Here is a 288,358-nt window from a genome sequence, read left to right as displayed (position 1 = left end):
ACCAGTAGATGGAACACCTCTCTCTCTCTCTCTCTCTCTCTCTCTCTCTCTCTCTGCCTCTCTGTAACTCTACCTTTCAAATAAATAAATCAATCTTAGAGAAATATGGAGGCCTAATTGTTAAGACCAGGTATGACACCTGCATCCCGCATCAGAGTGCTTGGATTCAAATACCAGCTTACTCCTGAGTCAAGCTAGCTATTATTGTGTACCCTGGGGATCTGCAGTGATGGCTCAAGTTCTTGGGTCCCTGCCATCCATGTAAGAAACCTAGATTCAATTCCAAGCTCCTTGCTCTGGACCTGGTCCTGCCCCAGCAATGGTGAATATTTGGGAAGTGAACCAGTATATGGAAGGTCACCTCACGTTTTCACTCTAATTAAATAATTTTATATACATAAGAAAGAACTACAGAGGTCACCTGGACACTTAGCAATAAGGAGGCTCTTAGTGAAAATCTCCAGCAGTAGGGAAGTCATTAGCAATGGAAAAGTCCCCAGCCAGCAGCAATCTGCCACAAACACAAACAAATACACATGCACAGACACACACACACATGCATGTACAGATATATATCTCCAAGATTATAATTCACATTGCATTCGTAGCCAGCTTTCTAGTTATCCTGCTTACCTGCTGCTCCCTTTGAGTGTATTTTAATAGATCTCACTGTGCTCATTCTGACTGATGGTGAATTCTGAGCTAGCCTCAACCAGTCATTTCTCATGACAAGAAATGAGTTAAATTTTCACCCAATGTATATTCAGTTACTGTCCTGTTATGATGGTAGAATGCATTGTCATAATGAAAAAATAGGCAACTTCCAGAATTTAGAGTAAGACACAGCACACAGAAAGCACCCAGTTAGCTATTTCATTATAGATGGCTGCATCCACCATGGATTTGTTCATGGCTTTTAGTTTCCATGGTGTCAGCCCTCTATATGAGCATATTACTCTAGTATTTGGTGGCATCTAGCTTTATTTCCTACTTAAATTTTCACAAAATGCATCACAGGTGGTTCAGCGTGGGTCTTTGCTTGCCCTTGGTACAAACATTTAAGAAACACCAATAGAGAGAAGTGTCACCATGAAATGGCAACCTACTCCCATTCCTTCAGCAAAGGCCGTGGAACACTTAGGAGATGGTAAAGGTGGGACAGGAAGGGACTAACAGGTCTGTTTCACCCAAACAGGATATCTACTGATTTATACCAGCCCAGTGGAAGTTGATTATAATGATTTTAATACAAGAATCTCTTATTTTGGAAAAGTAACTATCTGAATTTTATGTATGTTTTCTATACTTATTTGTCATTCTGATTTATCTTTATCAATGTTCCCTTTTGGAAATGCTAGCTTAACACCACTATGGTGAACTAGAACTGGGAGAGTTAGATTCAGTAGTGAATCCATGGGACCAAGTGTGATGGAAAGAGGGAGGTATTATAATGACAGAACTCAAGTCATGGGGATAGATTTGGGCTTCCTGGGATTCTCATTAGATAGATTATTGGAAAGCACCTGTACTAACATTTTAAAAACTGTGGAATTCTTTGAAGACAGACATTCTCTACACACTCCCTGCCTCAAAATCTCTTTCCTCTTGATTTGCCATCAGAGATTCCAGTACCAATCACTGGTACATTTAATAGCCATGTCTACTATCTCAAAAAATCCTCGTTACTTTGTCAGATTTGGAACAGATTACACATAGGGAGAGAGGACGGATAAAATTTGATGGTAAAAGTGCAGAGCCTGAAGCATGAGACTGAGTAAAAGCTCCTTAGCTCATCAGGAGTCTACAGGGTACCCATGAGAAAAAACAGAGCAGGGAAGATAAGGAGGAAATATTAATATTAATGATAGTAATAAAAAAGAATAGCCTCGACTTAGAGATGGAAGGATATCTAAAGACACTTATTTCAAATGTTTGTTTGAAATCACCCCCTTAACGATAACTCTTAGTAACTCCAAATTGAAATCATGGGGCTGTATCCTTGTGTGAACATAGAAGGTATTCAACTAATGGCCCATTGTCTTTTCCAGGGCATCAGGTCAGCATTGGGCAAAGAGTAAGTAAAGGCACAAACATCTCTTAACCTCCTCTAGCACAACATTTATATTCCCCAACATTTAAAAAATACATATGTATTTGAGAGGCACACACACACACCGAAAAAGACAGAGACATTTTATGTGTTAGTTCTCATCTGTTGGTCACTCCCCAAATGCTCTTTATGCCCACGGATAGGCCAGGCTGAATCTGGTAGCCAGGAACTCAACTATGTCTCCCACATGGGTGGCAGAAAACCAAGTACTTAAGCTATTACCTGCTGCGTCCCGGGATGAGCATTACCAGGAAGCTGGAATCAGGAGCAGAGCCAGGATTCAAACTCCAGCACTCTGATATAGGATGCAGGTGTCTGAACTGACATTTTAACTGCTAGGCTAAATGCCTGCCCATTCTATTTTTGATTCATGATTCTTTTATTTTTACTAAACTATTTTCAAAAGATTTACAAAAGCAAAGCTTTTTAGAAGGGTTAAATCAATGATGGAAAGACTGTTCCAACCAGCTCCCAAGTGTCAAGGGCAACTTTGGTGGGCACACCTGCTACATACCAAGAGAAAACACTATTTTTAAACTTGACTGTGAATCCAGAATAAAACTTTGAATATTGGTAAGCAATATCCAGGAATATCACACTTTTAAACTGGTGAGAACAGAGCCATTTCTGATAGAATTTTAATTAACTTTCCCACATCTGACTGGCTTGAACACCAGAGCTAAGTTTATGCTTATAACAAAGAATAAGCCATGACTTATTAATTTCTTGTTGTATTCTGGAACCACTTTCTGCCACAGTAGACCCGAGACATTGTCAGCCAAGAGCATGGCAGAGACTTTCCAAGTGCCCTCACAGCTTTCCCAATATAGTGTTAACTTACTTGAAATGAGCAAACAAAGATCTTTATTTCCTCCTTCTCTATGAGAAATCTGGAAGGTGACTAAATATTAATGCTTTGTTTTGGGGGAGAGATTTATATTTCCTGCCTCAGGAAGCAGAATGTAACATAGTCTCCAGGTATGAATCACACTGACTCAAGTCTCAGTTTTGCCACCTGACACTGTCTCTATTAACCTCTGGGAATTAACCTTTGCTAACTTCTCCTATCAGCAAATATATTTATAGCACTCACTTTGAGTTTTGGTCACTACCTCATTTATTCCCCACAGCAATCCTCATTTAAGGTTCAGAAGAAACTCTCTTAAAATTAATGCAAATAATATTCCCATTTTACAACTGAAGAAATGAGGCTTGGGTAGTTAAGCTGTTTGCTCAGGGGTAGAGAGTGAGTATTTTGTAGAGGTAGAATCAACTCTTGGGTTTGTCCATCAGAACCCACAAAGTGCCAATAATGGTAGTTAGGTCTTGAAATTGAGTGAATATCAAAAGGCAGTAAAGAGATCTTCTGTATATAAAGAGAATTGAAAATTAATCTTGATGTGAATGGAAGGGGAGAGGGAACGGGAAAGGGGAGTGTTGCGGGTGGGAGGGAAGTTATGGGGGGAAGCCATTGTAATCCATAAGCTGTACTTTGGAAATTTATGTTCATTAAATAAAAGTTAAAAAAAAGGCAGTAAAGAGAAAGGGAAACGTGACTGGGCCTTGGAGGCAGACAGACGTGTAATGCACCAGAGTATTAACTCAGGAGGGAAAAGAAGGGAAAAAGACCAATTAAAGAAGGTAAACTTATTATCAAATTGATTCATTTAAAATGATGTAATTAAACATCCAGTAACTATCTAACTCTGTAACTTACAGCTGTTTAGCTATTAGTATTTCTATTCTAAAAATAATCTGGGAGTTGGAATAATGTGTACAAAGGTATGCATCAAATGGGTGTTGTACCAGCTCTGAAGCCAGAATATTTGAGCCTCTTTAATTTTCAACATACTACACATTCCCTGCAGTAAAAGGCAAGAGCTGTATTAGATTCTTCAAATCAGGAAGAGGATGAAACAGTGTTGGTTCATTAAACAACCAGGGTTGGGCCAGTCTGGGGCCAGGAACCAGTGTCCAATCCAGACCTCTCTTATGAGTAGTAGGGATTCAACAACTTTTGTCACCACCCGCTGCCTCTCAGATTATGCATTTCTAGGAAGCTGAACCTGGGAGTGGAACCAAGATAAGTGATGTAGGCATCTCACATAGTGTATTGATCGCTATGCCATATACCTATCCCTATTGTATACCTATGTGTGTTTACTTCCCTCAGTGTCACAGACAAAATCATTTTTACATCATAGTTCACACTAAAAGTTCAGCTTAATAATTTATCCTGAACATGGGCCAACTTCTGTCTTCATTATGTGTTTGTAATGGATTGAGGTTGGGATTGGGAGCTATTGATTGCAAGAAAGAGATAAAGTTCAAATTCTATAATAATGATGATGCCAGAATTTATTTTGTTTTTGATGACTTACAATGTGTCAGACTCCATGGGAGTGCCAATTTGTTTTCACAAAATACCTTATGATAAGATTCTTTTTTTTTCCTGTCACTTGACATCGGTGAAACAGGCTTCATGAGAGGGAGCAACTTAACCAGGACTATACAAGATGTTAAGTGACAAAGCAAGGAATCTATCATGAACACTTCTAAAAAGTCAAAATGGAAGATACATACATACTCTGTTTTAGGTTTAAGTACTAGTCACCTCCTAATCAGTGGAACATTCCCAAACCTCTTGACTATGAAATAATATCAATGGCTGAACAAGAAACATTAGCTTCTCTTAGACACAACTTTATCAGAAGCGGGAAATAGATAAGTCCATTTCTAAGGAAGAGCTGAAGGGCCTGTGCCGTGACTTAGGAAATCTACTTGGAGTGGGTGCCAAGTAGACTTAAGTAACTCAAAGTGCACACAGGAAATGGCCTGTAGAAGGCTAATCCAGCACCAAATCAGAGGATTTGCCTGGAGTTCCGAGGAAATCAAGTCATGGATAACAGAGCTGAGAAGACAACCCAAAAGCATGTATGTGGGAAGAGAACATGGCTAAGATTTTATGTACTGAAACTGAATTAAGTGGAACAGAGAAGAGGTAAGAGGCAAGGATGCATGCTGTATTCAGGTAGTGAGATTGAAAGTGCTGGAGAAGCAATGCAGTTACTGAAACTTTCTGCCTGCGGCTATTCAGGTCTTGAACTAATTAGTTTGAGTTTGCTTTTGTTATAGGCATTTGGTTTGCTGATAGAAAAGACCAGGGGAAGCAGTTGAGTAGAATGAAGTAGGTTGGTGTGGTTGTTAGCACCAAGAACTGTGGAGGCAGTGGGAGGTTCAGATCCCAGTTGCACCTCTGAGGACTCTACTACATTTATCCCTCCGTTTTCTCATCCATAGAAGTGGCCAGAATAATATCACATAATACTATGGTTGTACATGTGTTAAATAACTTATTCTATACTAATCATGGTAAACTACCAACACGATACAAAAATATTTGGAGTTCCTGGTTGAGGATGCAATGTGCATGTTATCACTTTCACTGGTAATACTTTAGCAAAAATATAAATGTCTTTGAGCAAGTAGAAGATGAGAGGGAGAGTACAGCATAAAAGGAAAAAGACTGCTGTTAAAATGACGCTACCTGCTTCCCTCGATATCACTGAAATCTCTCTAACCCCAATTTCTTTGCAAGAGCATCTAACGGCAGGAGCGCAGTGTCTATAAAGAAAAATGCCATGCAGAAATGATGCAAGGCAGTTTTGTCATGCAAGAAATTAGTGAGCACAACAAGGGATACTGAGTCACTCTAATCACACCTGTCTCCTGCCCCTTCACGTCTCGCTCCAGACTTGCAAAACTGTTCATGCTGCTGCAGGACTATTTCACCAGAGTCCCAAGGCTAGCCACGTAGATTTCAGGTAAGTTGCTCTTTTCGGGGAGGAACTCAAAGAATGGGCTGCTCAGTTCCTACATTTTGTTCTGGTTCAGTCTTCTAGACCGCTGCATTATGCAATGACCGGCTTCCTTAATTTCTTTCCTAGCCAAGCTTTCAATGGCTGCCAATCATAAGATACAGCTCTGCTCCCACTCCTAGCCCCAGGCATCACTGTCTCTCATTTCTGCTCCAAGTGAGAGTTGCTGCTACCCTGGCAAATGCAGCTCCTCCTGGAGAAGAATCAAAAGGTAGGGAGCAAAGAGTTGGGGAGCCCCTCACTGCTTCATTTCCATCAGGTCACTCCCAACAGCTCTCAATAAGCACAGTCTTCTTGTCCTAATTGCATCTAGAGGCGTTTCTACTCTAATGATTCAACAGAAAAATCATAGCAGAAATGAGCTAATTCAGCTAATGTTTACTTTATATTAGTCATTATTCAAAACATCTACATTTACTCAGACTTACAATAAAACCATGCACTGATGATTTAAAGACTCACACAAGTTTTCCCCAGTCACGAGTCTGGATTGAACACTGTCTCCTTGCTTGGGGGTGTCTCTTGCTGGTTTCTCTTGTCACCAAGCAACATCTTCTAGACACAAACAGCTTTGTTAGAGTCAATGCTCTGACAAATGGCATGTGGCTTCCATGAACCGACTGGGAAATGACACTGTTCAACATTACAGTGCCAGGGTCTTTAAGCTAAAGTTTACAATGTCTGGGAACCCTGTGGCAGGGTCCCAGACACAAGCATGGTTATTATTTTCATTTACAGTTCCAGGAGGAAATGTAAAATACTTTATTTTATAATCAGAATGAATAACCCTGGAGACCAACACCCTGAGATCCATAGCTGTCAAAACATGAAACAGAATAACTTTATCTGCAGCACAGGTGCTTAGATGATTTGTGGAGTAGATGCTGCAGTTAGCAATGATGTTTCATGCAGTTCAGCCAATGTCAATAGGCTTTTACTAGAATATTATAGCCCAAGACATAGCATCCCTTTCAATTCATAGCCTCCCCAGATATCTGACTGAAAACTGTTCATTCCTGACTATGCAACAACTTTTTTGCTATGGTGGAAAGGAATTGGGCCAATATGCTTAACTGTGGCCCTTTAGGAAGATAGTAAATTTATGATTAATTAGAAATTTATAGAAAACAGGAAAGAAGAACATTGTAAGGACCATCAGTATATTCTGTGCACTATATATTCCCTGAAGGTTTAAAAAGGATGCTGCAATCTGTTCTGTAACTCTAAATTTATACTATACCAGTTCACATTTTATAGACTAAGTTGCCATTGTGTTTATTTTCTTCCTTGGGGATATATATTTACTGCTTTGTTTACAGCTGTCTCCTCATAGTGTTGGGTATGAGTTTGACTCACATAGTGAAGATTTTCATGTTTACTTCTTAAATGCCACAAATCAAGACAGTGATCTCTTTCTGGCCCAGAAGTTTGAATCTCTCTGTCTCTAAATTTTAGTTCAGAAGACTTCAGTATATTTTTCTTAAAGTCAGACACAACTATGGACTAGGACACTCACCCTGCCACCAACTGGGTGATCATGAACACTGAGCTTTAGTCAGCCCTGAAACTTCACGTAAATATTGTGTAAATGTGTAGCTTTTTCAGGATCCTGAACTTGTACTTAGTCTCACATATTTTGGAGCCAAGATAAGAACCTTGTGAAGCCTTAAACTTCCTTTAGAGTTTTCTTTTTGATCAGCAAATTTTCATAATGTTTCTCCAGCCTTCTGATTCGTGATATCCTATACTGCACAGTTTTATAACCTGTGGTCAATTTTCCAAGTGTTTCCTAGACAAGAGAGTTGTCTTGTAGCAAACATTGCTGAATGTCAGCAAATAATCTTCCTTCTAGAGTCTTCTTAATTAAAGAATTACTGGTCATCATTTTTGAAGTAGAAATTCTTAACTGCATTCACACAGTGAATGATACTTAGTTGTCTCTTTAAAATCTTAAAGATCATTTTAGAGAGGATTAAGATGGTGGAATAAGGAGGCTTCTTACTGCTCTGGTCTAGAAGAAGTTTTAAAGAAGTGGAGAGAGTGCAGTCTCAGAGAAGAACTAGGGAAAAGACAGCAGAGGAAACTGCACACAAATTAGAGGGACACGGTGGCACTATGCAGAGGATGTGGAAAAGCACAGACTCAGGACCCCAGCAACTGAGAACCTCAGCACGAGCTCTGGAGTGAGGTGAGACTAGTCTGTAGCAGGTCAAGCTACTGGTGATAAAGCAGCAGCAAGAGCCTGGCATGAATTCAGCTTGGAGCTCTGTAAGGGACAGGTGAATCTCTCCCTGACCAGAGTGCAACAGGTGTCCTGTAACAAGATGATAGAGGGAGGGCACCATTTTGGACATACATAACTAGCTGTGCCAGCTTATGTCTGTGCCCAGCAACCAGCCTAGCAAATAGTCTGGCTGGGAGTACTGAAAGGGAGCTGGGTGCTCTCATGACTGTGGGAGGCTTGCGTGCTGGAACTGTGAAAACTGCATGGAAGGGCTCAGGGTATGGCTGGGACTTTGGGCAGTCACTGTGGGAGGCTCCAAATGCTCCCTGATTGCTAAGGAATTTGTGCATACATGGAGGACTGCACAGATCCTTTGTGTGGTTCTTGGGTACAGTGTGGATGAATAGCATACCTACTGGGAATAGCTTCCAAGCACTGGTCTCCTTTTAGGAGAGGAGGTGAGCTGAGAGTATGCCAACAGAGCTGAACAGACCTCCCCTATGATTTAAAAAAAAAAAAAAAAAAGAGGACATTTACCATGCCCAACCAAGTCATCATGGACACTCCCTTCATCTTGGAGAACTGACAGCGCTTCTTAGCCACACCCAAAATACATCTCTATGTATTCAATGAAAACACAGATACTCTACTAATCCAGAAGCATAGTCTAAAGATTAAAGCCATCACAGGACCGGCACAATGGCTCATTTGGTTAATCCTCTGCCTGCGGCACCAGCATTTCATGTGGGCACCAGGTTCTAATCCCAGTTGCTCCTCTTCCAGTCCAGCTCTTTGCTGTGGCCCTGGAGTGCAGTGGAAAATGGCCAAGGTGCTTGGGCCCCTGCACCCGCATGGAAGACTGGGAGGAAGTGCCTGGCTCCTGGCTTCAGATTGGTGCAGCACCGGCCATAGCGGCCATTTGGGGGATGAACCAATGGAAGGAAGACCTTTCTCTCTGTCTCTCTCTATCACTGTCTAATTCTATCTGTCAAATAAAAAAAAGCCATCACAAAGAAAAAACAAAGAAAGTAAAGAGTATCTTCACAAATGCTGAATAAACGCAGCAATTCAAGAAACAAGAATAAGGAAGACAACATGACATCCCCAAAAGAACACAACACTTCAATACCAGAATGTGACAATGAAGAGACTTAAAAATGCCAGAAATGGAATTCACAAAATTGATTGTAGGATTACCTAGAAGTAATCAGAAGCAAATCCATGAACTAACAGAATCTGTACTTGAAATGAAAGAGAATGTCTCACAAGAAACTGAGAACTTAAAGAGAAATCAAAATGAAATCTTAGAAATGAAAAATTCAATGGAATGAATAAAAATGCAGTGGAAAGCCTTAACAAGAGAATTGGTGAAGAAAAAGAAAGAATATCCAATTTACAAGACAAATCACAGGAAATTATACAGTTAAACCAAAAAGAAGAAGAAATTAGAAAATTTAAAAAAAAAAACACTGTTGGAGATCTATAGGATACTATCAAAAAAACCAACATACAGGTCTTAGGAGTTCCTGAATGTGTGTAAAGAGAATGCATGAAAAGGCCTTTTTATTGAAATAATAACAGAAAACATCCTAATTTTGAGAAAGAAGGAATATCCAGATACGGGAGTCACACAGAAATCCTAGTAGACATGACCAGAAAACATCTTAACACTGTAGTCAAATCCTCAACAGAAATACATAAAGAAAAGATTCTAAAATGTACACAAAAGAAATGTCAGATTACTTTCAGAGGATCTCCAAATAGACTCACAGCAGAATTCTCATCAGAAACCTTACAGGCTAGGAGAGAATGGGAAGATATATTCCAAGTCTTAAGAGAAAAATCTTTCAACCCAGAATATTGTACCCTGCAAAACTCTCATTTATGAATGAGGGAGAAATAAAGACCTTCCATAACAAACAGAAACTGAAGGAATTTGTCACTACTCATCTAGCCCTCCAAAAGACACTTAGGGATGTGCTACACACAGAAACATGGTGATCACTACGAAAAAAGGTGAAAACATGAAATCTCTCAAAATGTACAAAGGAAGTCCAAAGTGAAAAATAGGAATATTTATCAAAAAATGGCAGGGGCAAGTTGTTAGTTATCAATAGTCACCTTGAAAGTAAATGTCAACTCTCCAGTTAAAATATACAGATTGGCTGAATGGCTTAACAAACAATATCCATCTGTTTGCTGCCTATAAGAAACATATATCACCAAGAAAGATTCTCAGAGACCGACAGTGAAAGGACAGAAAAAAGATATTACATGCTGACAGAAAACAAAAAAAGAGCTGGTGTAGCCATCCTAATATAGACAAAACAAACAACACAAAAACTCTTAAAAGAGACAAAGAAGGGCACTAGGTAATGATTAAGTGATCAATTCAACAGGAAGATTTGACTATAATAAATGTATATGCACCTAATTACAGGGCGTCTGACTATTTAAAAGAAATCACAACGGATCTATAGAGATACATAGACTCAAATCCAATAGTAATAATGGATTTCAGTACCTCAGTTTCAGCAATGGACAAATCAACCAGACAGAAATCAGAAGCAAACAACAGAATTAATCAACACTATAGACCAAATAGACCTAACAGTTATCTACAGAACTTTCCATCCTACAGCCACATAACATACATTCTTCACACCAGTGTGTGGAACTTTTTCTAAAATTGATCACATACTAGGCAATAAAGCAAGTCTCAGCAAATTCAAAAAAAATTGAAATCATACCATGCATCTTCTCAGACCACAATGTAATGAAGTTGGAAATCAGCAACTCGGGGATCTCCAGAACATATACAAACGCATGGAGACTGAATAACATGTTCCGAAATGAACAATGGGTCATTCAAGAAATCAAAAGAGAAATCGAAATTTTTTTGGAAAAAAAAAATGAAGACAACAATATAGCATATCAAAACTCATGGGACATGGCAAAAACACTGATAAGAGAAAAGTTTATAGCAACTGGTGACTACATCAGGTAACTGGGAAGGCATCAAACAAATGAGCTATCAATGCATTTCAAGTACCTAGGAAAACAACAGCAAACCAAATCCAAAACTAGTAGGAGAAAAGAAATAATTAAAAATAGAGAAGAAATAAACACAATTGAAACAGAAGAAAACAATAAAAAGACCTGCAAAACAAAGAGCTAGTTTTTTGAAAAAATAAAATTGAAATGCCATTAGCACAACCTACCAATAAAAGGAGGGAGAAAGCCTAAATTAATAAAATCAGAGGTAAAAAAGGAAATGTAACAAAAGACCTAGAAATAAAAAGAATCATCAGAAATTACTACAAAGAACTGTATGCCAATAAATCAGGAAACGCAGAAGAAATGGATAGATTCCTGGAAGCATTTAGCCCTCCTAAATTGAGTCATGAAAACATAGAAAATCTAAACATACCAATAACTAAGACAGAAATTTCAATGATAATAAAGACCCTCCCAACAAAGAAAAGCCCAGTAGTGGATGGCTTTGTTGCTGACTTCTACCAGACATTTAAAGAAGAACTAACTCCAATTCGTTTCAAGCTATTCAAAATCATTGAAATAGAAGGAATCCTCTCAAATTCTTCTTATGAAGCCAGCACCACCTCAATTCCTAAATGTGAGATCTGGAACCAGACAAAGATGCCCACTCTCACCATTGCTACCCAACATAGTCATGGAAGTTTTATGCAGAGCCATTAGGCAAGAAAAAGAAATCAAAGGAGTACAAATTGTGAAGGAAGAAGTCAAACTATCCCTATTTGCAGCTGACTTGATTCTATATATAGAATATTCAAAAGACTCCACTAAGAGACTCTTGGAACTCATGAACAGCCTTCGTATATGCAGACAAAGCCATGGATGAGAAAGAACTTCTCAGATCAATCCTATACACAATAGCTATAAAAATTAAATATTTTGCAATAAATTTAACCAAGGATGTCAAAGATGTCTATGATGAGAATTACAAAACATTAAAGGAAGAAATAGAACAAAATCTAAAAAATGGAAAAAAAATCTTGCATGTTCATGGATTGGAAGAATCAACATAATCAAAATGTACATACTACTGAAAGCAATTTACAGATTCAATGTGATATCAATCAAAATATCAAGGACATTCTTCTCATAGAAAAAATTATGATGAAATTCATATGGAAATGCAGGAGACCTTGAATAGCTAAAGCAATCTTATACAACAAAAACAAAGCTGGAGTCATCACAATACCAGATTTCAAGACGTACTACAGGGCAGTTATAATAAAACAGCCTACTACTATAAAAAACAGATGCATAAATCAAGGGAACAGAATAGATCAATGGAACAGAATAGAAATGCCAGTAATCAATCCAAGTGCCTACAACCAACTTATCATTGACAAAGTAGATAAAATCAATCCCAAATGATGCTGGGAAAACTGGATCTCTCCATGCAGAAGTATGAAGCAAGTCTCCTAAATTATACCTTACACAAAAACCCAACACTCAAAATGGATTAAAGATCTAAATCTATAACCCCATGCCATCAACTATTAGAGAACATTGGGGAAACATTTTAAGACACTGGCATCAGCAAAGAGTTCTTTGAGAAGACCCCAGAGGCACAGGCAATCAAAGCCAAATTGACAAATGGGACTACATCAAATTGAGAAGCTTCTGAACTGCCAAAGAAACACTCAGCAAAGTGAAATGACAACCAACAAAATGGGAGAAAATATTTGCAAACTATACAACTGATAAAGGATTAATAACCAGAATATATGAAGACATCAAGAAACTAAACAACAAGACAAACAACCTAGTTAATAAATGGGCAATGGACTTAAACATTTTTCAAAGAGGAAAACCAATTGGCCAAAGGACACATGAAAAAATGCTCAGGATCACTAGCCACTAGGGAAATGCAAATCAGAACCACAATGATCTTTCACATAACCCTCATTAGAATGGCCTTCATACAGATCAACAAACAACAAATGCTGGCAAGGATGTGGGAAAAAAGGTATCCTAACCCACTGTTGATAGGAATGTAAACTGTTAAAGGCACTATAGAAGTATTCTGAGGTATTCTGGAGATACCTCAGAAATCTGAATACAGACCTACCTTATTTCCCAGCCATCCCACTCCTGGGAATTTACCCAAGGGAAATGAAATCAAAATATATAAAATAGTTATCTGTACCCTTATGTTTATTGTAGCTCAATTTGCAATAGCTAATACATGGAATCAACCCAAATGCCCATCAACTGAAGACTGGATTAAAAAAAAATGAGATATGTACACCATGGAAAACTACACAGTGGTAAAAAAAATTAAAAAAAAAAACCAAATCCAGTCATTTGCAACAAAATGGATGGAACCAGAATACATCATACTTAGTGAAATAAGCCAGTCCCAAAGGGACAAACACCATATGTTTTCCCTGACTGTGATAACTGATAGAGCACCTAAAAGGCAATCTGTAGAAGTGAAATTGACACCTTGAGAAGCAATTATCTGAAACAGCACTTTTCTGGACTGTTGAGGAACAGTTTTTTCTTTCGTACTAAATGTTGAACTGTTAACATAGAGTTAATTATGTTTATAAAGTTAATTGAAAATATATCTTGGTAAATAATAAGAGTGGTAATAAAGAGGGAGGATGAAGGGGGTGTGAGTGTGGATAGGTGGGCAAAATTGAAAGAATCACTATGTTCCTAAAGCTGTAATTATAGAATGTATGAAGTTTTTAACTGTAAATCTGCATAGTTCTGCATACATTCCTAAGAATATACTTCTAATGATATAGTTTAAGAACTTGTCATGGTACCACAAATCCCCTTAAGCTGAGTGGTAAAAATAGCATTTTTAAGTGTTAAAGTGATCATATGGATAGGAATAAGTGTTAAACAGATCATATCATTATCATTGTTTGGTAATAATAATAGATAAAATTAAAAAGTAATGAATGCTCCAACATGAGAAACAGTCCCTACAGCAGACTCATAGAATAACAGTAGCTTTAAGTAGCACTCTGACCTCAGAATCAGCCCTGAAGGCATTGTGACCTGGCTGAAAAGCTCAATCAGAGCATTTCAGGCATGGAAAGACAAGACGCTCTAGCAAAAATATTTCCTACATGAAGGATCTCCGTGGGTGAGAGCCCAGTGGAAAGAAGTGGTCATCAAAGAAAGATGTACTTTTCTCTGAAAGGAGGAGAGATCTTCCCCTTTGCTTATGGAATTTGCTAAATACTGATGGAGTTTGTGTATTCAAAAGGCTTCCATAGCCTAGGAAGCTCATTTCAAGAGCCTCAGGTAATCACTGATATCATACATAAGAGTATTAATTGTTAAATTAATAACACGAGTCACTGTGCACTAACTTTGCATGAAGAACCTCTTTCCTCAAAGAGTTGTATTATGGCAGTTAATAGTAAAACTTGTTCTCAAAGATTTACTTCATTTTAGTGTATTAAGTGAAGGATATTCTTATGTCTCATAAGTTATTGTTATGTCCAAGTGCTCACAAAAGATGCATCATTCCTGAGTTGTTCTTAAAATTAAGTTTCTCAAAAAAAAAAAAAAAGAATGCTTAAAAAAAGTGAAATCAACTTCAAGATGCAATGACTTTGAATAGCCTTTGTCTCGCCTTTTGAGGAAGTTTTTTTTTTTTTCTTCATACAATTTGTTGAACTTTTTGGTTAGTCTGGAGTTTATCTTCTGTACATAAAATTAACTGAAAATAGATCTTAGTAAAAAATAAGACTACAAAGAGAAGGAATAGGAAGAGGGGTAAGAGGGTGGGTACATTGTGAAGAATCACTACGCTCCTAAAGTTGTATTATGAAATTCATGTAATTTGTATTCCTTAAATAAAAGTTTTCTTAGGAAAGAAAAAGATCATTTTATATACAGTTCGATTTTTTTTCCATTGGTAGATTTCTCTCTAGCAGCTATGACCTCACTGAATTCGTCATGGTATCAAAACCTTATAGTTGTTGAATCTTTGTATTTTACTAATGGTGTGACCTGCTCCAAGATGAAAGAAGCCAGCTTTCTACCTTCACAGATTTAATGAAGCCTCTGCTCACTTGTAAACAACTGACACAAAATTCTTAATTGTGCTTACTTCTCAGTGTGAAGACTGCTAAGAACACATATAAGGTACACAAAATGGAATATATATATATATATATATATGTATATGTCATATGTATATATAATCTTTGCCCCCATTTGGAGAATTACACCCTCAGGGTGCTCATGTAGGAATATTTTTTAAAATGCTCCTCCTGATGGTCCAAGTCTTTGGGCCCTGCACCCCATGGGAGACCAGGATAAGCACCTGGCTCCTGCCTTTGGATCAGCGTGGTGCGCCTGCAGCAGCGCGCCAGCCGAGGTGGCCATTGGAGGGTGAACCAACGGCAAAGGAAGACCTTTCTCTCTGTCTCTCTCACTGTTGTCCACTCTGCCTGTCAAATAAATAAATAAATAAATAAAATGCTCCTCCTGGATAGTCTCCCAAAATCTTAATGATAGATACACTGCTCTGGTCCAAAAGTAACTTCTATTAAGAAGGGTCACCTAGATCAGAGCCATCCAACATGGTAGCTTTGGGTTTCATGTACCTACTGGGCACTTCAGTTTGGCTAGATGACACTAAGGTGTGTGATGACTCTAAAATACACAGCATATTTTAAAGACTTAAGATGAAGAGAGAATTTACAATTTTATAAAACTATTATATTACATGTTGAAATGATAATCTTTTGGATATATTGAGTTAAATACAACATATTGCTAGAATTAATTTCACCTGTTTTCTTTTAGCATTTGAAAAATGAATTTCTAGAATCTTTAAAGTATGTATGTAATTCATATCTTAGTACTGTTGGATAGTATTGACAGGACTGTTCTAGAACCTAAACAGAAACATGGTTAAGGTCAATACTTCAAGTTCTATTGGTGGACTATGCCCCAACATCAGTGTTGGAAGAAGACTGAGAACATGCTATGAAACAATGGAAATCCAAGATGCCAATGACAATACAGGATGTTAGGGAGCAAAGCCAAAGAGGAATATAAACCAAACTGATGCAGTGCAGTCAGAAATCTCATCTTAAGCCTCAAGTTACTCAGAAGATAATGTAATAAATCCAACTACAAATTATAGGAAAACATTAATGAATTTCTATAACTGGGAATAGTGTAAAGTTTCCTAATTATAACATAAAATATCACTTAAAAATTCAAAAAAATTATAAATTTACTATATTTTGGGAAAAACAACAAAACAAAAGCAAAAACCCTAAGTTAAAAAGACAAATAGCCCGGCACCATGGCTCACTTGGTTAATCCTCTGCCTGCGGTGCTGGTATCCCATATAGGCGCCTGGTCTAGTCCCAGTTGCTCTTCTTCCCACACGCGTGGGAGACCAGGAGGAAGCACCTGGCTCCTGGCTTCGGATCAGCGCAGCACCGGCCATGGCGGCCATTTGGAAGGTGAACCAATGGAAGGAAGACCTTTCTCTCTCTCTCTCTCTCTCTCTCACTGTCTAACTCTGTCAAATAAATAAAAAAACAATTTAAAAAAATACAAATGACAAACTGGAGGAAAGCATTTACAATGTATTTGACAAATAAATGTTTGTGCCTGTGATGTATAAATAAAAGCATTTAAAATTAAAAGAATAAAAAGCACATAATCTAGAGAAAAATGAAAACAGAACAGAAAATAAAAACTATGTAATATAGGTTCTCAGACATATGAAAACTTGTTGAAACTCATTTGTTGAAAGAAAACTGTAAATATACTAAGACACATATTCTTACCATCAGATTGGCAAGTCTTCAAAATCCTTTTTATAAATTTTTTAAAGATTTATTTTGTCTATTTTAAAGACAGAGTTACAGAGAGAGGTAGAGACAGAGAGAGAGAGATCTTCCATCTGCTGGTTCACTCCCCAGATGGCCGCCACGGCCGGAGCTGCGCCAATCTGAAGCCAGGGGCTTCTTCTGGGTCTCCCACACAGGTGCAGGGTCCCAAGGACCTGGGCCAGCTTCCACTGCTGTTTGAGCCATCTTCTACTGCTTTCTCAGGTCATAGCAGAGAGCTGGATCAGAAGAGGAGCAACCAGGACTAGAACCGGTGCCCATATGGGATGCTGGCACTTCAGGCCAGGGCGTTAACCCACTGTGCTACAGTGCCGGCCTCAAGTCTTCAAAATCTTGACAATGCATTCCATTGTTAAGAGGTGGATAAAGAGACACTCTCATTGGTTGCTGAACAACAAAACCAACTCTGGAGGGTAACATGACCCTATCTAATAAAAGTATATTATCATTTACATGTAGATCCTCAGATATTTTGAAAAATTATCCGATATTTGGACAGTGGTAATGGATCCAAGCTTGCTTCTCTATCTTTTGCCATGCTTTGTCACTTTTGCAGCATTTTTTACTTTTCTTCACAAAATATTCAGAGTATTATATTTTGCCTGATCCAGGCCTACAGTCAGGCATTTTCCCAAGGAGACCTGTTTCTTCCTTTAGAATCTGCAGGAAGAATATACTTTCATCAACATAAAATATATATGCAGAAAGTCGTTTATTGGAGTGTGTGTGTGTGTGTGTGTTTTGTGGTATAAACATATTGAGAACCATCTAAATCCGTAAATCCAAGAAAAGGGCTGGAAACATTTTACAGCTATAAAAAAGAACACGAACAAGAAATCTGCCTCTGAAATGCTAAAAATGATTTCACTGAATGAAAAGAGCTGGGAGTGAGCTGTTTAATGGAATGGGGCAAAGATCTTAGACAGGTAGATCTCACTTAATACGTTATTGGCCAGAAAATACCCAGGAGCAGAGCCACCTCTTCCTTCCATTCTCCCTCATTGTCCAGAAAAAAAGAAAAACAAAAAAACAAAACAAAAAAAAAACAACAACCCTAGACCATGCCTGGCAAAACAGAGGTCCCCTAATTTAAATCCTAACTATATTGAGATTAAAGTCAGCCATCTTGGCAGAATGAGATCTCAGACAATAACTACGTTGAGGTATTTAGTAGAGGAAATAAGTAGAGGTGAACAGGGCTTTGCTCCCTCAGGGATACATTTTAAAGATCTCAGCATCTAGCTCTCAATTGCCAGATCCCCAATCCCTAGGTTAGGATTTTTCTGTCATCAGATGAAACAAAATCATTAGAAAGGCTGAAAAAATATTGTTTTAAAAAAATTTGCAATTGGGAGTAACTCGTTTTCATCAAACAAGAGTCTGCTGGTAGGCCAAGGACGGCTGTGGACTGGTAACCCTGCTTCCAAAGGAAGACAGCTGAGGGGCTCCCAACCCTCCTGGTATAGGGAAGGCTACTTTTTCCAAAATAATTTATTTGAAAGGCAGACAGTGCCAGCCAGTCAGACAGCCATCTTCCAGCTGCTGGCTTATTCTCAAAGTGTCCTCAACACCTAGGGCTGGGCCAAGCAGAAACTAGGAGATGAGAACTCAACACAGGTCTCCCATATGGGTGGCAGAGACCTTACTGGTGTGGTATAACTAAGCTGCTAGTGTAAGTTTTAGTCACCTGGAAGACCTGCAACATAATGTTATCCCTTTACCTGTCAATCAAAAGAACCTTTTCCCAGACTTTCATCTGGGACTTACAATGGAGAAGATGCCACGAACATTAAGCTCCATGTATAATTTATGGAGGTATCATAACATTCCCAGTAGGTTTCATGCATGAAAAGTCACCCACCACACACACCCATTTTCACCATGGACCACAGCTGAAGGTGTTACCCAGCAATTTGTTGCCCATCCCCTGCCTTCCAGTCACTCTCTGATCCACTCACAATGGGTGTTCCTTGTGGGGAAACCCACACTCCCACGTGAATGTGTATTCATTTTCTCACCTTTTACATAAATCTTATTCTCAATTTGTGCACTTTATACATGTCTCAAGTTAGAATTCTTATCTCTCTGTGAAACAAGGACCTGGTATAGAGTTTAAGATACAGGTGCTCACAGTGCTACTGTCTGGGCCATCACCAGCTGGCTCCTAGGGTTGTGCATTAGCAGAAAGCTAGAATCAGGAGCAGAGACAAGACTGAAACCCAGGCACTCTGATATGAGATGTGGGTATCCCAGATGAACTCTTAACCACTATGGCAAATACTTGCCCCTAAAGATACTATTTCTTTAATGAGAATTGACTCTTTAAGAAGAAAATACAAACACCACTCAGAAGTGGTTATTTTTTGGGGGTAGAGGATTTTAATTGTAATGAATGCAATGATATATTCACAAAGACTTTTCACGAAAGCATATGCACATAAACATAATTTGTGGTTATGGAAACTCATCCATCTAACTTTTTTATGAGCACTTTTCTGAATATGTTCTATGTTTTAATTAAAAAGGTAAAGAAGTGACGAAGTTGAATTTTCAAAGGGTGTAAGTGGTTCTTAAGTTTTCAGACTTGATAGAATGGATCATTTCTATTTAATACACACAGGGGCACTTCAAAAGTCTGTGGAAAATGGAATTAAAAGGTATTCATTTTGGTTCAAAAACTTTGAAATCCATGTACAGTTTTTCCTTAAAACACATATCTATGAAGTTTCTGAACCTGTTCATAGAGATTGCAAAATGTGGGGGATAAACTATAACCTACTTTTTCATTCTATTTTTCCTCAGCCTTTTGAAGTATCCTCATAGTTTCTCCTCTAAACTTGACTATCTGAAAATACATTTTTAGAAGCCTGAATAATTTTGCCTAGATATAAAGAGCCTTAATTCTTTTTTTCCTTTAAAGAGGAAATATGGGGGCCGGCGCTGTGGCGCAGTGGGTTAATACCCTGGCGTGCAGCGCTGGCATCCCATATGGTCGCTGGTTTGAGACCCGGTTCTCCACTTCTGATCCAGCTCTCTGCTATGGTCTGGGAAAGCAGTAGAAGATGGCCCAAATCCTTGGGCCTCTGCACCGGTGTGGGAGACCCGGAGGAAGCTCCTGGCTCCTGGCTCCTGGCTCCAGACTGGGACTGGCATAGCTCTGACCACTGCGGCCAAATTGGAGAGTGAACTAGCGAATGGAAGACCTCTCTCTCTCTGCCTCTCCTCTCTCTGTGTAACTCGGACTTTCAAATAAATAAATAAATCTTTTTTTTTTTTAAAAAAAGAAGGAATATGTCTTATGAAAAAATAGGCAGTATATATCAGAATATACCCATCCTCACAAAAGCCAGAGAGTAGTCAATTCACATTACTTCAGTTCATTTGATACATGAAATAATTCCAAAAATAAGCCCATGGCCACCAAACCGTATTAGCTGGATGTCTCATTTCCAGAATCCAATAGTGCCATATGCTGTCTCGTGTGAACAGAATTTCTATTTTTCCCCACCTCTTAGGATGACCTGGAAGATTTTTCCTATGAGACAATATGAAACAATTGCTCTGCCTGGATCATGCAGCAATTAGGCCTGCCTATTCTCAGCTTCTCTGCCTGCTCTTTTCTACACTCAAGAAGTAGAATGCTTGAAAGCTACAAAGCAGTTATTCTTATGCTTTTCACCTTCAGTGGGGCTGATTGGATACCCTGATGGGACAGCCTGGGGATAATTTAATGTTTTCTCAGAAGACAGGATTTTCTCAACAGCCACAATGAGGTTCACCTCCTAGATTACAAGTTACTAATTGTCCATTCTCCATAACTTTCCAAACTTTTACCACCATGATTATAACAATGTATTTTTTAAAGATTTGAAAGGCAGAGTTAGAGAAGCTGGCGGTGGGCAGAAATCCTCCACCCACTGGTTCACTCCCCAAATGGTTGCAATGGACCATGCAGAAGCCAAGAGCTTCATCCAGGTCTCCCACATTGGTGGCAGTGGCTCAAGCACCTGGGAAAGCAAGAGAAGATGTTGGATCTGAGAAAGAACAGTTGGGACATGAACAGATGGCCATATGGGATGTGGGCATCGCAGGTGGTGGCTTGATCTGCCGTGCCAGAGTGCCCTCCCAGTAATTTATTTTTTAATAAAAGAACTGTTTTGTAATTTAATAAATAATTATATTTATAATCTCATTTTATCCTTACAGTTTTATGTGCTTCTTAGAAAGCACTCTGTCAAAACTGAAGTCTGGTAACCAATAAAGAAAAATGTAAAGCCTGGTCACATGTGCCCTGTCTGGTGTTATTCTACTTCAACATGTAATTCGACACATGGTCTAAAGGTTAATTTTTATGTGTCAACTTTGCCCAGGCCAGACATTGCTTTGGCTGTTTCTGTGAGGGTGGTTTTAGGTGAGTTCAACTTTTAAATCAGTAAGTACATAAAACACATTGTTCTTCTTGTGATTGGTTGGACCTTATCCCATCAGTTGAAGACTTGAAGAGAACAAAAGGTCATTTTCCTCCAATAAGCAAATCTTTTCTTCTGACTGGCTTTCAGCTGGGACTCCATTTTTTCCACTTTCCTATCTGAGTTGGAACAATGGCTCTTCCTCGGTCTTGAGCCTGTTGGCTTATGGACTGGAGCTGATACCAGGAGTTCTCCTGGGTTCCAGGCATTCCACTTGACTAGAAGTATTCAATCAGCTCTCCTGGATCTCCACCTTGTTGACTTCCTGTTCTTGGGAAGTGGCAGCCTCCCACAGTCAGCCAATTCTATATAATAAATATTTTTCTGTGTATATACATATTTGAAATCCATGCATCTTTTTTCATAATACTCATTTTCTATCCACTGGCTCACTCTCCAGATGGCCTCAATGGTTGGGTTGTAGGCCAGGCGAAGCCAAGAGTTTCTTCCAGGTCTCCCTCATGGGTGATAGGATCCCAAGCACTTGAGCCATCTTCAAACACTTTCTCAAGCACATTGGCAGGGAGCTGGATTCAAAGTGGAGCAGCTGGGACAGGAACTGGTACCCATAAGGAATAGCGGCATCAAAGGAGGTGACTTAACCTATTACATCATAATGCTGGCTCCCAAAGCAGTTATTTTTAAATTGCCAACAATTGCTTCCAGGAGTTTAAGGGTACAAATTGGATTTTCCAAGGGTGGAAATACATTCTATTTTGTGAAAGATTCCATGGCAGAGCAGTCCTGGCCATTGAGAACCAAGTCAAGTGTCTAATCATTGAGCAAGGGAGGAAATCCCAAGCATTCATTAATTCAAATGCAAATGTCTGATTTGCATAGAAGTATTCTGATTAACATTGCAAAATTATGCAAATACATTTTCCATGGATTTCTGCAGAAACTGCATTTCTGTTAAGTTACTTTGTAGTCCATTTCCACTTATGAGGACCACATAGAGAAATAAATGAAAAATGAAAGTGACCGCCCTGAGTGGTAAGAGATTGCAGTAACATTATGGCACAAAGAAGAAACAAGGCAAATACGTGTTAGGGTTGTCTAACATCCAACAGACCAATTCTCTTATTAATTATGTAATTGATCCTCCAATGCTATTCCTAGATTCCAATCAGTCTGTCTTGCCTAGCACGACAGTAATAAAGGAAAGGATCTTTGTTTGCTTATAAGAAAGAGATCAGGGTAAAGTAACTCAACAAATAAGAAATTATGTTTTCGTGTTAAAAAATGATAGGCAATGTAAGGTTGACATGACAGGTCTACTGTGCCATCTGGGACCTAAGTTGCTTCCATTTGTCAGTTATGCCATGATTAGTCCTTGGATTCTATCCTCGATTTTGTCCTATAGTCACAGGATAGTTGCTGGCATTCTAGGCATCATCCGTACATTCCAAGCAGTCCAATGGGAGCGCTCCAACAGCATCCAGCTACTTTAATATATACTTGCCCAGAAGCCCCACCCAAGGACTTCTACCTAAATTTTGTTGGTCAACCCTAGCTTTAGAGATATAAGAAATACAGTGTCTTATGTAGACATAGTTTTTCCAAATGAATAATTTTCCTGTTAAAAAACAAAAAGGCAGATTCCAAGATGGCAGAATAGGGATAGGCCAGTTAGCTCTACGCTGGGGAACTTAGTAAAACAAACGAACAACAACAACAATAAAAAAGGAAAGTATATTCTCGGGGGAGAACCTCAGTGGAGATTCTGCAGAAGGAAGAGAGATGTCATGCATCTGTGAGGGAAGTGCAGACACTCCGCAATGAGCACAGACCCAAGCGACCCCAGTAGCCCTGAGCCGGTGAAAGCACGAGCTTTGCAGAGCGAGGTGGGATCAGACTGCAGCAGCCTGCACCACTGGTGATATAGCTGGAGGGAGAGCCTAGCAGAGCACACTCTCTGAGACCAGCCCAGAGCCCTGAAGTGAACAGACACCCACTCATTCAGAAGAAAAAAAAGGGACAGGTCTCTCTCCCTTCATCCCCCCACATAATGGCAACTGCATTAGAGTGTGGGCACAATTTTGGACATAAGTAGGCAACATCTCTGCACTCAGCAATGGTGGGGAGAGTCACCATTGTGTCAGCAGAGGCAATCACAGGAGCTCTGGTGCACCCACCCAGCAACAGGCCAGGACAAGGAGCCATTCTGACATTAGTACCAGCTGCAGAGACTCTTGTATGTGTCCACCACAACTGTGAAATGAGCAGGGCCACAGCCAGTGGGTATCGTACACGTGTGTGATCCAGGTATTTTACCAAGGGGAAAAAAATCCACATTCCCTTGACTTTGAGTCTGGCTGGTAGGATTGACAGGGAGCTGAGCACCAATATATGACTGCGATTTGCCCCTAGCATCTCAACATATCACAGGCTCCAGGGCGAAAGCCATGTGACAGAGTATGCACAGGCAGCTGGCTCTGGGAACTCATCAGCCTCTGTGTAGATAGGATAGTGTAGCCAGGTGGAGTGGATCCTCTGCACCCAGTGACTGTGGGAGTCTTGAGTGATGGGGCTGTGGGAACTCTGACTGCATGAGAGGTGCAAGGTGTAGTTCAGTCTATGGACAATCACTATGAGTGGATCCACATGCTTAGAGTCATGATTGCTTGGGGTGGGTCACTGCAGCAGAATCCATGCTCACACTGAAGACTGCACAGATCCTTTGTGCAGTTCATGCAGAAGCATGTTTGAGTATTAAACTTGCTGAGGGCTAACACTCAGGCATTGATCATCTTGGAAAAGAGAAGATGAGGGTGTGATTAACCCAACAGACATGACCATACCCTCCCTTCTGTTAATAAGAGGAGAACTATGATGCCCAACTTGGGTGCCATCCTGGATACCTGCCCTACATTGGAGAACTGACCAGAGCTCTCTGGCCACACCCACCACACACCTCTGTATATTCACTGAAGAAGCGTATATTCCACTAAGCCATAGTGGCATAGTTTAAATATATAAACCATCAGAAGAAAAAAAAAGGTTCTTCACAAATGCTTAAAAATAAACACAGAAATTCAAGAAATATGATTAAGGAGGACTATAAGACCTTCCCAAAGGAACACAAGACTTTAATATTAGAATGTTAAGATGAAAGATTGATAAAATGCATCAAACACAATTCAAAAGATTAATCTTAGGAATACTCAGAAGCAATGAGAAACAAATTCATGAATTAAAGAAATCCATACATGACATGAATGGAAATTTCCCATGAAACTGAGATTTTAAAGATAAATAAAATGAAATATTAGAAATGAAGAATTGAATAGATGTAATAAAAAATGCAGTGGAAAGCCTTAACATTAGACTTGGTAAGGCAAAGAAAGAATATCTGAGCTAGAACACAAACCTTTGAAAATTTTTCAGTAAGACCCCCCCCCCCCCCCGAGAAAAAACACCTCAGGAAAACTAAAATAAATGGTGTTGTAGATTTATGGAATACTATCAAATCTTCCAACATACAAGTGTTAGGAATTCCTGAAGGTGTGGAAAGAGAATGGACTAGAAGGCCCATTTAGTGAAATAATTACAGAACACTTTTCCAATTTGGAGAAAGAAAGGGATGTCGGAGTACAGGAAGCACATAGAACTCCTAATAGATATGAACAGAAAATATCTTCACCATAACATATTATAGTCAAACTTTCAATAGAAAAGCATACAGAAAATATTTTTTAAAGATTTTATTTATATTATTTGAGAGGTTGAATTACAGACAGTGAGAGAGAGAAAGAGAGAAAGGTCTTCCTTCCATTGGTTCACTCTCCAAATGGCCGCAACAGCCGGAACTGTGCCGATCTGAAGCCAGGAGCCGGGTGCTTCCTCCAAGTCTCCCACATGAGTGCAGGGGCCCAAGGACTTGGGCCATCTTCTACTACTTTCCCAGGCCATAGTAAGAGCTGTATTGGAAGTGGAGCAACCGGGACTTGAACCAGCACCCATATGGGATGTCGGCACTGCAGGCAGAGGATTAACCTGTGCCACAGCGCCGACCCCCAGAAAATATTCTAAAGTGTGCACATGACAGATATGCCAGATTACTTTCAGAAGATCTTCAGTTAGACTCACAGCTGACTTTTCATCAGAAACCCTATAGGCTGGGAGAGAATGGCAAGATATAGTACAAATCTTAAGAGAAAAAACTGTCAACCTGAAATACTGTACCTTGCAAAGCTCTCATTTATGACTGAAGATGAAGTAAAGACTTTTCATAACAGAAATTTAAAGAATTTGTCACAACTTGTCCAGCCTTACAAAAGATGCTTAAGATTGTGCTATACACAAAAACACAGATAGTCATCTTTATGAAGAAATGCAAAGGCAGAAAATCTTTAAGTACAAAGGAAATCCAAAGTAAACAATAGGAATATTTATGGAAAAGTGGCAGTGCCAAGTTGTTATTTATCAATAGTAATCTTGAGTGTAAATTGCCTAAATTCTCCAGTTAAAAGTTACAGACTGGCTGAATGGATTAAAATTCAGGACCCATCTACTTGCTACTACAAGAAGCACACATCACCAACAAAAATACACAAAGACTGAAAATCTAAAATTCCATGCTAATAGAAGCCAAAAAAGAGCTGGTGTAACCATCCTAATATCACATTAAATCAACTTTAACACAGAAACTGCTAAAAGATACCAAAAAAGGCACCATGTAATGGTTAAGGGATCAATTTAACAGGAAGATGTGACTATAATAAATATGCCTTCAATTACAGGGCAATTGGTTACTTAGACGAAATGTTAATGAGGCTAAAAGGAAGACATGGACTCCACCAATACTTTTTTTTTTTTTTTTGACAGGCGGAGTGGACAGTGAGAGAGAGACAGAGAGAAAGGTCTTCCTTTTGCCGTTGGTTCACCCCCCAATGGCCGCTGCGGCCGGCGCACCACGCTGATCCAGTGGCAGGAGCAAGGTGCTTATCCTGGTCTCCCATGGGGTGCAGGGCCCAAGCACTTGGGCCATCCTCCACTGCACTCCCTGGCCACAGCAGAGAGCTGGCCTGGAAGAGGGGCAACCGGGACAGGATCGGTGCCCCGACCGGGACTAGAACCCGGTGTGCTGGCGCCGCAAGGCGGAGGATTAGCCTAGTGAGCCACGGTGCCGGCCTGACTCCAATACTAATGTGGAACTTCAACATCCCATTCTCATCACTGGATAGATCAACCAGACAGAGAATCAACAAACAGCAGAACTGATCAACTCTAAGACCAAATGTACTTAACTGATACCTATAGAATTTCTACCCTACAGTCACAGAATGCACATTCTTCTCTGCATTGCACAGAACTTTTGCTAGGACAGACCATATATTAGGCCAAAATTTGAAAAAAATTTGTAAAATTTTAAAAAATTTGAAAAAAATCAAAATCATACCATGCTCTGTCTTCCTTGTTCTTGTTTATGTACAGTTTGATGTTTTATCACTTTTAATATTTTTTTTGTTCTGGTTGAAACTGTTGGTGGAACTCTGTAATTAACACACAATTATTCTTAGGTGTTTAAATTTTAACTGAAAAGTGATCCCTGTTAAATATAAGAGTGGGAATAAGAGAGTGAGGAGATGTACAATTTGGGACATGCTCAAGTTGACTTGCCCCAAATGGTGGAGTTAGAAATGTATTCCAATACAATTCCCTCAAGGTGGCATGTACCAATGCCATCTCACTAGTCCAAGTGATCAATTTCAGTTCACAACCGATGGCTCTGATAGGTCTAAGAGTCAAAGGGATCACACAAACAAGACTAGTGTCTGCTAATACTAACTGATACAATAAAAAAAGGGAGAGAATAATCCAACATGGGAAGCGGGATGCACAGCAGACTCAGAATGGCAGATGGCCTAAACAGCACTCTGGCCTCAGAATCAGCCCTTAAGAAACTTGATCTGGCTGAAGAGCCCATGAGAGTATTTTAGGTATGGAAAGCCAAGACACTGTGGCCAAAAAAAAAAAAAAAAAAAAAAAAAGACCTAAATGAAAGATCTCTGTGAGTGAGATCCCAGTAGAAAGAACGGGCCATCAAAGAAGGAGGTAACTTTCTCTGAAGGGAGGAGAGAACTTCCACTTTGACTATGACCTTGTCTAAATAAGATCAAAGTCGGCAAATTCAAAAGGTTTCCAAAGACTTGGAAACTCATGACAAGAGCATAGGGAGATTACTGATGCCATAAACAAGAGTGTCAACTTGTTAAGTCAACAACAGGAGTCACTATGTACTTACTCCTCATGTAGGATCTCTGTCCTTAATGTGTTGTTCAATGTGAAGTAATGCTATTACTAGTACTGAAACAGTCTTTTACACTTTATGTTCTGTGTGGGTGCAAACTGATGAAATCTTTACTTAATATATACTAAATTGATCTTCTGTATATATAGAGAATTGAAAATGAATCTTGATGTGAATGGAATGGGAGAGGGAGTGGGTGATGGAACAGGTGCAGGTGGGAGGAAAGTTATGGGGGGAAAAGCCATTGTAATCCATAAACTGTACTTTGGAAATTTATATTTACTAAATAAAAGTCTAAAAAAAATCATACCATGCACCTACTCTGACCACACTGGACTGACACTCAAAATCAACAAGTCAAGAATCTCTGGAGCGTATGAAAACACATGGAGACAAGCAACAAACTCCTGAATTAACAGTGGATCATAGGAGAAATCAAAAAAGAAATAAAAAATTTCTGGAAATGAATAAAGATGACAGTTCATGATATCAGAACTTACAGGATACAAAAAAAGCAATGTTAAGAGGGAAGTTTTTAGCAATTGTACTTACATCAAGAAATTGGAAAGGCACCAAATAAATGAGCTATAAATGCATCTTAAGGATCTAGAAAAAGAACAAGCTAAACCTAAAATTAGTAGAAAAGTAATAATGAAAACTAGAGAATAAACAAAATTGAAACCAAGAAAAATACAATTAGTGAAATGAAAACTTTCTAAAACAAATAAACAAAATTGATATACCATTGGCCCAACTAACCAAAAAGAGGGAGAAGAAAAAAATCAATAAAATCAGAGATAAAAAAGGAAATTTAACAACACATAACACAGAAATAAAAATAATCATCAGAGCTGAATGCCAACAAGTTGGAAAACAAAGAAATGGATAGATTATTGGACAAATACAATCTACCAAACTTGAGCCCTGAAGAAATAGAAAAACCTAACCAGATGAATAACCAATATGGAGATTGAACCAATAATAGAGTCACCCGACAAAGGAAAACTCAGGACCAGATGGCTTCAATAATGAATTCTACTAGACATCTAATGAAGAACTAATTCCATTTCTTCCCAAGCTATTCCAAACAATTGAAAGGAAGAGAATTTTTTCAAACTCCTTCTATGAAGCCTGCACCAACTTAATTCATAATTCTGGGAAAGAGAAAACTATAGGCCAATTTCCCTGATGAACAATGATGCAAAAATCCTCAACACAATACTTGCTAGTCAACAAACATCAGAAAGATCATACTCTCAGACCAAGTGTGTTTTACCCCTTGTATGCAAGGATGGTTCAACATTTGCAAATCAATAAAAGTGATCTATCACAATAACAAACTGAAGAAAACCATATAATTATCTCAATAGATGCAGAGAAAACATTCTGTATAAGCATACTATATGAACGCCTATTCATTATGAAAACCTTAAGCAAATTGGGGATAGATGGAATATTACTCAACAAAATCAAAGCAATTTATTACAAACCCATAACCAGCATTTTATTGAATGTGGAAATGTTGGAAGCATTCCCGTAATATTAGGAACCAGACAAGGGTGCCAACTTTCACTATTGCTATTCAATATAAAACTGAAAGTGTTAGCTAGAGCCATTAGGCAAAAAAAGTAAACAAAGGGATACAAATCAGAATGGAAGATGTCAAACTATTTATATTTGCAGATGACATAATACTATATACAGAGGATCCAAAAGACTCCACTAAGAGACTATCAGAACTTATAAAATAGTTTTGGCTGGCGCCGTGGCTTAACAGGCTAATCCTCCGCCTTGCGGCGCCGGCACACCAGGTTCTAGTCCCGGTCGGGGCGCCGGATTCTATCCTGGTTGCCCCTCTTCCAGGCCAGCTCTCTGCTATGACCCGGGAAGGCAGTGGAGGATGGCCCAAGTGCTTGGGCCCTGCACCCGCATGGGAGACCAGGAGAAGCACCTGGCTCCTGGCTTCAGATCAGCGCGATGCGCCGGCCGCAGCGGCCATTGGAAGGTGAACCAACGGCAAAAAGGAAGACCTTTCTCTGTCTCTCTCTCTCTCACTATCCATTCTGCCTGTCAAAAAAATAAATAAAAAATAAAAAAATAAAAAATAAATAAAAAATAGTTTGGTAAAAGGGCAGGACATAAAATTAACACACAAAAATCAATAGCCTTTTTATATATAGACAATGACATGACTGTGAAAGAATTTCTAAGATCAATCCCATTCACAAAAGCTACAAAAAATCCATAAATACCTTGGAATAAATTTAACCAAGGATGTCAAAGGTCTCTATGATGAAAATTAAGAAACATTAAAGAAAGAAACAAAAGACACAACAAAATGGAAAAATCTTCCATTTTCATGGATTGGAAGAATCATTATCAAAATGTCTATTCTACTGAAATCAATTTACAGATTCAATGTGATCTCAATCAAAATACCAAAGACATCCTTCTTAGATCCAGAAAAAAAAAAGGCTAAAATTCATTTGGAAACCCAGGAGACTCCGAATAGCTAAAGCAATCTTACACAACAAAACAAAGATGAAGACATCACAATACTAGATTTTAAGACATACTACAGGGCAGTAAATAATCAAAACCAGGTACTGGAAAAAAAAAAAAAGATGAACAGACCAATGGAATGAAATAGAAACTCCGTAAATCAATACACACATCTACAACCAACTTATCTTTGACAAAGGAACTAAAATCAATATCTGGAGTAAAGTACTGATTCAATAAATGGTACCGGAAAAACTGGATCTTTGCATGTATAAGTATGAAACAAGACACCTTCCACCTTGCAGAAAAATCCACTCAAAAAAATCAAAGACTTAAATGAATCACCAAATATAAAATTATGAAAGAACATTAGGGAAATTCTATAAGACATTGGCATAGGCAAAGTCTTGCAGAAATGCACAGGCAATCAAACCAAAATTGGCAAACGGGATTACATCAACCTGAGAAGCTTCTGTACTGGGAAAGAAACACTCAAAGTGAAATGACAACCAACAGAATGGGAGAAAATATTTGCAAATTATATAGCTGACAAAGGATTAATATCTAGAATCTAGAAAGAGCTCAAGAAATTCAACATCATCCAAACAAATAATCCAGTTAAAAAAATGGGCAAAGGCTTTAAACAGGCATTTTTCAAGAGAGGAAATTTAAATGGCCAACAGACACCTGAAAAAATGCTCAGGATTGCTAGCCATCAGGTATATGCAAATCAAATCTACAATGAGGTCTCACCTCCCTCAAGTTAGAATGGCTCCAATATAGAAATGAATAACAAATGCTGGCAAGGATGTGGGATGAAAGGTACCCTAATCTACTGTTGGTGGGAATGTAAACAGGTGCAGCCACTGTGGAAGACAGTATGGAGATACCTCAGAAATATTAATATAGTCCTACCATGTAACCTAGTCCTCTCCTGCTAATTTACCCAAAGGAAAAGCAACCAGCATATGAAAATTGATGTGCACCTTCATGCTTATTGCAGCTCAATCCACAACAGTAGTCATATGAAATCAACCCAAATGTCCAAAAACCGCAGACTGGATAAAGGCATAGAATATATAAAATAGTATATATATGGTACATATCTATCATATAATACTACTCAGTGGTAATAAAAAAATAAATTCTTTTGTTGCAACGAAATGGATGCAACTGGAAGCCATCATACTTAGGGAAATAAGCCAGTGCCAAAAAGACAGATACCATATTATTCCCCTGATCTCTGGTAACTAATAGAGTATCTAACAGGGACTTTATAGGAGTGAAATTGACACTTTGAGATGCAATGATTTTTAACAGCCCTTGTCTTGACTATTTAAGAGTGTTTTTTTTCTTCATACTATTTGTTGAATTCTTTACTTAGTGTAGGGTTAATCTTATGAGAGTATAAAGTTAACTGAAAATAGATCTTAGAGAACAGGAGAGGGAGGTGGTAGAAGTATGGGAGTGTGGGTGGAGAGGGAAGTATCACTATGTTCCTGAATATGTATATAGGAATTACATAAATTTGTATACCTTAAATGAAATTATATGCAAGGCAGAATGGATATTGGATAGCTAACAGTATCTTCCTGGGAGATACTGCATATTAGATAGCTAACAGTATCCCAGCCTGAAAGAAAGATAATAAGATACAATTTTTTTTCAGAGTTCATGGACCAAAGAGGACATGGTATTTCCCAAAAGTTTAGCAAGACCCAAGACTTCCCTCAGTTCACTGATGTAAAAGCAGCAGAAATATTAGAATGGGATGGACAGACAGGCATTTTTTTTTTTTTACAGTCCAGAGCAATACTGGTGTTCTTAATGCTTCCCATTTGATGGAGAGCAGATTAGCTGCAAATTCTGAACACTCTTCACCCAAATCCCTTCTGAAACCTTTTTCTCCCTAGGGCTAAAGTTACTGTCCTAAGCTTACTTGGTACCAGCACTTTCCCTGGGCTGTGTTTAATTTTGTGGTTGAGATAACATCACACATGGGGATTTGTAGAAATTCCTCATTATGTATCTTATGCATTGAATTCAGTCTCACTAGCTATTCAGTTATTCCAAAAATTTCACTTCCTTCTTCTCTTACTATTGCAAAGATCATTCTGCTAGCTAGGGACAGTTAATTGCAATCAGTACATTATCTATCTTTATACAAAGTCTCTAAGATCCAAACAGGAGAGGCAGGTGAGTATTTACAGTAAAATGTGCTAAGTGCTTTAATTAGATCCATCATAAAGTGCTAAGACAAGGGAAGAGCTGACCCATCTATAGGAGGTCAGGAAGGCTTTAATAGCCAACATTAACTCTTCTTTTACATGAAACACCAATATTCCTTTAACCTAAGAATATCTCAATCTAAAATCTGACACCTCCAGTGCACAAGTACTTTAGAAATGTGGGACAAATCTTTTTTTTTTTTTCTTTTTAAATAAGCACTTTTTCTCAGTTGGGTCACATTACTTTAACAAAGTTTATGCTGTTACAGTGTCACCAACCTTAGATTTATGTCTGGCACATAATTGTGGCTTGTAGGTTAGGTTTTATAAATGTGGCTGAAAGACTGTCTTACGTTATTTAGTACATAATTCTTGGTGTCAAAATCTGCGTTCATGTTGTGTATACGCACACACACATACACACACATATTCTCCATTCCTCCTACCTTTCCCCCAAGACTTTTCTTTAAAATGAGGGAACTACATAATGAGTTTGGCTATCAGGTCAAACAATAGACAAGTTAGAAACGTTTAGATTTTCCATGAATGGTCATCCATAGTACAAAAGAAAAAGAAATCTGAATTCCAAATTCACTACATATATGAAGAGGTTCACCTTTGTATTAGTTAAGACTTTAAGTTTCAAGTGCCAGAAACAAATTAATGAAAATGCAGCTTAAGTAGAAAAGGTATTTAATGCAAAGAAATTTGTTTATCCCATATAACCAAAGGAGTATTTACTAGCTAGCTGAAGAAATCAACAGCTGGCTGGAGTTGACTGGGACTGGAGACTAGAGGCTACTAGTAAATTCTCTTTATTTCCATTTGTTGTCTGTTTTCCTTGCCTTCTAGGCTCTGTTCCCTCTGGGAATTATGTAAATGTGGCCTCAAACACACAACACAGCTTTACACCGCTGCTACCAATGCCAACACACATCTCTCCTCTTCAGGAAATCAACTTTCTAAATACAAGGAAATTCTTTGCTCAATGTCCTACCAATGAGCTGTAGGCAGAACTTGAGCAGGTAGCATTTCAAGGCCCATCTGCTGTGTTCACAGAATTATGGCATGTAAGGACATGCTAAGCCCCCAATAAATTGGAGAGAGGTAACGTTACCCAGAGAAAAGAAGTTTCTAGAAGAAGAATACTAAGCAGACAAAACCAATTTCTGTCTCAACCTCAAAAACAAAATACTGCAAAGCTCACTGTGTAAAACATTTGACACTTTGTGCTGAAAAAATTCCTGAAGGTCAGGAACAAGAAGTAGCTGTATCTGGTGCTACTATAAGAAATTCTTTGATTTGTCAAGAACTAAAAAATGCCATTGACAAAACAAACACAGGAAATGAAATGAAATTTTAATAGTAGTAATTAAAATTTTATATTTTCTCCAAACAAATAAGAATACTGCTACCCATAAACAAAAATGCAACGCCCATAAACAGCAATATATGTAAAACATCAACAAAATCCATATGCAACCCTTGGTTCCCTTGAATATTTCTGGTAGCCTCTAACACTTTAAGCAGTTACATGAACATTAGATTCAACCTAAGAGTTCATGGCTGTATTGGGGTATTAACCCATTTATTATGCTTAGCTCCATACTATGTATCTGCATTTTTGGGGTCAGACAGAAGATGGGTCACTGTAGGTATCCTCCACCCAAAAAGTTGATTACAGTATAATAATATGTATAATATGTATATAATGTATAATATGTGTAGTATATATATGTATAATATGTATCTATAGTATATATAAGTGTACTATAACATTGGAAGAGAAGTTGATTGAATTTTTAAAAACACATAAAGATCAGACTTCTCATAGGGGACAGTAGGTTGTAACTGAGTAAATCCAAATTTTTCATTTAAATTTCAAATAATTTTAATCTAAATGTTTTCATATAAAGTTGCTTTATTTTGTTTTGGAGGTAAAGTATAGAGAAAAGCGAGATAAAATTTTTATTATTATAGTTAACCATATATAAATTAAGATGGACCATTTTAACTATTTTAAGTATGCAATTTAGTGGTATTATATTTTTGTGTAATCCTCATCATTAGCCATCTCAGAAAGAGAAATAAATCTCACATGAGCAAAATTTTAACCTGGACCAAAAGGTATTTTTTCCAATATTGTAGTTATTGATAGGAAATAGTAAGATATGCCTTCAATCTTTAAAGGCTAGTTCCAGAGAGGATGCCTTTTCTTCTCTCCAACCTTTCCCAAAGTACTATTTGGCACCAGAGACTAAAAATAATTCTGGTGAAACCATTATCTGGTCAAATTTTTATACTGGAAATCATATTGCCCACTTTGTGAAAGCTACAAATATTTAAGAGAAGTATGCATTGTCTTTCCTCTTGTTCCCATCAATACACAACAATTGCAATGCTATATTGCCTCTGACAAGCTGCACTGTTGAGCAGGTTGTTACACAAAGTCTTGATGGGAAAACAAACGGAGCAAAAGCATCAATTAGAGAGACAGATTAAGCCCTCTTCTGGCAGTAGCAATTAAGTTCCTCATCCTGAAAGGTGCTGTTACCTAAAATTCAAAGGAGCCCATTGGTTTGGCCTGAGCTCCTGCAGTAGGCACAAAAGACAAATCAAAATGCCATCACTCATGCCAAAGTTCCAACTCACTAAGCCCCAATTAAGTTATGTATCTAAACTTTTGAGAAATTAGGAGAGAAGGAAAGACAATGAGAAGATAGTAAACCTCTTAACAGACCAGTTTTAGCAAGCATGATAAGGAAGTGTCCTCTGCTTTAACCTTCACAAGGAAAGTAACTTCGAAATGACCAGTCCACTGTTCTGTTTTTGCTTTCCTCAGCCCTTTTCTTTCTTTAAAACCAAATTCCCCAGCTCAGATCATCAGAGCAGTCATCTACTTTATAGAATGAGGTGTTGCCTGATTCTATAATCACAAATAAAAGGTCACTAGATCTTTACACTAACTGTAATAATTTTGGTTTTGGACAGCACTCAATATAGAACCATGAGGAATAACAAAGAGATAAGTGATCCATCTATCCTCAATATTTTGCAGCATAAATGTTTCTTGGTTGGCTGGATTTAGCAGCAATCTTTCCTGTCAAGTGTATGTCTGAGCTGTCTTTTAGAAATTAAACCAAAGAAATTAACATTGCTCCAAGCTTTTAGTGTAATGCATTTCAAACTTAATAGCCCACAGATCTACCCTGCTTGGCTGATGACAATGTCTTGGCTTATACTGTTCACTGGAAGTAGTATATTAAAATCCTCATCAGGCCAATATTCTAAAAGCTATACTGTATGAACTTACTTCAGCATTTTCCCTAGAATGTAATGAGAAAATGGCATGATAACCTTTATGAAAATATACTGTTTTGCCATCCTTACCTCTAGCTCCTGATAAAACAGAATCATATTCAGAATCAAAGAAATAATTACAGATATTTAATAGCTGAGTAATAGAGGGCAAGGAAGGATACGATTTATTCTATGGTTTTGTTTACTGTTTGGATATTTAAGTCATTTTCTTAAGACAAAATACTGGCTCCAGCTAAAGCAAGGGCATATCAAACTACTGATTATCAGCATTAAAAATTTCTGGCAGTATCCAATTGTTTTTGTTACTTTAACAAATAGCTAACACTACTGTAGCCCTGGATTTAAAAAGGTAAACTTGTAAGGAAATATTACAAATTAATTTATGTGATTATACATGGATTTCCCCAGGAAAGTAGTGCTCAATCCCCACAGACAGAGTACTCAGAAAATTCTATTATTATTTAAACCTTGGCAGTTTCACTTTTATAACTATGAAGGTATATTTGTAGGATTGCCCACTTATCAAAAGTCTCTTAGAGGCACAGAATGTCGATGTTGGAACAGATCGAGCAAAGTCAGTCCTGAGCCTCTAAGTTCTTCATGAGGAAATTGAGACGCAAAGGTGAAGTGTAGTTTGGCCAGGTCACATTCACCAAGAACCAGCATAGACTCAGATTCATTGTGTCAACTTTTTCCAGTACACCATCCCCTCAACAGCACTATTTTGTTCACCGTGCACTGCCTCTCCCAAGTCCCAGCATTCAGGTTGGGCCAATGCTAAACAAGCAAATGCAACTCACATAGAGATGAGTTAAAATCACTGGCCATACTCACTCATCCCAGCCGTGAAGCAAGGTGGAATTAAAATGAAGCATGAAGACCTAGGGATCCTAATCTGGGTTCAAAGCCTACTTCTTTCATAACAGCATTGCTTAATTGGAATGGATCTCAATTTTATGTTATCATATATAATTATTTATGCATTTTATCTATAGAATCAAAATGTTACATATTTTTATAGACCAGAGAGCAACTCAAATTTAGACTCTCATCTCATCTTCATTTCCCACCAGGGATTCTCTAGACATCTAAGGAAAACTCTAGAACTACAAGCAGGTGAATCTCAGAAGTGAGGGGAATGATTCCTCTTAGGGACAACCTTCAGTTACTTGTGGAATGGACCAAGGAGGTTCAATGTTCTTTACTTCCCCAGGGCAGAAGATGCGGGAGGTATTCTGAGGGCTCGAGGAGTCCTGGTAGAACTGAGCCTTCATTTCCTACTCAGCAGAAGCCCTAAGGTTGTTACCTCTTTCCTTCTTCTGCTTTCCCCATTTCCTCACTCCTGCTCTGTGTGTTCAACCCTTACCCAACAAAACCACCTGCACACAATTCTTGCTCCACTCTCTGTATCAGTGGCAACCCAAAGGAAGACAGCCACTTTCTAACTGGGCTCCTAAGAAAATTATGTGCTTTCACATTCAATTTTTTCATCTTGAAGTGGGAATAGTAATACTACTACACAGGACTGTTTTAAGGACCAAAGAAGGAGGCATTTAGAAGGACCTAACTCTGGGCTAGCCCGTTCCGTGTCCCCTGCTTGCTTATGTTTTTTTTTTTTTTTTCTGATACCAAACGCCTTGGATTCATCCTTCATCCCTCTCCTCTGCTCAAAGTATACAGCCAGTATATCTTCCTGTTTCACCCTGCAGAATCTTGTCTCAGTCTTCAAAATATGTCCAAATACTGTCACTTTTCATTGTCCCCATGGCTACCACCCTGGGTTAATATATCATCCCCTCTGTCTACTTTCTGAAATACCTCCAAGCTGGTCTTCCTTGTTCTACTCTTCTTTCTCCCAAGATTTTCACCTCCAAACAGCATATTTCTTAAAGCAAAAGTTACATCACTTAACACCTATACCCCCAAACCCTCCTCTGAAACCATTCCATCCTTATCAAAGAAGATAAGCCCAAGTCTGCTAGATGGTTGGCAGGGTTCTATAGGAACTGGTTCCTCAGTACCTCCTGAACATCTGCATGGTCTTTCTCCTCCACAATATCCTTCCATGGTGGCTTCCTCATTGTCTTTCTCTTATACACCTACCTCAGTCTGTAGACTATTCCCTCTGTGCGAAATATTCACCCCCACAGATCTACACAATTCACCCCCAACATCATCTGATTATCTGATTTAATACAACACATGTCAAAGGTTTTTTAAAACAGTTTAAAAACAAAGCCCATTAAGTTGACAGGTACGAATGCCATCTTACTAGTTAAAGTGATCATTTTAAGCGCATAACTGATCATAAAGATAAGAATAAGTGTCAAAGGGATCACATAAAGAAGACCAAGTGTCTGCTAATAACGATAGATAGAATTAAAAAGGAGAAAATGACCCAACATGGGAAGCAGGCCACAGAGCAGACTCATAGAATGACAAATGCCCTGAGCAGTACTCTGGCCTCAGAATTAACCCTTAAGGCATTCACATCTGGCTATAATCCCACAAGAGCATTTCAGGCATGGAAAGCCAACACACTGTGGAAAAAGTGTTCTACATGAAAGATCTCTGTGAGTGAGATCCCAGTGGAAGGAAGGGACCATCAAAGAAGGAGGTACCTTTCTCTGAAGGGAGGAGAGAACTTCCACTTTGATTATGACCCTGTCTAAATACTGGCAGAGTTTGTGGACTTACAAGGCTTCCATAGGCTTGGCAGCTCATGACAAAGAGCCTCAGGTAATCACTGATGTCATCAATAGGAGTGTAAATTGTTAAATCAACAACATGAGTTACTGTGCACTTGCTCCACATGTAGGACCTCTGTCCTCAATGAGTTGCACTATGAGAATTAATGATAAAACTTGTTTTCTTTTCTTTTTTTCTTTTTTTTTTTTTGACAGGCAGAGTGGATAGTGAGAGAGAGAGAGACAGAGAAAGGTCTTCCTTTTTGCCGTTGGTTCACCCTCCAATGGCCGCTGCGGCCGGTGCATCTCTCTGATCCGAAGCCAGGAGCCAGGTGCTTCTCCTGGTCTCCCATGCAGGTGCAGAGCCCAAGGATCTGGGCCATCCTCCACTGCCTTCCCGGACCATAGCAGAGAGCTGGCCTGGAAGGGGGACAACCGGGATAGAATCCGGCACCCCAACCAGGACTAGAACCTGGTGTGCCGGCGCCGCAAGGCGGAGGATTAGCCTGTTAAGCCATGGCAAAACTTGTTTTCAAACAGTACTTTATACTTTGTTTATCTGTGTGAAATCTTTACTTAATATAGAGTTGATCTTCTGTATATAAAGAAAATTTAAAATGAATCTTAATAAAGAATGGGATAGGAGAGGGAGTAGGAGGTGGGACAGGAGTGGGGGTGGGAGGGCGAGTATGGGAGGAACAACTGCTATATTCCAAAAGCTGTACCTATGATATTTATATTTATTAAATAAAAGCTTTCTGAAAAAAAAGTTTATTAAAAATACACTCTCTGAGGGCCGGCACTGTGGCTCACTTGGTTAATCCTCCGCCTGTGGCACCTTCATCCCATGTAGGCACCAGTTCTAGTCTCAGTTGCTCCTCTTCCAGTCCAGCTCTCTGCTGTGGCCTAGGAGAGCAGAGGAGGATGGCCCAAGTGCTTGGGTCCCTGCTCCCGCATGGGAGACCAGGAGGAAACACCTGGCTGCTGGCTTCTGATCAGCGCAGCACTGGCTGTAGCAGCCATTTGGGTAGTGAACCAACGGAAGGAAGACCTTTCTCTCTGTCTATAACTCTACCTGTCAAATAAATTAAAAAAGATACACTCTCTTAACTACAAAACCCTTACTCTTAAAAAAAAAAGGAAAGGGAAGAAAAATCATGCTGGACAAGATGAGCAAATAGGAATTTATTTTATTCAAATATCATTGCCAGCTCTAGGGGACAAAGCAGACCAGGTGTGGAAGCTCAGCTCCCTTGAGATGAAGGGCAGCAGAGTTGTTATGAGCTGGGATGATGGGACCCTGGACCGTCTGTGTTTGCTAACTGGCATTAATCTTAAGGAAAAAGTAAACTTTCTCATTTATATATTTCAAGAGGTCATTTCACCTCTGGGAGGTATGCTCCTGCCTTCCTAAAAAGGCTGAGAGGGGTGTAAACTTCCTTGATGATGGCTTTTCAAAAGGATGGCTCCCAGGTCCAGGAAAAAGAAGGTGCTCTGTTTCAAAGCTAGGCAGGGACATTTACAGAAACTGACATCTGCAAGGGGCAGAAGGGCAACTCACAAATTCAGCATGTTTTCAAAAGTAAATGCTGTAAGCAAAGCACAATCAGAGGCCTGGAGCCAACCTAGGAAAAAGTCTGTCCAAAGTTGAGTAAAGTTGAGAGCAACATTAAGACTGTCTGGGGCCCATCCTCACCACCTTGCACACCAAACCTTTGCTAGTCTGCTTTCTCTTTCTTCTCTGTCAGCACTGCTGGCAGCGGCTTTACCCGCTATACCACAACACCGGCCTTTCTAGTCTTTATTTTCAAAACTGGGCATGAGACTGTGAGTATTTTTAAAGTTGCTAAATATTCTTCTACCACTTTCCTTCCAAGTTCCATTGGTTCTCAGCGGGAACTTCAGCTAGTTGTGGTCCTTTCCTGGAGGAGTGAGCCAAACCTTCATTTCTGAGGGCCTGTGGTTACCAAGGGCCAGCAGGCCCGAGGGCCTGCAATGACCTCTGGCATTTTTCAGTCTCCTCCTTGTCCCAGTTGTGTCATCAGGTCCCCAGTTTCTCAACAGTGAAGATCATCAGTTGTCTTGGTCGGTTCAACCACCCTGTGCACCATCTGTCAATGGCCAGGAAAACCAATCCAATCCCCCATCCAGAGGTGTCTGGGATTTGCTTATTTATTTCTCCTCTATTGATAACTAGACTTGGTGCTATTTTTTTAAAGTTGTGTATCTTTGATAAATTCATGTCTTTAAATATAAATATATTAATTAGGACATACTCTTTTTTGACTGTGCTCTTGGTTACGCATTTTTTGAACTGATTATTAGTTCCTTGGATTCTTTATCTCCTAGAGAGATACTTTCATTAACAGATCATCTGAAGAAGCCTTGAGAAAGTCCCTGGAATTCTATGTGCATAGGGAATGCAGCTCATTTAAAGTACAAAATTTTAGCAAGAAAACCTGATAAAAACATTTCAACCTTTTTCACTGCTTAATTATTCATCCCTGATATGTATTTTGCTCCCTGGAAGATTTTACCTGTGTCTCAACAGCCTAACCTGGGGGGATTTACTGGATGAAAAATAATTCAAAGGCATATCATGGCTGGAAAAACAAAATAAATGCTGGGTTATATAATACTTATTCTCTCCACTGATTCCTAACTTCAGAAGATGCTATAAACTTACTATTAGTATATATTACAGGGTTTTACTGACAACACTCAAAGCAGACATAAAAACATACAAAAAGATAAAAGGACAGTAACCGTCAAATCATTATTTGGAATTTTCAGTCATCCCAGGAGTCTCCAGGCCAAGGGCCTTGACCTCCCAGTCTCTGTAATTCCATTATTTCATATAGTATCTGACACAAAGCTGATACTGTCATTAGTCATATCAGTGTTATGGTTGTGATTATTGTACAGAACTGAAGTTAGTGAGCTGTGTTGACAGCACATTGAGTCATCTTGTATCTTGCTCTTCATTGTAAAATTCCTTTATTATTATTTTATTATTTTAGCTTCAGTTTCCTTCCAACCCCACCACCCCTGCCAAAGCAGAGTTCATAGAGATTCTGCTCTGGTTCTTTAATGGGAGAGGGGCTCAGGATTACCTTAGGAGGAAGCGACTGGGCTTTGGAGGACATTGAGAATGAGCTGGGGAGGCTTTTCAGAGTCGTTCTACCCTGAGGCACCAGGACATGGACTTCACAGGACCAGGCATTTGTTGAGAACGCTCCCGAATGGAGACCTCCCTCAGAGAGGTAGCTCTGTTCTTCCAAAGCAGTGTCCTGAGCAGGACTCAGCTCAGAGCCCACAGCAGCAGTATTCCCTGCAGCTAAGGGGAACCAGTGTCTTTGACCTGAATGGAGAAAGGGATTTTCTATCTGAATTTTCTAAATAATTGTTTCAATCCTATTTCCATTTCTGTGGTCAGGGCTTGCAAGTATACAGTGCTGTATTTTAAATTTTTCAAATGTTGAGGTCTGTTTTCATTTATTTAAATTCTGAGGTCTGTGCAGACACTTCCCTAGTAGGGTAAACATACTCTTTAAAAATTACAAGTGGCAAATGTTAAACAAAGATTTTAGTAAATTGGAAAATGTGGCAACACATGTAGAACATTATCAGCAAATGACAAAACCCAATTCTACTAAAAATCGGCTCAAACGCAGACTCACATACCTTCTTTGTATCCTTCCTTTCCTTCTCAATAATGATTGAGAGGATTATTTGTAATTTATTTCATATGAGAGAGGACAAGCAGGGGAGGGTGGGGGAGCAAAAACAATGAATATTTATGGCCTTCTTATTAACTGTTCAGTAAACTGTAAAATTCCATGGGGCGTGTTCAGCGTCTTTCAATTCATCTTGTTCTGCAAAAAAAAATCCATTAACGTGTTATGACAAAACTGTCTTTCCACTTTTTCTTTCCATTTTCCTGACTTTCTCTTCTCTTCTTCCCTTCTGTTTTCCTTTTGGCCTCAAACTCAAAACTTGGCATAAATTATATTCTTCATCATTCATCCTTGCCAGATGTACATCTTGCTTTGGAAGTATTTATTTCCCTATTTTTTAAAAAAACATTCATATTTCCAAAACCCTCCTAGACAGAGGTTTAATATGTACAACTGAATTTGTAGAATAGTGTTTGACTTCTGCAAATTTTACCATAAATCTCATTCTGTTTCTGAGATATTTCTCACTCAGAACCCTGCTCTGAGAATTGAGCTGCCACAAATAACTGCAGCTTGTAGATGTTTCCTTATATATATGTATGAGCAGTTCTGTTAGATACATAAATATATGGATTTGTAGTTGATTATAGATTTATTCCAAACTGAACCACTGGATGCAACTTCCAGTGCATTACATTTTTAATGTAATACTTATGTTTTGTGATAACATTTTTGATTTACATTATAGTCCAAAAACTTAATGGCTCTACTGAATGGAGCTCAAGAAACAAAAAATAAGAAGACCACAGTCCAGTTGGAAAATAGGGAAGAACTATGAACAACACCCAAATGAAAATATGTTCAACTTCAGGTCGGTGCTATGGCGAAGTCGGTAAAGCCACTGCCCGCAGTGCCGACATTCCATTTGGGCGCCATTTTGACACTTGGCTGCTCCATATTTGTCTTCAATTTTCCAGCCTCCAGAACTCTGAGAAATCATTACTGTCCTACAGATTGCTTTGGCTCAGTATTCCTGTTGCAGCACCATAAAACAGACTGAGACATCTTTGTTTCTTTCCCACATATGAATAAATGGGAAACTCCCTTCCCTAGAAGCAAAAACTTCTCGCAGTACCTTCCAGACACTCAATCAAAGTCATCTTTTTTCTACAGTCTTCTTTATCTCTTTGCTTTCACTGTAGTTCCAACTGTATTTGGCTTTTAGTTCATCTTGTGGTTTGAATATTGGTGCCTCTACCCCTACCACTGCCCAAATTTACATATTGAAGCCTGGTCACCAATGTGATCATGTTAGGAGATGTGACTTTTGGGAGGCTATTAGATCTCCAAAACCAGTAGGTTTTGCCATTTGTAAATACAGTAATGTTCTACATGTGTGGCCACCTTTTATATCGTTTTGCTATGACATCAACCATATCATATTTATTATATATTTGAAAAGGCCTTAAGAACCAGGTGGCATACACAATTCAAGAGCAGTCACACATCCTAGATCAGACATCAGCCAAAGGCAATGATCAAAACAATGACACCATCAGCTTCCAAGGGAAGCTGAGTCCAGACGGGCTTTAATGGGCAACTCCTTACACCTGCCTCCTCTAGAGGAGTCACATGATCAAAACACAACAGTTTCTAGGCTGAATAACTATTTTGAATTATTAGAGCTTACTAGTTCAAGTGTCCAGGTATTCTTCATTTTACACGTACCCTCCTCTAAAAGGAATGCAGAATACATAGAGGGACTTCCTATTTAGTTGCTCACAGGATATGCTTTGTAAGTAATGCATTAATTGAAATCTCAAAGAATTTAGGACTAACAGGAACTCTAAAATCTAGTGAGAGTCATTTATAGAACAACACACACCCTAAATTGAGATGGGATGTAATGTTATCACCCTTAAAGGAGACCTAAGGTGGCTGCTTCACCTCTTGAGAAGTCCCTTCTGAGAACCCAGAAACAGGCTCACTACAAATCTAATTAGCTGGTGCCTGGATCTTGGACTTCCATTATTGTGAGAAATAAATTTCTATGGCCTATCAGCTACTCAGTTTACAGCACTTTGTTAGAGCAACCCAGAAGAACAAAGGTGCAAGTCACCACTTTGCCACCACCATACCATGTTCACCCCAGTACCACGGGATGCTGGTTGTAGTAGGCACTTTACATATATTGTCTCCCTAGCCTACCTCTCCTTCATAAATAATGCTACTGAAGCCTTTTTTCCCATCAGCATAAGCTGTTGCTTGATTCCTTGCTCCAGGATCATCACTGCTGGCACTGGGTTCAAGGCATGTGCTCTTTTTCTCAAACTCAGCAGTGTTTCTCATCTCCTAAAATGGTGAGCATAGACTAGAATGCCAAGGGATAGCCTAACTCAAAAATTCTATCATTTTACATATGCTTAAGTAATCAAGGCATTTTTATTTATTAAGTCCTAAGTTCTGTTATAAAAGTGTATACAGTAGTGCTTCTTATTCTCTTCTATGTAGGAAGGAGAAACATGAGAAAATGAAAAATTCTTCCAGGCTCTCCTTGTGCTTTGGATCTCATAACTTTTATATCTGGAATGCATTTGTGTGAGGTGCTGCATAGAGATATAAATATTATTTCTTATGAATGACTTAGATAAGCATATACTCAGAATTGATTTCTGTTACAGCTAAAAATCAACTGATGTATGAGGATGGGTGCACTTTTCCTTGTTGTTATAACCATGGTTTGACTATGAACCTGAATAAAATGACCATTATAGTTAGTGCATTCTGAATACTACAAAGCCAGTTTTCCCTTAAATGGGCTATTGTCACAAAGAGAGAATAATCCTTCCAAGAGAAGGCAACACAGCAAAACATGCCAAGGACTTTGGAATAGATAAATACATTTCTCATTTCACAAAGAGCTAATTCTCAGAGACATTATCTCATGAAATGATTTTGTTCATGCTATGAAGCACAAATTTAAACACTGAAAGCTACTGAGATGTGATGAAATAATGGAATATGGCTTACGATCAAACTCTAGGGAGACTGTTAACAATGGCTTATTTTCTCCCTCCCGGGGTCCTGTTGGCAAGACAGGTAAACTTCTCATTGTTATTTTAATAATGAAAATTTGGGGTGGGTTTTGAGGTGTATCAGGTTAAGCCACCACTTGGGACACCCGCATCCAATATCAGAGTGCCTGTTTAGTTCCTGCTCTTCTGCTTCTGATCCAGTGGCCTGGGAGGCAGCAGATGCTCACTTAAGCAACTGGGCCTCTACCACCAATGTGGGAGAACTGGATGGATTTCTGAGGTCCTGGCTTTGGCCTGGCACAGCTCTGACTATTGTGAGCAGTAAACAAGCAGGTGGAAGATTTCTCTACCTTTCTACCTCCACCTCCATGTCACTTTGCCTTTCAGATAGATGAAACTGGGACATACAAAGTGATAAGGCAACTCAGTAAACCTTTATTTAAAGCATACTAGGTTGCAACTGTCTCATTTAATCAGCAAAGGTATTTGGTGACTGTCACACAGAATACTTACTAAAGGTTTTTGGGAAATTAGGAAAAAAGTACTTTTTTAAAAAATGTTTTTAATAATTTGATAGGATGGTGACAAAATAAACATTATACGAATATACAGTAAAGATAGACATTATAGACATTGTCCCTTAATGTTAATAATCCATACATTCCTGTGTATGTCTGTGTATGTCTAGAATATTAATACCAGTATCTTGTAAATGCATTAGAGATTTGTCTGAAATGAACTAACAGTAACATGGAAAATGTATGGATTTTTAGTACATGTGCTGCCAAAGCGAGCACTAAATGTATGGATTTTTAAGAGATTTATTTGACTGGAGTGGGGAGGAGTGAGGGAGGTAAAGACAGACAGACAGAGAGAGAGAGAGAGAGAGAGAGAGAGAGATCATCTACCCACCGGTTCATTCCCCAAATGCCCATGGCTGTACCAGGTTCAAGCTTTGAGCCTGGAATTTTATCTGTGACTCCCATGTGGATGGCAGGGGACCAAGCACTTTGCAGCTGCATCAGGAGGAAGACTGATCAGAAGTAGAGTATTTATTTGGGACTTACACAAGTGCCCACAGGGCACACAGGCATGGGCATTGCAGGTGATGGCTTAACCCTTGTGTTACAATGCTGCCACCATGTATGGAACTCTCAAAGGCATGCAGTATATGGAATTCTCTGGGTTCATGGCAGGATTATGTGATATGCATCTACTTACTGACTTCTTTTTACTTTCACTGTCTTTCCAGATCATTTCCTTTTCTATTTTTCCATCTTAGTGTATTTTGAGGAAGAGGGAAGATAGGCAAGGGAAGGAGCAAAGACTTTCTTTTTTCAACTTTTATTTAATAAATATAAATTTCCAAAGTACAACTTTTGAATTATAGAGGATTTTTCCCCCATAACCTTTCCCCCACCTACAATCATCCCATCTCCCACTCCTTCTCCCATCACATTCTTCATCATGAATCATTTTCAATTATCTTTATATACAGAAGATCAACTTAGTATATACTAAGTAGAGATTTCAACAGACTGCATCTACATGGACACGCAGTATAGAGTACTGTTTGAGTAGTAGTTTTGCTGTTAATTCACATAGTATAATACATTAAGGACAGAGGTCCTACATGGGGAGCAGGTGTACAGTGACACCCATTGTTGATTTAACAATTTGCACTCTTATTGATGAAATCAGTTATCACTCCAGGCTCTTGCCATGAGCTGCCAAGGCTATGGAAGCTTCTTGAGTTCACCAGCTCTTATCTTATTTAGACAAGGCCATATCAAAGTGGAAGTTCTCTTCTCCCTTCAGAGAAAGGTACCTCCTTCTTTGATGGCCCCTTCTTTCCGCCGGGATCTCACTCACAGAGATCTTTCATTTAGGTAATTTTTTTTTTTTTTTTTTGCCACAGTGTCTTGGCTTTCCATGCCTGTGAAACTCTCATGGGCTTTTTAGCCAGATCCGAATGCCTCAAGAGCTGATTCTGAGGCCAGAGTGCTGTTTAGGACATCTACCATTCTATGAGTCTGCCGTGTATCCTGCTTTCCATGTAGGACCATTCTCTCCTTTTTAATTCTATCAATTATTATTTGCAGACATTGGTCTTATTTATGTAATCCCTTTGACACTTAATCCTATCTTTTTGATCAATTATAAACTTAAACTGATCACTTTAACAAGTAAGATGACATTGGTACATGCCTTGATGGGATTGAATTGGAATCCCCTGGCATGTTTCTAGCTGTATCGTTAGGGGTAAGTCTGAGTGAACACGTGCTGAACTATCTATCTCCTCACTCAATTATATTTAACAGGGATCACTTTTCTGTTAAATTTAAACGACTAAAAAATAATTGTGTGTTAATTAAAGAGTTCAACCAATGATATTAAGTAGAACAAAAAACTACTAAAAGGAATAAAATAGTAAGTTGGTTGAACTCTTTAATTAAGACTTTTTCAAACATGAAGCCTCATAAGCAGGCATCAGTTGATAAACCCTATCTACCCTAAAGGAGAATACAGGAGACATCATCTTTACTCCACAAGGCCATGCGTTATCAGTGTTTCTTCTCAATGTAGTACATCTACGCTACCAGCCATATGGTAAACTGATCTCTTTGAAAATTTGTTAATATTATATGTACCCAGTTTATTTTGAATTTACTTCAATTATTATAGTTATATTTATATAGTTATATTTATTTATTCAGTATAGGGAGTTGAAACACATCTAGATTATTAAAATGAAATTAAAAACACCTATTTTTCTCTACTCAGCATTACAACATATCTAGTAATGAATTTTGATCTCATTTTGCAAACCATATAAAATAATCAGATGACTTCAAAATAAATGATTAAAATTGTACACACAAATAATTTTGGTTTTGGTGTAGAAGATTCTACTGGGTAGAAAATAGGGTCAAATGCATTTCACTCAGAATTTAATACAGATCAGTATTTGATAGTAAATGGCATTATGAAATTTCTCCATTTTATCAGAATATTGATCAAAATCATTTAGGAATCAGAAGGAAATGTATGTAAGTCTTAAGTTTTAAAATGTTGAAGTAACTGCATATTATTTTAAGGAGTATATGGGAATCCACTGTTTTCTTTGTCAAAAAAGACAGTAAAACATCTTGTAGAAAATTGAGTCATTATTAATTTCAAGGATTTTAACTGATTGTTATACTTCTCATTTAAATAAGGATTTATCATTCAAATTGTGCTTGCTGAGTAAAGGGCTCTTGTTCAACTCAGGTAAAATGAGTTCTGGAGGACATTACAGGGGATTAGAGTTTCCTTTTATCATTTCATTCTCAACTGTATTTACTTCGTGTACACAGAGGCTACAGCTTCTGTTCCTACAATATTTGTTCTAAAACTCTCTACACACAGAATTTTCAATGGGCATGAAACTGGGGAATAAATATATCCTGGATGAGCCTACTTAGTTCTCATGTTCCCTTTAGGGAGTAACACGTGATTAAAAGGTAGTAATGTGAGCCTATGACTGATGCGGATCACCAGCTCAGTCTCACTGTTCTCATTGTCTCTTCATTCTATCCTATTGCCTATGTTTAAACAGCTGCTGGAACACATTGCCAAAGAAAAGCAAGATGCACTGTCATAGACATCAGATAGATACTCATTGCATTACTTTCCTAATGCTACTATAACATATAATGACAACAAACATTTATTGTTTAATGAACCTGGAGACTAAATGCCTGAAATCAAGATATTCTGTCTGGCAGTAGCATAGTTGCTCCCTCTGAAACTTTAGAGAAGAATCCTTCTTTGCCTCTTTTAGCTTCTGATGTTTTCCAGCCATCTTAGAAAAATCCTTATAGAAGCATCACTTCAATCTTCCACTGCTGTCACATGGCCACTTTCTGCTGTGTCTCTTCTTTTAAGGACACCAATCATATTGGAATAATGGCCAACACAATTCTGTTATGATCTCATCTTAACCAATTACATCAGCAATGAGTTATATCCAAATAAGGTCTTTCATGTTGAGTTATTGGAAATAAGAATTTTGATACATCTTTTCAGAATTCAACCTATACCACTGATAAAATGCACTTCCTCTTCTTCCTCAAGTCTGCAGCTCTTGCACACAGAGGCATCAATAAAAGCCATTCTGGCCTGTGGGATGAGGGCAGAATGATTTTTGGCACAATTAACTCAGACATAAAATCTTTCCTGCAATCCTCCAAGTTCTTTGTTACTGTATCCAAGTTCTTTGCTACTGTATTCAAAGTGTGAGTTTTATTTTTCTATACTAACATATGATCCAGGGATACTCAGTCAACGTCTATTAGGGCAATCAAAACTTGTCTTTCTGCTTCATTTTCATAAGTTTGTAGCTTCTATCTTCCAGAGAACTTCATGGTAATAGGATGTGTTCTGAAACACTAAACCATCACATCTAATTTCTACATAGGAATATGATAGGGGAAATGACTGAACACGATTGATAACTATTTTCTTGGAAAAGCTGGCCTGAAAGCCCAGACCATTGATTTCTGCTTACACCTCTCTGGTCACCCCTATCTGTGAGGGAAACTGGCAAAGAGCTCAAACCCTGGAATTTTGGCTGCCAAACAAGAAGGTGAGAGTATCCTTTAGATGGACATCTCTAAGATTCAGCCAGGGAAAATAAAGCAGCCAGGTCTCAAAGACTCCTTGGCAAATCATCATAGTCTTCCCACACAGTATAAAAACCAAAAATACAGGCCTCTTTAACTCAATGGTTCTCAATCAGGAGTAATTGTATCCTCCAGGGGACATGTAACAGTGTCCTGAGGAATATTAGTGGGGGTTCTGTGGATGTGTAGTAGAGTCCAGGAATGCTACAGAATGGCTTAAAAATCACAGGCCATCCCCCACAACAAAGACTTTTCTGGTCCTAAATGTCAGTTGTGCTAAGGTGAATCTATTCTCCAATACCACAACCCAGTATGTGGCGAATAGTATCAGCAAATAGCAGTCGTTGGGAAGGGAGAGGTGGGGCAAGAAGGGTAACAGTCAGAAGATATGGCAACGGATACATCTCCTAACATCAGAGCCACATCCCAACATACACAAGAGCCTCCTCTGTGTTCTCTTTCCTTCATCTTATTTTTGGCTTTGGGTAATTTATGCTATGATAAAACAGCAGAAACATGCTTTTCTACAATTTGTTCTCTATTCCTGTGAAATGCCTAAGTATTTATCACTGTTCCACCCCTTTCATGCAGATATCATATAGGTCCTCCAGCAAAACAAATAATTTGTTTCTGTTACTGGAAAACCATCCTCCTTCTGTTTCTTATCATTCCTGAATTGTCAGCAAGGCTAAGATGTTTCTTCGTCAGACTCTGTATCTCCTTTGAAAGCCCTTTTCTTATGTCAGATTGTGAAACTGTCTCTGCTTCACAGTAAATTTTCCTTCTGCCTAAGATTTGATTTCAAGAGTAAAACTAATCCAGCTATAGCACTTTTTCATTTTATTGGCCCTTAATTTTATTGAGAGTTTCTCAATCATTGAAAAATGTCTCATGGAATAAAGGTGGCCAGTTTCCATTATCTGTATATAGAAAAAATATTTTCATGTGAATGACTCCAAATTGCAATGCATCATTATAATCTAACTCAAAGTCAAAATATGGGATAGAACAGGGAAAGTGTGTCAGAGAAAGGGATGCCCTGGGCTTGGCTGTAGTTCACAGCAAGTTAAAGAGGAGTCTTCTCTAGCAAGATAAATCTTATGGTCATCAGTGTCTTCAGACTCTACATATACCCATTTTGTAAGCTTTAAAGGTGACTTTTTCAGCCCAAAAGGAAGCCATTTGACTATCATGTGAGATTGACAAACCATCACAAAATATAATTACCTTTGTCAAATGTTCCTAATACAGCTCGCTGATTATAGAAGAAAAATTTATTCATGTGCTTGATCAGTCATTTTAAAAATTTAGACAATCTGCCTGGATCTAAAGCATAACCCCTGTTTTTCCCGTGGGCCAAAGTACCATGAGACAACCTCTGGAAAATGTTGAAATAATAAGGTTATCACCCAAGAATTACATATATAAAAAAACTCTCCTTTAAAAACTAAAGCAAAATAAAAGATTTCCAAGTAAGTAGAGAGAGAGACAAGGGGGACTATGCCACAACACAGAAGACAGTGTAAACATATTTATAATTCCTTTCTTCTCTAATCACATTTGAAGGACAACTATGTAAAAAAAATAAGTATAAAACTGAATTTACTGGCTTACAATGTATAATGATGCTATAAATTACAGTGCAAATCAGCATGGAATAGGGTCATACTGTAGTAAAGTTTTTGTGTCCTATGGAATGTAAGATGATATTCATCTGAAACAAATTCTTTTAAGTTAAGACGCTAATTGTATTCCACATCCCAACTGCTGAGAAAATAAAAAAATGTAATAAAGAGATTCCAATGGTATACTGGAAATGATATATCTGACAAGAAAGGAGGCATTAATCAAGGAGTAAATGAAAAATATGCAGAAAACAAAATATCAAAAATAAATCTTACTTTGTCACTAACTGCATCAAATGGAAAGGTACTAAGCATTCAAAAAAAAAGATCAAAAGATTATCAGATAAAAAAAAGATTATCAGATGACCAAAATTTAAAATAAAAAAATAAAAAAATTGAAATTCATGATCTAACCATACTCTATTTATTAGAGACAGATTTTAGATTCAAATGCCCAAATCGGTTAGAGTAACAAAGAGAAGTAAGGTGGTTATAGAATCAGACAAAAAGGCCTAAAGAAAAATCATTACAAGATACTAAAGGCTTTAGGAGGAAATAATTATGTACGTAACAGTGCCACAAAATATGTGATGCAAAAATATACTCACTTGAAGAGAGAAGTAGAGAATTCAACAAGTCATTGGAAACTATAACACCTTTATTTTCATAGTGGATAGAACAAATAGGCAAAGGATTAATAAGGCAATAAAAGACTTGAACAACACTTTATACCAACTAGACCTAACAGGTACCAACATAAATCTCCATTCAGTGAAAGAAAAATACACATTCTTTTTAAACTCACATAAAACATTTTCAGGATAGACTATATGTCAGGCAATAAAAACAATCCTCAATATATTTAAAAGAAACCAAATCACCCAAATATGTTCACTGACCTAAGTGAATTGTAAATCAACATAATGATTTTCATAGATTCACACTGTATGGAAATACACACACACACACTTGAAGAACCAATGAGAAAATTTTTTAAAAAAGCACAGGAGAAATAGAAAATACTTTTTTTTTTTTTTAACAGGCAGAGTGGATAGTGAGAGAGAGACAGAGAGAAAGGTCTTCCTTTTGCCGTTGGTTCACCCTCCAATGGCCGCTGCGGCCTGAGCACTGCGGCTGGCGCAGCGCGCTGATCCGATGGCAGGAGCCAGGTGCTTCTCCTGGTCTCCCATGGGGTGCAGGGCCCAAGCACTTGGGCCATCCTCCACTGCACTCCCTGGCCACAGCAGAGAGCTGGCCTGGAAGAGGGGCATACAGGACAGAATCCAGCGCCCCGACCGGGACTAGAACCCGGTGTGCTGGCGCCGCAAGCAGAGGATTAGCCTAGTGAGCCGCGGCGCCGGCTCTAGAAAATACTTTGAGGTCAGTTAAAATAAAATCAAGATCCAAGATGACTGAATAGGGAAAAAAACATTGATTTTAACCCTGGTGAGACACCCACCAATGGAAGTACTGCGTTCTCAGGACAGTGTAAAAATATAGAAATACAAAAAACAAGAACCAGAAAGACAATATGACTCTCCAAAAGGAATACAACAATGTCTCAATATTAGACTGTGAAGATGAGGAGACTGACTAAATGCCCATAGAAGAATTCAAAAGAATGACTGTAGGATTACTCAAAAGCATAGAGAATCAATTACAAAGGAAATCAACACATGACATGGATGAGAAATTCTGCAGAGATAGTGGTATTAAAGAAAAAACAAATTGAAATATTAGAAAGAAAGAATTCACTATGTCAAATAAAATACATTGGAGTATCTTAATAACAGACTTAGCAAGGCAGAACAAAGAACATCCAAACTAGAAGGTAAATCTTTGGAAATAATTCAGTAAGGCAAAAAATAAAAATAGAGAAATCAAAAACAAGGTCTGAGATCCATAGTATACCATCAAATGACCCCATATACATCCCTTAGGACTTCCTGAAGAATGGAAAAATAAAATGGCTTGGCAAATGTATTCAGTGAAATAAAAGAAAATTTGCCTAATTTGGAGAAAGATATGGACATACACATACAAGAAGTACATAGAACCAAATAGGCATCATCAGAAAAAAATCTTCACAATCACACATTAAAGTCTCACGTTCAAAAGTAAAATAAAGAAAATTTCCTAAGATGTGCAATAGAGAAATGCTAGATTACCTTTAAAGATATCCAATTACATTGACAGCAGATTTTTCATCAGTAACACTACAGACCAGGGGAGAATGGAGACAAATAGTTGAAGTCAAAAAAGAAAAAAAAAAAAAAAACAAAAAAAAAACCAACCTAGATTACTATAACCAGCAAAACTATCATAACTATAGGTGAAATAAAGACCTTCCTAGATAAACAAACATTGAAAATCTGTCACCTTTCCAGCCTTACAAATGATACTTAAGGAAGCACTACACACAGAATCAGGGAAAGATAATCTGTACCATGACAGAATGTTAAGGTAGAAAACCTCTTAGCAAAAGAATAAAGGAGATACAAAATAAGCAATAAGAATATTTACAGAAAAATGACAGGACTAAGCCATTACTTAACAATAACCTTGAATGTAACTGTACTAAATTTTCCAAGTAAACAACACAGACTGGCTGAATGGATTAAAAATGAAATCCATATATATATATATATATATATATATACATATATTAACATATATATATGTTTCCTACAAGAAACACCTCACTAACAAAGGTATACACAGACTGAAAGCAAAAGAGAAAGATATCCCAAGCAAATGGAAAAAAAATGAGCAAAGATATCCTTATACCAGACAAAATAAATTTTCAAACAAAAATTGTTAAAAGAGATAAAGGTGGTCATTATGGGGATCACTTCAATAGCAAAATGTGATTATAGTAAATGAATATGGACCCAATACTAGGGCATCCTGCTGTTTAGAACAAATGTTAATGAATCAAAAGGGCGATTTATACTCTAAAATGTCTATGCTCTAGTACTACACTATACTCTCAAATAAATCAATGGACAGATCAACTAGACAAAAAAATTAGAATCAAGAGAGTGAAGGGGAAGAGAGAACAAATCAGAAATTCAGAGAGAAATAGAGTATATTGAACGCTTCATATTTGAGAGGAGCAAAAACCAAAGACCTCAGTGACTGAAAACATTATCAAGATATGCATCTCCTGTGAGCATGTTTTATCAGTACAGGCAGTTTTAAAAGACTCTGGGGATCATGGGGAGATGGCGCCAGGACATGTGGCTTGTGACTTCCCCTGTGCTTTGCTCTCGATGGCTGAACAGGTAAAAGACAGGCAGATTCTGACCATGGGAAGATAGCATATAAAAAGCAAAGAAAGTGCATTCCCAGAGGACTGGTAGAGAGAAGTTTGCTATGGAAATTCTAAAGAAAAGGAACGCTGTGGAGCAATGTGGAAAATGCAGATGCACAGTAGTAAGCAGGGACAACATCAACGACTCCCACCAAAATCTATAAAGAGCTCAATAAACTTAACAACAACAAAACAAACACTCCAGTTAAGAAATCAGCCAGGGCCGGCGCCGTGGCTCACTTGGTTAATCCTCTGCCTGTGGCGCCGGTACCCCATATGGGCGCCAGGTTCTATTCCCGGCTGCTCCTCTTCCAGTCCAGCTCTCTGCTGTGGCCCGGGAAGGCAGTGGAGGATGGCCCAAATGCTTGGGCCCCTGCACCCGCATGGGAGATCAGGAGGAGGCACCTGGCTCCTGGCTTCGCATCTGCGTAGCTATGGCTGTAGTGGCCATTTGGGGGATGAACCAATGGAAGGAAGACCTTTCTCTCTGTTTCTCTCTCTCTCACTGTCTATAACTTTACCTGTCAAATAAGAAAAAAAAAATGAGCCAAGGGCTTTAACAGGTTTTTTTTTTTTCAAGAGAAGAAATTTAAATGACCAACAGACACATGAAAATGCTCAGAACCACTAGCCATCAGGAAAATGCAAATCAAATCCACAATGGGGTTTCACCTCACACCAGTTAGAAAGGCTCTGATACGGAAATAAAAACAACAATAACAACAAATACTGGCAAGGATTGGGGAAAAAGGTTCCCTAATCTACTGCTGGTAGGAATGTAAACTGGAAGGCAGTATGTGGAAGACAGTATGGAGTTACCTCAGAAAGCTCAATATAGACTTACCATATGACTTAGTCATCCCACTGCTGGGAATTTACCAGAAAGAAATGAAGTTAGCAAATGAGTTATCTGAACTGCCATGTTCACTGCAGCTCGATTTACAATAGCTAAGACACAAAATCAACCCAGATGTCCATCAATTCAAGACTGGGTAAAGAAATTATGATATATACACTATGGAATACTACACATAGGCAGAAAAAAAAGATGAAAACTTGTCATTTGCAACAAAATGCATGCAAGTGACAAATATTATACTTGGTGAAATAAGCCAGTCCCAAAAAGTCAAGTATGTTTTTCCTGATCTGTGGTAACTAATATGGTGAAAAGTAAATGCAATGCAATTTGCATAAATTTTTGTGCATAAATGAGAGGAAATGGCTTAAATTCTCCATAAACACACAAGAAATATTTCCACATTATATAGTCATTGGTTGTATTTAACTGTAATAAATTATTAATGACTAGTTGACCAAAATAAACTTTATATGTATGAAATGGTCATTTAAACATTCAGTTACTGTTTATAGAGCCAAAATGACAAATATCATGGTTTCTCTAATGCTTGTAGCTAATATATACAGTGCCAAACAAACAAAAAAACCTTAATGTATGTGAGTTAATTAATGTCTTGTTGTTTTAATGTTGTTTGTAGCCCTTGTCTATTACTGCAGCCTGGTGGTTTTATGCTTTATAGTTGTTGAATTCTTTGGTGGAGGATTCAGTCTGTGATTATGGAGTGGATTGGAAATATATTTAAAAAAATGAAAGGAAAAAGGAAAGGGGAACACAAGGGGGAGGGGGGAGGAAGGGAAGTATCACAGCATGTGAACTGCCTATCTTTTTTCTTTCTATTATGAAGCAATTTTTTAAAAATACAAAACTTGTGAGATGCAGCTGAAGAGATTCTTGGAAGAAAATATATAGCCGTAAATATAATTATCAAAATAAAAGAGTGGTGTATGGTGTTGTGGTGTAGAGGGTAAAGCTGCTAACTTTGATGATAGCATCCCATATGGGTGCTGGTTTGTGTTCCAGCTGCTCCATTTCCAACCCAACTAATTGCCAATGACCTGGGAATGTGTTGCAGGATGGCCGGAGTGCTTAGGCCCCTGCTACCCACGTGGGAGACCTAGAAGCGGCCCCTAGCTTCAGTATGGCCTAGTGCTGGACACTGTGACTATCTGGGGAGTGAACTAGTCAATGCATGATCTCTTTCTGTTGATTCCTCCTTCTCTATAACTCTTTCAAATAAGTAACTATGAAGTATGTCTTTAAAAAAGTAGTGATATCAAATTAATAAATGAAATTCCTATTTTACACAGAGAAAGAACATCAGATAAACTCAAAGCATGCAGAAAGGAAATATTAGAGATTAAATAAGTAAAACAGATGAGATAAAAGTGGAGAAAATCAGTAAAAAATTGAGTCACTGAAATAAAATCCTCAAAATATTTAATAAGATACATACTCTCAAATTTCAAAAATCAAAAGTAAAGTGGATTCACTATCTGACTAAAGAAAAGATAAAGTTATGAAGAAATATTATGAAAAATAGTTTCCCAACAAACTATGTAACATAGGTAAAATGGACAAATTCCTGGAAAGACAAAAAATATGAAAACTGATAAGAAATACATAAACCAAATATATTATTATTGTGATAATAATTTTAAGAGTACCTATAACAAAATTTCCAGTCCGAGAGGACTTCACTGATGAAGTCCATTGAACATTTAAAGATTTGCTACAGGCCGGCGCCGTGGCTTAACAGGCTAATCCTCCGCCTTGCAGCACCGGCACACCGGGTTCTAGTCCCGGTCGGGGCACCAGATTCTATCCCGGTTGCCCCTCTTCCAGGCCAGCTCTCTGCTATGGCCCAGGAAGGCAGTGGAGGATGGCCCAAGTCTTTGAGCCCTGCACCTGCATGGGAGACCAGGAGAAGCACCTGGCTCCTGCCTTGGGATCAGCACAATGCGCCGGCCACAGCGGCCATTGGAGGGTGAACCAATGGCAAAAAGGAAGACCTTTCTCTCTGTCTCTCTCTCTCACTATCCACTCTGCCTGTCAAAAAAAAAAAAAAATTTGCTACCAATCCTACACAAATTCTTCTGGGAAATATATAAGGGATGATTATTTATCAGTTCATTCTAAGAGGTCATTGTCTAACCAAATTCTAACAAACAACACATATAACAAGGAAAAATTATGAATATAGATTCAAAATTCCTTAAATTACTAGCAAAGTGAATTCAGTGACATATGAAAAGTGGAGATACTAACTGGGATTTATACCAAAAGTTCAAGTTTTATTTGCCATTCAAAACCTGTGCTAATTCATCATATTGATAAAATAAAGAACAAAATTTATGTGATCATGCCAATAGATCAGAACAGCACTATTCAAACACAACAATACTTTCATGTTCAAAAATACAACTAATAATAAAGGAGAACTTCCCAAGCCTGATACAAAGCATCTACAACAACAACAACAACAACAAAGTGTCCCGATCTTTTGGTTGTATGGAATCTTTATTTTCTGGGGAGGGACATGGAAGGAGACCATCCAGTTATCAGAATTGTAAATTATAGACCAAAACCAGGGAATTTACTTGTCTGAGTCTGAGAATACTACTTTTATACCTGAGTATAAATACACATATGCATGACCAGGGCACTGTGGTACAGACATTTAAACCATTGCTTGTGATGCTAGCATCCCATATCAGAGTGCCAGTTCTAGTCCCAGTTCCAAACCAGCTCCTACTAATGTGCCTTGGAAGGCAGCAGATGATAGTCCAAGTGCTCGATCCTCTGATACCCACTTGGTAGAACTGGATGGAGTTCCAGGCATCAGTCTGGCCCTGCTCTAGATGCAGTAGACATCCTAAGAATGAACCAGTGGATGGAAAATATCTCCCTTCCTCCTTCTCTCTCTCCCTACCTTCACCCCCATCCCTCTGCCTTGGTCTAGCTTTCAAGTAAATACATATATAAATCTTAAAAAAATTATGTGTGACCTAAAAATTTCGCCTAAATTACACTATACGCTGACCTGTTGTGGTACTGAAATTTTCTTCATCTTTGATTAATTAAACAATGTTACATCTGGGGCTACAACAAAGATTTATTTGAATCAACTCCTCTTGGATATTCTCTATTCTGCTATCCTATTTGGTCTTTTCCATTGAAAATATCCCTTTTAGAAAAAGATATGAACAAGCCGGCGCCGCGGCTCACTAGGCTAATCCTCTGCCTTGCGGCGCCGGCACACCGTGTTATAGTCCCTGTCAGGGCGCCGGATTTTGTCCGGGTTGCCCCCCTTCCAGGCCAGCTCTCTGCTGTGGCCAGGGAGTGCAGTGGAGGATGGCCCAAGTGCTTGGGCCCTGCACCCCATGGAATACCAGCAGAAGCACCTGGCTCCTGCCTTGGGATCAACGCGGTGCGCCGGCCACGGTGCGCCGGCCGCAGCGCGCCAGCCGCGGCGGCCATTGGAGGGTGAACCAATGGCAAAAGGAAGACCTTTCTCTCTGTCTCTCTCTCTCACTGTCCACTCTGCCTGTCGAAAAATTAAAAATAAAAAAAATAAAAAAAGAAAAAAAAGAAAACGATATGAACAGATAATTCAACAAAACAAGAAATAAAACTAGCACAGGAATATAAAAAAGTTCACAAAGTCACTCATAATGAGAGAAATATCTGTCAAAATGACACTGAGTTAGCATTTCTCATCTCTCAGATGGGTAAAAAAAATGAAAAAAAAAATGTGACACACTTTGTTGGAGAGCCTTTGAAGAAGGAGGCATTGCCTTTGAAGCCAGTAATCACACTTTCAGGAATCTCTCTTGATGACACTTCAGAACCATATGAAAATACAAAGGAATGGATTTAGTCACTGCAGTGTTGGTTTTAATTGAAAAAACAACAGAAATGGCCATACATAGAGAATAACTGAAGAATGTATGATAATCTACTCAATGAGGAACTGTGCACCTGTAAACAAGAATGAAGATTTCTATAAGTTTAAATAAAGTGATTCCTATGATACATTGTTAAATGTAAAGAGAAAGTATGCTATCTTTAAAGAAAAATAGAATATGCGTCTGTTCATCTGCATAAAATGCATAAAATATAAGTGAGAAATTAAAGAGAGTTGTTACCTACAGTAGGTCAGTGAAAATAGACAGATAAAAGGGACATAAATGAGTAGTGATAATTATGTCTTTTGTACTGCTCTGACTCTTAAAACCTTAATGAGGTTTGACATACCACAAAATACCACAACATGTGATTAGTTAAAATCCACTAGAGTTAAAATTACCAGAAAGAGAATGGAAAATAACTAACCTAGATAACTGTAAACCATTAGTTTGATTGGATATTACAAAGCCAAAGACAAAAAGAACTCTATGCAAAAACTGATTTAATTATTAATTATCTATGTTTTAGAAACTCTGAAATCACTTTATATTTATGCTAAAATTTTTGCTGGAGAACAAAGAGGAATGTATTTCTTACAGAGGAGAAGAGAGGCCAGAAGGGAATTTGTGTTGTGGGAATGGAATTAGAGGTGTGAGGTAAGAAAACAGACCTGTTCCTTGCATGAAAATATCTCCCTCAACATCCTTATTGATTATTAAGCAAAATGAAAAGTTTAAAAGCAAAATCCGACAGACACCTCCTTAACCAAAGTTAATATAATCATCTATAACAGACATGGACATCACATAGTTCTGATACAATGTACAAAGAATTGCAGAGCATTTTTATGCCATCTTCGGCAAAAATAGCTAACCTCAATCTAATAACAAATCAGCAGACAAATTCCAAATTGAAAGACATGGAACAAAGATACTGGCTGTTACTCTAAAGTACCAAGTTTAGGAAAGAATGAATTACTGAGGGACTATCATAGACTGGATGAGACAAAGGGTATATAACTAAGTGCAACGGTGAAATCCTGTATTGGATCTGGAATAAGAAAAAAAAACTGTGGAAAAGTTTGTGAAATTTAAATGAGGTCCATAGTTACGGTTATGCTACTGTACCAATATTAATTTACTGGTTTTGAAAATAGTGCTGTGGTGATACATGATATTAACATTATGGTTAGTTTGGTGAAAGGTGAATAGCATTTCTATAAATAAAACATTTCAAAGTAAGAAATGGGGTTTTTTTGAAAGTCATTTTCTTGGCTATCTGTTTATAGAGGCTCGTATCCTCTATGTTTATTATCTGGGATCAGGAGATTTTAAGATTTACTTAGAGCTCTAGAGGTTTCCCAAAATTCTATGTCAGTAATGTAGGGGAGCACATAGCATTCTAAGGGAAATAAGAGAAGACCATGTATTATCTTACAATATTATCCATAATTTGAAGGAGGTGAGCCAACATACTTTATGTCAATTAATTTACCATTCTATCAGTAAATTATTTTCAGAACCTGAAAGTCTATAATGAGCTAACAACATTTTAGCTACAAGAGGTAGACATATGATATGTAGTTCTCTATTCAAATGTGATAAGAGGTAACATAGAAGCCACCATAAGCCATTAACACGTCAATGTGTTTTTACTCATGTCCTTTAACATGAATATTACACCAACTAGGCCAGAATACCATCAAAAGACATCCCAGGACATTCATATTTTAGAAGAAAATACAAGGAGTTAGCTCAACATCAACTTACCTGGATGGAATCTGACCATTTGGACTTGATAGCCTTCCAGTGCTGCCTTCCAGCTACTGGGCTTTCTACATTTCAGTATCTAGGACCCTGAAACCTTCTATTGCCTTGATTTTTGTGTACAAACTCTTTACTCTGTTTTCAAAATTTTACTCCTAGAACCAAGGGAAGTGCCTAGCAGATATCAGATATACACTATCATCTTGTCAAAAGATCAAAGGGAGCATTTCATAGTTCTTAATCATTTTAATATAAAACATCAAGCAAAATTTGATGTAGAACACCCCCTGGTAAGTATTAATACTATAAGCCTTTTTTACTTTAAATGTATTCACACTCAAGATAAGATTTAGACATATTTCCATGGGGTCACTTCACATATTCAAGAGTTGATTGTATTATAAACAAAACTTATCTGGTATTATCATTATAAATATCATTATATTATCATTATCTGTATTGCATATCATTATGCATACATGTTTAAGAGTTAAACATATCTATACTCATAGATACATATGCATATTTATGTACTTAAAACATGTGATAAAATATAAAAGATAAATACATTTCTCTGTAACTTATTAGATGTCTTGTCCAATTCACAAATCATATCTACCCCACAAATGCAGTGACATGGCTATTTTTTTTTCTCTTAAGTGTCTGGATTAAGAAAATACTTGTATACCATATAATATCTGGGAAGTCAATACAGGAAGTCAGTTGCCTGCTTTGTAAAGAGATGCCTGGTTCACTCAATGAGACTTGGTTGTCTCATTGGGAAATGAGACATTAGGAAATATAAACCAGAAGAATTTCATTTAAGAAAAACTTTTCTAACAAGATTTTATTTGGAAAAGGCACACACACATACACACACACCCACACAGATATTTGATCAGCTGGGTCACTCCTGAAATGGCTGCAATGGTCAGCATTGGTCCAGATTGAAGCCATAAGCTTCTTCTGAGTCTCCCACATGAGACTAGGGGCCTAAGGACATGTGCCATCCTCGGCGCTTTCCCAGGCACATTAGCAGGAAGTTGGATTGGAAGTGGGGTGGCCATGAAACTGGTGCCTATATGGGATGCTGGTGTCCCAGGGGGCAGCTTTACCTGCTACGCCACAATGCCAGCTCCCCACCCCCCATAAAAAAAAAAACTTTCTAAAAATTTCTTTTGGAAATAGATTCCATACATTATACTAGCAAATATAGTGTTCTTTTCATCTATTAGCTTTTTGTTTAGTAATATTGATCCTGAACTTTGATCAACATCATGGAGACTGCAAAGACAACTGTGTAGCCTCATCCATATTCCTGGTATGAAAAACACAGACCACAGAGCAGCAGAGTAAACCCAAGTGGGAATTAAACTCCATGCCATCTGAGTTCATCCTCATTGCATACACTTTATTCATCAGGGCAAGACCAGAGTTAATGAAAGTAGTCATTCAAATTTTCACATCTAAACCTCAGGCTAATACCAACTGAAAAATCACTCTCCAAAAGTTCGTATAACCATCCAATTCAGTTCCCTTTATTCCAAGTTCCCTTCAGTTTTCATTATTCTTTTATCTTTATACATAGTTATTTTATCTAAGAAAATTTGATGACAGTTTTATAAGGAATCCTTTTTCAAAAGCTCTTTACAGAATATATTTCAGTTTAATATTCTTAATGGAGTAAGCCTATTTAAGCTGAACAGCTCAAAGCCTTGTTATCTAGTCAAGTATACTTGTTTAGAATCAATTTCACTAAGAAGAGTCTCTTAAAGATTGTTCCACATTTTTTAGCTGTTATAATTGTGGTATCTATGATTATGTTTGAAAACTACACTGTTATTTTGGAACTATAATTTTTTCCTACCATAGTTTTTTCTGTATCTTTACAAATAATCATCACAAATGTTGTATTTTTACACTGATACAGTAACTATTAGCTATAGTATTACCATTGTGTTTGAATACTCTTATTTCCATAAATTAATAAAATTTATAGAGGGTAAGTTGTTCTATTAAAATGCAGTAATTTTTAAAGCATATAGGAACTGGGATATAGTTAAGTAAACTGAGTACAGTGGCCTTTTGTGCCTACGTTATATAATATACTATAATGACTTCTGAATTAAACATCGAGAGGTGTTATAATCAGAGTTGGGAATTAGAGAATGGAGGTTGGTGGGTAATAGAAGGCTTCTGGAGGGAGATAGGGTCTGAAATCCAAGGTCACTAAGTCATGAATATTTGGTTCCTAGGAGTTCCCAGACAACAATGGGAAATATACATATAAAAATCTGTATTATGTGGTAAAACTCCATGTGTAATAGGATATTTATTGCATTTAAGTGCTTTGTACATTATTTTATCAAATCTAGCTTTGTTTTCCTTTGCACTTATAACTTTACAGTCTTACAAATATTTATAAAATTTTATAACAAAGTGAGGAAGTGATAACCAAAAAGCATCATCACTAGAATTTACCATAAAGACATAAAAGGCATTTGAACAGAAAAGAGGAAAAACTGCATTGGCACTTGATTTATGGGTTGCCCCCTTAAGTGTCAAAAATGTAGTTCTATGAAGTCACATTTCTTGGTTTAGAGCTTCATTTTCATTGCCTATCCCTGCAATAGGTAATTCACAAAACCATGAAACTTTAAATGCTACTTAGATATAAGATAAATTTTTGCCATCTAGTAGAGGTACCAAGATGGCAGAATAGGGAGGGAGTTTACTGCTGTAGTTTACAGGAAGATAGTAAAAAAGAAAAATAAAAGAAACACACGTAGAGTGCAATCTCAGATCTCAGGAAAGAGGGAGAAAACTGCAGAGCAAACTTCATGCAAATTAGAGGGATACTGTGGAACTATGTGGAGGGTATGGATGCACACAACTCAGACCCCAGTAGTCTGGAGCCTTAGTATTAGGTTTGGAGGGAGATGCAACCAGATGCAGCAACCCAAGCCACAGGTGATAAATCTGCAGCAAGAGCCTGGCTTAGGTATGGCTTGGAGCCATGTGGGGAACAGTGTGCATACCAACCTAGAGGAAAAAAATGGGGGACACATTGATCTCTTCCTGGCTACTCGGCACTCATGTCTTATAGCTAGCCAACAGTGAGCGGGTGTCATTTTGGACATATGTAACCACTCTGCCATCTTATGTCTGCGAGCCAACAGTCAGCCAGGAGGAAACACATGAGTCTTGCTAGGAGACTTGACAAGGGTCTGAGTGCTCGTGACTGCAAGAATTCATGTGCTGGGATTGTGAAAACACTGTGGTTGCATGGAAGGGTACAAAGTGTGGCTGGATCTTTGGACAGTCACTATGGATGGCTCCACAGCTCAGGCTACCTGATTCCCTGCTGAGGGTCATTGCTGCAAGATCTATGCTCACACTGAAGACTACATGGATCCTTTGTGTGGCTCTTAAGGCAGTATAGATGAATATTGTGCCCACTAGGGCTAGTACCCAGGCATTGATCTCCTTGGAGGAGAGGAGGTGAGCATGAGACTATGTCAACAGAGCTGAACAGACCTCACTCAGATTAAAAAAAAAAAAGTAACCTCACCCAATTTGGGAGTCACCTTGGACACTCCCCTCACTCTGGAGCACTGAACAGAGCTCCCACCACACCCAGCACATGCCTCTGGGTATTCACTGAAAGAGCAGACTCTCTACTAATCCACAGAGCCATAGACCAAAGATAAAAGACATCACAGGGGGAAAAAAAGTATCTCGTCAAATGCCTAAAAATAAATACAGCAATTCCAGAAACAAGAATAAGGAAGACACATGACACCTTCAAAGGAACACAACAACACCTGAATACTAGAATGTGAAAATCAAGAGATTGAAGAAATGCCAGAAATGGATTTCCAAAAACTGATTATAGGATTACTTTCAAGTAAACAGAAGCAAATACAGGAACTAAAGAAATCCATTCATGATATGAGAGAAAATTTCTCATGGAATTGAGATTTTAAAGAAAAATTGAAATGAAATATTGGAAATGAAGAATTCGTTAGAACAAATAAAAAATGTGGTGGAAAGCCTTAACAGAATCAGTGAAGCAGAAGAAAGCATATCCAAGATAGAAGACAAATCACTGGAAATTTAAGAGGCAGATAAAAAAATAAGAAATTAGAAAACTAAAAAACAATATTGGAGATCTATCAGATACTATCAAATGAACCAACACAACAGGTCTTAAGAGTTCCTGAAGGTGTGGAAAGACAGAGTGGATTAGAAAGCCTTTTTAGTGAAATAATTGCAGAAAACTTCCCTAATTTGGAAATAGAAAGGGACACCCAAGTACTGAAAGCAAACAGAACTCCTAGTAGACATGACCAGAAAAAGATCTTCACCACATCACATTGTAGTCAAACTCCACAGTAAAACATAATAAAAGAAAAGATTCTAAAATGTTCATGAGTGAAATGCCAGATTACTTTCAGAGGCTAGCCTATTAGACTCACAGCTGATTTCATATCAGAAACCCTACAGACTAGGAAAGAATGGCGAGATATAGTCCAACTTTTAAGAGAAAAAAAAAAAAACTGTAAACCCCGAATAATGTACCCTGCAAAGCTCTCATTTATGAATGAAGGTGACATAAAAGACCTTCTATAACAAACAGAAATTCAAAGAATTTGTCACCACTCGTCCAGACTCACAAAAGATGCTTAAGGATGTGCTACACACATAAACACAGTCATCACCACAAAAGAAGGTGAAGGCAGAAAATCTCCCTGTAAAAATACAAAGGAAATCCACAGCAAACAATAGGAATATTTATGGAAAAATGACAAGGCCAAGTCTTAACTTACCTGTAGTCACCTTGAATGTAAATGGCTTCAATTCTCTAGTTAAAAAATACAGACTGGGCCTGCGCCGCGGGTCACTAGGCTAATCCTCTGCCTGCAGCGCCAGCACTCCAGGTTCTAGTCCAAGTTGGGGCGCCAGATTCTGTCCCGGTTGCTCCTCTTCCAGTCCAGCTCTCTGCTGTGGCCTGGGAAGGCAGTGGAGGATGGCTCAAGTGCTTGGGCCCTGTATCCGCAAGGGAGACCAGGGTGGGGCACCTGGCTCCTGGCTTTAGATCGGTGCAGTGCGCCGGCCGTAGCAGCCATTTAGGGGGTGAGCCAATGGAAGGAAGGCCTTTCTCTGTCTCTCTCTCACTGTCTATAACTCTCTCTCTGTCTCTCTCTCTCACTGTCTAACTCTACCTGTCAAAAAAAAAAAGATACAGACTGGAAGAATGGAAGAAAAAAACCCATATATTTGCTGATTAAAAAAAAACGCATCTCAGAGAGCGGCAAGATGGCAAAATAGGAAGGGAGCACATTGATAATCCAGAGAGAGACAGTTTATTAAAAGTGGAGATACTGCAGGGTCAAGGAAGAGTAGGGGAAGAAACAGCAAAGGAAACTCTTCCGGAACTAGTGATTCACAGTGGACCTGCGTGGAGAGTGTGGGAGCCCAAGTTCGGGACACCAGCGGCAGTCTCAACACACCAGCGCTGGAACGCGAGGTGAGCCGAACCTCAATAGCCCAAGACCCCAGCAGGCAAACGGAAAGAGGAGACTAGAGGGAACGAGGCTTGAAACTCCGTGGGGAAAAGTTCACCAGACTAACTAGAAGAGAGAGAGAGAGAGAGAAAAAAAAGTGACCGATATGGACACAAGTTTCTCTCTCTCCGCTCACCTCTCAAAGGTGAGCAAGACAAAGAGCAGGTGCCATTTTGGACATACGTCATAAGCAGGGCGACCTCAGGTCTGCACCGGCCCTGAGCCTAGCAGAAAAACCTGACTCTGGGGGGAGGGTTGAAAAAACAGGAGATTAGGATTTAATGAATGTGTGGTGCTAATGAACTGAGACTGTGAAAAAAGAGATGATGGGGGAGAGAACTCACGGAATTCAAGTGAGTACTCTCCAGAGATGCTACAATTCGGTAACCTTGGCAACCCAGTGGGAGTCTGTAGGAGAATTGGAGCCCACACTGAGGGCAGCACAGATTCCCTGTGTGGTCCTTGGGAAAGAGCTTCCGATCTCTGGCTCCTGTGGGTATATCATTCGCCTGCTAACTACCTCCAATTGTGTTCAGCTGTGTGGAATTACTTACCTTTAGAATCAAAAAAAAAAAAAAAAGAGAGAGAGAGAGAGATTTTACCAAGCCTAACCTGGGAGTGTCACCTTTGACACACCCTCAACCCTGAGGAACAAACAGAGCTCTCAGGCCACACCCATCTCAAGTCTCTAAGGCTCCATCGAAAGAAGACAGTCCACTTAATCTAGAGTCACAGTATAAAAAAAAAAAAAAAAAACACACACACACACACCACAGTGAAGAAACCAAAGAACATCTCCAATGTGTCAAACAACAAATGCAAAAACCGAGGTAACAAGAACAAGGAAGACACTATGATGCCCCCAAATGAAAAAGACACCCCCAATTCAAGATTATGAAGATGATGAGATAGAAGAAATGCAAGAAGCGGATCTCAAAAAATTGATAAGAACATTATGAAGTTCTCAAAAACAAATTCTTGAACTACAGAAATCCTTAATGGACAAGATAGAAAATCTCTCGCACGAAAATGAAATATTAAGGAGGAATCAAAATGAAATGAAACAACTACTAGAACAAAAAACTGTGATAGTGATGAAAAATCATAATGAAATGAAAAATTCAATAGATCAAATGACAAACACATTATGATTTTATGGAATCTTATTTCAACCAGATATTTTGGATTTTAAGCCTTCTTGACATTCTTGACAGGCATTCAAAAAATCAAAGTTTCAAACAATCTGGACTCTAAAATTTCTATTAAAGCTTGGACTTTGGTTTTTCCATCTTGGCCCAACTGAAAAAAATCGAAGGACCTATGTCTCTCATCTTATAGAGACACCAACTAATCAGGCTATTTGGATTATACTAGAAGTACTGTCAAGATGTGACGTGGTACTAAATTTTAAGTTTCTATAATGGAAAATGCTATTAATACAAATGTTTGAAAATTAAAAAGTATAATGATCTTGTGTTACTAGACATGATAGTTATCTTAATGAGAAAGCCCCAGAGGCCTAAAGGGTTAAATACTTGTAAAATCCTACAGGTGCTTTCAAAAATACTGTGAAGTAAGCAAGTGCCTCTTGTTGGTTGATGAGTTTATAATTTTAAACATGGCGACTTAAAATCTTTTGTCATCCACAGTTATATGTGATTTGCTGCTCATAAAACTAAAGCGTTGTTGGTTCTGTGTGTAGCTATCCTCCTATAGGTTCCTATGGACTTTTTCCAGCCACTTCTATTGTATTCAGTATTTTGGGATGGCTCTGTAAACAGATGAAGCCAATAATGTATTAACAGTACCAACTGAGAGAAAGTATGGTTAACTGAGGTTACTAAAAACAAAAAGCAATTCAAATCAATTGGCAATCTACAAAAAGAGTTAGAGATTTTAAAAGCTATTATTAAAATTGCTATATTGGTCTATTATGTTATGTTATGTATGTGTATATATTGTATGTCCACATGGGAAAACTTTATTAAGAGTTTTATTTTAAATGGCTTATAGATTGTCCATAAATTTAAGCTGCTAAATTTAATCAAAGATACATTTTAATTCATGTGACCTGAATCTCTGTATTATATGTTTTATACTTGTTGGTAGAAAGAAATAAAAACATTTTATATGGTTGTGCTTAAGTTTACTGGTTAAACAAACTACACCATGTTAGATATTTAAGAGGTGTTTTCAAATACATGATTCTTAAAATTTATAGAAGGCATTGGACCTTCTGGTAAATGTTTTCTTAAGTTGTTATCTAATGGTTGAAGCTGTTTGATAAGTATTCATGTGATATTGCTATTGTCAGCAAGCAATCTAGGACTTGCTCCCTCATTTCTCTATTCTAAGCCCAACTTGTTCTTTCATTTCTCTATTCTCTTCAAGGTAGGAAACTAATTCTATTATGAAGGAATCTGTAGGATGCACAATTTAATCTTTAGACCTTATGAAAGAGATGGCTAACATTTTTCTGTAATAGCATAGCCAAAATAAGAACTTAAATAATAATCTCATAGCTAGATTTACTTCGCCATTAGCGAAGTAAACAGTAAGTAGAAAAAACCTCCATTTCAGACTAAAGGGAAAGAAAGTTTTTAAGTGAGAATATAATTTTCCTCATGGGCATTGTCTACCTTAGAAAAACTACTACAGAACATGCCTGTGACTATAGACTTGTAGTTCAGGCCACCGAAGATGAGAGATGGGACACGGGCACTCCCTTGACTTGCATCCTCTGGTCTGCTTTAACAAAAACCAGGAGGAAAAGAAAGCTAGGCATCAGAAGCAATGGGTGGCAGGCCTATTAATGGCTGATCTGTACAGAGATCTGCCCTCAAGGAGACCCAACAGGCCAGTCCATTGCAGTGGCTTTCAATGTGGTAAGCCTGGGCTTCAGCAGAAGTCAGCTTGTGAAGAGCCCTGGCAGCTCTGCCAAGAGTTGGATCACTGGAAATGGACCTGCCCTGGAGTCGAAGGATGCCCAGGTCAGAGCCACAGATCTTATTGGCTCTAAGCTGAAAAGCCCTTCACTCAGCCCAACTTCCAAAGTGACCACTGCAGCTGAGGGGACGACCAAGCAGGGTCAGCAACATTGCAGGCAGAACTGTAAATTTCTTGTTAGAGATGCCCCCTGCCTTTACCTGGCCAGCCCTCCTCCCAGGCCAGCCAAGTAATGAAAGTCAACAGAGTGCCTTCCCCTAGGAGGTTCACACCTCCCTTAGGATGTACCCCATGCGAAGAGATAGATAGGTCTGGGCCTCTTAACTTACAAGGCCTAAACCCCACCAGATTATTACCAGGCCCCTTCTGTCAGGTTCTATTTGCCTCTCAATCAGAAAACTTAGTTGTAGCTTAGACAGCACCTTTCTTAGCTCCTCTAATAATGACTCTATCCTTTGTTCTAGACCCTGTCTAGTGCACTTGGGCCTCATTCCTTTGTAATCATAACCTCTACCACCAATGGCTCTACTCCCAACCTGTGTGTAATGATGGCCCTCTTCCCCACTTAATGGTGTATAATTGTTCAGACCTGGTTAACTCCACTCTTAGGAACATTGGTTACTATCCTCACCTTGTCTTTTATGACCTTGTCTAAATATGATCAGAGTCGGCAAACTTGGAAGGCTTCCATAGCCTTGGCAACTCATGACAACAGCCTAGGGTGGTTACTGGCGCCATAAACTAGAGTGTCAATTTGTTGGGTCAACAACAGGAGTCACTGTGCACTTGCTCCTTATGTGGGATCTCTGTCCTTAACGTGCTGTACATTGTGATTTAATGCTATAACTAGTACTCAGACAGTATGTTTCACTTTGTGTTTCTATGTGGGTGCAAACTGTTGAATTCTTTACTTAATATATACTAAACCTATCTTCTGTATATAAAGAGAATTGAAAATGAAACTTGATGTGAATGGAAGGGGAGAGGGAGTGAGAGAGGGGAGGGTTGCGGGTAGGAGGGAAGTTATGGGAGGGGGAAGCCATTGTAATCCATAAGCTGTATTGGAAATATATATTAATTAAATTAAAATTAAAAAGAAACAAAAACAAACAAACAAAAAAATACACATCTCAGCAACAGAGATACATGCAGACTACAAGTGAAAGTATGGGAAAAGATATTCCTCACTAACAGAAACCATAACTAGCATAGCCATCCTAATATCAGACAAAATAGAGTTTAACACAAAAAGTGTTAAAAGAGCCAAAGAAGGGCACTATGCATTGATTAAGGGATCAATTCAACAGGAAGAGGTGACTATAATAAATGTATACACACTTAATTACAGGGTACCTGGCAATTTAAAAGAAACATTAATGGATCTAACGGGAGACATAGACTCCAATACAATAATAATGGAGGACTTCAGTCCCCACTTTCAGCAATGGATAGATCAACCAGACAGAAAATCAACAAGGAAACAACAGTTAACTGACATTATAGACCAAATGGACCTAATGTATATTTACGGAACTTTTCATCCTACAGTTGCAGAATACACATTCTTCTCACCAGTGGATGGACCTTTCTCTAGGATAGACCACAGGCAGGTCATAAAGCAAGTCTCAGAAAGTTCAAAAAATTTGAAATCATATTATGCATCTTCTCTGACCACAATGGAATAAAGCTGGAAATCAACAACTCAGGAATCTCTAGTACATATACAAACACATGGAGACTGAACAACATGCCCCTGAATGAATAGTGGGTCATGGAAGAAATCAAAAGAGAAATTAAAAAACAGTTGAGGAGCAGTTTTTTAAATACTATGTGTTAGACTCTTTACTTAGTATAGAGTTAAACTTCTGTGTACAAAGTTAATTGAAATAGATCTTAGTAAAAATTATGAACAGGAATAGGAGAGGGGGAAGGTAGGAGGGTGGGAATGTGGGTGAAGTGGGAAGAACCACTATCACTATGTTCTTAAATTTTTATTTATGTATGCATGAAGTCTGTGTACTGTAAATATAAAAGGAAAGAAAGAAACAAAGAAATAAAATAAAATGTTAGCAGTGTGGCAAGCATTTGGCCTGGCAGTTTTTATTCCAGTTAGGAAGCCTATGCCCCATATTGTAGCCTAACCACAGTCCGGCTCTGGCTATTGCATGCTTTTGGAGAATTGACCACCTGATTGGAATGTTCTAGTTTCTCAATAAATACTAAAAAATAAAACTTCACAGCCAACCTACACACAGTACTTGGAATTCTCATTTATATTCATGATTCAGAATGTAAATACTTAGAGCTTATTATTATAAAAAATGCCAATTACATATTTTAAGCATGGTACATTTCCTTCCTTTCTCTATTGTGTCTGCTAGGAGAATCTATAGTAATGACTATGACACCAAAGTTTCTGTAGTAACAACTAGAAAAACAGAAGTGAATCATAATAGTCATATTTTTAAAGGTAGAAGTCTATGTGACAAAAGTAAGGTAAACTGAAACATTCCACAAATTGGAGACACTCTTTTAAAGTGAACCACATCAACTAGAAAAGCAGAACCTATGAGATGAAAATATGTGAGTGTGTGTGTGTGTGTGTAAGCATGGGTGTGTCTATATTTGTTATAAGAATGAATTACATAATTGTGGGGCAGGCTAAACATGCACGAGATCCACATGACAAGCAGTTAGGAAGCAAAGTTCAAAAGCAGGATGGAACTTCATGGCGTCACTAAAGCTGTTGTTTAGAGAGGAATATTTTTTCTTTCTCTTATAAAAGCCACAGCGCAGCTTTCAGAGCCTTCTACCATATTAACTCAGGCCCATTCATATTATGCAGGATCATCTCTCTTAAAGTCAACTGATTAAACAATTTTATCTGCAAAATCCCATCACAATACCACCTATGCTAATGAAATACTAGGGACTTCTGCCATCACACACAATACATTTTTCACTTTGCACTCCCCTAAGATTCCACGTTAATCATTGATCTACCCACACTGCCATCGCCCTTCACTTCACAAAACTGAACCACAAGAGCATTTTCTGAAGGGACTCCAAAGAGTGGGCGATTTTAAGTTATTGGTAATATACCCTGGTTAGCATCTCCCAGTGTCTCAGATCAAGAAGCAGAGTCAATCCCAAAGTCTCCAGATTTCAGGCCATGGTAGCTTGAGAAGTTAGACTACCAAAAAAAATGTTACAATACCTTTATTTTGAGGAAATTCATTAAGATATGGTTTGAGTGATTCATCTGTAAAACACAGTTTATTTAGAAAAAATCCATTAGTGTAGGAGGTTTCTTTCTAATTACACTACCAATTTATAAACACACACACACACACACCCCTTTTGTGTATTATTGTTTCCTGCATCATTGACTTCCTTAAGATTTCAATATATCAATAGGACACTTCCCGACATGCTCAGTGGATGAAGTTTTTGTGTTACTTTTCTATACTTAGAAATTGTTTTTAATTAAAGAGATAATATAATAGAGAAAAATAAGTTACTATTTAGTTTTTGCCCCTAAGAGACATAGGGAAATGTCATGGAGAGATTAACAATATTCATTTCCTTGAATGAGATATTAATTTTACAGGTAAGTACATGTGTCAATATTCATCACATTCTACACTTACAATTTGTGCACTTCCAACAGTGTGAATGTATTTGATGCCACAGGATGATATTTTAAATGAAAAATTTTACATATTTTTAACTGCAGTTAAAAAATAGATCTGTGCATTTTACAATATGAAACCTTCACTTAAAAGTAGGTTATTTTGAAATTCCACTCTTGCTATACATACTACATCCAAACCTTGATGTATTGTGATATGGTACTTTAATCTTTATAGGGTATTCTGCTTCACATTAGTTCATTTGGGCTCACAACTAGCTCTCTGGCACTCTTTAGTGAAAAGTATCCTCAGGGAGCTACTTCTGATGCTCTTTTCACCAGGTCTTCTAGGATATAGTTTCCTAGAAGCCCTGGTGGTTGCCTCTTTCCAAATTCACTGTTAGGTGGTGGAATAAGGACCCCACACCACGCTCAGTATTGACTGTGGTCTCAGAGGAGGAAGTGTGGAACTTTCCAGCTGACAGGGATGATATAACCTGACAATGAGCTACTGAAAAGCTTGCTCTCAAAAAGTCTGCACAGCAAGAGGCAGCGACTTGGAAAGTCTTTGAGCTTTTGTTTTTCACTTTGGGTAAAAATCAATATTTTTATAACTGCACAGTATAGACAAACATGCCTTTGTTAGGTGAGCACACTTTCAACAGGAGTGCAAAACAGAACTAAGGCAATAGGTAAATAATAGACCAAAAGAACAAAGGGAGATTCATGCAGAAAAAAAATATTTTGGTTTTTCTACTTTCTTTTCATTCAAATGCACTTATGTGTGCTCAAGTGAAGTCCTAAATTTCTAGAAGGCACAATTTCTATATGCTTTAAACTTGTGAACTTTGATAATATATTGGTCATAGTTTAAAGGACATCTTTTTCTCTACCTGGATTGACTGAACTGCCTAACTGATTCTTAGAGTGTTAGGCTCTAACCCAGTACCTGATCTGTGTATCCTGACATTCTTCATTGATATCTTATAAATAATACATCTGTGGGAAAGTACAACTTGTACACTAAAAGCAAAACAGACTTTATTCCTTGCCTGGATCTTTTGATAAATTTTAAAAAGTTTAAATGTATCGATAAGCACAAATTCTCTGAGAAAATTCAGATTAGAACAGGAAGATATGAATTACCATGCTTAATGGTATTGTTAAGAATGAGCTTTGATTCTGTCTATAACTCTACCTGTCAAATAAAAAAAAAATAAAACAAAGAATGAGCTTTGAAACTAACACTTCGGACATCGCAAAATCAAGAAAAATGAACAGGACAGAGGGAAGAAAAACATCTTAGCAAAACTATACTTGAAAAAAACCACATGGTTAAGTTGACTTTGAGTTCATTTAAATAACTAGTATAATAAGCATGCTTTTCCCCTAAATTACACAAAATAATGCTGCAATAACTGATGTATTACTTTGCATAATTTGTTTGGCAGGTGCTTCTTATAATTTTCTGGACTTAGATATCACTTAGCGAATGTTATCTATTTCTGAGATTATATTCATTTTAAGGATATAAAATAATAAGAATACATTCAAAGGAGAGTAACCAAGGTTTTACAGGCTGTAAAACTAACCGTACCAGAAGATATTGAAGAAGTTGAACTTTGTCCAAAGAAGACTCAAAGATGCTCTTTGTTATTTTCACACATATTATTGAAAAAAATGAGACAGAAGAAGTATTTTACATTGAATTAAGATATTGACTAATATGAGAAAATGAAAGACTACCCCATGCAAAAGGCTGAGTCACAAAGCACTAAATTTCCCCTTTGGGAGGGCATTCATACATGTAGAAGACATTTAAAATATGCTTTTTTGGAGGATTTTTGGGTATGATATAGAGTTTTGTTTTATTTACAATTGACCCTTTGTTGTTAGAGTGATTCTTAAAATTATTTTTGAGGAGAACAAGAAGGAGGAAGAGATACGTATATGTGAGTATGCATATATCCCTATGTCTTCTGTCTGTCCATCTATCTATCCAATATCTATCCATCCATCCATCCCATCCACCAAGAGAAATCCTACATCTATTGATTCATTCCCAAATGCCAAATCCAGGATGAAGAAAGTCAATTTGGGTCTCCCACATTGGTATCAGGGACCCAATTTGTGCTGTGACATGTGACCTCCCAGGGTGCACATTAGTAGGTAGCTGGTAGAAACAAGCCAATACTCAAACCCAGATATTCTGATATGGAATGTGTACATCGGAAGTAGCATCTTAAGCACCATGCCAGACTCCTGTTCCCTAGAATTTTAGATGGGCAGTTTTGTATGTCTACTTTTTCCATTTTTAAAGCTTTGATTTCATCATCTCATATACATTATTTTTTATTTCAATTATATTCTTACCATTGTACTGTATTTTCCCATCTAGATAATTCTAAGATTTTATCTATCTTTGCTATTTATAAAATTTAAATTTAAAATTTAAGTAGGGCCTCTACCTATGTTTGTACCTATCCTGATTGGGGTTAATTGATTGTCTTAGGTTTATGAGTTTATAGTTTCCACCAAATTTAGAAAATTTCAGATGTTCCTTGCAATATTCTTTTTCATCCACTATTTCACTTTTCTACTTCTTGATTCAAATAATCTTTGTTCGACTACTTGTTTAGTCACTAGTCACTGAGGCTCTTTTTCCTGCTCTTTGATTCAGCTTCAGTGTTTTTCTACTGCTTTGTCTTAATGTCAATCTATATTTTATTCTGCATAATTAGATCTGCTATTAAGTCTATCTAGTGACTTTATTTCTAGAACTTTCATGCAGTTGCTTTTTATGTTTCAAGCTCTCAACTGGGATTCCCTCTTTAGCACAACATGTGATGGTACAAGGACATAAGAATCAGCCATTTTAGGCTCTTGTTACCTCTGTTTTCTTTCAACGGACCAGTGCAGTCTCATATTCTGTTTTGTTCCCTACTGTACCCCATCCCCTACATTCTTCCCCAGGTTTGGAAGCCAGTGGGCCACACATGAGGACCCGGTGTCGAGAAGCTCCCCTCTGCCTACTGTTCCACACCCTTAGCCCTAGCCCACCTAAGATATAAAAAGGCCCAGTCTTGCTGGGGTCTGGACCCTCTGCCTTGTGTTCTGTCTATGTACACACTGGCAGTTGGTTGACCTCTGCGAGTTTATTTTCTCGGAATAAATTTGATCTGGCTGCAAGTTCATATTCTGTCTTTCTTTTTTCTGAACCCTTTTTCTTTATGTGTGGTGCCCCGTTTGAGAAGGCACAAAATCTGTACTCTTTTTCTTACCATGTGTTTGTGTCTTTTGAGTATATACCAAATAATGGGATTGCTGGATCAGATGGCAAGTCTATTTCTATTTTTTTAAAAAAAACCTCTATACTGTTTTCAATAGTGCCTATGCTAATTTATACTCCTACCAACAGTGTATAAAGATTCCCCTTTCTCCACAGCCTTGCCAGCCTTTGTTACTCTCTGTCTTTCAGACATCTATTACACATTTTGACAGGGGTGGGGAATATCTCACTGTGGTTTGGATTTACATTTTCCTGATGATTGATGATGTTGGGCATTTTTTTTCATATACATGTTGGCCATTTGTATTAAGGTCTTTTGCCCATTTCTTAACTGGATTGGTTTGTTGGTTGATTTCTGAGTTTATATATTTTGGATATTAATCCTTTGTCAGGTAGCTAGCAAATATTTTTCATATTTTATTGGATGTTGCTTCACTCTATTGATCATTTCCTTTGCTGTGAAGAATCTTATCAGTTTGACATAACTCTGTCCTTGCTGCCTGTACCCTTTTATCTCCATATCTTAACTTGTTTTTAGCTTTAGGATAGGTTCACATTATGTGTGTGCCTGTGTATGTGTGCATTCATACTCTTTTTGTGTAACAGGAAGCCTACTTTCTTTGCACATAACTGTATTTGTTTAAAATAGATTCTGGGCATCTTTTCTCTTATTGCTACACAGTTCTCAAATGTATGGAAATTTTTGTAATTTAAACAATCTCTCTTTGGTTGACATTTCAATCATTTCAGTTTTGTGCTGTTAGAAATAATGCTATGTGTATTAGTTACCATTGGTACAGTCTATAGAGACTGTCCAAGAAATGGAAAAAGGGAAAATACTGTTTTATAAACTCAACCTCTCCTGACATTTCTTTGTGCTTTATGTAGTATGTATTCTGAGTAAACCATATTATTTGAATTCTCTAAGAAAAAATTCACCTCATCTCTTGGTCTTCACACCAATTTTATACCTCTATCTAATGTTTTCTTTATTTGCCCATTTCCCAATATGACTTCATTGATCTAACTCCTTGGGATTTAATTTTAGATGTTACTTCCTCATGGAGGTATCCTTAGACTTTCACCCGTCTAATGTGTGAGCAAACATGCACACATGTGTGCACACACAATCTTCCTCATGTTCATATATGTTACAAAGCTGACATCTGTGTCATGACTTTTTATCCATCTTTTTCTTCTAAAATGTGAATTTCTGACACAGTATCTTCTTTTCCCTTGTATTTCCTAAGTTAATGACTAGTGAATACAGACATGATAAAGATTTGATTAATGCATATTTATGATAAAGTTATTGTAAACACTAAAGAATTCAGTTTTCACTTAAACTGTTGGAGGAAGATTTTTGGGTTTTCAAGCTTCTAATAAGTGAATGCTTTACTTACTTTACATGCTTTTGTCTATAGTTTTAAATAAAAAAATTTCACAAAGATGAATATACAGTATCTCCTTTCTTTTAGTTGTGAAAAAAAAAACTGGTACACTTGAAGATTCAGCTGTTAAACAGATATATTCATCTATTAATAGAATTAATGTACAAGGAATGCAAAAATAGTTTATATTGAGAATTATTAATGTCAAAAATATCTTTGTTTTGCCTGGGAGGGTAAGTAAGTGTAAATCAATCAAGTGAAAAGTCTTAATAGAAAGGGATCCGATCCAAGATGGCGGAATAGCGACAGGATGGTCTGATTTACATAATGCGAAATTAATATTTATAAAGGAGAGAGCGGTTGGCACTGTGGCAAAGTGGGTAAAGCCCCTGCCTGCAGTGCTGACATGTCAGATAGGTACAAGTTTGAGTCTTGGCTGCTCCAGTTCCAATTAAGCTCTCTTTCTTGACCTTGGAAAGCAGCTGAAGATGGCCCAAGTCCTTGGGCCCCTGCACCTGGATGGGAGACCGAAAATAAGCTCTTGGCTCCTGGTTTCAGATCAGCCCAGCTCCAGTCACTGCAGACATTTGGGTAGTGAACCAGCTAATCGAAGACCTCTCTTTCTGCCTCTGCCTCTCTGTAACCCTGCCTTTCAAATAAATAAATCTTATAAAAAATAAAATGAATAAATGAAAAAGGAGAGTACACTCTCAGGATAAAGTTGTGGGAGAGCTGAGCTGGGAAGAGTCTGCGAGAGCAGTGGAGGCAGCCTGGGCCTGTGCTGAGCAAGCCAATATACAACAGAAGATCTGCCAGCTTGGATCTGGGGAGGAGAACATCTGTCCTGGCAAGCCAGGCAAAAGGGGACTCTATGGGCCTATAATGTGGCTGACACAATCAGAGGGAAAGCTTGGTGAACTGCTTGTGGAGTTTCATGGGGATCCCTGACAACAGCAGGTGACTGATCACCCAGAGGTGGGAATAAGAAAAAAGGTGGCACATTCATCTCCCTCCTCCTCTCTTTGCTGCAGTGGAAACCTGCATCCAGCTGAGGAAGAACGGATGCCATTTTTGGACACAGGCAGATGGCATCAACCCCAGCTCCCACACATGTACCCAGCAATAGCTGGGGTTGCACTCCACCCAGTCAGCAAGGGCCACAGCAGTTCAGAGGAAGCCGAGGAAGTAGGTCTCCACCGCGTCAGATGCCCGCTAACAGGAGGGGATGGGAAGCCACCCATATGGAGGGAAGTGCCACCCGTAGGATTCTCTTACCCATAGAGCACAATGGAGAAGTGGGTTTGTTGCAGCGGTTGGGTACTTTGCATGCCTGTGAGCCACAGATCTAACCAGAGAGAAGAACTCGCCTTCTACACTGACACCAACTCTGGTTGGAAGGACCACACAGAGAGAGTGGTTCTGGAAACACTTTAGCTTCCCTGCAGACAAAACTGGCTAGCTGGGCAGAGTCCCCACTGGCTCTCCATGTCTTGGAGAGCACTGAGAGCTCAGTCTGAGAAAACAGTGCCTGCATAAGAGAAGGAAAAGCGTGACTAGCTTCTCTGGGCAACTGCACTCTCTGAGCCCCTTGGTTGCCTATAGCAGCTCATAGGAGAGGGAACTGTGGTTACAGGAAACACTCCACAGACCAAATGTGCAGTTCATAAAGCAGTGCGACGAGTGCTGAGCACACTGGAGACTAATACCTGGGTGTTCCTCAGCTGTGAGGAGAAGTGGATGTCACACCAACTGAGGTGACCAACCCTCTCCATCCAGATTACCAGAGGAGAGCCACCACACTCAACTGGGGTCCTACCCTGGATACTTGCCCCACCCTGGGATACTGAACAGAGCACCCTGGCCACACTCAGCATATACCTTTTGGTATTCTCTTAAAGTGTTGATTTCTCACTAAGCCACAGATCAAATATAAAAGCCATCAGACAAAAAATTTCTACAAACGTCAAAAAATAAAGGCAAAGACCCAAGAAAGAATAAAGGAGACATTATGAACCCCTCAAAGGAACACTACAACATTGCTATATTAGAATGTGAAGATGAGGAGATTGAGGAAATGCCAGAAACAGATTTCAAAAAACTAATCATTGGATTACTAAGAATTCATGAATGAAAGCAAGCTATATGTGATATGAATGAAAATTTTTCCCATGAAATTGAGATCTTAAAGAGAAATCAAAATACTGTAAATGAAGAATTCAATAGATCAAATAAAAATATAGTGAAAAGTCTTAACAGAGTTGGTGAGGCAGGAAAAATAATATCCAAGCTAGATGACAAATCTGGAAATTTTAGTCAGATTACCCCCCAAAAAATGAAAAAAAAATCTACAGAACTTTCCATCCTATAGCCACAGAAAACACATTCTTCTCATCAGTGCATGGAACTTTGTCCAGGACTGACAACTTGCTAGGCCATAAAGCAAGTCTCAACAAATTAAAAATTAAATTGAAATCATACCATGTATGTTCTGTGATCACAGAGGAATAAAGCTGGAAATCAACAACTCAGGAATCTCTACAACATATGCAAACACATGGAGAATGAACAGCATGCTCCTGAACACACAGCGAATCACTAAAGAGAAATAAAAATTTCTGGAAATAAATGAAGATGACATTAAACATATCAAAACTTATGGGATACAGCAAAAGCAGTATAAGAAGAAACAAAAGCAGTTTGAGAAGAAAGCTTATGGCAATTGGTGCCTATATTAGGCAATTGGAAAAGTACCAAATAAATGAGCTATCAGTGCATCAGAGGACCTAGAAAAATAGCAGCAAACCAAACCAAAAACTACTAGGAGAAAATACATGATTAACATTAAAGAAATCAACAAAATTGAAACAAACAAAAAAGATCAGCAAAACTAACAGCTGGTTCTTTGAAAAAATAAACAAAATTGATATACCATTGGTCCACCTAACCAATAAGAGGGAGAAGAAACAAATTAATAAAATAGAATAAAAGTGAAATGAAACTGATACCACAGAAATAAGAATCAGAAATGATGCAAAGAGCTGTATCACAAAAAACCAGGAAACCTAGAAGAAATGGATAGATTCCTGGACACATGTAACCTACGTAAATTGAACCATGAAAACACAGACACGTAAACAGACCCATAACCATGACAGAAATTGAATAAGCAATAAAGACCCTCCCAATTAGAAACAACAACAACAACAACAACAACAACAACTCAGACTGGATGGCTAACTCCAATTCTTTCCAAGGTATTCAAAAACAATTAAAGGGAGGGAACCCTCCTTAATTCTTTCTTCCTTCTCAAAACTTATTTGAAAGGTAGAGTTATAGAGAGGCAGACACACACAGCAAGAGAAGGGGGGAGGGAGAGAGGGGAAGATCTTCCATTCACTGGTTTACTCCCCAGATGGCCACAACAGCTGGAACTGTGCCAATTAAATATGGGAGCCAGGAGCTTCTTCCAGTTCTCCCTTGCTGGTATAGGGGCCCAACCACTTGGGCCACCTTCCACGGCTTTCCCAGGCCACAGCAGAGAGCTAGATTGGAAGTGGAGCAGCTGAGGCTCAAACCGGTGCCCATATGGGATGCCAGCACTGCAGGCTGTCACTTTACCCGTTATACCACAGCATCACTCCCCCCCCCCCAGATTCTTCCTATGAAGGCAGCATCCCCTTAATTACTAAACCTGAGAAAGATACAACAGAAAAAGAAAACTACAGATCAAATCATGAACATAGAGGCAAAAATCCTCACCAAAATTCTAGCCAATAGAATCCAACACCATATCACAAAGATCATTCACCTGGACCAATTGGGATTGATCCCTGGTATGCAGGGATTGTTCAACATTCATAAATCAATGTGATACATCACATTAACCAATTGAAGAAAAGCATGATTATTGCAATAGACACAGAGAAAATATTTGATAAAATACAACATCCTTTCATGATGAAAACTCTAAGCAAATTGGGTACAGAAGGAATATTCCTCAACACAATTGAGACAATTTATGAAAAACCCATGGCCAGAGTCCTACTGAATTGGAAAAAAAATTGGAAGCATTCCCATTGAGATCCAGAACCAGAAATGATGCCCATTCTCACCATTGCTATTCAATATAGTCCTGGAAGTTTGAGCCAGAACTATTAGGCAAGAAAAAGAAATCAAAGGGATTCAAATTGGGAAAGAGGAAGTCAAACTATCCCTATTTGTGGATGATATAATTCTATATATAGGGAATCCAAAAGACTCCACTAAGAGATTATTGGAACTCATAAAATAATTTGGTAAAGTAGCAGGATATAACATCAATACACAAAAAGAACAGCCTTTGTGTACACAGACAATGCCACAAATGAGAAAGTACTTCTAAGATAAATCCCATTCACAATATCTAAAAAAAAAGAAAAAATCAAATACCTTGGAATAAATTTAAACAAGGATGGCAAAGATCTGTATGATGAGAATTACAAAACAATAAACAAAAAAAAGATAAAAAATGGAAAAATCTTCCTTGTTCATGGATTGGAAGAATATCTTCAAAATGTCCATTCTTCTGAAAGCAATTTACAGATTCAATGTAATACAAATCAATATACCAAGAACATTATTCTCAGCTATAGAAAAAATGATGCTGAAATTCATATGGAAGCACAGGAGACCCTGAACATCTAAAGCAATCTTATACAGCACATACAAAGCTAGAAGCATCACAATACCTACTATTAGCATTTACAATGAACTTATCTTTGACAATGGAGCTAAAAATCATTCCCTGGAGCAAGGACAGTATCTTCAAACGGTGCTGGGAACACTGAATTTCCACATGCAGAAATATGAAGCAAGACCCCTACTTCTACCTTACACAAAAGTTCACTCAGAATGGATTAAAGACCTAAGTCTGTGACTTAATACTGTCAAATTATTAGAGAAGGTTGGGGAAACCTTGTAAGACATTGTCATAGGCAAGGAGTTCTTGGAAAAGACCCCAGAGGCACAGGCAATCAAAGCAAAAATTGACAAATAGGACTACGTCAAATTGAGAAGCTTTTGAACTGCAAAAGAAACACTGAGCAAAGTGATGCAACCAACAGAATGAGAGAAATTATTTGCAAATTGTATCAAACTATAAAGGTTTAATATCCAAAACCTACACAGAGTTCAAGAACTCAACAACCAGGCAACCAATCCAATTAAGAAATGGGCAAATGACTTGAACAGGCATTTTTCATAAGAGGAACTCCAAATAGGCAACAGACACATGAAAAATGCTGAGGATCATAATTCACTGGGGAAATATAAATCAAAAGCACAATGAAGTTTCACCTAGCCCCCATTTGATGGCTTTCATACAGAAATCAATAAACAACAAATGCTGACAAGGGTTTGGGGAAAAAGGTTTGTGACTCATAAATTGGTACAACAACTGTGGAAATCAGTTTGGAGATACCTCAGAAATTGGAATATAATCCTATGATATGATCCAGGTATCCCACTCCTGAGAATTTACCCAGAGGACAACAAATCAGCATATGAGAACATTATCTGTACTCCCATGTTTATCACAGCTCAATTCACAATAGCTAAGATATGGAATCAACCCAGAAGCCCATCAACCGAAGACTAGGTAAAGAAATTATGGGATATGTATACCATGGAATACTACTAGTGATAAAAACAAAAGATGAAATCTGGTCATCTGCAACAAAATGGATACAAAGGGAAACCATTATGCTTAGTGAAATAAGCATGTCCCAAAGACAAATAAGCTGCATGGTAAAAACAGCATTTCAAGTCTTAAAGTGAGCATATGGATAGGATTAGGTGTTTGGTAATAATAATGGAATCAAAAGGAGTGAATGCTCCAACAGGGGAAGTAGTCCCTACAGCAGACTCATAGAATGACAATTGCTTTCAGTAGCAATCTGACCTCAGAATAAGCCCTTAAGGCATTCTGCTCTGGCTGAAAAGACCATGAAAGCATTTCAGGCATGGAAAGCCAAGATATTGTAGCAAAAAGTGTCCTACATGAAGGACCTGTGTGGGTGAGACTCCAATGGAAAGAATCGGTCATCAAAGAAGGATGTACTTTTCTCTGAAGGGAGGAGAGAACTTCCATTTTGTTTTTGGCCTTGTCTAAATACTGACAGAGTTTGTGGATTAAAAAGGCTTCCATAGCCTAGACATCTCTTGCCAAGATCCTCAGGTCATCACTGATGTTATACATAAGAGTGTTAATTGTTAAATTAACACCAGGAGTCACCATGAACTAACTTCCCATGTAGGACCTCTGTCCTCAAAGAGTTGTATTATTAGAGCTAATAGTAAAACTTTTCTCAAAGATTTACTTACTCTGTTTTAGTGTATTAAGTGGAGGATATTCTCATGTCTCATAAGCTATAGTTATGTCTAAGTGCTCGCAAAAGATATATCATTCTTGGGTCTTTATTCAAAGTTAATTGTTTCTAGAAAAAAAAGAATGCTTAAAAATTAAAAAAAAAACTTCATAAAGGTTTAGTTTTATTTAATTAAAAAGGTTTATTTCCTTGTTGTAAAAATAATCCTTCTGGTGTTCTATTGCACAGTAGGGTAACAATAGTTAACAATAACATAGTGTATATTTCTAAATAGTTAGTATATGACTTTTGAATGTTCACACTACAAAGAAATCCTGAATATATGAAGTGGTGGTGGATGCTAATTATTCTAATTTGATCATTACAATGTATGTATGTGTTGAAATTAACATTGTACCTCATAAATATGTACAATTATTGTGTGTCAATAAAAACTAAGTCACATCAAAATAAAAGTCTTACTAAAAAAGAAAATACAAAAATATGGAGAAGCAAGAGGTTGAATAATGGAAGTGAGAAACAGCAACATGAATAGTATAAAATGGAGTTCATATCTCTGTAAGCACAATTACTGGCAAGTTAGCTCCAGAATTTGGTCAAAATATTGATACTTGGGCAATCATTCTTGAAGAAAGAAAAATTTAAAGAGGTTATGAAGAAAAGCAGCAGGAAGAGGTTGATAATAGCCGTTAACCATTTATTTTTGAAGGGGCAATTGAATAATTAAAATCACCAAAATAGATGAATTAGAGAAAAATTTCTTGATCCCATGCTTTAAGACAATGATTAACTTATCAGAAAAGTCCGAGGAGCCCAACATACTGAGTGAAAATAATTTTTCTAAATATTGTATCACCCTAATTATTAAAAGCATGAGAAACTATAAAGTAATGGTCATAAATAAAACAGATCAGAAAGTTTAGGAAAAGATACATACAAGGGTATATAAAATAGTATACAATAAAAGTGTTTATTTCACTTTTTGTAATTTGTCTAATGGAAAAAAGGATATACACAAGTGTTAAATTATAAGGATATTAGAAATAACACTAAACACAATACTAAAGAAAGGCAACTGCAGTTTCTGACCAGTTTAGAGTATCAAAATAGTTAAAATGATAGAATCTGTTCAAAGTATTGTTACATAAGTATGGCTAATGATATGGAAAACATTTGTGACATGATATGTGGCCAGATGAATAAAATGGATTATAAAATAGTAGGTGCAACATAATTTATAAGTGTATCTGTACTTATAATAGAAAAGTCTTTCAAGCAAATATATAGAACTAGAACTTTATACTTAAATGTAGTCAAATCTTGGTAAGATTATAGACATTTTTCTGCTTTTTTAGTTTCAAAACATTAATGAATGGTTATATAAAATGCAATATTTTAAATCATATAGACTACTTCTAATTCAACTGCATTGGATAGTAACAGCATTATCAGTAAGTTACTTGAAATAAACCACCTCTAACCTTTTCTCTAGGAAGAAAGGAGGAATTTTTCCTCCACAACCTTTGCTCACATTGAGCAAAGAACTGTGATTAAGTAGATGCAATTGGTCAGTCTGATGAAGATTTTTTACTGTAGCTATCTTAGTACTCATATTTTAAGAGTTATTTAAACTACTAAAAGCAAACCATGAAGATTCAAAGTTTTTCTTTTGTGGAAGTCTTAGGTTTATTTTGTAGAATTTAAAATTGTAACTGTTAGGCTTATACAGACATAAATGTCAATAACTTCACAATGTGACATAGACACAGAGCAAAATTCTATTATGCTATTTAGGCAGACACCTACTGTTTCTTTTTACTTATGTGGAAACAGCTTTAAGACACTGAAGGTTGAATGACAAGGACCCAACATCAGACACCTCCTATTGTATCCTGCTGATTCTAAAATTAAAGCTGAACAAAGGGATTTAACAAGTTCAAAAAGACCCACATTCAAAAGAGTCCCTCCTGTGAGCTGAAAAATAAACTAATTGCTGTTTGTTTTAAACATGTATTGAAGAATACATGGGGCATCTTTCTAGGGAGGGAAATTAATGTAAATTTTCTCCCTCATGCAGTTTTGATCACTGCTACTATATGGTTTGAAAGTATTCATCATAAATTTTATGCATCATTTAATAACATTCTGGTATTGCAACTATTATTTAATCTCTAAGTGTTTCATTGTAAAGCTTGTAAGTCACTGTGATTTCCAAACTCAGTTGACAACATGCCCTCTGAGTGGCCATGTGGGGGAAGTTTTCTTCGATATGGACACATGGTACTTATTCCCACATATATCTTCACAGCAATTAAAGGTTAAAGTTATTTATTTTATGTATCCATTCTAATTATTCAATGTATTTGCAAGGATTTCTCTAACAAACAAGAACTTCAAAAAGTATATTTCACAACACTCCCAACACCTTCCCTATGTATACTGCCATAGCTACAAGTGCACAGTATGTCATTCTTCTCTACTTCTGTCTGATAGCAGGCCAAAGTAGTGTCATTCTAAGTATCACTCTTAGAAGAAAGCTAACTGTCGAGCTCACTATTAAGACTGACTCTACTCTCTAGGCATAAAGCTTAAATGCTATGATGAACATTTCTGATAACTGGAGAAAGCTGGTGAGATGCCTAAAGGTCTGTTCCTAAAGAATAGTAAAGTAAATACATAAGAAATTCCAACTTTCACAGTTTCTTATGATTTGTAAATGTAGAAAACATCACCTCTTCTATTGTTCAATAAGTAGAATAATCTTTTTGCAGTTATGCCCAGACCACCCAGCACCTTGGAATGGAATGTAAGTTGCCTTCAGAAATTCTTTTATTCTCCTAGGAAGCTTCCTTCTTCATTTTTCTGTCTCAGGATTCCTGCATTACATGCCCTACATTGCCAACACTACACTCAGCTTAATTATTTATATGGTAGATAATATTATTTATCCATCACTCTTCCTTCATTCTTGACACTACCATGCCTTTCCAGTGTTAGGGATATTGCTATCTACTCCACGGAATGACAAGGGCATGACTGAGATAGCACTGTATTTCCCTCTAGAATCCACCAAAGAGAGGCAGGTGGAAGAGTCCTGGATGCTACCAGTAGCTTGGAACCATTTATTGCTATAAACTGGTAAGGTTGTTACATGGAAAATATATTTCTAAGAATGGTCTATCACCAGAAAGGTATAGATAGTTATGGTTATGCTAAGTCAAAAGATCCTGAATATATTCATACAATCATATTCAGTTGTTAATTCTCAGTGACCTTTCCTAACATAAACAGTACACTTTATGTAGTACCCCCATAGCTCTTAAGTGAAATACACTTCTAGTTTTTAATACTTCAAGAGGTACAATATTACACCAAAAATGAAAACTGGAAGGAGGAATGAATATATGAATAAAGGAACAAAACATTTTGGGTAGAAAATTACTGGCATGATATAGTGTAGTATTATTTATAAATGAAATCCAATGTATTTATGGAAAAGATGATTGGCCAATAAAGGTTATACCCAAGGTCATTATGTCTACATCTTTGGGGTGAACTACAGAAACATTATCATGTTCCTTTCACGGTGTCATGCTTTCTTGATTTTTTTGTTGTTGCAGATGCCCATTGATGTATATGCATTTGATTGAGCAGTTACCTCTTTCAGACTGATTTTTGCAGGAAACTTTACTCACTGGCTGGGCAAATTCTGGTGTCTCCAGTTCCAAAAAAGGCCCTGATGCTTAGTTATGGTCTAACTCAGAGGGGTCAACATTGTTAAAGATTGCAGAGAACTTGACCAGTCATCCCCATGGTATGAGACATTGGAGTTTTTGTTGCCAAAGGCTCCTGGGGGATCTCCTGATCTCTATTTCTCTTGTGTGTGCAGATAGTAGTTGGAAACATCCTCTTGGTGCTGGATATGACTTGTAGGTGCTGTCATGATGGCGATGGTACCATTGCCTGATGCTCAAGTGCAGATAGAGCAGCCACAGAGGCAAGATCTGCAGTACAGTCAGTAATGAAGCGCCCATACTTTGGGATTCTGGAGTGATGGCTAGCCAACAGCAGCGCTGGCCATAATGCCCAATCATGAACACACACACAAAGCAGCACTGGAGCCAGATCTAGAGCATGAGTGTGAACAGAGCAACTGTTCTGGTATCTGGAGCACATGTACAAATACAGTTGCAGCAACTGTGAGTCCTGGAGTCTGGGAGGGATTGGCAGTAGAGATGGTACAGCAGTCCTGGGGTTGCACAGTATCATCTCTGAGGGGGATACAGCAGCATCTTCCTTTTCTGGTATACTCTTGTGTTGATGATGATGTTTACCTCAATGCTCAAAGTCACTCATGTCCTCTGCAGATCTAGTCACTAAGATGGGACCCATGAAAAGACTATGGGGTACTCCGCTCTAAAAGATGTAGGGAACCTGCATTGGTTGCTGAGAATGTTGATTTTCTAAACATAAAAGGCTACCAGAGCCCCTCCTCCACAAAGCAGGCCATTGCAATGTTGTCAGCTCCATGTCTGATACGGAGAGCCCCACCCTTTTTCTTTGTCCCTGAGCATCTTCAGGTTTCTCTCTTACGTTGATCTTCTGTGTCAGCCTTTCTGTGTGGTTATCCTTTTTTCTTCTTCAAAGTGTCACTGTAATATCTTAGTTAGACTTTTGAGTCCTCCTGGAACCATTTTCATGTGTAGACAGCTGTCCAGTGGTTTTCCATTGTTGAGGAAGATGGCAGGTATCTCTTAACTCTGCCAAGTTGCTCCCAGAACTCCTTAGCTTCTAAGAAGCTGGTCTTTATTTACTGGTTTCAGACAAAAAGATTGCATAATCTTGGGGACATGTCATCTGGCTGAAATATGGGAATGACTTAGAGGGTTACTGGATTTAGCAGAAAAGTGAACCTAAGTGAGATCATTTCTCAACAAAGAAGGGAGGGAATTACTGAAGTTTTCTATCTCCATCCCTCTTTCTTAGTTTTAGTCATTTTGAGTTATCCGAGTCCACATCCACAGACTCAGGCAGGCATTGATCATTTCCTCCACTAAATCTCCTTTCATTTCTGTTCCACAAAACTTGCCTCAATGAGGGCTGAGCACAGCCTGAGGCTCCTATTTCATTAAGTAATTCTGATTTTCTGTGTGATACTCTGTATGGGAAACAAGAACTGAAAATTTCTCCCAGAGGGAAAAGAAAAGCACCAAGTTCTTATAATTACTTGGGCCAATGCATCTATCCATTTTTAACTATCACCCATTTTTTCCTTGAGAAAATAATTCAATCAAATGACAATTATGTATGTTAAATCACTGTAGGTCATTGTAAAAGACAAAATACAGATATATATCTTGCTTTCATTAGAAAAGGATAGTGAGCTCCCAAGGATAGTTTAATTAGTATTAGCAGTACTGGGGCTACAATGTTACTTTTCTTTTTAAGATTTATTTATTTATTTGAAAGACATTTACAAAGACAGAAGGAGGAGCAGATAAATAAACATCTTCTATCCACTGGTTCACTCCCCAAAAGGCCCCAATGCCAGGGCTGGCCAGACTGAAGCCAGGAGCCAGGAGCTCCGTTGGATCTCCCACATAGGTGGTAGGGGCCCAAGTCCCTGGGCATCTTCTGCTGCTTTCCCAGACACATTATCAAGGAGCTGAATTAGAAGTAGAGCAAACTGGACATAAAGAGGCACCAGCTTAACCCTCTATGCTACAATGCCAGCTCACATGATCACTTTTAGTGATATTTAACTTAAAATTGTAATAGATGATTTTCTCTCAGGGCATGTTTATATCTCTACTATTTGCCGTAGTCTTTCTCAATTGCCATATAAGAGATTTTTTTAAAAAGATAGACAGTGTACTCAATTTACAAGCTCCATGTGTTTTTCAGTTCATTTGTAAATCAACTGTTAAGAATCTAGGATGCATTGTTTCAAATTACAATTCAGATGAATGTTGATTATGACTCCTGGCTATTCTACATGAAGTAGCTCCTAGTGTGACCAAGTCTAGTATTTCCTAATATTTAACTCCCACAAAATCATTGTTCGTCCTTAATTCTTGCTGCCTTATATAAATGGGTATTCAGTTTCTCCAACATGCTTCTATTTTCAGTAGGGGAAGCAAAAGCTCAGATAGTCCTGTATTTGGTACTCTCTACCTTTGTGCAAGAATAAATTTGTTTTTACCTCTACTCAAAAGTCTCTTGTCATTACTACATAAATGCATCTGAAGGAAATTCCTAATTTATGTTAAATAACTTTGGATCAGTTTTCAAAATTTAGTATTACAATTATTCCTGAACATTTTCATCTATCTGGAGTGGGATCTAAGAATTTGCATCATAAAGAAATCTTCAATGCATACTTTAAAACAATGAGATGTAATTTATATAGAATAAGATGTATGGATATTAACTGTTCAATTTAACGAGCCTAGCCAGTGATTAAATTCATGTAGCCAATACTTCAAAGACATAGATTATATATATATATATATATATATAATCATACACACAATGTATATGTAAGTTTTTATTGTTTTAGAAATACATATGAGATCACACAATATATCGCTTCTTGGCCTTTTGGCTAAGATCAAGTGTGAGATCACACAATATACTCTTGTGTTTGTGTTTTCTATCATGATGCTTGAGATTATCTTGTAGCATCCATTACTGGTGAATATATATATATATATATATATACATACATATATACGTATTATATATAATATATATAATTGTAATTTGTTTTTGCTTTTGTTTTTGTTTTTGACAGGCAGAGTGGACAGTGAGAGAGAGAGACAGAGAGAAAGGTCTTCCTTTGCCGTTGGTTCACACTCCAATGGCCGCCGCGGCTGGCGTGCTGCGGCCGGCGCACCGCGCTGATCCGAAGGCAGGAGCCAGGTGCCTCTCCTGGTCTCCCATGGGGTACATGGCCCAACCACTTGGGCCATCCACCACTGCACTCCCTGGCCACAGCAGAGAGCTGACCTGGAAGAGGGGCAACCAGGAGAGAATCCGGCGCCCCAACTGGGACTAGAACCCAGTGTGGCGGTGCCTGAAGGCGGAGGATTAGCCTATATGTAATTTGAATACATATACACACACACACACATTTCTTTGATATTTGCACATGAGTTTGGCAAGTTGTCTACCACTTTGAAAGGGTGGCTTTCATAGCTTTTCCCTGAAAACAGTTCTTCAGGTGTCCATTTGGTAGGCTCTTTTAGCTTTAGTTTCAGTTGTACACTGCAGTGTAGTCTTTCCATATCCTCTTTCCCTGTAATCAATGGTGGCAGAAATAGAGGTTTAGTGGCTCTCTCAGTCCCAACAGGAATATAAAGTCCAAACGTTGTGGTAGTGTGGGGTCCAGGACATACGTGGGCTTGTTTAACTCTCTACATGCACCAGAATTAGGGGAGCTTGTGAAGGGAACCACAACACAGCTGTTCTTGAGTTCAAGATTGTTGTGCTAGGCTGCTCTCACCCACCAGAGCTCTGGTTGGAATCAAGACTCTACAGTGTCTTGGATGCTAATGATAGATACCATCTCAAATCCTAGTCTCCAAGGCTCCTTCCTGAAGCTTCAAGTATCCTTGCTTTGCTCCCATGATTGCAAATCAGCTTCCTACTAAAATTAGCTCACTGAAATGAGGGGGAATAGTACAGCCATGCCTACAGCATCACTGAACACAAGACTCAGGAAGTCATTTTCCTTTCCTATGAATAACATATGGATATTTGGTTTATCTTGAGTATTTTCTTTTCCAGAAACCCTAGGCCCTGAACAAAAACAAACTAGCCTTTTTATACCCTAATGATGAACTCATTGAAAGAAATAAAGAAATTCTATTCACAATAGCCATTACAACTGAAATATTTAGGAATGAATTTAACCAAGAAGTAAAATGTCATCTTTATAATGAAACTTGGAAAATATTGATGACAAAAATCAGTAATGATATACAAAATATGGAAAGATATTCTTTGCACATGAATTGGAACAATCAGTGTCATTAAAATATCCATACTACCTAAAACAATCTACACATTCAGTGCAATTTCTACCAAAATATTAATGACATTCTTTACAGAATAAGAAAAAAGTGCCTACAAATCATACGGAGTCACAAAGATGGGAGACCTGGAAGAAGCTCCTGGCTTCAGATCAGCTCAGCTCTGACTGCTGTCGCCATCTGGGGAGCGAACCAGCACATGGAAGACCTGTCTCTCTCTACCTCTGCCTCTCTGTAGCTCTGCCTTTCAAATAAGTAAGTCTTAAAAAAATATATATATATATCAATAAAACAGAATAGAGAGCACAGAAGGTATTCCATATGCATAGACAACTGATTTTTGACAAAAGTATACTGATCATACATCTTAGTAAGGATTATATCTTCAACAAAAGGTTCTGTCAAAACTATGGAACTAGATCCACACAATCTCACATATGTAAAAGTCAACTCAAGATGCATCAATGAACTAAATTTAAGACCTGAGGCTATGAAGTTGCCTGAAGAAAATATAGGAGAAACAATCCATGATATTGGTATAGGCGATAACTTCTTAGATAAGACCCCAAAGCACAGGCAACAAAAACAAAACTAAATAAATGGAATTGTATCAAACTCTGCAACTTCTGCACAGCAAAAAAAAAAAAGAAAGAAAGAAAGAAAGAAAGAAAGAAAGAAAGAAAGAAAGAAAGAAACTATCAATAGTATGAAGAGACATCCAACAGAATGGAAAAAAAATATTTTCAAGCTATCTGACAAAGGCTTAATATCCATAATACACCACCAACTCAGAAAACTTAACAAAAAGTCAATACAGTTATGAAAAGGACAAAGGATCTCAACAGAGTTCTCAAAAGGAGAAATACAAATGGTCAACAAACATATAAAAAAATGTTCAACATCATTATCCATAAGGGAAATGTGAATGAAAACATCAATGAGATATCATCTCACCACTGTCAGAATGGCTAAATTACAGAATACAGAGAAGAACAAATGCTGACAAGGATGTGGAGAAAGGCAGATACTTACACACTGTTGATGGGAATGTAAAATAGTGTAGCCACTATTAAAAACAGTATGCAGATTTCTTCAAAAAACTACGAATAGACTTGCCATATGATTCAGCAATCCCACACTATTGTGAATATACCAAAAGACAAACACAGTGTATCAAAGAGATGGCTGTACCATGTTTATAGAAGCACTGTTCAAAATATCAACCAAGAGGTTCATCATTAGGTGAACAATGGACACACATACACATAAACATATACCCTGCAATATTATTTAGCTATAAAAAAAAGAAATTGTGCCATTTGTAGGAAATACAACTGGAGTACATCATGCTGAATGAAATAAACAGGACACAGAAAGATATGGCAGCCTCCCTTTTATGTGAGAGCTAAAATTTAAAAATGAAAAATAAACCACAACTTAAAAAGAAATGCCTTTATGTATCAGCATTGCTACAAATAGAGCTTTGTCAAATTTTGTATTATACCTTTGTCAAACTCATGGTCAAGAATGTTACACTACTATAGTTTCAATCATCTATAACTATTTTGCAGTGTACTATATATAGGTGAAATGGTCACATTCCATTTGATTATTATTCATAGCCCTTGCCTACATTCTTGTTCAACTAGGATCTTTTTACTTTTTGAACTGCTTACTTAGTGGAGCATTAAACCCTTGACCATAATGTAAATTAAAAATTTCTATCTCTGGAAGCATAAAAAAGAAAAAGAGAATGAATGAATCTGTGAATGGGAAAGGGAGGGCATGGGGGAAGAGAAGATCAGTATTCTTTAAATTTTATCTAAGAACTCCATTGAATCTGTTACATATTAACACACTAAAAGTAAATTTAAAAATATTTCAAAAAGAATTTAAAAAATAAATCTTTTAAAAAAAAAAAACCTGAAAATAGGGCTTCAGTATGACCCGGGTATTTTGCTTATGGGTATAATGCGAAGTTAATAAAATCAGCATTTGAAACAGATTTCTAATTTATTTGTTCAACTAGAGATTAGGTTAAATGAAATAATCCAGTCACAGGAAGACAATTAACACATGAGGGATGTTAATTAAAATGAGGGAGTTAATTAAAATATATCTGAACTTAAAATTGTGATTATTCCAGACTAGAAAGAGGGGGAGGGAAGGAGATAGTATCATCAGTACCAAACCAGTCAGAAATAACAAGGGCTAAAGCTCCACAGGATACTGGGGTGACCATATTTGCCAACAGTGTACTGTATACTAACCAAAGAAAACAAAGGGAGGAGTTGGTAGGCTTCAAACACGCACATCCAAATAAGGACATGGAAAACCAAGTTTCCTATTGTGCACTAGTATCGGTGTTGAAATACTGCACTGTACACCATAGAAATGTTAAAGTATTAGTTTAACATTTATATTTTTATAAATTTATTTTATTTATAAATTTACTTATAAATTTATAAATATGTTTTAGCATTTAATATTTTTGATTATAATTATAAATTATAATTATATAATATTATATAATTATAATAATATATAATTAGAATTATAAATATTTATTTATAAATTTATAAATATTTATACTTTAAAATTTAATATTTTTGAAAAAAATAAGTAAAAACACCCCTTTTGCTTAAATTTTGTTTGGATTGCCTTTCCACATGTAGAAGTTCTAAATATACTCCAGATTTAGTTACCTTGTCATATATTTGTATTGTGACTGTTCTCGGAGTAGGCAGGCAGAAGCTTTTGATTTTTGTTAACATCCTGCTTATACTATTTCCTTTTAGGATTTCAGTTTTTCATATCCTCATGAGTAAATTTTTACCTTCTTCAAAGTTATAAGCCTAACTTCGATGTTTATTTCAATAAGACTCAGATTATAATTTTTATACTTACACTGGTGATCCAACTTGAATCCGTTTTTGAATCATCTTTTTAAATATATATGTATTTCCTATTGTTCTAGTATCATTCATATAACTACACTTCTCTCCTAATTGACTTAATATCTATTGACAATCAATGATGTAGATACAAGTATTTTTTTCTGGACACTATCCTGTTTAATCTATTTTTATGAAAAGCCTGTTTATGTCATTTCTGTACTACGTTGATTTGTTTAACTTTATAGTAACAGTTCAATTTAGCACTCTAACTTTTTTTTCAAAATTATTTGGTTACATTGGAACCTTTTAATTTACATCTACATGTTAGAATAATCTTTTCATCTTCCTAAAATGTTTTACCAAAATTTGATTATGTTTACAAGGAGCTTAATATTGATTCTTATAGTTCAAAGATATATCTGTTCACTTATTTAGGTCATCTGTATTAGTCTAAAACAAAATACCTGAGATGAAAACATTTGTAAAGAAAAGAGGTTTATTTAGGTCACAGTTTTGAAGGCTCAAAGGCTGATTACCAGCATCAGATTAGTTCTGGTGAGGACCTCATGGAATATGTGATCATGATAGTAGGAGCACAAGAAAAGGTATCACATGGAGGGACAGGAAGCCAGAGAGTGGAGAGGAGCCAGTCAGGCCTCTATAACAACACACTCTCAGGTCAACTACGTTAATTCTCTCTGAGGGTAGGACCCTCAAGGACCTTCCACTAGTCTCCTCTTAAATTTTCTAGCACCTCAACAGTGCTTTACTGGGGACCAAGCTTCTGACATATGAACCTTTGGAAGATAAAAACCACACCCAAACCATAACATCCTTATTCTGAACAATATCATGGTTACCTTGTATGCAAAAGTAGAAGAACACTGTAGATAGGATTAAGTCACAACAGAGAATATTTGGTTGTGCCCTAAATGCAGTCACTCGAGTCCTTATGAGAGGGATGTAGAGGAAGATTACACAGACCCAGGAAGACAGAGCAGCTGCAAATGTTAAGATAATGACATAGAAGATTGCAGTGATGTGGTGAAAAGCCACAGAATGGCAGCGGTCACTGGAGGCTAAGCAGGCAATGAGAGATTCTTGTCACAGATCACTGAAGGGCAGATGGCTCACCTACTGTCTTGAGTTAGGCCCGGTGATTCCGATTTCACACATCTGTCTTCCATAAATGTTGAGACTCTAACTGTGCTTTTCTAGTCACCCAGTTTGTAGTAGTTTGTAACAGCTTTCATCAGACGGACCTTGAATATATTTATTAGGTTTATTCTGATGTATTTTTTAAATGCTAGGATATATGACATTTAATTTTCAGATTTATTACTGTACTTAGAAATATAATTGATTTTGTACTCTTTGTATTCCATCAATTTACTAAAAAAGGTATTACTTCTAGTGGTTTTGTGTTTGTGTTCCATAGCTTTTATAGATATATATCATCTATAAATAAAGGTTTTTTCTTTCCAAATTTTACACAAATCACTGTCTTATTCCTGACAATAGACTATAAGTATAATGCTTAGTATAAAGTTGGCTTTTTTTGCCAATACCATTTATCAATTTAGAATAACTCTTGTTAATCTACTTTGATTTCTTTAATGAATGAATTTAAGCATTGTCAAAAGCTTCTTCCATCTTGTCTCAATAGAGAATCTTATAATTTGTTTCTTTTGAGTGATTGTGATTTAGCATTCAAATTTAGTGAAATTCAATCTCGCACTATGGGGATAAATTCCACTTGATTGTAATGTGATATACATTGATAGTTTTAATTCTCTAATATTTATTAAAAAATGTACATCTGTTCTGGAGGTGTATTGGCATATGGTTTTCAAAGTTCCTCCATGTTTTGGCATTAGGATTATGATGGCCTCATAAAACAAATATTTTATCCTTCATTATTTTTTAAACAGTCTGTATCAGTAATATTTCAAAATATTTGTTAGCATTCACCAGTGAAGCTAAATCGGTGTGCAATTTGTTTTAGAGAAAGCTTGATTATGATCTTAATATCTTTAATAAACAAACAAGGCTCACTATTAGGGTATAATCAATGGCCTCTTGCAACTTTTACCTATTAATTTGAAAAGGAAGTCTCCCCAGTAGCTTTCTACATAACCAATACTTAGCAACAGCCTTCCCAAGGTGCTATGAATAAGGACGTAAAGAAAAGCTCATTCCATTTGGATCTAAGACTTTAGTTTTGAAACTCTATCTTTAAGGATTGTCACGTATCTTGTCAGAGAGGGTTTGCTGACTAAAACACTCAGCAAATGCATGCATATACTTTCATGATAAAATAAAATTAAATGTTAGGAAGTTTACAGTGAGGAATTTAAATACTATACATAAAAATAACCACTCCATCATTAAAATATTTAGCCTCAAGTTTTTTCCTAAGAATGAAACTCTAGCATTAGAAATATTCAATTTGACTTTTCAATAATTAAACACCTTTCTTTTCTTCCATCCCTGAAAAAACGTTATTCCAGATGGTAATCCTTATACTAAGGAAACAATACTTTTAGTGGGCTTTAAAACTAAACCAGAGATGCTCTTTGACAGTTGGAGCAAGAAAATGATTTTTGGCTACATACTTCACTTTTAAACTACAAGTTTTTATTATTTATAACTAGTTTTTACTATGTCAATATTTTTCATTTTACTAAGTGAAACGTTTTGCTTTTTTTGTGTCCATGTTGTCTAAAGAAGAGACTCACATGCTAGATAACATCTGAAGCATTTTTAATATAATTCAACATCACCTATCCCATCTACCATATTTACATTAAGGATTCCCGCCTGTGATGTCATAACTCATGTTTTCCATTTGCAGTACAGAAATTTATTTTTTACTCTTTACAAATCAGGCCACACTTTATGAGAAACAGTCAGAAAAGACAATACCCTCAGGGGCTGACATTTGGTATAGTGGTTAAGATGTGCTGGGGACGTCCATTTCCCAAATCAGAGTGCCTCAGTTTGAGGCCATACTATGTTTCCAATTCTAGCTTCCTAACAATGCAGATCTTGGGAGGCAATGAGTAACAGCTGAAGTACAAGCCACCCATTGTAGACTGAGTTCCTTGTGCCTGACTTTGACCTACCCAGCCTCAGATGTTGCAGGCATGCGGGGAGTGAAGCAGCAGAAGATTGATATCTGTCTCTCTCTGGTTTTCCAATACAAATAAAATGAATAAATGGAAAAAAGGAAAAGGTAACACCTTCAGGAGGGCAGACAGGTATCTTTGCCGTTCTCTCTACCAGAGTACCATGTTTTAAGATCTTATCTTCAACCTTTCAGTTCATCATACTGGACTTTCTAAGACCTTAAAAAAAAATGACAGGTAGAAAGAATAGACAAGCAGAGAGAGAGAGAGAGAGAGAGATCTTCTATCTATTGGTTTATTCCCTGAATACCCACAAGAGCCTGGTCTCGGCCAAGCTGAAGCCAGGAGCCATGAATTCCATCAGCGTCTACTGCTTGAGTGGCTGAGGTTGCAGAACTTGGGTTAAGTTCCTCTCCAAATACATTTGCAGGAAGCTGGATAAGAAATTGAGCAATCGGTACTTGAACCAGCACTCTGAATTGGGGCAGCCAGCATCAGGAAGCATCTGCTGTGCCACAATGCTGATCCCTAAGATAGATTCTCTTAACATATCCTGATAAACTTGATAACAAAGAGTTAAGTGCCCATACCAGCTAAAATACATCCCCAAATGGTACAAAAGGTAATAAGCTAGTGAACTTACCACTTTGTAATGAGTGGCATGTTTCTACTTAGGAAGCCTTGTCACCATACAAAGCATATTGAAACATGAATTTTTTTGACTTTGTTCTGTAATCCTATGATTCTAACAGAAAAAAAGCATAAGGTGATTTCAAGGCGTTTCCCCTGACCTGTAGGTAACAACAGCCACATATTGACTTCACAACACAGAACATATGTTCCTCACTTTGCAGAAATGTAGTATCTCTCAGAATGTATTACCACTTATAAGTTCTAAGCTATGAATATATTGACCCATTCCATGTGACTATGCATTTCTCTTTCTCTCTAGATATATTATTATCACTAGTGAAACTCTAGTTAAATGTTCTTGTTTTAGCCTAGGGAGCATTTTATTTCCATGTGTTTGGTACTCTTTGTGGTTCAAGTTAAAGAAAATTCTATATAAATGGGCTTAAACAGTAGTTTGGCAAGCAGAGTATTTCAACAATAACCCAGAGCTTAAGTATTTCCAGTACCCAATTTCTTACTGTCTGTTTCTGGGTCAATGTCAATACTTCTGACTCTAATCTTAGATTCTCTTACAGGACTAGTGTGGCTTCCAGTAGTTCTCGAGTTCAGCTTTATTCATTCCTGTGCACAAGAAACAAGTATCTTTGATGGATTCCACAGGGAGAAAACATCAAGTGCCCAAGGAAACAGGTTTTTAAATTTCATGGCTTGATTACATCATATCTATCCCTGACCCAGAAACGATGTACTGGCTTCTCAACCTTCAAAAGTCAATCAAGCCCTCTTCCTAGAGCTTGAAGAAGGATCGAGACTATCTTGCCGTAGAGCCCAATGGGGAATGAGTAAATTCCCCAGGAGAAAATCAGGCACATGATGAGAGAACAAATAACAAACATCCACTAAAGGTGCTATGAATGATGCATTCAATAAATTTTAGTTTTACTCTTCAGAAGTTTTCACTATAGTAAGACATAAACATGACCAGGAATTCTCCAAAGGAGATCAGAAACAGAACAGTGGGTATAAAAACCATTGTTAAATCTATGCTAGGATAGGGTGGGAAATCACTACTTTCATATCACATAAACTTGTACTTGATCATTAAGAATTCTTTTCTGGTGTTTATTCAAGTCAGGAACAAAGTCCAGAATAGAATCTACCAACATTTTACATATCATAGCATTTGTTTTTGAAAATAATTGCAAAAATTGATCTATTTTTTACATAATTTTCTTTAAAAACTAAGTTATCAGAACTATTATGTTTGGCAGGTCAGACCTCGGAATGCTTGTCAGGCCTTTCACCCTCTGATAAGAAGCACTCATCAATACCCATCTGTTTTTTTATCTGATCTGGGTAATATTTATATTTTTCCTTACTCTCTCTCTCTCTCTCTCTCTCTCTCTTTCACAGTAACTCAAATTATCCCAGTGCTAATTCTGTCAAAGTGTTGCTTTGGTATTCATCACCTGCCCAATGAGTGACAAGAATAGAAAATCTTGTTTGGTCCATGAAGGGCCACCACCGTCCACTGCTGTTGTAAATGCTGCTGCTGCTCTGAGAGTCACTGATTAAAATGCAAGATGCATAATGAGAGCCAATATGGTAACAGAAGCACAAGGTCACACAGTTGGTTTGGCAGGAGTTTCTCAGTAAACAAGGGAAGGAGATGCCTCTCTTCGTAATCTTTACCCACTGATAAGGGGCCCCAGCCAGAGGAGAACTGGATTTCCATCTTTGTCTTTGAGTGGCACAGGTCTTTATTTTACAAACAGCAATCAGTTTCTTAGACCCATGCCTACCGTTAATTATTCCAGTAGTTTCCCCTCAGTTGTGCAATGCAAAATTCCGCATTATTTGGGAATGCATCAGGACAGAAAGTTTCTTTGTGCCAGGGGTTGCCTTTGCTATTTAGAGTATTGGAATCACGACAGAGTGGCTACATGTCTCATGCAGCACATGGTCACTGCCCAGTCTTTCAAACACTCAGGAGGAGAAGGGTTATTTGAGTGCTGGGATTCAATAAAGAAAGCCTAAGAAAACTGTTTCCTACAATAAACCAAGTCTGCCCAGTTCCTTCATTGAACTACAAAATGGGTCCAAAATGGACTAACTTGGATCTTCTGCTCTATAATATAATATTCCCCTTTAATTACGACACAGAAGAAAATATCCCAGTGACCCATCGTATCTGAATCAGTGATTTTTTTATTCAGCTAACATCATCAGGATAATGATCACATTACATGTTGTATTATTTTTGCTCTATATCTATGTAAAATTTGAATTTATATAGAGAAAGATATCAAAAATTAATTCGGGGCCAGGGCTGTGGAACAGGTTAAGCTACTTCATGGAAAACTAGCACCCCATGTTGGCAGAAATTCAGGTCCTGGATGCTCCAACTGCTGATACAGCTCTCTGAGAAGGTACCTGAGAGGGCAAGTACAAGTGTTTCGGCTGCTGCCACCCATGTGGGAGACACAGATGAACCTCCAGGCCCTTGACTTCAGTCTAGATCAGTCCTGGGCCCTTGTGGACATTTGGGGAGTGGACCAGTCGAAGGAAGCTCTATTTGCCTTTGTCTCTCTTTCTTCCTTTGTAATTCTACCTTTCCAGTAAGTAAATCTTAAAAAAAAAAAAAAAAAATCTAACTTGCCACTTGATTACCAAAGCAAAGGTAATAAATTCAATTCTGAATCACTGAGCTGTTTTCTGTACATAGACCATGCCTTTGGCAAAATAACAACAAACACCAAATTTACTCCCCTGTGTCCCTATTATCATAGGGAACCATTTGTGGTGTAGTAAGTCAAGCCGCTTCTCGAACATCCCATCCCATACCTGAGGGCAGCTTTGAGTCCTGCCTCCTCCACTTCTGATCCAGCTTCCTGTTAATTCATCCCAAGATGCAGTGGATCATGGCCCAAATGTTTGGACTGTTGCTACATGGGAGCAACAGAGACCTGGATGGAGTTCTTGGCTTCTGACTTTGGCCTGGCACAGCCCTGACTGTTGTGGGCCTTTGGGTGAAGTAAAATAGAGAATAAAAAAAAGATCCTCTTGCTCTTTTATTTAGATAGATGTCAATTTTAAAAAGGAAAAAAAAAATAGATGCTGAATGAGGCACCATGAGCATTGGGAAACAGTATTTCAGCTGAACTCAAGGTATTTCACTGGAAGCAAACTACTTTGCCTATCAAGTTGAGATATACTTGGATTTAATGACCGTTTTCTCTTCATGTTTTACATTGAAAATCCATTGGACAAATTATTACATAGTTTCCTAACTGCTTTCAAATTTTGAAAAAACCACTACCAGGCAAGGAGAGCTACCACTTTATTATAAATACCCCACCTTATATTGACAAACGTCCAATAGTCATCGACAGGTAGACTCTATGGTGGTTGTTTACCATCTTGCCTTATCACACAGTCTTTGAGAGGTGAGCTCTCCCTTTAGTACTAGATTGTTTTATTTCTAGCCTTTACACTGTCAAAATAGAATGGGCTACACATATGCAAAAGATATTTCCATTGATTTTGGTGTTAAAGGAAAATGAAATGGGTCCTATGAGGCAAACTTAATAAGGTTTGCATTCTTAAGACTTACAATGAGGGGAAAAAAAAAAAAGAAATCCATCAGCAGCTAGCTAGCTAGCAGAGTTAGAATGCAGGCAAAGTGTTACTGAGCTCTAAAAAAATAACCTCAGTCTAATCACGACAGACCGTCAAACACATCCTCCTTGAACGGCATTCTACAAAACGCTTGATCGCTTGATCGGTACTCCTCACAACTGTCAAGGTCAGGGAAGACTGCAAAGCTGTCACAGACTGGAAGAGACTAGGTAAAGATACGATAACTAAGTGCAGTGTGGCGTTCTGAACTCTATCCTAGAATACGGACAGGGCAGTAGTGTAGAAAAAGGAAAACTGAATAAATTCTGAAACTTAGAAGATAGTGTTACATTATTATTTTTAAATTTTTTTTCTTTTTATCTCAAAGGCAGAACAAAGTGGGTAGATGGAAAGGGAGGGAGGGAGGGAGGGAGAGAAAGAGGAAGGACAAGGGAATACTGTTGTTTACATACAATGGTTCACGCCCCCAAATGGTTGTGTTAGGTCCAGCTGAGCTAGTCTGAAGCCAGGAGATGAGAACTTAACTTGGCTTTCAGATGTGGATGGCAGAGACCTAGGTACTTGAGCCATCATCTGTGGTTATCCAGTATGCTATATGCAGCAATTTGCAAAGTACAGGAACTGCAGCTTGAACCTGGCATTGCAGTGTGAAATGTGGATGTGTCAAGCAGATTTTTAATTGCTGTGTCAAGACCTACCCTCAATTTCTCAGTTTTGGTAATGGTACTGTGATTGTATATGATGATATATTAAACTTGGGATGTTATCTGAGAACAAGATGTTTTATCACTATTCTTCTATAACTCTAATATTATTTCAATATATAAAGTTTTAGAGAAAATACAACTATTAAAACTGGCCAAATAGTCTCTGAGAAGCAATAATATTCCTCTAGGGCCAACTGAATTTATGTAATTCAGAAACAAAATACCTTACTATGCTTATGCTACTTTTTGCTTCCCAAGTTAATCTCTGTACCCATTCGTATCCAAAGTATAGATTTTAACTGTATTACATATTTTATTATCATTTATGGAAAAGTTCCTGAAGGCAGCAGGTATTTTCAGTTTGTCTAATCTATTTAGCTACTAGTATACTACTTCCCAGACAAAATTTCCTATGTATTTCCTTGGCAAAGAACACTTCCTTCTCTACAATGTCTTTTAAAAGTCAAAGTTGCCCCTTGAAAGTCATTGGTTCGTAAATCTTACCTAGGCTCCTTGCACATTCTCAGAGCATGAATGACACCTCGAGGAATTTCCTAAGGAAGGGATCGTGGGGGCTGTCTCTTCACTCACCTACCCTTGTCACACTCTCCAATTCACCAGGAAAAAAAAAAAAAAAGCATTTTAAAATGATTCACTATGTGCCTGAAGCAACAGAAACCAGTCACTGTTCAATGATGTCTAGCCTAATTTTTTTTAAGATTTATTTGAAAGTCAGTTGGAAGAGAGAGAGCACAGGGGGAGGACGAGCGAAGGTGACAATCTTCCCTGCCTGGCTCACTCCCCAGAGAGCCACAATGGATGGCTCTGGATCAGGCCAAAGCCACCAGCTTCCTTTCAGGTCTCCCTTGTGAATGCAGGGGCCCAAATACTTGATGCGTCTGCTGCTGCTTTTCCTAGGCAATTAGCAGGGAGTTGGATTGGAAATGGATCAGCTGGAGATTGGAACTGGCACCCATATGATGCTGGTGTCACAGGCGGTGAATTTATCCACTATGCCACAACAACACTGGCACCCTAGCCGATGTTTTGAAGAGTAATTTTTCTGGTGGAGGGGAGAGAATGGGGTGAGAGGGTAGAGGGATGATGAGGGGGAGAGAAAGGAGGGGTGCAGAGAAGGGAGGTAGAGAGAAGGGGAAAAGGGGACAGAGGAGAAAGAGGGCAGAGAGGACAGAGAGAAGGAATTTTCCACTCCCCAAATGACCATCAACAGCCTGGGCTAGGTTAGTCCAAAGCCAGAGACCCAGAACCTCATATTGGTCTCACAAGTATTTGAGTCATCATTTACTATCTCACAAAAACATTAGTAGGAGCTTGATCAGAAGTGTCCAGTAGTCTGAATTTGAAACCATAGCCTAGAATAGACCCTAGAGCATATGTCACAGAACAAACAAATCCAAAGATGTTTTACTTCTGATAAATAATTACAGACATCAACATGGCTCCTGTGATCAGAAAAATCACTTAAGGAATTACATTTGGAATATGGCAATCAGTCTCAGACCACCCTTCTACTATTCTGAGTGGCTGGTAGCAGTAAGCAACACCACCCACTCTTGTGAAAAAAGACTCAATCCATGGAGGGGCAAGTGCCCTCAGTGTTGGTTAACTCAACATGGGTCTGTTGAATCACCTCCAGATGTACGTATACGTACACTCTTCTGATGCAGTGATGTTGTCCCAATGGATTTTCCAGCTGTGCCTTGCGGGCCAGAGAAATTCAGGGGCACAGTAGCACCCAAATCTAGGTAAGTCTCCTGAGTATCCACTATGGACTTCATATCCCAGGCATCATCTAAATTACAGTAGTGAGGTTCCTGTCAGATTTATACTGAACAATGGACACATGAGGATTGCCAATTAGCAATCAGAGTTCAAGTGTGTATGTACAGATATTAGAGGAAAACCAATACCTCTAAGAGAGGCCTCAAAGCCAGTAAAAATTAAAACTTACATCAGAGTTAATAAACAGAACAAAGGGTTTGTGTCCTCAGACTCACTTTCAGTGACAAAAAAAATTAATATTTTTAGAAATTAAAAATATAATGGTTGAAACATTTAAAAATGCAGAAGAGGGATAGAAAAACTCAGTTAGATAAAAGTTTAATTAGGGAGCTGAAAGATTAAGTTGACAGATTCTTTCAGAGTGCATGGGGAATATGTATGAGTATTCATACAAATGTCTGAGATTTCGCTTTTATACCTACAGAGAAATTCAAAGTAAAAACACAATGAAAAGAACTGTAGAATTTGGCTTTTTTTTTTAATGAGACATTTATATATTGCAAGATACACACTATTTTGACCAAAACCAAATTGGTATTTGTTAAAAAACAGATCTCATAAAGGAGTTCAGAAGATGCTACACTGAAACATGGATTTAGGCTAATTTAGGCTTCAAACTTAGGGCACTGGGTTACAGCAAATACATAAAAGGCTTTCTTTTGACTTTGTTTATCTGAGCAAAGATAGAATCTCCAAAAGGCACACAACTGTTAGTCATTTTTCCAAGTATCTCAAATAGAAAAATTACCTGTGATTACAGGAAAGGAGACTGGATGTTAGCAGTACTCCTAGAAAGACTTCGTCACAGGCTCTCCTAAATTTACTGTGAGAAGGGTATAGAACTTAAAGATCTCACTGCGATTTTTGGTATTCATTTTCTTTCCTGTGATGCTGTCACGCATGTAATAACTTTGTATATTTTTTTTCTCCTTGTTATTCTGCTTAGTTTCATTTTATCTCACAGATTCAATTATTGGACTCTGTGGGAAAGTTCTCATTGTTTTAAATTTTCAAACAGTTGGGGAAAAATAGGTTGTTAGGGAGGATCTATACAGATTACAAGCTGTCTTTGTATTGAACACACACACACTTTCAATTTGGTAGTCACTGAAGCAAATAAAAACAGCATAAGGAAAGGGAACTTACATTAGGTATGCATGCCCAGTTGGAGTTTGAGATCTAAGTTTTATTCCAAATACATATACCATAGAAAAAAATAAGATATATCTGAAAACGGAAATCTGAGATTTCTTATTCCTAGTAGATGAAAATTATGGGCTATGGATTCTGTTTTCTAATGACACTAATTTTCCTTCTGACTTCTATAACCAACCTTTCCGAAATCTTCTTCCATGCCATTTCTCCTCTTTTTTTCAACGCAAGCATAATTCATCAAGTCAGCAGTCACCCTGACACTCTTAACTCATTCCTATCTTTCAGGCTTTGCAAGATAGCAGTTCTTAGTTTTCCTCATGTGGTTGATCATACCTCAATTTTTACCGTTCTTCTGCTATCTTTCCTTAATCACTAGGCATTGCACAGATTTCAATCTTCATCTCTTCCATTTTGATATTTCCATCACACACACAATCACAAACACACAGAAAAAAAAAACTAAGGATGAGATTACTCAATACAAATATCTGACCACCATAGATGCCAAATTAAATATGCAGATCTAGGGTTCTGCAATTTCTCTATTAACTTTCAATCAGTGAAAGAAACTATAGCCTCACATATGGCTTACAAAGGAGCAATGGAATGATAGCCACTTTGACTAATAAGAATTTAGTAGTCTTCTTATAGTTATAACAAGAGCTGATAAATATACTGATAAATATCTTTGTACTATTTTATAAAATCTCAGGCATTTTTGTGTAATAACATTGTTTTCCGGTATTCTGTCAATGTACATGGATCTATTTTTTATTTTACTTGATGAAAAATTTTGTTCTAATTTTACAAATCTACCAAATGTGGTGTTAATATATTAATATAAGTTTTTTAAAATTGTTAGAAATTGACAAACTTTACATAATACATGTTTAAAGTTGCAGTCATTTGGCATTTTTCTAACTCTAAACAAATTTAAGATTTCAAGATGAAATTAAAGCATAATTCAAAAACAAATTCTCAAGCTTCATCCAACTACTAGATGTTATGACACACTGAGTAAATAAGACTATCAATTCTGGGATCTGTGTCTTCCTGAGTATTTACCAAATTGAGTTTGAAATTATTTGTCATTTTTCATGTTTTGACAGTAATGACTGTTTCTAATATATCTTTATCCCTCAGCTTCTAGCAAAGTTGTATAAATAAAATAAGTTTCTATGACATGTGAGGTATCATCGAAACTTAATTTCTGTGGAACAAAACGAAAATGGAAATGTGCCAAACACTTAAGCAAAGCAACACAATATGTAAATTCAGATGTATGTGGATCTGTTCTGGCCTTGACATTTGTAGGAATTAGGAAGGCTACATGTTTCTCCCCAATTAAGAAACAATGATGGTCATTTGTAGACCATAGGATTATCAAGACTAAGAAAAAAATGAGGATGGGTAACCTAAAACCAAGTGAGGTAACATATACTCAGCATTATATCATTTTGCCCTGTCTAAAAATCCTGATTAAAATCTAATGCAATTATTTAATAAAAATGAGAAATTGAGTGAAGTCATTGATATAGTATTTTTGACAATGAAAAATACTCAGTTAAAAACCACCATTTGCTTGTGGGATAAGCTAAGTATCCCACTTTTTGAAAATATGATATTCTGATGTTTCCTGGTACAAAACATCTGGGTGATGGATGTTTTTCAATTAATATCCTTTTAGGTGCATAGTAGAGTTTTCAGGAATATAAGCAGAAAAAAAAAAACTTTAGTGGTCAAAAATTAAGAGGGAACTGAAGATAGAGTAGTAAACTATCCTCAAAGCTGTAGATCTCCTGGGATAATAGACATTACCAATAATCTACATCTTTGAGTTTTAATACCACACAAACACTCAGAACAGAAAGCAAAATCTTGGGTACACAAAATAGCTGGAGATTAGTACTCCATGTAAACCTTGGACTGTCAATTGCTGCCATCTACGATGATATATTAAAAAAACAAATACCTTACTTGCCATGAAGACAGAAATGGCTCTGAACACACGCTCTAAATGGCAAATTAAAAAAAAAAAATCTTCACTAAGAATTAACAATCTTTTAGGACATACAACTAGTCTCAACAAATTTCAAAGAATTAATTTCTCTCCATTTTGTCTTTCCAACAGCATTGAAGTTAGAGCTTGTTAACATAAAAACAAGAAATACAAAAATTGGAAAACCTTCATCTAAATTATAGGTTAAGGGTAAGTTAGACTATCAAAATATGACTCCTGTCATAAAAACTGAACTTGCTATCTTTTGAAATTTAATGTATTAATTGTGGTCTCACTGCTCTTGTAATATACTCATGTAAGATCTTAAAATTACCTTATGAATTACATTGTAATAAATTATCTTGGTATTTAGTTTTAAGTTAAACACTACAATCACAATATTTATTAAAATGAAAATAAGACAAATGAATATGACTGTTTTTAAAGCAATATTAATTTTTGTCTTCTTATATTTATAAAGCCCCCTATACATAGTAGGTATTCAATAAGTGTTAGTTATTTCTATTAAAGGTAATACATTACCACAATAATGAAAAATAAATTAACCTTAGTCATCTTTTTTTTTTAAAATCAAGACTAATACATTGAAAGTAGCTTTGTACAACAATTCAAAAACTACCTTCAATCTTTTATTTGAAAAGTAATGTAATCCTACAAGTATAAAAACAGATGTAATGGTGTGCCAGGCAAATACCAATGGAAATACCCTGACCAGTCCTCCAAAGAATTAAGAAATCATGCAAAACCTAGTTTCAGACTCAAAAATGACTTTTGGCTGTGATGGAAAAATACTATGGCAGTTTCCGAAATGGTTAGAAATAGAAATGTTGTCTGATCCAGTATTTCATTTCTGAGTATGTAGTTATGTCCAGAATTGAAAATAGAGTCAAACAGGTATTTGTACCTCCATGTTAATGGAACTGTTCACAATAGTTGAGAGCAGAAGCAATCTAGAAGTCCACCAATAGACCAAGATACAAGCATAGAAGTGAACAGCCTAACAAAGGAAGGCACTCTTGACACTTGTCACAGCACAAATAATCCTTGAAGACATTTTATTAAATTATAAGTGCTAGTCATGAAAGGACAATTACCTTCACTTAAATATTTCGAGTAGTCAAATTAAGAAACACAGAATGATGGTTGTCATGAACTGGGGGTGTAGAGAAATAGGGAATATCTTAATGGGTGTAGAATTTAGTTTTACAACAGTTCTAGAGGGGTCAGTACTGTGGATTAGCACGTTAAGTTGCTGCCTGGGATGCTGGCACCCCATTTTTGAGCACCAGTTTGTGGCCTGGCTGCTCTGCTTTCTATCCAGATCCCTGCTAATGCCCCTGTGAAAGCAGCAAAAGATGTCTCAAGTGTTGTGGCCCCTTCCATCCATGTAGGAGGGCCAGGTGTGGTTCCTGGCTCCTAAGTGTGGCCTGTCACAAGCCCTGATCATTGGGGCCTTTGGGGGACTGACTCAGGCTCATCGAAAACCTTTGTTTCCTCTTCTCTGCTTCTGTCACTCTACCTTTCCAATGACTTCAATACTTTAAAAAAAAAAAAATCACCAACTGCAACAAAGAAGAATGGCTAAGAACATATTTCACATAATTTTCTAGAGACGAGTTTGGTGATTTTTTAACGAGAATGTACTTAATACCACTGAACATTCTACTTGTAAATGATTGAGATGGTAAAGTCCTTACGTGTATTTCACCATCATGTCTGAAAATGGTGTTCTTCTACCTTTAAATCATAGCATCTGCCTAGCCTCCACTGTTGCTAGTAAATTTTTGCCCCGAGTTAAGGGGACGATGAGGCTGCATTTAATTTCATTAGAACTATTGTTCTTTCTCACACATTGGGTTTCCCTTCATTATTTATGTCAAACACATCCTTTATGGATACATGATGATTAATGAGACCTGTAAGGAATATTGAGAAGAAACCCTTAAGAACACAACATGCATTCCTGGTAACTTTAACTTGAATTTGCTCTCCTGTAGCAAAAACGTAAGCATTCAAGTGTTGAGGGAATTTACTCAAACTAGGCACTCATTATTCCACAGTATCAGTTAGGCCTCATTTTAACAGAACTATTTCTAACACTCTTACTGTATAGGCTGCTATTTGCTTAGCAAAGTGTTCTTACTCCATTTTATAAGTGAACTCATGATTTTTTACAAGAGAATTGTTTCATTCACTATAAATGCTTATATTATCACAGTTAAAAAACAAGACTTTTGTTTTGTTTTGTTTTTGACATGCAGAGTTAGACAGTGAGAGAGAGAAACAGAGATCAATGTCTTCCTTCCGTTGGTTCATCCCGCAAATGGCCACTACTGCTGGCGTGCTGCGCTGATCCGAAGCCAGGAGCCAGGTGTTTCCTCCTGGTCTCCCACGCGGGTGCAGGGGATCAAGGACTTGGGCCATCCTCCACTGCCCTCCAGGGCCACAGCAGAGAGCTGGACTGGAAGAGGAGCAACTGAGACAGAATCTGACACCCCAACTGGGACTAGAACCCGCTGGGGTGCCAGCGCTGCAGGCAGAGGAGTAGCCTAGTGAGCCGCGGTGCCGGCCAAGAAACAAGAACATTTTGGTTTCCTATTTTCTAATGGTGATTTTCATTTTTGATTTTCACCCATCTTGAAAATGCCCTAGACGTTACAATAATTTGCCATGGACATTTGTGCTTGTTTCAGAAATACGGTATAGTCATCTATTTGTATTCACTACTTACTAGACATGTACGTCAATGAAAGATGACATTTTAAGGCACAACATGACCTTTCTTCCACATAGATTTAAGAACAAAAAAACTATTGTTGAGGTTAAGTTTATGAGGAAATTGCCAAGCAAATTGGCATTCTCACATTCAACTTCATATAACTTTCTTTTGGGATGGGTTTGGTTTAGTTTTATACATTCAAAACTAGATGTTTGCACTTTTTAAGAGTAATAAACTTTGAGTAAGGCAGCTAGAATCGTGTCCTGTTCACAGCCCTTAATGACTTCAGCTGCCTTTTACAACAGTCTTTAACCCCATTTCATCTCCTCTTAACAAAGGTTCTTCATGCTGTGTGAGATAGAGATTCAACTATTCCCACAGGTCAAGAGAACACTGCTGGACTGGCAAATGGCCACAGGATGTTGAAACATAGTATTTACATTCGGAGTCCACTTCCTTTCCAATTTCAAGAATGAAATTTGTGAAATTTCACAGCAAGATCCAGCACCACCAGCTGAATAGTCTCAGAGATTCTTTAAGATAAGGGCCAGATGAAGCAGTTTCTCCTGAGCAGGGTGTTGTGGATGGAGCACATCCAAACTCTAAGAAATGTAAAAATTCTGATTCCAAAGGTGTCTTTCCAGAATTAATAGAAATACCCAGAGTACTATCTCAGGTCTGATTTTTTTTTTTTAATATGCACCTTAGGCTATTGTCACACACAGCATATTTAAGAACCAGGAACAAGGCTAAGTAGGTGAGAACTGCACCTGGAACATTCATTTCCCGTCTCAGATTCTAGCCAGTATCAAGGGACCTGCTTCTTAAATGTATTGATTTTTTATTAGCTGCTGGTAGTATTAGATAAAAATGGGAAAAGGAGGGGTTGAGGAAATAAAAATCCGGGAGGCAATCATTCATATGCAGACACACAGCACGGACTTTGGATACGACACTCTTACTTGGAAATTTTTAAAGATAGAATTGAAACGCAAATTCCTAAAAAGCAAGTGCTACATTAAAGTCAGTAGCACTGGGATCTCTAGTTACAACTAGCTGAGCACCTGGTTCTTTTAAGCTGTTATTCCCAATGAGCCAATCATCTACTCAACGGCCACAGAAGCAGGGCCTGAACATAAATGTAGAAACATACGGAGTTTAGGAGAGCATTAAAAATCAAGAGCATAAAAAAATAGAAGTAAATTCTGTTAGAAGCAGGATGGAGGCAGTAATTGGGGGTGCCACTAACACTGCAATCTTTAAAGAAGATCTGAGACGTGACAGGGGGTTTTCTAAGTGGGATTTTCACAGGTAGGAAAAACTGGAGAAGGCATGCGTGAGTGACAGTTGGTGGTTCGGCAACAAAATTAAAACTTTTTGGGCCACGAATTGAGATTTCTGTAGAACACTGAGGTCGAGACAAACTAGTGGTATAACCTCAAGTCAATGTTCATCTTTAAAATGCCAAAATGTCCAACTTTATAAATTTTTTAAGATTTATTTTCTTTGCAAGGCAGAGTTACTTACTGGGCAGGGGTGGGAAGAAAAAGAAATCTTCCATTCACTGATTCACTCCCAAATGGCTGAAAAAGGCCAGAGTTGGGCCGGCCTTAAGAAAGGACCCAGGAGCTTCATCCAGGTCTCCTTTGTGGGTGTGGGGGCTCGAGGAATTTAACAAGACATTTTATCTGGAATATAATTAGTACCCTGAAAAGTATTATGCTGTATGTATTTCTCATGTATGAACAAGAGCCTAGCATTGAGAAAGAGCATCAAGTTGTGCGTCCAAGGACTGGGGGAGAGTCCTAGTGAATGAGGTGAGGTGTGCTGTGTATCTACAAAGACATTTGGATTTACACAATGTGTATCGGGGTGTATGCATGTACTCTGTCTTGAGTAGGTGCTTTTTGAGCAATTTATTAAGGGAGGAAGAGCGGGGGCCAGCGCTGAAGCGTAGTGGGTAAATCTGCTGCCTGCAGTGCCAGCATTCTATATGGATGCTGGTTCAAGTCCTGGCCACTCCACTTCCCATCTAGCCCTCTGCTGTGGCCTGGGAAGGCACTAGAGGATGGCCCAAATCCTTGGGACCCTGCACCTGCATGGGAGAACCAGAAGAACCTCCTGGCTCCTGGCTTTGGATCAGCACAGCTCTAGCTGTTGCGGCCAATTGGGGAGTGAATCAGTGGATGGAAGACCTCTCTCTCTCTCTGCCTCTCCTTCTCAATCTGTGTAACTTTGACATTCAAGTAAATAAATAAATATTTTTTAAAAAGGAGGAGGAGCTTTAGGCTTTAACTAAAATCACTACTTTGTACCACATCTTTTTTTTTCTTTGAGCCTCAAAAGTAATTGGTGTATTTAGTACTGAAATACAGAACTTGCTCCGGTAACTTTAATTCAGCAGTGTGAACAGAAACACAAATAGCGTTTGGAATGTAGGTGTATGAGAGACATTTTGCAGTGTATTTAGAAGTTAGTGGCTAATTCATTTCCACAAGGTGGCCTGCTCCGTGAGTGTCAGACCATGTTCAAGAAGACTCAAGGCAGGCCTCAAATGAAACCATATACAGAGCCCATTTGCCATCTCTTCAAGGACAAGTGATGGTATTAAGACTGGCCTAACCTGGTTAGTTACTGTTTCCTCAATAGAACAGGGAGGCCTTACATCTCTCAAGGCCCCAAGGTCATTTTGACACTTTCTGGGACCTTGCAGTATGCTGTACCCTACTTGGAGTGATGAGGACTGCAACATTTTACTCCCATCATTAGGTAAGAATTATCTCTTCTCCTCCCTCACAGAAGCCTGGTGCTGACATTAAAGCTAGCTTGAGTTTCCATCATAAGTTCTGAGTGTATTTTCTATGTAAGCCCACTCATTTATAGAGAGAGTTAAGTATAATCAAACTCATACATACATTGTGGGAGTGGAGGCAAATCCACAGAATTGTCAATAGCTTAGTCTCATCTTCTTCTGGAAAATAAGGAATAGGCATTCTCTTAGCTTCTTCAAAGATTCAATATTTTAGCCAAGGTTAATTAACAGTCCTTAGTGTGAGGGAAGTGGAGATAAGGGGTCATTTATATCTTCCTAGGTAATTTGCTTCCCTAAACATTTCATTCTGCTGACATAGCATCCTTCGAGTTCATTCAAATCCCAAGGTACACACCATTAGAGACAAGTATTAATTTATCCAAAGCATCTAAAACTGGTCTTAGATAACTTTGCTTAGAGCCCATCTTTTACAAACCAATTTTTTAAAAGTCAGATTCTTTCAGAATCCAAATATTGTTCTGGGTTCATCTTTGTATCATACACATTTGAAATGGGATGATACACACGGCAGTCAACAATTCTGTATTTACATTCACTGTCAAAACTCTGAAAAAAAGAAGTGAATCAAAGACTCCATGCAGCACTGTGGTCCTGCCTGTCCAGACCAAAGGCTGGCTTTCCTTTTCTAAAGGGTCTCTAGAGAAGGTCTTACAGTTTTTCATCCTAATCCTTGCCAATCTAAGCTTAATGCCCTTTCTATGTAGAAAATAATAGGCAGGAATATAAAATAATGGAGTGTTCTCCATGCAGACTTCATTGGAACACTGAACCCTGGTTATATGCTGCATGTTGGGCTTCCATGATATAAAATATGATTGTTGCCATAAATTTCCTCTGAGTTCCTTGACATGCTCTATCCACACACAGTTACAAATCTGACAATGAATAACAATGTGATGTTTCCCCCTCATCTCTCTTATAAAACTCCTTTTTCCAATTCAGAATCTATCCATACAAACTTTCCACATTAAATTCTGGAAAATGTCATTCAGAAAACACAATTTTGCATTACCTATTAGGGAAGAGAGGACACACTCAAAGGTGATAATTTGCTGTTGGTTTAGTACAGGAATTATTTACAAAACAGTAAGCAGAGTTTAGGAAAAGCAGCAAGGTAAGCTATAGGACCATAGAGCTTAGACTTGGGGAAGGTATCACTACCCCTGGGCCTAAATGGGCTTACTGTAAGGGGTAGTTCCTCACTAGAAAGGCATTTTTCTTAAAGGGCCACCTGAGCAAAGATTTAATTTCCAGTCATGCTCCATAATTAACTGCAAAATCCTGGCAGGGAGAGACTAAGAAATGAATGACTGTTTCACACCGATCCTTTGCTATTGTCCCCGCTGTCTACAGCAGAGAGAGGCTGTCTACAGCAGAGAGAGGCTGATATGGTCGGCCCCCAACTCATAAGGCAGGTGGCGAGTAGACACGAGGAGTCAAAGAGAAGGGAACAGAGACAAGGAACAAAGAGCAGAAAAGACCCAGGCATACTGGCTTTTCCATAAGCCTTCTGATTCTGAAATTTTCAACGTACAAACTATGTAAGTTCTTCTACATTTTAAACTAGGAAGCAATATTCATAATGCTGTGTAAAAAAAACTGCTACAAACTTAGTGGCTTAAAACAATATACATTTCTTATTTCATACTTCCCTGTGCAACAGGGCCTCAGGGGAAACTTGGCTGTCTTTCCTTCAGAGCTGCAATCAAAGCACCAGCCAGCCAAGGCAGAGTTCTCACCTGGTAGCTCAAGTTCGGAGGAACCACTTACTTTTTGCTTGAGTTGTTGACAGATTCCATTTCCTTGAAGCTGTAGGACCAAGAGGCCTGGAATGTTGATAGTTGTCTTAGAAGCTGCCCTTAGCTGCTGGAGAACACAGGAAATTTCTCAGTACAGGAGCCTCCCACCAAGGCCAACTGTTCCATCAAACCTGGAGAAGGACAGTGTCTCTTGAGTTTTGTAGCAAGGCAAAGTTTTGACAGAACATCATTATGGAAGTGAAATCCTATCACCTTTGCCATTGTTTATTGATCATAATGAAGTTGCCATCCCTGCCCTAAAATTTAGGGGGAGGAATTATACAAGGGTATGAATATCAGTAGGAAGGGATCACTGGTAGTCACCTTTGCATCTGTCTACTGCACAGTACAGCATGAATTTGTTTTGCCAAGATTCTATTTTATCATATATAATAAATCTAAGCACATTTTAGCTTCCATATTAGATATTTAATGTTTTGTCTCCTCATGTTTCATTTAATGTAGCCAGCTTACGATAGCTTCAACATCCTCAGAAGTACTAGAAGTGCTAGTTCTCTGCAGTTAATTAGACAGAGTTGATGTCTTTGACAAAGAAATATTAACATTTCTTCACTACTTGGGTTTGACTTTCTTTGTTTTCTCATTTATCAGAACAATACACCCTGTTTATTAATAGACCTCACCAACAGCCAGAGTTACTATGTTTTTCTTTGTACCAAGTGAACCTAAAAGGATTTGGTCTTGCCAGATGCAGTTGTTTTTATTTTAAGACAGAAAATTATGTAACACAAACTTGAACTGATGAGTAACTATGCAAGAAACAATTACATGGTAATGGTAATCTTGTCACTTAGTAAAATGCTTTATGGAAAATCTCACATCTTTGAATGTTAATTTTGTTGTCTTCTTGAATGTATCCTTCAGTTCCCTGAAATCAGATTTAATATGTGTAGGTTCAATATGTAGACAATACTGGAATTAAATGCATATGAATGTGATTTCTTTCTTCCCCTGTTTTTAAAAAATTGCAAAATAAAATCATATTCAGGAGATTCTGAATGTTACTACTGTATGGTATTGGATATTTTATTATATGTGGTATAACCAACAATTAAAGATATTAAAGATAAAACATTGAAATATCATTTATTATTGCTTTAGATACCCCTTCAGAATCACATTATAGGTCACAGGACTTGGATTCTGGTCCTCTTTCTGATTTTCAAAGAACATGACTTTTTTTAATGCTTATTTATTTTTATCTACTTGAAAGAGAGAAAGAAAGAGTCAGAGCCAGAGATATCTCCCATCAATCACCTGCTGGTTTACTCCTCAAATGTCGGTACATCCAGAACTGGGCCAGGCCAAAGCCAGCAGCCAGAAAGTCAATCTGGCTTTCACATGTGGGTGTTAGGGACCCAAGCATTTTAGTCATCTTCTGCTGCCTCCCGGGATGCGCTAGCAGGAAGCTGGATCAGAAGATGGGACTCAAGCTGGCACTCAGATGAGGGATGCAAGCTGTACCATAACACCCATCCCAGGTACATGATTTTTATTTCCATTAGTTTGGTTTTAATTTACCCAAAATGTTTGTCAGAGACCTTTGTCAACCATCTTCCTCTTGAACTTAGCTTCTTCTGTTCAGGTTAATATTTTTTAACAGCAGTTATAAAGAGAGGATAACAACTATAAGAAATTCTACTCAAAATTCAAACGTCAGGGCCGGCACTGTGGCATAGCAAGTAAGGCTGCCATCTGCAGTGGTGGCATCCCATATGGGCGCTGGTTTGAGTTCCAGCTGCTCTGCTTCTGATCCAACTCCCTGCTGTGACCTGGGAAAGCAGTTGAAGATGGCCCAAGTGCTTGGGCCCCTGCACCCACGTGGGAGACCCTGAGGAGGCTCCTGACTCCGGCTCCTGACTCCTAACTTTGGATGCGCACAGCTCCAGCTGGTGCATCCATCTGGGGAATGAATCAGCGGATGGTAGAATCTCTCTATTTCTGCCTCTACCTCTCTATAACTCTGACTATCAAATAAATAAATACATCTTTTAAAAAATTCAAATAGGATGAACATGAGGAAAGGTTTCTGTTGACATGTTGAACAAACTAAGCATCTATGAAAGAAGAAAATTCTTCCTTATGGGAGAATGCCAATGAATAAATGCAGAAGGAATGATAAACTCACTATTAGGCAACCAAGAAATAATGATTTCATACAAATATCATCAATAATCATTAAATTTAGTGTTGTGATACTAAATTAGAGTTATAATAGCCTGAATTATGCATGTAAAACCATGACTATGTAAAGAAAAACTAGAAGCAAATGTAACAATATGCTAACAAAGTTATTTATGATATAGGTTTCAAATTGTGAAACATATTGGATATCAGATTTTTGACCTGGAGATGCCCAGTCTGTACCTCCTGAACTCACTAGTGTAGATCACAATAAATAGAGTACATACCTTGCCTAAGATCAAAATTAAAGAATGTACACTAAAAATCTTATTAACCCAACAGATTCACCAAAGAACAAGTGGTTTCTACCCCTTAATATAACTAATATGAGAGTACTTCAAAACTTTATGGAAAAAATGAAATTAAAAGGTAAGTTTATTTAGGCTGAAATTTTTTGCCATCTATGCACTGTAGTTTCACATCACACATTTTTCCACATGCTTTTTGAAGTACCCTTGTAAACATACATCATTATTATAAAACATATACTGTAAGAAATTGACATATATTCACTATGAAATATCAAAAATTATCAGGCTAGGTTAAAGAGCAAATGATCACAAGCTCCCAGAAGACTTACCTCCCAGCAACAATGCAGAGAGGCAAATGCCTGGAAGAGAAACCATCCTGGTCCAGGATCCCAAATTTGAATTCCTTTTCCCATTTGCTTTCATACATTTCTCTTTTATCCAGGCTATCTCTCTTCAGTTTTCTGTAATTATTTCTGTGTCTACCTCTCTGCACTTGCCATATTTTTTTAACTTTTATTTAATGAATATAAATTTCCAAAGTACAGCTTATGAATTACTTCCCTCCCACCCACAACCCTCCCCTTTCCCGCTCCCTCTCCCCTTCCATTCACATCAAGATTCATTTTCAATTCTCTTTATATACAGAAGATCAGTTTAGTATATATTAAGTAAAGATTTCAACAGTTTGCCCCCACATAGCAACACAAAGTGAAAAAATACTGTTGGAGTACTAGTTATAGCATTAAATAACAGTGTACAGCACATTAAAGACAGAGATCCTACATAATATTTTTTTAAAAATTAATTAATTTTCTATGCCATTTCCAATTTAACACCAGGTTTTTTTATTTTTTCATTTTCAATTATCTTTATATACAGAAGATTGATTCAGTATATACTAAGTAAAGATTTCATCAGTTTGCACCCACACAGAAACACAAAGTGTAAAAATACTGTTTTAGTATTAGTTATAGCATCACTTCACATTGGACAACACATTAAGGACAGATCCCCCATGAGACATAAGTACACAGTGACTCCTGTTGTTGACTTAACAATTTGACACTCTTGTTTATGGCGTCAGTAATCTCCCTAGGCTCTAGTCATGAGTTGCCAAGGCTATGGAAGCCTTTAGGGTTCGCTGACTTTGATCTTATTCCGACAGGGTCATAGTCAAAGTGGAAGTTCTCTCCTCCCTTCAGAGAAAGGTACCTCCTACCTTGATGGCCCCGTTCTTTCCACTGGGATCTCACTCTCAGAGATCTTTCATTTAGGTTTTTTTTTTTTCTTTTCCATGGTGTCTTGGCTTTCCATACCTAAAATACTCTCATGGGCTCTTCAGCCAGATCCGAATGCCTTAAGGGCTGATTCTGAGGCCAGAGTGCTATTTAGGACATCTGCCATTCTATGAGTCTGCTGTGTATCCCACTTCCCATGTTGGATCATTCTCTCCCTTTTTGATTCTATCAGTTAGTATTAGCAGACATTAGTCTTGTTTGTGTGATCCCTTTGACTCTTAGACCTATCAGAGTGATCAACTGTGAACTGAAATTGATCACTTGGACTAGTGAGATGGCTCTGAGTGAAGCAAACAGATATCTTCCTGACACTTCTCCCTGTGTAAGAACACTACTGGACACATCTCCAGTAATTTCTGAAGAGATACAAACCACCAGTAAACTAGTCATTCTGGTGGGCTCTGAGGAGAGCTAAATCCATCACATCCACTAATCAACAGAACCCATCCAAGGGAGGTTCTCCAGACCCAGGACCTAGGAATGAGGACACATTGTACAGAAGAAAGAAGCTACCATAAGTCTTTTTTTTTTTAATATGTAAAAAGTTATTTGATGGAGACAGAGGTAAAGATAGAGATGGAGACAGGTGATAGATAAATGGGCAGATTGATAGAGGTTTTATCTCCTGGTTCCCTCCACAAGTCCCTGCAATGATTATGGCTGATCTAGGGCAAAGCTGGAAATGAGAAACTCAGTCCAGTTCTTCAACATGAGTGTCAGAGGCCCAATTCTTGAACCATCACTGCTGCCTTCCAGGATCTGCATTAGCAGAAGTTGGAGTTAGGAAGCAGAGCCATTAACAAACACAGACACTCCAATATAGGACACGGGCTTCTTAACCAGTATCTTAACTACTGGGCCAAATGCCCACCTTCATATTTGTTACTCTTGACTGCTGCACATGTACTAAAAATTCAGGTGACTTTATATGAACTTCAAAGAAAATTATAAATTCTAGTCACTGCTAATTTTCTTCAGATGGACCTAGCCTGGAACTCAAGCAAGGCTGAAATTCACTCTAAATCTCTCATAACTCATCATAAACAAGTTTCCCATTGTTATTACTACAGAGCTTGATTTGGCTATTCATATTAGCCATATTATTGTATCCGTAAAATTCGAAGTTAAAGAATATCTTATAAATAATTTTATATATTGAATTTGGTGCATCTAATATAATTCAACACTCAGAGGAAGCAACAACCCTAAGATAATTCTGCCTTCATTAGGCTATTTTCTGCCTGGTATATGGCATGCTGCATCAATAAATTCAATAATACCAAAGCTCAAGATGACTGAATAATATTGAGTGTTTTAGCCTTGTATCACCAGTAAATTATTGAAAACAAGTAACTGGCATTAAACTCACGAAATTAAATCCATTCTTCCTTATCCTCTGTCATTCAATATTTTACCCATTGTTAATAAATGTGGTGGGTGTGATCATATTAAACCATTTTAATCTTTCATGGGGAAAGGACAATTAAGATTGTCAAGATGATTTCTTCTAAGAAAATTCCAATGGCAATAAAAGACAAAGTACATCAAGGCAAAATTTGCAACAAAATTACTACCATTCTTTAGCATAATATATAAACTGGTAAAGATTTTTTTTTTTACCAATAAAAAGTGTCATCCTGGGGTGGGTGTCTGGTCAAGCACTCAAAAAATCACTTGGAATGCCCTCATCCCATATTCCAGTGCCTGTGTTTGAGTCATGGGTTTGAGTTTTGATTCCAACTTTCTACTGATAGACAGCTTGGGAGACAGCAGGTGGTGGCTCAAGTACTTGGGTTCCTGCCACCCATGTGAGACATCCAGATTCAGTCCAGGGCTCCCTGCTTTGGTTTGACGTAGCCTTGGATGGTATAGGAATTTGGAGGGCAAACTAGTGGATAGAAGCTTAAACTTTCTCTCTTTCTCTCTCTTTCTCATTCTCCCCATTTCAAATTAAATATCATCCATAAAAAGGGATGATTCCCTATTTTGTCTACTGTGTACAGTGATGCTACCAACATGGTGGTACAGGTGTTTGATACAATGTGTTCATGTCTTTTTGGCATATACACAGTAGTGGGTTTGCTGGATCATATGGCAACTTGATTTCTACATTTTTTAAAGAAATCTCCATACTGTTTTCCACAGCAGCTGAACTAGTGTATATTTCCACCAACAGTGCATAAGAATTTCCCTTTCTCCAGATCTTTGCTAGCATTTGTTATTCTCTGTCTTTTGGATAATAGGCATTTTGACTGGGGTGAGGTGAGGCCCCCTTATGGTTTTGATTTGCATTTCCTGATGGCTAGTGATGCTCAGCAATTTTTTATATATTTGTTGGCCATTTGTCTTTCTTCTTTTGAGAACTGTTATTAAAATTATTTTCTCATTTCTTAACTGAATTGGTTGTTTTTTATTGTTATTGTTGAGGTGTTTGGGTTGCTGATATAGTCTGGATATTAATCCTTTGTTGGTAAGTAGTTTGCCAATTTTTTTTTCTCATTCTGTTGGATATCTTCACACTATTGATCATTTCCTTTGCTCTGCAAAAGCTTCTAAGTTTGATATAACCCCATTTGTCTCGTTTTGCTTCTGTTGCCTGTGCTTTGGGGTCTTCTCCATGAGCTCATCTCCTACAACAGTGTCTTCAAGAGTTTCCCCTTCATTTTCTTCCAGCATCATCATAGACTTAGGTCTTCAGGTTAGGTCTCTGATCCATCTTGAGTTGGTTTTACCACTTTGGTTTTAATGATCTTTGATTGTACTTTTTTAGATTTATTTATTTATTTGAAAGTCAGATTTACACAAAGAGAGAAGGAGAGGCAGAGAGAGTATTCCATCTGCTGGTTCACTCTCCAATTAGCTGCAAGGGCCGGAGCTGTGCTCATCCAAAGCCAGGAGCCAGGAGCTTCTTCCAGATCCTCCCACATGGGTACGGGGGCCAAGGACTTGGGCCATCTTCTACTGCTTTCCCAGGTCATGGCAGAGAGCTGGATCAGAAGTGGAGCAGCGGGGACTTGAACTAGAACCCATATAGCATGCCAGCACTACAGTCAGTGGTTTTACCTGCTATACCATAGCACCGGCCCCAGTGAGTAAGAAAAACTACAGAGAAATTTTTTAGAAAAACTACAGAAAAATTTCAAATTTCACTCATTTCACAAAAGTAAGCATTGTACTTATCATAATATAACTTATTATTTTGATGCTAATTTTTATTTTGTAGAATAAAGCAACATGAGTAATTCTACTAATATTGAAATAATGTCCAGTTCCAGAAAAAAAGATACAATTGTGAAATCAAACAAATTAAAACTTTGTAGTGTTAAAATGAAACTGAAAATCATTCATATTAACTCATAATTTTTAAAGGTGTCTTTTTTTTGCCTGGCTCTCTTTCATGAAATGGTATGGGTGCCAAGTCACCCAGCAGCAATGATAAGCCCTTGCTCAAAAGTTTTGTGTCTAACATACCTCACATTACATGGGATAAACTTCTTGGATAAATGGTTTACTTCATTTCTGTGGCAGGGCAGGGACAGTAAAGATATGCTTCAGACATCTTAATAGGACAGAAGACAGCAAGCTTCAATGCTATGACAAAAGGATATAGTGGCCAGCTGGAAGGGGCTCCCAGTGGCTGAAGTAGCAATTTGAAAATGAAAAATCATGGTAATGTAGGATGGTGAGGTAGTCTTGGTTCTTGTCTGACACTGAAGTAAACTTTGCCCATGGACAAGGACAGTGAGCAGAGAGCTACAGGACGCGAGGAACATCCCCTGCAGCAACCAGGAGAGGGAACCCAAGCGAGCAGTTGCCTAAGAAGCTTGCCATGCTTGCTCCTTTTTTCACAAAGTGGCTCTCTCTGAAAACTGGATCCAGATTAAACCAAAATAACAGCCAATCAGAAGGAAGGAATAACAACCAGAGAATTGAAAGTTTAAAATAATGAGGCACAGTATATGAATCAATCACGGAACTGACATTAGAGTAGCCTGTTTTGCACAGAATTTGGGCAGAAATGTCAATTTGGTGTGTTGGGCACACTCAACATCTGGAGATTACATTGCGTATGTTTCCCCAATCTCCAGTCAGTCCGGTCTCACTTCAGGGCTCCTACAGAGTTACATCATGTTTTTTTTTTTTTTTTCCTCCTTTCCTTTCTGGGGACTCCTAGAATCCTTATCCTTCCTTCCTATGAAGAAATATCAGTAAGGGACCAGCGCTGTGGCCCTAGCAGATAAAGCCACCACCTGCAGTGCCGGCATCCCAAATGGGCGCCGGTTAGAGTCCTGGCTGCTCCACTTCCGATCCAGCTCTCTGCTATGGCCTTGGAAAGCAGTGGAAGATGGACCGTGTGCTTGGGCAACTGTCTCTTGGGAGACCCGGAGGAAGCTCCTGGCTCCTGGCTTTGGATCGGCCAGCTCCAGCTGTTGCAGCCAATTGAGGAGTGAACCAGTGGATGGAAGACCTCTCTCTTTCTCTGCCTCTCCTCTCTCTGTGTAACTCTGACTTTCAAATAAATAATAAATCTACAAAAAAAAAAAGTATCCCTAACTGCCATAAAGGAAAGGGGCTGATAACCACTTCGGCTGCTTCATGCTGGAAAGGGGTATACAGGGAATTCCAAAAGGCCTACCCAGGGGTCCCGGTTTTCCATACCATGCAACTTTCTGCTTGGATGACCATCTGAAGCTTGTTTGACTCTAAATGAGAGGAAACAAATCAGGTTAGAAGATTTAGAAACAAGGACTGAGACTCAGGGCTACCAGGAGCAACAGGAGGCACTAAGAGCCATGGCCAGCTGAAGGGGTAGCCTTCTATTGGATACCACCATTCTTAGAGGTCACTCACCTGGGTTACAAGGTGGTCAGCACTGTCCAGGTACATGGCCGCCTACCCTACAGATCAGAAGTCGCACCACAGGGTTAGGTCAGGAAACCAATTGAGTAAGAAGGCAAGGAAAACAATGAAGCAGAATATGAAGCTGAGCTAACAGCATGCTCTATTATTGTATTTCAGACTAGGCACCTGTTTGTGCAATACCAGCATAGAGAAGATTTTTATTTTCTGTTAGATGGCTCTGATTGCCTTCTCTTTATGTTTTGTTAGCTGCTCCCTTGGGCCTGCTACTGCTGTGGAGTGATGCGCAGGTTCTGTGTGGGAAACATAAAGCAGCTGAGTAACTTAGTATCTTTCCTTCCCCATCTACTTTATTGCAGTCATAAGGAAATGCCATTCAAAAGCAACCCATCCCCGTACTGTATTAACTCACTGTCCATTTGTGCTATAACAAATCACCCTGCCAAGTGCAACCACAAACCACATAGCTAAACTTCTGGGATTGACACAGTTATTCAAACTGGCTCCCTTCACAACTGATAGGACACAGCTAGCTCAACTGTGGAGAGACACATCACATAACCACCCTGTTGTGAGCTCAGCACACTCCCTCCTGCAAATACCCTTGCTTCCAAATGCTGAAGATGCTTTAAACAGGGCTCTCACTTGGTCACCCCTGAAATCTGCTAGGTCCAGTCTGGAATCTGACAACTGAACAATAAAAAACTCTTGATCGGAGCACCTTGACCTTGATGCAGCTGCTCCCTCACAGCCGTCCATAGAGACCAAAAACTTGGTGTGTACTGCTCATCTCCAAGGTTGGTGGGTTTGCTCCCAGCACACTGATGTACTTCTTTCTCACTCTCTGCTCAGGACCACCAATGCTGAGCTTTAGGAGCCATGTTTTCCCATCCTCTAACTTATAACCAGGCCAGGCAATGGTACAGAAAAAGATCAGGTGTTCTTTCTTTAGGCTACTGGGCTCCAGACAATCCCAGTGTCTGAGAATATACCTCAATGAAGTGCATGCTATATATGGTTACTGAGAGGATAAAAACAGAAGTGTTCCTTGGCAGTTCTCTCTCCTAAGTTTGAGAGGTCTCCCTGGTAGTATATTTGCCAGACCCACACGGACTGGGTGTGATCTCCTTACTGGCAGTTGCGCTGGACCTGGCCTCCCGCTGCACAAATATATAGCATCTGTGACCTAGGATTATATTTGCCAGACAAGCACATGCTAGAGTGATCAGTTCACCTTACCAACAGCCACACTGAAACTGGGCAAATATACACCATTGCTTTGCCCTTTTGCATGAAAAGTCTTTAAGCTCTGGGGTTAAGGGAATTCCAATGTCTGAGGATACATCCCATAAGAGAGACCCTTTTTCCCCTCCCTGATGGTATATTCGCTAGACCAGCAAGCACTAGGAGTGCTCGGTTCCCATTACCAGCAGTCCTGCTGGAAGTGCATCTACTCCCTCTGCAAATATATATCATCACTTGCCCCTTACATGCATAGAAACAGTAAATATAGATGCCTTCTAACTTTGATTCACGTATTTATGGGCCAGAATTTTAAAGCCAAGAGTCTTAACAAAGGTGTTTTCAGCTAGAGTTTGAAGCAGAAGGAGGGCAGCAGCCCTGGCCACCATTTGAGCTGGTGACTAAGCAGGTGAAGTGATAAAAGAGAATGATGGGTGGAGGATAATAATTCTCCCTAGTGAGCTACCTCTGAGATATGGGCTGCATAGAAAGGACCTGATGGGGCTGCCCCCAAAAGGAGGGAGTGACCTCAAAGGGGAAGAGGACATGCTGGAGGATCTGTCCCTGCAAGTCCAGGATACAAGGGGATCCACATGTAAATTCGTGACTAGAAGGACAAGGCCACCTGTGGCTACACAGGGGATTCCTAAATTCTGGCCAAGCACTGCCCAGATATTTAGGGAAATATCAACTGTTGGAACCAGGAATTCAAGTTCATGAGAAATGAGGAGGACTGGTAAGATGAAGAGTATCGGGAGGTGACAGTGCAGTGAAGTAAGCAGCAACAGAGACAGAGATCTTGTTAGAGTCTCCAGTAAAATAAGGAGTCATTGGAGCCTTAGGAAATCAGGGCACGGGGCCCATAGCCTCAGTCCAGGTCATGTCCAGTCCCAATAGTGCTGCTCCCTGCAGAAAGTGTGCTTCTCAGTGCAACAGCCTGGTGGGTCATTGGGTTCTAGGGGCCACCAAGAGATTTTCACACCAGGGTGTAGCCCCTGTCAGGACTTATCAGTCATCTCAAGGTCTTCTCCCAGTTTCTCTGGAAGAGATGATCCACAAGAGAGAGAAGGGGGATTAGAACAGAGTTGTGGTCTTGATAAAGCACTAGTCAACAAGACTGTCCCCTTAGTCTTAAGACTGCCAGCCATCATAACCACTTGAACCTAGAGTTCTTGAAAGAGGGTTGCTATGGAGGAGAGTAAGGCTCCCCAAAGAGACACTCCAAAAAAGAGAGACAAGAGCAGTCTTCTTGCTCATCCAACCAACAAGGCAATCTGATGCTGTTCTGACTGGTATCTGAATCATAGCACCATGCTGTTGCAGGACGATGAGACAATCTCTGTTTTTATCTCATACTGAAGACGAATTTCCATGCAGACAGGGCCAGTGAGCAAGGCAAGATTTATTGAAAGCAAGAAATCTGCTGCAGTAGTCAGGATGGAGATTCAAAAGGAAGAGTTGTTAAAGAAGCTTGCCAGCGCTGGCTCTTTTATTCACAAATTGGTTCTCTCTGGCCTCTCTCTGAAAACTGGATCCAGATTTAACCAATCAAGGCAAGAGAAGAGTTATAGGTAATCTGAAGGCAAGGAAAAAACAACAAAAAAGAGAGTTAGTATAGCAATCAGTCAGAAGGCAGGGATAATAACCAATCATACACTGAAAGCATATGCAAATGAGGTATGCTGCATGAAGCAATCAGGGGACTGACACTGGAGTAACCTGTTTTGCACAAACTTGGTAGAGTTCTCAATGAGGTCAATTAAGCAAACTCAACATTTGGAAGTTATCGTTTATGTTTCCTCCCTCTCCAGTCTTCCCCTCCCTCGGGGCTCTTGGAGCGTTACATCATGTGTTTATACTTTTTTAATGTTTTTCTTTCCTTTCTGGCTGCTCCTAGGTTCCCTAATAGTAGGATAATGTGATACATTGAATCTGTGAATATTCATATGTCCATAAAGTCATTCACAAAAGCCAGAAAAACCTGTCAGTAAGGAAAATTCTACTGACATTAATTGAAATAAGAAAATTAATTGAAATTAATTGAAACTTCTAGGTTTATCACAAGTACTAAGATTTGAATAATTAGTTCTGCATCTCTTCTTGTAAGTTAAAATAAGACGAGGTACTCATTTCTGATGAGGATCCAAGTAAATCTTCACTGTACCCTCTTCTTTAGGAGCCGCATTTTATACTCTGTCTATGAGAGCCTGAAAGCAAAACATAGTCTTTAATCTTGATTACTTTGACAACTGATGGGAACTCAGTGCTGGGAGACACCAGAGAAGCTGGATCATTTTTCAAGTCAGTAGTAGTTGATGCTTACTGGTAATCATGTGTAGCACAGCCCTGTAGCTATCTAACAATGGCTATTTTTTCTTGTTGTTGTTCAACACTGATTATACATTGATGACTTCCCTGGAATAAATTGCATCAATTTTTATGGTACAGAATCTAGTGGGATTAAAAAGTTTAACTCCGTACAACTCTGATAAAGGATGTGAGGAGCAGGCACTTCCAGGCTTGAATAGTGACATAGCAATGCAGGGGAAAAGGAATTTAGGGAAATCAGTTATCTATCAGGAATGTTTGTCCCTTAATCTTACTTTCTTGTTGCAGATTGTATTCCTAAAGCCAGAAAGTGAATATCACTCATCTAACCTCCCATTCATCAGCCTCTCCCAATGGGTTGATTAATATATGAGGGAGATTATGCAAGGCTCTTACCCTAACAAGATAGAAAATTTTTAAAAAATTAATACTTTTGAAAATATTAGTCCGATTATAGAAATGTTGCATAAGGTGATTTTCAGATAATTAGAAGAATTTAATGTTAAGAAATACTTCAAAATAACTTTAAAATCACTACGTACGTACAAGAGTTATATCACTAATGTCAATGAATATATAATCAATTTAACATTTACACTCACTTTGTATTGCCTAGTCGCTCTTCATTCCAAGCTGTCACAGTATTATTAGCAACATTATCTCATTATGTTGGAGTATTGAGGAAATTTCCCCAATGGTAATATCAATGAATAGCTTAGCATTAAGATTTTGTAATCATTATTCCTTAGTTAATTTGAATTAGTTTCTTAGATATATCCTCAGGATAAAGACAGAATTAATTTATGTCATGATATTTTGATTAATTATCTATTTTTTCACAAATAGTTATTGGCAATCATTTTATTGTAAAATTAAATTTCAAGTTATTGTAGAAGGAGACTTTCCGTGGATTCGCTGCATAACCTTGGGCAGACTTCTGGTTTGAGTGTCATTCCCGCTGAGTTATGAATATGCCAAGAACCAGTCGTGCTTCCCCAGAGAGCAAGAGAATCTCTTTGCTCATGATTTAAAGAGCACCCAAGGGCTCAGGCCAGGTTCCAGAGCAAATGATGGATCACAAGTTTTCAGAAGGCCTGCCTCCCAAGGACACAGAGGGGCATACCTGGAAGGAAAAACATTGGATAAAAAAGCCCTTTTCTCTGTCATTTTCTTACATTTCACTGGATTTTTTTCCATCAATTTCTCTTTAGTTTCCGCTAGGAGCATGCTACTATTCCATTACTCTGCTATCGGTTGTTACTCCACTTATTTTTATCACAGTTCTAAAATTGCATAGTTTTAAAATATAGAAGAGAAAATCTTATAATGTAAAATAATTTCTTTGCCTCCACCTTTCCTGACTCCAAGTCCCCAGAGGCAACCACTGATGACCACTTTTTGTCTTCAGACATGTGGTCACTTTTCTGACTCTAAATCAGGTTTATAGGCAGAAATACTTCATAAGACAAGGCAGGTGTACAAATTTTTGGGTGGGTTATGCAAAAGCCACTATAGGTTGAGTATCCCGTGTATCTCAGAACCAAAAGTATTCCAATTTTCAGATTTTTTTGCAAATTCATAAAAACAGATCTCTGGGATGGGACCCAAGTAAAAACATAAAATTCATTGCTATTCCATGTATACAAAACCTGAAGGTAATTTAGTGCAAATATTTTTAGTGTCCTGTGTTTTGATTATGGCCCATGACATCTGTTTAGGAGTACGATTTTTCTACCTATAACACTATGTTAGTGCTCAGATTTGTAAGAATTTTTGATTTCAGATTTTAGAGTTAGGAATGCTAATCTGTACTTAAGACATTAGTGTAAATAAATATTACATTCTTAGTCTAATATCAAAGTTAAATATTGTGTATGTTAAAAATCTTATTTACCCAGTAGATCTAACACATAGAGATGCAGTTTTTAACCCTTGATCAAAATTTTTATTCAAGGATACTTCAGAAAAGAGTTGTCGAAAATGGAATTAAAAATTATTTTAGTACAAAAAATTCTAAGTTCATACATAGCTTTTCCCTAATACACCTTTTCCTTGAACTTTTTGAAAACTCCTGTATACTTGTACCACCATTCTAAAACATATGCTGCAAAACGTCAACATACTGACACTATGAAATACAAAATTTTCTTATGCTAAAATAATTCCATCTGCTTCTCTTTCAAAATTTAGGTTATTTTATTAATTTCTGTATTTACTAAGATTCTATTTCTTGGTCCATCAACTTGGTATCATAATCTGTTATTCTCCATCAGAATACAATTCACAGGATCTCTCCCCTGTTTCCATCTTCTATTTTCTGTCACTTGGATTTACATTTTGATGTTAATGAGGCTAACATTTACTCCTTACCTTTGACTGTAGCTAAACTTTTTGAATTTATACTAAAGTCTTTTCTAATGCTTATTTTACATGTCAACTTGAGCTGAGCCAAGGTGTCCAGATATTTAGTGAAATTGAAGTCTAGTTGTCACTGTGAAGTATCTTAGATAATATTAACATGTCTTTCAATAGAGTTTGAATAAAGCAGATGGCTCACCATAACGTAGGTAGGACTCATCCCGTTAGTTGAAGTACTTAAGAGGAAATACTGAGGTCCCACAAGGAAGAGGAATTTTACCTCCAGACACCTTCAGACTGTGCTCAACACTGGCTCTTCCCTGGGTCTCTGGCCTGACCATCTTCAGATCTGGGTGAACCAATTCCTTAAAACAAATCTCTTTCCATAAATAAACACCCATCCTATGGGTTCTGTTTCTCTGAAGAACCCTGATTAATACAGGGATGATTAAACCATACTCTAATGCTTTCCATTGCATTTCCATCAATGTAATTTGAAAACAGCATTCACCACTGAACCAAGTAGTGTACAAAGTCCTTTCATCATATGTCAAAAAGAATAATTCCAATGTGACCTGAAGGCAAATGCATCTAGGGTCCAGGACAAAAGGATCATATTTTCTCACTATTTGTGATTTAAACCAATGTCATATTTTAATTTGCTTCAAATTAGGGCAATGATTTTTCTATTTGCGGTGGAGGGGGGCAATTCTAACTGCCTTTTTTGTCCCCCTTATTAGCAAAAGTAAAGGCTTCCTCTTCTCTATTGCCATTTGGAATTTTGTTCACTCTGTCTAGTGCTTGGCTTCCTCTTTACAAGAGATGCTCTTTGGAGTTCAATGATTTCCTCTTAGAATTTAGACCTTGGCTGGTGCCGTGGCTTAACAGGCAGGTTCTAGTCCCGGTTGGGGCGCCGGATTCTATCCCGGTTGCCCCTCTTCCAGGCCAGCTCTCTGCTATGGCCCGGGAAGGCAGTGGAGGATGGCCCAAGTCCTTGGGCCCTGCACCCGCTTGGGAGACCAGGAGAAGCAACTGGTTCCTGGCTTCGGATCAGCGAGATGCACCGGCCACAGCGGCCATTGGAGGGTGAACCAATGGCAAAAAGGAAGACCTTTCTCTCTGTCTCTCTCTCTCTATCCACTCTGCCTGTCAAAAAAAAAAAAAGAATTTAGACCTTCATTTCCAGGCCTGGAGCATTTGTTATCCTAGACTTCTTTGAAATAGTCTTCTGGATTTAGTCAATTATTTTTGATATTTCACATTTGTCTTTCCATCTTATTTTTGTCAGCTCTATTTTACCAGAGCCTATACTTAGGTGACTACTTCAAAAAGGATACACAAATGTATGCTAGCTCATTCTTTGTAATTATTATTTTGTGCTTACATTTGATTGACATTCTGCTGTAACAGTCTAGGTTCTCATGTGAGTTTCCAAAGAGTTTTCTTGGCAAACCTCTTTCTAATATAGATATATATGCCTGAAAGAAAGAGAGAAAAAGAGAGAGCACTAATCTGTTGGATCATACCCAAATGAGACCAAGAGCCAATACCAGGCTGAGTCTGGAGTCAGGTGCTGGGAACGACATCCAGGTTTCCCATGCAGGTTGCAGAAACCCAATTTTTTGGGCCCAGTTTCAGTGACTAATGACACAGTGTTTCAAAATTCACAGAACCACAGTCTAATGGTAACAGCAACAATAACAATAATAATAACAGCAAATACGTCAATATGCTCACATATTCACATATTACATAACATTGAGCACTTTTAGGTCTTCTGAAAACCATTCGCTCCTTCGGTTGTTACATACATAAGGTAGGTATGATTTTTATGTAGCTATAATTCTTATCCATTTTTGCAGATTAGAAAACTGAAGATTGAAAAATCCATTGTAATCCATAAACTGTACTTTGGAAATATATATTTACTAAATAAAGTTAAAAAAAAATGAAAATTGAAGATTGAGTCAATGTTGTTTTTGAGCCTCATCAGACATGACTGCATCCATCCCAAGTAGAGACAACAAATTCTCTTTAGACCAATGACATGTTGTCAATATAGTTTTTATGAATCACTTTCCACTGGGTTCCCAGGCACAGATAGTCATAGCAATAAACACAGTTGTCACGTAGTGTTTACAGTGCTACTATTCTTTCTATATAACTCTAAATGAATACTAAAAGGTAAAGAGGGATTTGGAAGGAGAGTAGGGCATTGCTAGGTCTGCTGGCTGTATCACAACATTTAAAGACATGTTTGCATGTGCAAACACTAAATTTCCACACAAGTTCATTTTAGACAAATTCCTATAGATCCAGGGCCTCCAAAGGGTCTCACATATTTATAAATTGCTTTCATGCAATGTCAAAAATATATAGAATAAAAATACCTACATTAAAAAATGGAAATTCATAACACATGATAGTTATTGTTTCCATTTTTAAGTGTCAAAATAGAAAGCTAAATAAAGACGTGGAAGTAAAATAAAATAGTTTGTATCCTTCATTTACAACCTTAACAAATGACTAATTTCTCTTGATGCAAACTGATTTCAAGTCTTCTATATTCCCTTATTCCATAAAAATATTTTCATCTGTGACATTGTAATACAACACTCACAATGGAAATAATCATTACCTTCCCAACGTCGCCATATGTCGCAGTTACAATGTGAATGACAGAATAGCCAACATTACTTATAAAATGAAGAATTCACATAAAATATGGTAGGTTTCTGTAACAGTAATAATCATAAATGTTATTAAATAGAATAATGACTATATTCACTCCTTTCAAAATAATATTTAAGAGCGAACTGGAAGAAATACATTTTTCTATATGAGGAAAATATCCTGTAACATTAAGCAACATTACCATCCCATCAGTATGTGATCCTTTTGTCATATTCATAATCTGGATGGCACTATTTATAGCTGGCAGAGAAGAAAACTCTGCCTAATATTTCTTCTTTAATATACAATTGTCATTTCAAAGTATAAAAGAAGTGGCAGGTTTTACTTGTGCAGTTTATTGATTTGTTTTCTTTTGTGTCAGTAGGCATGCGGGCTGCACAGGAGTCCTGTCAGGAAGTGGGTCTTCTGAGGATGCTATATGTCAATGAAGGAAACAGAAAATAACAAGGTCTTCCACTTTCCCAACCATCCATCCAGGGAGAGGAGCCAACAGTGTCTGTAGCAGAATCCTTTGAATTAGGGAGGGTCAGTTTCAATGGGTGCATTTCAACTCCACCAAAAAGCACTGTCAAAATGGAAAACTATTTCTGTGGTGTTATTTTTGTGTTTCTTTTTTGTTTTCATTTTTTTTCAAAATATGAGAGAGATTGTGAGAGAGAGAGAGAGAGAGAGATCCTAGACACCCATAACGGCTGGGACAGGCTGAACCCAGGAGTCCAAAAACTCAATCCAAGTCTGCTATGTGGTGTATGTGGGTGGCCACTCAAATACTTTAGCCATCACTGCTGCCTCCAAGGAGCATATTAGCTGGAAAAGAAAACTCAAATCCAGGTATTCCATAATGATATGCTGGTGTCCAATGTGGTGTCATAGCCACTGTGCCAAATGGCCAGCCCTATTTCATATTATTTTCTTAATCTAGCTAAAGAATTCACATGGGAGGAAAATTCAGTAACCCTCTTAATTATTGCTAAGTTCTGGCAACAACACGAAGAACAAAGATTCCTAAGAAGAGAAAGGCTAGCTTGAGAATTGATGCCCTATTTGCTCTTTCAGGCTCATAAATACCTACTCTGCAAATCTTGATAGCGACACTGGGTAATACTCAGTCCTGGCTAACACGTGGAGCTTCAGGGCTGTGGAGATGCGATCAAGGGCATTCAGCCAATTGTTCAATGCTAGAGTACATATTGAAGCTCGGAGTTCAATGATGTTGTCAAATTACAGTCTGCAAATTTTTTTTAGATAACAACTGAATAAGGAGGGGCAAACAGTATGTTTTGATCATGACACTGTAAATAGAAGTTTTTGGAATGACTAATCTGTACCTGTGTCTGTCTTCTTTTATTTAGAATTTTCTCCCATGACGGTCGAAATGTTTTGTAGACACAAAAGGCTAAAGTTGAACACAGTACAAGGAAAACCAGAAGCTTTAGTGACAGCTGACCTGAGTTTCTTTTCAACTATCAATTAAACAAATATTTATGGCCATGCTATCATCTGCAAACATCATTTGAGTCATAAACCGAGCAGAAGAAAATACAAAATCTTATCCTATGTATGATTTTGGAAAAATCATATCACCATTATGCACCTCAATTTTGTCACAATACAAAATAACATATACATAATCTTACAGGAGTAATACAAATAATAAATTTATTGGTCCCAGAATATAGTAGGTAATAAAAGTGCATGTTAAAAAGTATTATGATTTAAATGATAATAGCTATGTAGTGTTTTAAATATTCCTAGTATATTGGTCATGGCACAAGAGAAAAAAAAAGTGGAAAAAACCTTAAATTATTTATATTAAATTTTAGAAATATGTCTTTCTCTATTTGGTTATATAAACCTGGAATAAGTTCAAAAGAATTAATTTATCGTTCCTTAGGATATCTTTAGAAGGAATCCTTTTGTATTTCAACAATTGGAACATCATATGTACCCCCAAAAATTAAAGAATTCTTATTTGCTAGCAAAGCTGAGCTCCAGTTCTCTTTGCTTGCTGCAGAAATCCTGAGCCCTGAGAAATCTATTCTGCGGCACTGTGACATCCTGGTGGAGAGGAATCCCTGGTGTGGCCAAAATGAGGTTATTTATCTTACTTTCTTAAGGGTTTCAGGTCTATGGATCAGTTAGGTGACTCTGATCTACTTTCAAGTTTTGAAGTTTTCCTTAAAGTGCTTTTCTTAAGAATTATTTATGTAAGGGCCAGCACTGTGGCTCATTTGGTTAATCCTCCGCCTGCGGCGCCAGGATCCCATGTGGGCGCCGGGTTCTAATCCCAGTCGCTCCTCTTCCAGTCCAGCTCTCTGCTGTGGTCCAGGAAGACAGTGGAGGATGGCCCAAGTGCTTGGGCCCTGCACCCACATGGGAGACCAGGAGGAAGCACCTGGCTCCTGGCTTCTGATCGGCGCAGCGCCGGCCTGGCGGCCATTGGGGAGTGAACCATCAGAAGGAAGACCTTTCTCTCTGTCTCTGTCTCTCACTGTCTATGACTCTACCTGTCAAATAAAAAAAAAGGAATTATTTATGTAGTTATAACAGAGAGAGAGAAAGAGAGAGAGAGAGAGAGAGAGAGAGAGAGAGAGAGAGAGATCTAATCTGTTGGGTCACTCTCCAAATGGCCGGGAGTTAAGTAAGGCCAAAGCCAGGCCTTACTCTAGCCAGGTCATCCACATGGGTGGCAGGGGCCCTACTATCGAGCTGTGCCCTGCTGCCCCCCAGGAGCACATTGACAGGAAGCTGGAATTGCAAGTGGAGCCAGGACACAAACCTGAGTCCAACCAAAATTCCCAATATGGAGTCTGAGCCTTTCAAGAGGCACCTTAACCACTGTGTCAAATGCCTGTCCCTCTAAGAGGCTTTTATCTGTGAATAATCATCAGTTGAACTTTCTCAGATGATTAATGAAGCCTGGGTTCTCTTTTCATTTTACTGACATCATCTATACATTTTTGTAAAACATAGAAGATAATTTCCTTAAAAAATTTTAAGCATTTGGGTGTTATATTGTAATTAGAACCAATTCTTACCCAAGTCCTAATTCGTTACTACACATTTTTTATTCTTTATTTTCCTTAAAGAAATCACAGATCATTAAAACGATAGTAGTATAATGATCTTTTTTTAACTTTTATTTAGTAAATATAATTTTAAAAAATGTACAGTTTATGGATTACAATGGCTTCCCCCCCATAATTTCCCTCCCACTCGCACCCCTCCCATCTCCTGCTCCCTCTCCCATTCCATTCACATCAATATTCATTTTCAATTCTCTTTATATACAGAAGATTGATTTAGTATATATTAAGTAAAGATTTCATCAGTTTGCACCCACACAGAACATAAAATATAAAAGACTGTTTGAGTATTAGTTATAGCATTAATTCACATTGAAGAACATATTAAGGACAGAGATCCTACATGAGGAGTAAGTGCACAGTGACTCCTGTCGTTGATTTAACAAATTGACACTCTTGTTTAAGGTGTCAGTAATTTCCCTAGGCTCTAGTCATGAGTTGCCAAGGCTATGGAAGCCTTTTGAGTTTGCTGACTCTGATCACATTTAGACAAGGTCATAGTCAAAGTGGAAGTTCTCTCCTCCCCTCAGAGAAAGGTACCTCCTTCTTTGATGGCCCATTCTTTCTGCTGGGATCTCACTTGCAGAGATCTTTCATTTAGTTGTGTTGTGTTTTTTTTTTTTTTTTTTTTTTTTTTTTTTTTTTTTTTTTTTTTTTTTTTTTTTGCCAGAGTGTCTTGGCTTTCCATACCTAAAATACTCTCATGGGCTCTTCAGCCATATCTGAATGCCTTAAGGGCTAATTCTGAGGCCAGAGTGTTGTTTAGGACATCTGCCATTCTATGAGTCTGCTGTGTATCCCACTTCCCATATTGGATCATTCTCTCCCTTTTTGATTCTATCAGTTAATATTAGCAGACTCTAGTCTTGTTGGTGTGATCCCTTTGACTCTTAGACCTATCAGAGTGATCAATTGTGAACTGAAATTGATCACTTGGACTAGTGAGATGGCATTGGTACATGCAATCTTGATGGGATTGTATTGGAATCCCCTGGCACATTTCTTCCTCCACCATTTGGGGCAAGTCAGCTTGAGCATGCCCCAAATTGTACATCTCCTCCCTCTTTTATTCCCACTCTTATATTTAGCAGAGATCACTTTTCAGTTAAATTTAAACACCTAAGAATAATTGTGTGTTAATTATAGAGTTCAACCAGTAGTATTAAGTAGAACAAAAAAAAAACACATTTTTTATTCTTTGTGATAAAACTACTGAAGGGTATCAAGCTGTATGTTTCACTTAAACAACAAAAGAAAAACCCAAATATATCCAGCCTTTACACTGAACTTTCTCTGTCTCCAACATTCCTCTTGAAATAAACATTGTGAGTTCTTAGCTCACTGGGGGGTTTATTCCCAAAGCTAAGTAGATGTGTGTTTAGTGAAACTGAATCATAACAATTTAAAATTTAGGGGAAAGATGGAAGACATCACATTTGTGATTGTAAGTGGAATGTCCCTCTCAATTCCTTGCCACCTTCTTCACTGCTGACATTGAGTTAAGCATCAGGCCTCACTTGGCAGGTTCTCTGACAGTTTGCTGGCATGGAGAACTGAGCATATTTGGAGATTCTTGAAGTGCTACTCACATGATAAACTGCAAGCCTCTTACAATTCAAGATAGGTCTGTGAATCTTAAATAGTCCTCTTCATACACACTTCAGATTATATCTTCAAAACTCAGAGCATTTCATGTACATCATGCGGTATCTGTTACAAGCTTTAACATAAGTAAATGGTCTTAATAAACCCACACACACTTACTGCTACTGACATCTTAACTAGGCACCAGAAGTGCATTGAATTTTGTGTAATGTTTTCTGAGGTCTTGACACCAAGTAACTTCATGATAGCCATCAGCATTCTGGGATGGGAAGCAACCATTTGAAAACAAACATGGGGCAACATGTTTTGTTTTATTTATATTAAAACTATTTTCAGTGATGATGCATATGTTACTTGAAGGCAGTATTTCTGGGTCTGTGTCTTGAAGTATAGCAAGTTTTTGGATGGAAAATATAACAGGGTAAAGGAATTTCCAGTTTTTGGCTATGACCATGACTCTTATACCTCTCCTAATCTGATTATATGGTGAAGGGGATGAGAAAGGAGGCTAATGGAGGATGAATGGAAAGTAAAGTGGGTAGAACAGTGAAACAAGGTCCTCAGTATACATATGTGACAACATTCAAAATAACAAATCAGTGATGTGTATGTCAACACTGCCTGTGTTTATATTGCTGCAGTGGTTTTGATCTGAGTCTGTCTTTGGATGACTATGGATATTTCATCCAGAGGTTCTTAAATGATGTGTTCCAGTTGCATTGTAGCATGGCTTCTTCTAGCATTAACTTCCAGGTCAGGACAATGTAACAGAACACCACTTGTAGCCGGTTGCTAAATTTGCATCTTGGTTTTGTCCAAGCATACACATCTAGGATATCTGACAGACATTCGGGTGCTACTCTTCTCTGCTATGAATCACTATAATTATTCAGTCTCATTACACATATTGCAATGGGCTCTTTAATCTGCTCATTGAACTCATAACCCTACACAAATTTCCTAAACTAATAGTATGCGGGGTCTAACAGCTTCAGAGTAAAATGAGACCTTACTGAAATAGATATAATGATGCCTGTACTGTGCTACTATAAGTATTACTTGAGATGTTTTTATTTATTGTAAAAGAGGCGTTGTAGGAGAATAAAAAGGAAACAGTCTTATAACAGTAAATAGATGGGTGTATTAGTCGGCTCTTTGTTACTTCAGAAAGAACCCAAATCAACTACCATTTGGAAAAGAAATGGTTCACTTGGCTCACAACTTTGAAGGTCCAGTTCCAGGAGCAGGTGGTCATAGTTTCTGGTAAAGGTTGCAAATGGCAGCTGGAGAGGGTGTGTGGAGGAAGCATCACACGGAGAACCAGGAAACAGAGAGGTTAGGTCCAAACTCAGGATTTTACAACACTCTCACAACAACTGCCTTCTGTGGGCACACCTCCAGGGACCTGAGAACGTCCTGTGAGGCCCCACTTTTAAAGGTTCACAACCTCTCAATAGGGCTATTCTGGAGACCAAACCTTTAACAGAGGGGCATGAACATTCAACTTCCAAACTAATATGTGAGCATAGCAATGGAAAATGTTATTCTCAAGGTCACCCAAGTAATGTAAGAATATAAACATTTGTTTCTTCATTTATAATGTTCTTTTTTAAATCATGTTTTAGGTAATAAAATTATACAAATTTGGTTAATAGCTAAATAAGTTCAAACCAGAAAAAAGATAAATACTTTTAATTTTAAATTGAAGTTGCAAAATGACTTCTTAATTTTCACATAAAATTCTTTCAACTAACATGTAATTATCTCTAAATTCCCCTAGCATTCAAATTTTAATACAGAAAAAAAGAAATTATTTCCTTTGAGAGTAATTGACATTTTCCACTCAGCTAGTGTCTCCAAAGCATTTTAGTTATGTAGCACATTTCTCGATTAACAGTTTATGCTTAAAAATGCATAGTCAACATCTTTGTAAAAGTTTATTTTTCATTCTATTTGAAAGGCAGAGTAACAGAGAGATGACAAGGAGAGGGAGAAAAGGGAAGGAGAGAGGGAGAGGGAGCAGGAAATCTTCCATTTGCTTATTCACTTCTTAATTATCTGGAATAGCACAGGCTGGGTCAAGCCAAAGCCAGGAGCCAGGAAATTCATCTGGGTCTCCCATGTGGCCAGCAGGGACTCAAGTACTTGAGCCATTTATTGCCTCCCATGGTGTACATCCACAGAAAGATGGATCAGAAACTAAGCTAAAGAGACTCAAACCAGACACTCTGATACGAGTGTGAGAGTCCCAAGTGGCATCGTAAGTACTGTGCCAAGTGCCTGCCTCAACAATTTATATATATATATATATATATATATACACACACACACACATATATATATATATATATATACACATATATATGAATTATGGTGACAAGTTTACATTTTTTTTAAATTTTTTTTTTTTTGAATTTTTGACAGGCAGAGTGGACAGTGAGAGAGAGACAGAGAGAAAGGTCTTCCTTTTGCCGTTGGTTCACCCTCCAATGGCCGCCGCGGTAGCGCGCTGCGGCCGGCGCACTGCGCTGTTCCAATGGCAGGAGCCAGGTGCTTATCCTGGTCTCCCATGGGGTGCAGAGCCCAAACACTTGGGCCATCCTCCACTGCACTCCCTGGCCACAGCAGTGGGCTGGCCTGGAAGAGGGGCAACCGGGACAGGATCGGTGCCCCGACCGGGACTAGAACCCGGTGTGCCGGCGCCGCAAGGTGGAGGATTAGCCTGTTGAGCCACGGCGCTGGCACAAGTTTACATTTTTAACTGCTGTAACATTCATATGATCCAATTTCATATTTCTAACATCTTTACCACTGTATTCTATTGCCTACTGACATAAATATAATTTTCAAAAATGAAGATTCTGAGAAATGTGGAATGCATAAGACATGAGGACTCAATGACTTGAGGAAATGGCTAAAACTTAGCTTTGCTTATTTAATCTTATAAAACCACTGTGGGAATCAACTCAAATGAAACAATGAATGTGAAACAGCATAGGAAAATGTAAAGTTCCACACATTTCTCCTCTATCCTCTTCTCTCTCCTTCGTAAGTATTATCTATGGAGTCCATAGTCAAACCTTTAAAACTGTATGAAGCCATTTAACTTTTTCTATATTGAAATTTGGCCAACTAATTTTCTTCACTCCTATATCATAGCAAAAGCCTTATCCATAATAAAGGCTGTCCTCCCAGAAAAGAGGAAGCATGTGCAAAATGTTCTTAGAAGGGGGATGTGTATGTTTGTTGACTGTAGATGGTACCATGTCCCCTTCCATGAGTGTGAGTGATATGAAGCTACAAAGGCCATCTCTGCTGGGCCATGGAACGGAAGCCAGTGTGGAGCAGAGAACAAAGCCAGCTCTCTTGTGGTGGGCAAATCTACACCTTCTCTTGTGATATCTCTCAAAGGCTCTGTGGATGACATGGGAAAGGTGATTTTATAATTGTGGAATCACTCCCTTGAAACATAGGCTCTCACTTGAACTGAATATCAGACCAACCTGGCAAATGGTTCATGAGTATATGGGAAGTAGGGATAGGTGCTGCACCCTCACTCTGACTTATCAGTAACACTTAGCAGTTTGGCATTGTTTCCATGGAGAGTTAATTTCAACCCAGGGTATTGCAGAATGTAGCTTTATGTTTTCTAAATAACTCTATTCCTAATGGATGAATGAAGCAGTTCTCTTTTCCATAGTAGGCAAAATTTTATTGACTTTGCTGTCAGAGGAGTGATTGCAAATCTGTATTGTCAAACAACAGATATGGTCGTAGATCATACTTTTAAAAAATAATTATTTGTATTCATTTTACTTGAAAGGCAGAGACACAGGATAGAGAAACAGATGGATGCACCTGCTGGTTCACTCCACAAATGCCTCCTCAACAGCCAAGGTTGGGTCAGGGTGAAGCAAGGAGCCCAGAAATCAATTCAGTTCTCCCAAATGAATGGCAGGGACCCAACTACCTGAGACATGATCTGCTGTGTCCTAGGATGGGCATTAGCAGGAAGCTGGAATTTGAAATAGAATCAGAACTCAATCCCTGCTGCTCTGATACGGGATGTAGGCATCCCAACTTGTCTTAATCACTATACCATATGCCCAGCTCTGGATCATAACTTTTATGCAGAAGACAAAGAGCTGAGTTTATCTCTAATAATTCTGAAAACCTCCTGTTATACATAACATAAAGGATATTATTTCCATTTTTTCTAAGTGAGTAAGTGTAGCATTAGCTTCATAGAAACTTTGTGTCTCTTTAGGCATTAGAATAATAAAAATAAAAGATAATACTTTTCTATCACTTGCTTAGTACTGCATGGCAGCCCTTAAACCAAACACTTTCTATTTACTAAGTCATTTAACTCAACAATTCATGAGATGCATACTCTAATTATCAAACCTCTTTTATAGAATAGGAAACTGAATTGTAGCCAATTTAAGCAACTTCCAAAGGTCAAGTAATACATGCTGAATACACTGGAAGCCTGCTAAGCATCAAGAATCCTTTGTCTTAGGACTATGTAAACCACCTTCTGTGCTTTGGAGAACTTTCCAGCTGAGTACACATGGACTGGGAACTCCTAAAGCTCTACACATGCTAAGATAATTCGGATGACAGAATTATTAAATTTGGCATTAAGAATATTAGATTCCAATGAGGGAAAGCTCTTCCACAATTGTTTTAATTTATTTCTAAAGACTTAAAATATTCTATATTTTAGTTTTCTTTTTCCATTATTAATATAATATAGCTATACTATAAAACACTTGAGAACTAAAAATAACATCAGTAACAAATGCTGATGTGTTTGTTTTTTATAACTATGTATATTTACATATCCTTGTAAATGTCAATTTTGCAAATTGTTTCCTATAAATTATAGCATAAATTAGTTCTTTTCAACTTTTATATGTTGTGAAAAATAAATCATGTTTGTACACCTACATCTATAACCTTTTCACTTACTATTTTGTCTTTTCCAATACAGGTTGGTTTATTTTATAACAGATAGATATGTTCTCATACATAATGCTTTACATTTTCCATCATTATTATTTTATTTGCCTAGTCCTACATAAAATTATATGCCCTAGTAAAATTAACGTTTTGCTTATTAGTAAACATTTTGATCGTCTCCATGGTTTAAAACAAGTAAATAATGCTCTGGTGAATACCTGAAGCCACAAGCAATTTAATTAAAAAAATTTTCTGGGTGGGCGTTTCACATAGCAGTTAATATGCTACCTGGTCTGCCTGAAGATCATATTGGAGTACCTGAGTTTGATTCGCAACTCTATTTTATATTCTAGCTTTCTACTAGTGTGTACCCTGAGAGGCAATGGGTGAGGGCCTGAGTATGTGATCCCTGACACTCATGTGGGAGACCTAGATTGAGTTCTGGGATCTTGGCTTTGCTCCGGCTCAGCTCCATATGTTGGCAGCATTTAGGGAGTCAGCATCAGATGGAAGATTCTCTCTCCCCCTCCCCTCACCCTTTCCCCCTCCCCACCCCCTCTCACCAAATAATAAATTTTAAAATTTATCATTATTTTAGAAATAATTTCTTTTGCTTTCTTTAAATATATTTCCAGAGGTGATAACCAGTTCACAATTTTGAATCAGAATGTTTGTTATTGTGAACAAAAGAAATCCAAGTAAACTGGCTTCAAGCATATCAGTAGTTATTTTTCTTTGCTAATAAAAAATCCTATTTCTATTTTCTAAATTTCATGATTGTTTTCCTTGTACCTCTGGTATGTTTTCCTCACTCTGGATTAATTTATGGTAGAAAATACTATAAAGCAATTCTAAATATCTCAACATTTATAAATCCACTCAAAGAAAGAGACAGGCTTTCTTGTGCTCTAGCTGCTTAGAAAAGGAAAGGGGAGGAGAGGGGAAGAAGAGAAGAGGAGGGGAGAAGAGGAGAGGTAGGGGAGGGGAGGGGGGAGGGGGGAGGAGAGGGGAGGAGGTAGAGAAGAGGGTAAAAAAACTCAAGCTTTTCCCCTGAAACATCCAGCCAATATGAGCCAATGAGAGGGGAGGTATAGCAGGGGAGGGGAGTGGAGGAGAGGGGAGGGGATGGGAAGTATGGGAGGGGAGGGGAGGTATGAGAGGAGAGTGGAGAGGGTAGAGGAGGTATGGGAGGGGAGGAAAGGGGGGAGGGGAGGGGATGGGAAGTATGGGAGGGGAGAGGAGGTATGAGAGGAGAGTGGAGAGGGTAGAGGAGGTATGGGAGGGGAGGGAAGGGAGGGGAGGGGAGGAGGTGGAGCAGAGGGAACAAAAAAAATCAAGCTTTTTCCCTGAAGCATCCAGCCAATGTTTCATGCACTAACAGTGATGTGAACCCATTTTCAGCCTGGTATCTATGGCAACTCCTGTAATTAAGATGATTATCTTGCTATAAATGTTACCGAATAAGAACAGTAATATCACATAAACTCCTAAATTTCATATGTTGAAAGGGGTTACTACTTTTCTTTTTAACTTACAAAATAGAAAATGGAAATTACTGTTTTTTAAATGACTTTTGCCCATGAGCTGGTTCAGTAATCCAGATTCCATCCATCATGTACTCAACAATTTTCAATGTTTTTTGAAGTAATCATCAGTGTCTGTACCAATAGCAGGAAAAAAATATGAACATGGATGAGTGTGTGTCAGTGGTGTTTGGGGGCCTCCAGGAAGTCCATGCCAGGTCTCTGTCACCCTGGGAGCCCCATATCTTTCAAAGCCTGTTTCTTACCTGTGCATGTCTGGAGGCCCACGGGATTGGTTTAAGGATCACTATGAGAAGGTTGTTTTAGTATTTCCAATTCAATCGCCTCAAAACATAGTTCTTGCTCCATTTGCATTTGATTAATTCAAAGTGCCAAAACCCATACATACCAGACATAGGTCTCAAATCTGTGTTACTATTTGCTTTTTGTGCTACAGGTTTCTGTCAACATGAGACTCATGAAACAATTTGTGGAAATGTAACAGGCTTTAACTGATATTTGACACAAAGACCAGTCATGGCCTAAATGAGGGGTCCCTTACTATTAACAAATATGAGTATATCCGTGCAAACATCTATGTTTACTGTCTGTGTCCAGGATGACTTCATTTTTTTTCTTTTGACAAGATAGGGATTTGCGCTTATTTATTTTATTGTTTTATCTTAAAGCCAATAGAAGTACCATTTCAATAGTAATGAGTACTCAATAAATATTTGATGTATGAATGAAGCAAGCAATCTTATTTAGTAAATTTTCATTGACTTCTTTTCTTTCCTAAAATTATATTTATGTATATATGCATCTATTTCTTAAGTATAGGCAACATATATGCATGTATATGTATATATACAAACATAACTATATGCACACAGAAGTATACTTTTAAAAGTTTCTCAAAGATGGAATTAAAAGATACGTTTTATTGGGGAAAATTGTTTTGAATTCATGTTTAATTTTTTTGGTAATACACATTTCTATGAACTTTTTACAAATTCTACATATATGTGTATATATTTGCAAATTTCCTAACTATTGCACAAACTGTGTCTCTCTTTTTTTTTTTTTTTGGACAGGTAGAGTTACAGACAGTGAGAGACAGAAACAGAGAGAAAGGTGTTCCTTCTGTTGGTTCACCCCCGAATGGCCGCTGCGGAAGCCAGGTGCTTCCTCCTGGTCTCCCACGTGGGTGCAGGGCCCAAGTACTTGGGCCATCTTCCACTGCCTTCCCGGGCCACAGCAGAGAGCTGGACAGAAAAGGAGCAACCGGGACAGAATCTGGCGCCCCAACCGGGACTAGAACTCCGGGGTGCTGGTGCCACAGGCAGAGGATTAGCCAAATGAGTTGCGGCGCCGGCCACAAACTGTGTCTTATATTTCACAATATCTTAGTCAGCATGGACTGAATTGAACCCACTACCATTTACCTGATGATATTTTACTTTTTCCTATTAGTGATGCCAAAATCTACTCTGTCACTCAAGCCAAAAGCAGTTTTAGACATAACTTCTCCTCTTCCTCTTTTTCCTTTTATCAATTTTGTTGTTGATTCAATCTCAGAATATTCCTGAACTAATAGTTTTTCTCCCATTACTTCTATCATTGCTATAAATAGGACTCTTGTCATCTCTGCAAATAGATTTCTAGTCACCCTGCCATTCGGTAAGCATAACAATTTTTCTGTTTTCAATTCCTCTTTTAGTCTTTGTCCAATTTTTTTTTTTTTTTTTTGAAGTTCTACTTTGATGTCATTAGCCTGTGCTAGGTAGAGCTATGGCCCCCTAACACTCCCTCTTCTGCCCTCCTACCTAGACATGCAGTGCCTGGGAGGCCCTCCCCCATGTAATAATAATATATTATTTATGGGATTCTCAAACAGGTGCCGTGATTCCTAAGGGAGCACACTGGAATATACTCGAGGCTCATATAAGACATATATGGTCAGAAAAAATGATTGATTAGTGGTGACGATCCTTCCTATCCTTTAAGAATCACAATCTTTTGGATAAACTTCACACTTCACCTGACCCATAAGAAGATATTTTTTTTTCCCATCTTATCTCATGGTCATTTCTCCTTCTTTTAGTCAACTGTAGCCTTTATCTCCTCTGACACGCTCCTTAGGGCCACATGGTGAACCACTTTTCCAGCGTGTGTCTCCAAAAACAGCCCTATCCTCTTTGAGGATGTCCCAGTCCCAATATTCATACGACATTTCTCTTTTAGAAATGATATCACTGCTATAATTTTCAGTATATGTAAATGTTATTTATCCCACTAACCTGAGCACAACAGATATATAACAAAGACAAAATTTTATGGTGAATAGACTTATGAAATTACTTTAAATAAATAGTTACTTATTACCATGCCTATGAAGGGTGTGGAACTTGATTTGAATTTTTAATAACGAGATTATTTTCAGAATTTGCAAAACACCCAGGATACTTGTTTAAAAAGACACATTTGAGACTTCACACAATAGCTACCAAATTAAAATCCATGGTGTACAACCAAGGAGTTGGTCTTTTTAGATCCTCTGGTTATTCTGATTCAGATTAAAATTTGAAAAGCACTAACTTCATTTCACCTGAACTAGAGGACGGATGAAGAGACAATTCGCCATAGAGAAAGTGGTTCTAGCTGAGGGGCAAGGCATGCAGAGGAACATCGAGACTGAGGAGAACTTTGCTAGCTCCACGAGTTGAGCTCAACTGTATTAAGCAGCATAGTTGGGTCCATTTGTCATGGAAGCTACAGTACGTTCTTAATGTAAGTTGCAAGATCTTGACTGTCTAGGTCAGTTGGCTATGCTGAAATCAGAGCATCTCCAAATGAATTATTAAATACACACTTTATAAAGACAACAAAAATATATTGAGAAGAACTGATCCAAGACAACAGAACAAACTTCCTATATTCATGTAAGCCAAAACTTCAAAGTAAAAATAATCTCATTACATAAATCTAAAAAAGGGACTCTCAGTTGACATATATGGTGTCCTGATGATTACACAAGCTCAGCTTTACAGAACAATGTCTGAAAGGTGGTGGAATTTTGTTCATGTCATCCTGTCTTCCATCCAGTTTCCCACTATGTCTTTTGTCATCCTTTTGCAAATAATTCATTTGCATTCTCTGCAATTCTCTTCCCACCATGTTCTTGTGGATACCTCTTTTGTTTTATTCACCCAGACTACCTTGCCTTCTTGCTTGTTTCTGATCAAGTTCATTCAATGAGATGTACCAGCAAGGTACTAGAAGGTGGCAGGAGACAATGTTCAGGGCATCTCTTTGCCTGCTCCTTCCCTATTCTAGCACTGTGGTTCTGGAGGTAACCATATCCCTGTGGTAACTGTGTAATCTTACCATGACAGTCACTTCTCTATGGTTCCAGCTTTCACCTCTCAGGGATCTAGAAACAGAAATGGATGCCCAGTTTCCACACCCATGGTTTCTTCACGCCTTGCCATTTCCTATTAATTTCCTGAGCTCTGTGCATGCCCCTGCAAATAATGCTTCATTAAATTGTCTTGAGAGTCAGATCTTTTCATGTCTTGTGTCTCCTGTTAAAACCCTGATTGATAAATTTCTCAGAACGTCTTCTCTGGAGAAGAGCACTTGGAAACAGAAACCAACGTTAGATCTCTAAAACATTATCTATCTGTATCTGGAACACAGATAGAGAATAAAAGGAGTTGGTAGAAAACCCTCCAATGTATTACCCAGATCACATTCAGTGGGAAGGCATCAGACTGTGGCAGACTGCACACAGAATATTTATTTTCACCCTGTGCAAAATGCTAGGCTGCCAATTCAGAGAAAAAGGACAACACATTCATTGAAGACATTTCACCTCCCTTCAATGCAGGAAGTCATGCTCTGAATCTGTTAGTGTTGAAAGGTCTCCGGTGTTCTGTTGTGCTACCCTCACTTGTCAACAATTTTAAACTACTTGCAACTATAACCCTTTCTAAAATCCTTTTAGTATGAAATGCACTACTGTTGTATACGTTTAAATATCTGCTATTTATCCTGGCTAAAGAAGGTCTTGCGCCATAAGTAACATTAAGTTTTGCACCCCCCCATGACTTTATCATTTCAAACACTTGACAGATGGTTAATGAAGATTTTGCCTCCTCTCTCTCTTCTGAGATCTGCTAAGTATTATGTGGTTATCTTATTCACCAGGTGTCAGTCTACATAATAAAAAAGAACATGAATGATTTTTCATTATGTTTGTAATTTAAATCATAATTCTGTTTCCCTTCCATTTACAGAAGCAGCATGGTAAAACAAAATCAATGTCTTCTAGACAAAACAGCATTACAATTAGAATTTAAAATGCACTCTCAATTTTTCTGTGTTAATAAAATGCTTCATGGTTACTGTTGCTTGATTTTTTTGAAGTAATTATTAAGTGCTTTGAACTTCCTTTCAGTCCCTTGGTAATGCTATCAATATTTTGTGTGTCCCAGCTCCAGTATGCGTAAAAAGTGTCCTCAAAATCAATAAATGAATTTTCAAGAAACATTCCTCAGAAGGGTGTGTGTGTATGTGTGTGTATGTGCACACACATGCATGGTATATAGGCATGTGTGTACATACATCAAAATTTTATGGTACATAGTTCCTTTTGCTGTGGAGAAATTGGCATAGGATCACAGTTTCTCTGGTTCACTAGAGTCCATTCAGAAGGTACAGAGAATGTTTTTGTAAAGAAAGCCTTCTATGAAGAGTCAGAAGTAGGTACACATGGCATGAGGTAGTCTAACTTATGTTCCACAGAGGGTCTTGCCAACTCACAGCACCCCAGCATCCTATTAGCCAAGCCTCCCATAAGTTATTTAGAATCATGTGAAAATCTTTGGCCAAATAATGGGAATTGTATTCTAAGGGAGTGGGATGGTCCATTTCTAACCTGTTGCTTTCTGTGTCCTGTGTGTATCCCAATCCCTGTCCCTTGAATCAACACTCTAAGTAAATAAACATGTTTGTGACAATGATTTGGAGTTATTTTCCTAAAACAAAACAAAACAAACAACAACAAAAGCCAAACCCTTATTTTTTTTGCCTGATTATGGATTAGTGTTTGGGTCATCAAAATTATTCCACAAAAGATAGGTATTGTGGTGTAGCAGGTTAAGCTGCAGCTTGTGACTCTGGCATAGCATCTTGGTGTGCTGCTTGGATTCCTGCTGCTCTGCTTCTTATCCAGCTCCCTGGGAAGGTTCCTGGGAAGGTAGCCGAAGATGTCCCAAGTGCTAGATCCACTGCCACTGCTACATATGTGGGAGACCCACGGTGAATTCTTGACTCCTGGCTCTGACTTGACCCAGCCCCACAAGTTGTAGCTATTCGGAGAATGAACCAGCATGTGGAAGACCTCTCTCTCTCTCTCTCTCTCTCTCTCTCTCAGCCTTTCAAATAACTATGTGTTTTTAAAAATTCCATAAATTCCCACACTTATTTTAATAGGCAGATTTCTTATCACTTGAATGTTACCACAATTAATTGATATACTCTAATTTAATCAAATGAATTAGCTATTTTACTTCTCTGTAAATCCCTGATAAAGTAAAATGAATAATTTCTACTATATAGAAATAATTTTAATATACTGAAAATATCTAAAATAAGGAGGATTCTTGAGTGGCTAATAAACACAGAATTAGCAGTATGAGCCACTATCTCTTTTTTTGGTAGCCATGGCTTTTTCATATTTCCAAATAATTTAGAGCAAGAAAAAGATTTTTTGATGTAAATGTACTTAAAAATGTGTTGAATGATAGGTAATTCACAAAAAGACAGGAAATAGTTCATCAACCTCCCGTGGGTCTTTCAGAAAGCCACCACATTCCTTACGCTGTAACTGGGGAGCAAGGAGGAGACAGCCCTGGTACCATCTTATTCTTGCTTCCTGCTCTCTGATTTTCCTATAAGGGATACAATCATCATGGCAACTAGAAGTTTTCAGTTCACCAAAATTCCCAATATTAGTGTTATTTTATTCTAATTATTAGGATAAGGGAAACAGCTGACATCTTTTCAATCAACTAACTGGAGCAACGGAAAGAACAAAGGGAATATCAAGAGAATCCATTGCAATGGCATTTGAAGTCACTTTCATTTTAGAAGGACATTTCACAGTTTCTGTCTTCACTGCTTTCTCTCTAATGGTAAAGTATAGGGCCTTTTAGAAGCCCACTGATATTCCTTAGTCAACGATATTTAAGTGGGCAGCCTCTTCTGCCCTGAATTACTGATAGTAAAAATTCCTTCAGACTCGCCTTGGCCTTTTCTGCTAGCTTTACTAATTTTACCCTATTAGCACTCTGGAGTCCTCCTCTGACTTCCTACTAGACTAGGTGTTTCTAATGGAAAAGGACCTTTTCTTTACCTCCAGTGTCTTTAGACACAAAAATGACTGACAGTAAGAGTTGTTTTAATAGAACGTATTTGGGGACCAGTGTTGTGGAATAGAGGGTTAAGCCAGCGCTGTAAAAACAGCACCCCATATGAGTGCTAATTTGTGTCCTGGTTGTTCCACTTCCAATCCATCCCCATGTTGATGGCCTAGGAAAGGCACCATAGGTTGATCCAAGTGTTTGGACTCCTGCCTTCCATGTGGGAGACCCCAAAGAAGCTCCTGGCTCCTGGCTTTGACCTGGTTCAGTGTTGGCTGTTGCAGCCATTTGGAGAATCAACCTGTGGATGGATGATATCTCTCTCTCTCTCTCTCTCTCTCTCTGTTACTCTCTCTCTCTGGAACTCTTTCAAATAAATAAATAAATAAGTCTTTAAAAAATAGAAAATATTTACAGGGGCCAGCACTATCGTGCAGTAGGCTAAGCCTCTATCAGAGGCGCTGGCATCCCATTTGGGTGCCAGTTTGTGTCCTAGCTGCTCCTCTTCCAATCCAGCTCTCTGCTAATTCACCTGAGAAAGCAGTAGAAGATGGCTCATGTGTTTGTGCTCCTCTACCCATGTGGGCGACCTGGAGGAAGTTCCTGATTCCTGGCTTCAGATCTGCGAGTTGGGCTGTTTGTGGTCATTTGGGAAGTGAACCAGCAGATGGAAGTCCTCTCTCTCTCTGTCTCTCCCTCTCTCTGTCTGTAACTCTGTCTCTCAAATAAACAAATAAAATATTAAAAAATAGAAAATATTAAACAAACTGGAATAATCGTGTATTCTGTTTTTCAAAAAGAAGCCTAGGTAATATCCTCCTGTTACTCATCAAAATTTTGAGTTAAGTTCAATCAGTGGTGTTTTAAAGTGACCTTCCCTCTGGGGCCAGCACTGTGGCATAGCAGGTAAAGCCCCAGCATGCAGCACCGGCATCCCATATGGGTGCCGGTTCGAGTCCCAGCTGCTCCACTTTCTATCCAGCTCTCTGCTATGGCCTGGGAAAGCAGTAGAAGATGGCCCAAGTCCTTGGGACTCTGCACCCATGTGGGAGACCCAAAAGAAGCTCCTGGCTCCTGGCTTCGGATTGGCGCAGCTCCGGTCATTGTGGCCAATTGGGGAGTGAACCAGCACATGGAAGACCTCTCTCTCTCTCTCTCTTTTTTCTCTCTCTCTCTCTGTCTCTCCTTCTCTCTCTGTGTAACTCACTTTCAAATAAATAAATAAATTTTCAAAAAAAAAAGTGATCTTCCCTCTAGATTTCTCCCAACTAATAGATAGGTACAAATATAATTATTCAAGAAACATGAAATGTCATATAATCCAGTATTTTCATTTTACAAATGTAAAAAATTAGTTCACAGACATAAAGTGATTAATTTATGGCCCCTTCTCACCTGACGGGGTAGAAACAGGCTGTGATTAAGTGTATGACAAGCTGGGGTAGGTGTGATAAAGCAATTCTGATGCAAACAATAATTATAGATATCACCACAACTCCTGATTTTAAATTATATTATAATGATTTACTAATCAAAACAATATGCTACTGGAATAAAAACAAATACATAAATCAGTGGAATAGGGTAGAAAGCCCAGAAATAAACCCAAACATACAGGTTAACTAACTGTTTTAAAGATTTATTTATTTATTTGAAAATGAGAGAGAGAGAGAGTGAGAGATGTCTGTCTGAAGTCAGGAACATGGAGCCTCATCTGTGTCTCCCATGAGGCTGGCAGAAACCCTGTTACTAGGATATTATCCATTGCATCCCGGAATGCAAGAGCAGGAAGCTGGATTAAAAGCAGAGCAGCCCGGACTAGAATTGGCACTTTGATATGGGTTATAGACATCCCAAGAACTGTGCTGCAGTGCCTGCTCCAAGTCAACTAAATTTTGACAACGATATCAAAAAGACACAATGGGAGAAGGATGGGGTGTTCCACAAGAAGTGCTGAAAATCTCAATTTCTGTGTGCAAAAGAATAAAATTGGACCTTTTTCTTACAAATCACCTGAGAATGAATAGAAGAATAAGTATTGCTAAATAGTTCTCTCATAATTCTAATATAGCTAGTCTAGGAAAGAATCACTGTGGAAAGTAATCAGAGTAACTATTTTCATTGCCAGGTAGTGATTGAGACAGGTATCTAGAATCATTCTGATGGATTCTGTCAATAAATATGTATCGTGTACATTTATATGCCAGACACTGTTCTGTGCACTTGGGATGCATTAGTCAAAGAAAAAAATAAAAAGACCCCTGGCCTTTTGAAACTCACATTATGCAAATATTTGAATTATGTGCATATGAGACTGTGAATCAAAAGCAGGGTTCCTAAGCAGCAGCTGTTAAGGAGCATTGGGCTGGGAATTGGAGACAGAGTACTCATAACAATCCTGCCACTAATAATACTAGTTGATAACAGGATCATTTCTGAACATTTTTGGAGCCCATTTTGCTTAGCTATAAAATATAAGGAGTTCGCAGCATGATGCAGAAGGTTAGACTGCTGTTTAGGAAACCCACATCCAATGTTGGAACACTGGTTTGGGTCCTGGCTATTCCACTACCAATCCAACTCCCTGCTAATGCATCCTGGGAAGCAGTAGATGATGGCCCAAGTGATTGGGCCCTGCCAATAACATGGGAGACCCAGCTGGCGTTCTGCCCTCCCGGTTGTCCCTCTTCAAGTAGATGAAAATAATAAATAATCATTAAAAAACAAGATGAAGGGAATTAGAGTGCAACATGGAGCAATTTGCAACATCTAGTCCTTGCAGCATCTAGTGTCTTCCAGTCCAGCATTCAATTACAACCTCAGCAGCAGTGAAGTAACGAAAATACCATTACATGGCCACAAAAATAACCAAACACAGTCTGGCTTGTGTGTGACTGAGAAAGGACAAAAGCTGGTGGGTCTCAGCTCCAAGAATTATAGTTACATTGTCAAGATGACTTCAGGTTCAATTTAAGAGCCACACCAGAAATAAAGAAATGCATTTCAGAAAAAAGTGCAAATGCTAACAAAAATACATGTCGTACTGAAATGTGGTAATGACTATTGATCTTGAGTTAGACTTTCAAGTCACAATTGCACACATAGATCTCAGTCAACATCACCATATTTTATAGAGATTGTGCAAAGAATTTCCCAGCTATTAACCCTCCTCTCTCCAACACGTATCATGTGGATGTGTGTCCTGTATTAGGAGCCTTTTTCTGAACCTAATATCAAAGTGCAGTCCTTAGTTAGAAAATCATCATTTTACTCCACATAACTTTGTAACCCACAAATGCTATGCAAATTCCATCGACTTTTCCAGTAAAATCTCTTCTCTAGTTCTAGGAAGGCTACCCAGGAACATACATTGCATTTAGATGGTTTGTCTCTTCAGTTTCCTTCTAACTGGGAGATTTCCTGCATCTTTCTATGTTTTCCTCCAGCATCACAGTCTTAATGAACATGGATTTTAACTACTCTCAATGATGATGCTGCACTGACTGGAGGTTTGCTAATTGCTACAGTCTGGCCATGCTTCTGTGGCAGGGAAACCACAGAAATCATGCACTGTTACTCCCAATCCACATTAGGGGCCGCAATGTTGATGGGGTTTGAGACTGGGGAAGTTAACCTTTAATACCTCATCATTTTTTAGTGTTTTTTAAACTAGGTTTCTGCACAGTCATTCTTTATCCTCTGTAACTGATATATTCAGTTTTATAGGGCAATAGTCCAGGATTATGTCAATGTTCTGTTCCTCATCAAACTTCTAGCATAGCCCTGGCCTGTTTTCACAACTCCCTCCTGAATCAATTACCACACTGATGGCACACAGGTGGTGTTTGCTAGTTCTTCATTTTCCTTGCATTTATGATCAGCGTTCAGCTATATGGAAGAGCTTTTCCTTTACCCCAGATACTGCTTATTCATTTAGTAATGTCAGCAGGGACTTAGAGATTCTTTTATTCAATGGATTATGATACATTGAATAAAATTATTGTTATTGTGATTGGATTATGATGCATTGAAAAAAATTATTGTTATTGTGTTATTATTTATTCTGAGGTTCTTGTTGTCCCAAATGTGGCTAGTGTGAGCCTCTCAAGTGCTCATGCCATTGTGCCATGTTCCTATCATTGTTTGAGCATTTTCTTATTATCTGAGACAAGATGCTCTAGGTTTATCTTGGACTTCCCATGTCCCAAACATGTAACTTTCCATTTTTTTATTCTTCATGTTAGTATTGTTATTCTTCTAAAGGGCCCTGATTGTTCAGAAGTCAAGAAGTAGGTGATTATTATATTCCTTGCTACTGAAGTGTAGCAAGACTGACTCAGTGGACAGATTCAGAAAATACATGTATACATGCATGAACACACACATATCTGTAACTAAGGCTACCATTACAGATCTATATCTATGGATATATTTTAACAACACATTTGTTCTGATGCTTTCAATTTTAATCCTGCAACTCATGTTTCTTGTTAGCCTTTTTTGTAAATATCTTCTCCAGCAGTGGTAAGCCGGGCTCTTGTCATCAACCTGTTAATGACTTAGATAATCAGTTCTCTTACTTGCTCAACCCCATCAGTTTCTGAACCTGCTGTGGCACTCTGTACCGTTGGGCACTGGCAGGCACACAGCTGCTGGATCATCAAACTTCTCCCATAATGTCTTGTCCACTAATCCTCCTCCTTGGGCACTTGTGGGAATGTCACCTACAAGCTGTCACATGGCACGTCTCTCCCCATCTCATGGCTCTGTGGCGACCTTGCTGCCACCTTCCTTGTGTTCAAAAGAAAAGAGCCAAGGCTGGTGCCACGGCTCAATAGGCTAATCCTCCACCTGCGGTGCCGGGTACCCCAGGTTCTAGTCCCGGTCAGGGCGCCGGATTCTGTCCCGGTCGCTCCTCTTCCAGTCCAGCTCTCTGCTGTGGCCCAGGAAGACAGTGGAGGATGGCCCAAGTGCTTGGGCCCTGCACCAGCATGGGAGACCAGGAGGAAGCACCTGGCTCCTGGCTTCAGATAGGCGCAGCGCCGGCCATAGCGGCCATTTGGGGGGATGAACCAGAGGAAGGAAGACCTTTCTCTCTGTCTTTCTCTCTCACTGTCTAACTCTGCCTGTCAAAAAAAAAAAAAAAAAAAAAAAGCGAGAGAGAGAGAGAGAGAGTGAACCATTATATTTGAAAACAAATAATGGTTATATAAGAACAGAGGTGGTCTTGAGTAAAATTGGATTGTTAGAAAAGACAATTTTTGGAATTGCTTAACCTTCTCCACATGTTCTCCAGAGTGCTGGAACACCTATTCCCTTCCACAGCAGTAAGCAGTGAACAGCGCATGCTGCCCTCATGTAGCCCAGACAGCCTCACCTGGGTCCCCTGCCAGCCTTGCCCTTCGTCCTCATTGCCATCAGAAGTCCTGGAGGAAGTTCCCTCCAATTCCTTACAGTGTGACACATCTCCTTTTGGGGTTAATAGGGAAAGTAAATGAATCTGCTACTTGTGGAATTTCAGATGGCATGAAAAAATGAAATGACTTCCAAACAGATACTGAAAAATATTTGGGATAGTTGCAACGCTTGAGTCTGTGCTTGGGATGCACATGCCCCATAGTGAAGTACCTGGTATCAGTCTTGCTACTCCACTTTTGATTCATCTTGGAGCAGCAAGTGATGGCTCAAGTAGTTGAGTCCCTGCTACCCTAGCAAGAGAGTGGGATGGAGTTTCATGTTCCTGGCTGCAGCCTGGCTCAACTTTGTCTGCTAAGATCATCTGGGGAGTGAACCGGTAGATGAAAGAGCTCTGTCTTTCAAGTAAAATGGAAAAAAAATTGGAGGTGAAAACACATCCTAATTACCCTTACATATCTCAACAATATGCCATATTCTGAAAAAGTAAGTAAACATGAACCCACCAGAGTGATTTCTTTACTTTTTTCAGATTCCACAGCAAACAAAAGCATATTAAGAATAAATACAACATATATTTCTTTTTGGTTTCTGAATAACTATTGCAAATAATGTTCTATTGTATTTATAGTAAGTAAATTAGTGTTTGCAAATACTAGTCCTGGACTAACTTGGAAAGAGAAAAATCATTAAGTTGCCAAAATAATTATTAAGCCAAACTAATTAAACTAATGTTTTTAAACTACAATAAATATTTTTCACATGTGATCTTTACTTATAATAAATATTATCAGATTAAATTTAGATATATCCTCTTTTTTAAAAATTTTTTACTTAATGAATATAAATTTCCAATGTACAGCTTATGGATTACTATGGCTTCCCCCCCCCCCCATAACTTCCCTCCCACCCACAACCCTCCCCTTTCCCACTCCCTCTCCTGTTTCATTCACATCGGTTCATTTTCAATTCTCGTTATATTCAGAAGATCAATTTAGTATTTCATCAGTTTGCACCCACACAGAACATAAAGTGTAAAATACTGTTTGAGTACTAGTTATAACATTAAATCACAATGAACAGCATATTTAGGACAGAGATTCTACATGAGGAGTAAGTACACAGTGACTCCCGTTGTTGACTTAACAAATTGACACTCTTGTTTATGGCGTCAGTAATCACCCTAGACTCTTGTCATGAGTATATATCCTCTTAATTACAGTCACAATTTGAATGGTTAAAGTAATACAAATTGTAAATAATTTTAGCATTATGATGAAGTTTATTATGTTCTAAATGCTGTGTATATGTTTTTTCATCCAATCCTCCATTAACACACTTAGCATTATTCATACTGTTACTTATTCATATGATGACATATTTAATCAGTCAATAAAATAAAAAGGCTTACATTAGGTTGTATTTCTCAAATATTTCACATTTGCATAATATATATTTTAATAACTTATGAAAGTCATGTATTTTAAAGAAACCTAATTACTCTCTCCTAATGGGACATAATTCATGTATGTGGAATGTTAATTTATAGAATCACTACATCTGTCCACCTGCAGAGGTTTTAACTTTAATTGTTACAAATACCCAAGCAAATATGCCCAAATTGGCAGAAAATTAAGTGAACACTTTTATACATCAAGAAAAGTGGGGAAAAATCATGTTTTCACCCCACAATTATAATTTAATTACAACAAAACGAGACAAAAGATGTATATTTTTCTCTATTCCTGTTCCTGAGAACAGAAAATTATGTTTGTTCTATTTTTAATAGTATATAAAGAGCTTCTTAAAATGAGGAAACGAAAGGGTGGGCAAGATTAAATCACTTGAGACTGACTAAAAAGGTGTCTTCCATAAAAACAAACAGCTTCTTTCTCAATATGCAGGAAGAGTAGGCTTTGGGGATTTTTGTTTTGCTCCCACCACCACATATCAGACAAAGTATGGTCTGGTGGTAGCCAGCAATATCAGCATGACCCGGAACCTACTGATGATGCAAATGTGGACTCTATTCCACAACCACCCACGTAGACTGTGGATGTTAAGATGTCCAAGGGATTCATGTGAATGTTAAAAAATGGCTGACCAGCCAGCGCCATGGCTCACTAGGCTAATCCTCCGCCTGTGGCGCTGGCACACCAGGTTCTAGTCCCGGTTAAGGCACTGGATTCTCTCCTGGTTGCTCCTCTTCCAGTCCAGCTCTCTGCTGTGGCCTGGGAGTGCAGTGGAGGATGGCCCAAGTCCTTGGGCCTGCACCCACATGGGAGACCAGGAGAAAGCACCTGGATCCTGGCTTTGGTTTGGTGCAGTGCGGCCGTGGTGGCCATTAGGGGAGTGACCCAAAGGAAGGGAGACCTTTCTCTCTGTCTCTCTCTCTCTCTCACTGTCTGTCTCTCACTGTCTGTCTCTCACTGTCTCTTTCTCTCTCTCTCTCTTTCTGACTCTGCCTGGCCAAAAAAAAAAAAAAAAAAAAAAAAAGAAAAGAAAAGAAAAGAAAAGAAAGAAAAAAATGGCTGACCACCCCAATAGACTTTAACAGTGAGCTAACTTGCCCTTATCCAAATTATTTTCCATGTAGCTACCAGAGGAAATCTGAGACTTATGGAACCTCTGCTTAAAATTCTTTAATAGAATTCTCTTGCATTTAATATAAAACTCAAACTTCTAACCTTTGTTTGCAAGGTTATTGGAGATCTGACACCTGCTTCCCCTCCTACCTCACCCGTAGCAACCGTCTCCTGAACTCATTTTGCCATACTCACTTTGGACTGGACCTTAGAGTTCCCTGTTAGCTTCATATGTGCAGAGCCTCACACACAGATTTATTCTACAGGGAAAGATCTTCCCCTTCACTCTTCATTTGACTGACTCCTACTCATGCTCCAGGTTTCTGATCGGATCTGAGTACTCTGCACTGGGAAGCTCTTTCTAAAGCCCCATAGCACAACTTACCCTCTTTCTTGGTTAGTCTCCATATTTGCTGTTTTTCCTTCATAGCAATTTGACTCTTTGTCATTTTGGTTTAGTAGCAGGGTAATATTGAGCCTGGAGGTGACAGCCACCACTTCTGTAGCTGTATGTGGTTGAGATATTAGTAGCTAGTAAGTAATTCTTCTTCATAGAGTACAGACATTGTTGAAGATGGACAGAGGGGCTTTACAAGGAAGCAGTCTCTGTGATATGCTCAATGTACACTTTAATTGTTTAAGTAAACTTTCTTATATTGAATTATAAAGAAAAAGTAAAAATTAATCTACCTCAGTAAAAATGGCACATGATTTTTGACCTACAGTCCATATCTGGTGTTTTCATAATTTGTTCTTGGAGAATAAATACGAATGTTCCAATTTTAAAATTACACTGTTAGAATACTTATCAAATCAGAAATTATAGTAGAAAAATGATTTTATCTTTTAATTAAAATATTCTGATTCCTTATCTAACAACATATGGCAAATCCCGCTAAAATTAATTATCACAACAGTGTGATACTGAATAATGTGGGCTCTGCCTACCTATTCTCTGAATTAGAACAGATAATACAAAACAGCTGTATTTTATAAAAAAGATAATGCAAAGTGAATTAATTTTTAAAAAGTTACAGAATGCTTAAACATGCATACCTCTCAGATTTTTTGCAACTATTTAACAGATAAAAGCTAAATGGGATTATATGGTTTACAACATTTTTCTTTGAGATAGTCATCCAATATTCAAGTTATTTTGTGAAATGTTTATTTGTTTAGAATCATTAATACATTTGCACTGTTTTATTTTCTAATTGTTCATATATCATATAAATATAGTTTACTAAATTTGTATTTATTCCAGTTTATTTATTTTAGGATGCCTGGAGATACTGTAATGCTATTACTATTTGTTTACAAACTCTAAAAGTAGTAATATTTTAAAATTTTTTATAGAAAGCTTTTATTTAATAAATATATATTTTATATTTCCAACTTTTGGATTATAGCTGTTCTTCTCTCCATACCTGCCCTCCCACCCCCTAACTATCCTACCACCTACTACCTCTCCCATCCCATTCTTCATTAAGATTCACTTTTAATTATCTTTATATACAGAAGATCAACTCTATATTATGTAAAGATTTCAACAGTTTGCTCCCACAGACACACAAACTATAAAGTATTGCTTAAAGACAATGTTTACTGTTAATCCTCATAGTACAACACATTAAGGACAGAGGTTCTACATGGGGAGCAAGTGCACAGTGACTCCTGTTGTTGTTTTAACAACTGACATTCTTATTTATGACATCAGTGATCACCTGAGGCTCTGGTCATGAGCTGCCAAGGCTACGGAAGCCTTTTGAGTCCACAAACTCCGACATTATTTACACCAGGCCATAATCAAAGTGGAAGTTCTCTCCTCCCTTCAGAGAAGGGTACCTCCTTATTTGATGATCCCTTCTTTCCACTGGGATCTCACTCAGAGATCTTTCATGTAGCTCATTTTTTGCCACAGTGTGTTGGCTTTCCATGCCTGAAATGCTCTCGTGGGCTTTTTAGCTAGAGTGAATACCTTAAGGGCACATTCTGAGGCCAGAGTACTGTTCAGGGCATTTGTCATTCTATGGGTCTACTGTGTGGCCTGCTTCCCATGTTGGATCATTCTCTTCTTTTTAATTATATTATTATTTACAGACACTTGGTCTTATTTATGTGATCCCTTGACATTTAATCCTTTTTTATTTAATGAATGCATTTTTACATAGATACAACTTCAGGAATACAGTGGTTTTTTTCCCCCATGCCTCCTACCCCACTCCCATCCCACCTCCCATTCCCTCTCCCATCTCCTTCTTCATTATGGATCATTTTTATTATGACTTTATTCAACAATTTGCTCCCATGCCCACACACAACATATAGAGTACAGTTTGGGGAGAGAATTTGCAGTCGATTCTCATATTGTAATTCAGTAGGAACAGAGGTCCTACCTGGGGAGCAGGTGCACAGTGACTACTGTTCCTTTAACAATTAACACTCTTTTATGACTTCAGTGATCATCCGAGGCTCTTGTTGTGGGCTGCCAGGGCTATGGAGGCCTTTTGTGACCATAGACTTGGTCGGTATTTGGACACAGCCATAAGCAAAGAGGATGTTCTCCTTTCCCTTCAGAGAAGAATGTCTTCCAATGATCATATTAAATGTTAAAGGCAACAGATAGACCGGTCTAAGTTTAAAAGGAAGGAAGGACCAACCTGGGAAGCAGTCCACATAGCAGACTCCTAGAATGACTTTCACAGTAAATAACACTCTGACCTCAGAATCAACCCATAAGGCTTCCTGGTTGGGTTGAAAGGCCTGCAAGAGCATCTCAGGCATGGAAAGACAAGACTCTGTGGGGGGGAAAAATACTACATGGAGGATCTCTGTGAGACCTCAGATGAAAAGTAATATTTTAAAAGGCATATTTAGTACCCATCCTCTTTGAGATAGGAGGTCAAATCAAACAGTACATTTCCCTGATTTCTTTCTTATTGTCATATTAATTGATATTAATACAAAGAGAACAAATTCAATGTTGTTCACAGGAACAATTCTAAGAATACAGTGATAATTTTCTTTCATTTTTTCATTCATAATTTGAGATACCATATTTTTAAGTTACATTATAGTCAAAGACTTAATGTCCCACTAAATAGAGATCAAAAAGTTAAAAGTAAAACAACAATATTTCAGCAGGAATATTGGCAAGTGTTATACACAATAACCAAACACAATAAATTTTAAAATAATAATAGATCATTAGAAATACAATAGCATATCTATATATTACATATTAACTATCACAGAGAAGATAAAACATGATATTTTCCTTTTATGATGTGGTTTATTTCAATTATCATAAAATCTGTTGCATCAATTTTATTGCAAATGTTAGGATTTCATTCTTTTATGACTAAGAAATACTCCACCATGTAGATAAACCATATTTTTTTATCTAGTTATCAGTTGATGGACATATAGATTCTTTCAGTATAAGAATGTTGTAAATTAGTAAAGCATAGCAAATGCTCTGAGTTTAAAATGCACAAGTTAGAAAAATATTTTTGTTGTTAATTGTATAGTGGTGCACTCACTGTGGGAATTAGTTGCCACTGTCTCAAAAACTTAAATGTACATCAATGTTCATAGCAGCATTATTCATAATAGTCAAAAGTCAAAATCAACTCTGGTACCCATCAACAGATTAATAAATGAACAAAATGTTTTTGCAATGGTTCCACTTGTCTACATTTTTGTTTTCTATGATTTAAGTTAACTACAGCCAATTGCTGTCCAAAAATAGCAAGTGGAAAATTCCAGAAATAATTCACAAGTTTTAAATATTTTTGTTATAGTATAATAATTATTGTACTTATTGTTTATTTCTGGGAGTCCCAGAAAGTATTCTCCTTGGATAAAGGGAGCCTATTATACACATAATGGAAGACTATTCATCCATATAATTAAATGAGATATTGATGTATAAGACAACAAAGTAAACCAGAAACAGGTTCCACTTATGGGGGTACCAGAAGTAAAGAAGTTCACTGATATAAAAAGCACAATGGAGGTTACCAGAGGCTGTGGGAGGAGGAGAAAGAAGAATTATTACTTAATGGTTATAGAATTTTGGGGATGATGAAAAGGTTTTGAAAGCAAAGAATGACAATGGTTACACAACACTGGCTATGTAATTAATGCCACTAAATTGTCTACTTACAAGCCATACATGTTATGTTACATAAATGTTATCTTCAAAAACAAAGAAGGAAGAAAATACAAAATCCATTTACTTTACTTGGCCAAATATTTAATGAAGTAGACATGTCATTGGCAAAACATGCCATTATTCTTTTTTATTTCATGACACTCACATTCTATTACAGTTGATGAGCAAGCAAGATTAGCATTGATTTGTAGGGAATTGTTTAAAAGAGAAAGGAGTTGAGTTGTTTGATGGTCTATGAAGGATATTTAAAATGACAACGATAGAGTGGATGTGTAAGGAGAAGGACGATTATGTGAAGAAAACATGATTCTGGAAATAGCTTAATTTTATGGAAGCGTGGTGAAGCTTGTAAAAGGAGTAACAAGAAGGCTACAGGTAGACAGGAATTTAGAAGCTGAAACTATGAAATCCTGCTTATAGCCTAGATTCTTTTGACCTTGAACCAATTCTACTTCTTTCACTCAGTTTTAGGGACGATTAGGTTCTCTATTGGCAATATGAAGAACAAAATTGCTTATAGTTCAGTGCCATGGATGTTCACATTCTTCCATAATATTTTGTGATTCACTCCTCTTGAACTAACAGAGATATTACCTACATTTCTTACAGATCAGTAACTGGTAGGCAGAGAAATTGCCTCCCCCAAAAATGTCTGTTCTAACATCCAGAAATGAATATGGATATGAATACATTATATTACTTGGCAAGGGTTAGTTAAGGTTGAGAATGGAACTGAAGTTTCCAATCATCTCACCTTAAAATAAAATCATACTGGAATTCCTGAGCGACGTAACATAATCACAAGGGTCACTGCTGACTTTGAGAAAGGAAGGAGGCCTTGATCTAAGGATCACCGGCCGCTTTTGAAAACAAGGAAACTGATTTTTCCAAGGGCCTCTAGAAGGAATGCTGTCTTGCAAAACTCTTGAGGTTAGTCCAGTGAGGCTCATTTTGGTCTTTTTACCTCCAGAATGCTCAAGTAAAAAATTTGTTGGCAGTTTTTAAGCAACTATGTCTGTGGTAGTTTGCTACAGCAGTTATAATAAAATAATAAAAGAAATTCATATAGAATAAAGGAACAGCAACCTTGAATCTCTCTCCCCTTACTCTTTAGGGTTCTTCTCTGTGCGTTGACATACAACTAGCCCAATCTTGGCCCTATAAACGTTTTTGGCCGAGTAATTCTTTGTGTAGCATTTTTTTCTGAGCATTGCAGGATGTATGGCAGCACCGTGATCACCTCCCATCAGATGCCAGTATCTTTCCTTCCTGAAGAATGACACCCAACTACCTCCAGATATTGTCAAATGTTCTGAACTTTCAGACTACAGAACAAACTAAAGCTACAGAGATATTTCCTCCAAAAGAAGCTAGACATCTTCAAAATCATCTTAAGGCTTAAATAAGCAAGTCCTGCTAGGAAAAATAAAATAGATAGTGGTACGTGGAGAGCATTGAATCCTGAGTGAAAGTCAGATGCCATTTCATGTTCACATTCTATTAATATGTTGTAGAAATAGAGGAAAGACAGTTTTTGTGAGGAAAGAGAAGGTTCTCTTCACTCAGGAGAGGATTTGGTAATTAAGGATTGCAAACTGAAGAGAAGAACTAGGTTTTAGACTCTGGAATGAAAAATGTCATTCAAGACTTTTTATATATCATTTTCTGTCTTTTGCTGGCTTGAACCATATCTGTACTGTTCTGGTTGTCTGATTGTAGCTTGGTTGTCACAACAGTGAAGGCCAGAACATTCTTCAATCATATAAATGTATATTATAATGGTAACTATTCCCAGAATGAAAAACTGGTCCATTTAGAAGTCTTCAAGGACAGATTCCCTTGTGTTGACTATTTGTATCCTGGATATTGATGGGGGAGAATGAAGCCATTGACAAAGAGTGATCAGAATGGTAGAATAAGTGGAAGTGTGTGTGTGTGTGTGTGTCTTGTAGTTGCAGTAAATGGAAAGTAAAGACACATTTTAGTAACAGTTTGGCCAAGCAATGTTAAGTAGAGAAACAATCTGCCTTTCCCAGGCTTTAACCATCAATATTTGGATGTTAGGTTTCCAAGATGCTGATGGGCTTAGAGCTATGGTGGGCTATTGCTATACAGGAGCTACCTCTACATCTCTTCTCTGATTCCTAATGTTTCAGTCTATTCATCCTGCCCTACTAAAATATCATAGGTGTGGTATTAAAAATAAGAGCTGGCGCTGTGGTGCAGTGGGTTAACGCCCTAACCAGAAGCGCCGGCATCCCACATGGGCGCCGGTTCGAAACCTGGCAGCTCCACTTCCTGTCCAGATCTCTGCTATGGTCCAGGAAAGCAGTAGAAGATGGTCCAAGTCTTTAGGCCCCTGCACCCACATGGAGGACTGGGAAGAAGCTCCTGGTTCCTGGCTTTGGATTGGCACAGCTCTGGCCACTGTGGCCATCTGGGGAGTAAACCATCGGATGGAAGACCTCTCTCTCTCTCTGCCTCTCCTCACTCTGTGTAACTCTGACTTTCAAATAAATGAATAAATCCTTTTTTAAGAGCAATAGAGAAAGAGAGAGAGATAGAGAGATATTGATCCCTTGATTTCATTCACTGGTTCACTCCATATAAGGCCACAGCAAGCCAGGAGCCAGGAATTCCGCCCATGTCTCCCATGTGGGTGGCAGGGTCCCAAGTACTTGGGGCATCTTTCGCTGCTTTCTCAGGGGCAAGGAGCTGGATCAGAAGCAGAGAAGCTAGGGCTAGAACTGGAACTCCAATATGGGATGCCAGCGTTGCAAGCAGCGGCTTAACCTATGCCATGACACAAGCCAGATGGGGTTCTTTATAAACAACAAAACATCACCTTTAACAGTTGGAATACTGGGAGGTACAAGATCAAGTTCTCTAATGAGAGCTCACTTTTGGTTCACAAGTGGCGTCTTCTTGGTGGAAGATGCAAGACAATTCTCTGGGGTCCCTTTCATAAGGGCACTATCTCAATTTACTCCACTCTCATGAACTAGTCATCTCCCATAAGTTTCGCTTTCTATTACTATATCCCCAGGGATTAGGATTTTACAATATGAATTTTGGGGGTAACGCAAGTATTCAGCTTATAGCACCATGTTATGATCAAGTAACATTCTGTGCAAAGAGCATGCATCTGATTCAGTTCGCTTTTGCAAGTTGGGGCTCATAAATTTTCTTCTCTAGAATACTGAGACATGGACACAATCTGCTTTACTTTCTCTACAATTTTGATGTATTTGGAAGATGAGGCATAGAGAGAGATTTTCCTTTCACTGGGTTACTCCTCAAGTGACTACAACAGCAGAGGATGTGTCAGACCAAAGCTAGGAGCACAGAACTCCATCTAGGCCTTCTACATGGGTGACTGGGACCAAAGTATTTGAGGTACCATCTACTGACTCCAAGGGTGTGCATTAAGATGAAGCCAAAATTGGCAGTGAATCCAAGACTGAAATCGGGCTAGCAATATGGCATGTGGTTGTCCTAGGCAGTATCTTAACCACTGTGCCAAATATTCACCCAAGAGCCTGCTAGTTAACACCAAAACATAATATTGAAATACCTGAGCTTGAGAAAGAAAATTCACAGCAGTTTTTTTGTGAATGATTAATTCTGTTTAGTTATGAAAGCAATTTGCTAAAGCCACTAATTCAGACATTACCAACTCTGGTAGAGTTGAATGTAGGGTGTGGGCTTTAGCAAGCAAACACCCTACTTATTTTATAAGCTTGGGTAAAGAAATTTAGCCTTGAACCACATGATTCAGATTTACATATACACATATCCACTATGTATATACTATATACATATAGGCTATAGAAGTCAGCCAAAGGAATATGTGTCCAGCTTCCTGATTTCTAGTAAGGCCTACAGAAAAGGCATATCCTTTTTAACAAATGGCTCATAGACACTATGGAATTAAAAAATTATTTGTTTATTTATTTTATTTCATTGAGAGGCAGACAGGAATAGGGTATGGGAGCTTGGAGGACACAGGCAGACAGAGCTCCATCTACTCTGCCAATGTGTCCACAATAGCCAGCACCCCAGGCCACATCACAAAGCCCAGAACTCTAATCTAGTCTTCCAAGTGGGTGTCAAGGAACCAACTGCTTGAGTCATCACATGTTGTGTATCAGGGTATATTATCAGGAATCAATTTTAGTATATGTGCTACAGAGGCGAGCACTATCAGGAATCAAGAATAAAGCCACCAAATACTAGCTACTTGAATACAACAACAATCAGAAAGATCATTCACCCAGACCAAGTGGGATTTATCCCTGCTATGCAGTGTTGGTTCAACATTCACAAATCAATCAATGTGATAGCTAACATTAATAAACTGAAGAACAAAAACAATATGCTTATCACAATAGATGCGGAGAAAGCATTTGACAAATACAACACCCTTTGATGATGAAAACTATAAGAAAACTGGGTATAGAAGGAGCATCCTGGGGCTGGCGCTGTGGCACAGCATGTTAAAGCCCTGACCTGAAGCACTGGTATCCCATATGGGCACCGGTTCTAGTTCTGGCTGCTCCTCTTTCAATCCAGCTCTCTGCTATGGCCTGGGATAGCAGTAGAAAATGGCCCAAGTCCTTGGGCCCCTGTACCCATGTGGGAGACCCAGAAGAGGCTCCTGGCTCCTGGCTTCAGATCGGCACAGCTCTGGCCATTGAGGCCATCTGGAGAGTGAACCAGCGCATGGAAGACCTCTCTCTCTCTCTTTCTACCTCCCTCTGTTACTCTGTCTTTCAAATAAAAAAATAAATCTTTAAAAAAAAAGAAGGGGCATTCCTCAACACAATCAAGGTAATTTATTACAAACCCATAGCCAGTTTCCTAAAAATGGGGAAAAGTGGGAAGCATTCCCACTGAGATCTGGAACCAGACAAGGATGCCTATTCTCACCATTGCTACTCAACATAGTCACGGTGGTTTTAGCCAGAGACATTGGGCACAAAAAAGAAATCAAAAGGATACAAATTGGGAAGGAGAAAGTCAAAATATCCCTATTTGCAGATGACATGTTTCTATATATAGAGGATCCAAAACACTCTGCTGAGAGACTGTTGGAACTCATTGAAGAGTTTGGTAAACAGCAGGATATAAAATAAGCATACAAAAATCAACAGCCTTTGTATATACAGACAATGCCATGGATGAGAATGAACTTCTAAGATCAATCCCATTCACAATAGCTAAAAATAAATGAAATATCTTGGAATAAATTAACCAAGGATGTCAAATATCTTTATGATGAGAATTAAAAAACATTTAAGAAATAGGAGAAAATACAAAAAATGGGAAAAATCTTCCATGTTAATCGATTGGAGGAGTCAATATCATCAAAATGTCAATACTTCTGAAAGTAATTTACAGGTTCAATATGACACCAATCAAAATACCAAGAACGTTCTTCTCAGATATAGAAAAACGATACTGAAATTCATATGGAAACACAGGAGATACTGAATAGCTAAAATTATCTTATACAACAAAAACAAAGCTGGAGGCATCACTTTACCAGATTTCAAGATACACTACAGGGCAGCTATAAGCAAAACAGCCTGGTACTGGTAAAAAACTTGATGGACAGACCAATGGACTAGAATAAAAATGCTAGAAATCAATCCATGCATCTACAACCAACTAAATCAATTCCTGGAGAAAGGACAGTCTCTTCAACAAATTGTGCTGAGAAAACTAGATCTCCACATGCATTAGAGTGAAGCAAGACCCCTACCTTACACCTTACACAAAAATTTACTCAAAATGGATTAAAGACCTAAATCTTTGACGCAATACCATCAACATTTTTAGAGAACATTTGGGACACCATGCTAGACATTGGCATAGCAAAGAGTTCTTGGAGAAAACCCTAGAGGCACAGGCGATCAAAGCTAAAAATGAGAAAAGGGATTACTCAGCAAAAATGAAGAGGCAACTGACAGAATGGGAGAAATTATTTGCAAACTATGCAACTGATAAAAGATTAAGAACAAGCATATATGAAGAGAACAAGAAACTCAACAACAAAACAACCTTCTTAAGAAATGGGCAAAGGAATTATACAGGCATTTTTCAAAAGAGGAAATCCAAATGGCCAACAGACACTTGAAAAAAAGGCTCAGAAAAACTAGTCGTCAGGGAAATGCAAATCAAAACTGCATGAGATTTCACATCACTCCCATTAGAATGGCTCTGATACAGAAATCAACAAATAACAAATGATGGCAAGGATGTGGGGAAAATCGTACCTGAATCCATTGCTTGTTGGAATGTAAATTGGTAAAGCCACTGTGGAAGATAGTACGGAAATACCTCAGAAATCTGAATACAGACCTACCGTTTGACTCAGCCATCCCACTCCTGGAAATTTACCCAAAGGGAATAAAATCAGTATATGAGTTATCTGTACCACCATGTTTATTGCAACTCAATTCACAATAGCTAAGACATGGAATCAACATAAATGCCCATCAAGTGCAGATTGGGTAAAGAAATTATGGGATATGTACACCATGAAATACTACACAGTGATTAAAAAAAAACAGAAAAACACAAAAAAACGAATTCTGTTCATTTGTAACAAACTGGATGAAACTTGAGATCATCAACCTTAGTGAAATAAGCAGTCCCAAAGGGATAAATGCCATATGTTGTCTCTGACCTGTGATAACGAAGAGCATCTAAAAGGCAATCTGTAGACATGAAATTGACACTTTGAGAAGCAATGACTTTGAACAGCCCTTGTCTCTACTGTTAAGGAGTTTGTTTGTTTCATACTATTTGTTGAACTCTTTACTTACCATAGAGTTAGTCATAAGTGTATGAAGTTAATTGAAAATAGATCTTAGTAGTAAAAATAAGAGTGTGAGTAAGAAAGGGAGGAGGAAGAGGGGTGGGTGAGTGAGTGAGAAGAATTGCCATGTTCCTAAAGTTGTAATTATGAAATGTATAAAGTTTGTATTCCTTAAATAAAAGTTTTCTGGGGAAAAATAAATAAATAAATACAATATTGGGGATTAAAAAAAAAAAAAAACAACAAAGTCAGCAATATTAACTCTCTTCAAAGCCCTCCTTGTTCAGAATCCACTCCAGGATAATGAAGGCCACATCAAGTCCTCAGCGGAACTGAAAGGGAGAGCTTTTTGCGTTGTTGCCGAACTTAATCCATTAAGTGCAAGTGTTAATCGCTTTATTTCATTAGCAACGCTCCCGTGTGCCAAAGGGCCAAGCTTTCCCTTGATACATCCACATATTTGATACCATCCTGTGAATTGTAGGAGCAATTTAATTTTAAGAAGAAAGCCTGAATGTGTTTGCAGCTCCATTTAGACTTTTCATCTCCACAAATGGAAATGGAAGTCAGCAGACCAGACACTGAGTGGAAAGCTGATGTTTCCTCTCCTATAATTCCTTTGCTCTCTAAGTATCTAAGCATTTTGCAAATGACCAATTTGATGCTGGGCTAGAATTCTCTATCAGAGTACAGGGGAATTGTGATTATGCTCAGCAAAACTACTGGGCAGAAAGTGATATTTAAGTCTTTTCCCCCTTATTTTAAGAAATGAATTATAACTATGCTCCCTCCTCTCAAGTCTTTGCCATTTGGAGGAAAGATATTTCACAGTTGTTTGACAGTATTGTATTTTTGTTGTGGAAGTAATGAAAACACCCTCAAACAATATAGCATTTTAAGGAGGCAAATGGCTTTCACTTGTTCTATGTCATTTGCTTCTCTCTGCAATCCTTCGAGCACAGTTTAGGCACACAGGTCACATGTCAATGCGCAGCAGCAGAAGGGGCATCAGTTTGAGGCTCACACCCTCTGTTCTCTTTTACTGCCACTTCTGGGCCTCTGGCTTTGAGCAGCTCAGGGATCCACTCTGAGCCTTGGTTCCTCAGGTGTGAAACAGAATGTGTAGGCAGCAGAACGGGTTGGTGGCTCACCAGGCGCATCTGAGCCCCATCTCTCTACAATGTCTGATGATTCAAATGGCAGAAGAGGGACCCAAATCAACTGCTTCTTCTTCCTGGCTGAATCACTCTCTCACTGTGGCACACAGAATAACAGCCCCTAAAAGATGTCGACCTCCTGGGCTTAGTGTTGTGATGTAGCAGATAAATCCAGCTCTGCAATGCTGACATCCCGTATGGGCCCTGGTTTGAGTCCTGGCTTGTCCACTTCAGAGCCACTTTCCTGCTAATGGCATGGGGAAAGCAGCAGAAGATGCACAAAGTGCTTGGGCCCCTGATACCTATGTGGGAGACCTGGATGAAACTCCTGGCCCCTGGCTTCAGCTTGGTTAAGCCCTGGCCATTACAGCCACATGGGGAATGAACCAGTGAGCAGAAGATTCTCTCTCCTCCCCCACCTCGTCTTTCCATCTTTCTCATTAACTCTGACTTTCAAAACATAAATAATTTTTTTTAAAATGATGTCTACATCCTAATCCCAGAATTCAACAACTATGTTTCCTTAAATGGTATATTAGTCAGAGTTCTATAGAGAAACAGAATTAACAGGCAACATATCAATAGACATTTGTGTGTATTCAATTCTTATGAGAATCGGCTCATACAATTATGGAGGCTCACACAATTATGGTCCGTCTGCAAGCTGCAGAACCAGGAAGTCACTGGTGTAACTCAGAATCTAATGGTCTTACAACCAGAAGCTCTGATGTCTGAACACGGGAGCAGATGGATGTTGCAGCTCGAGAAGATAGAGAACTGCCTTCCCTCTTTTTAGATAGTATAAGGCTTACCCACCTTGGTAAAGGTTGAACTTTAGTCACTTTACTGATTCAGTAGCAATCTCCAGAAGCACTCACACTTAGACCTAGAAAGAAGCTTCTATCAGCTATCTGGACATCCCTTAGCCCAGAGAAACGGACATTTAGCATTATCCATTTCACATAAAAAAAAAAAAAGGAATTTTGCACCTGTGGTCAACAGAAGGATTTTGAGATAGGGAGATTATCCTGGATTTTTCAAGTGAGTCCAATGCCATTGTGATGGTCTTTATAAGAAGGAAGCAAGGGGATCAGAGCCAGAAGGAAAAGGTGGAAGGATAGAAGCAGAGATCAGGAAGAGAGAGGATGCTAGGCTCTGGTTTAAAGATGGAGGAAGAGGCTGCAAGGCTAGGCATGTAGCCTTCCTCTAACAGTTGGAGAAAGCACATTGAAATGGACTTTGGACTTCTGATCTTCGAAAATTTAAGATAATAAATTCTTCTTATTTTGTAACACTATGTTTGTAGCGCTTTGTTTAGCATCAATAAGACACTAATGTATTACTCCCGTTTTCAAAATTGAAATGTTTTAGGATATTAATACTATTTATATTGATTTTCATTACACATACATGTCTCCTATATCCTAGATGCTATGTGAAATACCACCTTTGAGTACTTTCATTTTCTATATTCCTGTAGTCACTACATGAGGAGTCTGAGAAGGACTCTATAGGTCTCTGATACTGAAAAGATTTACATAATTAATTCAGTGGAGAAACAACAGAAGATAAAGGATTAAAAATAATTAAAGAAATGAAGGGCAGGAGGGGTAGTATTAAAATCTTAGTACCTTCAGGAACAAAATATCTGAAGGAAGATTATACCAGAAATAGAGGAAATTAATTATTTAGTGATTTTTCTTTGTGAAGTATTTACACTAGTGGTAATTGAGGGCAATATATCTATTTTAGCTTTGGCTAACTTTATTCATCAAAAATGCTTCACATTTCACCTTATTGAAATAAACTTGACAGAAGACATGTAGATATCTCATGAAACCTTTCTCACATAGTTAATTTCTAATAAACAAAATAAATTTAAAGTGAATCATTTTGCCTCAAAATTGACATAACAGAGTTGCTTTAAAGCAGTAGATGATGACTGAGTAGGAGACTTATGTATACTCTGGCTAAAGAGTAAGCCAATATAGATTCCATATAACTTTTTTATTTCAAAAAGTTTAATAAGCCATTTTTCTCATCAGAAATATAGAAAAGCTTACTAGAAGAATGAGAGAGACAGGTAAGAATTGTATTGACTTGTGCTTTCTATGATTTTTTTTCTTGTTTAAAGTTTCATTTATTTTGTGTGCCTTTGGATGCATAATTTTTCTTGCATTTGCTCACTTCCTCCAGTGACTTGCAGGCCTCATAGTACTCACATGATGAAAACATTAGCACTGAATATCTTACCAAAAGGCCCTCTTGCAGAGAGGGAGTAAGGATTAGAAGTTTTGGCAACTGTTTGATTCTCTCAAATCAGGTTGGGTGGGGTTGAATTGCCCTCTATCACTTTATAGCTGTGCATGGTTAGGCAAATCTCTTAACCTCATTAGGCCTTAATTATTTTAAATTGAAAAACAGCACATTAAAAGCTGTTCCTACTTCACAGTATGTTGTCTAGATTGCGCATGATGGTATACATAACTCTTTTTGTGTACAGTTAGGGAACTGGTCTGCATTCAGTAAACTAGAGACGTTATTATCATTCATCAGGGAATGTTCAATAAGGAAAGATGTTTTGGAAACTAGTCCCTGATAGAACTGCTGTAATGTGGGACCCAAAGATTTTTTATTCCTCGTCCCTGCTAACTAAGGAGCTATCAGGATATTTCTTGAAGTGAAGCATATGGAAAGTTAAACAACAATAAAGAGAGGAATATCATAAAAACTTGAAAATGGAGGAAGCATCCAATATACAACATGCCTAAGTTCAAGAGGTAAAATTGAGTAGGTATTTCATGCTTGCTGCACCAGCTTCTCTCCCTTTGATTCCATTGTTGTAGCATAGTGCTATTTACAGCAACAAAAATAATTTTATCTTGCTCGGCTTTTTAGCTATCGTTAATTCCAACTAAAATGATAACATCCTCTCTCTTTTTCTTCATGTATATGTAAAAATATAAAGAAAATATATGGGTGGCAGGCCTATTAATGGCTGATCTGTATAGTGATCTGCCTCAAAGAGACCCAACAGGCCAGTCCACTGCAGTGGCTTTCAATGTGGTAAGCCTGGGCTTCAGCAGAAGTCAGCTTGTGAAGAGCCCTGGCAGCTCTGCCAAGAGTTGGATCACTGGAAATGGACCTGCCCTGGAGTCGAAGGATGCCCAGGTCAGAGCCACAGATCTTATTTGCTCTAAGCTGAAAAGCCCTTCACTCAGCCCAACTTCCAAAGTGACCACTGCAGCTGAGGGGATGGTCAAGTAGGGTCAGCAACATTGCAGGCAGAACTGTAAATTTCTTGTTAGAGATGCCCCCTGCCTTTACCTGGCCAGCTCTCCTCCCAGGCCAGCCAAGTAATGAAAGTCAACAGAGTGCCTTCCCCTAGGAGGTTCACACCTCCCTTAGGATATACCCCATGTGAAGAGATAGATAGGTCTGGGCCTCTGAATTTACAAGGCCTAAAGCCCACCAGATTATTATCAAGCCCCTTCTATCAGGTTCTATTTGCCTCTCAATCAGAAAAGTTACTTGTAGCTTAGACAGCACCTTTCTTAGCTCCTCTAATAATGACCCTGTCCTTTGTTCTAGGCCCTATCTAGTGCACTTGGGCCTCATTCCTTTGTAATCATAACCTCTACTCTACCACCAATGGCTCTACTCCCAACCTGTGTGTACTGATGGTCCTCTTCCCCACTTAATGCTATATAATTGTTCAAACCTGGTAAATGCCACTCATAGGATCATTGGTTACTATCCTCACTCTGTCTTTTATGACCTTGTCTAAATATGATCAGAGTCGGTAAACTTGGAAGGCTTCCATAACCTTGGCAACTCATGACGACAGCCTAGGGTGGTTACTGGCGCCATAAACTAGAGTGTCAATTTGTTGGGTCAACAACAGGAGCCACTGTGCAGTTGCTCCTCATGTGGGATCTCTGTCCTTAATGTGCTGTACATTGTGATTTAATGCTATAACTAATACTCAAACAGTATGTTTCACTTTGTGTTTCTATGTGGGTGCAAACTGTTGAAATCTTTATACTAAATTGATCTTCTGTATATAAAGAGAATTGAAAATGAATCTTGATGCAAATGGAAGGGGAGAGGGAGAGGGAGAGGGGAGGGTTGTGGGTGGGAGGGAAGTTATGGGAGGGGGAAGCCATTGTAATCCATAAGCTGTACATTGGAAATTTATATTCATTAAATAAAAGTTAAAAAATAAAAAAAAGAAAATATAAGATGAAATCTGAGTTCTTCATCTTAATTTTAAGACAAACATGTTTATTCATTTATTTAGTCTAATTCTTTATAAAATGGGATGAGGAGGCCGGCAATGTGGCGTAGCAGGTACGTCTGCTGCCTGCGGTGCTGGCATCCCATATGGGCGCCAGTTCAAGACCAGGCAGCTCCACTTCTGTTCCAGCTCTCTGCTGTGGCCTGGGAAGCAGTGGAAGATGGCCCAAGCTCTTGGACCCCTACACCTATGAAGGAGACCTGGAGGAAGCTCATGGCTTTGGATCGGCACAGCTCCAGCCGTCGCGGCCAATTGAGGAGTGAGCCAGTGGATGGAGGACCTCTTTCTCTGTCTCTCCTTCTCTCTCTGTGTGACTCTGACTTTCAAGAAAAATAGATAAATCTTTTTAAAAAAATAAAATGGGATGTCAGTATTAGACACTTTGAATTTGTGACCAAATCTGAAATGTTTTGCCTCTACTCAGTAATCCTACTAAACTCTTTGAGTATGAACACTTTCCCCTTCACATAAATAATAAATTTATGACTGTTCTTTTTAAGCATTCTATACTTACTTGCCTTTTTTCCTTACCTTGTAAACTTGGGTCATTTTTCAATAACTCAAATGTAAGAAGTATCCCCCTCTTCCCTCTCTAAAGCTTACTAACACATTTATGTCTTTAGGCGCACTCTTATCCTTCATCTTGTGAACATTCTTTATCCTTGGTGAACTAGTAAGTGAAAGTGGTCCAGCATCTCTGTGGCTTCTCCTGTGCCAGGTTACTCATCACTCCTCTGAAGCCTGTGAAGCTCTTCCTGGTCATGTGACTTCCTGGGCAGCTTCCTTTCACATAATGCTTCAGAGATTCAGATCACTTTCCCATTGTGAGAGATCTACAAGTGGTCTCTGTGGTCCCTTTAGATGCAAGAGATTGTGAAGAAGGCATCACTGCCTTAGGCCAGAAGAAGTCCTTAACTTATTGTTCCTTTCCTAGAAACCAAATTCATGGCCCTATCTAAATGAAAGGCAGCTGGAAAATACAATCATGTGACCAGGAAGAGGGGGCGCCTTGGTTCATGGCTGACTACATTATGGATGAAATATTCTTGCTTACATAAAATGCAAGCTCATTCCTTTGTGCTCTGTATCCTACTCTCAACTTCTCAGGAATTTTACTTCTAAAAGTATTACCTATTTTTCTTGAGAAATTTCTCTTCTGTTAGATCATTACTATTGGTAGATACACATTCTCTAATATCTCCTATCATAAAAAGCAAAAATATGAACAAAATTAACTCAGTACATCCCTCCATTTTCCCCAACTTGAACTCAATATTCTAATAACACTCAAGTTTCTTCAAAGGAAATCCCATTTCACTGCAGGTGGGAGGGAAGTTATGGGAGGGGAAAAAAGCCATTGTAATCCACAAGCTGTACTTTGGAAATTTATATTAGATAAAAGTTAAAAAAATAATAACTATTATTAATAGTTTTGGGAAAGTGTCATGGGTCAAATTTACAGTGTTTTGTTGGCTATTGTTTTATTTCTCTGCAAATTACATGCGTTGAGATTCTAATCCCGTGCATATAAAAAACTGGCCTTATTTAGAAATAGGGTCGCTGGTGCTGTGGCTCAATAGGCTAATCCTCCTCCTGTGGCTCCAGCACACTAGCTTCTAGTCCCAGTCAGGGCACTAGATTCTGTCCTAGCTGCTCCTCCTCCAGTCCAGCTCTCTGCTGTGGCCCGGGAGAGCAGTGGAGGAAGGCCCAAGTCCTTGGGCCCTGCACCCGCATAGGCGACCAGGAGAAGCACCTGGCTCCTGGCTTCGGATCAGCGCAGTGCACCGGCCACAGCGGCCATTGGAGGGTGAACCAACGGAAAAGGAAGAACTTTCTCCTGGTCTGTCTCTCTCACTGTCCACTCTGCCTGTCAAAAAAAAAAAAAAAAAAAAGAGAAGAAATAGGGTCATCACAAATATAATCAGTTAGATGAGGTCGTATTGTAGTGGACTGAGTCCTTAATCTAAAATGACTTATGTCCTTATAAAAAGAGATTTTGATGAAGACTTACACACAGGGAGTATGCAAGTGAAGTCAAATAATAAAAAGAGTTGCCAGAAAATCACCAGAAGCTATGGAAGAGGAATTGAACAGAATCTCCCTTTCACAATCCTCAGAAGGAACAAACTCTACTGGCTCCTGAAACTCAGACTTTTCATCTTTCAGAATCAGGAACAACTAAATCTCTGTTGTCTGTGTCTCCCAACATCCAAGACTTTAATGTGGCAGCCCTAGCTGACTAATCAACGTGGCCACTCGGAGTTGTTCAGGTTAGGCAGTGTTATCAGTCTGTGGCACCACATATTGACCAATCAGTAGTTGCAGTTTACCAATGGTGAGGGGTAAAACCTTAAGTCAGACATCTCACGATGGCTAAAGGCAAGACTTAGAGAGATTGTGAGCAGTCACTGTCCAACACTGCCAGTAGCATTGGGAGATAGGCATTTATTTCTGATATGGGAAGCTAGGGTGCACACTACTGATCTATTTGGTGACACTTCCACATACTCCCTTCATATAATACATGGATAATACATGGACAGACCCTAAAAGGATTGCTTTTTTTTTTTTCTTTTTGGTCTAGAAAACATAACAGGGCAATTAGAAGGATAGACATTAAAAACTCTTCAGGCCATATCAAGGTGGCATGTACCAATGCCATCTCACTAGTCAAAGTGATAAATTTCAGTTCACAATTGATCATAATGATAGGACTAAGAGTCAAAGGGATCACATAAACAAGACTAGTGTCTGCTAATACTAACTGATAGAATTAAAAAGGTGAGAATATCCAACATGGGAAGTGGTATACACAGCGGACTCATAGAATGGCAGATGTCCTAAACAGCACTCTGGCCTCAGAATCAGCCTTTAAGGCATTCAGGTCTGGCTAAAGAGCCCATGAGAGTATTTTAGGCATGGAAAGCCAAGACACTCTGGCAAAAAAATAAATAAAATAAAATAAAATAAGCCCTAAATGAAAGATCTCTGTGAGTGAGAGCCCAGTGGAAAGAATGGGCACTCAAAGAAGGAGGTACCTTCAAGAATTTACGTATGTTTAAATACAGTAAAATTTCAAAGCACTGCTAAATGTCTGTTGTTTTATGAGAAGCTGGCATAGATCTGGTAAAAACTGTTTTAGCAGAAGCCATTTGAAATAACCTTCTGTGCTAACCCTAAATGCAGTTTCAGCATATCTAAATAAAATTAGTTTCAAAATGACTTCCATCTGTCAAATCTATTATTTTGATTTAATAGGATTCCAACTATATGCTTTTAGGAGAAGGGCCTAAGATAACTTCTTACTTTATAGATGAATAAAATACAGACACTAATAAGTCATGGTCGGCAAAGACCACAGGATGCTGTCTGGCAGAAACCAACTTTTAATTTTTCCCCCTCATTCTCACTTGAGCCTACATTTTAGAAATTACAATTTTTTTCATCTCTGACATTGATTGTAATTTATTACATGTAAAATGAATGAGTGTTTATTATTTATCCAAATAATAAGATTCTACCTTTTAATAGCTATAATTGAGATATTTTAATAGTTTTAAATATTTCTCCTATATTGAATATTATATCCATTTATTTTCATTTAAAAACAAATCAAAGTAAAAAAAAAAACTAAATGGCTGATTTATCTCTTATTCAGCTGACTTTGGTGTGTACATGTCTTCTTAGACTCTTGGCCTCTCCATTTCTTTTTCTACATTGCCATGGCCGACCTTTTGCTTATTTAATAAGTGATGCATTGCAGAAGGAAATGCACTATAAGTTTCTTGCTGGTCAAGATAACAAAAGTCACTCTAGTAGTATGTTGACATATTTGTCTAAAATGAGGTTTTGTGTTTTTTTTTTTTTGTATTACTAGTGGATTGCATTTATCATAATACCCCTGCACTTCATAACCATGAGTAACAGAATTGACTCTGATTTAATCCTCTCTTTCAAATATGGAGGTCATTCAAGAGCTAAACTCTTATTAAGTAAGAGAAATGATATTGCTGTAATTGAATAGCTAAGTTGGCAGAGCATAGAACATGAAATAAATTAGGAAGCAATCGACGCTAAAGAACTATCGCATGCCTGACACCAGAAGTACAGCATTAAAATAGCCAATTGAATAAAACATGTCATCAACCCATTAACAAGTGTACAATTACCCTTTAGGGTTTATTTTCCAACACTTCATTTAAGCAGTGTTAGGAAGTTATACTTTTATAATATGGAGTCTTCTTATCACTCCAGAGTTAGAACCAATATTGAATCTCAATGATTACAGATAGGACATGCACTATTTAGAATTCTGCTGTGCCCCCACTATCCAAAATTGTCTTATACTCCCACATTTCATTCTCTTACCTTCACTGTATAGCACCTGAAATAATTTGAATGTATTATTGCTCATTCTAGATAATTCAGATCTTTACTGAATATTTCATATTCCAACTGTTATTGGGGGAGGAGTTACTGCTGCAATCACAGATCATCACTTAATCTGCCTAATTTGTTATTTTAAAAACTAGAAGATGAGAGCTAAGTGTGACATACTAGAGTGAGGCTTAGAAATTAAAGTCTTGGAGAGAAATAAAGGTAAAAATAGGGAAAGTTTCTTTTTCTTCTTTCAACTCTTCCAAATCAAAAACAGCAAACTCACTTTCCATGATATAAAGGTCAATAATTAAAGTTATCCAAAGAAATTGTAATTAAACTTAGCCAAAGAAAATATAAACTATGTAGGAGATGTTTTCTGTTTACTTAAATGTATCTAAATTGTAAGCATCACCCTTAACTTTGAGTCATAAAGACAAACAAGACATTTATGTAATCATTCAACTATTTAATGCACAAAAATTTAACATTAATAAGTCTGTGGGCATAACATGGTGAGCAAAACTAGAGTGGATCTTGCATTTGGGAGGTACAGGATCTAATCAGTGAATTGTATGTAAATGCAATTAACACACCTAGTAAAACAATTAGAGGTCCTCCACAAGCAGAGCATGAAGCTATTAAAACCTATAACAGGGGGCAAACTGTTGAAATCTTTACTTAATATATACTAAGTTGATCTTCTCTATATAAAGATAATTAAAAATGAATCTTAATGAAGAATTAGATGGGAGAGGGAGTAGGAGATGGAATGGTTTGGGGGTGGGAGGTGGTTATGGGGGGAAAACCACTATAATCCAAAAATTGTACTTTTGAAATTTATATTATTAAATAAAAGTTTAAAAAATAATAAACCAAAATATTTAACAGAAAAAAATCTATTACAGGGATATTTGATTCAAAGAAATTAAAACTTTTTGAGAAGGTGATACTTGAGCTGTCATTTCAAGGATGAAGGGAGTACGAAGATAAATCTAGGTATTTAGATGAATAGGTATTGGAAGGTCAAGCTGAGAATCTGGATCCCTATCATTACAGTAATGTAAAATTATTTCTAGAACCGTAACCAACAGTACAGCTTGTTATTTTATTTTCAAAGAGAACACTCTGACCAAAATGTGTAAATGGGGCCTGAGTATCTCCATTTCTCCTGTTGAGAATGCTTTAGCTTTGGTTCAGGTCAGAGTTGGCTACTGTCTGAACTTTGCTTGATCCAGAAGTGAGGATTTAGAGGATAAAATTTATGGTATGATGGGGTGAAAAAGGAAAGAATGAGAGGAAAATGTCAAGAAAGACAGCTAGGCTTTGGATTTTTCTCAACTAAGGCTTTTGCTTCCGATCTTTGAGTTGGGCAATACTAAAACAGGACCAGGAGTTTTCTTGGAGGCAGGTTGAGTACACTGATGTGTTATTTTGGATGTGTTCAAACATATTCTCAGAGATCTCAGTCTGATGAAGAACACAGGTAAATAAAACTATGTTTACAGTGAAATGTCGTAGATGCTGCAATGGAGTTATTTGGGCCATAGAGCAGGAGTGACAAAGTTTTTTGGGAAGAGACTCATAGCAGAGATACCACCTGATTCAGGATTTGAAGGGTGAGATGGAGTGTGCTGCATGGGAAAATGGGATAAGAAAGAAATATTAGAGGCATGAAACAGCAGATAATCTGCAATAAGAAGGAATACAGGCATACAAGTACAGACTGTCCCTGACTTAACAATGGTTTCAATTATGATTTTTTTTCCTTTATGGTGGTACAAAAGTGCTCCCATACAATAATTCTGATTTTCATTTTCAGTACAGTATTCAATTAGTTACATAAGATATTCAACACTTTTTCACATGGCTTTGTGTCTTCTCAGCTATAGGCTAATATTCTTGGTACCTTTAAATTAGGCTATACTAATCTGTGATGTTCCATGGGTTTAGTGTACTGAGTGCATTTTCCACTTAACAATACTTTCAACTGATGATAATTTATAGAACTACAACCTCAGCATAAGTTGAGAAGCATATGTACTTGATACATTCAGCTTGATACATTCCATGTGGCTGAAGAAGTTATGAAAGAATAGTAAGATATGAGGTTGAAAAGGTAGGCTGCTGTGAGACAGCAAATTCCTTAAATATTTAGTGGCCATGTGATTTATCTAAATCATGAAGTTTTCAGAAAATTTCAAAGCACTCAGTAACTATTATCAGACAGCTGGTGCAAACCAGGACTGTCTAGGAAAAACTGTGATGCAACCTATTTCTTCTCTCTATGGAAACTAAGTTCAAAACCTGGAGGAGCTGTCAACAATCTTTCAAGCAGGGCAGTGAAGTAAGTCAAAGGAGAGTTTAAAAAACCGTCTGGTATCTCTGTGGAGGTACAAACGATTTCCTTGGTCCTTTTGAGACTTAGATTATTATTATGTTCTAAATTAATCTTATTTATCATTGGGACTTAAATAGTTTTTCAGGTTCCACATATTTGGTAAAATACAATTTAAGTCTTGTTTAAGGTGGTGATGGTATTTATTAAGGTTTTCATGATGTAGCAAAAGCTATGTATAGAAATGTTTCAATCTTAGCCATCTGAAGAGGACAATGATTTGAATCCAGTTTGAGTTTCCAAATCCATCCATTCTTTATTCAAGTCCACGAGTATCTATATTTTCTAGTCATTCCTCAAAGCTATCTTTGTTCATCTTAGGGAATACTTCCATATGTCTCAAATATCTCTGGTCTCCATTCACTGTTCTTTCTATAATCTGTCTCCTGCTTCATTGTGGAATATTGTAGCATTACACGGATGGTGTTTTACTTGGCATGTCAGCCAGAGGCTGAGACTAGGGAGTATAGAAGTTCTTCTTATAATGGGATTACATCCGTATAAATTCACTGTGTATTGAAAATATCATAAGTTGGAAATGCACTTAATCACTTAGCATACTGAACACAGAACTAAGCATCACAGCAAACTGTGCACTGCAGGTTGTTCCACCTCACAGCTGCCTGACTGCAGGGCAGCTGCTACTCGCTGCTGTTGCCTGGCATGTCCAGAGACAACAACCACATATCCCACCCTGGGAAAAATCCAAAATTCAAAATTCAAAGTGCAGTTTCTACTGAATGACTATTACTTTTGTACCATCGGAAAGTCAAAACATCTGAAGTCACGCCATCAAGGACAGTCTGTCAAGTAGAGAAAGAAACTTGAATGAGGACCAGATAATCCAGCATGAGTGAGGATATATATCCCATTATCAAATGGAAGTGTGGACAAAGAAGAAACCCAGGTATAAATATTAATTAATGAATAAACTTTTGAGCAATGGGTATACCTTTTGTCTAGAAGAGGAGCTAAGATTGGAAGCTGAGGAGTTCTTGTTGAAGTGAAAGCTATGGTTGATTAAGTGTGTGCACTTGCTTTCCAGTTTGCACCCTGAGAGTCAGAATGTGTGCATGCATTCAACAATTCCTCAAGTTCCTCCATGTCAGCAAGTTTCATTTTTATGCTACTGCAGAGTCCCTTGTTCATGGTGCCACCAGAGATCTTGGACATCTTCATGAGGCTTCTCTCCTTTTACCCTTATCACCTCCTTCTACCTCCTACTCTGCTCTTCATGCCTACCACTTCCCTCAACTTTCTCTGTTTCTTCTAGTCTATTGGCTACCATGTATACTCACATATTTCATGTCAGATAACATCTCTTCTGTTGATGGTCACTTTAAAAAACACTCTGCGCCGGCACCGTGGCTCAACAGGCTAATCCTCCGCCTTGCTGCGCCGGCACACAGGGTTCTAGTCCCAGTCTGGGCGCCGCATTCTGTCCCGGTTGCCCCTCTTCCAGGCCAGCTCTCTGCTGTGGCCCGGGAGTGCAGTGGAGGATGGCCCAAGTGCTTGGGCCCTGCACCCCATGGGAGACCAAGAGAAGCAACTGGCTCCTGCCTTCGGATCAGCGCCGTGCCGCGGCCGGCGCGCGGCGGCCATTGGAGGGTGAACCAACGGCAAAAGGAAGACCTTTCTCTCTGTCTCTCTCTCTTTCACTATCCACTCTGCCTGTCAAAAATAAAAAAACAAACAAACAACAACAACAACAACAACAACAAAAACACTCTGCAATATTTCCACGCCATACCCTATCATGATTACTGGATTTCATTTTTACTCCTGGTATAGGTCCAACCCTGTTTTCCATGATAGTATCTCTTCCAATACCCACCAAAGAAGAAGGAAGCAATTTGGTTTTGATATTTTTAAGCTTCTTCTGTCTCCATTCCATGTTCCCCAGTATCATTATTGTTAAATACCCTACCTTCCTTGTGGAGAGACAGAGAAAGACTGACTTTCCTTTCCAAAGCTTAATCACCTGCCAGTGCTCTTAATTACTTCAGACCTAAATCCATGAAACATTCTCCTTTTCTTACTCTTCTAGGAATGCTTCAACTTTGCATTCCTACTGGCTCTTTATTGGATCATTCAAGCTTTCTCCTCCCTTCCCCCTTCCTTATATACAAGCACACAAATTTCCCTTGTCTTTAAAGCTTCCTTTTTAAGCCATCACCTTTTCTTTCCAGTTTACCACCTACATTCTCGCAACAACATTGCCTATGTTTTCTCTTCATATCTCCAACTTCCTTAGTAAATTTATCTAACAGGAATATCTCCTACTTTAGCACTTTACTGGTTTTAACTGAACCTCCTCGTTATTTCAGTAAGTAAAGCTATTCATTTCCTTCCCATTCATTTCTTTCCTTATGTTTTCAGAGCTGCTTGGCTTCTCTCCTAACTGAAGTGAGAACCCTGGAGATAAATGATGACAACATAGATTCTGTTCAAGTTAAAGAGAACAGAAACATATGGGTAGTTGACAACAGCCATATTTTACTTACACCAGGACCATTCTGGAAAAGCCAATTATCTCAACTATGGATGCTGTTTAGTGGTTGCTTTTGTTTGTTTGTTTTCTAAATAAAGCCAATTTTCTTTCAAATAAGGTTGGAAAAATAATTTGATGAATGTACTTGTTCTGAGCAAAATGTATTTTTAAGAGTTTTGTCCCAAAAAAACAATCTGACTACTCTAGGAGAATATCTTCTTAACAAAACGGAACCACGAATAGGATGTTAAGGTCTGATCTACCAATGAAACCAGCCTATATAAAGTGGTTTGGCCAACAGTTTTGTCATTCCTTATATGTGGCAAAGTTCAATACACATGTCTTCCATGAAGTAACTAAACTTGGGAAGAACCTGGACAGAAAAAAGAAGTCAGGTTAGTGCAGAAGTGATACTAAATTGGTTGAAGTGATTCCAAGGTCTCCTAACTTAGTCCCTTGCCTTCTTTGTCTCTACCCTGCACGTTTTTTGTTGCTGTTTTTCTTCTTGTAAAACATCATCAACTTTACATTTTTAAAATATTTATTTATTTATTTGAAAGACAGAATTACAGAGAAGTAGAGACAGAGAGAAGAGAGAGAAAGAGAGGTTTTTCATCTGCTGGTTCACTCTCCAATTGGACACAACAGCCAGAGCTGTGTCTCGAACCGGTGCCCATTTGGGATGCTGGCACTGCAGGCAGTGGCTTTACCTGCCACACCACAGTGCCAGTCCCTATCAACTTTAATTTTTTTAGATTTTTTTTTTTTTTGCCACAGAAAATAGCTCCTTTAAAAAAGAAGTTTACTATGTGTATTTAGAAATGCAAACTACCCCGGCGCCATGGCTCAACAGGATAATCCTCCGCCTAGCGGCACCGGCACACTGGATTCTAGTCCCGGTTGGGGCGCCGGATTCTGTCCTGGTTGCCCCTCTTCCAGGCCAGCTCTCTGCTGTGGCCAGGGAGTGCAGTGGAGGATGGCCCAAGTGGTTGGGCCCTGCACCCCATGGGAGACCAGGAGAAGCACCTGGCTCCTGCCTTCGAATCAGCACGGTGCGCCGGCCGCAGCGGCCATTGGAGGGTGAACCAACAGCAAAGGAAGACCTTTCTCTCTGTCTCTCTCTCTCTCTCTCACTGTCCACTCTGCCTGTCAAAATAAATAAATAAATAAATAGAAAAGAAAGAAAGAAAAAAAAGAAATGCAAACTAGCATTCTGGTCTAGCTGAAGAGCCCATGAGAGTATTTTAGGCATGGAAAGCCAAGGTACCCTGGAAAAAACCAACCAACCAACCAAACAAACAAAAAAACCCTAAATGAAAGATCTCTGCGAGTGAGATTCCAGTAGAAAGAACGGACCATCAAAGAAGGAGGTACCTTTCTCTGAAGGGAGGAGAGAACTTCCACTTTGACTATGACCATGTCTAAATAAGATCAGAGTTGGCGAACTCAAAAGGCTTCCATAGCCTTGGCAACTCATGACTAGAGCGTAGGGAGATTGCTGATGCCATAAACAAGAGTGTCAACTTGTTAAGTCAACAACAGGAGTCACTGTGCACTTACTCCTCATGTAGGATCTCTGTCCTTAATGTGCTGTACATTGTGATTTAATGCTATAACTAGTACTCAAACAGTATTTTTCGCTTTGTGTTTCTATGTGGGTGCAAACTGTTGAAATCTTTACTTAATATATACTAAATCAATCTTCTGTATATAAAGATAATTGAAAATGAATGTTGATAAAGAATTGGATGGGAGAGGGAGTAGCAGATGGGATGGTTTGTGGGTGGGAGGTGGTTATGGGGGAAGAATCGCTATTATCCAAAAGTTGTACTTTGGAAATTTATATTTGTTAAATAAACATTTAAAAAAAAACCTACATGATGTTGTGGGACACAAATAGATGGTAAAATGATTATTGTCATGAAGTAAATTGATATATCCTTCATCTCATATAGATGACATTTTGTTTTTTGATTTTGTGCCATGAGCAGCTAAAATCTACTTATTTAGCAGGAATCCAAAATACAGCATAATTTCATTAACTGTACTCTTCACATGAGACCTTCAATCCGTAGACTCACTCATCCTACATGTCTACTACTTCATGACTTCACCCCATTTTCTCCCCACCTCCTACACAACCATCCATGTTGACTGTGGGGTTATTATCAACCTCTGTTTGACTTTTTTTTTTTTTTCAGATTCCACATGTAGGGAAATCAACATCATTTAAATACACACAATAAAATTTACTTTTTTAAAAAATGAGGCTTCCACTGTTGTAATTTTTAAAAAAATTGGTGAAGTTTTTCAAATACAGAAAAATCTCAGTATGGGAGTAGAGACTAAGACTCTAAGGAAATAAGTCAGGAGACCCTAGATTCACATCAATCAACTTGATATAGCTTTAGTTAATTTTCCTTTGGGTATCCACCTTATTGCACTTAGCAGAATGTTTTGCACACTCTCTTGCTTTTCTTTCTGCTCACATTTAAGAAAGACATCCTATTACTTGTAACGAAGATTTAAGGGTATCATTAAGAAAATTTATTACTGCCTCAAAAAAGTTTAGAATATTGGAATAGAAAGACTCCTATAAATATGTAGGATTGATTTCTTTTTATTTCTCTAAAGGTTACTCAATTAATTAAAATAGTCTAGAAAAAATTTTTGTTAAACAAAACACAGCTCATTCATTTAATGTAGATAATGGTCTTTTTGCTATTAAGTGTTAGAGAAGCCAATCAAGGCATTTCAATTGCCTTGCTTCCTTAGCAGGATATTGTAACATTAGCACTTGTTTTGCATATGAAGACCCCTTCGATGATGATGATGATGATGATGCCCCTGTGGATATATCTTCCATTTAGAGGAAACTGCAACAAAGCATTGCCTGGGTCAGTCCCAGCCTTCTGTATACTCACACAATTTCCATGACTGCCCAAATTTGTGGTTCTAGGCTTCACTTCTGAGATAACAGTCATTTCTATGTCTCACACTGTATATTGGACTTTCATACTTTTATGCTATCTTTCTTCATAAAATCAATATATATATATAATTATTCACCATGCTTTCTTCATTAATAGTAGTAAAAAGTATAAGTTGTCATCTATGTTGAAAATATTGACACACTGATAATTATTAAAATATTTACTCAGATCTCTTTTAAGTCTTTTGGCTAAGATCAAGTATAAAAACCTTTTCTCTGATAGTAAATATGCCATTTGCTTCATGTGGATAGCTGGCAGGTCTGGGATGAGATTATCCTGAAAGTCTGAGGTTGGACTGTGCAGTACTCCCAGGGTCCTGTAACCTGAATACATACTTGGTCTATATTCTGTTGAGTGCAACCTATGTGAGGTGGGTTTGACAATCCTTAGGAGTAGCCTCATGTTACCAAACCTCCTTTTATGAAAAAATGCTTCTAGTAATGGCTAGAGAAGTTGATTGAAAAGTCAGAGAATCTTTTTCCCAAGGTTACCTGACTATTATTTAAAAAAGTCTCTTGAACATTTGCAACAGATTGAAACTTAATAGAAAGTTCATTCTCTAGACATCTCTTTAGGTGAATCGGCCTTCTATGCACCAAATTAGATTCACTCCTCAATTTCCTTGTCTCTCCTAAGGATATTACCATTTTTCCAATTACTTTCACTCAAAACCTTGGAGTTCTCTGTGACAGATCTCTTTTCTATGCTCAATGTGTCAAAAATTAAAAATTTCTCACTGATCCCCCTGACACCTTCCAAATCCAGGCATACAATGATTCATTTCCATGCCACTCAGTAAACCATCTGACAGGATTTCAAGAATATTGTCCCCACATCACAACCAATCTGTAATTATGGCACCAAATAAGAATCTTAAGCAACATGTCACTCCTCTGCTGAAAAATCTAAATTGTGCTTCTGCAATATTTTTTAAATAAAATCTCTCCTTGAAAAGGCCTCCACGCTCTCCACTGGTCCTGTGCTTTCCATCTCATCTCCAGGTGTGAAGCTTCTACTCAGATATGGTCAGTGCCTTTATTCAGTAGAATTCAGCACTTTCTCTTTTTACTAAATTGTTTATTCTTTATTGCCCTGGTTCTACCACATATCACGGTTGAAGCCTAGACAACCATTTCGGCTTTTCAGTCTGTCATACTTCTCAATTCCACTATTAATTCCAGCCTCATTTCAATAAGCACTGAATTATGACAGCGTCAGCATCACCCAGGGTGAAAGTTGCCTAGGTACATATGGTTTAATCCAGTGCCTGCTGGATCTTGCAGATATCAAATCTTTGAACCTGGCTTGCAGATAACCTGCAGCCCGAGTCCTATCATGTGTTTCTGGATTACATGGTTAATCTGTCTCTTTGCTAAATCTGACCACATATCAATATTACATTCCTTTTGTTCTCCCTTCTCATCCTTGTTCCATATTCTAATCTAGCTATATGATCTTACCTGCAAACTGTTCCTTTTGTGGATTTTCTTGGACATAGTGACTGAGTAAAAGAGGATGAATGCTTTTCTATGATTATCACGGGGTAAAGTATTTGGAAAACACTGAATTCTTTGAAAACAAAGGTAACAACCTCTCCCTAATATATGAGTTAACATCTGAAGCAACATATCAAAATGAGATGATAAATAATAGGATATTCCTTATTCATGGATTGAATAATCAATATCATTAAAATGTCTATACTACCAAAGGAATCTATATAGTCAATGTAATCCTTATTAAAATACCAATGACTTTTTAAAAAGATTTATTTATTGATTTGAAAGGCAGAGTTACAGACAGAGGATATATATATATATATATATATATACACATAGATCTCCCATCCACTGGTTCATTTCCCAAATAGCTGTAAAAACTGGGGTTGGGCCAGGCTGAAGCAGGTCTCCCATGTGGGGACAGTGGCCCAAGAGCTTGAACCATTCTCTATTGCTTTCCCAAGCACATTATCAGGGAGCTGGATTGGAAGTGGAGCAGCTGGGACTCAAACTGGCATATAGGGTACTGGTGCTGTAGGTCAGGCATGAGCTCACTGAGCCACAATTTAGAAGCCAAACAAACTCATACAGAATAAAAAAGATCCAGAATAGCCAAAATAATCCTGAGCAAAATAAAATCTAGCTGGAAGCATCACAATACCTGACTTCAAGGCATACTACTCAACTATTGTAGTTATAACATTATGATACTAGTATAAAAACCAACATGTAGATATATAGAACAGAACCGAGAGTCCAGAAATTAATCCACATGCAACTGATTTTTGACAAAAGTGCTCAGATCATACATTGGAGAAAGGATAATCTCTTCAAATCTCTACTGGCAAAACTGGATGTATATATGTAGAAGAATGCAATTAGATCCCTACCTCTCATGATACACAAAAAAAAACAACATAAGGATCAAACACATAAGTTTAAGACCTGAGACTATGAAGATTCTGGAAGAAAATGTTGCATAAACATTTGAACACATTGGCATATGTGATGACTTCTTAGATAAGACCCCCAAAGCAACAAAAGCAAAACTAGACAAATGGGTTTACATCAAGCACAGAAACTTATGCACAGCAAAGGAAGCAATCAATCAAATGAGGAGACATCCAACATGATGAGAAAAATATTTCAAAGCTACCTATCCAACAAATGGGAAAAATATTTCAAAGCTACCTATCCAACAAAAGATTAATATTCAGACTATATCAGCAACTTAAAAAATTCAACAGCAAAATCTACCATTCCACAGAATTAGAGAAAACACTGCTAAAATATGTATGGAAACACAAAAGATCCTGAATTGTCAAAGGCATAGTTAGTGCAAAGAGCAAAGTAGAAGGTATCAAAGTACTTGACTATAAAATATATTACAAAACTGGATAAAGAAATTATAGGATATGTACACTATGGAATACTACCCAGTGGTTAATAAAAGAAAATTGGGTCATTTGCAACAAAATGGGTGAATATGGAAAACATCATATTTAGTGAAATAAGCCAGTCCCAAAGGGATAAATACTGTATGTTCTCTCTTTACTTGTGATAACTAATAGGGCACCTAAAAGGCAATATGTATAAGTGAAATTTACACTTTGAGAAACAATGAGTTTGAACTGCCCTTGTCTTGACTGTTGAGGAACCGTTTTTCTTTTCATACTATTTGTTGAACTCTTTACTTAACACAGAGTTAATCATATGTCTAGAAAGTTAATTATAATAGATATTAGTAAAAAATAAGAGTGGGAATAAGAGAAGGAGGAGGAAGAGGGGTGGGAGTGTGGGTGGGAAGGCAGGGGCAGTGGGAAGTATCATCATATTCCTAAAGTTATAATTATGAAGTGTATGAAGTTTGTAAAGCTGTAGAGTTCAGCATACATTCCTATGGACTTACTTCTAAGGGTACAGTTTGAAAACTTGCCAAGGGACCCCAAATCCCCTTAAGCTGAGTGGTAAAAATTGTATTTTAAGTGTTGAAAAGAGCATATGGATAGGATTAAGGACCTGGTGATAATAATAGATAGAATTAAAAAGGAGTGAAAGCTCCAACATGTGAAGCAGTACACGCAGCAGACTCATAGAATGACAATTGTTTGAAGTAGCACTCTGATCTCAGAATCAGTCCTTAAGGCATTCTGGCCTGGCTGAAAAGCCCACAAGAGCATCTCAAGCATGGAAAGCCAAGACACTGTGGCAAAAATGTCTTATATTATGGACCTCTGTGGGTGAGACCCAATAGAAAGAAGTGGACATCAAAGAAGGATGTACTTTTCTCTGAAGGAAGGAGAGGAATTGCACTTTGATTATGGCCTTGTGTAAATACTGACGGAATTTGTGGATTCAAAAGATTTCCATAGTCTAGGCCTTCTTTGTCAAGAATCTCAGGTGATCACTCTTGTCATACATAAGAGTGTTAATTGTTAAATTAACAACAGGAGTCATTGTGCAATAACTTCCCATGCAGGACCTCTTTCCATAAAGAATTGTATTATGAGAGTTAACAGTAAAACTTGTTCTTAAAGATTTGTTTTAGTGTATTAAGTGGAGGATATTCTTATGTCTCATAAGTTTTAGCTATTCCTAAGTGTTCAACTCCATTGCTTGTTTCCTAGGGTGCTTATTTAATTGATGATAAAACTTGTTCTCAAGGACTTATTTCTTTTAATGTATTAAGTGGAGGATATTCTATTTTTTTTTTCTTTTGACAGGCATAATGGACATTGAGAGAGAGAGAGAAAGAGAAAGGTCCTCTTTTTCTGTTGGTTCACCCCTCAATGGACGCTGCGGCTGGCGCGCTGCAGCTGGCGCACTACGCTGATCTGAAGCCAGGAGCCAGGTGCCTCTCCTGGTCTCCATGCGGGTGCAGGGCCCAAAGACTGGGGCCATCCTCCACTGCCCTCCTGGGCCACAGCAGAGAGCTGGACTGCAAGAGGAGCAACCGGGACAGAATCTGGCACCACGACTGGGACTAGAACCTGGTATGCTGGCGCCGCAGGCGGAGGATTAGCCTAATGAGCCACGGATCCAGCCATAAGTGGAGGATATCCTTATGTATATCATAAGTTAGTTATGTCTAAGTGCTCCCAAAAGATGTATCATTCTTGGGTGCTTCTTTAAGTAAACTAAGTTCCTAAAAAAGAGAGTGAGAGAGAAATGAAAGTAACTTTTTGATGCAATGATTTTGAACAGCCCTTGTCTCAACTATTAAGAAACAGATATTTTTTCTCATGCAAATTGTTAAACTCTTTACTTAATATAGAGTTTGTTTTCTGTTTATCAGGCTAATTGAAAATGGGTCTTAATGGAGAATGGGACTGGGGATGGGAAAGTGTGGGTGGGAGGGTGTGTAAGGTGGAAAAAATCACTGTATTCTAAAAGTTGTACTTATGAAATGCATGAAGTTTATATTCCTTAAAATAAAATGTTTCTTTTGAAAAAATAAAAATCTTTATATATATACACATATATATGCATGTATGTATTTCAAAGCTACAGTAATTAAAATAGCATGACAAAGGTATACAAACAGAGAAGAATCAATCAAATGGTATAAAGACCCGGGAAGTAAAACCCTGCATCTACAGGAAACTGATTATTTGACAAAGTTTCAAAGAACACATATTGGAGAAAAGCACAGCAAATAATGTCAATAAATGGGGCTGGGAAAACTAGATATCAACATACAAAAGAATAAGCTAAACTCCCTGTATCTCACTGTATACCAAAATCAACTCCAAGTGGATTAAAGACCAAAATGTAAACCTGCAATTTTGGAGCTACCTGAGGAAAAGAGAGGGAGGAAGAACAATGGACTAGAAGAACAAAAGACCTTATTGGTTTTATTAGATCTGCAAAGCATAGAAAACAAAAACAAAAAAAGACCACAGGAATTTGATTAATTTAAAGAGCTTCTGCCCAGCAAAGGAAATGATCAACAGAGTGAAAAGACAACCTACAAAATGGGATGAAATATATACAAGTTGAAAAGAAGTAAAAAAATAGGATATAAAAGGAACTCAAATAAATAGCAAAACCCCCATATAATCTAAAGATGGGCAGTATTTCTAAACAAACATTTCATATATGGAGACATAAAAGATTAACCACAGACACAAAGCTCAACATTACTAATCATTAGAGAAAAGGAAATGAAAACCACAATGACCTCACCTGTATTAGATTAGCTATTATCAAAAGGGTAAAAGACAAGTGCTGGTGAGGATGTGGGGAAGCAAGAGCTCACACACTGTTGGTAGGAACATAAATTAGTACAGGCCTTGTGGAAAACACCATGAGGTTCCCAAAAAACAGAAAATTCAACACACAATTCAACAATCCCACTTCTCTGTATATATTCAAAGAAAAATGAAATCACCCAATTGAAGAGACCTTTGCACTCCCAAGTTTCTTGCAGCCCTATACATAACATTCAAAAAATGGAAACAACCTAAGTATCCCTCAGATGGTAAATGGATAAAGCAAATGTGGAATATGTATATAAAGGAATACTATTGAGTAACAAGAGGGATGCAGTTTATTTACTTGGAATAACATGGATGGACCTGGAGGTCACTAAATTAAGTGAAATAAGCCATGCACAGAAAGACAAGCATCCTATGATCCCACTCACATGTGGAATATGAAACATTGTTCTCATAGAAGTTAAAATTATAATTGTAGTTACCAGAGGCTGGGGGACGTGACTGAGAGGAAGGGATGTATTATTGTTGATCAGTGGGTAATGAGCTATAGTCAAGAGAAAGAAGTTTTAGTGCCTTGTCACATAGTAGGGGTAATGTAGATAACATGTTGCATGTTTCTTTTTTTAAAAGGGGGGCTAAGCAGGGGAAAGGATTTTTGAATGTTTTGACCATATAGACATCTTGAATTTCTGAAGGGATAGATATATGTATTCTAATTGGAAATCACACAATATATACACATAGTAACATTGCAAGGCATCCCATAAAATGTGAAACTTAATACCTGTCAGTTAAAGTAAAATAAAATAAGTGGTCCCATAGTTTTCTAGTACTTACAAGATTTGTGTTTATTTGGCCTTGAAAGTTCTAATTAAGTTGAACTTCCTAAATTTCCTACTCTGGTCATTCTGGTCAAACATTGCTTAGAATAAGTATTTATATTTATAAAAGCTTAAAAAAGTATTCAACAATTCTGAAAGTAAATGTGTTTAGCTTCCTTTTGCAGTTAGGAAACTCTTACACAATACCTAATTTGCTCTCTTGAGGGAGACTGGATCAGGATATTACTATATGCTTTCTGATATCACTGATCATTGGAGTAAATTCCATTAAATCATGTAATCTTACTGGAGAGGGACATGTCCTCTTTTGAATTCTTGCACACTACTGTATAAACTGTAAAACAGTTGTATTTGTTTTTTAATCTATAAAAGTTAACAAATCCAGTAGCTAGAAAAAACACAAATTTATGTGAATTGGCTTGAGTATACTGTAAGAACAAGTGATCTCAGAATCTTGATGGCTTATGAAAACATGCTTATTTCTTTTTCATTATTTTTTATTTAAGGAATTTATGAATACACTAGATTGTCAAGGTCACAGCAAAAGCATAATTACTTCAACACAATTCTTATCAGTCATACTTCATGGAAGTCTGATTTCTGTTCTGCTGGGTATCACCCTCTCTCTAGTACTTAATGTGACAATATGTCTTTTTTTTCTGGAACTTTGCCAGTGATCATAGCTGAGTCAAAAGGAGTATGATGAACTACCTTATACTTCTGCCTGTTTCACACATAACTTCTCCCATGTCTTTGACTGAAGCATGTCTCATAGTTTTGCATAATGCTGCCCCTGAGACCATACACCAACATCAATAAAAAGGAGAATAGGATATTTGGTGCAAAATAATATAATCTATCATAATATACAAGTTTCCTGTCCATGCTAGATTTTCTGTTTAAGAGTAGTATTTTCAAACATACTGTGATTCCGTCCTGTCTGTGAAGAATAAACAGTATCACAGGAAGGTTTATTCCTAGTTTTGAGACTATATATAGAATACTAAGACTATTCATAGCATCGCAGACCCTAGGAGGATAAAGCAAATAAAGGAATAGTAGGAAAGACATAAGTCTTGTTTATATTTTCTGAAGGTCTATGAAAATAAAACTAGCCAATGGCAAGAAATAATTGGGAGAATGCTGACAATCATCCAAATTAAAGACATTTTAAATGTTATGGATTGGAGTTGAGTTGTGTTGTATATTATCAAAATAGTTTCTCCATACTAACTTTTGGAATCATTACAACATTGCTCTGATCTTCAAATAAATACCAAATTTTCTTTAAAGGGGAAAAATTCCAAGACAGAGTGACTAACATTTACTTAACAGTCCCCTTGAGCCTTGCTCAGTAGAAGGAAAAGCTTTGATTTTCTCTTTCCACTTCGCACCAAGCACAGCTGGTAGCCTTCAAAACACTGAAATATACCTGTGGATTATGGTTGACAATGGTTGGAGTGCTTTGTGAGCCAGGCCAGTGTGTAGGACTGCAGGGTGATCATGAGGGAAACAGTGAAAGGGATGAAGGGTTGGTGTGTATGTTCTGATAAGCAGGTAATATGCTGCTAATATGTGCAAGACCGGGTTGCTGTGGAGGTTGCAGAGATGTATAGGGAACTGTCTTGGATGTTAAAAAATATTTCGCATACACTATCTTGGGCTCTTTGGGAGTTAGTGTCAATGTCAACAACTAAATTGACTTTTACATCAAGCAGATTATAATTACATAATTATTAGCGTTAATGTTCTTGTGCATATATGGGCAAAGGTAGTTCAACTGCCTTCTTCGAAGTATTCTCTGTTTTCTTTTATTGCTGTGTTTAATGAAGCTTTTTTAGAACTGTTTCCTGATACACCATCTGTTCTGACTTGTGAAGTTTTATATCCTGGCAATCTCACGACCAGGATCTAGTGATGGCCTAATGTTATGTAGTTAAAACAATAGCAACAACAACAGCCACAACAATGTCGAGTTGAACTTATTTATATGGAATCAAATGTCATATTAATGCATAACTTTAGGGATGTGGACCATATCTAGAGGCACTAAAAAATTAGAAGGAATAGTAAGTTTTTTGAAATTGAGCAAAATATGATAGTGTCGAATGCTGAGCATGGAGGTGCAAAATTATGGCTACTTCCTCTGGGCCCTTAAAGAATCAGGGCTGCAACATAAATTCAGAAGTTCACATGCCTGCTGGGGCAGAAGAAAGTCTTGTAGCCTCATGAGACTTAGCATTTCATCCACTATGGTTTATGTTGAAAGCAGATGTATGAAAAGACATTTTCTCACATTTCATCCCACTGCGCTTCTTAACTTGAGATACTCAGGAAGTAAATCTTTAGGCATCGGGTGTATGGGCTATTATTATTATTTTTTTTTCTTCAGGATGTGGAAGCGAGAGTATGAGAAGTGAGTCAGGGAAGGAGTGAGAGCCAATACAAAGAAATGTCACTGATCTGTGTCGTGCCAACGTGACTCACTGATCTGAATCCTTTGGGAGGGTCAGGGAGAGAAAATTTTCCCCAGTAACCAAACCCTTTTTCCAAGGTTTAAATGTTCACCCTACAGGACACTATCATGCCCACACCCCAAGGGTGTATGTGCAAGGGAGCAAAGGCACCAAGCAGCATCCTGCTTGGATGACTTTTTCAGTACATGTGAAAGAAAGTAACTTTTATGTGGCTCTACTAGCAAAACAGATGTTGCTACCAAATGGTCATGAAGTTGTCCAACCATGCAATCTCTTCAAATTTCAAATGTTTAAACTCAATGTTTGTCATATGCACAAGACTTTCTGAATTGCCAGCAGTCTTCTATATAGAAGTAGATGTTGAAACATATTCCCAGTGACTTGTTCGAACTTTCTTATTAACTTATGCAACATAACTCTGGTGATTTTATTGCCCTGTAGCACTTGTTAGAATTGATTTTGGGACATGCTCAATCAGACTTGCCCCAAATGGTGGAGTTAGAAATGTGCCAGGGGATTCCAATACAATCCCATCAAGGTGGCATGTACCAATGCCATCTCACTAGTCCAAGTGATCAATTTCAGTTCACAATTGATCACACTGATAGGTCTAAGAGTCAAAGGGATCACACCAACAAGACTAGTGTCTAACACTAACTGATAGAATAAAAAAGGGAGAGAACGATCCAACATGGGAAGTAGGATACACAGCAGACTCATAGAATGGCAGATGTCCTAAACAGCACTCTGGCCTCAGAATCAGCCCTTAAGGCATTCAGATCTGGCTGAAGAGCCCATGAGAGTATTTTAGGCATGGAAAGCCAAGACACTCTGGCAAAAACAAACCAAAAAAAAAAGAGGACCTAAATTAAAGATCTCTGCAAGTGAGATACCAGTAGAAAGAACAGGCCATCAAAGAAGGAGGTACCTTTCTCTGAAGGGAGGAGAGAATTTTCACTTTGACTATGACCATGTCTTAATAAGATCAGAGTTGGTGAACTCAAAAGGCTTCCATAGCCTTGGCGACTCATGACAAGAGCCTAGGTAGATTACTGACGCCATAAACAAGAGTGTCAATTTGTTAAGTCAACAACAGGAGTCACTGTGCACTTACTCCTCATGTAGGATCTCTGTCCTTAATGGGTTGTCCAATGTGAATTAATGCTATAACTAGTACTGAAACAGTATTTTACACTTTATGTTCTGTGTGGGTGCAAACTGATGAAATCCTTACTTAATATATACTAAATCAATCTTCTGTATATAAAGATAATTGAAAATGAATCTTGATGTGAATGGAATGGGAGAGGGAGCGGTAGATGGGAGGGGTGAGTGTGGGAGGGAAGTTATGGGGGGGGGGAAGCCATTGTAACCCATAAGCTGTATTTTGGAAATTTATATTTACTAAATAAAAGTTTTAAAAAAAGAAAAACTGAAGTTATTTTAATATTCATCATTGTTTCTTGACTATGACCATTTTTACTGCATGTCTAAAAGTGATTTCTTTTTCTCACTTTTCTCTATTCTTTTACCCCCTTCTCTATCAGTACCTCCTTTGATGTTTTTTGTTTTTTCTTTTTTTTTTTAGCACTATCTATCATACACCCTGACACTCTAGAAGCATCTTGTATTTTTCCTGGCACAGCCTAAGAATTAACCACCTCTCCAGTGAGCCATGGCTCCATTTATTGGAGAACAGCAATTAGATACAATGATTTAGGTGCAAGGTGTCCTCATGGTTACAGTGCCATTGTTCATAACTATTTTTCTATTATGTATTATCATACAGTCTTTGAAATATAGTCTCACGCTGTGAGATATTTGACCACAATCCTCTACGACAAAGGTCATTTTAGGCTTTCCTCCTTTCTTGATTTTTAACTTCTTTCTTCAACAGTGAGAAACCTGTATTTGTGATTCACATATTTGCTAATATGTTCAACCTTAATGTTTAACTAAAGCAGTTGAAACCCTGTGAAAAATACATTTTTCAACTGGAGTACAGTGTTTGCGTACACTTCCTTTTTTGTCTTATAGTATTCATTAAAAACAGCATTTTCTAGAGTTACTTAAGTCAGTTTCATTATTCCACATCTATTAGAGTACTATCCTGTGGTTCATTTTTAGTAGTTTCTTTACAATTTGTTAGATTGTTTAAATTAGCATATAGTAAAATTCATTTTTGTGGTGTATAGTTCCATAGGCTTAGACAAATGCATAGAGTTGCATATCCACTGTGGCACTTCACTCACAACAGTTTCATCACTTCACAAATTCTCCCCTGCTGTCCCTCTAGCGAAATCCTGCAGGCCCACACTCCAGCAACTACTGGTTGCCTGGGGATGACTTCTGCTTTTGCCAGAATTACATTTTTAAAAAGATTTATTTATTTGAAAGGCAGAGTTACAGAGAGGTAGAGGCAGAGAGAGAGAGAGAGAGAGAGAGAGATCTTCCTTCCACTGGTTTGCACCCCAGCAGCTGCAATAGCCAAGGCTGGGCCAGACAGAAGCCAGGAGCCAGGAATTTGGGTGTTCATGTTGGTGCAGGGGCCCAATCTCTATGGCTTCCCAGGCACATTAGCATAGAGCTGAATGGAAAATGGAGCAGCCAGGACTCCAATGATCGCCTATATGGGATGCTGTGCTACAGATGGCAGCTTTACCTGCCACGCCATGGCGTCATCCCCAGAACTACAATTAAAATGGAATCACATAATATGTAGTTTTATGATCTTGCCGTTTACACTTAGCAAAGTGAACTTAGGATTCTTCCATGCTATGCAAATTAATATTTCTTTCTTTTACTGCATCTTTTTATCCATTCATTAGTAGAAAAACACAAGAGAAATTTACAATTTCTGAATAAAGCCACTGTAATAATTTCTATAAGGCTTTTTGTGAACATGATTTTTTTTTCTCTTGGTTACATAGCTAGATTAGGATCTCTTTTCTATAGATCCTCTGGTATTTTCTATGTAAACAATCATGCTTGTGAGTATAGATGGCTTTCCCTTTTTAATTTCCTATTTTCATGATTCTATTTTCCTTGTCTCATTGCATTGGCTAGGATTCTCAGTACAATGGGAAAGGGTGTTATAGGTTTGTTGTTTGTCTTATTAGTAATGTTGTCATTTGTCAAAGTATGTCTTGGCATTTCTTATGATTCTCATTTGTTTCTTTCATTAGTCCTTTCATGTGGTAATTGACTGTTGAAAGCTAAAGCAGAGTAGTTTAAATCTACTGTCTATGCTTTCTTATCTTCCCTTCATCTATCAACAGATGGCTGTCTACCATCTAGACCTCTTGTTTCACACAACTGGTGGTCTTTATGTTGTATAACCTTCACTGTCATTAATCATGGCCACATTCTACAAACACAGTTCTCTGATTTCCTCTTTTGTTTTGTGATCACTGCACCGCATTTCTCTAGTCCCCTTTGGAGATTTGAATTCTTGAAGATTTTATTTTTTTCACTAAGCTCAGTTTCTTGCTATATCTATGTATTTGTATTTTCTCTCCAAGTCTGTATTTCTCATAAGCACAAATGACTTGACTTTTTTTTTTTTTTTTTGGCCAGGCAGAGTTAGACAGTGAGAGAGAGAGAGACAGAGTTATAGACAGTGAGAGAGAGAGACAGAGAGAAAGGTCTTCCTTCCATTGGTTCACACCCCAAATGGCCGCTATGGCCAGCACACTATGACAATCCGAAGCCAGGAGCCAGGTACTTCCTCCTGGTCTCCCATGCAGGTGCAGGGCCCAAGCACTTGGGCCATCCTCCACTGCCTTCCCAGGTCACAGTAGAGAGCTGGACTGAAAGAGGAGCAAGCGGGACAGAATCCGGCGCCCTGACAGGGACTAGAACACAGGGTGTCGGCGCACATAGGATTAGCCTAGTGAGCCGTGGCGCCGGCCACAAGTGACTTTCAAATATTAATCTCATATTAGAACTCTATCTGTTGAATTCTACACCCAGTACATGGACATCATCTGGTATCACCAAACTGACAATGCCACTGTGCCTCAATCCTTCATACAACTTCACCATTTTAACCTAAAAATTGTCATCCCTAAGCCCTGCTCACCCTTAAAATTTTGTTTTTTTGTTTTTCCTTAGCAATATGTATAGATTAATCCTTTAGAATAGTCTCTATTTCCAGGTCAAATTGCATCACGTTACATCACACTTCTGAGCCTTTGTACATGTGCCCCTCTTTGTAATGTCTCCTCATTCAATTTCTTCTCATGTTGTAAAAACTAGTCTATTTTATTTCCTTGGTGGGGCCTCAAATCGATATCTTTCTCACTCTTGAATGTCAGATTGATACTGGTTAACTTATCCGTGCTCCTATTCATAACTCACAATATTATGCTTCGATGTAATTATACTATAATAATTGATTCATATGTTAGTTTCACATGCATTTAGTAAGTAGCTGGAAATAAATACGTATGTGTTATATTAATAATTTCAGCTATGAACCTAGGGTTCAGTCCTTATGAGAAAAATCCTGAATTCTAGAAACGTCAGCTATTGAGGTTTAAGTCTGACCTTTTAAAGGACTATAGTCAGCAAACTAAGGTTGGAGGTTCTAGCTGTGTGTTGAAATACAGAGAAAACTTGAACAGCTAGGTGGGTGTTGAAGGCTAAGTTTGACCAAACAAACATTAAATAAACCTGGGTTAGTTGAGGTCATTATAGGATTTTATCATCAGCATCAAAGGGTTTTTGAAATATATAGGGCACTGGAAATATGCTAGGGCTCTGACTACAGGATGCAGTGTAGAATCTATTAATAGTATGTATGTGTCATTTTGAAGTTACTGTTCCTCAACGAATGGCTTCCTATATTGTATGCCTCTCTGATAAATATGTGATGTGATGAGATGACTCACATCCTAAAGATTAAGTACCATTTCTGATGAGCACTTGATGACTGATACATCATAAAATTCATGCTGCGTGGCCACCCAACTTCCTTCATGCCAGTGTTTGGAAGGGTCACTTTTGCTGATTGGCGACAACTGAGCACCAAAGGGGAAACCTGTTGAAGTGAAATGGACACTATAAGAAACAATGACCTGATCAGCTCTTGTCCTGACTCTAGATGTACAATCTAATACTTTATCCTTTTTAGTATTTGTTGTTGTTGTTGTTGTTGTTCTAGTACTAGTGGATGAACTCTGTAATTAACACACAATTATTCTTAGGTGTTTAAATTTTAACTGAAAAGTGATTCCTGTTAAATTTCAGAGTGGAAAAAGAGAGGGAGGAGATGTACAATCTGGGACATGCTCAGTCAGACTTGCCCCAAATGGTGGAGTTAGAAATGTGCCAGGGGATTCCAATACAATCCCATCAAGGTGGCATGTACCAATGCCATCTCACTAGTCCAAGTGATCAATTTCAGTTCACAATCGATGGCTCTGATAGGTCTAAGAATCAAAGGGATCACACAAACAAGACAAGTGTCTGCTAACACTAACTGATAGAATCAAAAAGGGAGAGAAAGATCCAACATGGGAAGTGGGATACACAGCAGACTCATAGAATGGCAGACGTCCTAAACAACACTCTGGCCTCAGAATCAGCCCTTAAGGCATTTGGATCTGGCTGAAGAGTCCATGAGAGTATTGTAGGCATGGAAAGCCAAGATACCATGGAAAAGAAAAAAAAAAAAAAAAAAAAAAAAAGAAGACCTAACTGAAAGATCTCTGTGAGTGAGATCCCAGTGGAAAGAACGGGGCCATCAAAGAAGGAGGTACCTTTCTCTGAAGGGAGGAGAGAACTTCCACTTTGACTATGACCTTGTCTAAATAAGATCAGAGTTGGTGAACTCTAAAGGCTTCCATAGCCCTGGCAACCCATGACTAGAGCCTAGGGAGATTACTGACGCCATGAACAGGAGTGTCAAATTGTTAAGTCAGCAACAGAAGTCACTGTGTACTTACATCCCATGTGGGATCTGTCCTTAATGTGTTGTCTAATGTGCAGTGATGCTATAACTAGTACTGAAACAGTATTTTTACACTTTGTGTTTCTGCGTGGGTACAAACTGATGAGATCTTTACTAATTATATACTGAATCGATCTTCTGTATATAAAGATAATTGGAAATGAAAAAAGAAAAAAAACCTGGTGTTAAATTGGAAATGGCATAGAAAATTAATTCATTTTTTTAAAAAAATATTATGTAGGATCTCTGTCTTTAATGTGCTGTACAATGTTATTTGGTGCTGTAACTAGTACTCCAACAGTATTTTTTTCACTTTGTGTTGCTATATGGGGGCAAACTGGTGAAATCGTTACCTAATATATACTAAACTGATCTTCTGTATATAAAGAGAATTGAAAATGAATCATGATGTGATTGGAAGGGGAGAGGGAGCGGGAAAGGGGAGGGTTGCGGGTGGGAGGGAAGTTTGGGAGGGGGAAGCCATTGTAACCCATAAGCTGTACTTTGGAAATTTATATTCATTAACTAAAATTTAATAAAAAAAAAAAGAAAGTGCATCCTTTATGCCTAAGGAGAGCTAAACTTTTGGTTTTAAATTTAAAAATCCATCTTTTCTTTTTTTTTTTTTTTTTTTGACAGGCAGAGTGGACAGTGAGAGAGAGAGACAGAGAGAAAGTTCTTCCTTTTCCGTTGGTTCACCCCCCAATGGCTGCTGCAGTCAGTGCTGCAGCCGGCGCACCGTGCTGATCCAAAGCCAGGAGCCAGTTGCTTCTCCTGGCCTCCCATGCAGGTGCAGGGCCCAAGGACTTGGGCCATCCTCCACTGCACTCCCGGGCCAGCAGAGAGCTGGACTGGAAGAGGGGCAACCGGGACAGAATCCAGCACCCCAATGGGACTAGAACCCGGTGTGCCAGCGTCGCAGGCAGAGGATTAGCCTAGTGAGCCATGGCACCGGCTTAAAAATCCATCTTTTAAAATATAAAATAGATTTTAAATACAAAGTCACATTAAGACGTGACAGGCTTAGTTACATTAGGTTTTGGGCCAAAGACAAAAATAGGGGTCAAAAATCTCAGTTTGGACAAAGAACACATTATATAATCAGCTTTTTTTTTTTTCAGTAGTGACTTTTTGTCTCAGTAGTATGGAAAAAGCTCTAGGTTTGATAATAACTGTATTAGGAGCATCTTAACTGTTGTCCACTTAATCTGCACACTAGTATACCTAATGTTAAATAGTTCCTCTCTAAAATGCAAAAATTGGTACCTACGGCACACTGAAAAATATGACTAGATGTCTATATTCTAGAACAGGGTTTGGCCAATGTAGCTCACAAACAATTCACCTCACTGCTTTATTTTTCCAGTTTTAAAACTGGATGGTAAAATGCATATGATTACACAATATATTTATGCAACAAAACAACACATAGTACCCCATAAATATGCTACATGTATTTTATATGTCTGTTACTTTTAATACAAAATTTTGAAAAATTAAAAGAAATTACCATCTTAACTACTTTAAGCGTATAACTGAGTGGTATTAAATATTCAGTTATTGTTCAACCATACCATCATCCTTATCCTGAACATTTCTTGTCTGGTAAAACCTAAACTCTGTGCCCATTGCAAATAACTTCCTATTCCTCCTTGGAAACTGTTATTTGACTTTTACTGGCTATTTTGACTACTCTAAACACCCTACATAAACGGATGCATACAGTGTGTGTACGCATGCAACTGGCTTATTTCATTTAGCATAAAGACTTCACAATTCAATCATTTAGCAGTATTGTATCAAAATACCGTTCCTTTCTAAGGTTAAATATTATTCCCTCACACATATAAACCACATCTTGCTTAACCATTTATTCATCTGTTGGAGGAAACTTGGGTTGCTTCCACATCATAGCTATTGTGAATAAAACTTAATGAGTACATAAATATTTCATGAAGATCATGTTTTGATGTAAAACCTAGATGAGAAATCACTGGATTATGGCATAATTCTTTTTTTGAATTTTTGAGGAAGTGTCATATGTTTTTCCCCAGCAGCCAGAGAATTTTACATTGACATCAGCAGTACAGAAGGGCTCAAATACTCCACATCATTGCCAACATTTGTCATGTTTTTTGAACTTTTTGTTTGTAGATATTATTATAAGATGATCATTTCATCAGTAGTTTTGATTTCCATTTCTCTAATTATTAGTAATATTGAATATCTATTCCTGTACTAGATGATCATTTGTATACCTTCTTTAAAAAATAAATCTATCTAATCTTCTGTCTATTTTGTAAACTGTAATATTTCACTTCTGTTGTAGAGTTTTAGGAGTTCTTTTAATATTTTGATATTGATAAATTTAACAGATATATGATTTGTAAATATTTTATCCCATTATGTGGTTGCCTTTTTACTATGTTGATAATGTTTTTGATGCACAAAATATTAAATTCTTTTGTGAAATCCAATTTGTTCATTTTTTCTAATTTTTTTTAAATTTTTGGTACCTGAGGCTTTATATTATATCCAATAAAGCATTACCAAATCCAATGTTGTAAAGTCTTGGTCAATTTTTTAAAGTTTTTTTTTGCCTTTTATATTTTTTTAGAAAATTTTTATTTAATAAATATAAATTTCCAAAGTACAACTTTTGGATAATAGCAGTTCTTCTCCCCATAACCACCCTCCCACTCACAAACCACCCCATCTGCTACTCCCTCTCCATCCTTGCTCCCTCATTTCTCTATTCTAAGCCCAACTTGTTCTTTCACTTCTCTATTCTCTTCAAGGTAGGGAACTAATTCTATTATGAAGGAATCTGTGGGACGCACAATTTAATCTTTAGACCTTATAAGAGATGGCTGACATTTTTCTGTAATAGCATAGCCAAAATAAGAACTTAACTAATAATCTCATAGCTAGATTCACATCGCCATCAGCGAAGTATACAGTAAGTAGAAAAAAAAACCCTCCCTTTCAGACCAAAGGGAAAGAAAGTTTTAAAGTGAGAATATAATTTTCCTCATGGGCATTGTCTACCTTAGAAAAACTACTACAGAACATGCCTGTGACTATAGACTTGTAGTTCAGGCCACCGAAGATTAAAGATGGGACACGGGCACTCCCTTGACTTGCATCCTCTGGTCTGCTTTAACACAAACCAGGAGGAAAAGAAAGCTAGGCATCAGAAGCAATGGGTGGCAGGCCTATTAATGGCTGATCTGTGCAGTGATCTGCCCTCAAGGAGACCCAACAGGCCAGTCCACTGCAGTGGCTTTCAATGTGGTAAGCCTGGGCTTCAGCAGAAGTCAGCTTGTGAAGAGCCCTGGCAGCTCTGGCAAGAGTTGGATCACTGGAAATGGACCTGCCCTGGAATCGAAGGATGCCCAGGTCAGAGCCACAGATCTTATTGGCTCTAAGCTGAAAAGCCCTTCACTCAGCTCAACTTCCAAAGTGACCACTGCAGCTGAGGGTATGGTCAAGTAGGGTCAGCAACATTGCAGGCAGAACTGTAAATTTCTTGTTAGAGATGCCACCTGCCTTTACCTGGCCAGCTCTCCTCCCAGGCCAGCCAAGTAATGAAAGTCAACAGAGTGCCTTCCCCTAGGAGGTTCACACCTCCCTTAGGATATACCCCATGTGAAGAGATAGATAGGTCTGGGCCTCTTAACTTACAAGGCCTAAAACCCAACAGATTATTATCAAGCCCCTTCTATCAGGTTCTATTTGCCTCTCAATCAGAAAAATTACTTGTAGCTTAGACAGCACCTTTCTTAGCTCCTCTAATAATGACTCTGTCCTTTGTTCTAGACCCTGTCTAGTGCACTTGAGCCTCATTCCTTTGTAATCATAACCTCTACTCTACCACCAATGGCTCTACTCCCAACCTGTGTGTACTGATGGTCCTCTTCCCCACTTAATGCTGTATAATTGTTCAGACCTGGTTAAGGCCACTCTTAGGATCACTGGTTACTATCCTCACCCTGTCTTTTATGACCTTGTCTAAATATGATCAGAGTCGGGGAACTTGGAAGGCTTCCATAGCCTTGGCAACTCATGACGACAGCCTAGGATGGTTACTAGCGCCATAAACTAGAGTGTCAATTTGTTGGGTCAACAACAGGAGCCACTGTGCGCTTGCTCCTGATGTGGGATCTCTGTCCTTGATGTACTGTACATTTTGATTTAATGCCATAACTAGTACTCAAACAGTATGTTTCACTTTGTGTTTCTATGTGGGTGCAAACTGTTGAAGTATTTTATACTAAATTGATCTTCTGTATATAAATAGAATTGAAAATGAATCTTGATGTGAATGGAAGGGGAGAGGGAGCGGGAGAGGGGAGGGTTGCGGGTAGGAGGGAAGTTATGGGAAGGGGAAGCCATTGTAATCCATAAGCTGTATACTGGAAATTTATATTCATTAAATAAAAGTTAAAAAAAAGACTCATTTTTAATTATCTTTATAAACAGAAGATCAACTTAGTATAAACTAAGCAAAGATTTCAACAGATGGCACCCACACAGACACACAAAGTATAAAGTACTGTTTGAAGACTAGTTTTACCATTAATTCGCATAGTACAACACATTAAAGACAGAGATCCTACATAGGGAGCAAGGGCACAGTGACTCCTGTTGTTGATTAACAATTGACACTGTTATTTATGGCGTCAGTAATCACCCAAGGCTTCTTCCATCTATTGACTCACTTCCCTACTGGCTGCAAATGAAAGGGATGGGCCAGGCTGGAAGCCACGTGCCAGGAGCCAAGAACTTCATCTGGGTCTCCCATGCAGACGACAGGGCCCCAAGCACTTGGCCCATCCTCCTCTGCTGTCTCAGGATATTAGCAGGTTGCTGGATCAGAAGTAAAGCACCCAGGACTTGAACTAGAAAACATATGAGATGCCAGCATCACAGGCAGCAGCTTTACTTGCTATGCCACAAGGCTAGCCCAAAATAATCATCCTTTACATGGGCTGCTGAACTTGGTTTTCTGGTAATTTGTTGAGAAGTTTGTGTCTGTGGTCATACAGGGATATTTATCTATAGTTTCCTAAATGTTTCCTCCTCTTCAGTTTAGTTTGGGAAGGTTTGGGAAGTACTGATGTTAGTTCTTCTTTAATAATTTGGTGGAATTCACCAAAGAAAAAATCAAATATGGGGCTTTTAAGTTTTGTAAGTTTTTGATTACTGATCCAATATCCTTAATAGCTATAAGAAAATTCATATTTAAATTTTCTTTTTGACTTCATCCTGGTAGGTTTCATGCTTCATTTCATTTATGTTATCCAATTTGCAGGTGTACAACTGCTCCTAGTACTCTTACAATCCTTTTTATTTCTGTAGAATTGGTAGTGTGTATCCCACTTTCAATTTTGATTTTTCTCATTTGAGTCTTCTTTTTTATTACTTCATCACATTTTTCCTTTAGTTTAATACAAGTAAAGTTTTATCAATTATTTTTAATAATCTATTTACTTATTTAAAGTCAGAGTTATAAAGAGGGAGAGACAGAGAGAAAGATCTTCAATCCAATGGCTCACTCCCCAGATGGTCAATAAGGTTAGGGGTGGGCCAGGTAGGAGCCAGGGGCCTTGAGATTTTTTCCAGGGCTCCCAGTGTGTATCAGGGGCTCAGGCTCCTGGGCCATCTTCTGTTTATTCTCCCAGGCCTTTTAACAGGGAGGTGGATTGGAAGTAGAGCAGCTGGGACATGAACCCGTGCTCATATGGGATGTTAGCATTGCAGGCAGTAGCTTTACCCACTATGCCACAGTGCTGACCCAAGTTTTGTTAATTTTTTCTGCCTCCAAAGAATCAATTTGTTTCATTAATTTTCCCTATTTTTCTATTTATTTCATTTATATATGCTTTAATCTTAATAATTTCATTTTGTAATCATTGGGTTAGTTTATTGCTCTTTTTATATACTTCCTTAAGATGAAAAACACAAAAGTGCCTTATGCAAAGGCAACTTTCTATATGGCTTAACTGTACTGATCTCACTACCAAATTCACATATTAGCATTGTATTCCCCTTCAGAAATTAACCAGATTTGAGAATAGGGACTCTAAAGAGATATTGTTAAGGTTAAATGAGATAATTATAGTGAGCCCTAAGCTAATCTGCTGGGTATCCTTATAAGAAAAGGAGATTAGGATACAGGCGCGTGCACGCACACACACACACACACACATTCAGAGGGAAGCCCATGAGAGGACAAGGACTTGTACGCCAGCAAACAGGGAAATCTATCAGAAATGGATAGATTCCTGGACACATGTAACCTACCTAAGTTGAACCAGGAAGACATAGAAAACCTAAATAGACCCATAACTCTCTATATATCATAAGGAGATTTGACTTGTAATTTAATAACATTTGATGTTACTGATGATTCCAATCCCTTTATCCTTATTCAATTTAGCACTCTCTGTCTTATTTTATTAATATTATTTTCCCGGATTTGCTGCACTTGGCAACAAGACAGACAGTTCATTACTTGTCTAAAAGGATTTAAACTCAAATTTGAATAAGAGTGATGCAAAAATTAATCATCTTAGATACAGTTCTTGCTCTGAAGGAGCCCACTACTAAGGTGGTAAAAAAGTTATTCACCTACATAGTTATCCTATAAAGCAATCACAGACATTTGATACAATAAATCTGAAAACACAAAAGAGTAGGTAGCAAATGTGTAATGGAAAAATTTGCATTGCTTTTCCCTCTGTTAAAATGCTTTTTTGTACTTCAAGATATGTATCAAATATAACAACTCTCCTAAGAAGGCTTTGCTTATATTTGCAATCAGAATAAATTGATATCATGCAGCACTAACTTTGCAAATAACTTTGCACATAAAATATACCAGTTGGTATATGATTCATTATATTTTTATTAATCCTTATTTCTCATTTTTGCTATTTATCTCCCTTGGGATTTTAAGATATTCAGAAAAAAATGATTATAATTTACTCACACCAATATATGCTTACACATTACCATGTTTGGTGAGGAATTAAATACACATTTAGGGAATAAATTACTACCAAACATAGAAATTCCCATTTCTCCCCAGAATGATTAAAAATTATGGAGCAGGTGTTTCACCACAGTAGGTTAAGCCACCACTTGGAATGTCTGCTTTCCATATTGGTTCTTGAGCCCTTTTACTTGTACATGTTTCCAATCCAGTATACTGATAACGAACCTGGGAAACCACACAGAAATGGTGGCCCAAGTGCTTGGGAGCCAGAGGTCCTGGTTCCTGACTTCAGCCTGATCCAGCCTGTCTGGTACAGGCATTTGGGGGGTGAACCAACAGTTAGAACATATCTCTATATCTGTCTCTTCTTCCTGCTCTGTCACTCTATCTTTCAAATAAATAAACAAATGAATAAATAAAAATAGTTTTTAAATTATTAGAATGACTGTTAGAAACTAGCAGCCCGCTTAAAAAAACCAACTGCTTAGAATGGAAACAAAGAATATGATTTCTGTTAATAATCAGCTTACTCCTGAGGAAGAGATCATGAAAGAATGTAGTAGTCTCTGTGACCTACGATGAAGATCATTGTTCAGACAGGTGAAGAGGACTACACAGGACTGAATGAAAAATTAACTGACAGATGAGAAAGATAATCCAAATGAAGCCAAGAATGAACTTCTCAAGTAAGTAAGCACACCTACATTGCATTAAACAAATGCAAATGTATTATTTCATCAGTTGCTTTTTAGTTTACATTTTGCAAACCAGACAAATAAAGTTCAAAGAAGAAAGAAGGTACTCAAATGCGGAAGGATGGCAAGAGAACAGAGAAAGCACCTTTACCCTGTAGTTCACTATCAAGTTTATCCTGACATTAAAAGGGAAATTTAACCTTTACGTCCTCTTCAGATGACTCATCTGATTTCCTGTTCTATTTCCCTAGACATCACTGATGGTTACATAAAAATTCTGAATTTTGTTAGGTTTTCGGCAAACTAAAACTCGTGAGTGCTTTTTTTTTTTTAACCTATTGACTCAAGGGAAGTCAATAAGCTCCAATGATCTGCAGCAAATGCACAGGAAAAAGCAGCTCGGCTTGCTGAGCAATGGCAGTGTGTGAAGTCCCACTGGTGGTAATTGATTGTTGAGTGGCTGTTAAGTCAGTCTGAGACAACTCCACTGCCTGGCTCCTGGAATTATCTATTACAACCTTCAGCTACAACAATGATGCACAGCAAAGTCTTCATGTTAATAGTAATGATTCTACTTCCTCTAACAAGGAAAATCTCTTTTATAGTGTTCACTTATAGACAGTATATAGGGAAATTGAAGTTAATACAAGGAGAGTTTATAAAAATATTAAAATATTAGCTCAGATTTCAGTTTAGTAATTACTCAATTGGTATAGTTCACCTGAGAAGTGAAAAATCTACATAACAGTAAATTTTAGGATTTCCTTCAGAGAATGGCCAAAACTTATCCTGAGTAGCTCCTTCACCTAGACGTATTTAGAAGTATCAAAGAGAATTTGGCATCAATAAAAGAAAAGCTTCCGAACAAAACAGCACCATTGACTTGCCATTTTGTCACTGGAGATATCAATCAGAGGCTGTGTGAATTTGAGATGGTATGGTGTGAGTCACTACATTTGTCCACTCCAATCCAAGGTTATTCAAGACAGCCTAAAATACATGGAGAGCCTCATGTGTCCTTTGAGTAACAGATGCAGTCAATGGTCTCAAAGCCTCTCTAAGGCAATGCAACTAGGGTACCTCCTCTCTGTCCCAGACATGCCTACTTTCTCATTCTTGGTTCAATCCTGCATTGAAAAATGCCTGTGCCTTTTGGACTTAATGTTGATATTGGACCCCAGAATTTGGCATCTTGTTTTCCTTCAATCTTGCTTATTGGGGTTAGTCCCAATAGTTCCTTTGCCTCTCTGGAAACCCCTTAGGAAAATATGTTTCAGACCTATAAGCCAGCATTAGATATAGGTTGATACTGACAGTATAACCAGGTAGAAGGTTTAGATAATGGATAACGTCCCTAGTTAGTCTAAGTCTCTAACATTTTATACTAACCTTCCTTGCATTTTAATGAGCAACTTCAAAATTCTTAATTATCAATAAATAATGCTGGACATACTTATATTACCATGAAATAGAAATTTTGGTTATTGTTTTTATAAACAAATATTCTAATAAATCTGGGTATAAATTGAATTTAGTTTTTCCCACAGTGATTTGATTTATACAATGACCATCATTGACTTGATGTCTGTTCTTATTCAGTTTATCATAAAATAAAATGAAGACTCTATGATTCCTGACTAAGAAAGCTTTTACCTTAATTTGGTTTCTCTTTATCATCTTTTCCCCATTTCCATTCCTTCTTCTTCATGCTATGCATCCATCATATACTATGTAATTCTAATTTTATTCTTAATTTTAGACAAAATCACTGTCACTAATCCATGATATGTCATAATCCTGTAAATTACTGGAATTCTCAATATGTATGAGACTAATAAAGAACATACATTATTCATGATCTGTAATGCAGATTTTTTGTAGAGTTATTAAGGTCAGACTAAGTTTTCTACAACATCTGGCTAATTTATGTGGAATCATATTCTCTACTACTATAACAAAAGTAAAGAACATGTTATATCTCACAGTTCAGTAAGAATTTTCTCTTCTTATAATTTTATTCAAGTATATAACTAAAAATTTTACTTATGCCACTTTTTTCAATGTTTCCGTAGCTTCTTGACTCGGATGGGCCAATGTTATAATATTTGATATTAAATAATAACTTTAAGTTCTTCACAACTACAAAGGAAGTGCTATCTAGAAATGATTTTGTGTAAATTACTTTTCTTCAAGTATTTTATACAATTTGTAAATCCATGAAAATAAATAATCTAGATGTCATAATCGTTATAAGATGAAAGAAATTTTTAAAAAAATAAACTGCAAGAAGTTTAAACAGCCTTATAATTTAGTCATTTTTCTGATAACTACAAAAATACCAGAAGCCTATAACTTGTGTTTTGTTTGCATTGCTTCAACTGCTTACTATGATTTATAATTTTTAGATTTATTTGCATTCTTCCCTGATTTTGTATCATTGCTTCAGAAGAGAATAGCTTATTAGTCCATCCATATTTCAAAAGGTTTTCTTCACTCCGGTTGACATGAGCCTTCTACTTTTGAGCACACGTTAATTAGAGTTCAATATGTGGTTTTATGATCTTCTTTGAGGGTGAAAGAGCATTTTTTTTGCTACTGGCTTTGGAAACCTTATGGGAGGCCGATGTTTACTGACTATGAGTCTACTGATTAAGGTTCCATATCATTCTTGTGTGTTCCTATTAAATTATATCTAAAATGCATTGTTTATAATTTTTGGCTTCAGCCTATGATATGTAGCAAGAAGCAGGAGAAAACTGTAATGAAATCTCAGAACCTAGCTTTATTTTACATACTTTTCACACAAAATTTAATAACAATTGTTAAAGTCCTAGCATTTTTTGTGTTTTTCTAAGTCACTGAAGTCTGTTTATAAAATAAATATCATTCCTTATGGTTGGAAAATATACCATTAGTTTCCTAAAAACATAATTAAATTAACACACCACAAACACCAACACAATTTATTTTATTTTTTTAATTTTAATTTTTTTTTTGAAAGGCAGTGTTAGACAGTGAGAGAGAGAGAGAGAGAGAGAGACAGAGAAAGGTCTTCCTTCTGTTGGTTTACCTCCCAGATGGGTGCCATAGCTGGTGCGATGCTCAGATCCGAAGCCAGCAGCCAGGTGCTTCCTCCTGGTCTCCCAAGCGGGTTCAGGGCCCAAGCACTTGGGCCATCCTCCACTGCCTTCCCGGGCTACAGCAGAGAGCTGGACTGGAAGAGGAGCAACTGGGACAGAATCCGGTGCCCCGACCGGGACTAGAACCCAGGGTGCCGGTGCCGCAGGCGGAGGATTAGCCTAGTGAGCCTCGGTGCCGGCCACAAACACAATTTATGAATAGGAAATGAGGGTGACCTTGTGGCATAGTGAGTTGACACAGCCTGTGGTGCCAGCATCTGCTGTAAACGCCAGTTCTAGTCCTGGCTGCTGCACTTCAGACCCAGTTCCCTGCTAATACACCTTGGAAAGCAGTAGAAGATTGCTCAAGTACTTAGTCTTTTGCCATCCATGGGGGAAACCCAGAAAGAAATCCTGTATCATGGCTTATGGCTGGCCCAATACTGGCTATTGCAGCCATTTGGAGAATAAACCAGTTGGATAGGTGGATAATCCTCTCTTTCTCTTTCTTTCTCTCTCCCTTCCTCCCCTTCTCCCTCTCCATCTCCCTTTCCCTCCCTCTTTCAGTCTCTCCCTCTCTCTCCACCCTTCTCCCTCTAAATCTGCCTTTCAAGTAAATAAACATTTTTTAAAATAATTAGAATCAACCTAACTGCCTTATCCACTTCATAAAGTGGGAATCACCAAGTAGAGGGATTGGAACATTTTCTGTTAATGGTTATATGTAAAGACTTTATGTTTTTTGGGGAACAAGTTTTCTTTTCCCTTTCAAAAAGATTTATCTACTTATTTGAAGGTAAAAGTTACAGAGAGACAGGGAGACAGAGATCTTCAATCCACTGGTTCACTACCCAGATGGCTGAAATGGCCAGGGCTGGCCAGACCAAAACCAGGAGCCCGGAGTTTCTTCCAGGTCTGGGTAGCAGAGGCCCAAGAACCTGGGCCATCTTCTGCAGTTTTCCCAGGAGCAGGGAACTGTATGGGAAGTAGAGCAGCCAGGACAGGAACCAGCAGCCATATGGGATTCTGGTGTTGCAGGTGGCAGTTTAACCCACTGCACCATAGCACTGGCCCTCAACTGAACTTTCATAAGAAGTTATTAGAATTCAGTAAATATTTCCCTTGCCCCTTATTTTATGGATTTATAGAAATGTCCAATTTCACTGATTTTTTTCAGTGATGTGTTCTATAAGAACATTTAAATCTTGATACACTGCAATAAAGAGGCAATATTTCTTCAAAATGACAGCAGAGAACTCAGAACAAATTATCCTCTTAATTCACCATCTATGATCCATGGGATTTAAAATCGTACTTCTTTTACGTTGCATGGTATGAGTAAGGGTACCACTTAAAGACTGCTGCCATTTTCAAGTGTCTTATAAAATGTTTTCTCAAAAGCTATTTTGGAACTAGTTCATAAATCATATACTGGAAGATATTAAAAGATGCCACTTAAAAATGGTTACTGTATACTCCATGCTGAATAAAACTAAGACGCTTTCCTGTTGGAGGATTGCTTTAAGATTTCACTTTTCTGGTGGATTTATATTGGTGAATGTAAAGATAGAGCAATTTTGAAATTTGTGTGATCATAGAAAATTGTGTGGAAGGAACATCTCAGAACATACGCTGTTGAAGCCAGAAAGGGTGAAAAGTATTCCTAGTAGGATGTGTTATTATCTTTCCCTCTTTTTAAACTTTTTTCAGTTTCATTTTAATTTGCCTCAACAGTGATATGATACCTTTTATTACCTCTCTCTCTATCTCTCTCCCTCCACACACACACACAGACACACACACACATCTCCCTTGTCATGTCATCTAGAAGTTTCATGCTGAATTTCAAACTGTCAACAATTTACAAAGGTGGTAAAACCAAGGGTATAAATGAGATCTCTGGACAAAGGGAAGAGCAGAAAGTATAGGCTTCCTATGGGGAGAAGTTTGCCCGTAGAAGGATGGCAGAGGACATGCAACCAGCCAGCTACACAGAGGAATGAGCCAAGTGGCTGGCAGAGTTGTCAATACTGCATGACAGTACTCTCACCAGGTCTAAGGGATTTATCATAAATGCTTCTGGGCTACAAGCAATATTTTTATACAAGGAAAGTGAATTTCAAAAAGAATTTTTAATTGATCCAGAAACCAGCTACAGTTTTAACACATAAGCCAAATGTGAATATATGGTTTCTGGTTTGTTTTGTTTTTACTTCAAAGATCTGACTCATTTCAGCCTACTATTAATCTAAAATTTCAGATGTACCCATATAATGACAGAACCTTAGAGCTCTGCTTTTAGCTAACTCACCATCCTCATTCATTTTTGGGAAAAAACAGAAGACATTTTGGCTCTTACTTGAAAAAAAAAAAAAAAGGTAATGTTTTTCAAGGAATTTTTCCGAGTTCACATGGCTAGTTAGTGGCTATGTTAACATGCATAGTTTTCCCAATGGAAGAATACTTAACATGTCAAAGAAATATTATCTAGTTACCATTAGTTTCTTAAGTGTTATATTTGCCAGGGTGCATTACAATTCAAATTTATTTTATTTTTATTTTCAGATTTAATGAGTCCCAATGATTCATCCTAGATAAATTATAGGAAGACATAAAGTAAAAATATTTTTGATACCTGAAGGAGTTTTGTGCTATAAGAATCGAAAAATTTAGATTTGGTCTTCAAGAAAATATGGATAACTTGACAGAGATCAGAATATGTGATTAGGTCTTCAAGTTTCTGGCCTAAGTTTGATATATTGTTATTTGCAAAGAACAAGCATATTAATTCTGTATTTCTCATCCTCACCTGAAGATTAACATTATTGCTCCAATGGAAAAATATTAACTGCTAGAGAAAGATCCTTTAGTGTTCATTAATCAATCTTAAACTTTAATTATATCAGTTCATAATTACTGCCATGCCTGGGTTTCAAGTGTAATGACTGAGATTGCATTAGTAACTGTTTATTACAACATTATAATTTCCAGTAATTTATAAGATTGGTGTAGACCACATAAAGACCGTTAATAGTAGTTTTTGTAAAAACACAGCAGAATGCCTCATTTGAGATGTAATTAAGGCAATCCATGAAGTAATTAATATAAACTCACAATTCTGAAGAGAGAAAGCAAGGAAATCTTTCTCAGTTTGACACTTCAATGCTGAAGCAATTTCACTCCTTTTCATCAAAATGCCTTCTTTTGCTTAATAAAGACTACATTAAAAAAACATGAGGTTTCCTATTTACCCTCTTCTGCCTTCTAAGGTTTTTATCATTTTACAATATAATGTCAATCATTAGAATGCACAGTACCATTACAGCAAAAATGAAATAACTAGAACATAATTTTAGACACAGGCCATAGTTTGCAAGCTCAGGCAAAATAGTTTTGGGGACTGGTAGTTAGTTGAAATTCAGATTTATATTTCTACTCGCATACACATTGAAATGAAACAACTTAAATCCATAAAATTATAAATTTAACAATGTAATCTCAATACCATCCATATTAAATCATTATATATACATGTGACTTTAGTAAATTATCAATTCAACAAATATTTCTACCTCACAAGTTCATGGCTCTAAATTAACATTAGGGTATCCCAATTCATTCACAAGCATATCTAATAAATGAAACCTGTAAACAGAAAGTATCTTTACTAAATTACATCCTGAATTGACCTGTTGGTAATATGAGTATCACATTGAAAATAAATTACCGCAAAGAACAATCCTGTTTGATGTAGAGCAAAGAGTCCAGGCATAAACCAGGAGAGTAGAGATCTGGAAATCTATTCTTGAATATGCTTCAATAACTGATGTGAGAAAAGAAAAACCACTTCAGTTCTGTTTTTGGCAAATGAGGAAGATAAACTGAAGCTCTCTTATATCTATTTCCAAGGATTCTACAATCCTCATTTTCTCACTTTAAAAAAAAAATTTTTAGTGTGATGAATATAGTGTTCTGTGCAAAACATTTAATTTTGTATCAAGCATTCTTCCAAATCTTTTACAAATCTTTCATGGACACTCTGGTTATGACTGCTTTTTTAACAGACATATTTCCTGAGAAATAATGCATATCACTTACCCATCTGAAGCGTACGGTTCAGTAACTATTAGTACATCCATAGGACTGTGCATACATCACTAAAATGATTTTCAGAACACTTTTAGTACACCCAAAAGATACCCTGAACCCCTTGGACAGCATCATTACCAATTTTTTTCTCTTTTAGCCTTAGGAAACTACTGAACTATTTCTCTGTAGAGTTGCCTATTCTGGATATTTCATACAAATGTCATCATACAACAGGTAGCTTTTTGTGACTAGTTCCCATAATTTAGCTTGATAACTCTGGTTCATCCAATATACCATGTTTCAGTAATCTCTCCTTTTTATTAATTATTCCCTTTTATTAATGAGTAATATTCCACTATAAGTATATGTATCCATTTATGCCTTTGTGTGTACACGTAAATGTAGAATTATTGGAATATACAGTCATTCTATGTTTAGACCCTTGAGAAATGCCAGATCATTTTCTAAAGTGGCTGTACCATTCCTACCATCACCTTATGAGGATTCCAGTGTTTCCCTGTCCTTGCCAAAACTTCCTATTTCTCTTGTTTGGATTACAGCCATCCTAGAGGCTGTAAAGTAGTATCCCACTGTGGCTTTTTTTTTTAATTTTAATTTTGATTTCCATTCTAATCTTTTTTTTAAACTTTTATTTAATAAATATAAATTTCCAAAGTACAGCTTATGGATTACAATGGCTTTTTCCCTCGCATAACTTCCCTCCCACCCGCAACCCTCCCCTTTCCCACACCCTCTCCCATTCCATTCACATAAAGATTCATTTTCTTTTTTTTAATTAATTAATTAATTTATTTATTTTGACAGGCAGAGTGGACTGTGAGAGAGAGAGAGACAGACAGAGAGAAAGGTCTTCCTTTTTTGCCATTGGTTCATCCTCCAATGGCCGCCATGGCTGGCACGCTGCAACCGGCGCACCACACTGATCCGAAGCCAGGAGCCAGGTACTTCTCTAGGTCTCCCATGCGGGTACAGGGCCCAAGCACTTGGGCCATCCTCCACTGCCCTCCCGGGCCACAGCAGAGAGCTGGACTGGAAGAGCGGCAACCGGGACAGAATCCAGTGCCCCAACTGGGACTAGAACCCGGTGTGCAGGTGCCACAGGTGGAGGATTAGCCTATTGAGCCATGGCGCCGTCCAAGATTCATTTTCAACTCTCTTTATATACAGAAAATCAATTTAGTATATATTAAGTAAACATTTCATCAGTTTGCACCCACACAGAAACACAAAGTGAAAAATACTGTTTTAGTACTAGTTATAGCATTAATTCACATTGAACAAACATTAAGGACAGAGATCCTACATGAGGAGTAAGTGCACAGTGACTCCTGCTGTTGACTTAACAATTTGACACTCTTGTTTATGGCGCCAGTAATCTACCTAGGCTCTTGTCATGAGTCGCCAAGGCTATGGAAGCCTTTTGAGTTCGCCAACTCTGATCTTATTTAGACAAGGTCATAGTCAAAGAGGAAGTTCTCTCCTCCCTTCAGAGAAAGGTACCTCCTTCTGTGATGGCCCGTTCTTTCTACTGGGATCTCACTCGCAGTGATCTTTCATTTAGGTTTGTTTTTGGTTTTGTTTGTTTGTTTGTTTGTTTTGTTTTTGCCAGAGTGTCTTGGCTTTCCATGCCTAAAATACTCTCATGGGCTCTTTAGCCAGATCCGAATGCCTTAAAGGCTGATTCTGAGGCCAGAGTGCTGTTTAGGACATCTGCCATTCTATGAGTCTGCTGTGTATCCCGCTTCCTATGTTGGATCGTTCTCTCCCTTTTTAATTCTATTAGTTAGTATTAGCAGGCACTAGTCTTGTTTATGTGATCCCTTTGACTCTTAGACCTATCATTATTATCTATTGTGAACTGAAATTGATCACTTGGTGAGATGGCATTGGTACATGCCACCTTGATGGGATTGAATTGGAATCCCCTGGCACATTTCTAACACTACCATTTGGGGCAAGTCTGATTGAGCATGTCCCAAATTGTACATCTCCTCACTCTCTTATTCCCACTCTTATATTTAACAGGGATCACTTTTCAGTTAAGTTTAAACACCACTGTGGTTTTGGTTTCTATTCACTTGCTTAATAGGAGCACTGATAGATTCAGTTTCTATGTGTACAGGTGCTATCCTCTCCAAGAGAAACTTTATCATTTCCAAGAAAGGATTTGTAGGCTGTTTGGGATTGCCCAACTTCTTAGTTATTTCATGTACACAACCTTCAGCCTGCTTGCAGGAGCATGTTGGACTAACAAGTACTTCTAACTGTTTTCTTATTTTCTCATCATCTTCTAACACCTGTGTGAATTTCTTCATGAAATCCTGAGCCTTACCAGGATCTGACAAATTTCTTGTAATAACCATCACCTTTGAAAATATGGCCTTGACACTGGCATCTATTTCAGGTTGCTTAATTAAATCAAGTAAATTCTTGATGTCAGTTACTTAGTGTTCTAAGGGTCTCTGTCCCTCTGTTATAGTGAACTTCAAGACAGTCGCTGCTCAATTAGCCTGGATCCTTGAAAAATTGTGGTGAGAAGGCCCCTGCTGTATTTCCATGCTGTTTTAAGTCTGGGAATCTTTGCATTTTAACTTAGTGTAGCACAGCTAACCTATCTTGACTTATAAAATATTCCAATATTGAAGCCATGACATGATGGCAAAAAACAATCTAAATGAAAGACCCTGGTGAACAAGACCCCAGCAGTAGGAACAGGCCATCAAGGAGAGAGGCGCCTTTCTCTGAAGGGAGGAAGGAACCTCCACTGTGACACGGCCTTGACTAAACAAGTTCAGAGTCGGTGAACTCAAGGGACTTCCATAGCCTAGATAGCTCATAGCAAGAGTCTCGGGTGATTGCTGACGTCATAAATAAGAGTGCCAATTGTTAAATCAACAACAGGAGTCACTGGGTACATGCTCCCCACATAGGATCTCTGTCCTTAATGTGTTTTACTCTGAAACTTAAAAACACTACTAGTCGAACAATACCCTATACCTTGTGCGGTTGTGTGAATGCAGCCTGTTGAAATCCTTGCTTAGTATATACTAAGTTGATCTTCAGTATATGAAGGTAATTGAAAATGAAACTCGATAAAGGGCGGGATGGGAGAGGGAGAGGGGAGAGCCACGGGAGGGAGGGAGGTTGGGTGGGGGGAAGCCACAACAATACAAAAGTTGCACTTTGTAAATTCACATTTATGAAATAAAAAATAAAAAATAAATAAAATGTTCCAATATTGGCTTCAACATTCACTAACTGTATGAAGTCTAAGGTTTTTTTTTTTTTTTTTTTTTTTTTTTTTTTTTTTTTTTTTTTTTTTTTGACAGGCAGAGTGGACAGTGAGAGAGAGAGACAGAGAGAAAGGTCTTCCTTTTGCCGTTGGTTCACCCTCCAATGGCCGCCGCGGTAGCGCGCTGCGGCCGGCGCACCGCGCTGATCCGATGGCAGGAGCCAGGTGCTTCTCCTGGTCTCCCATGGGGTGCAGGGCCCAAGCACTTGGGCCATCCTCCACTGCACTCCCTGGCCACAGCAGACAGCTGGCCTGGAAGAGGGGCAACCGGGACAGGATCGGTGCCCCGACCGGGACTAGAACCCGGTGTGCCGGCGCCGCAAGGCGGAGGATTAGCCTGTTGAGCCACGGCGCGGGCCTCTAAGGTTTCTTATTATGTGTCCTCAATGATTTAGTATCTGAGTCTTAAGAGCACTTGGACAAAATGGGATAAAGAACATATTTAACATAATGCCTTCCAGGTTTGTATATATTGTCAATAGTGATAGAATTTGTTTTTAGGCTGGCGCCTTGGCTCAATAGGTCACAGCGCGCCAGCCGCAGCGGCCATTGGGGGGTGAACCAACAGAAAAAAAGGAAGACCTTTCTCCCTGTCTCTCTTTCTCACTGTCCACTCTGCTTGTCAAAAAAAAAATAGTATTCTATTGCTATATGAATATATATGATATACCATATACCACATTTTCTTTCTTTTTGGTTCCATACCTTGGATATTGTGAATAGTGTTATATTGGATATGTGAGTACAAATTACCTTCAAAATATTGAATCTAATTCCTTGATATATCAACTTAGAGTGTAGATGGCTGGATCACATAGTAGATCTACTTTTAGTTTTTGAAGATCCTTCATATCACTTTCCATAATGACTATTCTAATTTATATTACCTCTGACATGTGGAAGTTCCCTTTTCTCCACATCCTAGCCAATACTTGTTATCATTCATCATTGTTTGTAGGCTATATCTGTACTCCTATGGAACAGTGGTTTTTCTTCTTTCTACTTATTTAATTTATAGAGGAAATAGCCTGTGACTATAAAGTAAATTGAAAGCAATCTACCTAAAAATTAAAAGAAAGGATGTAAGGAGAAGGGAGAGACAGAGCAAGGGGAGTATCATTACGGGCTTAAAATTTTCTATATGAAATACATTAAATCTATTCTCTTTATAAAACTAAAAATGTAATTTTTCAAACAAGACCTATTGCACAGAAGGGTGACTAAGGTAAAATATAGTGAATATTTCAAAATAAGAGTAGATTTTGAATATCTCTATAAAAAAGATAAATGAGTTGATGAGTATGTTAGCAAGCTTGATTTTATCATTCCACAATGCATACAGTTATCATGTCATCATATTTGACCTCATAAATGTGCACAATATTCTGTCAATAAAAATAATATTAATAAAGGATATGTTTTTGAAAATGGAATACTGAAATTCTTGCTCCATAGTTGCTGTTATTGCAGTTATCATTGCCAAAATCCTGTAGCACCTGTGTGTCATTTCTCCTGTGCTTTCCCTTGAGATGTGATGTTGGCCACAAACATGAAGGGAAAGGATCCAAAGAATGCCAAATTTAAAATCATATGTGAATACTTACTATAGAGCTTATTGTATGTGTATATCCATATGTGTCAATCATACGTGAAAATAGATCTTAGTAAAAATAAGAATGGGAAAGTGAGGAGGAGGCAGGGGGTGGGAGTTTGGGTAGGTGGGCAGGTACAGTGAAAAGAATCACTATATTCCTAGAGTTGTATTTACAAAAATAAATAAATAAACTGATATGGATTCAAAAAGTAAAAATAAAAATTGCAAGTGAAAAAAAGATTCAAAATTTAGGCCAATGTGCTTGGTGTTGTCTACAGAGTAGTTCCCAACACTGATTATAGCATATTGCCCCTGGTTTGATTAGATTGTGTAAACAGTTCTGAATTGGCTGTTCAATTACAAAAAATGGGATATGTAATGGGGTATTCACCTAGAGTTTTTTGTTTGTTTGTTTGGGAAATATTATCTACTATATCTATATGTCTATATTTTTGTGTCCATCTCTTTATGTTTATTTACTTCAGAAAATAAGGACTGGTTTGTGACAAGGAAGACAACCTAAATATTTAAAAATAGTTAAGAAGGGGAAAGAGAGGTCCAGCCCATTGGTCACACTTTAAGGCAAAGGTGTGTGTTTTCGATACTTTTGTGCTCTCATATCCCCTGAATTGCATTATTTACCTACTGACACAAAAAGTACTGGGCAAGTGACATTTAACATTCAATAATCATGTGGAAAACTTTTCAGCTCTATTTACTTGCTAGGATAGCAAAAAAATATTTACAGGTAATTCGTTAGATTTTAGTATGAAAACAAAAGACAGGAAGAAATAACCTAGCATAATAGCAATAACTTTTAAATCATTGCTTTCTGAGAAATAGACTTTTTAAATAAAAAACCACATTTTAAGCTTGAATATAAGTACAAGACTTCTAATTTATTATGAGCTATGGTATAAAATATTTTCTATGTTTCCAGAAATTATTTGAAACAAGTGTCTTCATACAGCTTTTCATTATTTTCTTATCTACTGTTTTGTTTTATATGGAAAACAACCATGGTGGTAGCCAGAGCACTTGTCACAGGTTGAAGATGGACTGATACTTAGAGGAATTAGATGACTGCCCAATTTCCCAAATGTGTGGCCATTCCCAATGACAAGCTGGGGAACAGCAGTTACCCAGCCCTTGAATTTCCCTTGAATTCCTTATCCCACATTCTACTACCACCCTACCTTGTTCTGACACAGAACTCCTCAACTATCTTCCCACTGCATCCTCTTAATGTCCATGTTGAAGTCTTGCAGTTTGAGTTAGTTTAAGTACTGGTTTTTGGTCAATTTGAGTAGCAACTAACATAATATTTAGGACATATGCTTTGTTGTAAGAAATACCTAGTTGTAGTACTTAATTAGATGTCAAAATTGTGAGATGAATTATTTATTTATCTTCCTAAGGTTTAGTTTCCTCGATATTACAATGTGCATAATATATATTACTTCTTCAAATAATCTGTAAAGAAATAAGTGAAATTTGTTCTTTAAAAATTAAGGTAAAAATGCAAACTTTTACGTGATGGCTCCAACTGTTTTTAAAAAATTTAACTTATTTTTTAATTTTTATTTATTTATATGAAAGATTGACAGGGCAGAGAAAAAAGAGACAGAGGCAGAAAGAGGGAAAGAGACAGAGAAAGAAAAAGAGATATCTTCCATTTGTTTACTCCCCAAATGCCTACAACAGCCAGGGCTGGGCTAAGCCAAAGCAGAAACCAAGAACTCAATCTGAGTTTCCAAAGTGAGTATCAGGGACTCAAATACTTGAGCTATTACATCATCATCTGCTACCTCCACAGCTGTGCACTAGCAGGAACCTGTTAATGATAAGGGGAGCTGGGACTCAAACCTAGGCACTGCAACATGGGATGCAGGTGTCCCAACAAAGCAGTGTCCTAACTGCTGCATCAAATGCCAGTTCCTTCTATCCCCACTTCTTTTAATTAAAATAAATGATTTAAGATGCAGATAGAAACAGAGAGGATAGAGACAGAGACAAAGAGAGAGATTGCTCCCATCCATAGGTTCACTCCTCAAATGTCCAGAACAACCAAGACCAGGGCCAGAGGCAGGATCCAGGAATGTAATTTAGGTTTCCACAGAGGCCAAATCACTTGGACCATCTCCACTGTTTCCCAGGATCCCCATCAGTGAGAAGATGGATTCAGGAGCTGGAGCCAAGAATTGCATCCAAACACTCCAGTGTGGGATGTGGCATCTTAACTGTTTTTTTAAAACAATTTTATTTATTTATTTTTTTGACAGGCAGAGTGGACAGTGAGAGAGAAAGACAGGGAGAAAGGTCTTCCTTTACCGTTGGTTCACCCTCCAATGGCCACTGCAGCCGGCGCACCACGCTGATCCAAAGCCAGGAGCCAGGTGCTTCTCCCCATCTCCCATGCAGGTACAGGCCCCAAGGACTTGGGCCATCCTCCACTGCACTCCCAGGCCACAACAGAGAGCTAGACTGGAAAAGGAGCAACCGGGACAGAATCCGGCGCCCCGACCAGGACTAGAACCCGGTGTGCCAGTGCTGCAGGTGGAGAATTAGCCTATTGAGCCGCAGTGCCAGCCTTAACTGGTTTCTTTTCTACTAGGCTCCACACCTGCCCCATAAATAAGCCTAAGTGGCAAATGATTAGTAAAGCAGTAAGTGTTTTATACACATTAATTTACTTTTGTTAATAGTTTTGATTTCCTCCTATTGGGGTGTTTACTTCATTTAATGCTTCTTGATTCTCTTTTCTTAAATAATATACTAAGTCTTACTTCTAATTCTTTAATTTATTTAAAAGACAGTTACAGATGAGGAACAGAGTCAGAGAGAGAGGTCTTCCATCTGCTGTTTCACTTGCCCAAATGGCTGCAACATCTAGAGCTCAGCTGATCCAAAGCCAGGGGCCCGAAGCTTCTTTGGTTCTCCCACACGGGCGCAGGAGCCCAAGGACTTGGGCCATCCTCCACATTAGCAAGGAGCTGGATCAGAAGTGGAGAAGCTGGGACTTGAACCAGCACCCATATGGGATGCCAGTGTTGCAAGTGGTAGCTTTAACTTGCTGTGCCACAGCACGGGCTCCTTTTAATTGATTCTCAATCTTTGTGGAAATAAACAAAGATAAACCAAATGAGAAAAATAAAGACCATCTATTTCAGAGCTTGCTGTGGCGATGGAGTCAACTGCTATTACTAGTATTTGACAGAGACTCTGGAGGCAAGCAGAGGAGTGGGAGAGCAGGGGAGTGGGAAAAAGAGAAGACACCAGGTACACTGGGGCTGCTGGCCTGGGGAGGCTATGCACTAGCACCAGGGCACTGTAGGTGATTGATTAGAGAAGTGTATCTTGGCTTGCTTTGATTGCTAGAAATGGGAAGTGGGGATTCAAGTTAGGGGAGCTATCACTTATAAATCAAATCCCAGCCCTATGTAGATCTAATTTTACAGTTTTGGTTTAGGGTTTGGCTCTCTAAATTTTACTAGAGGGAGTCATCTGAATATCTAGAAGTCTGACTTACAGGACCTGGCTTCCTGAGCTGTTTATTGTACAGAAGGGGTTGGTTTCCTGGGGAAGCGGCTATAGGTTGCATGTTAGAATTCTAGTTTTGCACATGGCCTGGCCATTGTCCGTTGGTATTAGTATCTCACCTTGCTTTCACAGGGATACATCAAAGACACAAATTTTAGTGGTGTCTTTGCTGTTTAAAAAGCCTTTGGATTGGGGAAGATATTTGGTGCTGTGGTTAAGATGCCATTTGGGAAGTCTGTGCTCAAGATCTGGGTGCACTTCTGACTCGATCTTCCTGCTAACATGCATTCCAGGAGGCAGCAGGTGATAGTTCAAATAATGAGGCTCCTGCCGCCCACATAGGAGACTTGGATTGAGTTCTGGGCTCCTGACAGACCTGGCTGCCATGGGCACTGGGAGTGAACCAGTAGATGAAATTTTTCTCTCTCTCTCTCCCTCTCTCTTTCTCTTTCTCTGTGTTTCTTTCAAATAAATATTTAAAAATAAAAAAAAATCAAAACACCTTGGATCCTATGTCACCAGGATAAATTCAGACCCTTAGCAGGTCACTCAAAGTGATCCAAGAGGGTCCTATTCCTTCCTATTTCCCAGCATCATCCAAAAATCACTGTTGGCAGGGAGATGGGCTTGATCTTAGAGCAAGAATAACAGTATTTGCATTTCTACTATCAAGATCTGATGCTTACTGTTGTCTCTATAGAAAATCACCATTCATCCCAAGGCTCTTCTCTTTTCTCTCTCATTTCAGCCCTAACTCAACCAGCACCTGCTCGAAGCCTGTTCTGAAGGAAGTTTGTGATCTGTGAGCCTGTTATTTCCTCTTCTACCATCTTCATTAGGCATCTCATCTCGCTGCCTGCTGACTGACTTTTGTCCCTGGTCTTGCCACATTCCTCTGTAATCCATCTTCATGTGTGTTGCTCTCCCGAATTCCATCATTGACCTTTCCAAAGATAAAAGCTGTGGTTTGTTTATTTTGTCTTCTTCCCCAGCTCTTTGAATGTATCATGGCACACATTTGATGTACTGTGGGGGATTAGGAGCAACATGTTCTTACTTTTGTGTGAGAGTTCTTTCAATGCACCACATATGAAAATGTGACATTAAAAATGAGTGCCAGAAAATAAACTCAAGTGGTCAAGTGGAACCAAATACGATTAAGGCATTTTCAATCTGTCCTTCATGACATTTCCGAAAATGTCTCTATGCTGAGGGTAACTATGGCTCGGACCCTGCACAGCAGCCACCGGCAGGAAAAACTGTTCTCTTCACGACGTCAGAGCCGGGCAGAGGGGCTCTTTCTGAAGCACGTGCTATGTCCTGAAATGTAAATACTTGTCATTTCTCTGATTAAGACTTCAGTAATGAAGACCATGACACGGTGCACAAAAAGTCAACTTTTGGGCAATGAGGAAAAAAAAAATAAAAAGAAAAATCAAATCTCCAAGATAAATGTAGGAAAAAAGAAGCCCCTCTGGTAAATGAAATACTTTTGAAGTAGTTGCTCTCTGTAGGCTGACACCTGCATGGGAGCCGAGGGCTCTTCTTGCAGACTGTAAGAGGGTCCATCAGGATATTGGTCTCTTGTAACTGCTTCCTGTATTTTCCTCTCCCAGGCTTTAAATATGTGCTCTCTCCCTAGTGAGAGAAAATCTCCCTCTAAGAAAACTCTTCCACCTGCTTTCTTGCCCCACCAGTACAACAAGCCACACTTCCTAATGTATCTTTTTGCTCATGCCAATCACCTATTCAAAATGTCCTGGTGTCTAATGGTCCAAATTGTGCACCTGTGCCTGAGATTGTCTACCTTATGTCTGCAACTTGCCATTCCCTCTTTATAGTTCACCATGTAGTCACCAAATCTAATATTTTAAGAATGCCTCGCACATTGTCTCATATTCATGAATGTCTCAACTTAATTTTTTCTCATGTATTATAAAGGTTTTAACAATTTTGTCCTAGAGTTTTCTGGAATCACCAGAAGTGGGCAGAGAGAGGGGTTTGTTAAAAATACAGATTCCGGCCGGTGCTGTGGCTTAAGAGGTTAATCTTCCTCCTTGCGGCGCCGGCACACCAGGTTCTAGTCCCGGTTGGGGCGCCGGATTCTATCCCGGTTGCCCCTCTTCCAGGCCAGCTCTCTGCTATGGCCAGGGAAGGCAGTGGAGGATGGCCCAAGTCCTTGGGCCCTGCACCCGCATGGGAGACCAGGAGAAGCACCTGGCTCCTGGCTTCGGATCAACGCGATGAGCTGGCCGCAGCAGCCATTGGAGAGTGAACCAACGGTAAAGGAAGACCTTTCTCTCTGTCTCTCTCTCTCACTATCCACTCAACCTGTCAAAAAATAAATAAATAAAAATTAAAAAAAATACAGATTCCATGTACTTGTGGCAGCTTTGTATTAATATAAAAAGTGCATACAGGAGACAATCTCTTAACTTTTGGGAGAACTGTCAAAAGATTCTACCTCAAAAAGACATCAGCATATTATGAAACTTTTTTTAAAGATTTATTTATTTTATTGGAAAGGCCAAATTAGAGAGAAAGAGAGAGAGAGAGAGAGAGAGGCTAACATAGAGATATTTCATCTGCTGGTTTACTCCCCAAATGGCTGCAAAGGTTGGAGCTGAGCCAATCCAAAGGCAAGATCCAGGAACTTCTTCTGGGTCTCCCACATGAGTGCAGGGGCCCAAGCACTCGGGCCATCTTCTGCTGATTTCCCAGGTGCATTAGCAGGGAGCTGGATTGGAAGTAGAGCAGCTAGGTAACAAACCAGCACCTAATTGGGATGCTGGCTTACCTACAATGCCACAGCACTGTAGCCAAAAACTGTTTTTACTTGGATTGGATGACAAAGACTAATAAAAATAGTATAGTCTCCTAATATGTCTTTTTAAATATGTTATATATTTTATTAAAAGAACAATCAGTATTTCATATTTCATATCAAATGCTATTATTCATTTTAATTGAGTTTGCTGTGTTTTAAAGAGATTTATGAGATTGATGGCAGCATTCAAATTGAGAAGCTGCACTTTAGGACTTGGATCATCCTGTTGCTATGCCGCCATCTTGGGATCTCTCAGTAATCACTCTTTAGATTACATTTTAAGAGCTATTGTAGGAAATAACCCAAATTATTTCATAACCCTCTTATGGTTAGTAAAGTTTTTTAAAAATTATTTCAAGCTACTTTATTTTCAAATCAGGTCACACAAGTAAAATTTTATAGATAAATAATTATTTCCCCCAACAGATTGTCACTGCCACAAGGGTCCATGAATTATTCATCTTGAATCCCCAAAGATCCTTGCAAGGATTTCTTTTAGATCAAAAAGAAGCTGCTAAATGGTAAATTTATAGGCTGTGGCAGTTTGGGGGAAACACAGCTTGTATTTGATACTGCTATGGAATAATAATTGATACTTTAATAAAATTCCATAACTTAATTTAATAAAAATGATTTTAATGCAACTGTACTCAATTTAGAATACATATTCCTAAAAACAAATCCAGCTATGCCCAATATTATAGCCATAAAAGAGAATGAAAATAAAGCTTGGTATTAGCAGGCATATTGAGTATGTGTTGTACCAGAAACGTGCATTAGAAGAATTTAGCTTGGAAGACTCTGTACTTTAATTTCAAAACCGTCAGCAGTTGAGGTAAAGATTTGGCAGTTTGTGTATTAGTAGTGGCAGATGAATATTTCTTAGGCAAGTTGAAAAGCATGTAAAATCCTAGTGCATGAAATGCAATCAACAAAAATGCAGAGGTAATCAAAGAGGACCTAACAATGGGGCAGAGAGAGGTTGAAATAACAAATACTTTTGCATCAGGGGCTTGCCAAGTTTGAGACAAAATCAGAATTAGTTGTATTTAGGACTATATGTTAATTTTAATTCAAAAACCTTTGCTTTATTAATGGCGTTGGATTTTTTTCTCAAAAGAATACATGCACCTATTTAAATAAAGTATGGATGATCTTAATTAATGATCTTCTGGTGAAAATCATTGCTGAATATGTAGATGACAAGTCTTTGTAGATGAAGGTACAGCAAGTGTTGAACAGAGAATGAATTCAAATGACATCGTGTTTCAGAACAGCGATCACTCAATGAGCCATACAGATTTCCTTGTTTTTGACTGCTTTTGATGTGAAACCTCATTACTTCTTCTGTATCATTAGGTAGCAAAAGTACTTCATTCAAACTGAATTCATCAGTAATTAAATTAATACTTCTATGATATTTTTAACAATTGAAGAAAATTGAGAGAAGGGAGAAGATAGATGTTGTAGTGCATGACTGGCAATGTACCAATTAAGTTAATCAAGTTTGACAAACTGAAAAAAAGCTAACAGATTCAGGGATATATTTTATGTTTTCTCCTTTACAGCTGTAATTCAAAATAAGAAAAATTTCATTGTGTGTAAATAAATCTTAATTTTATACTTATGACACAATTGATTCATATGATCCTTATGATGTGATGTTTCATGGACTTTGAGGAAGACTATAGATTATTTGTTTTTCCAAGGTATCATCTTTTTTATAGTTTTTATGGTTTATCCAAGGTATGGTTTTTCCAAAGTATTGAATATGACTTGCAAAAGCCGCTCTATGACATACCCATTATCATTCACCAACAACATAGTTTAGTAGTAACTTTCAGACTGTAAATTTTGTTAATACTTATATAAATGGTGGTCTAAACTGGAGAAAAGTGAGATCCTTAATTTTAAGTAGACAGAAATAGGCGTCATGAATGTCAGCAATGTTGTTATTTCACCTAGCTTTACCACAAGGATGCTCGATGCTGAGCATGGCTTCTGCTTGATCATCTTACATACACGTAGGTCTATTGGACAGCAGCAATTTTTGCTTGCAGAGGCAAATTACACAGTTTTCCAAGGAGCCACTAAACTGTCAAAAAGAACCAAACCTATTTCTATTTGGAGTTTACCATCAGTTTTATACCACATTAAGCTGGCCTATCAACAATCTATTCAAGTCCTTTGTTTCTGCATTTCTTATCATTTTCCATCTTCACTAGGAGAGTAGATATTGAAGACAGGGACTGAATAGCTCTAGAAATGAAAAGTGAATATGAACCTTATAAAAATCTGTGGTTATACTCTACAGTGGAGAACAAACCGTAAAGGGCTTATGTCACTCCAACTCTTATTGCTTGAAGACAATCCCAGCTTTCAAAGCCTTTTATCTCCAAGTCCAACACATCAGGCATTGAAGGGAGTGTGGATATACACCCTGGAGTGTGTAAGATGAAACTGTATTGGAGCAGTTTTTGCTTATTCAGAAATGTACCAACTGAGCAGTATTTGTTCAATTAGAACCAAAGAATGATTACTACTTTCTTTCCCTATCCTCTTATCTATGCTACTAAACAGTATGGGACTAAATTTTAAAAGTGTGTGTGCGTGTGTGATGCCCATATTTCATGTTCTTTCATGCTAACATCATCATTTCCTTGGCCTTTCCATTATCATTCCTAGCCTTCATTTATTTATTTATTTTTTTAAAAAATTATGTCTGCATTTTGATTTGAATGACAGACAGAAAGAGACAAAGAGACAAATTTCTCACCCACTGGTTCATTCCCCAAGTGCCCACAAGAGTTGGGGCTTGCTTGCACTGAAGCCAGAAGCCAGGAATTCAATACAACTCTCCTAAATGAGCAGTGGGGACCTAACTACTTAAACCTTAAACCATCACAGCTGTCTCCCTCTGTGTGCGCCTGCAGGAAAGTGGAACTGTGAGCAGAGCTGAGATTTGAGCCTAGGCACTCTGCTGTGAGATGCAGGAATCTCAACTGCTACACCAAATGCCTGTCCTGTCTCAGTGCCTTCAAGTCAGTCAATATGAATCCTGGCCACTCAGTTGGCAGAATCCAAACAGTGATGCTAAATCTATAGGCCTGCTTTATCCCCAGCTCAGAAGCTGAACTGCTTGTCGTTGTCAAGCCGTGTGCTCCGTTTCTTTACCCATCCTGGTTTCCCTGTATGATTTCTTGTCTATTTTGTGTTTCGCACATAAGATACTAATTCTCTGGCATGACTGCAGCTACTCTCCTGGGTCATAATGTCCCCACACCTTTCAATCTCTGATTGCTTTTGATTTCTGTAGTGAATAATGCGACCTGAATCTTCTGGTAACCCTTTTCACAGCCAGCACTTTCTCTGAATTTGCTATTCATCTTAGAATGATTTTTCATAAACTGAAGAGTCTATTTTCCTTCTTCGTTAAAAAACAACCACCAACAACCAACCAAGGAAACTATCCTCAGGTCCTAATTCCTTCTTCTGTGGTACCTACATTTGTCAAAGTGACAGCTGGATGTTGGAAGGCGGCCATCCATGCTACTCCATGAATATGAATCGGGCTTCTGGAAGGAGCTCAGCCCTATTGTTCTATTTATAATTTATCAAAAGGATACATTTTTTGAAAGTTGCTTTCTGAAGGAACTATCTTAGATTTTATTTAACTAATCATATTTTACTTTGGGTTTGTTAGTTTTTAACTTAATGTCCTTTTTTTTTGTTCCAAGATCTGATCCAGGGTGCCACACTTCATTATTGCCACGTCTCCTGTGGCAACTCTTGGCTGCAATAGTTTTATAGCTAGCCTCTCTTTGATGACTCCACCAATTTGGAGAAGTGGTCACATACTTTGTAGATGTCCCTCAACTGTAATTCTTCTGATGTTTTTCTCATTTCTGAACTGAGGTTTTAAGTGTTAGAGAGGAAGACCACAAACATAAGCCTTATTTTCTTTACATCAACAGTTGATATTCATCCTGATCACTTGACCAAATTAATTTTGTCAGATTTCCCCAGTATATAGTCACTCTTTTGTTCCCCTTTCCATACTGTACTATCTGGAAGGAAGCCACTCTACAGAGTTCACGTTTAAAGAAGGAAACTTACCTCTACATACATTTTTGGAATTGTGTAAAAGGGATTTTTCTCTTCTCCATTTGTTTGCTTACCTAGTCATTCTTATATCAGTATGAATTCATGGACATTTATGTTATGCTTTGGATTATAATCAAATACTGCTTCATTTATTTTATTGTTCAGATTGCTCCACTTTTGGTATTTTTTTTTCATTATAACACAGAAAGTAACTCATTTGAAAGGAATTTTAAATTTTCTCTAACTATTAGAAGCAGATGGACTGGGCCAGCAGTAGAGGTATTTGGTGTTTTGGTATAAATCATACATGATGGTCCATTTGGTACAACAAACCAAGCTTTCACTAGTGGTCAATGTGAATCCTGCAATCAATAGTTCTGTAGTCTAAGAACTTAGGGATCTGATTAATATATATCAGAGATCCATTATCTCAATAAATATTTATTTATGGGAAAATGAATTCATGACATTTAGAATAAATATTTTATTCATATTAAAACACACATATAATTGATTAAAATATATTGAGTGGCATAGTGGATAAATACCATTTGGGATGCCAAAATCCTGTGTTGGAGAGCCAGGGTTTGATTCCTAGCTCTGCTTCTATTTCAGCATTCTGTTAATGCACACCCTAGGAGGCAGCAGGTGATGGCTCTACTTCTTGGGTCCCAGCTATGCAGTGCGACTGGGTTTTAGGCTTCTGGCTTTGGCCTGGCACAGCTCTGACTGTTGCAGGCATCTGAGTAGTGAATCAGAGGATGGAAGATCTCTCTCTTTCTCTCTCTCCCTCTAAGTGAAAATCGATAAATAAAAATTAAAACAAGAACACAATGTTTTTGCTATGCTAATCCCATGTCTGAATGTTTAAGTTCTAAGTTCCTTTTACCTTATATCAACTACTCCAGCCCTACCAGTTTGGGACATAACTATTGTTTTTGACTGTTGCAGGTATGTTAAAAAAATTCAGCAAATAATCTATGGCAAAATAACTAGAACAGTTTTAATTGTTTTAGATTACAAAAACAAAGATTCTGAACTTCATCCTACATATTTTCATTTTCCATAATAAAAATGTATTCTTCTTTTAGTAGTCAACCATGCTATACCACTTAAAAATGCAAATTCTTCCACTGCTACTACATTTAGTCAGCTGGTAAAATAATTTTTTTTCCTTCAGATTTTGGTCTCCTTGCAAGGAAAGCAAGTCAATTTCTAACTTGGAAAGTTTAGGTAAGTAAAAATAGTTACAATGATTAAATAACTACATACACAGTATAATGGGCTTATTCAAAACAACAACAAAAAAAATACAAGAATATTGTGTCAGTCTCTGGTAACCATTCTCAGTATGAAAACAGCTGAAAAAACTTCTCAGAGCAACCAGGGATTTTTCCCTAATAAACCATGGCTGCCAAGATTAAAGCAAATCAATCCATTCTCTGCAGAGTCAGTCTCATTAATTATATGAGTAGAGTCTTCTTCCTGGAGGGTTACAGAAGTGAGCATTTTCTCCCACCACGGCTGTCAGGATGGGGTCAGGGGTATTTGCACCTTGAGGAGTGTGCCTTTGATTCTCTTACTTCTCACTGACTTCTAAAAGTCAGAGATTGTGTGGAAATGAATTTTGAGACCAACCCACGTGAAGCTAGACCACTCAGTATGCTGCAAGCACATGGAGGTTTTCCTTTGAAGTCTGTTCAAGGGAAAGGTTTTGCTTTCCAACAACATAGGAATTATTCTCCTGGACTTTGCTTTGAGTTTATCAATTTGTGGAGGTCACAACCACAGCAAAACTACAAAGCATCACATTCAGCAAGCATCTAAGACCTCTGTCTTGGAGAAACATTAAATGCTGAGGTGATCCGGGGTAGAAATGAACGGGTGTGTGAAGAATGTAGAATCAAGGATATGATAAACTTAACTGCCTTTAATGTAGCCTTTAATTTTATTCTTCAAGTTACATATAAAAGTGTGTTTAGAATTTATTTACTATATTTTATTTATTTTCCCAGATGCCCACAATAGCCAGGAGTGGGCCATGTCAGAGCCAGGAGCTGGAAAAGCAATCTCCCATGTGAGTCTTAGGAACTCAGCTGAACCATCACTGCTGCCACCCAAGGGGCACATTAGTAGGATGTTGGAATGGAGAGTGGAGCTGGGATCCTAGTCCAGCCCCTCCAATATGGGATGCAGATATCCCAAGCAGTGGCTTAACCACTGTGCTAAACACCCACTCTAGAATCAAAGTTTTAAATTTTAAAAATGGTTATGACTTGTAAGTCTTTCTATGGTTTGTGATATTGATGTTGTTGATCATAATGATTGTGTTTTCTCTAAATACTTTGCATCTGTATAACTGAACACTTTCATGCTTAATGTTTCAGACAACATAATCTTAAGGGTTAAGAAGGGGCCAAATTACTACAATGCATCTTGTTACTTTGTCAATTATCCCCACTAGTAGTCACATGTGAATTTGTGGAATATTTGCACTTATTTTTGTGAGTCTCCAGGACATGCTTCAAGGATACTCTTGAAGAAATTAAGTAAGTTTCAAGTGCTTCATTCCCATTTTCTCTGTTGCCACTGCCAACACCACAACTAATGCATCAGATTCTAAGGAGTGTCAAAGTCTCTGGACCCGCCAGCCTAAATATGGAGCTGTGGTGTTTGGGGAAAATACTGTCCCCATCATCAGTTGGTTTGGTACCTTAATCCACAGATCTGCAACCCAAAGTCTTATAAAAGAAAATTGTCTCTTGGTTTGGATTTTCAGTTCCTATCCTCAGTAAAGTTTGGAAAGCAGCCCATGGGTTTTGACACAGGAGATTACTAATTCCTGATTCAGCCCTGAGCTGCATTATGTGCTTCCATCCCATGAAGTACCCAAGCTCCTTTCATCAAAACCTTATTCTTTCCTTTAGGGCTAACCAACAAATCCTCGGGTTCCATCATGTACTGCTATGGTATAGCAATGGAAACTTTCTAGCTTGCATTGACCTGCAGTATGAGATTTATGTAGAGAGTATTGTTTTACTCTTAGTTTTACTGATTATTCACTTCAATAAACACTCTCTTACCTCTCCAAGTTTCTATTTCTTATTTGTCATACAGGGCTCAAATGCCTCTGAAAAAGAGTCATAAAAATATCATGATAAGATACTTGCGACATGTAAGGCACTACTCTACCATTATAAATGCATAACAAGGTATATATTAGTATTGGATATTTCAAGTGAGCTTGGAGAAAGGCAGGAAAAATAGGAATTCCATAGCAAAATAAGGAAAGAATTATGTTTTTCCTATTTCTGTTTGCTTCTGAAATTTCTCCTCTCAGGTAAAAGTGATTTCGATGGGAAATAGATACCAACACTGCAACAGTTTTGAGAAAAGAAAATGTCATCACACATAAAGCAACCAGGAACATCATATCAACCTCAAGTATATACAAATTCTGGCAATTATCCTCACCAGACATAGAATATTACAGAGTTCCATGAATTATGGCATTAGTACCAATGTTGGAACTGCAGATGCTGAAAGATTTTGTAGACCTGAAATATGGGAAAATATTGCAGGGTGCAGGAGAATTTAATGGGATTTATGAACGTGGGTATCAAGAGGGTCTCGAAGTCTCTATGCAGCCATGGATTTAGATATTTTCAAGACATCCAAGAAAGAGAAATACCATCTCAAATCAATACACCAACAGAGTAGTTACCCAAGAGCTTAAAAATGGTAACACATTATGGTAGTGTCATTATTTCATTTCTGCATGTTATATGTTTGAGAAAAATATTATATCCATTTTATCTATGTTTCTCAAAGTATGAACTCACAGTCTTGCACATAGTAAGCTCACAAATAATTTTATATTCGCTGAAATAAAGGAGAAAGGACAAAATTTGCCCTAGAAGAGTCTTTGATTATGTGCATTTGACTTTACCATGATTTTCTACACTATTTTTGATTAGTCCTCATTTTCCCGGCTGCTACTCCTGGGCCTGCTGCCCAGTCATCTGGCAAATCTGAACGCCTTAGAGGTGGGGCTGTTTGGTGTTGGGAGAACAGCCAAATATCTGATTGCTCTGTGAGCTGATAACAGTTGCTCTGTGGTGTTTCACTATGAATATTCTGATGACCTTGGTTGAATCGTGGTATGATATGTTCCTTACACATCTCTCCTTCCTGACATTCATTGGATTAACCTCATTCAATTCCCCAAAGTGGCTGTTTCTGTATCAAGGTTTTATCTTATTTTTTCCCCCACGTTTAGTGTAGTGGAGCCAGAAACCAACAACATGCCCTTTATTCTGAGACACTGATAGCAATTCAGAACCTCATTTACTGAGGGTTTTGTCCTGCCACTTTCTGTTAAATGGAACTGCTGGAAATGCGGGTGAAAGTTGTTCAGATTCTGACTCTGACACTGATGTTTCAGGGCTCACTCATTGCTGCAGAGAACAATCATTAGTTGGGTCAGGCAAGCTCAGGATTTCAATTTAGGGAGTTTCACTGAATTTGAATTAGTTCTGTGGTTGTAAGAAAAAGACTATGGCATGCTATTCCATACTAGCAATAAAGTGAGGGAATAAATAAGGTCATAAAGAATTCTGAGAGCCTACTGATGAAAGAAATCCTTCGATTCTAAGATTTCCCATATGAAGATCTCCACACTTGAAAATTCTTTGAAATTTCATATTAAACTCCAATTTGGAAAACTGCAGAGAAGTAAACTAGAAGTAGTCAATATGTGAGCATTTTATATAATTCGCACTTTGAACGAAAATGGTGCTTTCAACTCATGTTTCCTTGTGGATGCCTGATATATTTCTACTCCTAGTGGGATTTAATATGAAGTTGCGACAGCATGGGTTATCGATAAATCAGTAATGCTGAAATAATATTTGACCTCTTTAGTGTCTGTTTTCCTGGAGTTAAATTAGAATAATCATTCTTACTGCATTTGTTTGTTGAATGATGCTTTTCCTATTGCCTTAGACCTTCAGCAAGGATCGTAATGCTGAGGACTACAGGTAATAGAAGAATCCTCCTTTATTCCGAAGCTTAAGCTGAGCTAGATTTAAGAAACCTCTCTAGGGTTTGCTGTGGCCTTAAAGCTCCCACCTCAGTAGCCCTAAACTGAGAGCAGGCTGGATGACTTGGGAATCATTTGCAGGAGTAAGAGAGTGTGAGCCCAGCGGGAGTGACATGGTGTTTGTGTTCCTCTCTCAGTCAGGGAAAGGAGGGTGTGATCTGCACCTCAGGTCGGATTAATCAGGTGAGACCTCAAGTGGATATTCTCACCTTTGTCTTAGCTGGAGTTCAGCTGAGTTGAGCACAATAATGATGTGGGGCAAGAGAACATTCTGTGAGGATCTGAGGTGTGCTGTTGAAGTGAGTCCCACGTAAGAATTCAGACTCTTCACTGGAGGAATGGTGGAGGTGTTTTTTAATCATGGGTATTGATAAGTGAAAATACATCAGTGTCCAAAACTGCCACTGTCTTCTAACTCTAATTCTCAGCTCACACTTACCACATCTCTGCCCCTCCACCCTGCCCCAAATCAACTTCAGACCTGAATGTACTGGTCAGTATCTCCAGGAATGAGTATCAGCATTAAATGAAGTGGTGTGGTGTACATCTAATGTACACTGAGCAGTCAGAAAGGAAAGCTCTTATAAACATGACTACAATGACTAAGTGAAAGAGGGCTATTGGCTTCACATGTAATAAATAAGCCAGATCTAGAACGATGAATACTACATGTTCTCCTGATGTTTGGAAGTTTACAAATGTTGATGAAGAGAAAACAGTGGTTATTAGAGGCTACGAAGGTGGTGGGGAGAGGGTGGATGATGGGCACCAAAGTTTTAATGGCACAATAGTAGGGACATTTCTGAAAATTTTATCATGAATTGGATTTCTTAATAGTATACACATAGCTTCTGACTTAAATCATTAACATAGAAATGTATTGCTCTGCAATATGAGTGCTATTAAAGCAAATAAGTTATATAATTTATATACTAAATCAGCTATTAAAATAATAGAAATAAAAAGATAAACAAGTCACAGATATGAATTTGTGACATAAATCTTTAAAGTTTACTTTTATTTCTGGATAGCTGGCATTAAAGTCTAAAGGAAAAAAAAAATGCCTCCTCCTAACTCTGGTTTTTCATTCCTCTTTTTCCAAAATTTTTGAAGTCATATATTCATAGAATTTTGCTCACTTATTCAAAAATTGATGGGTTTTTCTACATTTAATGTGGTAGGCTCGTAGTTGGTTCTTCCAACTTGCACTTATGCTACATGAAAGAGTGTGAAGAAAGGTGTAGAGACAGCAAAACAACCACTCAAATTTCAGTTAGAAAACAATAATAAGGGAGTCTTTGAAAAACATACAGAACTCCATAAGTCAATGGGTAGCACTTTTCATTTAAGTAGAGCTCAAAATAAAATTGTTAATTTGAGTTTCTGCTATTTTCTTTTAAGTATTTTAACACTTAAAAATAACACATCAGTCTAATTTTCTATTCTAAGTTACACTTGTCCAATTTCAATGCACAGAACTGTCATTTTGGAAGCATCAGGTACAGAATATTACATAGGTCATACACTTAAACTTTTGTGGTAATCTCCACAAAGATTTGTCTGATTGTTTACATACAGCTTGAATTTACAAATCCTGTAGGTCAGAATTTCAGATGGCTAATAATTTCTTCTTGTGGTACATACAGATTAGGATAGAAATCATCCTTTTTCCTGACACTGGATCAAGAAGATGTAGATTCTCTCTTAAAGCTGGTAGAGACCAGCTTTGAAAAGAACTGAATGGTGCCGGCGCCGCGGCTCACTAGGCTAATCCTCCGGCTTGTGGCGCCGGCACCCCGGGTTCTAGTCCCAGTCGGGGCACTGGATTCTGTCCCGGTTGCCCCTCTTTCAGGCCAGCTATCTGCTATAGCCCGGGAGTGCAGTGGAGGATGGCCCAAGTGCTTGGGCCCTGCACCCCATGGGAGACCAGGATAAGCACCTGGCTCCTGCCATCGGATCAGCGCGGTGTGCCGGCCACAGCACACCAACCGTGGCGACCATTGGAGGGTGAACCAATGGCAAAGGAAGACCTTTCTCTCTGTCTCTCTCTCTCACTGTCCACTCTGCCTGTCAAAAAATAAAAAATAAATAAAGTAAAAAAAGAACTGATTGGTATGCATATTTTTCTAAACCAAATGGTCCCTTTCCCTATGTTTAGATTACTAACAATTCTTGAAGATTTGTACCAGAGATGCTCATCTCCAGTAATGCCCAATTTGGATATTCTGACAAAACCTTGAATGAAAATGTGTAAAATTCCTTATAAATGTCAAAGCATTGAAAAGAAATCACATCATTTCCTGGCCAACAACTGGGGAGAAATGGAGGAAAGAAGAAACACAAGAGCATCAGATGACTACAGCCATTCTCGTCCCAAGAGTATCTGTAGGGTTCTTATTTGAGACTCATGCACTGCTCAAGGACTGAGGCTAAATGGAAAAGGTTCTACATTAATATGAGGTCCCAAATGGCAACCCTCTCAGATTAGAGGTGAATCTAGCACTCCATGGCCCAATCCAGTTGACACAATACATTAACAATCACAAAGGTAGATTTGGATGTCGGTAATGGATAAGCAGGTGGATTGGATGCTGTGTTATGCAATCAGGAGAGTGGATTGGATGCTGCATTATACAGTTCATGTGCCTCCTTCAGGAACGACACATCCCTTGTATTTATATCTATGAAAAATGGGCTGTGGCTGACTCTTAGATGAATCTCTGCCTTATCCTCAGTAGAAGGGGGCTCCACATCCCAGGTCAGCCTCTCTCTGACAGCAGCCCACATCTAATGGCTGATCTGTGCAGGTAACATGGGAGTTTGGCCTCCTTGTCTGAATATGGAAAATATCTGAAGGCCATTTTCACTCCTGAGCTCCCTGTGGGATGATTTAACTCCTCTGGGGAAATCACCTTATAGATCAGCCTTTCTCTCTGAGTAATCCTGCACAATCTGCCTGCACAGATGGAAAAAGTATGCCTCAATAAGTCACCATTATATTAATTTTCAGATCTTTGCAGATTTTTTCCTGGGAAACTGACCTCTGTCAGGAAGTGAGCTCACACAGGGGGGATGTCAGCCAAGGAAGGGGAAAAGATCATCAACTTGTATTAAACAACCAGTTACTGTCCAGGAAACTGTGACTCAATCTCATTTGAGGACCTTGGAACATGGCACAAAAAATTCTGTGTCAGGACAAGGATACACTGTTATTTTCCACCAACAATTTCCATTCATCACTGATTGAGGGTTATTTCCAAGGTTGTCAATTGTCCTCTCTCCAGCATGTCTAGCCTGCCTGGTAAAGATACCAGTGCTCCTCCATAATCTGAGGAATTTCAGAAACTTATAGTAAAATGCAATTGCCATTAAAGGAAATTATGAGTTTGATGGGATGTGTGCAGTCCATCAATCATAGTCAGTAGATTTTGATTCTAACACAGCAGAATAAAAAAGGAAAGAGAAAACAACAATCTGCCTCTGACTAGTTTAGGTACAACGTGGGTTCCAATGTGAATTCTCATCTCTTGCACACCATGGACTTGCGTTGGGTTGTCTAATCTAGTAGTGACTCTGAGAAGCTGGCAGAAGGAAAGCCAGGGTTGACCATTTAGCCAGGTGGTTGTGATGCCCACACCCCATTACAGGGTAGGTGGGCTCAGTCCACAGTTCTGGTTCCTAACTCCAGCTTCCTGAAAATGTAGACCCTGAGAGACAGTGGTGACAGACAAAGTAATTGGGTTCCTACAGCCACATGGGGGATATGGATTGTATTCCTTAGTCCCTGACCCAGGCCTAGCCACTGTGGGCATTGTGGAACAAACCAACAAATGGGAATCAATCTCCCTCTCTTCCCTCTTCCCTCCCTCTCAAATAATTTTTAAAGGAAATTCAAATCTACAGTGAAAAAAAAACTCATTATCCTATGTCTTGATAATTTGCCACCTATGTATTTTTGAAGATCATTAGGAAGGAAAAGGTTTAAACAATCAAGCTGAAAAAGGCACAGTGAGGGAAACCTGTAGAAACAATACAAGTAACATCTAGATTCATAAGAACTCCAGATAGCAGGCTCACAATAGATTGTGTTTATTATCTACACAGAGGAAAATACAAGCTTGACTATATCTTTAGGATAGAAAATTGAAGAATAAAAACAAAACTGACAAAGTAGAACTTCTAGAAGTTAAAGGGAAAATTTCAGATACTTGAATTTAATACTTAGTAGAAGGATTAATAGCTGACTACAATGTGCTCACAAAACAAATAGAAGATGAGTCAGAAGAAATGATAAAGTCAAAGAATATTGGCCAGCGCCATGGCTCACTAGGCTAATCCTCCGCCTGCGGCGCCGGCACCCCAGGTTCTAGTCCCGGTTGGGGAGCAGGTTCTGTCCCGGTTGCTCCTCTTCCAGTCCAGTTCTCTGCTGTGGCCGGGAAGGCAATGGAGGATGGCCCAAGTGCTTGGGCCCTGCACCTGCTTGGGAGACCAGGAGAAGCACCTGGTTCCTGGCTTAGGATCCGTGTAATGCACTGGCCATAGCGGCCATTTGGGGAGTGAACCAACGGAAGGAAGACCTTTCTCTCTGTCTTTTTCTCTCTCACTTTCTAACTCTGCCTGTCAAAAAAAAAAAAAAAAAAAAAGACAAATAATATGAAAATGTTCAGTAAGACACAAGATAATGAGTTACAATACTAATCTTTGTCTATACTCCTGTGGAAAAGAGGTCTCCCTACTTTTACTTCATGAAAATTATGGTTAGTTGTGCATTAACCTTGTGATTATAAAGTAAACTGAAATTATGTTAGTGCAGTAATCAAAGGAAAAAAAAGAAAAGCAAATGGGAGTGTTGAGACAGGGAGGGAGTGAGGGAAGGAGGAAGGGAAGTAGAGCTATTGTCTTAGATCTAAGTGTATGAAATACATGAAATCTGTTCTCTATATAATAAAAATTTAAAAAGAAAATGAATAATTTGTTGGTCAAAATTTGTAAATCTGATGAAAATTACAAACCCATAGACAAAAAAAAAAAAAAACCCTCAGGAAAACTTAGAAGGAATAAAAGTAAAGAAAATCATACCAATTCATATTAATCCATTTCTCAAACATGCAATAAAATATTAAAATTGGCAGAATACATGTTACATACAGAAAAAAAAATGAAGATAAAAATTATAGCCAAACATCTTGTCAGAAAGTGTGCAACACAGTAATGAAAGGAATGGAACCACCGAGGTCCTGGAAGTACAAAAGGACTCAACCCTAATCCAGATACAATATCTTTCACACAAACGCGGAATTGAAGGGAACTAAGAGACTCCACTGTCAGCAAGTCTGTACTATAAGAACTGAGACAGTAATGTAGATCTAATTACCAGATGTAATTTAGACCTACACAGAAGGGCGAACAGTGCCAGGAATAGTAAACTGCCATATTCACACAACAGAATGCTAATTTCCAATATAAAGGAACTACCTATATATGCAACAATGTAAATGAATCCAAGAAAAGATTTGATGAATGGTATATATTCATATTCAATGATTCTGTTTATATAAAGCTGTAAAAATGATAAAACTAATTTATGGTGAAAACCAACAGAATGATATTTTTTTAGAAGGGTGATATAAGGATTAACTGGAAAGGAATATGAGGATACTTCCTGTGGTCATCTTGAGATTTTATATCCTGATAGAGGTTTATGTTTTAAAATTCAATAAATGTACACATTAGATTCATTCACTTTATTTATGTAAGTTTTATATCTACAGAAAAACCTATAAACAAGTATTGAGCACCAGCTTATAATATGCATTCTGATGGCTATTATTTGAACAAGACTTGTCTCACAAACTCATGCTCAGCATTAAATCCCAAAGTTGTAAGTTCATAGTTCTAACAAGATAGAAACTTGATTCAGTTTTGTTGTTTAGAGATGGGGCCCAGTAGGAGGTCTTGCGGATAAGGGGGTGGGGGTGTTTATCATGAGAAGATTGTTTTCAAAAGAGGGTAGTTGTAAAACCTGAGTTTGGGCCCAACAATTCTCTCTGCTACCATGTGATCCTTCATTGACCTTAGTTCCCTGCTCTATCACTGTCACCACCATTAGAGTCCAAACCAATGAGACTGCTGGGACTTGGACTTTAGCCTCCAAAACTTGAGCTAAATGAGCCTTTTCCCAGTGGGACACTGGTGCAGCAGCCACCACTTGAGACACTCATGTCCCATTTTGGAGTTCCAGGTTGAGTCCTGGCTACTCTGTGATCCAGCTTTTTATTAATGTACCTGGAAAACAGTAGATAATGGATCAAGAACTTGAGTCCTGCTACCACGAGGGAGACAAGACTTCTTACCTCTTGGTTTAAGCCTGGCCCAGTGTCTGCTGTTGCAACTATTTGGAGCGAGGACCAGTGACTTAAAGATATCTGTCTCTCTCTCTCTCTCTCTCTCTCTCTCTCTCTCTCTTTTCTCTTTCTCTCTCTCATCAGCAACTGAAAGATATCTTGACCTCTCTCTCTCTCTCTTTCTGCCTCTATCACTTGATCTCTACTTCTATCTCTGTCACTGATCTTTCAAATTAACAAGTATTTGGGAAAATAAAAATCTTGACTCTTTATAAAGTTAACTTACTTAAGTATTTAATTTTAGTGACAATAAGCTGATTTAAGCACTGGTTATCTATGCAGAGTTCTACTACCTACAATTAATTTTGGAATTTTCAGAATTAAAATGGTTAATTGATTGACAGACCATAGGCTACTGTGAGCAGCATCTGACTAGTAAAAGCAAATTAAAACCCCAACAAGATATCATAAATATTTCAATAAGCTACCTAATTTTTTTATTTTTTATTTTATTTTTATTTATTTATTTATTTTTGACAGGCAGTTAGTGAGAAAGACAGAGAGAAAGGTCTTCCTTTTCCATTGGTTCACCCCCCCAAATGGCCACTATGGCCAGCGTGCTGCCCAATCCAAAGCCAGGAGCCAGGTGCTTCCTCCTGGTCTCCCACGTGGGTGTAGGGCCCGAGCATTTAGGCCATCCTCCACTGCCTTCCCAGGCCACAGCAGAGAGCTGGGCTGGAAGAGGAGCAACCGGGACAGAATCCAGTACCTCAATCAGGACTAGAACCTGGGATGCCGGTGCCACAGGTGGAGGATTAGCCAAGTAAGCCAAGGCACTGGCCGCTACCTAAATTTTAAAATTTAAATAAGTTGCCTAAAGTTGAACTGATGAAACTACCCACCAATTTAAGTTTTTTGTAAAATTGTTTCATAAAACTATTGAGATTTACCTTTGAAAAGTCAAATAAAGGACAATATATTTGTGCCTATACAGGAGAAAATCTCACATTTGTAATACCAGTATGCATAAGTACAACATTTTCTCTATATTAAAGCCATTATCAATACCTATAAAACTTCCATCTAAATTTCACCTTAACACATTACAAAACTTTTTTATAAAGTGCTTATATATCCAACACTCCTTAAGCCTGTAGCTCCTTATCTAAACAGAGCAAAAAACAAACCAATCTAGAAATAAACAAAATGCTTAAAAAGAGAATCAAGAAACAAACAAACAAAAAAAAACAAATGATATGCTATTCATATAAAGCTCAAAAAGTGACAAAACTCATCCATATTGATGAATGCACATCTAATTGTCACATCTATATAGCAAAAATGAGAAGCAGCCCTCAGGAACCTCAAGGAGTAGTGGTTCCTCCACAGAGCAGTGATGGCCCACATGGGATGCCGGCACTGCAGGCAGAGGCTTTACCTGCTATGCCACAGTGCTTGCCCCAATTCTTTTTAAGTATTTACAACGGTGGGACTGTTTCAAGTACTTCATGTGTATCATCTCTTTTAATCTTCATAATAATTTTGCAAAATAGGAGAATTATTTTCCAACTTTCAGCTCAGAAACAGAGGCACAGACAAGACCAGTAAGTTGCTGGGTTGTCAGGGCATGGAAGGTTACAGCTGGATGTCAGACTCAGGTACTTACCCTCACACTTCCCACTTTTATCATTATGACGTTTGGAAAGAAAAAAAGTTTTGAACTATCATTTGTTTTTAAAGCCTGCACTAGAGTGACTTCTAATACAATAGGGAATTAAGCAACATGTGCACTTCTTTAAACTTTCCACAATGTTCCAAAATATGCTTGCAATATCAAGAGTTAGCCAAGTGCTCAGTTAGTATGCACAGAAGAATTAATAAGGGATAAGTGTTGAACTGAGGTGAATAAAACCAGGTACCTCCACTTCCAAATCATAGAAAGCTCTACAACTTTACAAAAAATTTAATACAGAAGATTTAAATGTAAATTTGGATGAGTTTGCTACCTCCATTTTAGACCAGCCCCAAAAGTTAAAAAGATTATTTTTTGCTTTCACTCATATCAATTTTATGTTTCACTAGAATAACTTAAATAATCTTTTCCCAGTATTGCTTTAAGTGTTGCCAAAATGTTAATTCACAGTTGAGGAATTTTTTCCTAATATTATCATTATTATGACAAAATTGGCCTGAATTTCCTAAGAGTAATGCATCCAGCATTGCTATGCTGTTTCCAAAACCAAATAAGGAGCTTGGTAACTGTGCACACTAAGCATGAGATTTGAAAACTTAATGATGGTACAAAAAAAGACAGTTCTGATCTAGAGCTTCTCTCAGAGAGGCATACAGCCAAATTCTTGTCTAAGGAATACCATTCATGTACAGTGCTAGACTCATGAGCCAAAATTTCTGAAAATTAATGTTGCAAGACATCCACTTCCACAGGTTTAAGTTTGGTCGCAGCCCCAGTATTATAGCTCCTGATAACACTGGGGAGCGAAGACCCGAATTGCTATGAATGCAGAAAAAAAGATGAGATGCTCTTATTCATCCATTTGTAGATAAATCCCCCAAATGACATGCTATTACTGAAATACACGTCAAAGGAAAAAGGATTAACTTCAGAAATAAAGCAAGCTTAGTGACTTTCAGCCAATAGACAGTAAAAGATAGACCTGGCAAGGGCAAGGTAGCTTGAGGGGAAGTGACAGAAGCATTGCCTTTAACAATAAAACAAACAGGAAACATCATAGCTATAGAGTTCTAACACAGCTGACATATATTGTTAGTTTATTCTTTTCTATATTTTTACAAATGGAAAACTAGAAGTTGAGCCTTAAAGTAAGAGTGAAGCCTTTTAGTAAATGGTAGTTCCATCATTAAGCTCAGTTTTCTCCATATCTCTGTAAATTATATTCATCCTTTAAACTCACGATCACCAACCTCACAGGGGGCTTCAGTACCCTGAAATCCTTAGACTTTCTCTGCGGTTCCGTTCCTTCTCCCTCAGGTGGTCAGCCCTAGCGAATAGTGGGGCCTTATGCAAGACACTTAGACTCTCTGTGTCACACTTTTCTCATGCACAAAATGAGATAAATTGTAATTCTTCAGCTGGTTATTAAGAACATTAAAACAAAATAAAATACAGCCCTTTGAATAGGCACAGCAACAGCAACAGCTGTGGAAGTTGGTGAGTGCAATTCTTATTTCACTGAGAAAATGGTCAAGGAGTGGTTCTCCGTGCCCTGCTCTCTGATCACATCCACCTTCCGTATCCTAAGCCAGTCCTCTTGTCACCGGTGGTGAAGGTCTGTGTTCCTATCTATGCCCCAATTGCACACTTAAACAGTACTGTATGCTTTACTCGAGGCCATTACTTGAGCAATTCATCCTTTTCTCTTCATGTGACATCAGATTTTCCCTTCTGGATCAGTGCTCTCAATAACACAATTTACTGCAATCATCTAAACAAGATAAACAACATCAAGTCCAATTCTTTTGGCCTTTGTCCATTTATATCACTCTCACCCCTATAGCAAAACTCCAGAAAAGAGTTATAGAGTTATAACGTTCTGTTTCTAACTCCTGTCCTTTCTCAATTGCATTACGATTTGTTTGCTTCTTTCTCCATCAAACTTTACTTTCTTTAAAAAAGACAACCTTTCATTTACTTCAAAGGCAGAGAGACAATGAGAGAAAGAGATAAAGGAGGACAGTCTCATCTGCTGGTTTACTCCCCAAATCCCTGCAGGTTTTGGGTTGGTCCAGGCCACACCTACTATCTCAGAACTCAATTCAGGTTGCCCATATAGGTGGTAAGGACTTGGTTCCTTGATCCATCACCTGCTCCTTCTCAGGGTGAGTATTAACAGGACTGGAACCAGAAGCAGAGCTGACTTGAACTTAGCCCTCTGATATGGGATGCAGATGTCTCAAGTGATTTTTAACCTGTGCACAAAACATCTGCTCCAAATTGCTCCTTTTAAGGTCATCTTGATAAGCACAAGGCTAAATACAATAGTAAGTATCCCTCCTTCATCTGATTTGCTTGTTGGTTTATCAATATATATCTAACAAGTATGCCTTAGCCTTCAGGAAAGGCTTTCTTCACTTGGCTCCCAGAATATCACACCTCCCTATTTTTCTAGTTCTGATCTAGCTTCTGGGTTTAAGGGCCACAGTATCCAATCTCTGGATCTCTTACTGTTTTTCTTTTCCCACATTCACTGCCATGATGACCACATGCAGTTTCTTACTTCAAAATGACCTTTAGAAATGGAGAGTTCCCAAATACACAGTTCTACTCTGGCTCTCTCCTTACACTCTTGACACATCTTTCCAACTGTGAATTCAATATCCCCTCTTAGGTACGTTACAAGTTTATATCACTGAATCTAAATCTCAAACCTAATCCTGTCCTAGTCTTTCTCCTTTCAGTAAACAGTGATTTGTTCCCCCGGTGGCTCCATTCAAAAATCTTCTGTGAATCTAACTTTTCTCCAAAGATCGTATACAATCTATCAGGAAATACTCTTGACTCTATTTTAAATTGTACCTAGAGTTCAGCCCTTTTCACTATCTTGAATATAGCGTTCCTGATCTAAGCCACCATCAGCTCGTGTGTTTACAGTAGATCCCAAGTGATCTTCTTGCTTCCACCTTTATTGCCTTTCAATCCATCAACACAACAGAGAAATCCTCCAAGATGTAAACAGATCCTGGTCTCTTCTGCCTCTGCTGGCCTCCATCTCAGAAAAAAAAAATCCAAATCCTTGCAATGCTTCCAGGGATTTATGCATTCTGGCTCTCCAATACCAACATGATTTCCTGTTGTAGCAGCACTGCCTTCTTGCTCTTATTTCATGCTCTAGGCATGCTCCCAAATTCAGACATTTGTATTTTCTGTTTCCTTTGGCTGGGATTTTCTTCCATCAAATATTGACATGGCTCATTCTTTTACATTTTTTACATCTTTAGTAAATATCACCAATTCACCCTCCTTATTCACCCAAATTATATTTGTAACTCTCCCCAACCCCAGTGTTCTTATTCCCTGCCCTAACCTTTAATTTGTTACCATGGACATGTTCCTTTACTATAACCTAAGCTCCAGAAGGGTTGGGATTTTGATTTGTTGGTTCATCGATTTATCTTCCAGATAGAAGCAAAACTTGAAACTTAAAATAGTCCTCAACAAATATATGCTAAAAAATGACTCCCAGTGTTTTTTTAAATCTTTTTTACATGTTCTTGTGTTACATTTGCCAATCTTTACAAAGTGAGCCTATTCATATCCTCATAAAAAAACTGCAACTATCTTTACATAAATTTAATGGCACTTCATATAGAAATTGAATATTTTAAAAGGAATGAGTGACTTGTTCAAGAACAGTCAAGGCAATTCTTGATCCTATCTTTCTCCATCTGTGCCACTCAAGAAATTTTATATATTTATAAATAATATACAATGGTTTTGAGTGATGAAATTTGCAGAATCTCCCCTACAATTTTGTCTGGTTTTTAGTGACAAAAAAGAGAAGTCATATAAACACAGAGGTTCTTCCACTCATTTTTCTTTAGATATTATTTGCTGATTCACTAAAGATTAGAGTACTACCCTAAGTTTTGCAGCAGAATTAAAATACGATAACATGCATGCAATTTAATCCTAAGAATTCTTCTTTCTCTAGTCCATATGTATTGCCACATTCTGAATATATTCTGGCAGATTTAACATTATTCATATTCATAATTATTTCAATATGACTAGTTATAAGCTAAGTCCTCAGATTTGATAGCTAATTTGGTTTCAAGCCAGTTGAAAGTTAACATTTGAATATTTTCCTTACAGCTAAATGATGACCTGATAAATTTGCATAGAAAAGCACAGAATCAAGCAAAACAAAAATGAATTAAACTGAGAAGCACTACCAGGGTCAGGATGAATAAAGAATCTGTGTGACTTCAGTAGGATTTGGAAGCAGGTGTTAAATAGGCAAGAATCTATCATTCCTAGAGCGGCAATGCAGTAAGTCCTCAGTTCTCTCACTATTTATATTTCCATCCCTTTAATATTTTTTCAGATGTATCTGTCTAATATTACTCAAACCATTTCCCGTTTTGAATTCTTTTTTAACTTTCAGTATAGGATAATTTCTAAAAATTAAATAGTAGACACTGATACTAATAGGAAGTTCCCAGTATTTTTAGGCAAATGCTTGTCCTCCCCCTCTTTTTGTACATAAATCTTTGATCTCCCTTTAATTGCATTGATTGTATCTATCCTTGCCTGCCTTCTCTGTGTCCATTGCCATATAAGCTAGTGCACTGCAGCTGTGTCATTTATATAATTCAGCAAATGTTCAGAAGACAGAATTGTGAACACAATTGTTCCTAGCTGTAAATAGAAACAAGTTGCTTTGTACGTTTCTGGGTAATTTCATCCATGGTTTCCATTCAGATATACGTACAAATGCTCTTGTCTCAGAAACACTTCAGTTCCTCCTTCCTCTGCCCCCTTTCAATAAAATGTATGTAGTACAAAAACTGAGCAAATGCTTTTATTTAAATTTGGTAATTGTAGCTTTTCAGCCTTTCCAGCTTTATTTTATGCATGCGTTCTTTCAGTGCTAGTGGAAGTGAACTAAAGAACTTGAACAACGACAGGCAGCAAAGTACAAGAACTGTGTACTCTGAAAGGGAAGACAACATATTTCCTTGACTTTTACGACCCCATAGTTCCCAGCAGAGTGTGTACAGATTATAAGAAGATATCTGTGACTTACTTTCTGACACACTTACAAAATGGTTGGTAGAATGCACATCTCAGGCTACAGTATCTTTCTCTCTTTAGCTTATATAACTACATATATATATATATAGCTTATATAACTATATAACATATATACATATATGTATATATGTATATGTATATATATATATATATATATATATATATATAGTCTATTTTGTATAACTACCTTCTGGCACCACTTTCAAGATTTTTCCTTTCATAGCCTAAGCCTGTCACAGTTAGCAATAAGCTTTCTCCATATATTATTAGCCTACTTAATGCCATATACACAGACTAAAATATAGAGGGTAAAAACCACATCTTTTATCTTATAAAATTTTTGAAAAATATTTGACATACTTATCAGTAAAATGATGATTATCAACTAAGTGTTAACTAAGAATTTCATCTCACAATACTAGTGCTACTTGGCATATATTATCTCATTACCACTATTTCACAGATGAAATAAATGAGGTTTAGAGTGGCTAGATGAATTGAAAAATATGACAGAGAAATCAAGAAGCATATTTTATTCCTATCTAAAGGGTATCTGAACCCAGAGTCTGCTCTCTTAGCTTCAAATTATAATTCCCCAAATATACTACATTAAGGTCTATGCACTATTGGGGATTCATAAGCTTCCAAGTTGGAAGAAGCCATTCAGGTCAATGATTTATGTTTTGAAAATACTTGTAAGATACTACATTCCTTACAATACTTTATAGATAATCTTGCAAGTCCCTTTCCATACAAAGATTAAAAAATAGATAAGCACAAACCGAACTGTGGTATATAGCATATTATCATGTATATTAGGTGTATTTACAATGGGTTATGGCATCCTAAAGAAGAGAGCTTATCCTGTATTGTATGTCATTTAGCAGAGAGAAGAGAGGGGGAAGAAAGAGATATAGAGGAAGAAGTGAAAGAGGTGGATGAGGAGGAAGGAGGAGAAGGAAAGTGGTAGGAGAAGGAAAGAAGAGTAAGAAGAGGAAGAGAAAAAAGAAGAAGAAACTCTTACTAACATTAAATGGGCCAGAGTCCAACAAAGGGGTTGAGAAAGAAAAGAGAGAAAATCAGTAATGACAGAATAAAGGGAATTAAGTGACATGAAGAAATGAGAAATTTTCAAAACTCTAAAAGCATAGACAAGAGACTACAGATATCAGATCCTGATTTTTGAAAAGAGAGACAAATATCTAAAACTTTTTTTTTTTTTAATATAGCCTAGAGTAGAAACAAATCCAATCCAAACAAGACTTCCAGTTGCTTGATGAAGTCTTTGGTAGAGATCAAAGGTATGATTAGAAGGCACTGAGTGCTAAAACAAGTTCAAAACAACTTAGAAATTGACACTTTCAGAAACAATGATTGAATATCCATTGTCCTGACTGTCGAGGGACAATTTTTTATTGTTATTTTTTATTTTGTATTTCCTTTACTTTCTTTACTTACTTTACTTTCCTTCTTTTTCTTTTCTCTTCTTCATATTATATGTTGAACTCTTTACTTAACATAGAATTAATCTTATGTATATAAAGTCAATTTAAAAATCATCTCAGTAAGAAGTAAGAGGGGAATAGAGAGGGAGGAGGTAGTCTATAACTGGAAAGCTGTATAGTTCTGCTTACAGTCCTACAGTCTTACTTCTAAGGGTACAGCCTAATATCATGTCATAGAACTCTAATCCCATTAAAATCGGTGGTAAAAATCCCATCTTAATTGTTAAAATAATCATATTAAATGTTAAAGTCAATACATTGATAGGTTTAAGTATAAAAGTGATCATATAAATAACATCAAGTGCCTGGTAATAAAAATAGAATTAAAAAGGAGGGAATGTCCAACATGGGAAGCAATCCACACAGCAGACTCTTAGAATGACATTCGCTGTAAATAACACTCTGACCTCAGAATTAACCCTTAAGGCTTCCTGGTCTGGCTCAAAGGCCTGGGAGAGCATTTCAGGCATGGAACACCAAGGCTCCGTGGCAAAACAAATCCTAAACGAAGGATCTCTGTGGGACCTCAGTGGAAAGAATGGGCCATCAAAGAAGGATGCACTTTTCTCTGAAGGGAGGAGAGAACTTCCACTTTGCTTATGTCTGTGTCCAGATACTGATGGAGTCTGTGGTCACAAAAGGCTTCCATAGCCTTGGCAGCCCATGGCAAGAGCCTCCGGTTATCACTGACATCATAAATAAGAGTGTTAATTGTTAAAGAACAACAGAAGTCACTGAGCACTTACTCCCCACGTAGGAACTTTGTCCTTAATGAGTTGTACTATGAGAATTAACTGCAAAACTTGTTCTTAACCTGGAATTTGTATGTTGTGTGTGTGGGTACAAACTGTTGAAATCTGTACTTAGCATAGAGTTGGTCTCCTCTGTATATAAAATTAAGCTAAAAATGAACCATAATGAAGAAGGGGATGGGTGAGGGAGTAGGAGGTAGGACAAGAGTCAGGGTGAGAGGGTGGGTAGGTAGAAAGAACCATTATATTCCTAAAGTTGTACCTATGAAAAATGCATTCATTAAATAAAAGCTTTAAAAAAAGAAAGAACTCTGGATTTCTTAAGGCATTGAATTTTGAATATGACATAGTTTTTATTTAATGTCAATTTTTTGACATTTATGAATTTTACCCAATGCCAACTTTAATGACATTTCATGTAGCCAGGTGCACTAATCTTAGTAAAAATAAAAAGCAATAAGGACAAACAACTGTTCCAGAGCAGATTTAAGGACCCAGAACCAGTAGGCAGGAAAGGTCCTTGCTAGGAAGCCCCATCCTTCCTCACCTCACAGTTCACGGACATCCCATGGCCACCAGGAATGGCCTCACCTGGTGACTCACTGCAGTTTCTCAGGCCTTCCTCTGACTGGCAGTGAAGCCATCATCACCGGTTTGACTTCCCTGTAGAGTTCACTACTCCTACCTCTGAAATGTTAAATTCAAGTGGAACTGTAGGAAGCAGGGATTATAGAGCACGCTTGTAGGAGAAGTACGCATTCTGTTGGGACGTTTTACAAGTGAATTTGTAACTTAACAATAGAAAGTCACCTTTCAGTAACAATCAATAGAAATAGCATGGTTTTGTTGTTATTTGGTAAGTTACAATATATTGTGTTAAAATATTACTTCCCAAGAACTAATAATTGCTCCAACAAATTCTGTTTTATATCTATTTCAGTATCATACTCTCATGAGAACTTTATAAATCTGACTCTAATTAGAAAATCTTTAATATCTATTGCTAAAAGAGTCTCAGAATCCTTTATTAATTCATGATATGATTCAAGCTAGCTGTGAAGTTATGGGAATATGAAGATTTATAAGTAACACTGACACTAGATCTCTTATGTAATTTAGAGCAAAGGGCTATATCATGTCAAACAATGGGTCAAGACGCTGAGGTGATAACTTCTGAATACAAAATGGTGCAACTACAGCAGAGAGAGGAAGAAGAATATGACACAGATCCTACCTCATAGAAACAAAAATAGGCACAACAGAGGAAGGTATTTTTAAAATGGTGCTAAGCACTTTTCTCCAAGCTTTACGATACTTTCAAAGGCTTTAATTGGCTTGCTTCCTTTTGGTTACTGAGAACTTAAAGTGATTACAGCAACTTGTAAAGTGCTGTAGGCAAATGTTTTTATGCACTTAGAAAAAATACTTAAGGAGAAAACACATTAACTCTTGTAAGGGTCTTTTCTCGGAGGACTGAATCTTAATCTTTGGTACCTAATTTAGAAAAAGCTGTTTAATGTAAATATTTTCTCAAATGGTACAATGTGTGTTATACCATAGCATTCTGGTTCCACATTAAAATTATGTATATACACATATACACATACCAAAGGAAATATGACCACTGGTTCCCTGATCGACAACCACAACTAGTTGGAAGAATTAATGTAGACCAGTTTTCTAGTCTCTTTGTTTAACCATTTCTAATACTACTCTTTATATAAAATCTTCTTCTTTTCAACTTCAGTAACTACTATAAAAAGAATTGAAAAAAATTTATTCTGAACCCTTGTAACACTGTTAGTTAATTCACAATAATGACTGCTCTGAAGAGCTAAATGGCGCTGATATTACTCGTAACAGATAATGTGAGATGTTGAGTAGCATTGGCAAGCTTCTTTATGGAAATTCACACCAGGCATTTTTATCACCATGGAAACACTTTTTCCAAGTTTTTAGTGTTTAAGAATTTCATTAATCTTAATCCTCAATGAAGATACTTAGAGGACTCATGCATATAAGTAAAATTCATAAGAGAATAATTTCTAGAACTCCCTAAGTTATTATAAGAAATAAAACTTTCCTGTAACTGGTTAGTCATTGTTCTCCTGATTATGCTAGGTTGGTAAATGCACACTTGTAGCATGTCAAATAATCAACAAGTGTTTAGTGACATTGACTGTTCTCAGTATATCTGCCCATAAAAATCTTTTCTCAGAAAACTGGAGCAACACTGACAGATAATCACCATGAACTCTCATTAAGATGCCTCTACTCATACACATGCCCCATCTACAGTTACGATAACAGTCCCTTAAACTATGAAACTGCGAAATTAATCTGTTTTAGGAGCTATGACTTTGAGTTAATGTTGTGACAGCTCTTAACTTTCATTTATTTATTTTAATTAGTAAGAAATTTCTAAGTCTACTAGGTTCCAGGTTCTGTTGGAGACAGTTCATTTGGTGGTTGGAATGAGAAGGTTCCAAGTGATTTTTCCTCTACCTCCACTTTGCTGTGGTGGAACAAGTGACAAAGACAAGAATGTACACTAGGAAAGGGACCTACAAAGTACTCTGATAGCACAGAGAAAGCAAATTTGGAAAAATGTATTCCCATTGTCTTCTTTGACTTGCACATCACCTCAACACTCCCCAAATCTCAGATCCATTTTCAAAATATCTCTCCAATTGTGTTTTCTATGTGCCATGTATTATGAATTCCCCTATTCTATCCAGAAGCACAAGTTGTTCACTTAACCCTTGTTTGTGATGTTACTTTGGATCAACAGCTGAATGCTCCATTTCTTCCCTGGGTGGTAACTATCTCTTCATGATCTTCATTTTCAAATACTGGACTAAATACCCTTTACTAACTGTGTCAGGTACCTGTTTCTATAATATATGGCCAACGTGCTAAAGCAAGAAAGACCCAGCATGGTCAGATGTACAGTATTTCAATTATTTGTTGCCTCCTCTCAAACTTTTTAGGAAGCCAGGATCAGCCAACCAGACGACAAGGAAGTCATCAATCTGAAGTAATGAGAAAATTTATCAGATGATCCATTTTACTTTCTGTTCCTATACATCAATCTCCTTCAAAGGTCCGTTAAGATTCAATCAAAAATTTCATCCTCAAACCAAGATAGAAGAACTTCAAAGCACAGAAAATAACAAGGTTAACAGTAACAAAATGCATCTTCTCTGGAACATGAGGCTTTGTTGATTTGGCACTTTAAATCTGTCTTTTAACCATTATCTCACATGAGTTATTAGGGCTAAAAAACATGCTGCATTAAATCATTGTATTTGCAAACTCAAATCTCACTGCACTTTCACAATTTTACTTCTCTATTAAACTATTTCCCAACCCTTTTTCTCATGTGCATATCTATTCATTTGTCTGCTTTTCATTTCAGTGCCTAAATATTCTTATTTGTCATAAGTATTTAGATGAGGTGTTTTGGCCAGCTCCGCGGCTCACTAGGCTAATCCTATGCCTGTGGAGCCGGCATCCCAGGTTCTAGTCCTGGTCGGGGCGCTGGATTTTGTCCTGGTTACTCCTCTTCCAGTCCAGCTCTCTGCTGTGGCCCGGGAAGGCAGTGGAGGATGGCCCAAGTCCTTGGGCTCCTGCACCCGCATGGGAGACCAGGAGGAAGCACCTGGCTCCTGGCTTTGGATCGGCACAGCGCGCTGGCCATAGGGGCCATTTGGGGGGTGAACCAACAGAAAGGAAGACCTTTCTCTCTGTCTCTTTCTCTCACTGTCAAATTCTGCCTGTCCAAAACAAACAAACAAACAAACAAACAAACAAAAAACAAAAGATGAGATGTTTAGTACCATAAGAGTATCAGGTTGGAGATATATATGTTTGTATGTGTGAGTGTCATCTTCCAGAAAACTACTTCCAAAAGCACTGTTTAGAGACACTTAGGCAAAGTCAAATTTACAGGACTTGTTTCCTTTAGTCTCTTCTGTCCAATTAAAGGTATGATTTGTTAATCAGATCAGAAATTTGTTTCCTATTTTGTCCAAGTCTGAAGAGCCTTGGTTTGGTTAAATCTACTTTTGTTGTTCATTTTCTATAATTTTAAAATCTGAGGCAGGTATTGTTCTACAGCAGTTAAGTTACACTTAGGACACCCACGTCCCATCCCATACTGAAGTGCTTAGGAACAAGCCTGCCACTGCCTCCATTTCCAATCTAGCTTCCTGCTAATACACCTGGAAGTTCAGCAGCTAACGCTTCAAGTACTGAGTCCCCGCCACACACATGAAGTTCCTTTCTGCTGACTTCAGCTTGGCCAGCCCTGGCTATTGCGTTCATTGAGGAGTGAGCCAGTGGATGGAAAACATCTCTGTTTCTCTCTCTCTCTCTCTCTCTCCCTCTCTCTCTCTCTGTTTGTGTGTGTCACTCTCTGCCTTTTAAATAAAAAACCAGACATTTAAAACTTTTAAAACTTCAGCTATTTGTAGAGTATTAAACAGTTAAACAGTCTCCCAAACTGACAGAGCATAAGGAAATGTATTTTATTCGTATTGTTGAATTTATTTTCCTTTTTTGTTGTTGTTTTGGTCATATTTCAACCTATTCTTTCTAAGAAGAAAGCAGAAAGGAGAAACAACTGTCATTCCATATTCCTATAGAGAAACAATAATAGGATATGAAGTTTTTACACCTCAGTGATTTTCACTAAGAACTGAGCCTTGAATCACTATTCAGAAAATTAATGATGGGTAAGAAACCCCAACTGGGCATTTATAATTGCCAAAACACACGTGGGGATAAAATGCCCCAGTACTTTCCCAGTCACTAAATGGTACCATTAAAATCAATACAACTAACTGTTGGCTCTAGCTCAGTTTACTGTCCTAATGAGTTGATTTGGCATCCTTGAAACAGATTTCAACTTTTTTTCTACAAAGTCATGTTATTTTACATTTCATTTCCAAGCTCCTGGTCTTTTTAGGGCAGAGGAGAGGCAGTAGAGGGTTTGGAGGAGAATCTTCGGATTGTAAAAATTTAAGTTTGGTTGGTAATGGTGCAATTCTTCAGCAAAGAGAAGATGAATGGTAATATTGTTTTATTACTAACTTGGTATATTTTCTGGTCACATTTCCCTTCTCTCTTTCTCTCCTACTCCTCAGTGAATCCTTGTGATTCCCTGTTCCTTTTGCTTTTATCTTACTATTTAAAGTCTTACAGAAGCCCACATTCAACCATTTTGCTTTGAAATCACCCATTATTTCTTCCTATAGCATCAAAAGAAGAATAAATTCAACAAATTATTGACAGAAAAGTATATAACTAAATTACATTTTATAAAAACATGAAAGACTTCTAGTGACAACAGAAGGTTAGATTTTCAAGAGTAAACTTGATGAAGTGCCTATGAAGTTAAAGAGTTATTTCACAGAATAACCCATTATGGAAGCAAACTATTTTTGATAGTTGGGAACTTTTCCGTAAACTTTAATTCAGAAGTATTTGCAGCTGATTCCTTTATCTGCAACGAATTCAACCTAGTCCAAGAACATGAAGTTATTTTATTGGATACTCAACAAGCACCACACAGCATGTAAACCTTATTTTTTTGAATTTTGAAAATATCAATGTAGTAAAAATCTCACCTTAGCATCTCATGTATATGCAAGAAGTAGGAATTTCTTAGAAAAAAAAGCTTATTTTACATTTTAAGCCTTAATCTATGATTAATGTTCTTATCCAGTTAGGAATTTCAATCTCAGTGATATTACAAGAAATTATTCAAAGCTGTAGATCTGAGTACCAGGAAGTCCCCTGAAGCTATGTTTCCTAAAATGTCTAGTACCATGCTGTCTTGCTGAGGCCACCCTTAGGAAAGACAATCTTTGGACTGGCAACCTCTATACCAGGTTGACGTGAACTGCACAGGCATTCTTGCTTAGGGGTTGCTGCACTACTGCTGCCACAGATCAGCATATGGAAGAAGGGGCTTCAGAAAATTTGCTGATCTGTCTTCCTTCTTTCACCTCTGGTTTTAGGGAAAGTCACCTTCCTGCCTCTCTACGACATCACTTTTGTTTCTAACCCATTTCCAGAAAAAAAAAAAAAAAAAAAAAAAAAAAAAAAACAGAAAAACATCTTTGATGAATTAGGTCAGTAGGAACACAGGAATAACCATTGACCTCAAGTTGATTCTTTTTAACTTGACTAAATCATAGATATCAGGTCATAAAAACACACTGCTTGCTTGAAATAGATGAGAGGCTATGGAGAAAAATAAATGTTTTACCTGTACAAGTCAAATTTGTCCAAGATAACACAAGCGATCAACATCATCTTTTTTAATTTCAGCTTGTGCCAAGAATAAACATCCACAAACTTCAGGGAACACTCAGAAAGAAAAAAAAAATGCACTATTCTATAAATAGTGTTCAGCGCAGATCATAAAGTAAAATTCAATATGGCTGATAACTCTCTTGCAATGCTCTTCTCTCTTGCATCTCTTGTGGCACCTAGAATAACAGCTTACTGTGCTGTTTTATTGCTGTTCCTTAGTGGTGTTCATTGCTAGTTTCCTGTTTCGTTTGATTTCTATTATAGCTCCTCTTTGTGGTTCAGTCTGTGCCCCGTGCCCTTCTCCATCTTTTAAGTGACACATAGCCTCACAACTCCTTATTTTCTTTTTCTCTTAGATGTCTCCTCAAATATCCAATTGCCCACTTGATATTTCCTATTTAATTCCCCCAAGATATTTCATTCTAAATTCTTTTTTTTTATTTTTTAAAGATTTTATTTATTTATTTTATTTGAGAGGTGGAGTTACAGACAGTGAGAGAGACAGAGAAAAAGGTCCTCCCTCTGCTGGTTCACTCTCCAAATGGCCGAAATGGCCGGAGCTGCGCCGATCTGAAGCCAGGAGCCAGGTGATTCTTCCTGGTCTCCCATGCGGGTGCAGGGGCCCAAGCACTTGGGCCATCCTCCACTACTATCCCAGGCCATAGCAGAGAGCTGGACTGGAAGAGGAGCAACGAGACTAGAATCAACAACCACATGGGATGCCGGCGCTGCAGGTGGAGGATTAACCTAGTGTGCCACAGCGCCGGCCCCTCTCAATTCTTTTTTTATAGATTTATTTATTTATTTGAGAAGCAGAGTTATAGAGAGACAGAGAGAGGTAGAGGGAGGGAAGGAAGGAGGGAAGGAGGGAGGGAGGGAGAGAGAGAGAGAGAGAGGAAGAGGGAAAGGTCTACCATCTGCTGGTACACTCCCCTAATGCCTGCAGCGGCAAGATCTGTGCCAATCCAAAGCCAGGAGCCAGGCACTTCTTCCCACGTGGGTGCAGGGGCCTAAGGCCTTGGACTATCTTCTACTGCTTTCCTACGCCATATCAGAGAGCTGGATTAGAAGTAGAGTAGCCAGGACTCGAACCTTTCCTTTATGGTTGTAGAAATGGAATAGTGCAGTGTTTTACACATATTTATATGATTACCTATCTATCCATTCATCATCTAAAGACTACATGAAGAACTAGAAATTTTGTCTGAATTTCCATTCAAAAAATAGAATATAGCCCTTTATTCTTTCATCAGATACTTTTAGGCAACAAATATGGAAAAATCCTGAATAAGATATTATTTTTATATGTCATCTGATTCTGTTTATTGAATCCTCTTTTTTTATCTCACTCTTCTAGTTGGAAGAATGAGAGATTGAGCATATATGACACTGATCTAAGTAAAAGGTACGTTGGACTAGATTAAATGCCCTGAATTGGTGTCAGTTGAAATTTTGATTTCCAAAATTAAGTTTCTTGTAATATTTAACTAGTTTTCTAGTAACTGATTAAATATTGGGGAACTAGCTTCTCTTCCTACCTTCCCTGAGTCACATCACGTTCCTTTTATATGCATTTTAGATCTTGTCATCCATAGGAAAGGTAGGAGAAAGGGTATCAGTTGTATATCAATATAGAAATGGAATTCAACAAAATAAATCCAGGGAGTGGGGAGTCATTCATTTATATCAGCATATGAGGCTTCTTTTGTCTGTTTTTTTGTCTCACAATCATCATTTAAATTTCAGGCATTAAACCAAACAGAAAAGTAAAAGTGACTCATTCTCTGTTTTATTCCCCAATTCAGATAAGTCTGTCAACATACTAAAGCTTGACAAGGAATGAATACAAAATAAGAGGCATAATGAGAAAATAGTAAATATGATACAATAAGACTTGGCTCATATGGTAGTAGGGTAAGTCCTGAGTGCAGCGTGGATATGGTGTCTACCTAACTTCCTTCAATAAAATGAAATCTACTGGGGTTGGCCCTGTGGCATAGAAAGTAAAACCCCAGCCTGTAGCTAAAGCATCCTATAAGGGCTCTGATTTGAGTTCTGGATGCTCCACTTCTGATCCAGCTCTCTGTTAATGAATATGGAAAGGCAGCAGAAGATGGCCCAGGTGCTTGGGCCCCTGCACCCTCGTGGAAGACTTGGGAGAATCTTGTGGCTCCATGGCTTCAGATCAGCTCAGCTCTAGCCATTGCAGCCATTTGAGAAATGAATCAGCGGATTGAATCTCATGCACTCCCTCTCACGCTCTTGCTCTCTCTCTCTCTCTCTCTCTCTCTCCCTCTCTCCCTCTTTCTCTCTATATAACTCTACCATTCAAATAAATAAATAAATCTTTTAAAAAGATGCAATCTACCCACAATTTTAGGTTCTTTTACTGGCAAATTCCTCACTTTTTACATGCCATAGGAGCATCAAGAGCTAGGATGTCTCAGTGACTTGGATAACATTCTTATGTCCAGATCCATATATCCTTTGTACTGCATGTGTGTTGATTGGACAGGCATGGAAGTTTGAGGTGATTGCAACCTTATCCATGTCTGACTCATTATTTTCATCCATTCTTCTATTCTAGACCAGTCTAGTACCCTGACCTGATAACACACTTTAACCTAAAACACATTTAAATGCGGAAAAGACATAAGCATAGGAATATAAAACAAGTCTGTGTTCCAGTGCCTGGAAGTGAGGGTGAGGACAGCTTTAAAAGGATATGATCATATTGTGGCTGATGGAAATATTCGACATCTTGACTCAGCATTTGTCAAAATGTATAGTATTCTGTACCCAGAAGTGTGAATTTCACTGGCTATAAATTATACTTTTTTTTTTTTTTTTGACAAGCAGAGTGGACAGTGAGAAAGAGAGAGACAGAGAGAAAGGTCTTCCTTTACCATTGGTTTTCCCTCCAATGGCCGTCGCAGCCAGCGCGCTGCGCTGATCCGAAGCCAGGAGCCAGGTGCTTCTCCTGGTCTCCCATGGGGTGCAGGGCTCAAGCACTTGGGCCATCCTCCACTGCACTCCTGGGCTACAGCAGAGAGCTGGCCTGGAAGAGGGGCAACTGGGACAGAATCCGGCGCCCCGACCAGGACTAGAACCCGGTGTGCCGGCGCCACATGGCAGAGGATTAGCCTGTTGAGCCACGGCGCCGGCCTATAAATTATACTTCTAACTCAATGAACATACTAGGAAAAATTATTTGGTAAATCAATCAATAAATATAGCTTATAGCCAATAAGCCAGATAAAGTTAATGTATCACCATTGGTCACTTGCTTTGTATTTTAGGCTATTATATAAAATACTATAGAAGTATGATAAAAGGTGTGACATCACAATTCATATCAACTTTTGATTATCTTGCATTGGATCATCTTCCTGTAATAAAGTACATATAGGACAAAGGTGAGAGCAGAGATGACTGGTAAACTTTTGATGGTAAGTTGCCCAAATAGTGAAACAAATTTTTACATTGGCTCCTAATCATCAATATGTACTTAGAAAAAAAACCTCAGTAATCAAAAATGTATCTAAAAATATTCTATAGTTCTGCTGAAATTCCTCTGTTACTTGCAGGTAGTAGATTCAGGAAGGATGGTAAGAGGCCCTTCTCATGAGAAAAGCTCAGTGGTTAACAATTAAAAAGAATGGTGGATAGAGTGTTAAATAAACAATACACTTGATCTATCCATATAAGAGATCTTCAAAAGGTTCATGAAAAATGAGTGTTATGAAAAACATATAAAAATGGGTTTCAAAAATTTTTGCACCAAAATAAACATTATTTAATTTCACTTTTTTCTCAAACTTCCTAAAGTGCCCTTATATATCCTATTTTAGTTCTTGTGTCCTTCAAGAAATGATAAGAGAAAAAACAAGAAAGTTCCAGAAGAAAATAACTGGCTTCACTCTTGTAAAATCCCACGGCAGTCAAGCCACAGGCATTGCTTCGAGCAACACAATTACTTACAATGTACAAGAAAGTTCAACTGCTCCCCTCAGGCACTAGAGACCAGGGGCCTTCGCATTTGCCTTTTCTGTTAAAATAAAATCCTGCACATTTTCTATATTATATAAAGAAAAACAGTTAAATGTTGAAAATTTATTTTCCATTGACCTTTCTAAAGCACCAATTGACAGACACTGCTCTGTTTCCAGATTTTGCCAAACACTGTGCTTGCCCTGATTGTTCCATGAAGTGGACAGACTACATTCAAACAGTAGTCTTTTTATGCTGCTTCTCTAAGCCTGAAATTCAGCTTAGATCAATGAAGTATAGTCTCAAAAACAGTTTAAATATCTCCATTGTACATAAAGTAAAATGTGTACAAGTGTATCACGGTAAATACATGTGGCTCAAAAGATAGGTATGATAACTACAAAGCCATCTCATATCTCAATGAATCTGTCCTTGATATCACCCAACTCCCCTTCTTTTTAACACTGTATTCTTAAATAGTTGTATCATTTAAGCTTTCCCAGACATAAAAAGAAAGAAACAACATTGAGTTTTACATCCACAGTTAGTGAGTTTCATTAGCAGAAGTCAGTTCCTAAAGGCTTGAGCTCTTCTGGGGAAACTGACAGAATCACATTGCTAGACTATTCCAAAGGCTGCAGCAGGGTCTTTGCACACACCACTGGACCTGCCAGCCATGAGTGGACTTGTCAGAGCAGCACAGGTCTCCATGGTATTCCTCTATCTCTCTGACTGCAACAGGAGTAGAACTTTTTTCTCCACTATGAATATATATCTGGACTGTCAAACCTCTTATAATAGTATGCTATTTTAAGTATATTCAACAAAGATGTTATGCGACTTAAAAAAACTAAATACAGAGAAGGGATTTTTGGCTTTGACATATAAATGTGGATTATGCATATGAACACTTCATTTGAAAAGAAAAAAAATTAAACCTCTCAAACAATTAAAACCATTTGTAAAACTTGGCGGGTTTTTGTGTGTGATTCTGGATTTTTTTTTTTTTTTTTGGACAGGCAGAGTTAGACAGCGAGGGAGAGAGAGAGACAGAAAGAAAAGTCTTCCCTTTTCCATTGGTTCATGCCCCAACAGCCAGTGCGTTGCGGCCGGTGTGCTGTGCCGATCCGAAGCCAGGAGCCAGGTGCTTCTCCTGGTCTCCCACGAGGGTGCAGGGCCCAAGCACTTGGACCATCCTCCACTGCACTCCCAGGCCATAGCAGAGAGCTGGACTGGAAGAGGAGCAACCAGGACAAAATCCGGCGCCCCTACTGGAACTAGAACCTGGGATGCCGGTGCCACAGGTGGAGGATTAGCCAAGTGAGCCGCGGCACTGGGAGACATATGGGTTTAATTACCTATTAGATCATCAGATGGAAATATATAGTAAATGGATAGAAACAAACTTCATACACTTAGGAGAGAGGCAGGAATTTAGGTTTATATTCACCAGACAGGACTACTTTTTAACATTTAAATAAAATTGTTTTGCCACAAACAATGAAACATGTATTAAAACTGGTTTCCAGGATTATCTAAATAACTTTTTTTTTTTTTTTTGACAGGCAGAGTGGATAGTGAGAGAGAGAGAGAGACAGAGAGAAAGGTCTTCCTTTGCCGTTGATTCACCCTCCAATGGCCACCGCGGCCAGTGTTCTGCGGCCGGCACACCCCGCTGATCCGCAGGCAGGAGCCAGGTACTTATCCTGGTCTCCCATGGGGTGCAGGGCCCAAGCACTTGGGTCATCCTCCACTGCCCTCCCGGGCCACAGCAGAGAGCTGGCCTGGAAGAAGGGCAACCGGGACAGAATCCGGCGCCCCGACTGGGACTAGAACCCGGTGTGTAAATAACTTTTTTAAAAGATTTATTGATTTTATTTGAGAGTCAGAGTTACACAGAGAGAGGAGAGGCAGAAAGATAGAGAGAAGTCTTCCATCTGATGGTTCACTCCCCAGATGGCCACAACGACCGGAGCTGCGCTAATCTGAATCCAGGAGCCAGGAACTTCTTCTGGGTCTCCCATGGGGGTGCGGAGTCCTGAGGACTTGGGCCATCTTCCACTGCTTTCCCAGGCCATAGCAGAGAGCTGGATCAGAAGTGGAGCAGCCGGGACTAGAACCTGCACCATATGGGATGACGGCGCTTCAGGCCAGGGCATTAACCCACTGCGACACAGCTCCAACCCCCCAAATAACTTCTAAAACATAATTTAACTTTCTTCACATTTATTTAAATGTCAAGCTTTCGTAGATAATGTTAGCCACAATACTAAATACTAAATACACAATACTAAATCCTAAAGACTAAAATTCTCATTTTAGAGGTTATTCTATATTTATATATTAGAGGGCTCTAAATTGACGTTCATCAGAATGCCTTTCTGTAAGCCCTAAAATGTGTGTCTCTATGAAGCTGTTATTCTCAAATATTCTGGAAAAATTATGAATGAAGCATATATGAATCCTTCTTCACTTCTTGTACAGTATATCAACTTGTCATGTAATCCATAATGGTCCACCAGCTGTGCTTCACTTCTTGTTCTTTTTTTAAGATTTTTGAAAATGTATTTGAAAGGCAGACAGAGAGAGAGAAAGAGATCTTCCATCCCCTGGCTCACACCCCAAATGGCCGGGGCTAGGCCAGGCCGAAAGTGGGAGTCAGGGGCTTCTCTGGGTCTCCCACATAGCCGCAGGGAACCAAGCACTGTTGTTTTCCCAGACACATTAGCAGAGAGCTGTATTGAAAGTGGAAGTGCCAGGACTTGGACCAGAGTCCACATGGATGCCAGCGTCATAACCTGCTACCATAGTGCCGGCCCCAAAGTTCTTGTCCTCTTCAGATATAGTTGAATGCACCTCATAAAGCAACAGCTGGCTACAGCTTCTCCACTTCTATATTAATGACTCCAATTGAGATTGCTCACTGTTTGATCTATACATTTTGACTAAGTTTAGCCTCCAGAAAAGGTGTTCATGAACCTGCAACTGATTCACCAGTTCTGCCTTTTTCTCTCTAGTCTTTTTAAGATTATTTTCCTGCACAAGCCCATTTTGGAGAGCACTGCACGACCTAGTCTCAAGGGACCTAGAGTCACATGCATTGAATTACTGAAGGTATTTTTCAAATATGCACTTTCTTCAAATTTGCTATGTGTTTAAAAAATTCTTGAAATTCTAGTTTTCTGCTATGGAAGAGGGTTGCTTCTGCATTATCTCCTTGAAGATATTTTACCACACTGTAACAGGAATTAAATGAAGATCTTGTTTTCCTTAATCTTTCTCTAAGTGTTGCACTCATAGACTCTGTAAAGCCCTCCATTTTCACAAAGCACTTTGTGTTGATATACAAAGCATCTTCTAACTGCTTCTCATTTCATTTAGCTGTAATTCATTCTTGCTATTTTTGCAGTTTTTGATTTACCTTCCCAAACAGGACAGCTAGTGTTTTCACAACAATTAACTGACTAGTATGTCATAGAAACAAGCCTTTTGTTGTTAACTAGAAAGAACCTTCAAAATCTGCATTACAGGCAGAGAGGAAAACAACAACTTTAGATAGTAATTTTTTTTTTTTAACTTTCATTGTGATGGCTTCATAATTAAAGGAGACAGGGCCAAAATATTGACTCAAAAAGAAGAATGAGACTTGTCAACCATCCTGAACCCTAAGGGCCACCTGACTAGAACTAAGCTTTAGGAAATAGGAACAGAGAAAAAATTTACACCCATCTACACAGCTTTTTGGTTGTTTGTTTGTTTTGTTTTGTTTTTGACAGGCAGAATGGTCAGTGAGAGAGAGAGAGAGACAGAGAGAAAGGTCTTCCTTTGCCGTTGGTTCACCCTCCAATAGCCACCGCGGGCGGCGCACTGCGCTGATTCGAAGGCAGGAGCCAGGTGCTTATCCTGGTCTCCCATATAGGTGCAGGGCCCAAGCACTTGGGCCATCCCCCACTGCACTCCTGGGCCACAGCAGAGAGCTGGCCTGGAGCAACTGGGACAGAATCCGGCGCCCCGACCGGGACTAGAACCTGGTGTGCCGGCGCCGCAAAGCGGAGGATTAGCCTATTGAGCCACGGCACCAGCCCCCATCTGCACCGTTTTACTTTAGGCTGCAAACATACACTGACAAAAGCGTCAGCTGAACTTGTTCCCTCCAACAATGGCGTCAACTTGCTGGGGTATAGAGAGAGGCCTCCTTTCCCCTTTCCCCAAATATCCCAGGCCTGAGGTAGGGTGGAATTCCTCTGACCACTGAATAAAAATTCCACTGAGTTCTTCGGCAGGCCCCCAAGGTCCAGCTTTCACACACCCTCTTGTCCAAAGCACACTACCTCCCTCCATCATCCCTGCCATCTACAAAAACTACATTGTTCTTAAATCAGTATGCAATAAAGTGTACAGACATTGAATACTTCTCAAACAGTTGTATATGTCATTTTATTTATTCCAGAAAGTTCTCTCATGCATTTTTAAGTCAATTCTCTTACTCTATTCTCAAAGCTTGGTTCTGTTTTAGAACTTCAAACATAATTAAATTTTAGAACTTCGAACATAATTGAATCTCACAAGTATGAACTCTTTTGTATTGGGATTATTTCACATAAAATAATGTTTCAGTGAGTCATCCATCTTGGTGGATGCAACAATATTTTATTCTGTTTTATTGCTAAACAAACTATACATTCAAATAATTATGGCCATTTGAATAAATTTCCTATTTGAGGCATTTGTATGCATAGGTTTACATTTTTTTCCTTGGGTCAATGCCTACAGGTAGAATTACTGGGGAAGTGCATGTTTCATTTTATAGAAACTGCCCAGCTCCTTTGCAAAGTGACTACAACAGTTTACTCTCTTGTGAGCTATATATTTCAATTACTTCACATACTTCCTAGTGTTTAATAGTGGTAGACTTTTGTAATTTTAGTCACTCTAAGAAAGCTTCAATAATCTCTCATTGCACTTTTAATTTGCATTTTCCTTATGATTAACAGTGTGGAGGGACTTTTCAGTTTTTTATATAAAGTTTACCTTGGGAAGTGTCTTTTCAAGTATTTGACCATTTATTAAATTGGGTGATGGGTTTTAATTACTTGCAGAAGTTCATTGTATTCATGTATCCTGAAAACAACACATTTTTAGATACGTGAAGATAATTCAAAAGTTTGTGTAAACTGGAATTAAAAAGTAACTTATTTTGGTTTAAAAATTTTGAAACCCATTATTGTAAGAGGTCTTCAAACACTTTATGCAGGATGTGCACTAAGAAAAACTATGCATGGACCTCAAAATTTTTCAACATCATAAACTTATCCTTTAGTTCTGCTTTTTCCCCTGAACCTTCTGAAGCTGCCTCAAGTGCATGGTGAATACATTGTATGACTTCTCTGCTCATCTTCTTAACTGTGTGTCTCCAAGAGTTGAAGTTTTAAACTTTGATAAAGCCTTTTATAGTCACTGTTTTTCTTATCTACAGCTTTAAAAATGCCGTATATTTATGTTTATAAGAAATGTTTCCTCTGCTTTCTTCTAAAGACTTTTTGTCTTTTAATCTTTATTCTTTGGTCTATAATGAACTTAAATTATTTTTGTTTAGAATAGAAGAAGAGAGTGTTTTTTTTTTACTTAGTTTTCAAGTTGTCACAAAAATATTTGAGAAACCTATCATCTATTCATTGAATTACTTTAGCAACTTTGCCAATGTTAGCTGATCATAAGATCATATGTGAGAATCTATTATTGAACTCAGCTCATTAACTGACATATTATTCTTATGTCAATTCCATATTGCCTTTAGTATAACTTACAAGTGAAAAATATTTGAAATTCTATTTAGAATTTCTATTTAAGCTGCCTTACAGAAAGGAACAAATTTTAATATATATATTTTTTTCTTATAAAATATTTTATTATAATATATATACTTAATATCACAAGTGTCCTATGTATCCAACAAACAACCAGATGAAATATAAAAGCAAAATTAGTTACTGGATATGAGGGGATCCAGGGCAAAAAAATAAAGACAAAACTGGCATCTTATTCCTCATTCTAATAAATCACTAGAGGATTGTTAATTGTAATTATGAGTAGCTATTAATGTTCAGCAAATCTTCCTTGAAAAGGAAGCTTTATATTGAAATACATAAAGGAAAAGTGGAAATCAACAATAATATATAGTAATATTACAATGTTAACATACATCTTTTGGTATGGATAAGGTTTTCATTTACTATTCCTACAGAATACATACTATCTCATTTCTGTCTTTTTTATTATAATATGTGCATTTATTTTACCTTGTGTTGTGTTTTTACTTTTTTTGTTTGTCATTATATTCAGTGTTGTTCATAGATACATATCTAAGAATATAATGATATCCCCTTTCTCCCTCCCTCCAACTCTCCCTCCCCATTTCCTCTTTCTTTCTTTAGTTTTTTAGATATTTTTCATTTGCACTACAGTCAAGGGCCACTTGCAGAAAAATGGACATCATGTTGAATAAAATCCACATGAAAGACACAGAAAGACAAATACCACATATTTTGTCATATATGTATGAGCTAAGATTGTTTTAAAAATCAAGAAACAAAAAAAAAGGAATGAAATGTCTGTGTGCATCAGTACTGTTTCAAATATAGTTTTGTCAAAGTTTGTTATACCTTTGTCAAACCAATAATTAAGAATGCTAGCCTGGACCAGCTTTATAGCATCATAGGTAAATCTAATGCTGACATCCCATATGGATTCCAGTTCAAGTCCTAGCTGCTTCACTTTCAATTTGGCTCCCTGCTGGTGTGCCTAGAAGGGCAGTGGAGGATGGCCCAAGGTCCCTTAGACCTCTAGACCCCTGACCCCATGTTGGAGGCCTGGAGAGTCTCCTGACTCCTGTCTTCAGCCTGGGCCAGCAATGGCTGTTGCAGCCCTCTGGGGAGCAAACCAGCTGATGGAGGATGTCTCTCTCTCTTTCTCTCTCTCTCTCTCTCTCTCTCTCTCTCTCTCTGTAACTCTGCCTTTCAAATAAATAAAATAATTTTTTCAAAATGAATGCTGCCCTACTGTACTTTTAGTGATCTGTGACTACTTTAAAATTTATTCTTTCCATCTTTTGTTTTCCTTGTGACTGAAATAAGGAGAAACCAACTTGCTTAAGGAAAATTTGATAAATACAGCCTCCTATTTACCAACTACTCTAGAGTTTTGCTCTCAGGGAATGTTAAATAAAATTCTGAGTGAGGATCATGACTATTGTTAGCATTTCAGTTTCAAAATCTTACAAGCAAATGTCTTTTTTGAAAAGCAATCCCATAGGAGGTATTTATATTTTTTGTTTTGTTTTCCAGGTGAATACAGCTCAAAACATTGAAAGGTTAAAGGATTGCCTCTGCAGGACATTATTCTTAGGTAGTTCTTAACACATGCAGACACACTGTGGTGTCCAGATTTCCCTCCAGGGTGTCTACAGTTGCATGTGGTGTTCAGATCATAACAACTAAGGAAGCTGTGTGAGAGACAGCTGACTGACTCTCATCACCTTGTAATCCCACTCAGAAGGGCTGTCTGCTCCACTACAATGGATAGTTTGCCAGTAACATTTAACTGAAAAAGTAATTTAAGGTAATTTACAGTGCACACATGTAGCAACTGGATAAAGATGGCATCAACAACCACAGATGATTGAAGAGCCAACTACACATGTCTACTGACTCCTACAATTCTTCTTAATTCCTGTTTCTGTTTCAATTGTTAAATCCCAACAAAATGCTTTGATTTCTATTTTTAGTCCAATTGTACTATTTTAATTCCTTTGTACTCTTTTTTTCAATGTTTTATTTATATAAGATGAACAAATTTCATGTATTTCATATATACAGATTTAAGAGCACAGTGATAGTTCCCACCTAACTCTCCCTCCTGCCCACACTTTGTATTCTTTCACTTAAATTTTCAACTTTTTTTAAGAGTGATTTACATTCAATAAAATCTAGTCATCTAAATGTACAACTGAGTGTCACTCAGAAGATGGGTATACCTTGGGATAGGAAGGGGTATGGAGATGTGTAGACCCTCCCCAAACCCCCCACTGACAAAACACCATGTAATTTCAGCACTCCCTAAAATTCTAAGAACCTCTCAGGACTACACCTCTGTCAGTAATAGCTTTGATTGTTCTGCTTAATTTTGATAACATGATATGATGGCCTCTAAAAATGAATTTAGCATTGTTCTCTTCTTTATTTCTTGAAAGAATTTTTAGTTTTTTTTTTTCTTGAATGTTTGATAAAATGTAGCAGTGGTATCCTTGGAGCATAGAATTTTTTTTTTTTTAGATTTTATTTAAGGTACATAACTTTCATGAATTTCATATATACAGATTTAGGAACATAGTGATACTTCCTAGCATATCCTTCTTCCTGTCCAGTTCCCAATTTTCTTCCCCTCCTCTCCTATTCCCATTCTTAACTTTTTACTAAGATCTATTTGCCATTTATTTTATACTCATAAGATCAATCTTATACTAAGTAAAGAGTTCAAGAAATAGTATGAAGAAAAAATACTGTTTCTCAACAGTAGAGTCAAAGGCTATAAATGATCACCATATGTTTTCCCTGATTTGAGGTACCTAATAGAGTACCTAAAATGTAACGTATAGCAGAGAAATTGACATTTTGAGATTCAGTGATCATAGGATTTTCTTTGTAGGATGGTTTTAGTTACCAAGTTCATGGACTCAGCCATTTCCACAGAGAACCCTGTTCTTTTCCTCTTTTTCAGAGCTTTGTGTATATATATCAGATCTGTATTCTTTAACAGTGGTATATGTACATGTGTTTGTGTTCATGTGTGTGCATATACACACCCAATATACTCAATGTACATATATCCATATATAACGCTAGAAATTCTTGTCAAAATCATAAGGATCATTCTAGCTTACTTTTCTTTCTCTCATCAATAAGGAATTACCTCCCCTCCTACTGTAAATATTTACTTATTTGAACAACTCCTCTGGGTGAACCAATCCTCCATGGTTGGTACTACAGCCATACTCCTACATAAACAACTTTTTTACTGCATTATCACTCAAACACCACTTGGAGTATTGTGGTACTTTCCCACTCAAGCCAGGAGCAAAAGACAGAGCTAAGCAAACCATCCACACATCATGGCAAATCAGTATATAACAAAGAAGAATATTACAGACCAGGGTATAGGTAGGGGGTTACTGCTCTAGTCTAGGGGAATATACTTTAAAAAAAAATGTGGAGAGAGTCTGTCGGCGGCCAAACGACAAACAGGTGGAGTCGCAGTAACAGGTTCTGCCATCAGCGTTTATTGCCTCATTGCTCCCAGGCCAAGGTAGGGAGCCCGGCGAAGAGGGACTGGAGGCCGTCTCCCTGGGGAGACTCTTCAACCTCCAGCCCCGAACAAAACAGGCAGCAAGATTATATAGTAAAGCAAAGTATACTAAAAGTATCCACCAATCATAATTCAGCTTTCACTTCCCCATACCCGACCTCTGTCCCAACAGTCCCAAACCGTGATAGAAACATTCCACATGCCGCAGCCCCCTGTTTTTGAGAGTGTCCTTGAGGGTATGTACTGTCCTTTTGATAGCCTCTCTGTTTGTGCACATTGGAACGGTGGGAACGTTTGGTTGTTTTAGTTCACATCAGTCTACAGGCAGGGCTAGGCAGGCAGGCAGAAGACAGAGGTTGTGGGGGCCGGCTCCCCACAAGAGTCCAATCTTAAGGAAGAATTAGGGTTAAAATGGCAGAATAAACTCCACGCAAATTAGAGGGACACTGTAGATCTACATGGAAGGTTGTTGATACACACAACTCAGGACCCCAGCAGCCAAGAGCCTCAGCACTAGCTTTGGAGAGTGAGGTGAAACCAGATTGTGGCAGCCCAAGTCACTGGAGATAAAGCTATGTGAAGAGCCTAGCATGAGTATGGCTTGGAGCCCTGTGGGGGACAGTGTACCTGCCAACCTAGAGGGGAAAAGAAGGGAGGCTTATCTTCCTCCCAACCACCCAGCACCAGTGTGCTATCACTAGCCAAGAGAGAGTGGGTGCTGTTTTAGATATATGTTACAGTTGTGCCAGCTCATGTTTGCATGCCCAGTAATAAGCCAAACAGAGACACCTTTGATTCTGGCTGGGAGAATTGACAGGGGGCTTGGTACTCGTGACTGTGATAGTCTCATGTGCTGGAATTGTGAAAACACTGTGGGTGTGTGTGAGGGCACAAGGTGCGGCTGGATCTTTGGGCAGTCACTGTGGGCAGCCCCATTCAATCAGGGCTCTAATTCCTTGGTGAGGGTCATTTCTGTGGGATCGATGCTTATACTGAGCACTGCACAGATCCTTTGTGTGGTTCTTGTGGCAGTGTGACTGAATTTTATATCCACTGGGGCTAATGACCAGGAATTGGTCTACTTGAAAGAGAGGAAGTGAGCATGAGACTATACCAAGAGAGCAGATTAATCCTCCTCTCTGAAAAAAAATAAATAAATAAAAGAAGAAGACATTTACCATGTGCAATTTGGGTGTCACCTTGGACACTCTCCTCATCATGGAGCACTGAACAGAGCTCCCTGGCCATATCCAGCACATGCCTCATGGTATTCACTGAAAGAGCAGACACTCCAGTAAGCCACAGAGATGTAGTCCAAAGATAAAAGCCATGACAGGGAAAAAAAAAAAAAAAAAGAACAAAACAAGTATGACCACAAATGCCAAAAACAAAAACAAAAACAAAAAACAGTAACTAAAGAAACAAGAATAAAGCAGATAACATGATGCCTCCAAAGGAACATAACACTTCAATATAGAATGTGAAAATGAAGACTGAAGAAATGCCAAAAACATAATTCAAAAAATTGATTGTAGGATTACTTGGAAGTAATCAGAGGCAAATCTGTGAATTAATGAAATCCACACATAAGATGAATGAAAATTTTCCCATGAAATTGAGACTTTAAAGAGAAATCGTGGCTGGTGCCGTGGCTCACTTGGCTAATCCTCCGCCTGCAGCACCAGTACCCTGGGTTCTAGTACCGGTTGGGGCACCAGGTTCTGTCCTGGTTGCTCCTCTTCCAGTCCATCTCTCTGCTGTGGCTCTGGAAGGCAGTGGAGGATGGCCCAAGTTCTTGGGCCCTGCACCTGCATGGGAGACCAGGAGGAAGCACCTGGCTCCTGGCTTCAGATCGGTGCAGCACACTGGCCATAGCAGCCACTTGGAGGGTGAACCCATGGAAAAAGGAAGACCTTTCTCTCTCTCTCACTGTCTAACTCTGCCTGTCAAAAAAAAAAAAAAGAGAGAAAGAAAGAAAGAAAGAAAGAAAGAAAGAAAGAAAGAAAGAAAGAAAGAAAGAAAGAAAGAAAGAGAGAGAGGCTGGCGCCAGGGCTCACTTGGCTAATACTCCACCTGCGGCGCCGGTACCTGGGTTCTAGTACAAGTATAGGAAGCACATAGAACTCCTAACAGACATGACCAGAGAAGATCTTCACCACAACACACGGTAGTCAAATTCTCCAAAGTAAAGCATAAAGATTCTAAAATCCACACTAGAGAAACCTCAGATTACTTTCAGAGGATCTCAAATTAGACTCACAGAGGACTTCTCATCAGAAACCCTATAGGTTAGGGCAGAATGAAGAAATATAGTCCAAGTCTTAAGAGAAAAAAATTGTGAACCCAAAATACTGTACCCTGCAAAGCTCTCACTTATGAAGGAAGGTAAAATAAGGACCTTCCATAATAGACAAAAATTTGAAGAATTTGTTACCATTCATCCAGCCTTACAAAAGATGCTTAAGGATGTGCTACACACAGAAGCACAGAAAGATGGTCATCACTATGAAAGAAGGTGAAGGCAGAACATCCCCCAGTAAAAGTACATAGGAAATCTGAAGTAAACAATAGAAGCATTTATGGAAAAATGGCAGGGAAATTGAACTTATTCTGGTTTTTCTTCTGTAGTTCCTTAAATTTCAGAATATCCTGTTACTGGGAATCTAGCCATATATTAACGCAAGACTGTTTTTGAATCTTCTAAGAAAAGAGGACATTGATTATACTGGACCATCTTTTTTATCCTTCTCTTATTACATACCATTTGTGTGATTACAGTGTTAAATCTTAGTTCTTCTGTCTTTGGGCAGAAGAGTGTATCAGTTATTTTAAATAAATTCCCCTGTCTCTGAAGCTCAGTGTGTAAATGTGTTGCTGCCAAAAGAAGAAATACTTGGGTTTGCATCACTTGAATACTTGAGAAACTGAAACTGACAAGTTACATTGTGTAATGAATTAGGTTTTTATTTGTGGAAAAAATAGAAATGAAATAAAGATTGAACTACTTAAAGAATGAAAATAATGATAGTGCTTATTAGCACTGTGAACACTTTTTTGTATTTGGGGCATCCAAAATTCAAGTGTTTACTAGATTTTTCTCCTGAAATCCTGCTCTTTTCTGTGTTCCATGCATTTACTCTTATTATTGATGTTGTAAAACAGCAGGGGTAAAGTGTCAATATATCTGTGCTCATTGTGAATCCCATAGCTTTTCTAGTTAGCAAAATATTAGTTTCAAAAGTACTCAATGTCATGTTGCTTGGTTAATATTTTATTCACTAATGGTATTTTAGATACCTTTAATCATTTTAATAAGATGTCTATGAAAATTTGAAACATTACATATTGCATTTGAACTACTGAATGAAGAGTAAGAAAAACATAAAAAGAGCTTATTGAGGCTGTAGATGTTCCATTTCAAGATTTTTAATAAAGGAACTTTCAGAGAGAGGTTGAAACCAGACAATATCCATTAAACTAGCTCCTATGATGAGGAGAGGAACCACAGAAGCAGTGGAGGACATGTGAGGACATTTGCTTGCCATGGTTGTGGTTGTGGTGTGCTCGTACTTAAATACAGGTAGTGACATGCTGACATTTTGTTGTCCAGTAATCTGGAGTAGTGTCCTGCATTTATCTGTACTAAAATAACGATAAATTAATGGAATCTACAAAGAAGGAGCTTTATGACTGTCTGGTATTTGTACATCTAGGTAAAGTTTCCATGATACAAATTATTTGTATTTTAAATTACACTATTATAACAAAGAAGACATGACATTATTCCATGTATTTAAATTATAACTTGCTTACTGTGTTTCAGAAGAAAAAAATATGAAATGAGTAACTGTCACTGCGTTAGGTACAATGTTAAATTGGCAAGTTGTAGCATAAACATGATCCATAGTAGTCTAATGCTGCTTTGTATATACAGTAAGTGCTACAAATAGTTTCAGCACTGAACATGTATTGTTGCCTCTCAAATGAATATCACTTTTGATGTAGGTGTTTTTAAATGCCTCAGAAAGTATCTGAGTGTCTGCGAATTTGTTATCTGTTTGGTAGTGAAGTACTTCCTGTTCTTTTAAAAAATAAACCGAAATAAAAAAATTAAAAAATATACTCCAAAGAGAAAAGATGGAATAATTAATACATTTTACCAGCAATAATTGTTTTCTATGAGAGTAGTTCAAAAAAGTTCATGTAAAATTAAAATTACAAGTTTAATTTGTTGCCAAAACATTTTGAAATCCATGGATAGTCTTTCCATTGCATTTCAAAAACTTTTGAAGCACTTTCATGCATGGGGACAAAACAGAAATGTATTCTAATTCCTTGTAATTCACATACAAGTATTTTTGTGATTATAAAACATATGTGAAAACAAAACTTAAACTGTTAGCACCAATAAAGAATGTCTCTATGACTAAATGAGTCATCACATCTGAGTAAAAGCACCTAAGAAAAACAGAGTTCAATTCCTATTATATAGAATTCAAAATCCCATGAAACTAAACACTAAATGATCATTAGTGAATTTAAAATAAATCTTTGTAAAAATTAAGAGTGGGAATGTGAGAGGGAGGAGGCGGAAGGTTTGGAGTGTAGGGTAGAAGTGTCACTATGTTTCTAATTCTATATATGAAATACATGAAACTTGCATCACAAATACAATTTTAAAAAGCAAATAACTAAATACCAAATACATAGTTAACTCTATATATGCATTATAAAATTAACAATACATTTGGTACACATGAGCATTTAATTATAGTAGCATATGCACATATAGAATTAGAAATGTACTTAATGTTCAGACCTAGTATTATATATACAAACAGATGTATATGTGTGTAGATGTATAGACATAGTTTTAAAGAGCGCAATGAAAAGCAATAAGTAATGAGATGATAGCATAATAAGATCATGCATTTGACTAGAGACACAGAAAAAGAGGGCATTTAGGCACATTAATGATAATAGTAGTATACATGTTCTTCATCTGAGTGGTGACTACACAACTATTTGCTGGTTGTTTTATTGTCTCATTGTGTGTGTGTGCTATTTTCTAGCTGTTTCTGAATTCATAGAACTATATCATTTTTCTTTCTTAAAAAGTTTTTTAAAAATAATTGTTTCTTTAACATGAAATTTAGAAAACACAACCATTTGCCTAAATATTGGTGACACAGAAATATAAATAAAACTGTTGAGGTTTTTAGGTAAGTAGAAATTGTGTTGGAAGAAAATTCCTTCTCATATGGAAAAGTTTTAAAAATATATGACAGATCTGTTTTACAGCTTTAATCTCATCAAAGTCTAAAATAACTGTCTTAAATCACTGTACAGAGAGATGGAGCAAACAGGAGTTATAAGGAAAAGAAATATAATTCTTCTGAGAGGAGATCTGATTAAAGGAAAAACATTTTCTGTGAACACTAAGCTTTGCCTTTAGCCTCCTTTGGTTCAAGTTCTCTGCCTGAGGAGCACAGGTCCAGAGGCAGCTAGCCAGACAGTTGACCATGTTTTTCAAAAATATAATTGCTATTCAACTTGCTGACAGAAGGCAAAAAATCATGACAGGTATTTTGGTTACTTTAGCTTAGACCTACAGGAGTGGGAGGAGATGGAAATATTTTTTGTTCAAGGGTGTCCTACAGAATTTGGACTTCTAGAAGAAGGTACCATTGGCTGAGTAGGTTTTAAAGAATGGAACTCTGGAGACTACAGAGTTCAAACTCAAGATGCTAGAAGAGTCTGCCACTGGTAAGGAATCCTCACAGGTGCCACTTGCTGTGTCCTTACATGGTGGACATAACAAGGCATTTTTCTAAGACCTCACAACCACAGGGGCTCTGGTCTCATGATCTCTTCGCCTTCCCAAACCCTCACTTTCTAATATCATCACACAGGTGAACAGCTTTCAACATAAGATGGGCAGGGCAGGGGAATCAGATTTCTTTCGCCCATTCAGTTGGCACTCTTTTTCACTTGTAATGAAAATTGGGCAATTTCATTGTAATCTTGAATTCAGTAGATGAGAGGGGCACTTGTCATCTCTTTTCTATAATTTTAGGATCCTCTACATTCACCCAAGAAGCGTGTATTAAGCAAATAGTATCTTTCAGACACTGCTTACCACTCAAACTTCAGCTTCCTCTCCCTTCTATTAAAGTTACTGATTTTTGCCAGCGCCGAGGCTCACTTGGCCAATCCTCCGCCTGCGGCACCAGCACCCCGGGTTCTAGTCCCCGTTGGGGCGCCAGGTGCTGGTCCAGGTTGCTCTTCTTCCAGTCCAGCTCTCTGCTGTGGTCTGGGAGGACAGTGGAGGATGACCCAAGTGCTTGGGTCCCTGCACCCGCATGGGATACCGGGAGGAGGTACCTGGCTCCTGGCTTTGGATCAGCGCAGCACTGGCCGTGGCAGCCATTAGGGGCGTGAACCAACGGAAGGAACACCTTTCTCTCTGTCTCTCTCTCACTGTCTATAACTCTCTCTGTCTCTCTCTCTCTCCCTGTCTAACTCTGCCTGGCAAAAAAAAAAAAAAAAATTAAAAAGTTACTGATTTTGCAAGATTCTCAGTTTGCCATGGGAATAGTTGGGTTAGGTTTGCACTTTTTAAAAAAAAATAATTTTTTTACAAGACTATCAATAAGAAATAGTTTTACTTTTCCCTTAAAAAGTAGTTAAAATAGAAGAGAGCTATAAAGCAAACACTATATTAGCCTTATTACTCACAAATTACTTATTAATAGACAATACTCAAAATAGAACTGAAGACTATGAATTGGAACTGCAATCAGATGGTGTCTTGGTTGAATTTACTTAACAAAATCACAGGGTTTCCTCTGGTGGAAAGACCCTGCACCCCTTGGATTACAGCACAGCAGAGGAAAAGACAGTGTAAGCCGGCTCTGCTGCCAGAGCAGGTCTGATGGAGAAAACCCCGGAGCAGAAAACCTGAGTTCTGTTCCTTCTCCCCGTAAAGGCCAATCAAGGAAAAAACAGAATAGTCCTCCCAGTGGCTTGCCCTTGGCATATTATTTCCCTAATCTGTTTAACAAATTGCTATGAATTTTAGGACTTAAAGCAACCAAAAGTTATTTTCCCAAGGCTCTGGTGACCAGAAGTTCTAACGAAGGTGCCAGCAGGGTTTTGTTTCCTAGGAAGCTTTGGTGGAGTGGGGAAGCCTTCCTTGCATGCTCCAGCTTCTGGTGTTCCAGGAAGACCATGGCTTGGACTGAATTCCAGTCTCTACCTCTTTTGTCACAGGGTCTGCTCCTCTGACCTGTGTTCTTTCCTCCTTTTATAAATCCTTTTTGGATTTATCACTCTTCTCCAATCCAGAGAAAATCTTATTGGATATCTTTAACTTAATTATATCTTCAAAGATCCTCTGTACAAATAAATTATATTCACATGTTCTGGTGGAACATGATTTGACAGGGTAGCAGGTGGGAAGGGGCATAGCTGAACCCAGTACACCTGGGGAATGAATTTTCTATGGAAACGTGAGGAATAGGAAAGGAGCCTTCCATGACTATGTCACAATCAAGCCCTACTGAGAACAGCATTTACTCTTTTCCTTGTTTCCAAAGCTAAGGAACTGTGGGAGCTGAACTGTATCCCTCTACCTTAATCCCACTGGCAGTGGAGAGAAGTGAACTGGGTCAAAAGAATACGATAATGATTTAGATATTGTCATTGAGGAAGAGGCAGGAACTACAGTTCCACACAGACTTCTGGCTTGGGTTAACAGAGTTAACATTGGCAGGAGGATAACTTGAGGAAGGCACAGCACTCTGTGTGTTAAAGAGCTCAGTTAAATACTGTATTCATGAAACTACACATTTACTGAAAAAATATAAGTAAATATGAAGCAAAAATTAATTTTCTTTCAACTAAATGAATATTTATTACTGTATACATATAGCCTTCCTTTAAGCTAGTGGTTTTTGATGTGTGGCGGAGGGGGATTGGCAGCAAGTTTACTTGTAGGGGACATTTTACAGAATTTGGAGATATTTTTGGTTGTCACAACTGGCTAGGAGTTAATTCTGGCATCTGATGGTAGTGGCCAGAGGGGCTGCTAAACATCCTATTATGCAGTGAGAAACCCTTCCTCTCTCACTACAAAGAATGATCTACAATATGTTCACAATCTCCATTTATAAATGCTCTAAACTGTGCTGCAAAAGTCACTATGGCAGGTATTAAGTCATATACTAGGTCTCCAATTCCTTCTAAAACAACTTCATTCATTAATCTCTTGCTTTCATTCACTTTCTTATAAATCATATGTTGACTGAGTAAGATAGTGCCAGATGCTATTCTAGACACATCATTGAGAAGAAGGACTAAAAAATTGCATTGACAAAAATAGCATAGCAAAAACTGTGGTCATTCCAAAATCTAATGTGTTTGTGTATTTTCAAATAAATATGCATATAGCATAGATTAGCATATAAGTACACAAGTATATGCACACTTATATACATATATATGTAGATACACATATACATATGCAGAGTGTGCAAGAATACACATGTTTATATTAGCATGTGTATGTATTATATTAATATTATGACACATAATATTATATGAAGGCAGTAATTCTCTTCTCCCCTTTCTGTTATAAGAGATGAGGGTCTGGCCGGCGCCACGGCTCACTAGGCTAATCTTCCACCTGCGGTGCCGGCATCCCAGGTTCTAGTCCTGGTCGGGGCACCAGATTCTGTCCTGGTTGCCCCTCTTCCAGTCCAGCTCCCTGCTGTGGCCCGGATGGGCAGTGGAGGATGGCCCAAGTGCTTGGGCCCTGCACCTGCATGGGAGACCAGGATAAGCACCTGGCTCCTGGCTTTGGATTGGCGCAGCACGCCAGCCTTAGCAGCCATTTGGAGGGTGAACCAATGGAAGGAAGACCTTTCTCTCTCTCTCTCTCTCTCTCTCTCTCTCTCTCTCTCTCTCTCACTGTCTAACTCTGCCTGTCAAAAAATAAATAAAAGAGATGAGGGTCCCTGTGCACTAAATTTGTGTGGGCAAACCTGGGTTGCGAGACACTTCTTTTTTCCAGAAACAAATAAATGTTTATGAGCCAGTTTGCATCATGTTAGCTGTCTGTGAATGAGAATATCTTTTTAAGAGACAAGTCTCTGAGCTCAAATAAATAGAAGAAACTGTTTAATTTGTAACCTGAATATTTTATGAGTTGTGACAATTAGTCCTACTAAATCTTGCAAATGAGCACAGCATGCCAAAGTGTCCCAACATGACTGAGGACTGCAGAGTCAAAGCATAGACCTTTTCAGATTCCTTTGAGTCAAACTTGTGAAGCAGATGCTGGGCTTTGCTATAGAGTAGCTCATATCTCTGTGTCTCTAAGGCTTAAAACAAACAAGCCAGCAAACAAAAACATTTGAGTGTATCTGCTCCATTCAGATAACTTCAAGCCATGATTCTCATCCATTATGTGCATCCCTATGTGAGCCTCAACCTTGCTAACGTAGGAGATAATCACAATTTTTTTCTCCAAATTAATTATTGATCACTGTGCCACAGCTGGATGGTCCTATTCCTTGGGATCCATTCTTTATATATTTTATCTTTTTAAAGAGATAGTTTTTTCTCTTTTCTACCTATTTGTGTTCTTACCTTAGACATTTTCCCACTGATATTTGCATTTTTCATGTTTTTTAGCTTTGCTTTGCTTTTTTGAACATCCTGTTCCCTCTTTTTTCACTTTATTCCATGCATCAAATGCATGTAAGCAATTACTCCATATTCCCTATAACTTTTATGTAACTATTTTTGGGCTTTTTCCTATTTCCATATCACTTGGAAAATTCATTAATACCTACAGACTATGCTAATTTATATTTCCTTTATTTTATCATGTATTTCAACTCCCCCTTAAATATGTGAACATTTCATGAGTGCCAACCCTGTACATAATTAAATCAATTTTACATTTTAGTTTTCTAAATTTAAGTATCAAAACATTTTCTTATTACCCCAGAAATTCTAACTCTTTCTTGCTTTTTCTGATGGAAAAAAAATTAAAATTTTATAATTTTCACTTTTACTGATTGATTAAATTCAATTTTAATCTAAATCCCTTTAAAGGGCTTCAATATAGCACAGTGGATTTGTTCACAACTAACCATAGGAAAACAGATCTTTATATCATAACGGGATTTGTTAGGCACAATGGGACATGTTGTCCCAATCCAATCAAGAGTTGCAATTACAACATAATCTCACTATCTGCATGCCAGCGTCTCAGCGTCCTTACTCCCCTAAGGTCAGTACAACTCTGATTACTTTCAATTCACTACACTGACACACATGGTTAGCACATAAATAATTTTAAACTATTTATCAACCTGAATCTTTGATGTTCATCATGAAAGTCCCATATTTAATTATGAACTAATTATTTCTTTCAAAAAAAAATCTGAGGATACCAAATTCTCAATAGACATTTTATGAAATAACCTATTACAATTTCAAATTGAAATCACACCCACAAAAACAGCTGAAATTCAATATGCTATCAGCAAATCTAATCATAAACATCAAAATACAGTTGCCCAACTTTTATCTATTAGTCTTTTATAAATATCCACATTTTCATTAGCTAGACTGTATTATTATACTCATCCTGAGTCTAATTCCAATCAAATAATCAAGTGATAAAAACTCCATTTCAAGTGAATATTCTCTTTGGTTAAAAACTTGCAACCTATAATTGCTACTTTGTTTTACTTCTCATTATATTCCATAGCTGATTTGGTCTCATTGTTACAACACACAAAAAACTTCATTTAAGAGCAAAATGTAGGGGGCAGAGCCAAGATGGCAGATAGTGAGGACGTGCGCCTTAGTTTGGGAAAATAAAGTTTCATAAAAGTGGAATTACTGTAGCCTCAGGAAAACACTCAAGAAAAAAAATGCAGAGGAAACGCTTCCGGAACTAGTGGATGTGACACAGAGGACCTACAGGGAGCCCACCGCGTGGAAAACCAACCGCGGGAGACGAGCTGAGCGGCGGGAGACGAGCCGAGCGGCGGGAGACGAGCCACAGAATCTCACCAGCGCGGGAACCAACGGAGGAGGGTAAGACAAAGACCTCAGAAACCCGAGACATGGGGGGGGGGACAGAGGCCTCTCCCTTCACTCACCAAGCAAAACAAAGAGCACCGCGATTTTACATATGTAAAGCGCAGCCAAACTCAGTAACTTTAGCAAAACACATTGAGGGCTGCATAAACTCTTTGTGTGGTCCCAGGGGTAGATCAAACGAATACTCACAGAGGCCAGATTTCAACTACCCTCAACTCCACTCCCAACTGAGTCAAAAAAAAAAAAAAAAGAGAGAGAGAGAGAGAGAGAGTGATCCAGCAAGGAGCAAGGGAGTGAGCAATCTGGGAGAGTCACTCTTTGCAAAGCCTTAAACCTGAAGAATCAAGCATAGCTCTCTGGCCACACCCATCACAGCCCCTAAGGATCCAACAAAGCAGACAGCTCACTTAGAGGCATAGTATAACGAGAAAAAAAAAAAAAAAAAACACCACAGCAAAAAAAAAAAAAAAACAAAAACAAAAAAAAAAACCATAAATTATATCCAACATGCCAAACAACAAACATAGAAGCCGAGGTAACAAGAGCAAGGAAGACACTAAGACGCCCCCAAATGAACAAGACACGCCAATGCAAGATTATGAAGATGAAGAGATGGAGGAAATGCAAGAAGCAGACCTCAAAAAATTGATAAGAACATTAAGAAGTTCTTCTCAGACCACAAAGGAATGAAATTGGAAATTAGCAACTCGGGAATCCCCAGAGCATGCTCAAACACATGGAGATTGAACAACATGCTCCTGAATGAACAATGGGTCATAGAAGAAATTAAAAGAGAAATCAAAAATTTTCTGGAAGTAAATGAGGATAACAGCACAACATACCAAAACCTATGGGATACAACAAAAGCAGTGTTAAGAGGAAAATTTATATCAATAGGTGCCTACATCAAGAAATTGGAGAGGCACCAAATAGTTGAGCTTTCAAGTCATCTCAAGGATCTAGAAAATCTGCAGCGAACCAAACCCAAACCCAGTAGAAGAAGGGAAATAATTAAAATCAAAGAAGAAATCAACAGGATTGAATCCAAAAAAACATTACAAAAAATCAGCCAAACGAGGAGCTGGTTTTTTAAAAAAATAAACAAAATTGACACCCCATTGGCCCAACTAACTAAAAAAAGAAGAGAAAAGACCCAAATCAATAGGATCAGAGATGAAAATGGAAACATAACAACAGACACCACAGAAATAAAAAGAATCATCAGAAATTACTACAAGGACTTGTATGCCAGCAAACAGGGAAATCGATCAGAAATGGACAGATTCTTGGACACATACAACCTACCTAAATTGAGCCAGGAAGACATAGAAAACCTAAACAGACCCATAACTGACACAGAAATTGAAACAGTAATAAAGGCCCTCCCAACAAAGAAAAGCCCAGGACCAGATGGATTCACTGCTGAGTTCTACCAGACATTTAGAGAAGAACTAACTCCAATTCTTCTCAAACTATTCAGAGCAATCGAAAAAGAGGGAATCCTCCCAAATTCTTTCTATGAAGCCAGCATCAACTTAATTCCTAAGCCGGAAAAAGATGCAGCATTGAAAGAGAATTACAGACCAATATCCCTGATGAACATAGATGCAAAAATCCTCAATAAAATTCTGGCCAATAGAATGCAACAACACATCAGAAAGATCATCCACCCAGACCAAGTGGGATTTATCCCTGGTATGCAAGGATGGTTCAACGTCCGCAAAACAATCAATGTAATACACTACATTAACAGACTGCAGAAGAAAAACCATATGATTCTCTCAATAGATGCAGAGAGAGCATTTGATAAAATACAACACCCTTTCATGATGAAAACTCTAAGCAAACTGGGTATGGAAGGAACATTCCTCAATACAATCAAAGCAATATATGAAAAACCCATGGCCAACATCCTATTGAATGGGGAAAAGTTGGAAGCATTTCCGCTGAGATCTGGTACCAGACAGGGATGCCCTCTCTCACCACTGCTATTCAATATAGCTCTGGAAGTTTTAGCCAGAGCTATTAGGCAAGAAAAAGAAATTAAAGGGATACAAATCGGGAAGGAAGAACTCAAACTATCCCTCTTTGCAGATGATATGATTCTTTATTTAGGGGACCCAAAGAACTCTACTAAGAGACTACTGGAACTCATCGAAGAGTTTGGCAAAGTAGCAGGATATAAAATCAATGCACAAAAATCAACAGCCTTTGTATACACAGGCAATGCCACGGCTGAGGAAGAACTTCTAAGATCAATCCCATTCACAATAGCTACAAAAACAAACAAATACCTTGGAATAAACTTAACCAAAGACGTTAAAGATCTCTACGATGAAAACTACAAAACCTTACAGAAAGAAATAGAAGAGGATACCAAAAAATGGAGAAATCTTCCATGCTCATGGACTGGAAGAATCAATATCATCAAAATGTCTATTCTCCCAAAAGCAATTTATACATTCAATGCAATACCAATCAAGATACCGAAGACATTCTTCTCAGATCTAGAAAAAATGATGCTGAAATTCATATGGAGACACAGAAGACCTCCAATAGCCAAAGCAATCTTGCACAACAAAAACAAAGCCGGAGGCATCACAATACCAGATTTCAGGACATACTATAGGGCAGTTGTTATCAAAACAACATGGTACTGGTACAGAAACAGATGGATAGACCAATGGAACAGAATAGAAACACCAGAAATCAATCCAAACATCTACAGCCAACTTATATTTGATCAAAGATCCAAAACTAATCCTGGAATAAGGACAGCCTATTCAATAAGTGGTGTTGGGAAAATTGGATTTCCATGTGCAGAAGCTTGAAGCAAGACCCATACCTTTCACCTTACACAAAAGTTCACTCAACGTGGATTAAAGACTTAAATCTACGACCCGAAACCATCAAATTATTAGAGAGCATTGGAGAAACCCTGCAAGATATAGGTACAGGCAAAGACTTCTTGGAAAAGACCCCAGGAGCACAGGCAATCAAAACCAAAATTAACATTTGGGATTGCATCAAATTGAGAAGTTTCTGCACTTCAAAAGAAACAGTCAGGAAAGTGAAGAGGCAACCGACAGAATGGGAAAAAATATTTGCAAACTATACTACAGATAAAGGGTTGATAACCAGAATCTACAAAGAAATCAAGAAAATCCACAACAACAGAACAAACAACCCGCTGAAGAGATGGGCTAAGGACCTCAATAGACATTTTTCGAAAGAGGAAATCCAAATGGCCAACAGACACATGAGGAAATGTTCAAGATCACTAGCAATCAGAGAAATGCAAATCAAAACCACAATGAGGTTTCACCTCACCCCGGTGAGAATAGCTCACATCCAGAAATCTACCAACAATAGATGCTGGAGAGGATGTGGGGAAAAAGGGACACTAACCCACTGTTGGTGGGAATGCAAACTGGTTAAGCCACTATGGAAGTCAGTCTGGAGATTCCTCAGAAACCTGAACATAACCCTACCATACAACCCAGCCATCCCACTCCTTGGAATTTACCCAAAGGAAATTAATTTGGCTAATAAAAAAGCCATCTGCACATTAATGTTTATTGCAGCTCAATTCACAATAGCTAAGACCTGGAACCAACCCAAATGCCCATCAACAGTAGACTGGATAAAGAAATTATGGGACATGTACTCCATAGAATACTATACAGCAGTAAAGAACAATGAAACCCAGTCATTTGCAACAAGATGGAGGGATCTGGAAAGCATCATGCTGAGTGAATTAAGCCAGTCCCAAAGAGACAAATATCATTTGTTTTCCCTGATCGGCGACAACTGAGCACCAAAGGGGAAACCTGTTGAAGTGAAATGGACACTATTAGAAACAATGACCTGATCAGCTTTTGTCCTGACTCTAGATGTACAATGTAATACTCTATCCTTTTTAGTATTTGTTGTTGTTGTTGTTGTTCTAGTACTAGTGGTTGAACTCTGTAATTAACACACAATTATTCTTAGGTGTTTAAATTTTAACTGAAAGGTGATTCCTGTTAAATTTCAGAGTGGAAAAAGAGAGGGAGGAGATGCACAATTTGGGACATGCACAATCAGTCTTGCCCCAAATGATGGAGTTAGAAATGTACCAGGGGATTCCAATACAATCCCATCAAGGTGGCATGTACCAATGCCATCTCACTAGTCCAAGTGATCAATTTCAGTTCACATTCGATGGCTTGGATAGGTCTAAGAAACAAAGAGATCACACAAACAAGACAAGTGTCTGCTAATACTAACTGATAGAATCAAAAAGG

The 288,358-nt window shown here is 38.0% G+C and overlaps 1 pseudogene; it reads right to left on the bottom strand.

The window, feature by feature from the left end:
- Window positions 1-103,002: 103,002 nt before the first annotated feature.
- On the bottom strand, window positions 103,003-266,910 carry LOC133773442 (swi5-dependent recombination DNA repair protein 1 homolog; annotated as a pseudogene).
- Window positions 266,911-288,358: the final 21,448 nt, after the last annotated feature.

The sequence above is a fragment of the Lepus europaeus genome, chromosome 14, assembly GCF_033115175.1.
Source record: "Lepus europaeus isolate LE1 chromosome 14, mLepTim1.pri, whole genome shotgun sequence".
Taxonomy (NCBI): Eukaryota; Metazoa; Chordata; class Mammalia; order Lagomorpha; family Leporidae; genus Lepus; species Lepus europaeus.
This window is presented reverse-complemented; position numbering and strand designations above follow the sequence as displayed.